Below are 202,441 nucleotides of genomic sequence, written 5' to 3' on the forward strand. Positions count from 1 at the left end.
CCCAACGCCAACATGGACTTGGGGAGAAGAAGGGAGTGGGACAGACACTGTGTGCCAGGCAGCTGGGGGCAGGCAGCTCCCATCCCGCATCCTTGTTGCTGTAGCACTGAGGTCAGCTTTCTCCAGGCCTTGAGCAACCCTAATCAGTGCTCCCTTCAGCCCAAACTGTCCTTCTGGGCAGGCTCCAGGCTGTGCTTTGCCTCTGCAACCACTCTGCTCAGCACCTTGGGGGGCATCTGGGCCCTCTCCCCCACTGCGGATAAGCAGAGAGTGAGAGAACTTGAGGCCATGATGTGACTCTCCAAGATTAAAAAAGAAATGAGGAAAAGAAGTAAAACAAAAGAGTAAAAGTGGATGCAAGCAATTTACAGCCCCAAATACTCCCTTTCATGCTGTTGTGCTCAAACAGCCTGCAAAACCAGCCAGTGGGGATGGGATGCACTCCCAGTTTATGAGCACGAGAAGCATGTTTGGAGGGAGGCAAGGGCTGCAACAGACACAGGAACCCGCTGAGATAAGATCCTGGAGGATGGCCAGGGGGCTGCAGAGCAGGGAAAGCGTTCAGCTACAATGGGACTGGGTGACCCTGGGTGGTACCACCAAGGTCCAAAATCACGAACGTTCAGATATTTTGCTTTATTCTGCTGCCCTTTGCAACCTCGAGGTTACAAATCACTGCTACGTCCGAGCAGGCACCCATCAGCAGCACGGTCCAGTAGGAGCTCTTGGGAACTGGGATTGAGTGGCATGAAGAGTTGAGAAAGGCTGCTCAGTGCTCAATGCATTAATGCTGACCCCCCAGTTCCAAACTCACGTTCTACTGCCTGGTGCAAGCTGCTGCTAATGCTTCTCTCCTCCCTCCCCATCGCTTTGGTTTTAGCATTGCTCTTTGCATCGTGGTCCAGGTGTCCCCATGGATGTGCCTGCATCCCTTTCCCTTTGGATCAGGAAGGATCCCATGTGGTTTATCCATTCTCCCAGTGCTGAGTTTTGCTTTTGAGAGAGCTCAAAGGGCATCACCTAGCAATTTCCAAATGTTCTGGGGACGAGGTCTGAGATTATGCAGAGCTTTTAGCTGCCTGCAGCTGAATTACAGTGACCTCCCACGATCTGCGAGGACTCCCTAGAAATATTGCACATTAAAAATAAAAAAAAAAAATCACATGCGGAGCAAAATATTTTCCCTTTCTTCTGCACTGAGGAGGGTTTCTCCAGCACATATGTAGGGTGAAGGGAATGTGGGCTTTGGACCCATCCTAGAGATGTGAAGGATGGGTATGGGGCAAAAAAGGGACAAGAGGCTGGAGAGCAACAAGGAAATAATAGGAGCACAAAACCCCTGCTGCATGTTTTTAGCCAGATCCCGAAAGGTGAACTCGTGATGTTTCCTAGGACACAGAGTCTTCTTCCCTGCTGGATTTAATGGATTATTTTAGCTGAGCATTATCATGCTCTGGCTGCTCGCTGCTACATCTCACACTGGAGCATGTGGTAACGCAGCTGAGACATTTCAGTGTGTTTGCACTTGGGATGGGATGCCCAGAGAAGAGCAAGAAATCCCCACTGTGCTCACCAAGGAGCTCCATCAGCAGCTCTACCAACAAACATCCTTCAGGAGGGTAGAGAGGAACTGCTGGATCAGTTGGGAAGTGCTGGTTCCTGGAGCTTCGTGGACCATGCAGGGACAACGGGTGTCTAGGAAATGCTGGGAAAACCCGGTGTTGAGATTATAAATAATAGCAACTGAATAATGGAGTATTTATAAAGGCTCTTGCATTCTTGAAGGCGTACACGCTTGATTTTGTGGAGCCCTGATGGAGGCTTTTCTAAGAAATCATGATGCCAATGAGCACGTGTAATGGTATTTCTCTGGGGTGAGTCACTTGGAGCCTGTTGCTCCTTTTGGTCAGAGCTGGAGGAACACGAGGAGCTCAGGGATGTCCCCACCAGCAAGTGGAAGAGGAAGGGGATGGACTCCAAACAATCCCTCCGTGTCAGGGAGCAATGCCTCCAGGACCTCAGAGAAGCCCCTGTGACAAAGCCTCCAGCTTCCCCATGCCCTGAGATGGGCATTCCTACAAGGCAGGTGGTTACCCATCCTCTGTGCCCCTGCCAGAACTGCCCCACAGCCCTTGTCTTCCTCCTTGTCCAAGGTTCATGGCCTTGGCCATAAGGAGGAAGACGATGGGTTGGGGAGGCAGGATCTCATCCCTGCAGCCTCAGGCACATCCCTTCAGCCCTTTTCCTATCTTCATCCACCAAGATCCCATCTGAGGAGCAAAGCCTGGTGAGACATTGTCTATGAGGTCATCATGCCCTGGACTTGGTGTCTCCATGTCCCTGCAGCTGCCTGGCCCACAGCCAGCCCAATGCTGCCACCAGCACAGAAACCAACTGCTTCCCATCCTCCTTCCCACTATGCTCTGGGGGATTTCCATTTTTGCTTTCTCTCTAGATTATGCTCGAAACCTCAAGCCAAAGGGAACAACACTGAAGAGAAGGGCTGATGGCAGAGAGGGATATTTAGGGGGAGGACAGTGACGTCCCCATCCATTACCCACCATGGTTATACACAAGAAAAACAGGGCTGGCTCTGCACCAGCGGTGTTAGAGCTTCCCGTAACATTTCCTTTTTGCACCAGAAAATGTTTTTTGGAGTGCTGCATGAGACATGAGCCCACATCATGGAATGTCAGAAAATCCAGTTTGGCCCAAAACAGGCATGAGGATGCAGTAGTGGCACACACCACTGTTTCTGTCTGCTCTGTTATCCAGGATGCCAAACTCGGTCAGATCTCAACCCTTCTTGGGAAAAAGGGCTATAAGCTGGCATGGTGGTGCAGATCGAGCAAAACTCTGTGAGCTCTGGACCTCCAGGAGCTGAGAATGTTGGTCCTTTGCATCACTTTCCCCTTCTCCTGGTGCAAGCAGGCACACTGAGTTTCTGCCAAACCCTGAGCAGCCAAAAGGTGGTGGATGGGGTCAGGGCACCGCATTTGTTCTGCTACAATAGTCTGCCTCGAGTCTCTCTAGTGTTCAGGCTGGGAAGTTAACGTCCTGGCCCTTGGCCAGGCTGCTGAGAGCAAAGCCAGAACAAACACTCCCCTCAGACTAATTAGGCTGAGGCTAAGTGTTGGGAAAGTCACTGCCTGTCCCGAGGGGTTGTTCCTGTAGGAGATGGTCAAGGGGCATCAACATCTCCAGGCAGAGTGACCACATTGTCTCCCTTGGGCAAAAACCTGAGCCTCATGCTGGAGATGTCCGTAGAAAACTTCTGCCTCAAAGCCCCTTTAGTTTCCCACCAGCCCCAGCTCTCTGGATTCCTGCAGGACAACAGGTTATCATAGAACCTTGTGTATGGGAAGAATGTCACCCAGGATGACCAGGACCTTGTGTATGGGGAGGATGTCCCACAGGATGACCAGGTTCTTGCTGTCTCCCCTAGCCGTGTCCTGGGAGGATGCTGATGGAGGTGAGATCCCCTTGTCTTGAGGTAACCAGGACCATGGTATCTCTGAAAAAAAGGAAAAGAATAGGGCATTTGCTGCAATATTTTTTGCTGTTGGGACACCACCATTCCTCCTCTCTCCTTGGTCAGGGGTAGAGCTGGTCCACCAAGTGAGTTTACTCCAAGATGCTGTGAGCTTTTCCAAGCAGCAAATGCCTTCTGTAGATGGTGACCTCCTTAAAGACAGTACCTTCTTTGAAGCTTTTGGGTCTTGAAATCATAGGATGATGGACTCATGAAGGTTGGAAAAGACCTCTAAGGTCCCCAAGTCCAACCCCAGCTCGACCCCACCGTGCCCGCTGACCATGTCCCTCAGTGCCACATGGAACACCCCTAGGGATGGTGACTCTCTGGGCAACCTGTGCCAGTGCTTGACCGCTCTTTGGAGAGGAAATTGCTTCTAATATACAACCTGAACTCCCTCCCCCCGACACAACCTGAGGCCTTCACCTCTTGTCCTGTCACTAGTGACCTGGGAGAAGAACTGCATCCTTGGAGAGGACATCTGTTGGCCAACCCACTGTGCTTGGGCAACGTGCTGGCAGTTTTGAGCTGCCATGGGCTAAGCTCTCGCCTGGCTGTGGTCAGCAGAGCGGATATAGCAGAGGAAGTTTGTTGACTACAAAACAGTTGCAGTGAAGGGGGAAAAAAAAAAGCTCCTACTGCAGTTTTTAACTGCAAAAAGGGAAATTATGAAGGAATGGGGACGCTTCTTGAAATTAGATGTCTGATCTCAAAGGTTAAATGTGGAAGTGGACCAAGGAAGTACCATTTTAGAAAGATTCTCCAGAGCAGCCTCCACTAAAAGCAGGGTGAAAATTGTCACTGGAAGAACAAAATCATACCATGCTCAAGCAGAGATACATGGAAAGAGGTAACAGAATCACAGAACAATCTGAGTTGGGAGGGACCCTAGAGGCCACCTGGTCCCAATCCCTGCAGTGACACCCACAGCTCCGTCAGGTGCTCAGAGTCCTCTCCAGCCTGAAGATGGCAAACTGAATGTGAAATCCTCACTGAGCAGGATAGATTTTGGGGAACAACTTACAAAATGCTTGATAAATGAGTAGGAGGAACCGAAGTCCATAGCAAATAGATGCTGAGACACAAGAGGGAATGAGGATCCTCCTTAGAAGTCCTGTCCAAGACCCAGATGGCCCATGCCTATGGACAGGGCATGGATGTGACCACTGCTGCAGCTCATCCTCTGTCACACAGCGAAGCACAAAAGCCCTTTTCAGTGTTATTAAACCACCTGAGATCACCCGGAGTCAGCTTGCAGCATGCAAGGTAAACATTTGTTCTTCCTGGGCAAGGATTGCTTTATTTTTCACGGTTGGCCTCAAGCAGAGCTTTTGTGAATGCTTTATCGGCAGCATAATGAAGCAACAAAGTCTCCTTCTTGCTTTTTTTTTCCAACAAATCAGGCTTTTTTCAGCCCTCTGACTGAGTCCTCCCCCCATGCAGGGTTGGCATTGAGCACGCATCCACCCTTTGCACAATCCAGGCATTAACTCACGCCCGGGTGAAACCCACAGAGCAGCCAGGCTGGGGCAGGAGATATTTTTCAACTGGGTGGTTGAACCAAAATTTGGGAGGAAAAAACGATCCCGGTCAACGGGAGGTCAGAGCAAATAGTTTCTGTCTGGATCTTTAACCCTTTCTTATTTTGGTTTGCCTCGATGTGAAACGCCAAGTGCTTTGTATCAGGGAATGGGAAAGCTTCTGTGCTTCTCGAACCAACAGCTTTGTTCTGGGAGAAAAGAATAACAAATCTCCCAAAACAGTGATGTCTCCCATTGTTCTGGAGTTGAATTGTTCCCCTCAAGTGATCTCCAATGATCAATCAGAACGTTTTCGGCTCGGGGATGCGTCACGCCCCGAGTGGGTGTGGGTATGGGCAGTGATGGCCAAGGAGGTCGGGTTGTGGTGGGTGAATGCCTGCAGAACAACAGGACTGGGAGGAGATGTTCCCGAGCAGTGGTGCTGCACAGAGAGCAGCTTTAGATGGGGCCATCCCTCGCACTGCTTGGAGCCTGGGCTCCCTGGGTCAGCTCCATTTTGGGATGCCTACCACCGGGTTGGATGAGGCCACCTGTGGCGAGGTGGAAAGGGATTAATCCTACATGATGTGCTACCCTGGGGCAGAAAATGGGTCCTGGGCTGTCGTGGACCTGCATGGCATTTGCTCATCCTATGATCACTGTGTATCCCAGGGACATGGTTCATGAAGCATCCCGAGACTCTCGAGAGGGTATGTGGTCTCCTGGAGGGGCCACCTCTGCCCTGGGGGTGTGGGGCTTTGTACAGGCCGACATTTTTCTCTGAACAGGGGTTAGATCCCCCAAACCGGGCACCTGATGGGACAGAGCCCAAAGCACCGTGCACCCTCCTGAGCCGTGCTGCTGTGAAGGGAACCCGAAGGGGTGAAGCTCTCTTCCTCCACCTACGGGCATCAGGAAGAAGAGCAACCACTACAACTTAATTTTACGACAATTAATAGAACCGTAGAGCCATGGAATGATAGAGTACGCAGAGGTTTGTACCCACAGGGATCACTGAGTCCAGCTCCTGGCTCCGCACGGCACCAACCAGACCCAAACCCTATGATTCCAGTTTCTGTAGTGGAAGGGGTTGTAGCAACGTGCTGCTCTTCGTGCTGCATGGCCAGCCAAGCACAGAGCTGACTTACAACATCTGGGAAGCATTGCCAGTTGAGGGATGATGAATTTCTAGGAAATTATCCCAGAAAGTCTGGATGAGGTTCAGACCAGTGAGATATTAATCACAAGCTGGAGCTGGGGCTGTGGGATGTGGGCAGAGCTGGATGGGGGCACCATTCCTATGGGTCCAACTGGAGCTGAGCCCCAGGGTCTGGAAGCATCACCCTTGATTCCAGCCCCAACTCATCACCCCAGGAGCTGACTGCAGGGGGGTCCCTGAGCCAGGGCCACCCAGCCGGGCGACCACGACTCATTAACCTAATGAGGAGCAGATGGGGAGGCAGCAGGGGGTGCTGCTGTGGGGCTTTCAGATTTTTCTTGGCAATTTGCTGTGGATTTTTGGCTGTCGTGGCATCCAGGACTGAGCTTGCATCTGGCATTGGGTGGGTTTGGGGACGCTCCAGCTGACATTACTGACAGTGTGGTGACAGGGATGCCTCCCAGCCCATGGCCTTTGTTATTTCTAAGTCTCAGCCTGCTCGCTCCTACTGTGATGAGAAAAAGGGAAAGGAAGTTAAGGACCACTGAGCCTCCATGCAGAGGGCAAGGATGGAGATGAAGCTGAGGGCAGGTGGGTGGGTGGAAGGCAGGTGGTGACCTCAGAGCAGGTGATGACCACGAAGATGATGGATGATGGATGATATCAAGGCAGATGATGACCATGGGGCAGATGATGAGCACGAGGACACTGTGGAGACACCGAGGCAGCTGAGGACCTCAAGGTGGGTGATGACTTCACAGCAGGTGACAGCCATTTAGATGATGGATGACCTCAAGGCATATGATGGTCTCAGGGCAGATGGTGAGCAATAGGCAGCTTCTTGGGGACCCCCAGCTCCCCACTGCCACATCCTGTTGTGCCAGCAGAGGACTCTGCTTCCTTAGGATTTCACCCAGTGTGCAAAATGACTTCAGTATTAAAAAATCAGAAGGCAGTGAAGAGGAACAGCTCTACTGGATCCCACTCCTCTGCACCCACAATAAAGGACCCCTGGGAAAAGGCAGCACCCCAAAGCTCTACTTCCAAACCCCACCAAAACCCAGGGGGAACAACAAAATAACCTCAAACCATGAAGATCAGATTCCTGAATTTGGGGGAAAAAGGGTTTTCCAGCTGAGCTCCCAGCTGGCTGCATGGGGCCTGGTGGAAGGCCTTGGAGATGTCACAGATAAAACCCAAATGACGCAGAAAACGAGGAGCAGCACATGGGCCTTACAGCTGCAGGGGCTGAATCTGCTCCCACCCTGCACGTCCCAACCTGGAAAAGGCAATAAAAGGGTTTTATTGCACTGGCTTCGGGGCTGCAGGCAGGCTGCTCTCCTGTTTGCAAGTGCAGGGTCGGACAGAAGCTGCTCTCTACAGACCCCAGCCCCTCCCTTTCAGTGGAGAAATCTTCCTTTTCCCCTTTTTTTTTAAGGAATATTTCCATTACATTTCCTTTCTAAAAAATACTTTTTGAACAGCTAGCTGTTCAGATGGCAGCGTGGCATTATCTTATTTTCTTTTCCTTCAGGTTACCACACTGTAAAGGGTTCGAGCTGCAGAGAATTCATGTGTATGAGCCCCAGACTTCCCTCTTTTCAATTCCTCTTCTTCTTCCACTTTCTTTCCTGTTAATTGCTAATTATTTATTTAGGTTCATCTCCATTATTTAAACTAGTTCCTTCAGCTCTAAATGCTGTGGGATACTTCAGCACAAAACCCCCCTGACATCTCTCTCCATTTTGGAGGAAGAGCAAACGCTGAGGGAGCCTCCTTCGAGGAGACCCCATCCACCCCATCTGGAGAAGCCAAAGACTGTTGGATCCCAAAAGGGAGAAAAAACATATTTCAACTGAACTTTGGGACATCACCTATTACCTTTCCTCCCTCATCACTGATCATGGCACAGCGCTGTCAGAGCTCAGAGAGTGCTGGGACACCGCTCTCAGCCATCATAGGGTTGGGGTTTGGGGTGTTGTGTGGGGACAGGGGTTGGGCTCAGTGATCCTGAAGGATCCCTTCCAGCTCAGGGCCGGAGTTCAACAACATGACCAACAGGTTTGGAAATGACCTGGGAGGAGGGGAGATGAACAGCTCTGATCATTCGAAAAATGCAGCCTCGAAGAGGAAAACCAGAGGGGAAACAAAGCCAGGACTAACTCCTTGAGAAACGAGTGGACATACCGAGTGGCTGACAGTAACAGTAAGGCCAACTGTGCCGACTGGAAGGGCTGCTCCTAGCCAGGGACATGGAGGGAAGGAAGAGCCTGGATGCTGGGGCGGTCTGCAGAAAGACAAGAAGCTCGTGCCTCCACCCACGCCATGGGGCAGATGGGTTGGCTTGGCAGGCAACCAGCAGCACTCTCAACTTTCTCTTCCTGCTCCCAATGCCAAGAGGTACTTAGAAAAAGTGGGTTTTCTGGTTTCCTTTTTTTTTCTCTGAAACAACTCCACAACCGCCATGCTCCCTGCCAGCGCGCTTTGTTCTTGCTTAACTCTGTTCCTGGGTTTAAGTGACTCACACGAGTCGGGTGCTGGCATGGGCTGCAGAGGAGTCAGGGCACAAAACATGCAGAGGAGTCAGGGCACAAAACATGCAGAGGAGTCAGGGCACAAAACACTTGGGTGTGACGGAGAAAAGCCCACAAGTGAAAGCTGGGCACGTGCTCCATCCTCGTGGCTTTCGCCTTGGGGTGGGAGTCCTAAACCTGAAAATCAAGCAGGATGTTTGCGTAGATTCTGCACTGGCTAATGGATCTATTTCAGGGCTTGCAGTGCTTCCTCTGGGTGTATGCTTTTGGTGCTTCAGCAGCTTCATAAGCCAGAAAGTTTTGTGAAAGAAAAGAAACCCAAAAGCAGAGTGTTCTCCACGGTGTGGGGTCCCATCCTGCAGATGTCACCGTGCATCTGTGACACCTCCAGGAGAGCAGGAGCAGTGAAAGGGCACAGAATTAATCTCAAGGCTGAAGAAATTGGAATGAGGATGAGAGCGGAGGAATTTGAGCTGCCCGGGTTATTGCCACACAGATTTTAAGGAGATCTGATCACAGTCTGTCATAAATTCACCCAATGGGATGGCCACATCCTGAGCACCACGTTGCGTTGGCAGAGAGAGGCACAGAACACCGGGCTGGAGAGCAAGCAGAGGACAAACTGCCATGGGGAAATAAAAGATATTTGTTTCAGGAGGGCTGTGGTTAGGCACTGGGACCCCCCCCTTCTTGGTTTCTGTGGAGGAAAATGGAAAGAAGAACAAGAGGTTCTGCTCCAGCACGAGATGTTGGTGGCTGGGTGAAGTGGGAAGAATGTGGTTTAGGAGAAATGAACCCAAGAATCTCTGGTCTTCGACAAGAGGAGCTTTGGAGAAGCTGCCCACCAGGGCTGGGGAGATGGATGTGGTACAACCAAAAAGACCAATTGCTCCTCCATGGGCTCAACAGCTTCAGTGCTGAAAGTATCTACAGTGGAGCCCATGGGTTGGATCTCACCCGCTTGGATCTGACTGCATTTGCAGCTTTAAACACATCTATGAATCATCAATGGCATTCAGCCCCTATCCCTGAACCCACATCTACTCTGTACACATCGGAGGAGACAGCAGAAGAGTGCTCATAATAGAAATAAATTTATTTACTCTAAGAAATCTGAGATGTCCACGTTACAAAAATAAAAATGTGCAGTTACTGTCACAAAACCCACTTCATGTGTGTGTATAAGTTAGTGCTTTGACAAACAAACACAACCTGTACGTACATTCCCAGTCAGTACCTCCCCAGCCTGAACCGTGTTGGAGGAGAACCACTGGGACCCCAAAGGTGGTGGTGGTGGTGAGGGTGGGAGCTCTGACCAGGGTGAAGGGGAGAGCTGGGAGCATGGTTTTGTTGAATTATTCAGAGCACGTAGCTCGGTGCTCACATTGTTTTTGGGCAACGGCGGGTGAGCAGGTAAGACCTGGCCTGGAGTAAGATTTGTACCAGCACAGTGCTTCGCTTGGGTTCATTTCTCTCAGTGATTTGTCTCACCTCGGTGACTGCCTGTAACCCTTCCCATGAAGCTCCACAGGGAGAAAAAGGTGCAACGCCTACCTTAACCCAACCCCCCTCAACAATCTCAACAGTCGTCTCCAGGATGAGATGACTCACCCCACAAATGCCCTGTTTTCCTTTGCTGATGGTGCTCTGGACGGAGACAGATCTCTCTTTTGTCTTCTGTGGCTGTGATATTGTGGGTCAGGACAAGAGCCCTCCATGGGACCACAATTCCACCGAGTTGGGACCACAGGAATGTCCCAGTTGTTTCTTTATCTACGTGTTCTTACCCCCACCAAGCCACTTCATAGGGAGGAGGGATGGGAGAAACTAGGAGGTCAAAGGATTCAGTCTGAACTGGGGTCAGAAGTGTTTGTCTAACCCTAAAATAGAGCCTGGGCCACTTCTACGAAATAGGACTCAGCCAGTTCTGCAGCAGGAGCAATTTTCATTTTTGGGGGTAAGGAATCAGCATCCTTGTGGCAGGGCTGGGCCAAGAAATCACATGGCCAGGCTCTCAAGTTCTTAACTTGGCAATGAGAGAGAAGGGCCACGTAGACCTTCTGGTGAAGGGTTTGGTGGCTCTTTCTGACTTTGGACTGGTGGGGAATGCAAGCACACATCCATACAGGGCTGGGGTTAAGCTCAGCACCATGTGTATGGCATGGCTCCTAAAAGTGGGGACAACACTGCTGTATTTCCCAACAAAGGCCCAAGCTGTCAATAAAGGATATGCCAAGTGGTTCCAAGTGGGAGGATCACAGAATCAAAGAATCCTTAGAGCTGGAAGGGACATCCAAAGGCCATCTAGTCCACCTCCCCTGCAATGAAGACATGGGCAGCTAGATCAGGTTGCCCAGGGCCTGATCCAGCCTCACCTTGAAAGCCTCCAGGGATGGGGCATCCACCATATCTCTGGGCAACAATGGGGAACAGCGAAGGGATGCATCAACGCTGAGCCAAGGGGGCAGGCAATGGTCTTTGCTGCTTTGCTGGAACCACGAGCTGCTTGTAAGATGATTAAAAACAAAGCACAAAGAGCCCACCCTCACTCTCACAGTGCTGGAGGTGACTATTAAAGGCAGCAACACAGAGAGAGAACCACCAGTCCCTACAAGCTTTTCAGAGGTGGATGTTACTGCTGGGAAACACCAGTGGGTCTCTGCGGTGTTGACCTCACTGGAGAAAACAGAGACCTGCTTGCTGGTATCAGTACACCCCAGTGGGATGGGGAGTGCCCCCCACCAGCACCCCTTTTAATGGGAATCCTTCAGGAAGGGGCTGGAGGTGGGAGAGCATTAGCTGAAAGGAGGTTGTGTCGAGGTGGGGGTCAATCTCTTCTCCCAGGTAACAGCAATAGGATGAGGGGTGATGGCCTCACGTTGTGCCAGGGAAGGGGTGGGCTCACTTGATGTGGTGGGGTGGGCTGGGGTTGGACTTGGAGCTCTTGGAGGGCTCTCCCAACCTTCCAGATTCCACAATAATTTCCCCAAGGATGCAAAGCAGCGAGTGTCCCATCCCCACTGCAAGCAGTGTTTGCACCTGACCTTTTATCGACCTTTTTTTTATCACAACCACAGCTGGCACACCCCATGAATCAAAAGTCTTTTTTCCCTTGCCAAGGCATGGAAAGGCTCCTGAAAAATGCACGTTCCTATGTGCCAGAGAACCTGGAGGAAAGCAGACTGATTTCGTTACGGGACTCTTTGCACACAGCGTTTTCTCCATTAGAAAAACAGCCTCAGGCATCCAGGGTGTGAATTTGAGCAGATTTTGCAACCACGCTGGAAGGTCACCCAGACTGAGTGCTGGGGAAGTGCCACACGTTGGTGAACAAGCAGGGAAAGAGGCACAGGGACCGCGTCTGTCCCTGTCACCGTGGCAGCACCTCCCTGGAAACACATGCTCGAAACGGCAACACACATGGGAGCCAAGGCACTTCTGGCCCTGAAGCATCCTCACCTCCCCTCACACGTGGGGTGAACCCTTCCACTGCCACACGGTGTGGGGCAGAGCTAGGATTTCACACCCTTGGACGTCGTGTCCGTGTCATTGCTGGTCACCAGGGGACCGTTGGGCACAGTCTCCATTGCCATCTCATTTTGAGGCTTCCATGGGATTTTGTTGCCTGTGAGCTTCATAAATCTTTGTCCTGCTAAGAAATATAGTACAGGATCCAAGCAGCTGTTGGTGCTGGCCAGGGGCCGGGTCACCTTATAGGCTAAATTGATAGCATTGAGGGTCTGACAGCTCAAGTCCCAGCTCCGGAAGGAGTAGTACAAGGAACGAGTGACGTGGAAAGGAAGAAAGCAGACACTGAAGACCACCAGGACAATGATTATCATCTTGACCGACTTCTTTTTGGATCGGGAGAGCCGGGACATGCCCCGCATAGGCTGCAGCAACCTGCGGGCCATCAGGCAGTAGCAGACGATGATGATGAGGAAGGGGATGCAGAAGAGAAGTACCATCATCACCGAACTGTAAATGACAAACTGGCCAAAGAGGTCTTTGCTGGATGTGTCGTGGCAGGTGATGGTGCCACGTCTCATGCTGGTGGTGACAAAGAAGAGAACGGGCAATTGGCAAACCACGGTCACCACCCACACGATGACCGACACTCTACGGGCGTAGCGGACGTGCCCCCACTGCAGGGACTTCAGTGGGTAGCAGATGCCCAAGAAGCGATGGATGCTGATGCAGAGGAGGAAGAGGATGCTGCAGTAGAGGTTGGTGTAAAACAAGAAACGAACTATCTTGCACAAACCCACTCCGAAGGGCCAGTTGTCCCCCATGGCATAGTAATACACCAGGAGGGGCAGGGAGACCACGTAGAGCGTGTCGGACACGGCCAGGTTGAACATGTATGTGGTGGAGGCATTCCAGGTCTTGATCCGAAAGATGAAGCCATAGAGGGCCAGCAGGTTGAGGAAGAGCCCCACCACACACACGATGCCGTAGGAGACGGGCAGCAGGACGTACTTGAAGTCCTCATCAAACACACACCTGTAGGTGCTGTTGTCGGTGTTGACTGAGATGGAGGAGCTGTTGATGACTCTGGTCCAGGCTGGAGGAGTTGATAGGTTCGCCATCACCCTAGGGGAAAGGAAAGAGGCTGTAAGGAGGTGAGAAATCCCTGGAAGAGTTGACTTAGACGAGGAAAACCCACTGCTGCAGCACTATATGTACGCTCCTCCCGCTGACGTTGCCATCAACGCTTGGCTTTGTCCATCCAAAAGCTATGGACAGACATTGCCCACAGGTGTGGCTCACAGTCTGTCCGGCACTGCCAGCTCAGTGCAGGTGACAGTGACTTGAGAGGTGGCATGCTCTCGTGCCAGCAAAATGCATCCCCATGGGACCTCACCATTGGGCGCTGATGTGAGTGGCAGCCCCGAGCGTGGAGGACTTAGGGTCCATCAGATGAAAGGAGTCTTATTTATCCTCATTTTGCATCTGGGGGACAGAAGGGGAACCAAATTACTCATTATCGTTGGCAGGGGGGTTGGAACCAGATTATATTTATAGTCCCCCCCCCTCCAACCCAAGCCATTCGATGGCTCTATGACTTGTCATAAGCAAATCCCAGGCCATGCCCCAAGCCACCCTTCTCACCAGAGCTAAGCAGAAATTGTCCCCTGTCCTTTCTGTGCTCAACCACCCACAATGGTTATGCATGGCAATGAGCAGCTGATGCGAGAAAAGTGGTCTAGAAAGAGTGTCTGCAGACATGCAGGGTCTGGCACTGTCTGTGCCAGGAGGGACAAGGGCCCCTTTGTGTGCTGGGACAGCCCACGACCCGACTGACACATGATCACCCAGCCAGCTCGTCAGCCAGGAATCAAATTAAAATGGATTTGCCTCATTTCCCATCAAACGAGGCGGGCTGACCTCCGGTGAAGGAATGGGCTGAGCTGTTACAGGGAAAAGGGTCACGGGGGATGCAACTCAGCAGAGCTCAGAGACCAGGATTTGGGTGAAAAGAGTCGGGATGAAGGTGTCCTTCCTCTGAGCATGAGGGGTCACACAACCATAGAACCACTGCAGTTGGAAGGGACCCCATCCCCACCACCAGTGCCAGTGCCTCATTGCCCTTACTGTAAGGACCCTATCTCGCAGCTCCCAGACTTATTCCCACCGCCCTACAGGGCCCCACAGCCCCAATTAGAAATCCTCAAAATGCATTTGAAAGTGTCCATGAGCTGAGGAGGGGACTGTCCCCTGCGTGAACGCGGATGTGCCAAGCTGCACATCTCCTTCCTTGGGAAAATGAGCAAACAGAGCTCTGGGGTTGGCAACCAGAGGCAGGACCCCGCTCACAAGGCAGCCTTGTCTGTGCAGTCACGCTCTCCCTTCGTTTCCTTTTGTAAATGCAAAAGCCTTTCTTTTTTCTCTCTGTTTTTTTTTTTCTCCTCAGTTTTGCCCGGAATCCCTTGGACAGAACCCACTGTGTCCATCAGGGCCGTGGCTGCCACCCAGCCCGGTGCCAAAGCCCCATTGCATCCACAGTGAGCGGGTGGCAGGGGACACACATCCAACCCGGGGGGGAAGGTGGGAGGGAGAAAGAAATGGAAATAACTGAAGGAACTGAGCAGGAAGAATCCTTCAGTGACCATTAAAAGCAAACCAGCCCCAACCCTTTGGGAGAAGCAGCTGACACACCAGCCCTCCTGGTCCCTCCTGAGATCGTGGCAGGAGGATTTCCTTCTTGCAGTTGACATTGCACAGCTTTCCAGGTGTCCTCGTGCACAGGGCATTGCCCTGCCTGGCTTCCTCCATCCACGGGTCTTAACACCATAGAATATCCCACATTGGAAGGGACCGTAAGGATCACTGAGTCCAACCCCTGGCTCCACAGATGACCACCCAAAATCAGACCCAATGTCGGAGTGCACTGCCCAGTCTTGATGAACCTGATGGCAGCAGCTTCATCCATGGGTGGAGCTGGTTGCAGCATGGCCTTGGGCATATTAATCCCATCTTTTGTTTCCAGAAAATAGGAAAAAATCCTCTTTTTGGCTCTCATGAGAGAGATAAGAGTGCTCAGCTTGGATCCTGATTGCAGCAGGGCCTTGCAACACACAAGACATCACTCACTTCTGTGGCCAAGAGCAGAGGTTTGGGTACCTGGAGCTGGTCTGGATCCATCCGTGCATGGAAACGCAGTGGCACATTGGCACTGTGAGCCCATCAGCCACGTGCACGGGGCATACAGACACCCGAAGGCACAGCCATGTGATGCCCACATCCCAAAACCCTCCTGTAACAGGATCCACCCGGGCAGGGGACCAAGTCTCATCGCCAGGAGAGGACTGTCACCGGAGGAAGACACGTGCCAAGGTCATGGGCACCCCAGGGGCACACAGGAGTGATGGGTTGGACACCTAATGGGTCTGGTTGGGAGGGACCCCCAATTCCCAGCCCTGTGCTGTGTGCAGGGCTGCCCAGCAGCACATCAGGAATTAGAGCAGGGAGTCCTGGGTCCCCTCCAACCTCGACTCACCAAATCCCAATTCCAGGCCCCTCTCTCAGCCTTCCCGAGGCCATCCCATCAAATCTCACACCCAAGTCACTGAGGCAAGCCAGCTGTGGCCGTGCTGGGGTCGGATGAGACTTAATGGGCCATCCCCAGTAATTAATGGGGATTCATCCATTGGCAGGGCTCCTTGCATCTGCTGGTGCCTCCTCTGGCACAAACACGATTCCGGAGGATATCAGAGGACAAAACCACGCTCCATTTACTGCATATTTCTCAATGGCTCCTTTGCAAAGGCCACAAGGACAGCGTGGGTGTTTTCCCTGCCCTAATTGCACGCGTTTCAGCGACTCATCAAAATCCCTGCACCGGATCAGGAACCACTGAAGACGTCAGGAAGAGAACAACCCGGCTCCTCTGCAACCCCAAAGGAAACAGCAGACACTACTGAGCCCTCCTGGCCAGGAGAGGGGAGCAGGATGAAACCAGAGCCTCGCAAACCCGTGTGCTTTTCGTCTGCCCTTTACAAGCAGCTCTTTTTCCCTCCGGGATGGCTCCGTGGAGGCTGAGCTTCCTCCTCCTCCTCCTCTTGTGCTGCTGGGCTCGGCATTTTGCCTGCCCCCATCCCTTCCCAAACTCCTGCAAAAAAAGCTGGTGGGGGAATCCACGCTCACCTCTTCAGCCCCACCGTGGGAGCCCTGTGCTCTCCCCTGAGCCCGCACGAGTCTGAATCTATCCCTCTTTGAGCCTCCACTTTCGCCAGTCCCAACACCTTCATCCACCGTGCAGCACAGCCCCAATTAACCAGAGCCAAATGAGCAACAGGTCATTAAACTCACACATAATTCAAGCTGCCTTTGCTGGGCTGGCCCCACTCCCAGCACAGCAGCTCCATGGGTGGAGGCAAACAGCACCCAGGCAGATATTTAATCCCTCGGCTGCCAGCCCGTGCACTCCCCTCCAAGCTGCAGCAGCAACGATGCTCCCCACATCCTCCTCACCCCCCTCAACCTGGGACCCCTTCAGCCATCCCGGAGCCCCATATAGGTTGTGGGGAAAAAACTGCCTTTTGCCATAACAGAAGGGATCACCCAACGAGTCCAGGAGTGGGACACAATGATCCCAGTGGGTCCCTTCGATCTCGGGATGCTCCGCGACTCTGCCAACACGATATCAGGTTGGGAGATAACGCAGCCATCGGGCTCAGCCGTGGACCCCACAGCCCAACCCCAACACGGTGAGCACACCCTCACACACAGCAGCAGAAAGGGGTCGGGGTCTGCGGCTCGTCACTCCCGAACAGGAGATGCTCAGCACGAAGAAGGGACGAACGCTGGGTTGTATCCCTCCACCCGAGGGCCACGGGGCACAGCAACCTTCACGGGGATGTAAATGAGGAAGAGGAACTGAGGAAGGCTGCAGTGACGTCGCTCACAGGGCACCAGCCCCGCCGCAGGGTCCGGCTTGCTGCTCGCACGGGAAGGCAGCTGCTCTCCACGCGAGAAAGGCGATATGAAAACCGACGGAGAGGGGGAGCTGAGGAGATGCTTCGCCCCCAAAGCTTCATGCCCAGCGCCGGGGCACGGAGGTACTTTCGGAGTCGCCGAAAAGAATCAGAAAAAGGACTTCCATAAAAAAATAAAGGGGGGGGAACTGAGCGGAGAGAATGAGAAAGACCCCCGAAGAGATGGAGAGCGGCTCGGAGGAGGAAAAGCTGAACCTAACGGGGAGAGGGCACCCCAGAACGGCGGATGGGGAATCCCACGGGGAGGGGAGCAACGGTGCGTAAAAAAGAGGTGAGCAATGGGAGCGGAGAGCAGCAGAGGAGCCCCGATCCGCTCTCACCGCGCCCGCGTAACCCTCCCGCTGCGGCTTTGGGTCCGTTTGGGGGATTTTGAGACATTTTGAGTTCCTCTGCTCAATAGGAGATTCCCCCTCCCCCGGGTCGGTGCCAGCTGTCCCCGCTCACCGGGCCGGGCCGCTCCGTGCCGCTCCCCCCGCCGCGCTCGGTTCATGCCCCGGGTCGGACTCCCAACGCCTGCGGCTGCACCGCGGATCCCGGCGGCCGCGTGGGGACGGACGGGGCGGACCCGGGGCTGTACCGCCCCCCCCCACCCCGGGGCTGAGAGCTGCATCGGGAACGGGGCCGGGTTCCCCCGCCCCGGGAGTAGGGATGAGGTCGGGGCCGGAGGTTGGGAGAGGCTCCAGACCGCCCCCATGAGGGGCTGGGAGGGGATTGGGGACGGAGTTGAACCCCCTCCCCCACCCTCCAAAGACGGAGGATAGGGCCGGAGCTGAGATTAGGGGCAGACCCCCTCCCACCACCCCCAGTGACGAAACCATGAATGCGAGTGGGGATAGGATGGGAGCTGGACCCCCTCAGGGATGGAACTGAAGCTGGGACTGGAATGAACCCCCCCCCCCCAACAACGGGGCCATGAGCTGAGATTAGGGAAAGACCCCTACAGTGATGGGACCATGACCCTCACTCAGGGTGATGGGATCACAGGTGGGAATGGGACTGGAACCAGAACTCCCCCAGTGATGGGACCTGGGCTGTACTCCCAAGCATTGCTCTGGTGATGGGACTACAGCTGGGATGAGAGTTGGACCCCCTTCCAGTGATGGCACCATAGATGGGAATGGGGCTGGGACTAGACCATGATCCCCTCACTTGTTGTGACCTCTGGTGGTCCCACTCAAACCACTTTCCATGGTGATGGATCCATGGATGGGATTGGGATTGGGTCTGGAACCGGACCTCTCCAGAGTGATAGGAACATGGATGGGATGGGAACATAGGAGCAGGGGTGGAAGGGACTGAAGCTGAAGCCTGAGCTGGACCCCCACTGGGTTGGTGGGACTGTGACTGGGGCTGGAGCTAGAATCTCACTACTTCTGTGCTGGGACCACGGGTAGGACTAGGACAGATCCTTTCTGATGATGAGACTGTGGACAAGATCAGGTCTGGGGCCAGGTCACTGTCCCACTCAGTGATGGGACCATGGATGGCCCTGGTGACCCCTCCTTGCATCTCAGGAGGCAGAGGCATGGCTCTCCTCACAAACCCTTACAGCTGAGGGCTCCCTTTCTCCTGCTCTGCTTTCATTTCCCCGGGGACCGTGTGTCAGGGACAGGGGATGCTGCACCCACTGCTTCCCAGCGTTGGGACACCTCATCCGGGCTGCCAGGATGCAGCAGGGTTTGCTCCAGGCTTTGCCCCTTGCCATATCTTCTGCTTCAAGGCATTGGATTCAGTCCCAAACACACGTTCTGTCCTGCAGAGGGTGGCAGACCCATTGAAAACCCCTCTGGGAAGCAAAGAGTCTACGGGGACTTGTGGACCGTACCATAGAAGAGAATTCTTTCAAGGGTCCTACGCTGGAAATGTTGATTTTGGGTGTGGTGGATGCAAATTTGGGGGATTGCATTATCTGTGTCCTCCAGCCCTGCTATGGAGATGTTCTGGGCTCTGCCCTGGCATGGCACAGCCCCCTCCCCCCAAAAGAAAGGGGATCAGCACAGGGTTTGTACCCTGCAGGGCACCTGAGTGAAATCATGACCAGGACCAACTCTGCCTTCCCAAGGTGCTCACTCACATGGGGTGAAAGCCCAGCCAAATTTGGGGACTGGCAGCTTCTGGGCAGGGTGAAATCCAGGGAATGGGACACTCACTGAGACATCTGCAGGTGGTCCTGTGGTTTTACACCTCTGTGAGCACAGAGTGAGCCCCAGTGCTTCCCCTGTGCATTCTCCATCTGTGGGAGGCAGGTCCTCCTCCTGGAGCTCCCGTGTGGGTTCCCTGGATCTGTGGGCATCCTTCCTGGAGGAGGCCATGGTGACCGTAAAGCTGGAAGAAGGGGGAACGTGCTGATGCCATCTATTATTTAGAGGCTGAAAGTGGTGGCTGTCTGAAAGAGGCATTATGAGGATATGAGCATTTGGCACTGAGCAACCACTGCCGGCCCTCCGTGCCAGAAATACAAAGCCTGCTTCCTTCTTCTGATGTAATTTGTTTGAGGAGGGAAAACAATGCATCACGGCACAGCTATTTGGGCCTGATAAAGGAGGAAGGCCAGGCCTGGGGCTTGCAGGGTGGGGGATGCTGGGATGGAGCCCCTGGGTGAGGTTTTGGAGGATGGATTTGTCTTGCTGGGACAGCAGTGAGCCTGGGGAGGGCAGCGATGTGCCCCCACTGCATTAAGCCTGGCTCTCTGGGATTGAATTAATCCAGGCTGGTTTGGCTCTGAGATAGCTTCACAGATCTAATAGCACCCATGGGCAGAGCGAGATGTCAGTGCCCGGTGATGCGTGGTGGCATGGATGTGGATGTGGATGTGGATGTGGACATTGTGCTCCACTCCTTTGCTCCCACCCTTGTGTAATGACAGTGCCATCTCTGCATCAGCCTCCAAAGCTCTCAGTATTGCTCCTTCCAAAGAGATTGGTGCACCATCCAAACTTTGGCCTATGGGGCAGTTGCTGCTGCTCAGCCAGGTGCTGGCTCTGAGCACAGACTCTTCCAGCCTGAGATTCTCTGAGTCCCTGATAGTATGAGATGAAGCTGGGCAGCTCCAGGCACGAGACACTCTCTCATGCTGAGGATTGGTTCGTTATGGACGTGGCTGGGTGTGGGGTCAGCTCAGCAGCTTGCTGCTGGATGCTTCAGCAACCCAGAGGAGGTGGTGTAAAATCCAGCCCGCAGAGTGGTGCCTTTTTTGGGGTCTGGATGAAAGCTCTTCAGTGTCCAGTGAGAGAGCCTTCCCAGCTTTGCTGCTCACTGCCTTTCCTTCCACTGCTCTTCGCCTCTTCCAGCCTTTCTTCACTCATTTGGCTGCACAGGAAATAAGAGGAGGGATGTCACCTTCTGAGACCTCGTGGCTCTCTCTGATGACCCGACAGGAGGTCACGGTGAGGTGGGGGTCAGCCTCTGCCCCCCAGGTAACAGTAATAGGATGAGAAGCAATGACCTCACGTTGCACAAGGGAAGGGTCAGGTTGGGCATTAGGGAAATTTGTTCTCTAAGTGGGGATGCACTGGCACAGTGTGGGGGGGTCACCATCCCTGGGGGTGTTCCAGAGCAGTGGGGATGTGGCACTGAGGGACGTGGGCAGTGTGCACAGTGGGGTGGGGTGGAGTTGGCCTCGTGGACCTTGGAGGTCTTCTCAGACCTGCATGATTCTGGGATTCTCTGATGTCCCCAGGCTCCACGTCCTCTCTAACCCACCCTGCTTATCTCCACCATTTCTGTGCAGGAGCAGCAGCAGGGGATGGCCACCCCTTGCCCCAGACAGGAAAGAGAGGATCCAACCACCCCTAAAAATCCCCATTTTCCATTTCCAGAGCCTCCAAAGCAGCTCACACGAGCCAAACAGAGGCAGATGTTATAAATCCAGCTACAGGGAAGTGAATGATTTGTACAGCTGCAACTGCATGCCCGAGCCGAGCAGCTCTGCTCATTAGAGAGGAGCTGGCCTTCAGCCCCACATTTCTCTTAATGTCTCCATTTTTCTCCTCTTTGGCAGTAGCACAGGTTTCTAAGACGCTCTCAAAACATTTCCATGTTGTCCAGCAGGGAGGAATGCAGTTGTGCACGGGGTTACAGGAACGGGAGGAACAGGAAGGCTGGAGGGCAGCGTCACCATCACTGCTGCTGTTGTCTGTGCCCAGCTCAGGGCGTCTCCATGGGTACAGGAGATCACAGAGGGGCTTTGGAGATGGGGAAGGGTCCGGAGGAGCAAATATAAGAAGAGGGGCTGAGGATCCTTGGGTTGTTTGGCCCCGAGCAGAGGAGGGGGAGAGGGGGAGTCTCATGGCAGTCTTAAAGCTCCTCGTAGCCCTACAGCCCCTCGTGGCCCTACCGCTCCATCATGGCAACCCTACAGCTCTCTCACAGCAATCCTACAGCTCCTCATGGTCACCCTACAGCTCCTCATGGCATCCCTACAGCTCCATCATGGCAACCCTACAGCTCTCTCACAGCAATCCTACAGCTCCTCATGGCCCAACAGCTCCTCATGGTAACCCTACAGCTCTTCATGGCATCCCTACAGCTCCATCATGGCAATCCTACAGTTCCTCACAGTAACCCTACCCTACAGATTTTCATGGCAGCCCTACTGCTACATCATGGCAACCCTACAGCTCCTCATGGTAACCCTACAGCTCCTCATGGTCACCCTACAGCTCCTCATAGCAACCCTACAGCTCCTCATGGTAACCCTACAGCTCCTCATGGTAACCCTACAGTTCCTCATGGTAACCCTACAGCTCCTCATAGCAACCCTACAGCTCCTCATGGTAACCCTACAGCTCCTCATGGTCACCCTACAGCTCCTCATAGCAACCCTACAGCTCCTCATGGTAACCCTACAGCTCCATCATGGCAACCCTACAGTTCCTCATGGTAACCCTACAGTTCCTCATGGTCACCCTACAGCTCCTCATGGCCCTACAGGTCCATCATGGTAACCCTACAGCTCCTCACAGGGGCATGGAGGGACAATCCAGGTGGACAACAGAACATCAGCAGCAGTGGTGAACCCCAATGAGGTGTGCATGGGGTGGGATTGGTACCCACTTGCAAATTTTCTCACCTGGACTTTATTTACACTCTTCATCAGAAGATGGGGTTTTGTTTTCCTGCCCACTCAACTTGTGCAGCGTCTCAGCCCTCTTCTTCCACAACCCATGGGCTTTTGGGAAGGGGCATGGGGACAGAGGTGAGGACAGAGCTGAGGGTGCTATGAGGAATCCTGGGGATGATCTGGGACAGCCCCCTAGCCACTGGTCACTCTGAAAACCAAGAGCTCCATCCTCTCTTCGTGCAGCAAACCTATCTGAGCTCTGAACTGCTTGCTCTCCCTCTCCATCTCCCAGCTGCCAGCTTTCTGCAAGGCACAAGCCTGCTGCAGGAGCATCTCCTTCCTGCAGGGAGATGCTTGCAGTGGTCTTGGGGCTGCCACGGCCTCCCAGGTGGAGCAGGAGCACAAGGATGCCTTTGTGGCTGACAGCTTTGCTTTCTAAAAGCCTTAAATAAACAGCCCGTTGGGGCAGGCGTGTTAAAATTAACACGTCGGTATGGCCTACGTGTGCTGCGGGCTGCCTGGAAGGTGGTCAACAAGGCTGAGAGTTTAAAATAAGAACACAACATGCTGTTGCAGCAGTGAGATCATATCTGAAGGTTGGTTTTGGGGGGCTTTGAGTGAGCTGCAGTGGATGGAGGGGTGGAAGAGGGGTCCGGGGGTGAGAGCTGCTGCCCTGGAAACAGTGATGCTGCTGGAAGGGGCTTTGTGCTGATCCTGGCAGCACCAGGAGGGATGAGAGAGATGTAGAGCGTGTGCTCTGAAACTGAGCCCTTCTAAAAACAGCAGCGGTGACCGTATGCTCAGCAGTCCACCCCCAAACAGTGCCCGAGGAGAGGCTGGCTCCCAGGAAGCTCATCTCTCCATCTGCAGAACCTGAGAAGGGCACGGGCCCCCGAGAGCAGCACAGAGGGACAAAGTGAGGCCGGACTGCAGGGCCTGCTGCCCTCAGTGCGTCACAAGGGGATGCACAGCCTGGCTCCGTGGAGGATGCAGAGTGGTTTGGGGGATGGGTGGCAGGGCCCTCGTAGCCTCCCATGCCTGAAATCCCCTTTATTTTTATCCACTTCTGCAGAGGATGACAGATGAAGAGACATTCTGCAGCAAGTTCACATGAGTAGCAAGGGGAAGATGTTATGCAGCAGTTTTCTGAGTTGTTTTCTTGCCCTGCTCTACCAGCAGTGAAGCCAAGGGGACCAGCACAGGTCCCACCCTGGAATCCCTTTGTTTCCAAAAAAGCAGCCATTCTCAATCCAGGGCTTTTGAATGGACTTCCTTCCCCTCCTGCTCCAAAATAACCCGTGTGTCCTTGGGGATATCCATGCAGAGGGCATGGAGCTGGATGGGCAGATGGACACACGGACACTGAGCTGTTCCAGAACTGCAGGGATGTGGCACTGAGGGACACGGTGGGCACGGTGTGCTGGGTTGGGTTGGACTTGGGGGTCCTGGAGGACTTTTCCAACCTTATTGATTCACTGATTCTGTGCTTTCTGCAGCTCCATGTGTTGGAGGATGCTACTTGCCCAGCTTGGCTGAGGAGACGTTCATTTAAATCAAGGTTTCCCATGGATGGAAGGAGCTCACCAAGCCAAACTTCAGACTCCAAGCTGAGAACGTCCTGACTTGATGAGGGATTCCCCAACCCCAAGGACCCATGCTGCTTCCTGCCCAAGTGTGTGTGTAGCTTCCTTCTGCATCCACATCATCCCCATAGCAGCTTCCCCATGGAGACAAACCCATTTGAAGCAGAGCCACATGAGGGCCACACCAATTCTTGATGAAATCCTGCGGAAGAAGGATGAAATTCACCTGCTCTCTTTTCAAACCCCTCCAATCACCGAGCTTAGTTCTCCTGCATTTCCCCACCTTGCCCCATTTAACACCAGTCAAACCCCACTGGGGCTGATGAAGCCAACACTCAAAACGCAGAGCTCTGTGACTGCAGCTGGGATGGGATCAGAGCACTCTGAGAGCTGGAAATGTAACCCACTCTGATTTCTCGGGGATGGGGGGAAACATGGGGTGATGGCTGTGTGCTCCCTCAACAGATGTGAGGTTTTCTTGACCCCCATTTTCCTGTGCCCATCAACAACATTCCCCAGAAGCGAGGCTGGCCTGAAGCCTCGCTCGCAGCCCGTGTCCTTGTCAGAGGGCCAATATTCTTATCTCAAGCCTGGCTGGCTTTTCTTTCTTGGATCTTTGCCACCGTGGCTAAAATAACTCTCCCGCCCCTCCCCGCTTGCAAAGGTCACGTTCCAGGGATGAATCCGGAGCCTCCCGGGCTGTATTCTGGGCTTGGGATGGCTGATGGGGCTGACACGGACGGAGAGCACCGTGGTGCTGGGTGTGTGCTCACAGTGCTGGCGGTGCTCAGCGCCTTCATCACCCTCAGCTCCCTGGGGATCCTGTTAGCAGCTGAGCAGACCTCCATTCCTGCCCTGCCATGCGGTTATTTCCCTGTAGATCCACCTATCACCTTCGAGCAGTACTGGAAAGTCCAGATTTGCAAAAACAAGTTTGGAGGCAATCGTTTGTTTAACCAACTGGTACAGTCGGTCTTGGGTTTGTTTTCTTTTTTCTTTCCCCAAACGAGTCTTGAAATCAAAGGAGAGTGTTTCCAAGCTAAATACAAGTGGAGAGTAATTGAGTGCTTAATGAAGTGGGTATTGGTCAGGACATCACAAGAGGAAAACATAAATCGGGTCTAAGGATGCGTGTAGGAAAGGAGGGAGGGAAGGAGAAATGAAATGTTATCCCCAAGGAGAGAGTCTGGCAGCATACAGCCCATGAAACACAGGTCGGGGGAGGACTGCAGGACAAGTAGAGTGCCCTCTGCAAAGAGTTAAACCCCTTATAGCAGCATCGTTTTGCCAGGTTGGGTGAACAAACCCGAGGCCTCCAGAAGCTCAAACAGCAGCTGGGGATGTGCATTAACCCAGAAGAGCTCCTTCCCAGCATTCCCAGAGCCATCCGATGCCACCTGGGCTTTCCCAGGAGTGGTGATGGTGATGCTCCTTCATCCTATGCCCACGATGAGAGCCAAGGGTTGGGTGATGCTTGATGCTCCTGTGGTTCCTTCCAACCAGGGTTATCCTGGCATCCTCTGCTCAATGAATCTCCACTGATTGGGGTCAGAGTGAAAGTGCAAAGCCACATCAGCGACGGAGCAGCCCAGACCCACAGATAAGCAGGGTCAGGCTTTGGCTGCCACCTGAATTTCACCCTATGCAACCCCTATGAAACCAACAGCTCGGACCTTCTGGCAGGAAGGTGCTGTGTTTTGTGTTAGAGATCCACATGGAGACGGCCCTGCCTCCTTCCCAGTGGGTCCTGGTGTTTAACACTGCTTCTTCCCTGCAGTCTGTGCCCCGTGCATGGCTGTTTGGTGCTTTAAACAATTTGAGCTTATCCATCCAGTGATCACCACCACCTTGGAGCTGAGAGCTCACACAAAGGCTGCACAGCAGAATCTATCTCCTCCTGGTTAGAAAACACCACGAGGAAGACTTTTCCATCAGCTAAATGCCTGCAGGTGTTTCCTGGTGTTTCCAGGCGTGGGGATCAGCTGTGGGGTGGCCGTGGCAAAGCACCAGGATGTGCTTGGAGCCACAGCGAGGAACCTCTGTGACTTTCAGAATAAATAGACTATCTGATAAGAAAACCCCAGGAATAGAAATAGCAAAGAGTGAGTATGTGTGAGGGAAGTGGATGGAGATTTATACGCAGATAGGTCGCCACCAGGGAGAGGGATATTCTCCCTCATCCCTCTACTTTCCATAGGAGTGAGTCACTCGTCTTCCTGCAGCAGGAGGAGCCTCTCCCCTTCTCGGGGAGCCCTCTGGGTTGGCTCTCCAGTGACCTTTCCTTCGTAATGAAGCAGTTATACTGGAACACAATGCCATGCTTCTTCCCATGTCTGCTGGGCCCAGCAACGTGTGGGGGGACTCCCAGCACCACCATGGTCCAATGCACTGCTGTGGGTCTGTGTTCTCTGTCCCACCACGGCCATGGGGTGATGGGAACCGGTCAGACCAGTGGGGAAAGCTGATGGTCACTACTGGGCCAGGCTCATTGCTCGTGCTAATGAGCCCTAGGGCAACAACCACTTGTCTGCAGAGTTCTGCTGTGAGGGATCTGAGGTCATCTAGTATGGGGAGATGGGTCAGGGTCATCTTACAGGGTCATGGCTTTAGAGCTTCTGGGAGCTGAATGCCCAGCTAAGGAGTGCCCTCTGCCCTGAAATTCAGGGGTCAAAATAACCCTAAATCCAGGTGGGCAGCCTGACAGGGATGAGGGAACAGGAGTGTGGGAAAGCCCGTGACTCAGTTTCCCCATCTGTTAAAGGTGAATGTGGCAGAAATGTCACACCTGCACACCTCCTCAAGAGCCTGAACCAAAACCACACCAGCTGGATGAAGCAGAGAGATTTAATTGTGTTAGCTTATCACATTTCCACAATGTTTCCCCACTGTTTACAGTGACCAGGGAATCATTTTCCACAATATTACCTTTCATCAGTTCTGTTTCAGCTCTGCTTGGAGGATGGAGCTGCTGGTGACAGCAACACGGTGCCCCACTCCAAGAACTGGTGAAGCCCCATGGGATGGGCTTTGCTCTGTTGAAGCCAGCTGTGCCCAGGGCAGGCTTGGATGTCTCCAAAGAGGAAGACTCACCTCTGACTCCAGGCTTCATCCACCCTTACGGAGACTTTTTTCTCCAAGTACTTAATGAAAATTTCCATTTTCACAGTTTGTGATGCTGCTTCTTGCCCCAATGCTGGGACCTCCAGGGATGGCCCAGCTCCATCTTCCCCACGCCATCCCAGTAGGGATCCTGGACTTAAATCCCCTTGGGCAGCTGCACTCCCAACTCTCAGCCCCTCCTCGTGTGTCCTCATCTCCATCCCAGTCACTCTGCTGGACTCACTGCCCTCAACCTGCTGCTGGGAAGCCCCACACTGGTCCCAGTGCCCAGATGGGGCCTCACCATCACCAAGCAAAGGGCAAGAATCAAAGCCTGGTGATATAAGCTGCCCTCCACTAACACCACTCAAAGCACTGTTGGCTTTCAGTTCTGCAAACACACCCCAGTGACCTGAGGATAGCTTGCACCACCACTCCTCACCTTTAAAACCCCTTTCCAGCTGGCTGCTCCAACCTGACCAGCTGCACTCATCCTTGCTGAACCCAATTTCTCCAGCAGCTTTGTTTGCAGCACGTAGCCCGCCCTCCCCAACCCACTGCTGTTCCCAAAGCTTGATCCACCTCACCATGCAGGTGCTAAAGAGTTACAGGGATTGTTAAAGGAGAGCTTGAGAGTACTCTGGTCCTCCAGCCCTCCTCAGAGCGTGCACGAGGAGGTCTCAGAAGTGCTGTTGTAGTGGGGCATTGCATCTGCAGCTCAAGGTTGGATTAACTATTTGCCTCCTCTCTACCCCCAGCTGTCAGATTTCCTCTTTGCCCTCTGTTTTCCAATCTGTTCACAGAGACTCAAATCAATGCATTACTCAGGAGGGAACGTCCACTGTCCCACAGCACTTTAGGGTTGCCCTATCCCAATTCCCTGAGCCTTGGCCATCCCTATAGACACACATAGGGTTCTTTCAGCCCAAATCCAGCTCCAATGGATGCACCATGTCAACAAACTGTGGCACCTGTATGGGTGGATTTAGTCCTGCTCATAGAGGGCTGCATCTAGGCCATGTTCCTGTGCCACCAGAGTTCAATAACACTCTCATTCAAGGCTTCCATGCCCAGGCATGGGTGTTCACAAAGGGACAGTGATGGGCATGTGAACCCATAGAGATATGTAGGACAAACACGGGGCTGACAAAAACATGGAAAAGGCAAACGGTCACATTTATTGGTCAGTAAGATCAGAAAGAAATCAGCCAGGAGGACTTTCCAGCTCCAGACAATGCTTTCTGCAGCAGGAGAAGTAATGCCTGAGAGATGGAAATCACTCCCACATCCTGGCAAGGGTGACATTCACACCCAGGTGACATTTCTCCCCCGTACTGCCTGGCAACTGCTTCTCTCCCAGGGCAGCAGGACGCTCTCCGTCTACAATTTCATCTCCACTTGTATGACTGCAGAGGCTATTCCTGTGCCATAATCACTGATAGGTTTCCCAGGTGCTGCCCCCCAGCCTGGAGCTGGGGGATTGAAGGTCATGAGGGCACTCAGAACCTTCCCACATGGCAGGGCTCCCCACCATGTCCCAGCCTGAGTTGTGCCTGCCACCGCCAGCAGCGTGATGCTCTCGGCCACTCCCTGGCACTCAGTTTAGAGGAGCTCAGGTGCATAGAAAGGCAAACATCAGTAGCAAAACATGCCTGAAGAGGCAAACAGCAGCACAGGCAAGAAACCTCATCCTGAATATTTGAGGCCCATCCACGTCACAGGCACGCCTGCAGGATCTCAGCTTTGTGTGCCTAGTGAGGAGGATCCAGCCCTTCTTCTGAGGTTCTTAAGCAATGCATTGCTGGATGTGAATCCTGCCCATGTATACTGAAGGGCTATGATGGATCTGAGCTGCATTTGTGAACAGGCAAAGCAAATGGATTACATTTTTCATGGCATTAAAAAAGCAAATGGATTCCTGTCTCGTTTCCCCTATGGCTCAGAGGTGAAAAGTCACTCTCCAGGGCAGCTGTTGTGTAAGAGGCAGTTGAATATGTGGGTCTCACTGTTTGCTCCTGACACCTATCAACTATCCATTCCCCTATAGGGAAGGATCATCTCTCACAAAGTACACACAAGCAAGGCTCTAGAAGCAGCCAAAGCAATTTGCTCCGGAAGGTGTTAGGCTTTTCTATGGGGAAAGGGAGTTGCTGAGTTGTGAACAAGAAACATGTCCTTTCAGCAGCACACCCAGCCCAGGCCTGCTTAGTGCAGTCAGGATGTTGTTGACCATTGTATGGTTAACAGAAGGAATGATGTCAAATGGTTCTGTAGTCAAGATATTGTGCAGATGGTATAGTTAGAAAGTTTACCATGATGGAAAGATACAATCAAAAGAAAATGCTCACCCACATCCCAGGCTCACAGGAGGAAACTCCAAAGGAGCAATCTCCAAAAAGAGATCCTTCCCAATCTCCAAAAAGAGATCCTTCCCCCTTAAATGGGGCCTGGGAGAGGTGGAGTCAGACTCCACCCCTTCTGGTCACACACGTGCATTGCGTTCACCTGTGCTCCTGCAGCTGACTCAGTGCTCACCTCAGGTGAACAGTTGGACTTGATGATCTCAGAGGTCTTTTCCAACCTGAAAACCATCTTCTCCAAAGCCTGGCCCTAAGATCAGCACATTGCTCCCACCTCCTCTTGTTGTTTGCAGAGGAAGCCTCTGTTCTGCTCTCACAGACCAAGGCCCAGCACTAAGCCCGGGTCTCCCAGCACCCACCCCCTCAAAGGAGGGTACTGGGCCCTATGCACAGTGGGATAAAATGTTGAGTTTGACTCATGCCATCCTGCCAGCTCCACATTCAGTTTCACTTCCTTCCTGGTCTTTGCAGAGGATGGGCACTCCCAATTCCTCTGCCCATATGTGAGCAAGAACTCCAAGATCTTCATCTATACAGAGACAGGAAAATTCAAGGCTTCCACCATACATGGATTGGCACACCTGAGGTCTCCTGCACAGGGGTAGGCACGTCCAAGGCCTTCACCCATACGTGAATGGGTACTCCCAAAATCTTCACCACACAGGGATGGGCATCCCCCTGGACACCCAACCATCCATGTCTTCACATCTCTTGCCCCCTTCTGGTTGGCCCTTTTTGGAGCAGGATCCTGGCAATGCCTGCAGTTCCCCATGGAGTTAGCTTAGAAGATTCACTTCAGTTTTCTTGCATGTACTGGATTTTAACTTGGGTTTTTACTTGGAAGAACCAACTGTGATGAGATTCATACACCTTATCCAAGAAAGAAAACCTCAGTGTTTCTTCACTTGTATGACCCCCGGTGTAAAATTTAGTGATGAGGTCTCATCCCATTCATGGGGAAGAATGAAACAGAGGAGAAGGAAACAGATAGTGACATCTCCAAGATGTGCAAGAGAGAAGGATGTGAAAGTTGCTGACTTGCACCATAGAAACTTTGTGGTTGAAGGCAGTAGAAAAATGTATAAGGAAGAAATTCTCCTGATCCAACCTTCACTTCAGTGGTCGAGATGATAGCAGTGTGCAAAGCATGAGGAAAATGAAAAGGGAATATTGGGCTTGTGGCCACAGTATTGGCAGAAAACTTGCCATATTTGGTTTGGAAAAGTTGCTGTTCTCCATGGGAACAGGTCCTTGCAGAATCTGAGGCTTCATCCAGACTCATGGCTGAACCACAGCCTGGGCTTCAAAGTTGGATGGTTTGGGACTGAAGGGGTCTTACATCCCAACAGAACACTGGGTCTGCCTCTCTTCAGTTGCCCATGGCTGCAGGAAAGGAGACAAGGAGGTGAAAGGCGAACAGGTCCAGGTGGATGGAGGTAGAGAGCACCAGGAAGAACATCAGTGCCGGCATGGTGGGAATGGCTGGTGCTGATAACCAGGGCTACGATCAAGCAGGCATGGAACTGGGCTGGGCCATGGGTCAATGTGGCCCTGCACAGTCAAGGACTCTCTTCATCCCGGGGCTTTTCCAAACCCCACAAGACCACTGGCCCTGTTGAGCTCCTGGTCTCCAAAACTGCTCTCAGATGCATTTCCGAAGAAGTCCTCTCCAAGGGATTGTCCACTTGGTAGCTGTGAAGAGACAGGGGATCCAGGAGACCCTTCTCCAGCCAGCCCAGCCCTCCCCAGCCCGTGCCTTTCACATGACACCACACATAAAAATACCGATGCTATAAGCAAGCAGGGATGCACCCAGCAGGGAACATATAATGCTGTGATCACAGAAATGTGCCCGAGGGAGCTTCAAGTTACACATTAAGGGGGGAGAGCAGTGGTGACGCATGGGTGGGCAGGGGAACTGCTGGCAGGAGAGCTCTGCCCATGAAGAAGGGACTGTGGAGGACGCAGAAGTCACCTGGTAAAGATAATTAAAGAGGTTTTTCCCTCTGGGATTGGGTTGGGGTGATGGCATGTGTCGTGGCAAGACTGTGGTGGGGGAGGGGTTAGGGTTCCTGCAAGGTGGGCTTCGACATTTCTGCAGAGAGCGGGTATCTGTGAGCTGGAGGCATCCTTTCTGTCTCTTCCCATGGACACAAACGTGGAAGCAATCTACAGTTCCCTGACCTGCAGGTCCACTGTTCCTCTTGTCTCTCTATAATCTGTCTCACACCTTGTTGGCTTTTCTCCCTGGCTCCATGCTTCCTCTAGCTGTCTCCTGTTGTTTCTTGCTATCTTTTCCTTTCATCCTCTTTTTCTCAGTGTCCTCTTACTGCCGTCATTTTCTGACGGTCACACCAACCCTTCTGAGGTCTCAGAAATCTCAATACAGTGCCATTCCTGAGGCCACACAGGAAACATGCTGCCTGGCAGCCAGAAAACCTCATGTGTGCCAATGGGGTGGGAGAGGCCAGGCTATCAGTGTTGAGTAAAATTCAGGAGGGTTAGGGTCATCTTCATGAAGACAGCTCCCATAACCTCCTCCCAGAGCAGCTTAGCAGATATGTCCCAGCTTTGAGGACCATGGTCACATCCATGCCTATGCCCATGTCCAATGGAAGAGTTTGGAGGAGCCCAAGGAGCTGTGGATCCCCTCTAACTTCAGGACAGTTTCTGGATGGCTCTTGGAGTCACCTTTTGTGTTTCCTCTACTCCTGTGACATCCATGACCTCCCTTTTCCTCCTGCCACACTCCTGGTGTAACACAGAGGACAAAGATCAGCTATGTGTTTAATGTGACCCAATGGGGTGGTGCATTGTGGATCTCCCTCCTGCGCCAGGCCATGGCAGAGTCATTCCCACCCGAGGGCTAAAACCCATCACTGGTCTTATCCCTCATCTCCTGCCAGTCCTCACATCATCTCTCCCACCCACTCCCAGTGCATAGGGTGGGACACAGCACTCATACAAGGGTGACTGACCTGATTTACACCAGCAGAGATGTCACCTCCATTGAAAGCATTGAGAAGTCATAGAATAACGGTATCGCCAAGGTTGGAAAAGACCTCCAAGATCATCCAGTCCAACTGTAGATCATCCAGTCCAACTAGTCATCCAAGCCCTTTCTGGATAGATGCAGAAACAGTTAACCTTCTGCGCCAGGCCAGCATTCCTGCTCGGGATGGGCAGATTCCTCCTCGTAGAACCTGGTGTTCACGTCTGTCTGGTCACCAGCACCCAGAGACAGTGCAGGAAAGTGGCCAATTCTTGATGGAAAACAGCCCCCACCAACCTGCCAACCCTCTCTGCTCACAGATATTTACTCTTTGGATGTGTTCTCATGAAAATTAATCTCAGACCCACCCCCTAGGTATGAGAAACACGACGAACAAGGAATGGGGAGAGGCTGAGACGGCAAGGAACAAAGCTGCCCGGGTGCACTGACGCTGCCTTCACTGCAGTGTGGTGGGACAAGCCCAAGCAGGATGCAGCAGGGCCACACCAGCTCCTTTCCAGCCTGCTTCGCTGCTCAGCTTGACCTCCATCCCCGCTGGCAGTTTGGGTTCCACCCCAGCTTAACCTGGAGGAGGCTGAGTCACAGAGCGGGCTCCTGCAGAGCCACTTGCACTGTGTTATGGCAAGCTGCAAGGAGTGATTTTCTCCGGCTGAGGAATGCCCAAACACGCAAAAAGGATGCTCTGTAAAGCTTTATTTTCCTGATCTATAGAAAAGTTTTGTTTGTTTGTTTGTTTGTTTTTAATGGCAAAGCTTGAGCTGTCTCAGTTGCTTTGTTGTTATATTTCACCTGCCATGACTGACACTGGTCAGCTAAGGAGGTAAAATACAGCGTGTAAACAAGGTGAGCACTCAACACAGAGTGATCTGATGGTGCTGGGGATAGTTGATACCTCTCTGGGTCAGAGAATTACCAACCATTTTCCAGCCCAAGGCAATCTGCCTCTCAGACTAACGCTGGGTTGCACAGGACACCCCTACTTTCATGTTGCGTTGTGAATTGAGGATCATCCCCAGAAAGGATGTGAAGAAAAAGCTCTTCAGGGATTGCTAAGAGCTCAGCCCCATTCACATCGTCATGGCACCCCCATGTGGGGAGAGCCCGGAGGCTCCAGCACCGTCTCCACGCTCTGCTTTGCTTGGGGAAAAATTCCTGGGGGAAGGAATGATGAGGTTGACATGGAGGTCAAACAAGGAACTGGGGGAAATTCTGAGCAAAATGAAGCACTGGAAAAGCTCTGCTGGAGCACCCAGCATCTGTGCCTGAGTGCACGGGGGGGATTTGAACAGCTGAAGCAGGGCCAGAGCCCCTTGTCCCTCCTGCTTCCCTGCCCTGATCATACTTGTGAGTTGGGATAGTCTGGGTTTACATGCCCCACGGCGTGGCTGGATCCTTTGATAGCCAAAATATGGATGGGGAAGGGAACGACTGCAACACTCCCAGGGTATAACAATTATTAAGGACAATTTCATTCTTTTAGTCATTCTTTCATACATTTTTTTCCCATTTCCTTTCATATCTTCACTCTTTTTCTTCTGTATCTATCCACGTATGTATGTTTGTACCTATGTATCTATTCATTTATCTGTCCACCTATCTATCTATGTACATATCTATCCATCCATCTAGCCATTCATCTATAGAATCATAGAGTCATTAAGGTTGGAAAAGACCTTTGAGATCATCTAATCCAACCATCCATCTACCACCAATGTTGCCAACTAAACCATGTTCCTTAGTGCTGCATCTACACGTTTCTTGAACACCTCCAGGGATTGTGACTTCACCACTTCCCTGGGCAGTCCGTTCCAGTCCCTGATCACTCTTCCATGGAATAAATTTCTCTTAATACTCATCCTGACCCTCCCCTGTGCAACAAGAGGCCACAATCTCTCATCCTATTGCTGTTACCTGGGAGCAGAGGCCGGCCCCCACCTTGCTACAACCTCCTCTCAGAGAGCTTCAGAGGGCAGTAATATCTCCCCTGAGCCACTTCCCCAAACCGAACCATTCCAGTTCCCTCAGATGTTTCTTGTATTGTGCTCCAGTCCCCTCACAGCTCTATTAAACTTTTCTATCTATCCTTCTGTCTGTTCCACCCACCTATCCATCCATCCACCCATCCATCCATCCATCCATCCATCCATCCATCCATCCATCCATCCATCCATCCATCCATCCATCCATCCACCCATCCATCCATCCATCCACCCATCCATCCATCCACCCATCCATCCACCCATCCATCCACCCATCCATCCACCCATCCATCCATCCATCCATCCATCCATAACACCCATTAAGCATTCAATTTCCAATATACCCCTATTTAATACCAAAAGCTGACATCCTGGAGGGAGGTGTCCCCTCACTCTCTCCGCAGAGTGGGGACCACTCCTCTCTCTGTGCCTCGAGTTGGTGAGCAACCCCCCCCCGTGCCAGGAGAGCTTCTGCCAGTTCAGCAGCCAAAATCTGCTCCGTCAGCAAACGCCTTTATTATTAGCTGGAGGAAGCGTCTGCCCGCAGGGCTCTCGCAGCCGGAGCTGCCTCCTGCATGAATCACCCTGCCCATGGTGTGATGTGCTGGTGCTCCGACGCAGACGTGTAGCTTTGCAGTAATGAGGGAATGAAAGCTCTTTTTCCTGGCTCTCTGGGAGCTCGTTGTTCTCAAAGAGGTTTGAACCCCTTCAGGGAATGAGATCAGGAGGGAAGAATGAAAAGATAGATGACACACGAGCCTGACTTACGTCTGTATTCTCCTTACGGTATTGACTCCACGTTGAGCTCTTACCTCCCTTGTGTAACCCAGCACTGCTCACACAAAACCCAAAGAGCCCCTCCTCACTCTGATGCTGCCCGTAAGGACACGAGGCCCCATCCCCTCCAGCATCTCACACCCGGAGACCCCATGAAGAGCTGCAGGATGGGACGGCTCTTCACACATCGCCTCATTTACACAAAAGCATTCCAGAAGATTAAAATCAATGAGCTGGAGAATTATTTGCTGAACCACTCGGGGCATCGCAGCCTTTGAGTTTTCTTTATTTCCCACTCTGTGAGGGAATAGGACAACCTCTGTGGTGCTGGGGTATTTTCCATGTTGGCTCCTCGGCAAGGTGATGTAGAGTAAGCCCAGGTTTGGGGTGACAACCCTGAGAACACCCACAACTCGTGGTCCATGGCTGCAATGTGTCCCCACTGTTGCTTGGTAGAGACACAACCAAGACCAAACCAAGGGCCAAATTCCCATCCCCACCACATTAGAAGCAATTCCCTTTTCCCTTTGCCTGCTTTCAGCCCAGGAGCCAAGCATCGCCCGCTTTCACTTCTGAAGTTATCACAAAATATTTATTTGACCAAGCCATGATATCAGCAGCCAGGGACTGGTGCCAAAAAGCACTGAACTCAATGGGAGCTTTTCCTGTTGACTGCAGTGAGTTTTGCAGAGAGGACATGACCCTGAGCTGGGAATTAGAGGTGGTCCCCATGCTCCTCAAAGCTCTTCCCCACACCCATCGCTGGGTGTTGGTAGAATTGTCAAATCATTGAGGTTGGAGAAGATCTCCAAGATCTCCAACTCAACCCACCATGCTCACAGACCACATCCCTCATGGTCCTAGAAAACCTCCAGGGATGGTGGCCCATGGGCAGCCTGTGTTGGTGTAACGCCATTCTTTTGGAGAAGAAATTTTCACTAATACCCAACGTATTTTCTATGAGGATCCGATGGGGGAAAGCCTTCCTGAAGCCCAGGAGGACAAGACCCACTTCTAGTCAACATCCATCACATCCAGTCTCCATTGTGCCCCACGCCATGCTTTCCACACACATACCCCTATATGAGATCTGTACATCCCTATATGAGGTCTATACATCCCTGTAGGAGATCTATACCTCCCTATATGAGATCCAAACATCCCTGTAGGAGATCTTTAGAGCAGGGCTTGCTCTCCTGGCCTGCACATACCCAGACACCTGTGTCCCTCTGCAGCCAGTGTGGTGCAGAGCTGCAGTGTGTGTCAGCAGAGGACACTCCTGCACTGCATCATTTAGAGAAGCTTTCCTGGGGGAAGCTAATTAGGGAAGCTTTCCTGGGGGAGTCCGACTAATTAGAAGCACTAAATAAACAAATAGCTGCAGGAGGATGGAGGAACCGAGTTGCATTTAGCTTGAGGAAATGTGAAAGGCTGTTAAAGCCCGGGGAAGGTTGAGGTCACCGTTTGGGAACTGGAGTGAAGCAGCACATCAGTGATGAAGGAGGCAGCAGCACTGCTGGAGCACTTGGGGAAATGCAATTAGGAGAATTGCCTCGCACTCTGCAAACCACCTGGGTCATTTTCTTCAAGGAAACGTTCAAATGCAGTTTAATATTTCAAAGGTTTGATTGCAGCAGATCTAATAAAGCTAAGGCAGAGTCAGGCCATGCAGGCTGAACCCGAGGCACCACACAGTCACACAGTGCGTGGTGGGGAGCAGCACTGCTGCCTCCTGGGCTCTGCTGCACCCATGTGGCAGCAGTGCTCTCCCAGAAAAGCAGGCACCACACCGGGGTGCTCTCGTCTGGCTCAAAGCTGGTGGCTGTGCAGCAGGGCAGGGCATGCCAAGCTGCAAGTCGGCGTGGTGCACGGGGACGGAGCACTGCACATCCCTGCACCCCTTGCATGCTCCCCGTTCACTCTTTGCACGCTCCCTGAGCACACCTCTGTGCGTATCCCTGCGTGCACTTTGCACCCAAACCTTTGCATGCCCTTCTTGCAACCCCACGTGCAGCTCTTCTGTGCACCCTCCCGTGCTCTCCCTCTTTCCTGCCCCTTCTGTGCCTTCTCCCACGCACCCTTTCTGTGCGCCACTTTGCACACCTTGTGCACACATGTGCACTCTGTCTGCCTCTTCTAATCACTTCCATGCACCCCTATCCACCCCCTGCACACCCCCGACCTCCACGCACCCCTATCCACCCCCCATGCACCCTCTATGCAGTCCCATAGGCCCTCATGCACCCTCTATGTTCCACCCACTCAGCCCCTATGCACCCCTACACATCCTCTATGTTCCCTATACACACCCCATGCACCTCTTAATCACCCCCACGCACCCCTCCACACACACCCATGCACCCCACATACAACCTCCACAGACCTCCACACCCCTATACACCCCACAACCCCATGAACACCCCAAAATCCCCTCATACACCCTCGATGCACCCCTATACACCCCCTTTGCACCCCTTTACACCCTCTATGCACCTCTACCGATCCCCTACCCACCACCCTTGCCATGCCCCCCTTATTCCCCCCATGCAAACTCTACATATACCCATACACCCCATGCACCCCAAAATCCCCTCATACACCTCTGATGCACCCTCCACACACCCCTATGCACCCCCATGCACCTGTACCTAGCCCCTATCCCCCCCCACCTCCACGCACCCCTTAATCATCCCCCATGCACCCTGCCACGCACCCCCTATCCACCCCCCAAGCAACCTCTACGTACCACATACACCCCAAAATCCCCTCATCCACCTCCGGTGCACCCTTTTCTCCCCGTACATCCCACACCCCCATGCACACCCTGAAATCGCCTCGTACACCCTCAATGCACCCCTATACACCCTCTACGCACCTCTACCTACCCCCTACCCACCACCCCACCCCCATGCACCCCTTAATCACCCCCCATGCACCCTGCCATGCCCCCCATCCACCCTCTACCTACCCCCCACCTCCACGCACCCCTACCCACCCCATATCCACCCCCATGCACCCTCTATGCAGTCCCTCTACGTTCCTCCAACTCAGCACCTCCTATGAGCCCCCTCTGCACCCCATACATCCTCTATGTTCCCTATACACCTCCATGTACCCCTTAATCACCCCCCATGCACCCTGCCATGCCCCCCCATCCACCTCCTACCCGCCCCCACCTCCATGCATCCCTACCCACCCCCCACGCACCCCCACGCACCCCCTCACACACACCCTCCGGGCCGCAGGGCGGCGCATTTCCCGCGGGCCGCGCCCGCCCCGCCCCTCTGTACCTCCATCTCTATGGTGGCCGCTCTAGGCAGCCCGGCCGCCTCCTCTCGCCACCTTCCCCCGTGGCGGGCCGCGCTCCCGCCGCCTCTATCCCCCTCATCGCGGCGCTCCCGAGCCGCGCTCCGCCGCCTCCCGCCCCGCCGTGCCCCGCCTCCCTCCCCTCCCCTCCCCTGCCCTCTCCTCGGGACGCCGCTCGTTCGGAGCCGTTCGGGGGAAGGACCGCGTTCCGTTCCCTTCCTACCCCGAGAGCGGGAGGCGGACGGCGGCCGCCCGCTGCTCGCCGCCTCGTCCCGCTCCTCCTCCTGCAGCCGGGGCCGCGTCCTGCTGCCGGGGGGGGGCATTGATGTGGAGACCCCGCGCAGCACCATGCAGCCCCCGCCGAGGAAGGTGAGGGCCCGCCTTGATGGGTGGGGGGGGGGGGGGTGGTTGTGGGGCCGACTGGAATTTGGGGCTGCGTTTGGGGTGGTGGGGCCCAGCGGGGTGTGGGGGGGGTACTGGCTGCGATTGAGGTGGGGTTTGGGGTGGGGGGGTGAGGCTCTGCTCGGAGATGGAGGGGGTTCTGGGGGGGTTTGGGGGCGGGGGGGTGAATGGGGTGTGGGGCCGCGGTTGGGGTGGGTTCCCATGCTGACTGAGGGACGTGGGGCTGGGGGGGGCGGTGTTGGGGTCGTGGAGCTGAGTGGGGTTTGGGGCTGGGCTGGTTTGGGGGTTGGAGCTAGCGTTGGGGGGTGCGGGTTTGAGGGAGTGTTTGGGTGAGGGTCGTGGAGCTGAGTGGGGTTTTGGGGCTGGTTTGGAGCTGGGGGGGTGGGACATGGCTGCTGTTGGAGGCAGTGTTTGGGGGGGGTACTGGGAGTGCCTGGGATTTAGGGCTCTGTGTGGAGTTGAAGGGCATTCAGGGCAGGTTAGGATGAGGATTTGGGGCTGTGTTTGGCTGTGGGGCGGTCTCAGAGCGGGGGATGCTTGTGCAGACTGGGATTTAGGGCTGTGTTCGGGTGTTGGGGCTGGGGAGTGGGTTCCTGGGTACATCTGGGGGCAGTGAAGTTGGCTGTGATTTGGGGGTGCGTGTGGCTTGCAGGTGTGTGTGGGGGGGGGGATCCTGAGCAAGTCTGGGGAGCAGTGGGGCTGGTTAGGTGGTGGTGTATTTGGATTGGGGGGGCATACTGAGATTGACTGGTATTTAGGGCTACGTTTGGATAGCTTACAGGCAACGTGGGGTGGGGGGGTGACTGAATTGACTGGGATATTTGTCTATGTTGGCTCATGGGCAGGTGGGGGGGGGAACGGACAGTGGTGCTGACTGGGCACAATAATGAAAGGGGGGAGTGGGAATGGGGGTGTGCATAGGGGTATGAGGAAATAGGGAGGGCCTTGAGGGGGGCTGTGCGGGGATTGAGGTTGAGCTGAGAGATGCAGAGATGGGAAGGGCTGTGCGGGGGGGGAAGGGGAGGGGAACAGCGTTAAATTGGGGCCGGGGGAGCTTGGGGGTGAGGTCTGCAGGCAGCAAGGCGCGGGGGAAGGGCTGGGTGCGGAGCTCCGCACCGGTTGCTGGGGAGGGTGGGCACTGGGCTGGCTGTGCTGGGGCTGTGGGTTTGGTTAAAGGCTGCTCCTGGCGCAGGCAGGTTGCTGTACGGCAGATCTGAGCTGTAGCGAAGTCTCGAGCCCCGCGCTGGCGTGCGGGGACGGGTTTCTTCGGTATTTGGAAAGCTGCACTCTGGGGCTTTGCTATATGGAGGGGGAGCCGGAGCCCCCCCCAAGCTGGCTGCTTGGGGCCGGGGAGCTGCTGCTTCCTAGGAGCGGAGGAGGGCGGTGTGCAGCTCCGAGATCCGTGCGTGCCCTTTGCATCGCTGCCTGCCGAGGTGCAGTCGGGCTGCCACCGTGGATGCTGAAGGTCTCCTGCGTGATGCAGGGATGGATGGGTGCGGAGGTGGGATTGCAGGGCTGTGCTGTGCTGCCTGGAGGCTGCGGGGGGGTTCGCCCCCCGGCTCCCTCCTGCCGTAGCCCTCGCCCTGGCTCCCTCCTGCCTCTTCACCGCTCGTTTCACAGGAGCAGAGCAGGTCTTCACTGCTGCTTCTCTTTGCATTTTGCTTGCCGTTGTAAGACGTGTCTTGTTTTCCTCTGACATTGTTGCACTTGAGGTTATTTCCATTACGTGGGTCATCTCGTGTAGGTTTGTTTATTTTGAGTTGATTTCTCTCATGTGTGGATGAAAAATGTTGAAGTTCATGTTAAAAATAGAGCCCTTTTCTGCGTAAAGCCGGGGATGTATGTGGGATGCCCTTCATTTTTTTGTTGTGTCTCGTGGGTGCTAATGTGCAGAACTCTGTCAGCTTTGTGGTTAAAGGGTGCTTGTTGCTGGGGGATGGTTTCAGTGCTGGGATTGAGGAGGCTTTTGTTAATTGATGAGGTGGGGATTTGTTTTTTCCTCCCCTTGGCTGGGGAAGAGAGATTTGGGTCTTTCCTCTCTGGGCTCTTCTCTCTGCGCCCATTGGGTTGGGCATTCTGTCCACACGAGTGCATGACGTCTTCATCCAACGGATCCCCCGTGGTCACAGGAAGGTCAGAGGGCCCTATACAAACAGAGCAAACACCCCCACGTGTCCCCCTGGGGTCGTGCATCCCTGTGCCATTGCTGGGGAGGTTCCCAGAGGATTGAAATTGAGCTGAGGGCTCAGAGGAAGATCACACCAATGCTGAACCCAACCTCCCAAAGCCTCTCTGAGAGGGCCCTTTCAGTGCTGGACCGAGGAACAACTGGATGTCTTAGCTGTCAGAAAGTGACAGTGATTGCAGGACAGCTTAAGTTCTAAATGCATATGTGCACTGCCAATTTTTTTCCCTCCTGACCCATTTCTTCCAAGCTTTTTTCGCAGGGAAGTCCTTTGTTGCACACAAGATATCCTTCTGCCTTTTGCAATAAAATGGCACTGCCATTAATGTTTGGGCACAGGTTCTGGAGTCCCGCTGTGTGTGGAGGTGCTGGAATCAGCTTTTATTAATGTTGCTTAGGGTAGAACTGCATTCTTAGCTCTGTGTTTGAACTTTCCACTTAAATGTGCAATTTCATAATAAACGAGGGAGAGGAACTATGTTTTCCTCATTGAGATTTGGCTCAGACTTTACAAAAAAAATATATGTATGTGATCTGTGTTGTTTTTTGTAGGTGAAAGTTACACAAGAGCTGAAGAACATCCAGGTGGAGCAGATGACAAAGCTGCAGGCCAAGCATCAGGCAGAATGTGAGCTACTGGAAGATATCAGGTAAGGTTACAGAGGACGTTACCAGAATTCCTTTAGGATCCAGTTTTTGGAAGAACATTTGAGTTACAAAACTTCAGGAACTGACGATGGAATTTCCTCTTTGGATTTCCTGCTTTCAGGCTGTTAAAGTTCTGACACAGCTGGAAATTATAACTGGAGCTAACACAATGCAAACACTTTTTTTTCTTCTCTTCAATGGGGGAAATGTTTGAAGCAAAAAAACAAGTCCCAAACAACATACCGAAAGCACTGGGCTTTTCAGCAGTATTTCTCTATGCAATAGGCAGAGGCTTTGATTTACTGCTTGTAAGAAACTGTTCAAATTATTACAGATATTTTAAAAGCACTGATGATTTACATCTTGCTTGGAAAAGCTTCGAACAGCACTTTTAAATAGATTGGTTTGGGAGTTTTTGTTTGTTTGTTGGTTTGTTGTTTTTTTTTTAACAGAATCAAGGAAATATTTGCCTCTGTAATTTAAAACTCTTAAAACAGGTTAAGATCAGTAGGGAAAACCTACGTGCTATCAGTTCAGTATTGCCTTTTTGTTTTTTAACTCTTTTTTAATAAATGTGGTTGCTTCTCTTTAACATAAGGCTTTGCTTTTAACAGAGTAGGTGGCAGTGTGTGCCTGGTGTTCTGTGGGGGATTGGTGGCTCTGTTTGGGGAGCACCAATTTCTAGAGTGGTACTTCCATAAGGTGTTGGCAGTGGGGCTGCTGCCTTCCTCCTCTTTTGGGCAGTGTGTATGTTGTCCATTCGTTATTTAAATTAGATCATTATTTTTGCTTTGTATTTGGGCACGAAATGCAGACACGGTGGCTCTGGTAGGTGTGCACTGTCTGTTTCATTCTCGTTGCCCCCACTGTTGGTTGGGATGGCAGAGCTTGGGCCCTGCTGCTCCTCTGAAGGTGTTGGGGTGCTCTTTCTGTGTCTCAGCACTCATCCCTTAGCTGAACACCAGCAGCAGTGCTGTACTTTACTGGCAGATGCTGAGCTGTGAGTGTTGGACAGCTGGAATTGCTCAGGTTGGAAAAGACCTTCAAGATCATCCAGTCCAACCTCAACCAAACCATACTGCCCTAACTCTAACAACCCAGTGCTACGTTATGTCCATGAGCACCACATCCAGATGGGTTTTAAACACATCCAGGGATGGTGACTCCACCACTGCCCTGTGGAGCCTGTTCCAGTGCTTAACGACCCTTTCTGTGCAGAGGTTGTTCCTTATATCCAACATGAACCTCATTTGGTGCAACCTGAGGTCATGTCCCCTCGTCCTGTCACTGTCACCAGTGAGCAGAGCCCAACCCTGCTCTCACTGCCAGCTCCTTTCAGGTATTTGAAGAGAGCAGTGAGGTCTCCACTCACCTCCTCTTCCCCACACCACTCAGCCCCAGTTCCTTCAGTCTCTCCTCGTAGGGCACACTCTCCAAGCCCTTCACAGCCTCGTTGCCCTTCTTTGGAGCTGCTCCAGCACCTCCATGTCCTTTCTGTACTGAGATGCCCAACACTGAGCACAGCACTCATCTGGAAGGAGTGGTTTCCCCCAGACAGAATGTTTCAGCAGTCTGCCCTCCTGCTGAAAGGTGTCCCTAGCACTGTGGGTTCTGGACCAGCAAAACACATGGAAACACTGCCTCAGAACACTTTATTTTGAATGTAACTTAATTTTTAATGTTAATTTAATTTGTAAATGTTGATGCTGTGGATTAAGAGATGGGATTATTGCATTTAGTTCATTAAGATGGTTGGTAAATAGACACGGTCTGTTCGGCATTCTTGTTACAGTCAGTCTCTGTTTGCAGAATCACTGTGTGGATTTGCATATTAAACATTCTTCAGGCGTGGGGCGATGTGATGGGATATGACAGCTCCACTGCCTCTGTGACTCCTTCAGATACCACATAACAGAGACGGAGGGGACAGGAGAGTTCTGGCTGAGAAATGCTTGCTGAGAAACACTGTTTGGTGGCACAGGGGCTCTTCTTTGCGTGTAGGTGTGATGGAGGAGAAGGGTGTGGGTGAGAAACTGGAGGTCAGCTTTGAAATCCTCATCCTGTGTGCTTGTAGCTGCTGCACAGCCACACGGTTCCAGATCGTTCCATGTGCTGTGTCCACCAGAGCCACACGTGGCATGCTCTCATCTCCTGAAGGGTGAGATGTTATCATGGAAAGCCCCCCAGAAGTCTAAATTTTAACTGAATGCTGTGTGTTCACTGAGACCTGGGCAGCTGGGGGGGCTTTGTAGCCCTGCTGGAGCTTTGAAGGGTGGTGGGAGCACGGCCTTGTCCTGTGTTCTGTGCTGCTCTGAGTATACAAAACGTCTGTGTATGTTAGTGTATATGTGCCAGCAGTCAAATCATAAATGCAGTGTTTAGAAACCAAAGCATTTGTCTGGGCTTTAATGCTCTTCATTACGTTCTTAATATCATTTCAGGCCAGTTCTGTATAAAACTTCAAATGTCTGTAACACAGAAGGGATGCGAGGAAAAGATCAGAAAGTTCTCTCATGAGTTCTGCTGAAATGTGCCCATTGTCTGCTGTAGTAGAGGCAGATGACTTCTGGCAGTAAACCAGATCATAAACATACTTTTCATTCCAGTAGCTTTGATATTTTGTCCAAAGCTGAGCGCTGCTTTCGATGTTTATAGTTGGAAGGTTTAAACTGTGTCATTTGGAGAGGATGAAGGCTGATGCTGTTTATTCCCAGCGGGATTGGGCTCAGTTGGGGCTGAGGCAAACAGGTGTAACTAGCTTTTCTCCACCCCCTCTGCAGATAGCAAATCTCCTTGAGATACATACACAAAACCACCATGCTTAATTACATCTAAAACGTGTCCCTCATTCGCTGGTAATGTGGTGTTGAGCATGCTGAGGATGTAGCTCCAGGTCGTGGAGGCCGAGAAGAAAGGCAGTGTGTTTTGCTTTTGGAGGGAGCATACTTGACAGAACTATGTGCAGGTAGGTGAGCTGAAGGCTGTGCTGGGAGTTGGACAGCTTCTGACACGACGTAAAATTGTAATGTGCATAAAAATTGTAGTATCTATTGCAGTCTTACAAACTGCTCCACGTTTCCCTTTCCTGTGACAGCTTAGTAGCAGTGAAGCTGGAGTATCTCTTTACGGCCTGACAAGGCTGTAATGAAAAACGTGTGTTAGAAGTATATTAGCAAGCAGGTTTAAAAATACCTTTCAGTGTTTATAATCTCAGTTTGGCTCTTGGTACGTTTCTTCATACCTGGTGATTGGGGAATTAGTGGAACAAGTGACTCAGGATGTGTGCTGGATCACTGCCTTGGTTCTAGGCATGGTGCATTCTGTAGCTCGCTGAGGCCACCACATCCTTTCACATGGTGGATCTGTGTTGGCATTGCTAGAAGAAAGTTGTCTTTCTGCAGCTGTAACACAGGAGGGTTTGCCTTTCAGAGGGAAAAGGCTCTGAGCTTTGTTGCCGTGATCCAGACGTCCTTCAAAGCTTCTCCCTGGCTGCAAGTGTTTTGCCCTGTCCACATCTGGCTGTGTCTGAGCAGCGAGTTCATCTCATTCCCAATGGCCAGCTGGGTTAGGAAGGGCTCAATTTGTATCAGAGATGCTGATGGTTCTCAAATGTCTCCTGGTTTTAGACACTGTGTTATGTGATTGGTGGTAGTAAAGAGGTCACGTGTGTAGTGGCGTGAAATTGCCCTTAGTTTGCCAGGATGTGTGTCTGCAGAGCTGTAAAGAGCTCCATCTGATCCATGCTGGGATTGCAGTCGATGCTGCTGTAATCTGTGCTGTACAGTGTATGAACTGGTTAGCTGATAGTAGCTTTACCTTGGATATTACGTTATCTCAGGGCCTGATTTTCCAAGGAACTTTGTGTACCTTTACAGGTTTTGCAATTGTAGTCATAAAATGCTTTTTTTTTTCCTTTTAAATCATTTCTTTGCTTTCATGCTTTGCCAGTGGCTACGTTGCAGTTTTAATCCGTGCTAAAGTCTGGATTGCTTCTGCAGGGCCAGCTCTGCTTGCCAGCTCTTAGTGCTGTCCCCCTGTGGGTTCCTGTGCTGGGGGACCCAGGTGGGTGAGGGCACTCAGCCCCTTTCCCAGCTCTTCCCCCAGTGCTCTGTTGGAGGTAATCCTGCACCCTGATGCTGCTGGCCGGGGCTCTGGCAGGATGCAGGCCTGCAGCTGCCTGCTCTGAGTCTTAGCAAACTCTCTGCTGTCAGGATGTGTCAGTCCTATGTTCTTCATTGCTTTGTGTCAGCTGACTGCATGGTCGTGTTGGATGTAGATGTAAAGACTGCATGCCCTCTGGCTGAGCTGGAGCAGCAATGAGGTCCTTCGTTGCTGCGGTCCCAAATGTATTTTTGTCTCTTTCAACTGAATTCCTGGTGCAGGAGGAGTTGCCAAAATCACAGGCTCATAACCTTCACCTGTTCCAGAAATACACGCACAAATGCCACCTCCTGTTGTTCTCACCCCTCTGTCTTTGTGTGTTCTCCCTTGTTACTTTCTTGTACTTAAATTATCAGCTTCTGATTGCTCAGTCTGTCAGCTCAATGTCACATACCCCATGAATTCATTCCCCTTCTGGTAAAGCCACGTTCTCCTCTCATCCTGTTTCTTTGCCATTTGCCTTCTTCCTGCTGTCTTGTCTTTGTGCACTGTGTTCTGCCTTCCTCCTCTCCTCCACGTTTGCCCATGGAAGATTGCTCCCCTTTCCAGTTTGCCAACTCTTTTTTTGTTTTCTCCCTGGATGCTTCATCTCTTCCCTCTTTCTTTATCCAATCTTGAGCTGTGTATTTTAATTGATTACCTCTGTTTTCAAGCTGCTTTAGTACATGACGTAGAGCAGTGCAGCTCAGACCTGCTGCATGTAAGTGTGCAGGGGTGAAGGTGATGGGGCATTTGTGCTTACACACTCAGCACAAGGTCAGAGTGCCTCAGTATCTCCTGACTTGTGCCTGTCACAGCAAGCCTGAGTGAGCAGTACACACTGAAGAGAAGAACTACAAAGTATGAATGAGTATGTCCATGTCGTTAGCTCCTTGTGCTCATAACATGCCATTTTATGTACTGGAGTATGCTCAGCTTAATAAAGTGCATGTAACCTTTTGCTGTGAATATACTTTGTACTCTCCAGTGGGACGTGACTGTGCTGATGCTGTCAGGAGGTTCGTGATAAGGTTTATGGCAGTGCTGGCTGGGAGTCAGTTTACTGAAGTAGAAGCTTATCATGGTTCTGGTTTTAAATACAGCAAATGGGACGTGGCAGCTACAGCACAGCTCACTTCCCTGAGCTGGGGAGAAACCTGCTTGGGGCAGGGGTGGTGCTGTAAAGCTGTGGAAGCTAGTGGCTGGAATGAAAGCTAAGTGGCTGGAAATGAAAACGGAGAGGAATATGCATTTATGTATGTGTGCAGACATTAATATACATTAGGATCCCATAAGAAGTTCTGAAAAGTTATGAGAGAGCTTTGCTTTTCCTGACCTGAGGCAGAGTGAGGATTTACTTCTCTTCTTGTTCTTCCAGGTCCCAGCTGCAGGGAATGCAAGTCACTCGGATGTTCTTGAAGCCTGTCTCAGGCTCCAGAGTGGTTTGCCTCTGGCTGGGGGTATCTCATAATGGTGTTTCCTTACTGAAAGAGCTGGTCAGAGCTTCCTCTCTGAAGTAGCTGGGAGGGTTTTCCATAAGGGCATCATCTATTTTTTGGTCTTTTTGTACGCTGCTCAGAAACGTGTCCTTCATCATCATCTTTCCTTTCCCATCCGACGTCCTTTGCTCTGTTCAGCAGCCGTGATGTTCCTGCTGTTCCCAGCTCTATTTAACCAGGAGTAGTGTTTCCCTCTGCAGGCTCTCAACTGTGCAGCCTTGTGAAGTGGGAAGGAGGACTCAGGACAGTCCTATGGTGCTCTGTTCCTCTGGGTTGGTCTCACTTTCCTTGCACAGGACTACTTACCCTACAAGCTTTTTCTTTTCCTTTAAATCCTGCAGTTTTCTTGAGAGTTGGTGGCATTCCTTTCCTCTTGAGTTGCTCTTTCTCACCACCAGTGACTGCTGAAGCACTGTGAGGTTTAATTCCCCTCTCCCTTGAAGCTCTTCGTTACTGGAAGACAGGCAGCATAATTCTCTGCTGCTGTGCTGTAACACGCTGCAGATGTTTCAGAACCTCCCTCAAAAGTTGGTAGTGTTACTTCTGAATGCTATTCTGTATAACGATGCCACAGAATCTGTGGTCTGGGCACGTTACCTATAATTAGGCAGTCCCTTAATGAGATGCTCACATTCTTGACGGAATTAAAATCCGGTGATGTTTTGACTGGAACTGTTTGAGGGAAGCTTGGAATGCACTTAAAAAATGTTGCCTACTGGGTGTGGAAGTCCAAGTTTTCAGTTAAAAAAAAAACGGTTTCAGTATAAACATAGGCTTGAATCATTACACTGTGGCCATCTTGGCACAGTGAAATTGAGAAATGGACCACACTCCTATTTTTATTTTCTTAATCCAGGCCATATAAAATACAGTACATCTCCTGTTTCGGTGTTTCTGAGGGGCTTTGCGGTGCTCAGTTAGCTGATGGAGGTTTATTTTTGGTGCTTGTTGTTTTGGAACAAAAGCAGTGGCCTTGAAAAGCAGCAATTCATTTCTTACGTCCATCAGAAAGAAAATGAAGACGTTTTTTCCACTTTCTGGCTTCTCAGTTTGGCTTTCAGGAGAGTTCTAGCTGGTGAGCTCTGTGCCTTGGGGGTGGAGTTGTCTTGGAAGGCCGTAAGAAGGGGCTTCTGGTGCCCAGTACAGCATGGGCACTCTTCTTGAGGCATTGCAGTGTCAGTTTTAGATCACTAAATGCTCCCTTCTCGAGGATGAATTCTTTAGCTCTCAGAAAGCAGTGGTGGTGTTCCTAATTCTGGGGTTTATCCCAGCGCAGTCCTTCCTGAAGCTAGGGAGGCCTCATTGTGACCTTCCAGGACCTGAAGGGAACGTATCAACAGGAGAGGGAATAGCTGCTGACACAGGTGGATGGTGATAGGACAAGGGGGAATGGTTTTAAACTAAGACAGGGGAGATTGAGGTTGGATGTGAGGAGGAAGTTTTTCCCTAGGAGGGCGGTGATGCACTGGAACAGGTTGCCCAGAGAGGCTGTGGATGCCCCATCCCTGGAGGGGCTCAGGGCAGGGCTGGCTGTGGCTCTGGGCAGCCTGCTCTGGTGGCTGGTGACTCTGTCCACGGCAGGGGGAGTTGAAATGAGATGATCTCTGAGGTCCTTTTCAAGCCAGGCCATCCTATGGTAGGATTCTCTGATTGCTTTCACCATGATGCTACTCAGCAGTTGTAACGCTGAGTAACTTCGCACAACTGCCTCAGCATTTTTGTGGTGCGGCGTGTAACCAGCAATCAACCGAGCTGGGCATGTCTCTTAGACTCTTTAGCATGATAGGGCAAGGGGAAATGGTTCCCAACAAAAAGGAGGGGGATTTAGACTGGATATAAGGAAGGAGTGGTTTGCAGTAAGGGCAGTGAGGCACTGCACGGGTTGCCTGGAGTGGTGGTGGTGCCCCATCCCTGCACTCAGCTGAGGTCAGGGGATGGGGCTCTGAGCACTGATGGAGCTGTGGGTGTTCATTGCAGAGTGTGACCAGGTGGCCTTTAAAGGGTCCCTTCCAACTCCAAGCATTCTGTGATTCTGCGGGTACATAGCACGGGGAATTTTGAAGAAACAAACAGCTCTGCTGGACCGAATCCTGGGGTCGATCCTGTAAGGAGAGCTTTCTTTTGAGCATCTAAGTACTTCTAATCCCAGCTCTTACTTCTGAAGTCTCGTGCAGGGGGAATTGGAGGTGTCCAGGACATCCTGCCAGCCTTACGTTAAAGCTGAGCTGGGAAGAGGAAAAGCATTCTTATCATTCCAGACACAATCAGTGTAGCCTGGCTTGATTTCCTATGGTGTTTTGTTGTATTTGTTTCGTCTTGTTTGGTGGGAAGAGGTTTATTTTGCAGGTTTTGCATCCTCTGCCAATAGCGCTTTCAGCATTTTTTGCAGACAGTGCTTTCAGCCTCTCCAGCATATTCTACACAAAGGCTTTGTAAACAGTGCCTGCTGTGGCTCGGGCCATTGAGGTTGTTGATAGAGGGCTCTCCATCCTTTTCATCTAGCTCATGTGGCTGTAAACATTTTCTTTCTCTCCCTCCCCTCTGTGCCAGAATTGTCTTTCCTCTTGGAGTTACTTCAGACACCCACAGGTGGAGGTGGAGATGTGCAGCTGTTGGGGAAGCTGGTGCTGTATTCACCTGGCTCACAACCCATCATGCTACCTGATTTTTGGGCCCAGGTTCTCTTCCTTTGCCTCTGCTGGCAAGCTGTGGAGAAGAGCAGGAGATGGACTGGCTCTTCTGGAGTGGCTTCGGCCTTACCATGCTGGCTTGGAGCAAGGTTCGTTTTTGTCAAGCCGAATCACCATGAGTTGGAAGGGACCTGTAAGGATCACTGAGTCCAACTCCTGGCTCCACACAGGACCTCCCACGACCAGACTGTATGTCTGAGAGCATTGTCCAGGTGCTTCTTGAACTCCCAACAAGCTCAGTGCTGTGACCACTGCCCTGGAAGTCCCCCTGGTACACTGTGAGCATGGCAGTGCCTTGTGTTGATAAGGTAGAGCTTTGCACGCCCTGCTGCAGCTGTGTTACAAGCAAAAAGTTGCTTCTGTTCTTAGAAGCACACATGACTCCAAGAATGTGATAGTTGCTGCTCTGTCTGAAGTGGTTTTTACTTCTGTTACCTACAGGTATAATTGAGACCTGTGTGTGTTTTGTTTCTCATGAATTGTGTGAATTTCCTTTTAAGATTTGAATTGCCTCAAGTCCACCTTCAGAATCAAAAGGGAATGGTGCTCTTGTGTCCCATCAGACCTTGAAAACCTCGGGCCTGTTCTCTGCTTGTGAGTGGGAAGCTTGTTCTGACAAAGGAGGGGGCGAGATTGCACTTCATAGAACTGCTCTTGTAGTGCAGGTGGAGGTGAAAAGAGGATTTTTCAGGTGAGGACCAATGTAGAGTGGTTATCTGGTACTGGGGACTCAGGGTTCTTGGCTGGCCTTTGAGTTCAGCTTCTGCCCCTGTTGGGCTTCTCACCTGGAGTGGTGTTAGAGTTGGTCATGTGAAAGTTCTTAGTGTTTGGTGATGCTCCTTGTGACAGCATTTTGAGCTACTCCAAGTATTCCTTTCTTTCCTGCCTGAGAATGCAGTCGTGTCCAGTCCCTGGTGGCAACATACACCCTGTCCTCCTGTGCTTCATCCAGCATGCATCCCTGAAGTGAGAGAGATGAGATGTGCTGGCATCTGATGTCCTGAGCAGAGCTCTTCTAAGATTGATGATGGTGAAGCCACTAAGTACAGTTATTTCTGGCCTGTGTGCCAGCTGTGGGTCAGTTAGTGCAGACACTTGTGGCAGTGTTTCAGTGCACACAATAGCCAGCATAGACAAGGTATTTCTTTTTTTACTGTGCTGTACTGTGTGCACGTATTTGGAGGGAGGGTCAAAAAACCCCACCAGGCAAGGCGAAACTTTTCTTGAGGGGTATTGTACTCCAAGATGATCTGAGATGAAAAATGCTTTTAAAGGTGTTTGAGCATTAGAATAAGTGAATTTGTATCCATGGTGAGGCATTCCTGGCGATATTTGGGATGGCTGGAATGGGATATTGGAATTATAATCGAAGGGTATGAAAGGAGGAAGCACTTTGGTTTTAATTCTGAGATTGAGAAACAGAAATGAGAGCTTGAGTATACGTATATTTTTAAATTGGCCTAAACATTTTCTCGGGTTTTCATCAGCAAAATGAAATGGAATTATGGCATCATGGAGGTTGGCTGAGCCCACCATGCCTGCTCACCATGGCCCTCAGCACCACCTCTCTCTGGCTCTTGAGCAGTCGTCTTCCCTTGAAGTAACGATGGCTTCCTACCCTGAAACAGTACCACGGTCAGGCTGCTGACTTTCTGTCTCTGTTTGATCTAGAAATCAATCTGCCTGATTTTTTTCCCCCCTAAAAATAGGCAGAGACAGGAGAGAGAGAGGAAGAGAGAGATGAGAACGACCTGTGAAGGCAGAGGAGTGCTGTCAGGCAGCAGCATCAGCGTCCTAGCTTCCAGTTGCTGCCTGCCCAGCTTGCTTTTAGCCTGCCTCAGCTCTGGGTACTTGGCTTGCTTTCAGCTCTGTTGCCACTAGTGAAAAAGTGCATAGGTGGCAGTGGCCATACATGCTACTGGAATGTGTTTGCTGTTTATGGAGTTTGCTTTCATGCTGCTTTTGTGTGGCTGCTTCTCATCAGCTCCATGTGATCTTGGTTGGCTAAAGCAGCAGACAGGTAAACATAGCTGCCTGCGATCACCTAACTAGAAGCATGTCCTACTTCTCACTTTCCTCTTTATCTTCTCACTCCTGTGCTGTTCTTAGTGCTGTTAGTCCTCGTGGCTGTGTGACAGTGTGCAGGTAAAGCGTTGAGGCATTCTCTGTGGGGCCTGCTGCAGTGTCTGCATCCTTGCAGAGCAGGGGGAACCAAGCCCAAAACACTGTTCTTCTACTGAGATTGCCTTCAGTATTCAGTTCCATCCCGACTGTAAGAGTGAAGGAACAGCTGGAGGGTCCCATTTGCTTGAAAACCAATCACAACAAAGCCCAGACCTCTGATTTTTATTGTTATTTATTTTTAATAGGTTCCTTGTGTGCAGGGTGATAAGCTTAAGTTAGTTTACCACATTGACAATATCTGCATATGTGGATGCTGCTTAAAAGGAGTTCTGCTGAGGCATCTCCCCTGGTGTGCCTAAGCAGCAGGAGTGTTGCTCTCTGCCTCGCTGCTGTTCTGTGCTGCTGCTCAGTCCCTTGACAGAACTCTTCTCAGTGCTGTTTTCTACGACTGGGAATGAACTGGCATAGAGCAGGTGAGTCCCTTTTGAGATGGAGCTTCTCTCTGCTCGCAAGTGGCACTGCTTTACAACTTGGGGGTGTGCAGGAGCTGCTGTAGTTTGTCCTCCCTGGTACTGAACTGGAGGTGTCCAGGGAGGTGGGTGGTGGTGTCACCATCACTGGAGAGGTGATACAGAACTGTGGGGATGGCACTGAGGGATGTGGTCTGTGGGCAGTGTTGGTGGGAGGTGGATGGTTGGATAAGGTGAGGTCTACTCTAGTGAAGCCTCACCTGGAGCACTGTGTCCACTTCTGGGCTCCTCAATACAAAGCACACAGGGATCTGCTGCAGAGTGCAGTGAGGGCACAGAGCTGACACAGGGCCTGAACACCTCCCTTATGAGGAAAGGCTGAGAGAGCTGGGGCTGTTCAGCCTTGAGAAAAGGAGACTCAGAGGGGATCTGATCCACGGCTGTCAATATCTGAGCAGCGGGAGGCAAAGGGACGAGGCCGGACTCTGCTCACAGTGTGTGCTGATAGGACGAGGGGAAATGGCCACAGACTGAAGCGCAGATGTGCGTGGGAACTTCTTCCCAGTGCAGTGATGGAGCACTGGAGCTGCACACAGAGGTGGTGGGGTCTCCTCTGCAGACGTTCAGGACCTCCTGGACGCCGAGCTGTGCACCCTGGGCTGGAGCTGCTTTGGCAGGGGGATGGACTCCATGATCTCTGGGGGTCCCTTCCAACCCCTACAGTTCTGTGATGCTCTGATTGTAAAAGTAATTTGGTGACTGCTGTGAGCTGTGCTGCATTCTCCTGTGAAAGCTGTTGAAATTACATACATCACCTTAATGCAAAAGCTTGTATCTGGAATTACATCCAGGCAGCAGACTGTGGAGCAGATTTTGCTGGCTTTGCACTCTCTATATAGGTAAAAAGCAATGCAGCCGTGGTGCAGGAGTGTTATGACCATAATGCAGAGCAGGAAGGCAGGACCACTTTGTTGAGCTCAGTGGTCAGGAAGCCAGCAGCATTCATGCATTTGCAGACAGGCTTTCGTGGCAATGATAGTGTCAAAATGATTCAGGGCTCATGCTTTAATTTCCTTTCTAGATACATGAGCAGTCTCATCTTTTCTTTGGGGCTTGGACTCAATGATCCCCAGAGGTCCCTTCCAACCCCTGTGACTCTGTGGAGCACTCAGCTCTCCATTCAGTGAGCACCTTGATATCTTTTGGGTCCTTAAGTGTTTTATGTAAAGGGTTTCCTTGGGTCTCTTAATTGGGAGTTGTAGTGGTTCCCTACATTTCTTCCCACTAGTAGAAAAGAGATGAAGGAAAACTAGTTCCTGCAGCTTCTCCAAGCACCTGGTATAAGAAGCACATACAGATCAGTCTTCACTTACATCTGAGATGCACAAGGAGAGCCAAGAACTCAGAGGGGCAGTGATCTGGGAGGGTCTGAGTCTTGCTCTGTCTGCAGCAATAGACGTGGGAAGTGCCCGTGGGGCATCTGAATGTTTTCCCTGTGCTGCTGTGGGAAGGGCACAGAAGGTGACCTTGATGTGAGGTGGTGGCCTGTGTGCAGGCTTCCAGAGTGGTATCTGCCTGATAACTTGTGGTCTATCAAAGTAACACAGAGCTCAAATAGTGTACATGATGTTGAGATATATTTTAAGGTGGTTTTTTTTTAAATTTGATTACTATATCTGTGTTAATGTATGTGAAAGCAGATTTCACATGGTTGCTTTGAACTAACTACTTGCTAGAAAACAAGGGTGGTCGTATGCCCTGATGTTTTTTTATGCATTTGCAGCTCACGTGTCCCAGCTGTGGAGGTGAGCACAGCTTTTACTATGCATCTCTCCTTCATAAATACTCAGGATCCTCAAGTTGATACACCAGTGTCTGCCCATCCTTGGGACGTAGCGACTCGTGGACCTTATGTTGAGAAGCAGTAGTACATAAATCTGCACAGAGCCTCTGAGCACCTGCTGGGGTATTGCTGAGGTCTGATAAACTCGTTCTTAGGTTTGCTCTTGGCTGCATGCTTCCCATCTGGGCTGAGGCTGGTGCCTTCCTCCTGGTGTGCATGAGAGGAGGGGTGGAGGTGTGTGCTGCGCACTTGAGGTCAAAGATGGTGGTGATGCCATTTCCAGTTACCTGGGCTTCCACCAGTGATATCATACACCCTGCAGCCACGGCCTGGCGTTGCTGCAGGGCTCTGCTGTGCTGGAGGGATGTGCTTGCTGAATGTGGTCTTTGTTCTGGAGCAGTTTAAAGCAGCCTGCCTTCAGCTCGTGGAGCTTTGATCTTCCTTGCAAAGTTGACTTTACTTTGCAGGAGTTCTTTGTCCTCTAGTTGCTGATTAGTGCCGTTCTTCACCTGCAGCCTTAATAACACTTGCTGTGACCATGGCAAGGTCTTCTCAGCCCAGGAGGTGTTTCATCCAGATGCTTTTGTGCTCTCCCCTGTGCATCCTGACGCTGCTGCAGGGGGCTGGAGCTGGTTGGGCTCTGAGATCCCTTCCAACCCAGACCATATGATTCTGTGGGACAGATCTGCCTGCTGTAGTAGCTTACCTGCTCACATCTCCTTTTTTTTTTTTATTTCTCTCTCTAATCATTTGACTGGGTCAGTGTTAGGCAAGGGCTGGCCCTTGCTCTGTTGGCACAGCCAGCTGGCTGTGCCTAGTGTGTTTGCCTTATCTTTACCTAATGATGCTGGGGTACTGCCAGCATGGAGGCGACCTGTGCTAGCAGCAATTCATTCAGGAAAAATTGTTGAGCCATATGATACCCCTCCCTGTCCTGTACCCAGAAAGTACCGTGCTCATAAATGCATTTCCTATACAGTTGTATTAAAAATTAAACACCTAAGCTGTGTTTGCCCTTTGGGAAGGTTATCCTCTGCCAGGCCTCCTCTTCTCAGGGCTTTGTAGCAGCTGATGCTGCTGCAGGCAGTAAGCAAGGAAGCACAGGTGGCAAGAAGAAAGCTCTTCCCTTGCTCTTTTCAACAACTTTTCCAAGAGGATGGTTGGCAGCATGTTTACAGCTCTGCTTTTGGGAAAGAAAGATGGAGTGGAGCTCTGCTCCCTTTTCTTCTGGGTAGGGACCGATCAGAGCAGCACTGGAAGGGACTGGTGGTGTTTGCAGGACCCTCCCAGACTGAACGGCAGAGATGAGGGGTGTCCACTGTTCCAGGAGTGGAGGTGAGCTGAGCTTGGATGGGAAGCTGTAGGAAGATAGGCGGCGCCCTGCTGGTCCTGGTGCCACTAATGAGGAAACCATGGGTCCTTTTCTTGCTTTCTGCCTTGTTAGGTGAAACATAGCTGCCTTTTCTCCCATTTCTCTTTATTGGGACAGTGACACCAAGTTCAGAAAGCTGAAGACACCAAGCTCTGCTGTTGCTTCTTCTGTGTCTCACCAGCCAGAAGGTGAGCATCCCTGAGCTGTGGGGAGCTGCAAGACCTTTCCATTCCTTGCTTAGGGCAGCCATGCTTTGTGGCAAGGACAGATGTTTTTCTGTGTGTCCTATACCAAAATAAAGCAAAAGCTAACCTGAAATATGAGCTGTGTTCTGGCAAGACAGTGCAGCATTACTTTGCAAGCTAAAAACTGGTATGGTAATTCTTGCTAGCTGTTTGCAGCAAAATGCAGCATTCAGCTTGGGTCAGTGGTACAGCAGATGTGACCTTGTAAAGTGCATCACTGACAGAAGTGCCTGCATTAAAAATAAAGGTGGACAGGAACTGTTTGTAATAAACCTGGGTGGCACCGCCGAGATTCCTGAGGCGTGACGGACGAAGAGGGTAAGAGTGGTGTTGTTGTTGCTGCCTTCCCCAAAACATTGTGCAGCTCCAGGATGAAGGAGGCTGCCCGGGTGATGAGATGTGTCTTGGCTTCTTCACGGAGCTGGGAAGCCAATGAGGATCAAAGAAACTTGTCATGCCCTCGTTTGCTAAGCTCTCCTGGTAGCCTCTTTGGATTGGGGCGTGCCAGTGTCTTCCTAAATAGACTGAAAAAGAGCAAGTATGCCACAAAATAGCAGATATCTTCAGCACAGTGAGTCTGTTGTGGATAAACCATAAGGAGAGCACCTTTTTGTTTGTCTCAGTGTCTCCCTTCTGTTTCTTTACTTTCCCATTTAAAGCAAAAAATCATTAGCAATCATTTTAAATACACCTAAGCTAGAAATCCAGCATTCACGTTTAGTGTAAGTCAAGGGTGTAAGACTTGTTAAGGTTTTTCTCAGTACCCCATACCTTTATTCTGGAGGGGATGAATGAGATATTGGCTCCCATCAGCATCTCTCTGGCTCTTTGTTCCCTTTCAGAACCACGTGTAAGAGGAAGCTCTGTTGGAGCAGTGTGTGGGTGCTGTGTTTCCCTCCTCACTCCAGGCTGCCCATACGTTTTCTGCTAAAAACACTCCTGCGTTTGAGGCCACCAGAGTCCTTTATATTTAGTGACAGAATTGATTTTTTTTTTGTTGCCTCTGTTGCTATTGGCAACTCATCCTAATCCCAAACTGTACAGTAGTGTGATTTATGGCGAGCACGTTCCTTGCTGGTTGATGGAGTGATTGGTTTTTGAAGGAGGAACTCCTCGTTAATTAGGAGCTGAAGCGCTGGCAAAATCACAAGTATTTCCTGCTTGACTTCTGGTGTGTGTACGTGGGTTTGTAGTTGTATGGTTAACAGAATAATGCCAAAGAGTGTTGTAGCTGAGATCTTTTACAGATGGTATAGTTAGAAAGATTATAGTGACGGAAAGAGACAATCAAAATAAAGGAAAATGCTCACCCGTGTCCCAGGCTCACAGGAGGAAACTCCAAAGGAGGGATCTCCAGAAAGAGACCCTTCCCCAGTGGTGGTCAGCCCTTAATTGGGGTCTGGGAGAGGTGGACTCAGACCCCACCCCTTCTGCTCACACAGTGCATTGCCTTCAGCTGTGCTCCTTTGGCTGCCTCAGTGCTCACCTCAGGAGATCCATCAGTGCTTCAGGCCGTGATTCAACAGTCCCCATAGAGTAGTATTGCACCAAGGTTTTGGAGATGTGTCATTGTTTCAGTTGAGAAGCTGTGTTACTGAGCGTGTCGTGTGCTGTGTTAAACCTGTCTTGTAAATGTTACAGATCTTCATGTCCTCTATGTTCAACACAAAACCCAAAGCTGCTTCCTTGGCCTGTGCCACTTCTGATGGACCTATAGATGCCTGGCTGAAAACAGGGCCCCTGCAGAACTTGTTCTTTAGCAGGAAATATTAAAGCTTCTTAACTTGGGAAGTCCAAAGTTGGGCTGAGTGTTGCTCCAGGGCAGGATGTCATTTGTCTGCTCTCTGTTGTGAACATACAAGGCACGTTAAGTTCCATTTTATATTTTATTGCATTTGTTTTACTCCTTTGATTGAGTGCTGATAGAGGAACTGATCACTAAACCCCAGCAGCTGATCGCTGTGATCACAGCATCACAGAGCTGTGGGGGTTGGAAGGGACCTCCAGAGATCATGGAGTCCAACCCCCTGCCAAAGCAGCTCCAGCCCAGGGTGCACAGCTCGGTGTGCAGGAGGTCCTGAACATCTCCAGAGAAGGAGACCCCACCACCTTCCCAGGGCAGTGATGGAGCACTGGAGCTGTTCAGGGAAGAAGTTCCCACGCACATCTGCACTTCAGTCTGTGGCCATTTCCCCTCGTCCTATCAGCACACACTGTGAGCAGAGTCCGGCCTCGTCCCTTTGCCTCCCGCTGCTCAGATATTGACAGCCGTGGATCAGATCCCCTCTGAGTCTCCTTTTCTCAAGGCTGAACAGCCCCAGCTCTCTCAGCCTTTCCTCATAAGGGAGGTGTTCAGGCCCTGTGTCAGCTCTGTGCCCTCACTGCACTCTTTGCAGCAGATCCCTGTGTGCTTTGTATTGAGGAGCCCAGAAGTGGACACAGTGCTCCAGGTGAGGCCTCACCAGGGCAGAGCAGAGGGGGAGGATCCCCTCCCTCGACCTGCTGGCCACGCTCTTCTGAATGCAGCCCAGGATCCCATTGTCCTTCTTGGCCACCAGGGCACAGTGCTCATGGCCAACCTGTCATCCACCAGGAAGGCTGGTAGGAAGGCTGAGGTGAGATGCATCACCAGGTAAGAGCTGCATGGGCTGTGGCAGCTTTGATTCCCTGGCAGGGAGATCTTGGCTATGCCTTTCGCTACATACTGCTATACATTATAAGCAGATTTTCAGTAAATTGGTTGAAATATTTTGTTCTTTAATTCCTCCATTGACATTTAAGATAATTTTCCTGTAGTGTAGTTTATCTTGCATTTAAGTGGATAGTTCAAGAGTAAACATTCCAAAGGGCAAACTGTAGCAAAGCTGCCCTAGATGATTAGTCTTAGTGACAGGAAAAGAGTACTTGTAGTTGCAGTGCTCAGATGCTGAACTGGAGGCAGTTGGTGAGTGGCTGTACATCCTCAGCAGCAGAAGAGGAGCAGAGATACAGAGCAGTGCTCCTCAGGAGGGCAGAGTGTTGTACCAACAAGGAACTCTTGTGTGCTTGGCTGTAGAAGGGATGGGGCAGGTGTTGTGGCTTTTATTTGCTTGGGGAGAACTGTTAAGTAAAGAAGATGAGGGCTGGCTTATCATCATAGTATCATCATCATAGAGTCACAAGGTTGGAAAGGTCCAGCCATCCACCCGTTCCCATTGCTCCCACAAGCTGCTAAACCACATCTCGTAGCTCCTCATCCGGACACCTCCTGAACACTGCCAGGGACAGCAGCTCCCCCACCTCCCTGTGCAGGCCATCCCAGTGCCTGAGCACTCTCTGAGAGAAAAAGTTGTTCCTTATGTCCTGCTCCTTCTGGTTGCACCGTTTCTGATGCAGGCCAGGATGCCGTGGGTCCTCTTGGCCACCTGGGCACACTGTCAGCTCATGTTCAGCCGAGCATTGACCAACATCCCTAGGTCCTTTCCTATCACAGTCACGCAGCCACTCATCCCCAATCCCATAGTGCTGCATGGGGTTATCGTGGCCAAAGTGCAGGACCCAACACTTGGCCTTGTTGAACCTCATCCCATGCCCCTTATGAACACAGGGACATGGCCTACAGCGAAAACAGCTCAATTCCTTGACTCAGCAAGCTGAGATCCTTGATGTTATTTGACACATCCTGGGAGGCAGCCAGGAGGGAAAACAACCTGCACGGATGATTTTATGTTCAGGGTGGTGGTGGTTTGTTTTTTGTTGTTTAAGAGAGCTGAGGAGCAAGCTCCCATTGTGTGGGAAAAGCAGGGTCTGCAGCACGAGTCCCACTCAGCCTAAGCAGGGATTTAAGGGAGGACATACAAGGAAGGGAAGCAGCAGACAGCAAAGGGAAGTATGAGAACTTTGGCTGCTGAAGGACAACATCAACTGAATTTACAGCTGCTCAGGGACACAAGGAGTCAGAAGAGGGTGCATTAAGGATGGTGACAGCACGCTAACCCATCAGACAGCAGGGCTAGCTAAAGGTTAGAGAAGTAAAACCAAACGGAGTCTGAACAGCAGTGCTGTGTTCTTATGGTGCTATTAAATACTCGGTACAGCAGTTTATGTGAGAGCTTATTAAATACGTGGCACTTAACGTGGGAAGGGAAACAGTAGTAATGTTGGTATGGCTCCAACCTGGCGTGGAATAGGAAGTGTGCTTGGAGGGTTCCTGACTTCTCCTTTATAAAAACTGCTCCTGAATTGCCTGTATTTTACCAATTCGATTTGGGAGGTATGATTGTACATATAGGAAAAGTTATCTTTCTAGGAAGAGATCCGTCTGCTTTGGGTGATGTATACTGCCCTTGGAGAGGCATGTGCTGCACCCAGCCAGGCAGTGCCTGGGGACAGGGCCAACCCCCTGCAGCAGCTTTGCCTGATGGCTTCAGGTGGCCTGGTGCTGGAAAGAGCTGTGTAAGAGAACTGAACTCCTTTGTCGTATACTGAATGAGGAGGAAATTCATCTTGCCCATGGGTGCTGAAAAAGAATCCTAGTGCCTTTTTCCTATAGAGCCTTTCAACGCTTTCTTGCAGAGAATCCTGTACCTCTGCTCCTTTCCAGGTTGAATCGGGGAGGGAATGCCCTTTTAGCCTGCTTGGATAAGAAAATATTCCGTTGTTTAGTGTAGAATATCAAAAATAAACCTGTCAGTGCTTCCTGACAGTGCAGAATGATGCCTGTGTGCTCGTGTACACAGCAGTTGAGCTGTCTGAATAGGTTTGGAGGTTTGTTGGGAGTTTCCTCTGTTTTCAGGCTGGTTTTGGTGCCTGAAGTCCTGTGTGACTTTGCAGCTGTGTGGCTCTTCAGGGCTGTCCCAAGGGTCTGCAGAGGCCAGGAGGAGATTCCTGCCTCTTCCAGTGCTAGCACGAAGCCACCTCCAAAACCTCATGCTGGTGTAATTTTAATTGCTTGAGTTCATGCTGAAGTACACTGAAAGGTCCTTTAGATCATTTCCACTGCATTGTTTTTGGTTTTCTGTTCTGCAGTAGCTGCAGCTTCGGAAGTGCAGCAGCAGTGTGACGTTTCAGCTCACTTGGGTGGTAAGGGAAAGTATGATAGTTGTTTCTGATACTTCTCCTTCCCATCCCTGCTGATGCCATGTCTGAACTCAGACCTGAGGAAGCTTGGACAGCTTTCCAGCTGTTTGTCACATGTCTGTGTCGACCACAGAGCTGGGTGTTGTTAGATGCTATAGGCAGCAGAAGGGTTCTCTTAGTGCATTCTAGTAAGAATGCATTGATTTGTGATGACAGAATGGTTTGGGTTGGAAGGGACCTTGAAGATGACCCGGTCCCAACCCCATGCTGTGGGCAGGGACACCTCCCTGGAGCCCAGCTTGCTCACAGCCCCATCCAGCCTGGCCTCGAGTGCTTCCAGGGAGGGGGGACCCACATCCTCACTGGGCAACCTGTGCCAGTGTCTCACTGCCCTCACAGTAAAGAATTTCTTCCCAATCTCTGGTCTAAATCTGCCCTCTTCCAGTTTAAAACCATTTCCCCTCGTCCTGTCACTACGTGCCCTTATAAAAACTCCCTCCCCAGCTTTCCCTGTTGAGACAGGTTTTCCTTGGAAGCAGGGAAGCTGATCTTTGGTGTGAGCTCCCCACCCCGCAGAAGTCTCTGAGTTTGAGGCCTCGAGTGTGTTGTGATGAAAATTGTTTGTGATCGTCCTGTCCCAGCTTTGAAGTGGCGCATTGCTCTCATTCCTTTGAGTCATAGAATAGTTTGGGTTGAAAGAAACCATAAAGCCCATCCTGTTCCAGATCCCTGCAGTGGGCTGGGTGCCCCCAGCTCAGGTCGCCCACAGCCCCATCCACGGCCTCGGGCACCACCAGGGATGGGGCAGCACAGCTCTGGGCAGCAGTGTTGTGGCCTCATTGCCCTCCGAGTGAAGAATTTTCTTCTAATATTTAAACTAAACTTCTGTTTGAGTTTAAAACTGTTCCCTTTTGTCCTCACAAATGAGCTAGCACTCACTGCTAAGCGCTGGCCTAAGCTGACCTTGGCTTATGCTAACCAAAGTACTTTCAAACTCACCTGTGCCTTTGTTAGCAACACACCTGCCCTCAAGTGAAGAACCTTTCTTATATGATAGTGATTCATTTGGGGGCATTTTTCATGTTATTGGGCAAAACAGGATGAATTGAGCCTCGAGGAAGGAGCAGATGTCACTGGGGATTCCCTCCTGCGGGAAGACAGCAGAGCCATGTGCCGAGCCAAACTGGAGCCCTGCGGGGTTTCTGCTGGTTGGGAGCTGAAGGGCACATCCCTGGGGAGTGCAGGGAGGTGGCAGAGCTCTGGGACAAGTGTGAAGGCTTTAGTATCCTCTTAGAAGTTGTTCCCTGGCTTCTTGTCTCGTGAAGCCATTGCCTGGAAGGGAAACGGTGCTCTGCTGGGGACGGGAGGCTGATACGTGCTCAGTAAGGTGGGTGGGAAGTTGGCTGAACTCTGCTCAGTGCGGTGGAGAGGTGTAAAGTCCATCTGGTGGCTGTTCTCTGAGATCACTGTGGGATCAGTAGTGTTCTGTGTTGTTTGTTACTCTCAGGGTGGTGTGGCCCTGGTACTGCCACCCAGAGCTGTGAGTGCCCGTCCCTGCGGGTGCCTGAGGTCATATGTGGGGCTTTGAGGTAGGAGGGGTCTGTGCACCACATGTGTGGTGGGATGGAGCACTGAGACCCACAGCCATGCAGGGGGAGTGGGGCAGGTGGCTGTGCCTCTAACCTGGAACAGCTCTTAAATAGTCCAAACCATGATCCCACTCAAAAGGGGAAAAAAAAAAAACACCAATAAATCCCTTAAAGCACAGAGCTGCATACATGGGATTTCTATGTCATCCTCAGGTGTGTGTAGCTCAGCACTGGGGGTCCCTCACTGTCACTGGTGTATTGGGATGTGTTGCCATTGCTTACAACAAATAGGACTCATCACCAAATGCATCTCATCGTTGTCAAAGGCGTTCTGGGTCTGCCCATCAGTTTGGGGAAGCAGGGATTTGTTGTCCAGCACTGCACTCATCACATGCAGCTTTTCTCAGAGGTCCATTGGGACTTTTTCCTGCTGTGAGGCTGCTCCCTGTAGGTGGGGTGGGACTGGGATGGGCTGGTGGTGCTTCTTGTTCATCTTCTCCAAAATGGGAAAGAAAACACCAGCAGTTCTGAGCCAACACCATAATTCCAGCTCACAGCATTGGCTTTTGCCTTTCCTGGAGTTGCCTCCCCCTGTCTGTGTATGTACATGTATCATGTTTGCTTTTGTCTAATAAAAGAAAATCACTGCAGTGGCAGATTGGGAGCTGCTGTGCACTGACTGTGTGTGCTCCCAGCGTGTGTTATGAGCAGGAGTTGTGCAGCCTTACATTTCTGCTGAGTCCCAGGTGCCCTGCACTGCTCCTGCTGCGGTCCGGGGAGGAAGCTGCAAATTTGGGGTATCTCTTTATCCACTGCTTCACCTCCTGGAGCACTGGGGGATTGGTTTATCCAAATGGGATGAGTTAATCTATTTTTTTGTTTGTTTGTTTAAACTGTGCTTTGAGACAGCTCTCCCCCCACCCCCCCAAAAAAAGCAACAACAAAACAATGCCAGATCATTTCTTTCCTTGCTTCTTGTTCACAGGATCACAGAACTGTAGGGTTGGAAGGGACCTTCCTTTTCTTGCTGTACTGGAGCTGTTCAGCTCTGTACCACCGGTCTGCATCTGTCATTGTGAGCTTGCTTCCCATGCCTCCATGAGATCTGTGCTTGGGAGAGAAGGAGCACCGCTGTCTTTGTGGCTCCCATCGGACGAGGACGCAGCATTACAGAACTGAAAGACTATTTTGAAGTCTTACGGTCGGAGTGTGTGTGTGTAATTCCCCACAGACCCACCTCCTTCCTTTGTCTTTCAGATTAATGGCATTGGAAGTGTCAGTCCCTCTGCTGTGGGATGTGCTGATGCGGGAGCTCTGGGCCCTGCGGGGCTGTTTTCTCCTCCTTGCTTTTGTTAGGGTAGTGCCTGGGGACGGTCAGGTCAAGGTCGGTATAAACAGGTGCCTTTCTCATTGCTGGAGTTTTCAGATGTCAGGATTTTAAGGGGCTTTGCCTAGATGTTTAAATTCAGAGGGCTTTTATTTCTGTCTTTCTCAATCAAATGGCTGTCACCGAAGAAATGGGTGAACACCAACAGCCAGCACCAGGTGAGCAGAGCCCGACTGCCAGGCAGCTCATGGGGCCGGGCTGCTGTGCCATGGCTGCTGCTGGGGGATGTGTGGCAGCTGAGGGCTGGCTCACTGGTGGCTTCTCACCCATCTCTCTGTGTTCTCATGGAGGAACGGTTGCCACGTTGAGGCTGTGGATGCCCCATCCCTGCAGGCACTCAGGGCAAGGCTGGATGTGGCTCTGGGCAGCCTGCTCTGGTGGTTGGCGACCCTGCCCACGGCATGGGGTTGAAACTCAGTGATCCTTGAGGTCTTTTTCAAGCCAAGCCATCCTGTGATTCGTTCTGTGTGCGAGTTCAGCCCTTCCTCTGGCACAGTCCAGGAAGGGTCTGCTGCATCTCGTTCAGCTGCACATCTTTCTGGGTGGAGCTAGATTTGCTTTTTAGAAAGAGACCCTTTGCACAACGCTTTCTTGTCCCGTTGCTGATTGGGGCACACCATAGTTCTGTTGTTTCACGATTTAATTAGTGGCTCACAGATACTAACAGCTCCTAGCTCAAGGATCCCTAACGAAGGCTCTCTCTTTCTTGCAGTCGTGCTGATTGCTTACAGCCATTTTGGTAACAGAGCACATGAGCTCAGGGGAGCACACGTTTCCTGATATGAATGAGCTCCGCACGTGGCAGTGAGGTGAAGCATCTCCCAGCTCTGCACATAACATCATTAGCTGCTCACACCAATCCCTCCCAGCTTCCCAAGTGACCAACCTGTGCTGTGCTTACTGCTCAGCCTTCTTTATTCCTCCTGGGAAGTTTGCCCCTTCCGCTCCCGGATTTCAACCTGTTTTCTAATCCATTTCTGGTTGTCATAAGGGGATTCCTGCAGAATCCCGAGGTTCAGACCAGCTTTGTGTCTGGCTAATGGGGGGAAACGTGCTCACAAAGCAGCGGGCAGCGGCCGCTGGCGGGATGCAGATGGTGCTCCCGGTGCTGTCATTCACTCAGACGCATTAAACACCAATTTAAGTGTTGTATAAATTGGATCACGTGCTGCCTTGCCATCTTGTTGAAAATACACAGCAAAACCTCAACCTGTTGGAAGCAATTCGGTCCCGGAGCTGCGGGCATGACAGAGTTCCCACTTTCTGTTGGTTTTGTGGGTAAATTTGATTTGCATGGTGTTTAGGGACTCTATACCGGGGTTGGTTGAATGCTTTTGTTTTGCTTCTCCCTGTAAAGCTTTTGCTGTAGGAGGTTTTAGGGGATATCTTCCGAGTCCAGCTTGTCGCCGTCATTGTCATGCAATTAGCTGAAGGGGAATTCTTGTACAGAGACAAACCTCGTGGTGGAGCACGGGGCTCTGAGCCCACGTTTTGTGTAAACCCAGTGTCCTCTGCATTCAGCTCTGATTATATGTTTCCAAATAAGATTAGCTGAGAATTAGAAAATAACGGCCTTCCCCATAACGTCTTCCCAGAGCCGCGTCCACCAGCAGCACGTGCTCGAAGTGCCTTTCAGCTGTTCCTCACAGCTACTGCTGAATCACAGCATCACAGAGCTGTGGGGGTTGGAAGGGACCTCCAGAGATCATGGAGTCCAACCCCCTGCCAAAGCAGCTCCAGCCCGGGGTGCACAGGTAGGCAGTGTGGCCATTTCCCCTCGTCCTATCAGCACACACTGTGAGCAGAGTCCGGCCTCGTCCCTTTGCCTCCCGCTGCTCAGATATTGACAGCCGTGGATCAGATCCCCTCTGAGTCTTCTTTTCTCAAGGCTGAACAGCCCCAGCTCTCTCAGCCTTTCCTCATAAGGGAGGTGTTCAGGCCCTGTGTCAGCTCTGTGCCCTCACTGCACTCTTTGCAGCAGATCCCTGTGTGCTTTGTATTGAGGAGCCCAGAAGTGGACACAGTGCTCCAGGTGAGGCCTCACCAGGGCAGAGCAGAGGGGGAGGATCCCCTCCCTCGACCTGCTGGCCACGCTCTTCTGAATGCAGCCCAGGATCCCATTGTCCTTCTTGGCCACCAGGGCACAGTGCTCACGGCCAACCTGTCATCCACCAGGACACCCAGCTCCCTCTCCTCATTCCTCCTCTCCAGCAGCTCATCCCCAACCTGCACTGCTGCGTGCAGTTATTTCTCCCTAGGTGCAAGACTCTACACTTGCTCTGTTAAACCTCATCCAGTTCCTTTCTGCCCAGCTCTGCAGCCTGTTCAGCTCGCTGCTTGAGGAGTTGAGGATGTTTGTTTCATGGGGCATTGTGTTTTCAGCTGTGCTCACAGAGCTGTGGGGATGTTGGGTTTGGGAACAGGAAAACCTGCTCACAGCCCATTTTTTGTGCACTGGCATTAACTTTATTGTAGGGTGTTCCTGAGTGCTGTTTTTCTTCACATGCTGCCATCGTTATTGTTTGTCCAATTCAGATAGGAGATTTTCCTGTGCTGATGGCATAGCCTTAAGGTTGGTGCATGCTGTCTCTTGTCCCCCCTGATGGAGATGTGTCCCTTCAGCAATATGGGGGCAGCTCAGAGTCGCAGTGCCGTTTGAGGAGGGACCTGTAACGACCACGTGGAGTAGTTAATGAGGACATTGCTGTGGGACAGGGAGAGCTGTGGGACTCTGGGATGTGTGGCTGTGTCTGTGGGCCCGGCGCATTCAGCTGGTGGGGAAACACCGCTGGCTTTGTTTTTTAAAGGAAGGTTTGTGTGCACAAAGCCAAGTTCTGTTCTCTGCTACCAAATTCTTCCCTCAGCTGTAGCAGTGGCTGATGAGCCTTTAATGAAGTAAATGCTATTTACACCAGTCGTCCTGGGAACTGCATTTATCCAATAAAGCCGGGAGATGGGAGCGCTGCATATGTGTGCATACACGTGCACGAGTTGCTAGGCTACTGATGCACAGTTGTCAAACAATTTTGCTTTTTGGTTGCTCCTCCAGCTATAAAGCCTGCCTAGCAGAAAATCCTTTTGAGTCAGTGATTGAATTTATAGCCTACTACCATTTGTATTAATATTCCTTTTCCCATTTTTCTTTTTCAGAGCATTCAGTCAGAAGAGAGCTGCGATCGAGAAGGAGTATGCTCAGGTAGGTTCCAGAAGGAAGTTCACGTCCTGAATGTTGTTCTCCAGAGGTGATCTATCCCTTATCAGATTTTCCACGCAGAATGGTGATGCTGTGTCTTGTGCTCCTTGGTGCAGGAGTACCTGCTGGCATTCAGAAGCAGGCAGCTGGCTCAGTTAGGTCCATTCATTCTTGTTTAGCCTGGTGTGTGTGTTTTCTCTATGGCTTGAGGAAGTTCTTGGGCACAGAGGAAATTTTGGATGTATTTTGTTTCAGATTGTTACAGAGTCAGGCAGCTCCTTTGGGCTCTTCCAGAAGTTTGCACAAAACCTGAGTGAAAAGTAAAACCAGGTCAGGCAGAGGAGAGGAAATATGTGCTGCCGCTCCGCTCCAAAACAAATGTACATTTACATTCTTGAGTCAGAGCAGCTTCCCATTCAGCTGCAGTAAAAGTGACCAGATCTGAGCTCTTGCTTGGGATGGGGTGTGGGATGAATCCTCTTTTGTTTCTGAGGAAGGATTTGATGGTTCACCCTCCTTCTGAAATCAGAAAGCAGCTAAGGAAGGGTGGCTCCCTGCTTAATGTACAGTGAAGGCTCATAGGGCTTAACTCCAAGTACCACTGATTAGAAGTGCTTTAATTTATTTCAAAGTAGATTAAAAGTAGAATAAAACGCAATGAGCAAAACTGTGTTTGCAGTGTGCTGGGCAGTGCAGCCTGAGATGTGCAGTGGTGGTGATGCTGGGGCAGTGGTGGAGGTGAGGTGCCACGAGGATGCTCCCAAACCCTCCTGCATTGAACACCCCTTCAGTGCCTTGCACTGCACTGCCTCGAGAGCACAAAGCACAGACGTTTTCTGTGGGCCATGCTGCACTGCCAGGTGTGGGAAAGGGTTTCTGCTGCTCCCAGGCTTCCTGCACATGGTCTGAAAGCACTCAGCCCTCACTCTGGCCTACCCGACACTCGCAGGGATGTTGGGAGGGTCTGCACTTAGTGGGGCTCCACTCTGTTCACTGTCTGTTCACTTCACCCGAGTGTACATGGATCGTGTGGGCAGTTGTGCTTCATTTGATTAAACATGGTGATTTTTTTAATGGCAGGATCAGTGTGTGCATCGTGAAACTCGGATTGGAAGCATGCGTTCTCTAGTGGCTCTCGTGGAGAATGTAACATCAATTCTGCTGTGGAATGGACAGATTTATTAAGAAATGTGTTGTACATGCAGAGAGTTTTGTGTATTCGCTGAAGGGAAGTCCTGATAAATTGGAACAATAATTAGGTTCTCAGATTTGGAAGGCTGGGTCGAAACAACTGAGGCTTTCAGATGCTTGCATTTAAAAACCAAAGGATGCAGTCCCGGCAGCACTTCCAGCAGTACAGCTGCACTCTCACTTGAGATGCATGGAATGGTGCTTGTATGAATGGGGGCTTGTGGGATCGCTTCCTTGGGTTGCTGATGGGCGTACAGCACAAGAACAATGTTGGACGTTTCTCCCTGGGCCTCTCAAAGGAGTTCTGTTTTGAGACGGCGACAGAATTTCACGTAGAGCCTTCTGGTGGGAGAAATGGTCCTCAGAAGAAATGGCAAATCCTGTGTCTGTGCACTTGGAGGGGAACGGGGGACTGCACCATTCCCTTATGCAACAGGGTTGCAGAACTGTGGTATGGCTCAGCTCACAGGGCTGACAGCAGAGGGAAGTATCCCATGGTGTTGCAAAGCTGAATGCTTTGCTGGCTGAAGCCAGCCCTGCCCTGGTGCACTGTGCTGAGTGCCCAGCTCTGTGCGCAGTGAGTGCTTTCCTCTGGGGAGGGGAACCTGCACAGGCACTGGTTGGGCACTGCTGCTCACTGTTGGTGCTCTATCTCTGTTATGTGGCCTGAATGGTTGTGCTGGGTGACAGCATCCAGATGGAAATTGCCCTGAATCATAGAATCACAAGGTTGGAAAGAACCTACAATATCATGCAGTCCAGCTGTCCACCCATTCCCATTGCTGAACCACATCTCATAGCTCTTCATCCAGATACCTGAACACTGCCAGGGACAGCAGCTCCCCCACCTCCCTGTGCAGGCCATCCCAGTGCCTGAGCACTCTCTGAGAGAATAAGTTGTTTCTTATGTCCAATGTAAACCTCCTCTGCTACAACTTGTGGCCATTTCCCCAGGTCCTGTTTGTTGCCTGGGAGAAGAAGCCAAACCCCTCCTCACCACAACCCCCCTTCAGGAAGTGGTAGAGTGCAATAAGGTCTCCTCTGAGCCTCCTCTTCTCCAGACTAAACAATCCCAGCTCCCTCAGCCACTCCTCATAAGACTTGTGCTCCAGACCCCTCCCCAGTTTTGTTGCCCTTCTCTGAACACGCTCCAGGGCCTCAGTGTCCTTCTTGTAGTGAGGGGCCCAAAACTGAACACAGTACTCGAGAGCTGAGTACAGGGGGATGATCACCTCCCTGCTCCTGCTGGCTACACTATTTCTGATGCAGGCCAGGATGCCGTTGGCTGTCTTGGCCACCTGGGCACACTGTCAGCTCATGTTCAGCTGAGCATCATCCAGCACCACAGGTCCTTTCGTATCACAGTCATGCAGCCACTCATCCCCAATCCCATAGCTCTTCATGAGGTTATCGTGGCTGAAGTGCAGGACCCAACACTTTGCCTTGTTGAACCTCATCCCATTCAGCTCAGCCCAGCAATCCAGCTTGTCTAGATCCCTCTGGATTGGCACCACCTCCCAACTTTGTGTCATCTGCAGACTTACTGAGGGTACACTCACTGCCCTCATCCAGGTCATCAGTAAAGATATTAAACAAGATGTGCCCCAGTACCGACACCTGGGGGACACCACTCATAACGAGTTGCCAGCTGGTCTTAACTCCATTCACCACTACCCATTGGGAGCTGCTACTACTACCACTACCCTGCTCATTATTTCACTGGGCTTTTGGTCTTCCTGCCATGCCTGCTGCTGTTTCTGAGCTCCCTGAGCTCTTCTTGCTTGCTGTCTGCCTGCAGTGGGTCCTGCAGTGACTTTTCCAGGCTGTGCTGTGACATCCATGGGAGGAGGACCAGCTGCCAGGTCAGCCCTGCTCCACAGCTCCACGGCTTTCTGGCTGTTGTAAACATGCACCCAGCTTCTCAGTACTGCAGTATTTAATATATGCTTCAAGGCTTATCACAACATTCAGAACCAACCGTTCTGGAAAGGCTCTCATTTCCCATTAATAGCATTCCTCGTAATGGCATTTAAATTGCAGCAGTGCATTATTATTAGCTGTTCCCCGTGATTAACAGGCTAGCTGAAGTCAGAGGCGAAGAATACTCCTGTGTTAGGTGGAAGCAGAGCTCAATGAATGTGTGCTTCTGTTGCTACCTGATAAAAAAAAAGCCATCTTTCCCCTGACATGTTAAATGGGTGAAACGGAGTTGTTGTGTCAGCTGTTCTGTTGGGGGGACTGTCATTACATCTTGACTGTACTTATTATTATTATTTGTTCAGCACTTTAAAGCCTGTCGGAGCCTCTGTCACAACCTGAGAGCATGCAGGCTTCCTTCCTTGCCCTGCTTTGTCCTGGTGTAGTTCTGCTTGTGTTTCAGCCAGCGTTTCAGAGCAGAATGTGACTGCAGGGACACAGCATGGCCTGAGTCTGCAGATGCCCTTGGAGCTTCGTGGTGCAGCATGGGCCGCTGCAGCTGACAGCAGAGGCATCCCATCTTGGAAGAGGAAAGTAAGGCAGTGTAGCTTATATCCACAAGTTCCTCTTGGTGCCTGTGAGTGACGTGGGAGTGCATCCTCTGTGAGCAGCAATGGCAGTGACCAGGAGGGGGGGGTACTTAAAGCAACATGAGGTGAATGCTGAAGAGTGGGCAGCCTGTCCCTGTCCCTGGGGTGAGGGGAGCAGAGGTGGGGCAGACGGATGGGTTAGCATCCTCTGGTAGCTTCTCTCTACCTGTAGCATCCCTGCAGCTGAGAACTCTGACAAGTCACAGAAGATGTGGATAGCTGGTTTCCAGGAGGTGGTGTAAAGGTGTAATGTTCCACTAGCAACCTGTGTGTGTGTATAAGGCGTGTGAAGCACATGCTACATGTGTTCACGTTTTGTCTGTCTCAGTCTACGTATGGGCTGCAGTCTCAAAACAGCTGCTTGATTCTTCTCCTTTACTACTTCCCTTTCCCACTGCAGAAGGCAGAAGCTGGCTCTTTGGCAGTTCCTGGCTGTGCTGCAGTCATTAAGATGCAGTGGCCTTTTCTATCGTTTTTTCAGTGAATTAACATTCGAAGAGTGAAAAAGAATGAAGCCCTCCCCCTTTTGTTCTTACTGATTTGCACTGAGACTGATTCCTTTTTCTCCTATCATGTAACCTAAAGCTGTGCAGCATTAACTGCTTTACCTTTGTCATGCGAGGCCTGGAAAGGTGATGGCTGTTTGATAAAGCAGGAGGTAAATCCCTGCTCTTCAGAGTGCTTTTAAGCAGAAGCCTTTGGTGATTAATGAACCAATTGCTTCAGGTGTGGGATTCCAGTAATTAGTCTTCCACTGCCATGCTTTGCAGGGGATGAGATGAGTGTTTATGGCTCAGGTACCTGTGCTGGCATATTAGAAAGGGGTGAGATGTGCAGGTGCTCTTCTTTCTTGAACTGGAAGCTCTCTCCCACTCTGCTGTCGTGCTCCAAGTGAAGCACATTGATTTTCAGGAAATGCAGGGCACCAGGTAAATGCTTCCCTTCTGAAAATCACTGCTTCCTTGGTGTAGAAGCAGTAAGAGCAGGAGGATGCAGACACTGTGAGGGCCAGAGTGCCTGGGGATGCACTGTGGACTTAGAAGTGCAGTTCTTGTAGCAGGGTGGAGCACAAGGTGTTGGATCAGAAGTCCCCATGGCAGAACAAGTGCAGCATCTTGAGCAGAAGGATCCTTGAGGTGGGAGCAGACCTCCCCTCGGACTCAGCAGCCATTCAGCCACTGGGGTGTCAGCTCAATAAACTCAGGGTGCCCTCTTGGGAACCCTCCAAGCAGCTTTCAATGAGCTCACTCCATGCAGCATTGGAGAGCGGTGTGGTTTTTCTTCCTGGAAGATACAGAAGGTTTCTGTGGCCGTAGGGAGAGCAGGAAGAGGGTGTGGGCTTTGGGGGTGGGTCAGTGTCTGGGGGCAGGAGCACAGCAGTGTGGATTGTCTGCTTGGTGGCTTGCATTGGTGATGGGAATATCCTTTGGGGATGGTGTTAGATTTACTGCTGCCAGGCATCTCTCTCTAAAACGTCTGTACTAATTAAGGCACTTGGCATATTTGTGTGAAATTGGTGTCTTGGGTGGTCGAGCAGTGATGTAAAAAGCACTCGTGAGGTTGGCCTTTGAGGGTGGTCGCGGTGGGAAAGATGCTGCTGGGAAGCAGTCGTACTTCATCTCGTGGGGATCAGCTGATAACTGGCATGCATGTGGAAACCAGCATTTCTCAGCCTTACTTTGGAAGGCATCAGGCTGTGGTTCTGCACGTCTCTGCATGGAAACTCCTGCCTGTAGTGAACGAGCAGAGTTTGTGCAGTGAAAGGGTTTCAGGACCTTTTTATCCTGAGTTTTCTCCACGTAATCCTCCATTTGAGGTTTCCAACATTGCTGAAGCTCTCTTCAGGAGGTGGTGTGGGAGGTGGTGTGCTGCCACGTGGTGCTGGAGCTGGTCCCTGTGTGGTACCATGCCTGTAGCTTTGGGATGCCTTACCTCTGTGTTTTGTTTTCCTTCTTCAGGTAGCATTACGCAGCACTTCAGTGGTCCTTTTACCAAACAAAACCCACATTTTTGCCCCTCATTACGGATGAATGGTGTCCCAGGCCAGCCCTGCAGCCCCCCCATCTCTGCAAAGCTTTGTTCCAGCTGCAGCTGTCCTGCACTGTGCCTGTGCCTGTGCAGTGCTCTGGCTCAGGAGAGCTCATTTCTTGCTGTGCAGAGCTTCTGCAATCTCATAATCCAAAGTCTGAGCTGAATGCTCTACTGAGCTGTAGGAACTCCCACAGGAGTGTCAGCACACCACAGAAGCTGTGTGTGACTTCCTTCTGCGTGCTGCTCCCCAGAGCCCTGTTGGCACAGCTCGTCTGAGGAGGTGGGGAAGATGTGAAATCAGAGAATCATTAAGGTTGGAGCAGACCTCTGAGATCATCCAGTCCAACCCCAGCCCACCCCACCATGCCCACTGACCACGTCCCTGAGTGGTACATCCTCACAGCTCCTAACAAGGATGAACTCCAGCATCAGAGTGACAGAGCATGGGAGCAGGCTGCCCAGGCAAGTGGTGGAGTCTCTTCTGAGGTGATATTCAAGGTCCATCTGAACGCCCACCTATGTGACCCATCGTAGGGAGTTGCTTTAGCCAGGGTGGACTCCGTGGTCTCTAGAGGTCCCTTCCAACTCCTACAATCCTGTGATGCTGTGTGCTGTGCTTTGTCCTGAAGTCATCTGTCTGCTCCGTGAGTGTATATGCATACACATTAAAACAGCTGACGGGTCTTCTGGGGAAAGAAAGTTGAGAAGGAGCCGCACAGAAGGCGTTTTGCAATCCCTCAGAGCTTCCTGTGCTCATCGGGTGACTCACGACGCTCTGTGTTTGGCCTCTCAGTTATTTATTGCCTTGCTGAGTTTTGCCCTTGAGTTGGTGAAAGCCCAGGATAATGGAGGGCCCTGTGCAGTGCTTGGGCAGCTCAGCTGAGAGTGGCTTAGACCAATGATTTTCTTAGGACATCTGTCAAGTCTTAGTTATTGAGTGCCTAGCATCGTGTTTTCATTAAAATTTCACCAGGTTCTAAGACAAATGCTTCGTAAAAATGTTGTCTCCCTCATTAATGGATTGGCAGTCGTTGCTGCTGAGCCAGGACTGGAACACAACATGTGGATCAAGTGGGAAAAACGATGGGAAGCATTCAGGAGCGGCTTTGATGAAAGTACTGATTCTTGCAAGCAGCAGAATTCAGTTGGTCCAAATGTTTTAGGTTTGTTTTTCTTAAATGAGAGCCTCTCAATATACATATCTCTTGTCTTTTGCTTAATTGATTTTCCAGAAGATACAGATACAGATAAAAAAACAAAGAGTTGTGGTCAGTGGAGTTCCTTCCAGTTGGGGTCGGTCACGAGCAGTGTTCCCCAGAGCTCGGTTCTGGAGCCACTTCTATTTAATATCTTTATTAATGATCTTGATGAAGGGATTAAGTGCACCCTCAATCAGTTTGCAGATGACACCGAGCTGGGAGGGAGTGCTGATCTGCCTGAGGGGAGAAGGGCACTGCAGAGGGGACCTGGACAGAATGCATTGATGGGCAGAGGTAAACTGTGTGAGTTTCAATAGGGCCAAGTGTGGGGTGCTGCATTTTGGTCACTACAACCCCAGGCAGCCCTACGGGCGTAGGGAGGAGTGGCTGGAAAGCTGCCTGATGGAAAGGGAGTGCTGGTGGACAGTGGGCTGAGTATGAGCCAGCAGTGTGCCCAGGTGGCCAAGAAGGCCGATGGCATCCTGGCCTGGATCAGGAATGGGGTGCTGAGCAGCACTGGGAAGTCATCCTGCCCCTGTGCTCGGCACTGCTGAGGCCTCACCTCGAGTGCTGTGCTCAGCGTTGGGCACCTCAGTACAGAAAGGACATGGAGGTGCTGGAGCAGCTCCAAAGAAGGGCAACGAGGCTGTGAAGGGCTTGGAGAGTGTGCCCTATGAGGAGAGACTGAAGGAACTGGGGCTGTGTGGTGTGGGGAAGAGGAGGCTGAGGGGAGACCTCATTGCTCTCTTCCAGTGTCTGAAAGGTGCTCACAGTGAGAGCGGGGTTGGGCTCTGCTCACTGGTGACAGTGACAGGACGAGGGGAGATGGCCTTAAGTTGCACCAGGGTAAGTTTAGGTTGGATGTAAGGAACCACTTCTGTACAGAAAGGGTCGTTCAGCACTGGGATGGGCTCTGCAGGGAGGTGGTGCAGTCACCATCCCTGGGTGTGTTTAAATCCATTTGGAAGTGGTGCTCAGGGCCATGGTTTAGCAGAGGGCTGTTAGAGTGAGGGCAGTATGGTTGGGTCGTGGTTGGACTGGATGATCTTTGAGGTCTTTTCCAACCTGAGTGATTCTGTGATTCTATCTTAAAGTCTTTTATGTGAACGATGTCTTCTGTTGAGTTCCCTGGAAGACGTATTCTTCTCAGTCTGTTTCTACCAGGAAGAGTATTGTTGGAGCATCTCCTCGGCCTAAAGACGAGTTTGCTTCATTCCACGCCATCGTTTGGGTTTTGATATTCCTTCCAGGTGATCCAGTGATCTCTGAAGGTGCTTTGGATTCATAGAACCACAGAATGGTTGGAGTTGGAAGGGATGGCCCCTCAAGGCCATTGGGTCCAACTCTCTGCAGTGCACAGGGACAGCCACAGCTCCGTCACTGCTCAGAGCCCCATCCCCTGACCTCGGCTGTGTGCAGGGCTGGGGCACCACCACCTCTCTGGGCAAGCTGTGCAGTGCCTCACTGCCCTTATTGCAAACCACTCCTTCCTTATATCCAGTCTGAATCTACCCTCTTTTAGCTGGAAACCATTTCCCCTTGCCCTGTCTCAAAGGGATTTATTCCGTTCAGGTACAAAACTCAGAGGAAAGTCTGTTGTGTTGTGGTGGGTTGTTTCTTTTTCCATCTCTCTGATGAAAAATACAGATGTTTTGATGGGCACTGCCTCTCAAGACATGTCTTCCTTTCCTATCCCTTCCCTGCCCAGCACTGCATTTGTCGTGTTGCACGTTGCACGTGTGCGTGTGCGCAGATTTCTGCTCCACGTTGAGAACTGCGTGGCTTTGTTGGGTATGTGAGTTTGGCAGGGGGTGCTTTTCCAGGACGGGGTGCTGAGCAGCTCACAGCCCCACCTGCAGCATTGCCCCTCGTGCCTATGGACTGTGGTCCCACCTTTGTGTTACATCCCCTCGCAGCCGAGCACCATTCCAACAACAGAACATCAACAAGAGGTTCAAGAAGATGGAGCGTGAGCCCCGGCTGCTATTCATGCCATTCTTTCCAACAAAGCATGGAGAATCAGTGGCCCTGAACGCCACAAAGAAGTGATCTGCTCCGTTTCATAAACGGTTACGAACACCATTGTGAATTTCAGAGTAACTTGTCGAGACAAGTTTGACAAATCAGGTGTTATAATGGGATTATTGGTACCATTCTGAGCTTGTCACAGGCCGACCTCTCCGTGCACGTTTCCCTTTTGACTGCGAAACAAGGAGCTCTATAGAGCCCTCCATATTAAACGTCCGTTTCACATTTAATATAATATCCTTCGTGTGGGACAAAGGCTGTGTGCCCACGCGGGCCGTCCCGGGCAGTATGATGGGTGACCTTCTCTTTTTATGGAGATTTCTCGCCCGCTCATTCACAGTTTTTCTTCTCTGAGAAACACATGTTGGTGCTGAAAGGAGGGGGAAAAGTCAGGTACCCAACGTGGGCTTTGTGCCTCTCTGGCTCTTCTGTTCGATGGACGTTTAAATGGCGGCGTACAGAAATATTTGTGCACTTAAAAATGATTTCACAAGGCGGCCTTTAAAACATGGAGCTATCTTCCCGAGGTTTAGATGGAATTCTCCGAGTTAAGCTAATATTTCTCCAAGAACAGAGGTGGACTGTCAGCTGCTATTTTCAGTGAAAACATCGAGTTCCTTATAAAGGGATTGCTGAGCTCGGAGTCCTGCCCTTCCTACAAAGGAAGCCCTTCATGCAGCAGCTGTGTGTTTTTGCTGAGCCCACGCGGGCAGGTTTCTCCCTGCCTGCTTTCTGCTGCTGTTTTTCTTTCCGATGACGGCGTGCGAGCTCCCGCTGCCTGGGATTCTGGGATGTGGAAGTGCTTTACTTCCAGATGAAAACCTGCATTCTTCACACTGGGGTTCTGCTTCGCCTTCACGCTGCCGGAGCTGGGCAGTGTGTGGCTGAGTCTGTGCTGCTGCGTGCAGCTCCCAGCTCAGAGCTTTTAAAACCAGCACATGGGACACTTAGGACTTGGAAGCGTTGGCAGTACCGGCCCTGTGTCACAGCTCAGCCCGTGCTGTCTGCATCTTCCCTCTAGAAAGTAACCTTCATCCTTTGTTGTGTTCCCTCTGTATCTCAGGAGCGGCTTGGGAGAAGGCTGTGGGTTGTACTTCTGCACTAGTTTGGGATGTGAGAAATGGCTGTTACGGCCAGGCATGGAGTCTGCACCCTAGTCGTGCTTTGTGTTATGTTATTATGGCCACAAGTCGTAGCAGAGGAGGTTTACATTGGACATAAGGAACAACTTTTTCTCTCAGAGAGTGCTCAGGCACTGGGATGGCCTGCACAGGGAGGTGGGGGAGCTGCTGTCCCTGGCAGTGTTCAGGAGGTGTCTGGATGAGGAGCTATGAGATGTGGTTTAGCAGCTTGTGGGAGCAATGGGAACGGGTGGATGATCTTGTAGGTACTTTCCCACCTTGTGATTCGATGATTTGGACCCCATAGCATCCACAGAAGAGCTCATAGAACTCCATAGAGAGCAATGGGAGGACAGGTCAACCCATAGTGACCAGAGAGCTCTAGAGAGCCCCAATGAGCCCCTTAGTGACCCCATAGAGCCACATAGTGGCCACTAGAGACTCCATAGACCCCTATAGAGCCCCATAGAGACCAGGGAGGTGGTGGAGCTGCCGTCCCTGGCAGTGTTCAGGAGGTATCCAGATGAGGAGCTAAGAGATACGGTTTAGCAGCTTGTGGGAGCAATGGGAAGGGGTGGCTGGTTGGACTAGGTGATCTTGTAGGTCCTTTCCAACCTCATGATTCGATGTTACTATATTCCTAGGGCAGGTAAATAGGGGATGGTGCTCCATCCCCACTCCAGTGACTGTGACTGTTTGTTTCATCCTGGTCTGGGTGCTCGTGCTTCCTTGCTTGAGAACTGATCCTCATCTCGAAGGCCCCTGGCTGTGCCTTCCTTCCAGCACTTTGTTCTCTGCCCTCACTGGCTTTTGGGGCTGCTCTCACTTAACTCTGGCTGCAAAATTCATCCTAGCTCACAAAGCACTGCTGCAGGTTCCTGGCAAAAAAGTATATGCTGTCAGTACATCTGTGAATGAATGTTGGCTTTTCTTATCTCCAGAGCTTCTAGATAAAGAGCTGTATACCTGATGTTAGAGCATCACCTGTCACACAGCATTTTTGTGGGTGCCCCCTCCCTGGAGCTGCCCAAGGTGGGCTTGGTTCAGTGCTGCTGCTTGGCAGCCCTTGGTGAGACCTGAGGGCCTTTCCAGGATTCTGCCCTTTCTGCAGCTTTTAGCACACCACAAGCAAGGCAGAAGCATTTGTCTTCCATTCTTTTCTAGCTTTGTTTATGTGCTTTCTCACTTAGCCCTTATTTATTTAAATAAAGGCTTAACAGCACTTCTTTCCCTAAGGAGCACATTCACCAGTGCAACTGAATGGCCATCATTTAGGGAAGGCAGCAATCCCTGGACCAACTGACAGCCTGCACATGCTGCCCCAGAGGGCATCCCTCATCCCAGCACATGCTGCTCCAGAGGGCATAATGAAAATGTTAAGAGGTAATCTGTGCAGAAATAAAGGTATGTGGGGCTGTGCTCTGTTTTCTCCATAGGTTCACTCAGCTAATGCAGTGGATTTGTTTTACTGAAATGCAGGAATTCATAGAATGACTGCATTACAGAGTGGCTGGGTTGGAAAGGACCTCAGGGCCACCAGCCACCAGAGCAGGCTGCCCAGAGCCACAGCCAGCCTTGCCCTGAGTGCCTCCAGGGTTGGGGCATCCACAGCCTCTCTGGGCAACCTGTTCCAGTGCATCACCGCTCTCTGAGTGAAAAGCTTCCTCCTCACACCCAACCTCAGTCTCTCTGTCTTAGTTTGAAGCCATTCCTCCTTGTCCTATCACTATCAACCCGTGTCAGCAGCCATTCTCCTTCCTGTTGATACACTTCAGGTCCTGGAAGGGCACAGTGAGGTCTCCCTGCAGCCTTCTCCAAGCCAAACAAACCTGGTTCCCTCCACCTTTCCTCACAGGGGAGGTGCTCCATCCCTCTGCTCATCTTCGTGGCCCTCCTCTGGCCCAAGCAGACAGCTGCACCGAGGTACTTCAGAGCTGTTACTCCTTTCTTTTCCAGGACTTCATGTCACACTCCACCTTCTTCACAGTAATGGGAGGGCGTTGCAGCTCTATTGAACGTTTGTGGCTCTGTGTATTTGAGGCAGCAAAGTTCCAGAGTGTTTTTGTAGCTCTCAGCTCACGTGGGCTTAGCTTTCCTGAGGACATCGCCTCCGTCAGTGAGCAAAATAAAAGCAATTCAAAAACTCATTCACTTCAGGCAGTATGCAGAGTTAAAGTTCTTTAAGTTGCGTGTGTGCTGCCACAATACTTGAATCCATTTCTGCAGGAGTGGCCTTGCATCCTTCCTGCTCTGGAGCTGCCCCTGACCCAGTGGTCCCCGTTTTCTCCCTGACGCCCGGCGGTTTGCTGGACGGATGCGGGGCAAACCAGGCAGGTTTTCTTGGCTGCCACAGCAGTTTGGCTCAGACTGAGGGCTGCTTTAAAAGGCACAGTAAAGGTGTTCTTCACTATTTTTAAGAACTGTGCTCCCTTCTTCCCTTTTGCAGCCCTGGAAGTTTCGCCTTCAGCCCTGCACAAACCAGAATGTGTTGACAGCTTAAAAATCACAACGCATGCACACCAAAAAAAAAAAAAAGAAAAAAAAAAGAAAAACAGAGAGAGAATGTTTAAGTCAAATCTACCGTAAATGATTATTCAGCATGAGCCCCTGCGTGTACAGTGGTTGGCTTGTTCAGTTTCGCAGAGATAAAAGACCTTTTATCAGCCAGCCCTGCCTGCCCTCCCGAGAAGGAGAAGGGAGAAAGGAAATGGGAGGCTGCTCAGGCCACTGCAGGCGACGAGTCCAAATGGCAGCTGCAGAGCAATAAAGGATGCACTGCTCAGCTGGCAGACGTGTGCTGCAGGCAGAGGGCTCTGCCTGTGGGATCAGGCAGTGAGCTGCGTGCCCTCCTCCCCTCTTGGGTGAATGTAGGAACGAGTGGTTTGGGTCTTACAGAGGTGCACAGACTGTGTAAGGGATGCTCCTCCTCTTTGGGTTCGGGAAACACGGTTGGAAAGCATCGTGTGTGAGCTGCTGTGGGTTTTGTTCGCCCTACCCGTGTTTGGCATGCCACGTGGTGCTGGTGGCTGGGCTGGCAGTGTCATTGCCACGAAGCAGAACAGCCCAAGTGTTGCTGGCAGGGCTCACAGGAATGTTCATGTCTGGGTCGTTGCCTAGGTGGGGGATTGCAGCCAAGTTGTGGAGCTTTAGGCTTGCAGACGAAGCATTGCTTGACTTTATATACACACACGGAGGGATGGGAAGTGATGGAGGAATGGGTAGAGATGAATGGATGGGTAGGGATGGATGGATGGACAGATAGGGTTGGATGGATGTATAGGATTGGATGGGTAGACGGGAAGGGTTGGATGGATTGGATAGGGTTGGATGGATGGATGGATAGGGATAGATGAATTGGTAGGGTTGGATGGATGGACAGATAGGGTTGGATGGATGGGTAGGGATGGATGGATAGGGATAGATGAATTGGTAGGGTTGGATGAATGAGTGGATAGGGTTGGATGGATAGGGGTGGATGAATGGGTAGGGATGGATGGATGGATAGATTTGGATGAATGGATAGATGGGTGGGATGGATGGCTGGATAGTGATTGAGGGCTGGATGGGTAGGGATGGATGTGCTTGCAGTACAGTACTAAAGCAAAGCCAAAATGGGAAAGAAGAAGGAGTTCTGTGAAATCCATGCATGTAAGTGGGTCTCCTAGTTGCAAACACGGACCAGTGAAAGCACGCTGTGGTTTGGACTCTTGCAACTTCATTGAAAATGAGCTTGGTTACTAGATCTGACAGTATTGCAACAAAACTTCGTGCAGTAGCATTCCTGTCGTCGTATCCTGTTGGTTGAGCAGTGTTGGGTTGCATCCTTCACTTAGTCTGGGCTGTAAGGTTTGTATCAGGAGACTCCAGTGTGTCTTAAACTGCACTTCTGTGGCACACACACGTGGAGGTGTGGGGTGGGTGGTGGCACAGTGTCTGGTTCATGCAGTTGTCACACAGAAAGTGGAAAGCTTACAGTGCAGGAACGAGTCTTTAATTCACACGCCCATAAAACTCTCACTCGAGTTGTTTTGGTTACATGGGTCTACTCCTCCTCTCCCCTTTTCTGGCTTTCAAACATTCTGTTTTGTGCTTGACAGGTAGCCTTAGTGCAGCTCAAACTGTGTAATTTGCCATGTTTTCAACAGGAATGAAAGCATGTCCCACACTGGCTGCAAACAAACTAATGGAGTGGGAGGAAGCTGGAGCCTGCAGATGTATGGAAAAAAAAAGCCTCAGCACGGCCTTTATTAGCCCTGCTCACAAATGTAACTCAGAGCTTTTTTGTTGCTGGTTGACCTTCACAAGCCATGAAGAGACAACTTTAAAAAGAAACTGAAAACTAGGGCAGGTTGTATGTCTTTGAGACATGAGGTTGGTGAGCTGTGAGTGCTCCTGGTCGGGATGCCACGTCCATCTGTTGGCTTTTCCCTTTTCACGTCCATCTGTTGGCTTTTCACTTTTCTGTCCAGTCAGACTAACGAGGTTTGCATTTTCCCTGTCGTAGAATCATCAAATGGTTTGGGGTGGGAGGGACCTTGAAGCCCATCTGGGGCCTCCAACACACGAGGGACATGGAGCTGTTGGAGAGAGCCCAGAGGAGGATGAGCCGAGGGCTGGAGCACCTCTCCTGTGAAGATAGATAAGCTGAAGGAGCTGGGCTTGTCCAGCCTGGAGAAGAGAGGGCTGCGGGGAGACCTCACTGCACCTTCCAGTGTTTCAGAGGAGTTTATGATTAGGGAAATCAACTTTTTACATGGGTAGCAATAGGACAAGGGGGAACGGTTTTAAATTAAAGGAAGGGTGATTTAAGATCAGATGTCTGAGGGAAGTTTTCTTACTGAGGGAGTGGTGAGGTGCTGGAACAGGCTGCCCAGGGAGGCTGCAGGTGCTCTGTCTCTGTATGCTCAGTACCAGGTTGGATGGGGCCCTGGGCAGCCTGATGAGCACTAGATCTAGCAGCCAGCAGCCCTGCCTGTGGCAGAGCATTGCAACTTGGTGATCTCTGAGGTCCCTTCTAACCCAAGCCGTTCTGTGGTCTGATTGTTTTTTTGTTCTTCCCAGTTCTGTTCACTTGAGCTGGAGTATCTGCATGAGTGCCCTCCTGTGAGCGTGGCTGGTGAAGGAAGAGCATTAAGCTGAAAAGAGTATTGTTGAGCTGAAGCTGTTGCTCACGTGGCCTTTCTTTTGATCCTGACTTGTGTTCTTTCTGCTGCACTCAGTGTACTGCAGCAGGACGGCCAATCTCTGCCCACTGTCACCGTGTTGATTGTGTTTCATAAATGATTTAATTAGCCGTGGTTTCATAAACCACGATGCCATATTCTCCCATCCCTTCAGTTGTGTGGCTTCCAGCCTGCAGAGAACAAGCTCTGTGCTGATCCAGTGGCTGCAGAACAGGATCACTGGGCACAACCACGGCCCCACACAGCACCCCCAGACCCAGACCCAGTGTCAGAGCCGTGTCCCAGCACTCCCTGAGCTCCAGCAGCTTGGGGCCATGCCCTCCACATCAGTCGTCCTGTCTTCCAGCATCCCTTCCAACCCGGGCTGTTTCAGTTGCTTGTTTTTCTCAGAGGCTTCTGCTGGAGGAGCTGCCTCTAAGAGCAGCTCAGGGAAGGTCCATCAGCTCTGTGCAGAAGGTCGTGCTGTGCTGGGAGGGGTCAGGAGGGACTCAGTGGAGGTGGTTATGCAGTGTGGAGGTTATCAGGAGGGTCAGCCATCACTTCCTGGTGGTTAACATCAGATTTCAGGTGCTTAAAGCCATGACTGGAGGCTGCTGATCCAGGAGAAGTCCATCAGTCCACCAAAGCAGAGAAGGATGGGGAATGGAGGGATGGGAGGATGAGGGATGAGGGTTGGGGGATGGAGGGATGGAAGGATAGGAAGATGAGGGATGAAGGATGGGGGATGGAGGGATGGGAAGATGGGGAGAGGAGGGGTGAAGAATGGAGGGGGTGAGGAATGGAGGGATAAGGGATGGAGGGATGTGGGATGGAGGGGTGGAAGGATGGGGTGATGGGGAATGGAGGGACTGAGGATGGGGGTAAGGAATGAGGGATAAGAGATGGAGGGACAGGGGATGGAGGGATGGAGGATGAGGGATGCTGCTTCCTTTCAGCGTGGTGCAGGTGTGTCCCCCACACATTAATTGCACATTAATTGTCCCCCACTTACCAGAAGGTGTGTAGTTATCCCTGCTTACATGTGGGCTCATTCAGTAGCTCATCCCCTGCAGCCAGGGCTGCTGTGTGTGTGTGTGGAGGTGCTGGTGCTGAGCTCCTTGTTTTCCTGACATGTGATGTCCAACCTCAGCCTTCCTGAGTATCTCAGGGAGCGCTGGGTGCGGTGAGGCCTTCTCTGCTCCCTCTGGGTTTGGGATTTCAGCCCCCCCACTCACTTCTTCCTGCCTTTGCCTATCAGTTCTGACTCACAGATATTCCCTTTGGTCTCTTTCTCAAACCAGTTAGGTTCTGATGTGGGAAACAGTGAGCTGTCTCCTTTCAGTGACCGCTGTGTCGTATTTCACATTTGTTTTGATTCATTTTTTTTCCTGCTTTCTTATTGCCAGAATAAGTCATCCTTTCTCAGTCATCCTCAGTATGAACATCTTAATTCTTCTACAGCAACTGGAATGAAAGCCAGTGTTTGTTCTAGTTATCCCCTGGCAATGGAAACTGGTTCTTTGTTATAATATATAATACTTCTTCCTATAAGCACGAGTGTTTTTCCATCTCCCCTGAGTTAGAGCTAAGCTCCGTGTTTGTGAAGCTCTCAAGTTCGTTTCCTCTTTTCTTTCCAATCATTTTCTTGCTAATTCTCATCCATGGCCCCAGAACTCTGCCAGGCATCTGCACCTCCTGCTCTCAGCTCCTTCTGCCTGCCCTGGCTGCTGCTGGTTTTATTTCTGTTGCAGACCCTTCCAGGTAGGAGAGATGAGCACTGTTAATGTGGGGACCGAGGAGCCGAGGTGAAAATGACGGTGAAGAAAGGTTTGAGTGGAGGGCTGAGACCTGGCTGTTGCTTAGCAGGGCATCGCTGCTCAGTGGTGGCACTGCCTGTGGATGTGTACAGCACTTGTGTGCACGGATGGATGGGAATTTGGGCTGGAAAGGCTACAGGGAGAAGACCAACTGGATGTCTGTTAGAGCAGGCGTGCTTTGTGCTCCCCTTAAGAAATGACATCTTAAATCATTTGCTATATTATAAATGCTTTTGGTGTGTGTGTTTATTTTTTGTATATCTAGACAAAAAGGATCAATAATCATATCTGGCTTTTACTGAATGAAAGAGCAGGACCTGTAGTCCAGTCTGGATGCACAGTCGTGTAGTTCCAGCTGCTGGTGATATCCTAACACACATCTTCCTGATGTGCAGGAACAAGCCCCAAAGCAGTACCACTACTGCCACGGCCTGAAGGCGAGCTTTAATCCAAGAACGAAATGTGACTTACTTCTTTTTTAGCCATACCTACACCAACTTTTAAGTCTCTCCGAAGTTGTGATGAGTTCAGTGCATGCAGTTGAGCATCCAAATAATCCTGTCCTTGAAGGACTCGGGGAGCAGCACTGTGTCAGAGCTCCCTCCCACCCCGGGCAGCGCTGGCAGCAGCGAGGCCAAGAGCAACCAAAAAAGTGTCAGACTGAAGATGTACAGTGAACACAGATGGAAAGAGCCAGATCCAGGAAAGGACACAAAGGAGCAGGGGCTGAGGTTTTGTCTCTGGTGAAAAAAGGAGTGAATGGTGAAGAGCTGCAGAACGGCATCAGAATGAGATTATGGGAATGGCTGATCCAGGTCTGTGTTGGCAGGACAGGATGAAGGGTTAGAGGTGCATGAAGAAGGGGGAGATGCTGAGCTGGGAAGTGTCAGAAGTTGTAGTGGGAATGATAGAAAGGGGAGAAAAGTGAAATCTGAGATGCACGTTCAGGAGATTGAATGGGTTGCTGGTGTTGGAAATGCAAACACAGGGAGTGGTGAGAGGAGGGAATCAGAGCATCACAGAACTGTAGGGGTTGGAAAGGACCTCCAGAGATCACCGAGTCCAACCCCCTGCCAAAGCAGCTCCAGCCCAGGGTGCACAGCTCAGCGTCCAGGAGGTCCTGAACATCCCCAGAGAAGGAGACCCCACCACCGCTGTGTGCAGCTCCAGTGCTCCATCACTGCACTGGGAAGAAGTTCCCACGCACATCTGCGCTTCAGTCTGTGGCCATTTCCCCTCGTCCTATCAGCACACACTGTGAGCAGAGTCCGGCCTCGTCCCTTTGCCTCCCGCTGCTCAGATATTGACAGCCGTGGATCAGATCCCCTCTGAGTCTTCTTTTCTCAAGGCTGAACAGCCCCAGCTCTCTCAGCCTTTCCTCATAAGGGAGGTGTTCAGGCCCTGTGTCAGCTCTGTGCCCTCACTGCACTCTTTGCAGCAGATCCCTGTGTGCTTTGTATTGAGGAGCCCAGAAGTGGACACAGTGCTCCAGGTGAGGCCTCACCAGGGCAGAGCAGAGGGGGAGGATCCCCTCCCTCGACCTGCTGGCCACGCTCTTCTGAATGCAGCCCAGGATCCCATTGTCCTTCTTGGCCACCAGGGCACAGTGCTCATGGCCAACCTGTCATCCACCAGGAAGGCTGGTAGGAAGGCTGAGGTGAGATGCATCACCAGGTAAGAGCTGCATGGGCTGTGGGAATGGAAGACACTGCTGCTGAAGGACTGGGAACAACTGAGAGCAAGCAAGCACACAAAGAGAAAGAGCTGGAAGGTATTTGGAAGGTCTACAGAGTGCAGAGAAAGCAGCGGGCTGGTTGATCCTGCAGGAGCTTCTGCCAAAAAGAGAGAGAGAATCAATGGAGCTGATGGAAGTGCAAAGTGCCTGAGGGATGGGGAGGAAGGAGGAGTGTGATGCTGTAAGCAAAGAGCAAATGATCACGGAGTGATTGCAGCCAGGAGAGCCGTAATGAAGGCAGCGTACATACGATGAACATGTGTCCGATCTGCACTCAGCACTTCTGGTTGTGAATTCTGCTGAATGAGGGACAGCAGCAATAGCATCACTTATGTAAGGAGGATTTTAGGAATGGCTTAAAAGCAGCAGCACAAGCTGCCAAGGAACTGCTTTGAATTAAAGATCAGCGTGAAGTCTTTCAGTTGTCGTCATCGTGATGGAGGGGGTCGGAGCTGGAAACAAACTCCCAGCAAGGAGGGAGGGGAGCAGGGCATGTGTGCTCTGGGAAGCGGGCGTGGGGGGGAGTGAAGCAAAGAGGAGCCAAAAACCCCCAAGTTTTGTAAAGTTTTGTAAAGCAGTGCCTTGAGAAGATCCAGAGAGAGGAACGGGCTTGTGTTTTTGTGGGCAGGAGCTGGAAAAAGCCTGCGTTGCTTTAGCTAATGTGGAAGAGGAATTACTGACCTTTAAATCTTTAAGTGCAGATAACTCCCACATATTGCTCCCGTATGTTATAAGTGGCAAAACGTGGTGGCTTGCTGTACCTCTGCCTGCACTGTCGTGGGGGGGTACTGATGGGAGGAACTAATGACAGAGTACCTCAAGAGTTGGAACGGAGTGTGGAAGGTGGAGTGTGACAGTAAGGCCTGCAGAAGGAATGAGTAACAGCTCTGAAGTACCTCGGTGTACTGTCTGCTTGCTCCAGAGGAGGGCCATGAAGATGAGCAGAGGGATGGAGCACCTCTCCCGTGAGGAAACTGGGTTGAGGGAACTGGGCTTGTTGAGCTTGGAGAAGAGAAGGCTGCAGGGAGACCACACTGTGGCCTTCCAGGACCTGAAGGGAGTGGAGCATATTAACAGGAGGAGGAAAGACTGCTGACATGGGTTGATGTTGACAGGACAAGGGAGAATGGCTTTAAACTAAACAAGGGGAAAATTAGCTTAGATGTGAGGAGTAAATTCTTTCCCCAGAGGCAGAGAGGCACAGCACTGCTGCCCAGAGCTGCGGGTGCCCATCCGTGGGGTGACAAAGCCATGGGTGGGGCTGTGGATAGTGGCTTATGGCCACGGAGGGTTGGGGATGGGGAGGCTTTAAGTTCCTTCCAGCCCAAACCATTCTGGGCTTCTGTGATTGACACTGCTCTGGATCTGCTTACAGGCAGAGCAGTTCCCATCTCCCAACTGCTTTGTCCCACAGTGGAATATGGGGGAATGAGCAGAAGAGCTGCAGGTGGAGAATGCATTTCCTGGGCTCTGAGCTCTGGGTCGGACCCCTGGCAGCTGTGCTCTGCTATGGAGATATCATTGGAGATCCAATTGGAGATCCCATCGGAGATCCCATCAGAGATCCCATCGGAGATCCAATTGAAGATCCCATCAGAGATCCAATTGGAGATCCCATCAGAGATCCCATTGGAGATCCCACCAGAGATCCCATTGGAGATCCCATCAGAGATCCCATTGGAGATCCAATTGGAGATCCCATCAGAGATCCCATCAGAGATCCCATTGGAGATCCAATTGGAGATCCCATCAGAGATCCAATTGGAGATCCCATCGCAGATCTCATCGGAGATCCAATTGGAGATCCCATCATAGATCCCATTGGAGATCCCATCAGAGATCCCATCAGAGATCCCATTGGAGATACAATTGGAGATCCCATCAGAGATCCCATCGGAGATACAATTGGAGATCCCATCAGAGATCCAATTGGAGATCCCATCAGAGATCCCATTGGAGATCCCATCAGAGATACAATTGGAGATCCCATCAGAGATCCCATTGGAGATCCCATCAGAGATACAATTGGAGATCCCATCATAGATCCCATTGGAGATCCCATTGGAGATCCAATTGGAGATCCCATCAGAGATCCAATCAGATCTCATCGGAGATCCCATCGGAGATCCCATCGGAGATCCAATTGGAGATCCCATCGCAGATCCCATCAGACATCAGCACGAGCATTTGTCGGCCCCAGGGCTGCACTGCTCTCTCCCTTCTTTCTCTCCGTTTGTTTTCCACATGAGTGGGAAACAATTGCTCCTTCCACGCGGAGCCCTTGGCCCATTGCTGGGAAAGTGGCAGGGAATGGGAAGATTTGCATAATCGTCTTTGGTGCTATTGTGGGCGGGCTCCGGGCGGGCGCTGGGCTGCAGAGCAGCCACCTGTCCCGAACAAATGCACTTCGCCTTTGTGTCTCCTTATCTGCTTTTCCACCGGGGTATTTTTGCGTAATGAATAACTCGATTAAAATGCTATAAAAGCCCTCGTTCGGGCCGTGTTTGCCATAGGTTTAAATCCACCTTCGGAGGTGAGGGGGACGGGATTTCCTCTCTGGGCATCTATTTGCAGGCGGCTCCACCGCCGTCGTTTGATCGCCGCCTTTGTGACATTATCCTCATGAATATTAATTGAGGGTGTGGGAATCGAAGCCTCGCGCCGATTTGCATTCGTCCTCGTATAAATGATAAATTAAGTGTTGCCTAATGTTTCCTAATGGTTTGTTTCAACTATGTGATTGGGTCTGGGGCAGGAGGGCAGGAGAGGACACTGCCCCACCAGTGCTCCCCAGCGCACGTTTGTGACTTGCGTGTGCAGGGGGGTTCTGTCCTCATCCTTTGTACCCTGGGACCAAAGGCAGCGAATTAGTTGTCACTTCCTGAAATGTGTTCCTTGGGGGGGAATGGCTGACATGCTGGAGGGCTGTGCTGCCATTCAGAGAGACCTGGGCAGGATGGAGAGCTGGGCAGAGAGGAACCGGATGAGGTTTAACAGAGCAAGTGTAGAGTCCTGCACCTAGGGAGGAATAACTGCACGCAGCAGTGCAGGTTGGGGATGAGCTGCTGGAGAGGAGGAATGAGGAGAGGGAGCTGGGTGTCCTGGTGGATGACAGGTTGGCCGTGAGCACTGTGCCCTGGTGGCCAAGAAGGACAATGGGATCCTGGGCTGCATTCAGAAGAGCGTGGCCAGCAGGTCGAGGGAGGGGATCCTCCCCCTCTGCTCTGCCCTGGTGAGGCCTCACCTGGAGCACTGTGTCCACTTCTGGGCTCCTCAATACAAAGCACACAGGGATCTGCTGCAAAGAGTGCAGTGAGGGCACAGAGCTGACACAGGGCCTGAACACCTCCCTTATGAGGAAAGGCTGAGAGAGCTGGGGCTGTTCAGCCTTGAGAAAAGGAGACTCAGAGGGGATCTGAGTACTCAGCTGCTTTGCACAGCTGCAGGGAGGGATGGCATGCTGCACAGTTACTGCACATCAACCTTTGCACGCAGAGCATCTTGTGGACAAGAGCAAGTTTTGATTGGTGCCATATTGCAGAGCGCAGCAAACCCTTCTGTACTATTTCGGCCATAGAGCACATGTAAACTTGCCCTTGTAACAAGATTGCCATGCTGCTTTTTATTGCTGCCAGGCTTTGTCTCTTCCTATGGGATTCTTCAAAAAGCAGTGGTCAAAGTCTGTCCAAGTGCCAGTGTGTGAGCTGTGAACAGGGAGGGGCATTGGTTCTCTTCCCCTGCCTCCTCCCCCCCCCCCCCCGCCTGCCTCTCCTCCCCTTAGCAGTGATGCTCTGAGCCCTTAGAACATGCTTTTATTACTTCCTATGACTATTAATAACTGTTCTTTAGCCTCTGTCCAGTGCCCTTCATGCAGTGCTGCTGCTCAGATGCACATTTCCCTTTGATTCCCCGTTTCTGCAGCCATTTCAGGAGTGTTATTCTGTTCCCTTCCCAGGTGAGCTGTTGGCTGTAGCAGCAGGCAGCTGAGCTGTGCCAGGCTGTGCTCAGAGAGCTGCCTGCACAGCCTGGCTGGTCCGGCTCTCCTTCAGCCTCTGTGTCTTTCTGTTCTAAGAGAGGGCACTGACAGCGTTCAGCTGCACTACTGGAGAGTAACATAATGGAAGTGAGAGGTGCTTGGCAGGAAACAGCACACGTTGGGACATCTGCGAGTGAGGAAGAGGATGTTTCAAAAGCTGAACGCTGCACTGCAGTGGTGCATTTGATTTTGTGTGGGTGATGCACCGCTGTATTTTTCAGAATGGTGAATGCTGAGACTGCTGCCTGGGAACACAGTGAAACGGGGCAGTGCAGATTGAATTGCTGACCATTCTAGAGCTCCCAAACCCTGAGTAATGCCACCATAGAATCACAGAGTCCTTCAGGTTGGAAGGGACCTCTGAGGGCCATCTAGTCCAACCCCTGCAGTGCACAAGGACACCACAGCTCTATCAGGTTGCCCAGGGCCTGATCCAGCCTCACCTTGAACATCTCCAGTGTAGGACATCCACCACATCTCTGGGCAACTTGTTCAGTGCCTCACCACCTGTAACAGACTTTTTCCTTATATGCAACCTAACTCTCACATTGTTGAGCTTGAAGCCATTCCCCCGGTTCTGTCCCCACAGTCCCTGCTCAAGAGTCTGTCCCCTCCTTTCCTATCCCTCCCCTGTAGACACTGACAGCTGCTCTCAGGTCCCCTCGCAGCCTTCTCCTCTCCACGCTGCACAGCCCCAGCTCTCTCAGCCTGTCCTTGCAGGAGAGCTGTTCCACCCCTGGGATCATTGCTGTGTCCCTCCTCTGGATGCTCTCCAACAGCTCCGTGTCTCTCCTGCACTGAGGACTCCACGTGTGGACGCAGTGCTCCAGGTGAGGCCGCACAGCACAGAGCAGAGGGGCAGATCCCCTCCCTCACCCTGCTGGCCACGCTGTGTTGGATGCAGCCCAGGATGTTCTTGGCTTTCTGGGCAGTGAGGGCACAGTGCTGGCACGTGCTGAGCTTCCATCACATTTTCTCAGCTCATGCTATTTAAACCCCAATAAATCAGTGAGCTGGGCAACCTGTGTGTGCTGATGGGTCTGGGTGCTGGAGGCAGCAGTGTGTTTCCTGCTCCCAGCCTGGTGCTGACAGTGCCTGGGAGGTGCTTTCCCCCCTGGGCCATAGAGTGTCCCACATCTTCCCCAAGTGTCTGATTTACAGCTGCAGAGCACTGTTTCTCAGAGCTGTTCTCCAGACATGACTCAGTGGGGGATTCTGTGTGACACAGCCCCTAACCCCACTGCTTCTGTCCCGGAGCTATGGGGCAAGCTGCTTAATAATTAATAGCTGGCTGTCTTAAGTCTTGGAAGCGCTGTGTGGAAAGAGGGCTCTGCTCAACCTTGCCATGCTTGAACCTTGCTGCCTGGATTTGGCTTCAGAAGGGTTTCCCTTTGAAGAGCAGTAGGAAAGGCAGCCATCTCTTCACGAATGCTTTGTGCAGCCCTGAGCATATCCCTGTCTGCTCTCATCTCTGCACACTGGGAGTGCACAGAGAGCTGTGCAGAGAGGGAGATGAGCAGAGCTGTATTTCATGCACGTCTTCCCAGATAACATTAGTGAAGCCCCTTCCTGTTGAGTTTGCTTGTAACTCCATTGGGGTTTTTTTGTGTTGTTCTCTCTTTTTTTTCCCCCTGTGCTTGGTAAGCTTGAAAGAAATCCTGCACTCATATATACTGCTGCAGAAAGGAGGAAAGCAGTGACACGTGGCGTGGGTATTGTTTTCCTTACAGTTGGTGGCTGTGAGGTTTATGAGTGGCCATTCTGGGCACCTCGCAGCGAAATCATTTCCAGTAACTCCATATCCCACCAGGAGTGCTGAGATCCCACTGCAGCCACATGAGGAAGGGCAGTGCAGTGCACCCAGGTGGGCGAGGAGCAATGCAGTGAGCTGCCCACGTAGAGGACCCTGCAGCAGTGTGCACTGCTGCCATTTAATCTGTGGAATTAGGACACAATTGGGAGCTTCTGTTGATCGCTGAAGCAGAACCTTGTGATAAATGGGGTCTGTGGGTGTCTGTGAGATAAGCACCTGCTTCTAGGGTACTCATTTCAGTCCCCCTATTCAAATGATGTCGGGTTAAAACTGTGTGTATGTGTGTGTGTATTCAAACCTCGTTGCTTAATCCATACATGAGTAAACTCCAGAGCTGGGACTACATACATACAATTCTTCTCTCTTTCTCCCATCCGTTTAAGAACAAAGTCACTCTGAGCCCAGCTAGGTTTGACCCAGGTGCTGTGGGGTGACTTATGGCAGTATTTCTCTCCTGCCCTTCTGTTTGACCCTCCTGGGAAGCTGACGTGGGGATCCCAGAGTCCAGGTTCCAGGCCGCAGGGCGTCAGAGCTGCTGGGTGAAGCAAAACTGCTGCAGAAACAGCAACCAGAAGCAATCCTGAGAGCTGACAGAGGTGCTGCCAGCTCCCCTCCCTTCATGCCATGTCCCACTGGGACCAAGCAGTGCTTTCCGTGCTCAGGTGGCAGTTCTGAGCTGTGAGATACAGATAGGAGTCACACTTCCCACGTGAGGCTGAAGGATCGCGTGCCATGCGCACCTGAGCACAGCCCCTCCCTGCTTTTCATGCTACCTTTGGCCACATCCATCTCTGCTCATAAAGCAGTGTTGGTTTCTTTCCGAACTGCTCCTGTCAGGTTCTTTTCCAAGAGAGCAGGAGGGAGGATCGTTTCCTGTGCGTGAGGTCACACCGAGCTGAACTTGCCTTCACTTGGCAGCTCTTTGGTTGCCTTGTAACTTCAGAGAAATCGTACTTTCTAACAGACTGCTCTTCCTCTTAGTGAGTGCTTCAGCCCTGGTACCCGGGCTGGAGAGGGTTTCTGTTTGTTTCTTTTTTGGTAGTTCTGTGCTTTGCTGTTATGCTGTGGTTGACTCCATGGTCCTTGTGGGTCCCTTCCATCTCAGGGTGTGATCTTTGATACAGTTCATATATAATCACAGAACAGTCTGGGTTGAAAAGGACCTCAGAGATCATTGAGAGTTTCACCCCCCTGCCGTGGGCAGGGCCACCAGCCACCAGAGCAGGCTGCCCAGAGCCACAGCCAGCCTTGCCCTGAGCCCCTCCAGGGATGGGGCACCCACAGCCTCTCTGGGCAACCTGTTCCAGTGCATCACCGCCCTCTGAGTGAGAAACTTCCTCCTCACATCCTACCTCAGTCTCCCCTGTCTGAATTTAAAACCATTCCCCCTTGTCCTATCACTATCAACCCATGTCAGCAGCCATTCCCCCTCCTGTTGATACACTCTGCTCCCTTCGGGTCCTGGAAGGCCACAATGAGGTTTCCACAGAGCCTTCTCTTTTCCAAGCTCAGCAAGCGTGGTTCCCTCCACCTTTCCTCCCAAGAGATGTGCTCCATCCCTTTGCTCATCTTCATGCCCCTCCTCTGGGCCCATTCAAGAGCTCTGTGTCTTCCTTGTGCTGGATGTGCAGATGTGTGAACATGAACAACGTCCTCACCATCTCCGCAGCGGTCGCAGCTGCCAGCTCCTGTGTCACCAGATCTCTTCAAAAGAAATAGGTGAAAGATAGCCTTGATTTAAGGTACCAAGATGCCTCCAGATCCCATGTGTACTGCCAGGGAAGGCAGCATCTCCTCAGACGTTTCCTCTGTGATGGGATGTAGGATGTAAGAAGGCAGCTGTCCTAGAAAAGCACCTCAGGTAATTTCATCGTTAAGTGACACTGTACTTTGACTCAGAGGTTCAGGGTTCCTGACAGTGCCATTTGTCTTCTGAGCTCAGCTGAAAGACCCAAGAAACTTCTGAAGAAGCAAAGGAGCAGAAATGTGAGCCAGGTCATTGCCAGCATTGCTCTGACTGATGTGTAACCAAGGGTGACATTTGGAGAGGTGGAAAGGAGTCGGTGCCTCTTAGTTTTGGTTGGGAATATCCTGCAGCTTCTCTCACCTGGGCAGAGATTTGTGGAGGGATGCAGTGTCACCCGTGGGGATGGGCCATGAATCCCACTCGTGCTGCCATGGATCTGCCCTCCCCAACAGCCACACAGTGAAACATTCATTTGTCCTCAGCCACACTTCTCCTGAATTTGTATTTCTCAAGCTTTCCACTTTCTTCTGCATTTCTCTGCATGACTCATGGTGATGTTTGTTGTTACCTCCATGCATGAACACAGATACTTCAGAAAAACCACTTAAGTGGAAATCTCCTTCCCTGGGATACATCTGTGCTTCCCATTGTCAGTTACTGAGAAATGTGCACAGCCCCATTCAGTGATCAGTTCTCACAAGCCAACAAGAGGAGGGAGATGGAGAGGAGGAACTGCAGGGTCTGCTGATGTCAAATGCTGAATGTAGAATGACAGAAAGGTTTGGGTTGGAAGGGACCCTGAAGATGAGCTGGTCCCAACCCCATGCTGTAGGCAGGGACACCTCCCTGGAGCCCAGCTTGCTCATCCAGCCTGGCCTCGAGTGCTTCCAGGGAGGGGAACCTGGCTGGGCAACCTGTGCCAATGTCTCACTGCCCTCACAGTAAAGAATTTCTTCCCAATCTCTAATCTATATTTACTGTCTCACAATTTAAAGCCATTTCCCCTCGTCCTGTCACTATCTACCCATATAAAAAGTCCCTCTCCAGCTTCGCTGTAGGCTCTTCCAGGTCCTGGAAGGCTGCTTGGAGCCTTCTCTTCTCCAGTCTGCAGAGCCCCGTCTCTCTCAGCCTGTCCTCGTGGCAGAGCTGCTCCATCCTCCGATCATCTCCATGCCCTCCTCTGGACCAGCTCCACCAGCTCCACGTCCTTCTTGTGTTGGGGGCCCCAGAACTGGATGCAGTGCTCCAGGTGGGGTCTCACGAGAGCAGGGCAGAGGGGCAGCGTTGGGCTGTGTATGCTTGGGTCCTAGAATCCTAGAATTCCCAGTTGGAAGGGAGCCATGAGGGTCACTGAGCCCAACCCTCAGCCCCACACAGCCCTCCCAAACGCCATCGCAGCGGCTGAGATCAGTGTACCAGTGCTGCAGAGCTGCAGCAGCTCGGGGCTGTGCCCACCCCTGGGGCAGAGGGCTGTGGAGCAAAGCTTGGGCATGACTGTCCTTGTGCCACGTGGGAGAGCTCTGGCCTCACCTCACTGAAGTCTGTCATATTATGTAGATATGGACATTTCATTGCTACCTGTCCTCACTGAGATAATCATTTCCACGGAAAGCATGGGAAATTATCCCAGACCAAAGAGAGGTCAGGCTGTGTGGTTCTGCTCTAGAAGACATAGAGTTTTTAGGGAAAACTGCTTTACATGTGGGACACGTTGTGGTGACTGCAGGACAGGAGGTACCCAGGGAAAGGGGTGCTGGCACAGTCACAAAATCACAGCATCACAGAACTGTGGGGGTTGGAAGGGACCTCCAGAGATCATGGAGTCCAACCCCCTGCCAAAGCAGCTCCAGCCCAGGGTGCACAGGTAGGCAGTGTGGCCATTTCCCCTCGTCCTATCAGCACACACTGTGAGCAGAGTCCGGCCTCGTCCCTTTGCCTCCCGCTGCTCAGATATTGACAGCCGTGGATCAGATCCCCTCTGAGTCTTCTTTTCTCAAGGCTGAACAGCCCCAGCTCTCTCAGCCTTTCCTCATAAGGGAGGTGTTCAGGCCCTGTGTCAGCTCTGTGCCCTCACTGCACTCTTTGCAGCAGATCCCTGTGTGCTTTGTATTGAGGAGCCCAGAAGTGGACACAGTGCTCCAGGTGAGGCCTCACCAGGGCAGAGCAGAGGGGGAGGATCCCCTCCCTCGACCTGCTGGCCACGCTCTTCTGAATGCAGCCCAGGATCCCATTGTCCTTCTTGGCCACCAGGGCACAGTGCTCACGGCCAACCTGTCATCCACCAGGATGATGGGCCCCAAGCTACACCGGTCAACAAATGCCTTCAGGCTTTAGCATTTAAAATCACTCTTGAAAGAGAAGGGATGAGAAACACGAGCAAAACCCAACGTGTGCTGCCTGCCTCGTGCCCACAGTGCTTTCCAGAGCTGAATAGGTTCGTGCAGATGGGGCCATCGTTGGAGTACTGAGTTTGTTCCAAATGTAGCGTTGTGCTTTTAGGAAAGCATTGTGTTTCATCCCCTGCGGAGTGGTGCACACAGCTTAAGTGATGTCAAATTATGACTTGGAGAAGTGGAGTATAAAGGATTACCTCATTCAAATGCTGAAGGTCTCATGAGCTCGAGAGTTAATTATCAGATGCAGAGTTAACTTTGACGGTGGGGTGGGATGAATTTGAGAGCAGTAAAACTTGAGCTGTTGAAAACCAATCAGTAAATGTGATGTGAAACACAACACGTTTGATGCTTACTTGCTAGCTGTGTTGGAAAGGGAGGGGAGGAGGAAAGGGTGGCTGTGCTGTGTGCTGGAGCTCGTTAGCACTATGTGATCCTGACAACATGCAATTAAGAAGTTCCCACTGTGCAGGACGTGCTGGCATCACCTTGGAACGACACTGGGAATACTGCTATCTCTCTAGCTTGAATTCCTCCATCTCCCTTCTTTTACTTGAGCAGTGATGCTGAGGTTGAGCAGTGCACTGCTGTGCATGGAGCTGTTCCCTCACGTCCTTAGCAGGGCTAACACGGCTCAGGATGGGGCCAGCTGGGTGCTCCTGTGTCCCCACATGGAAATAGCTGCCCCTGCTGATATCCCTGTGCTGTTTTTCATGAATCTGTCGGGTAAATGAAGCTGCCCGTTGCTGCACACGTCAGCTGGATGTGCTAATACAAATGCTGAGTTTGATGGAATCGCTGCCTGCCTCCTGGCCTGCTTGCTCTTCTGTATACATCTATTTTCTTAAAATTAACTGAGCCTTGATTGCAGCCAAGGCATTACACAGAATCACTGGAGCTGGAAGGAACCCTTGCAATCCATGCAGTCTGACTACTGCAACGAAACTTCCTTTTCTCAAAGGGAAAAATAGCAGTGTCAGTGATGACAGACTGTGGGTAGGAGAGCTGCGTGAGTGAGCTGACATATTTGGGAACTCTGTTTATTGGGAAGCTATAAGAGCTGTCTGGATGCTATATTAACTACTTGGAGCTGCGTTAACCTTCTTGCTGCTCCCATTACCAATGCCTTGGCCCAAGTTCTGGTGCCTGTATTGAAAGCATTCCTGCAGGGCAGCTCTCTGCCCATGCAGATCAATGCCTTCAGACCTGTCTCAGTGACAGGAAGATGAGGGTTTTTATCCTAAGTACTGCCATCAGGCAGGTAAGCTAGTTATCACTATTCATAATGCCCTGCAGGATCATCAGAGCATCATTGAGTGGCCTGGGTTGAAAAGGACCTCAAGGATCACTGAGTTTCACCCCCCTGCCATGGGCAGGGTCACCAGCCACCAGAGCAGGCTGCCCAGAGCCACATCCAGCCTTGCCCTGAGCCCCTCCAGGGATGGGGCATCCACAGCCTCTCTGGGCAACCTGTTCCAGTGCATCACTGCTCTCTGAGTGAAAACCTTCCTCCTCACACCCACCCTCAGTCTCTCTGTCTTAGTTTAAAGCCATTCCTCCTTGTCCTGTCACCATCAACCCGTGTCAGCAGTCATTGGATCCCATCCTGACTCTTTGTTTTATGGAGAGGTAAGCGTGTTGTTCTCCTGGACAGAAATACTGCAGGTGAAATTGGCTGCCATCGTTCATCAGCCCTCCCCCCAAGAAACTGGAATTGAAAAATGCACCAAATCCTCCGACATTACGAAACTGGGAAGTGCCAGCACACGGCCTCACTCAGCAGAGCAAAACGTGTGGAGATGAGCGTGGAGGAGGACTGGAGAAACTGTTGTGTTTTGAGTCCTCATTGGGGCTTCCCTCTTTGGCACAGCCCTGCATCTGACCCTTCTCCTTCCCCCCTGGCAGCACAGAGCTCCTGCTCGGGTGCCTGGGAAGGAGCAGGTGGTATTTTGGGGTCAGGTTGCAGGGGCTGTTTCCCAGGTGTTGAAGCAGAACGTTGTGCAGAGAAACAGACCTTAGAGCAGCACCAGGTGCCTTCAGAGTTGTGTTCAGTAGTGCCTCTTTGTGCTTTCTGTCTCTTAAAACTGAGGTGAGGAGGGATGTGTACCATCCCATTGCCCCCTCACGGCCCATATAAGGTTTGTGCATGGTGTGTTTGGGACGGAGGAAGGATGTGGCATCTGTTTCACAGCAGGCAGGGCAGGCTGGTGGGACCGGCTCGTGGGGAAGTGGTTGCTCTTTGAGTGAATGCTACAACTGCTTGTTTTTAAGGTCACTTTTCTGTGCAGGGTTGGTTTGTGCATTGTATGGAGGTGTAAATCTAGAGATGGCAATGCCTATCAGCACACACTGTGAGCAGAGTCCGGCCTCGTCCCTTTGCCTCCCGCTGCTCAGATATTGACAGCCGTGGATCAGATCCCCTCTGAGTCTTCTTTCTTCTTGGAGCATCTGCTGTGTGGTTGTGGGCACGGTGCTCCATGGTGAAGGTGGCAGTTGTGATTTGTTGGGCACCATAACGTCGTGGTCAGGAAAGCAGAGTTAGAATTTTTCCAGCTCCTTTTACCTCTGACTGGAAATGCAGGCCTTGATGCTTTCTGCTCCTGTGCACACAGCCTTTGTGTAAAGAAAGCATTGTGTTTGGATGCAGCAGCATTGGAGAAGTCGTGTTGCATCAGGGCTGTGTGCTGCAAGAGTGCCACGGGTGATGCTTACGGTGAGTGCCAGTTCATTTTTAGCTGCACTGCAGCAGTGCTTCAGTCACAGAGCAGAATAACTGTCCATCAGTGCTTTGTCCTCAGCCCATACTGCAGATGGGAGCAAGTCAGGTCCTGCATGCAAGCCCTGCACTGAGCCTGCTCTGAGCAGAGCTTGCTCTCATTAAATCATTAAAGGTTTTATTGAATCTAGCTCTGGTAAATAAAGTATCGCTTGAAGCAATTGCAGTGAGCACCTCGTATCTCCCTTGGGATTCAGCACTGAGCCTGAAGCATTGCAAGCACACAGGAGCCAAGCCCTCAGTGCACTGCACGCCTTGCCCCGTGCCACACGTGGCCCCAGCCCTGTCCAAATGCTTTGAGGAGATGGTCAGCCCTGCAAAGTATGCTTCAAGTTACTCTGTGAGCCTGGGGAGATGCACACGCCTGATGGATGCCTTTGTCCGAGGTCGTTGGCAATGAGTTTGGGTGAGCTGCATCAGTTCATCCAGATCCGGGACAGGAATTTGAGGGCGCCCAGGGAGATGCTGCTGTACTGTGAGCACATGCAATGCAATGCTTTGGCACAGCTGATTTTTGGCATTTTTCTCATGCTCTTCAAGACATGGGGTCCTCGTTCAGCTTCGCAGCGTGGGCTTCTTTCTTCTCTTTTCAGAGGACTCATGGCATGCAGCACTCCCTCTTCATTCTCAGCCCCTCTCGGTTGCCTGCAGCTAAAGATGCCCTTTTCCATACAGTCCACCATTGGGCAAAGCACAGGTTTCCTTCCCAGTGTGGAAGAAAGCCTTAACGTGGCTCTGAGTTTCATCTGGGGAGAACCAGCAGTGCTCTCCTGGTGCAGTTCTTCTGCCAGAAGGGCTGTTAGCAAACTGAGCAGTGCTCCTCAGCAAGCACAGCCGTGCCCATAACGCGTGGCTGGGGCTGCAAGGAGCAAGTTGCCATGGGTGTATCTGGGGGGAATACTTCTCTGCTCTGAGTGCCGCTTGGAAATGTCACTCTTCCAATCAGGGCTGTACTGACTCTGCTCTGAGTCCTCTTTTTGGGGGGAATACAAATAGGTGAGCGTAGATTTATGTGCAGAACTTCTTATCTTCTGAGTCATCTTTCTCTCCACTGTCACTACGCACTGTCCGTTATCTGTTGGTGTTGTAGCTGCTGTTCCCTGAGTTCTTCCTTTCCTTTTCCTCCCCCAGCACCCACCACCACCACAAATGCCCCTCCAGTGCCCGTGGTACCAGGACACAGACTCACATGCAGCTGGTGATGAGTGGTGGGGGTGGGTCCTGGGGCCCATACTGTGTGGTGTCTTTATTGATGATCTCATGAGGGCATTGAGTGCACCCCCAGGATGTTTGCAGGTGACACCGAGTTGAGGGGAAGTGTCAATCTGCCTGGGGGTCCAAAGGCCCTACAGAGGGACCTGGGCAGGCTGATCAATGGGCTGAGGTCAATGGGATGGAGTTCAACAAGACCCAGCGCCAGGTCCTGCACTTCAGCCACAGCAGCCCCATGCAGTGCTGCAGGCACAGGGCAATGGCTGGAAGCTGCAGGAGGGACAGGATCTGGGACTGACCACAAGCCAGCAGTGTGCCCCAGAGGCCAAGAAGGCCAGCAGCATCCTGGCTGTGTCGGTCCTTCAGACGTTCTCAGCCTTTCACCTCCGCAAGCATCTATGTGAAATAGTTTACCTGGGAACAAATCAATATATTCAATTGTGAGTACCATTCCCAAATAAATAACGTTTACTCAAACTCACTGATAGATATCAGAGGAGGAAATGGAAAACTGAAAATAAACAACCTGCCAGTGTTGCTCACAGTGCCAATTTGGGAAGCTCAGGGTGCCTGGTGGGACAGAGGAGTGAAGGTCTGTGGGTTTGAAGTAGAGCACTGCTGGCTGTTCTGCAGCCTGCCTAAATGGAGAGGGTGAGCTGTAGGCATTTTGCTTGACTTGAACCGAGGGTTTACACTGCAATTTGTGTCCTTTTACAACTCTCCTACTCACTGAAGCTCCAACCAATGGTCAGCAGTTACTTGGAAGCATTACGCTATGGGATGTGCGTCCTCAAGTGCTCTGCAGTCAGGACAGCCCTCTGCTGGGGCTTCTCTCATTGCCTCTGCACAGATCTGCCCCTCGCTGAGCTGCCACCACCCCCTGCCCTCTGTGTGTGCACCTTGGGGTGGAGCTGGGCAGCTCCTCAGCCAGGCCAGGGGCCACACAGCATCCCAGCAGCAGCCCCACAGTGGCACTTTGTCTGTGGCGGCCGAACAAGAAGCCCTATTGAGGGAGGAACAAGGAGGATCTTATCCTAAAAAAGTTGCAGTCGGCGTCAAGTTCAAGAAAGCAAATGTACTTCATCTCACTGAAAGTCATGGTTTGCCTACAGCAGCTGTGTGGGGAATGCAAACGTTTGGTTTATCAGTTTTTGTGGAAGGTTCCCAGGGACGGCTGCAGCTCTCTGCCCTGCTGCATTGGTGGCTGTGGGGCACTCCTTGGGGTTGGAGTAGTCAAGCTATTCATGGCAGTTCTGTAGTGACATTGTCAGTAGTTGGGTTCCTGTGACCGAAAGGTTTTGTAGATCCACACAGTGACTTTTGTGCCTCAGCTTGTCCTCGGCTGCCAGCAGATGTTGCCATAGAACCACAGAGCCGTGAAGATTGGAAGAGACCTCTCATGTCATCGAGTCCATCATGTCCACTCAGCGGACCATGAAGGCTGGAGAGGACCTCCAAGATCCCTGAACCCAACCCATCCTCCCATGCCCACGGACCATGTCCCTCTGTGCCACATCCACACGGCTCTGGAACACCTCCAGGGTCCTCCACACCTCCCGGGGCAGCCCGTGCTGCAGCTGCTTTTCATAGATTCATAGATACATGAGGTTGGAAAGGACCTGCAAGATCATCTAGTCCAACCATCCTCCTATCACCATCCCTACCCACTGAACTACTAAATCGTGCTTTGCTTTGTGCTCTGAGCCCTTAGCCCTCGTCCAGCCCGCTGCCCTGCATTGAGCAGGGCCTTGCTTTTGAGGGTTTTATTGGAGCATCTTCACCTGGCTGTTGCTGGAGGTGCCCGAGGCCTCTGGTCCCAATGCTCCATGCAGGCAGCATCCACCCATTGCAGCAGCTGTCCCTGCCTGGGTTACAGCTCGGTTTTCTGCTCTCCGAAGTTATCGATTTTTTGAGGTTTGCAAAGTGCATGGCAGAGTCTGAGCAGTAGAATGAGCATTAATAATTAAAACTGAGCTGCTTTTCTCAATCCGTCGTCTGTTGTGCTCTCCCAGGCAAAGTCTCCATGCTGCAGGAGAGGAATTCCCTGTGGACGGCGCTGCCCGCAGCGACCAGAGTCACCCATCTCCAGCCAAGGACGGATGGCATTGCTTCTGAGAGCCCCTCTCAGCTGAAGCAGGGCATGGATTGCTGTGTCTCTGACAAACAGAGGCACTTCTCCTGCAGTGCCCCTGGCTCCGAGCGCTGTCCGTGGTGTTGGAGGTGCGGGCGCTGCTCACACGCGGAGCATTTATGGAGCTGGAGTGTGGGGTTCGGTCATAGCAACGGGAACCTCTTTAATATATCTCCACAGAAACTTATAACGAGGAGTAGGAATAGTCTTCCATCGTATTTGTGTGTCAAAACTAAACACGAACTGCTTCTTTCTAGTTCCAGTTGTCCGTTGCTTGTCGCTGATAGAAGAGCAGAAATGGTTTCTTAGGTGCCTAACATTTTTTCTCCTTCTTTCAACAGAGCATTCAGAAGCTGGCCAGCCAGTACTTGAAGAAGGACTGGCTCGGGATGAAAGCTGATGAACGAGCTGATTATAGGTAATGGAGCAGTTATGTATCTCGGAATAGCTGTCTTTATCTTTTCCATTTGTGTAATTATTGTGCTCCACCGTGCAACGCTGCTCTTCTGTAGCTTAAGTGATCTGTTTGCATTGCTGTCACACGTTGCTGGCTGAGAGCTTTCCTTCCTTCTGAAATTTCGAAGCAGGCTGAAATAACATTTTGTAATGTGAGTAATTGAGGGGGATGGGTAAAGACAAATGGCACAGTGGGATAGAAGCTGTCACTGTACGCCTTCTTGGGCTGTTAATGTTGGGGAAGATGGTGTGTGTGTTTTGTTAAATGGCAGTGAGGTGCTGGCACGGGCTGCACAAAGAGGCTTTGGATGCTCCATCCCTGAAGGTGCTCAAGGCCACACTGGATGGAGCTTTGGGCAGCCTGATCCACTGGAAGGCATCGCTGCCTTCCAGGAGGTTGGAACTGGTTGAGCTTGAAGGTTGCTTTCAACCCAATCCATTCTGATCCATGAGTCTGAAAGGACTCAGACATGATGATGAGCAGCACTGGGAAGTCATCCTGCCCCTGTGCTCAGCACTGCTGAGGCTTCACCTCGAGTGCTGCCTTCAGTTTGGGGCACCTCAGTACAGAAAGGACATGGAGGTGCTGGAGCAGCTCCAAAGAAGGGCAACGAGGCTGTGAAGGGCTTGGAGAGTGTGCCCTACGAGGAGAGACTGAAGGAACTGGGGCTGTGTGGTGTGGGGAAGAGGAGGCTGAGGGGAGACCTCACTGCTCTCTTCCAGTATGTGAAAGGTGCTCACAGTGAGAGCAGGGTTGGGCTCTGCTCACTGGTGACAGTGACAGGACGAGGGGAGATGGCCTTAAGTTGCACCAGGGTAAGTTTAGGTTGGATGTAAGGAACCACTTCTGTACAGAAAGGGTCGTTCAGCACTGGGATGGGCTCTGCAGGGAGGTGGTGCAGTCACCATCCCTGGGTGTGTTTAAATCCATTTGGATGTGGTGCTCAGGGCCATGGTTTAGCAGAGGGCTGTTAGAGTGAGGGCAGTATGGTTGGGTCGTGGTTGGACTGGATGATCTTTGAGGTCTTTTCCAACCTGAGTGATACTGTGATTCTGTGATAGCATGATGTTATTTCTGCACACATGCACACACGTGTGCATACTGACCAATTGGATGGAGGTAAAGGAGAATGGCAGCAGACAGAGGAAAAAAGACAAGGGGAAGGGGAAAGATGTCAGCACATTGGGAAGGCAGAAAATGTTTCCTAAGAACAAAGGTGGGTGGCCAAATAACAATGGGCACATAATAGTGGTTCCATTATAAGCATGTGTGTTGCTTTGTGGTGGATCTTTGGGCTGCACACAGCTGCTGTGGCCTTAGGAGAAGCTGTCAGCATCGGAGCAGTCTGGTTTGGCTGCTGCTTTCTGTGGGGTCTGTTCCATGGGAGCAATGGGTTTGGCCACAGATTATCACCATGAGCACTGAGCTGTTTCCTTCCTGCAGGAGCATGTACTCCGTTTGGAAATCGCTGCTGGAAGGCACAATGCAGGTGGCCCAGTCCCGACTCAATATCTGCGAGAACTATAAAAACCTGATTTCAGAACCAGCCAGGACTGTGAGGTGCTTCAAGGAACAGCAGCTGAAAAAGGTACACGTCCTTCCTTGGGGCTTTCAGTGTAGGAAATCAGACGTGTTCTAGTGTGACACCTGGGCGCTTCTCAGTCTCTTTAAGCACATGTTCTAGGAGGAAACAGATTGTTGTGTAGAAATTGAGCTCTGTGTTGAGATCTGTGGTGTTACGAGCTCAGAAATGAGGGCTTATAATTCAGGAGTTGGTGAAAACCACCTCTCTAAGTCTGACATTGGGTGGTGGCTGTCACGTTGACTTGCTGTGGCAGTGACAGGTGCAGGCAGATTGCTATTGGAATATATGTATATACCTAAGGTGGAATAGCTGCATGCAGTGGTACAGGTTGGGGATGAGCTGCTGGAGAGGAGGAATGAGGAGAGGGAGCTGGGTGTCCTGGTGGATGACAGGTTGGCCATGAGCACTGTGCCCTGGTGGCCAAGAAGGACAATGGGATCCTGGGCTGCATTCAGAAGAGCGTGGCCAGCAGGTCGAGGGAGGGGATCCTCCCCCTCTGCTCTGCCCTGGTGAGGCCTCACCTGGAGCACTGTGTCCACTTCTGGGCTCCTCAATACAAAGCACACAGGGATCTGCTGCAAAGAGTGCAGTGAGGGCACAGAGCTGACACAGGGCCTGAACACCTCCCTTATGAGGAAAGGCTGAGAGAGCTGGGGCTGTTCAGCCTTGAGAAAAGGAGACTCAGAGGGGATCTGATCCACGGCTGTCAATATCTGAGCAGCGGGAGGCAAAGGGACGAGGCCGAACTCTGCTCACAGTGTGTGCTGATAGGACGAGGGGAAATGGCCACACTGCCTACCTGTGCACCCTGGACTGGAGCTGCTTTGGCAGGGGGTTGGACTCCATGATCTCTGGAGGTCCCTTCCCACCCCCACAGTTCTGTGATTCCTTTATTCTGTGAATGGGCTCTGGTTTTAGCTCTGTCTTAAACCTGAAGAAATGATTTGAGCTCTCCTCGAGATGCAAAACGTGGGTCAGTCCCCCTCATCCTGCAGAGGCATCCCTTCTCTTTGGAGAAGGATTTGTTCCTCATTTCCAGGCTGACCCTCCCTTGGCACAGTGTGAGTCTGTTCCCCCTCTTCGCTGTTTCCCAGGAGCAGAGGCCAACCCCTTCTATTTGCATTTTTGCAGTGGCCACACAGAATTGAGTGGGACAGAGCTGAAGGGCAGCAGAACCCAAGTGCTTTGTGAGAAGCAGCTTTCTGTGTGCCTGCCCCAACCAACAGCCCTGTGTCACACATCCCCCTGACTGCTTCGTTAGAGGCACAGAGCCAGATGATGGGATGTTTTCCAGACAGCATTGGTACCAACTGGGGCTATTTGATATTTCAGTTTTTGGATGCCAGCAGGAGGCTTCAGGGATCCAACTACTGACTGATGTAGCAGAACCCCACAGTCCAGTACGTGCAGGTTGTTCTCCCTTCCTTTTTCCTACCCTGCACTCAAAGATTTACGAAGTAAAGCACATCGTGCCCTTCATGTTACTGATGTGCACACGGGAAATAAGAATGGGAACTTGTATTTAAAAGCCAGTGGGAGAATGAGTATGTTCAGTGAGAGCTGCATGGGGAGAAGGTGAATAATTTCTGGCAGAAGGATGAGTTAATTACAGGTGACTGGAGGAGGGCTTTGGGCTGTGGGTGCAGGGCAGCCACATCCTGGGCCCTGGAGGTCCCGGGAGGGATTGGCTCTGGTCTTGGAAGGACAGACCAGCAGCTGTGTCCTCACACTTTCACTGACCATGTGTTACTCAGAGCTCAGCAGGAGCACTGTGAGATGGTGCTGGTATGTGCCTGAGCGGGGCTGGGTTAGGGACCATCCTTACTGATCTCTTTTAACACTGACAGTTCCCTTTTTGAGGATGAGGTCATATCTCCTTTCCCACACGTGTCTGAAACAGGTAGAGTCTTGGGGGAATTGCTGATAAATTCGTTCTTTTTCTGTTCTTCCTTTGACTTCTCCTTTCTGATACTTCCTGGTTGAGTTGTATCCCTGGAAAGGAATGGAATTATTTTTTATCTCTTGAGTGGCCCAGGGGTTTTCTTTTATCATTCTGATAAAACCCAATCAGAGCTCAGTAATGTCATCAAATTGTTCTTGGCTCTATTGTACTGTTCTCCACATTCACTTTTGTCTTTTGTTTTAGATTTTAGAGAAGGAAGGACTGAGCGTTTCTCATCTCACCTCTGCTGAATTGCCTTTGGGTTTTTCCCCATTGTATTCCAGTCATTTCAACTAATTATCTCATCAAAAGCTCACCGAACTTTTATGTTTAATTTGTGAGTTTTCGTTGGATTTGAGTAGTTAAACAGCAGTTGAAAGGAAAGAAATACCACTTTGTGTTCAGATTGGCTTGACAAGAAAGGCACAGATAATGGACTGGGATTGACTTGGAGACTGCCTCGTTCTGTATGAAATGTAATGAAGAGCAGTGAAGTGGTGACAGTGGTATCTGCATGCAAGCGGTGCTCACGTTTTGTTTCCCAAACCTTTCTTTCAGTACGTGGACCAGCTGACAAGGATCCAGGCTGAGTTACAGGAGACAGTAAAAGATTTAGCTAAAGGCAAGAAGAAATATTTTGAGACTGAGCAGATGGCTCAAGCAGTGCGGGAGAAAGCTGACATTGAGGCCAAGTATGTTTTCCTAATAGCATGTGTATAAATAATTGCATGTGTAAAACCACGTTTATCACTTGTTAGTTTTTACACTCAATGCTCGTTTGGGAGAAGGGCAGTTGCTTTCAGTAAGCTCATGCCAGTTCATTTTCTTACCTCCTTATGGAGGCAGAGTGGGGATGGGGCTGCAGTTTTCCACTCCTGGAGGCAGAATGTTGAGGCTCTGTTGTTCTGCTCCTTGGCATCCTCAGGAGGTCGATTCCTCTTGCTTCAGACCAGCAAGCAGCTCTCCTTAGGAGTTTGCCTTGTGCTATGGGAGCTCGCCTCACCTGCTTGCCACTTCCTTTCTTTTTTTATTTGTCATTTGGATGTATTTGTTGTCCTCAGATGAGGCTTTTTATGGAACTGTACAAACAGCTTTAGGTGCAGTGGCCTGTTTGGCCTGTGGCTTTGTACAGACTCTGTGAGACACTGATCTCTTGGGCTTTTCTTTCTGTTCTTTGCAGGTCCAAACTTAGTCTTTTTCAGTCAAGGATAAGCCTGCAGAAGGCAAGTGTGAAGGTGAGTTTGTGTGTGTTATCAAAGCGCTTTGGAGTTGTTTTACCAGGCGTGTGAGTGGAGCTGTGTGGGGCCCGGGGATGTCTGGTGTTAGGGAAGGGGTTTTGGTAGGAGTGGTCTGACAGGAGCTGGCTCTGCCAGGGCTCACTGCAGAGCTCCACGTGGCCGATGGACAAGGGAATTGTCTTCTAGAGGGAGGAGTAACTGTTGTTGAAGAACCGTGTGTGAAATGTCAAACTGCATGAGAGAATCCCAAATGAAATCCCCTCGGCATTACCAATATCAAGCTCTTAATCCTTCTGAGTTTTGGCTGCACCTTACTCTTAATACTTTTTCAGTCATTCACTTCTCATTAGTCCGTGTCTTCTAACTTCTGTGTGTTGCTGCAGTTAAAAGCACGACGGTCGGAGTGTAACTCCAAGGCCATCCATGCCAGGAACGATTACCTTCTCACCCTGGCAGCTGCCAACGCACACCAAGACCGCTACTACCAAACAGACCTGGTGAACATCATGAAGGTAAGGAAGCTCGTGGTGCTGGGGAGATGGGAAGTGCAGAAGTCTGGACAGCAAAGTTAAGAATGTATAAAACCTGGGGTTGCTCTGCAGCAGCACTGCTGGCTTGTCCAAACTCTGCAGCAGATGTGTGCAGTGCCATGGGTCCTGCGACGGTGTGCAGTAGACTTGGAAACAGTAATCAAGCACCAAGGCTAAGCAGCTGCCTTTCTTATCTTTATTATTATTCACTTCTTAATTATTATTTCTTAACAGAGCTCAAATAAAGGAGTCAGGCTTTTAAAACTCAGACTTGCAGTTCCCCATTTCACTTCTTCAGTGGCGTATCCCATAATGGGGTTTGGTGTCTGTCTGCTCAGAGCCTTCCTTCGTGGCACAGCTGATGGGAATGTGGCTGTTCAATCTGTTGGTTTGAAAGCAGGAATCTCAGAGAGCCTTGCCCAGCTGAGTTGGTGCTCGGAGTCCTGGGAGCTGGCGTGCTTAAGGAGTTCAAGTCCAATTGCTCACATGTTTTTCACACCATCTTTCTGAAATATACTCTATTTTTGTAGCTCGGTTGAGAGGAATTGTGAAGTTGGTATTATCAGCTAGGCAGAGCTAATGGAGACTTGTAGTTGCATTCCATGCACTGACGTTTTCAAAGTCTGTTTTGATTTCTTATCTGTGAGCTATTTCAAGGCGATGCAGTCGGGCACAGCGACTTACTCCTTTGTAATTTATGTTTAAAATTGCATTATTGAAGAGGTGAATACCTTCCTGAGCTGCACTTTCAGGGTAGACTTTCTCAGCTGGGACAAGGGTTGCAGGTTGCAGCAAGTCACCACGTTAACGGTGTGCTTTTGTATACTGGAAGAGGAAATGTGTGGATCTGAAATTCAGGTAATTGAATTGGCATTGTAGGGTCACAGAATGGTTCAGGTTGGGAAAGACCCCCAGGTCTAAAGGGTCCAAGGGCGACCTGGGGACTCTGAGATGCCCAAATCCAACCTCAGCCCATCCCCACCATGTCTGCTGACCATGTCCCTAAATCAGGAGAAGTATAAGATCAGGACTGAAAAATACAGTCATGGAAAAGTGAGTGATAGCACTGCCATCCCTCTGCGTGCCTGCTGATGTCAGGGAGCATTCTGCTTCCCCAGGGCCCTGCCACCAAGGCTGCTGTGGATCCATGTTAGCACTGCTAGTTTCTTTACCCAGGTATCCATCTCCCTTTTGCTCACTTGTTTCTTTTGCAGAACCTGTTGTGAAGCTGTTTTCATTCTCAGTGTCTTTTGCTATAGAAACCTCTCTGTGCAGCCTGTTCCCTGCTATCAGTAACTGTGGTTTGCTGAGAACCCAAATTGCAGCCACTTCCATTGAGCCAAATTACTTTGGAAGGGAAGGATAACACTCAGGATTCTTTCTCTGCATCCTTTTTCAAACATCTGTGGTGGCCATATCTCAGCCTGGCAAGGAGCTGCTTTCCTAATGAAGATCCTCCTGTTTGTCACTCTTGTTTGTGTGAGCACACAGACCTCCATGCAGCAGGGCAGCGAAGGAGAGGGTGGATCTACAGGTGAGGGGTGCTGCTGAGATGTCTGCTGAGTGCTCGTCGAGTCTCAGGACCTCCAGAAAGGTGTGTCCCAGCTGTGAAACAGGGCTTCAGGAGTGAGTTATGCACCAAGAAGTGTGACTTCCTTGCCAGGAGGGCAGCACTCATGTGGGATTATGGCTGAGTGGGAATGATCCACTGTGGTTTTCAAAGAGGGAAAGCATCCCTCAGAAAGCCGTGGGAAGCTGAGCTGGGGGTAGGGCTGATCCCTCTGATGTAATGTCTCTGCTTTGCCCCGAGCTCTCAGCACATTTTCCTACTCTTTTTTTTCTGCTGATGTGAAAGAAGTGCATTCCTGCAAGTAGGGCTGATCTCACCCATCAGTAGCTGATGAAGAGATACAGAAGATGTGGGATTAAGGTGAATACTTGGGCACTGGAGTGGGAGGAGGCGTGCCAGCAAGGTGCTGGTTTCTTCCTGATCTCTGTCTCTTCCTCCTGAAGTCTGGGGGAAGGTCATGCTCTATAAGGCATAGAGACAATGATTATTTTGTTTAACATCATCATTTCACAGATGGTGTGGGAAAGGAACTGAAGAGTGCAGTGGTGATTTGAAGGTGCAGGCTTGTACCATGCATATATTTCATGTATATGACCAAGAAGTATCATAAGACATGGATGATTTTGGATGACCAGGCAAGAAAACGGCATGAGAAATTTGTGACTGCTTTCAGCTTTTTGCCATTTAGGGATAAATGCATTGCCTGCAGAATGTGGAGTGTTCTCAGAGTAGCCATTGCCCTTTGTGAAAGACGTGCTGGATATGGGTGAGGGGATGAGGACTTTGCCTGCTGTGTTCCTGATACCACCCCTAGGTACCATCCTTAGCAAAGGAGGCCTTGTGCAAGGGGGTGTAGCTCTGTGCTGACAGCAGCTTGGCTGGCAGCCTGACCCCAGTGTGTTACAGCCAGTGCAGCTGGAGCATCGAACCATGCTGATGGGTGTGTTAAGATGGCAGCTTTATCATGCTCCTGTTGCTCATGGAGGCCTTATGGTGGCCACGTTGCTGCTATTGCTCATCTCTGTGATGGAGTCAGTGCACCTTCTGTATGAACTCCTCGGGGCTGCCCATATTTCTGGATACCTTCCATTTTGTCCTTGTGCTCTTGAGGTTGTATCAGTCCTGCAGTGCTTTGGGAGTTACTGGCTTCTTGCTGGCACTCAGCTTCACTCGTTGTTCTCTCGTGACCTTTCCCTGGAGGACACAACTCAGTATTCCTTGAAAACCAGCTGCCCTGTGTGGTAGAGAGCAGCCTGGTGTGGGTGAGGTGGAGCATGGGGTGGGGTGGGTGCACCTCTGCCATCACTGGGCCTCTCTGGCTGTGGGCTGCTACAGTTTCATAGAATCACAGAATCACCAAGGTTGGAAAAGACCTCCAAGATCATCCCATCCAACTGTCCACCTATCACCAACAGTCTTCTCTAAGCCATGTCTCTCAACACAGTGTTCTCTAAATACCTCCAGGGTCGGTGACTCCACCACCTCCCTGTGCAGCGCACTGCAGTGCCTGAGCACTCTGTCAGAGAAGTATTTCCTAACACCCAGTCTGAATCTCTCCTGGCACAACTTAAAGCCATTCCCTCTCACCCTATCACTAATTACAAGAGTGAAGAGGCTGACCCCCAGCTCACTACAACCTCCCTTCAGGTCATTATAGAGAGCAGTAAGGTCTCCCCTGAGCCTCCTCTTCACACTGAACAATCCCAGCTCCCTCAGCCATTTCCCATAGCCCTGTGCTGCAGACCCCTCACAGCTCTGTTGTCCTTCTCTGGACACACTGCAGGACTCTGATGTCTTTCTTGCAGTGAGGGGCCCAGAACTGAACACAGTAGCCCACCTTCCCTGCCCACAGCATTGCCCTAATTCTCACCTGAAGAGTGAGTTTTACAGCTTACAGCAGTGATGTCACAGAACGAACAGCAGCTTTAGGAGCTCCCATTTCAAAGACAGATCGTATACACTCCTTTGTCTAAAAAGCCCTACATTGTATTGAGGTATGAGATGAGAGCTGCCTGGGATGCTGTCCCTCTGCAGTGCTTCACTGTGGGTTTGGGTCTTTCAGTGTAAAGGCTTTGATGAATGCTTCAGCAGATTCTGATCCTGTACTTAGTGCATCAGTTTTATCACAGCCAGCAGCCAGAAAATCCTTTCCACATTGGTCACCCCACCCCTTAGTCAGGTAAGTGTGCAGAGCTGCTGGAGGCCGTGGTGCAGCAGAGGTGGCTTGTGCCCAGTGAGAGGAGAGCTGGGTGTGCACACGTGGCACTGCAGGCAGAGAGCTGCAGCTGGAGAAGGCAAGGATGCAGGGAGAGCTGGGAGCAGCCTGTGGGAAGGAGGGGATGGATCATTTAGCAGGGTCTGTGTGATAGGAGAGGGGGAGGTGGTTTCCAGCTAAAAGAGGGCAGATTTAGACTGGAGATAAGGGAGAAGTTTACGTCAGGCAGTGAGGCACTGCACAGCTTGCCCAGAGAGGTGGTGGTGCCCCATCCCTGCACACAGCCGGGGTCAGGGGATGGGGCTCTGAGCTCTGACAGAGCTGTGGGTGTCCCTGTGCACTGTGAGGAGTGGGACCCGATGGCCTTGTGGGGTCCTTTCTGACTCCAACCAGGTTCTATGACCCTGATGCAGCCTTGGCTTTCAGACAGCCTGCACGTCAGCTCCTTGTGGTGCTTTATAAGCATTGAAAGTCCACACCAGTATTAACAGGTGAGAGCTGCTGAAACAGGATGGAAAAGGGTCTGCAGCACAGTGCTATGGGAGAGGCTCAGGGGATGGGGTGCAGAGGAGCTCAGGGCAGACCTCATGGCCCTACAGCTCCTGCAGGGAGGTGGAGGTGATGTTGGGGTCAGCCTCTACTCCAGGGTAACAGCGATAGGATGAGAGGTGATGGCCTCACGTTGCACCAGGGGAGGGTCAGGTTGGGTGTGAGGAAAAATGTGTTCTCTGAAAGAGCAGTCAGGTGCTGGCGTGGGCTGCCCAGGGAGTGGGGGTGTCACTGTCACTGGGGGTGTTCCTGAGCCGTGGGGACGTGGGCTGTGGGCACAGTGGGGTGGGGCTCTGGGAACTTGGGGGTGTTTTCCAGCTGTGATTGTGTGATTCAGTGAGGAGGACAGGCACGTGAAGGAGCAGGAAGGTGATGCTGTGCAGTGACAGTGCTGCTCTGTGCTGGGGATGCCCTCTGTTGCTGTGTTTGAAAGAAGCTGGTGCTGTTCTGCTCATCTGCTCTGACTCAGAGCTGCTGCTGTCCTGCCGTCCTGTGGCGGATGAATCACAAATCACTTTGTTTTCTGTCACAGGCACCAAATAGACATTTTCCTTGGCGGAATTCCCTGTGACATCCAGCTTCTGATCGTTGGCAGTATTTAGAGTTTGTTATTTTGGTGTGCAGCGTGGAGACGTGGGGACAAAACGACGCTCTGCGCTGTGAGGATGAAAGGCTGTCACAACCACAGCAGCTTCGTGCTGCTGATGTCTGTGAGAGAACTGAGAGTCACTTCTAAGTGCAGTTTGCCAGTTGCACCAGTGAGTGGGAAACAAAGCTATCCTCGCTTTCCCTTTAGAAAAGAGTTGAATCCTTTTGCTTCTCCTGCAGACAGCAGATCCCTGTGTGCTTTGTATTGAGGAGCCCAGAAGTGGACACAGTGCTCCAGGTGAGGCCTCACCAGGGCAGAGCAGAGGGGGAGGATCCCCTCCCTCGACCTGCTGGCCACGCTCTTCTGAATGCAGCCCAGGATCTCATTGTCCTTCTTGGCCACCTGAGCTCATGGCCAACCTGTCATCCACTAGATGTTGAAAAAACAAGAGAAAAATGGGCATAGATGGGGCAGGAAATGGTTTGCTCTTTGCCCACTTCCTGCTGGTCCCCTGTGTGCTGCTGGACTGCACTGGGGTCGGGAGGAGGGGACTGAGGGCAGCACTGGGCTGGCTGCTGCCTGCCTGAGCTTTGTTATTGCTGCATTTCCTCTTTCAACACTCCACTTCTAACTACGTTCCCATCATGAACCAACTCAGAGTATGACTTTGAGAGGGATAAATAAGGAAATGTTCATTAAAAAAAAAAAAAGAAAAAGGAAGCGACTTTACCACTTTAAGTAATTTTCTGATTTCCTTTAGAAGAGGCAGAGAGATGTGGAACCGAAACTGATCTCAGAATAGAGACCTGGAGAGAAGTGAGGAGCACCCGCCCATCAGCTCGCTTCCCGTGTGTGTCATGGGGCTGGCAGCACTGTGGGGCCCTCAGCAAAGCACTGTAATGAAGTTATCTCCTGCAGTGTGCTCTGCAAAACCCCCTTGCTTTGGAGTTGAAATCTTTGAAGACAATCACAGCATCATAGAATGGCCTGGGTTGAAAAGGACCTCAGAGATCATTGAGTTTCAACCCCTTGCCACGTGCAGGGCCACCAGCCACCAGAGCAGGCTGCCCAGAGCCACATCCAGCCCTGCCCTGAGCCCCTCCAGGGATGGGGCACCCACAACCCCAACGTGGCAACTTGTTCCAGTGCATCACTGCTCTCTGAGTGAAGAACTTTCTCCTCAGTCTCCCCTCTCTTAGTTTAAAACCATTCCCCCTTGTCCTGTCACCATCAACCTGTGTCAACAGTTGTTCCCCCTCCTGTTGATACACTCAGCTCCTTTCAGGTCCTGGAAGACCATAGTGAGGTCTCCCCAGAGCCTTCTCTTCTCCAAGCTAGACAAGCCAGGTTCCTTCAACCTTTCCTCATAGGAGAGGTGCTCCATCCCTCTGCTCATCTTCATGGCCCTCCTGTGGACTCGTTACAAGAGCTCTGTGTCCTTCCTGTGCTGGGGGCCCCAGGTCTAGATGCAGTACTGCAGATGGGGCCTCACAAGAGCTCATTAGAGGGGGACATTCCCCTCCCTCTCCCTGCTGGCCATCTTCTTTAATACAGGGGGTTGGACTTGATGGTCTCTGGAGGTCCCTTCCAACCCCCACAGTTCTGTGATGCTGTGCTTTCCTTGCTGCTTGTATTGCAGGGTGTGCTACCTGCAGTGGTCTTCCTTGTTGGAGCACTAAGTTAGAGGAGTGGTGTGATCAGCTGCTGTGCTGCCCAGTTTCTTTCTTTGTGGTTTCAGTAAGCTTCTCTCCATTGTTACGAGTGTCAGTTGTATCTTCTGTTTTTTCTGTACTTTCCCATTTGCTTGAGACGAGGAAGTGCAGTTGTTTAATTTGGCTCTGGTTCTCGATCAGAGTTCTCATAGTGATACAGCAGTTTAAATAGAAACCAATTCTGTGTAGTTGCACTGAGCAGGTTCCCTGCCTTTGTATGGTGACAGCACCGAGTCGTGGTGCAGCATTACTTTTTTATGCTGACAGATTTGTTGGTAGGAGCACAGGCAGTGTTTGCCTTTCTCACATCTTCCCCTGCTGCAAGGTATCGTCTTAAAAGGTTCTAAACCACATCTCATAGCTCCTCATCCAGACACCTCCTGAACACTGCCAGGGACTGCAGCTCCCCCACCTCCCAGTGCCTGAGCACCCTGAGAGAATAAATTGTTCCTTATGCCCAATGTAAACCTCCTCTGCTACGACTTGTGGCCGTTTCCTCGGGTCCTGTTTGTTGCCTGGGAGAAGAGGCCAAACCCCTCCTCACCACAACCCCCCTTCAGGAAGTGGCAGAGTGCTCCGTGCTCTCCTGCATCAGCTGCATCAGCATTTTGGTGACCCTCTCCTCAATGGATATCACTGGGAGCTTTTGCAAAGGCAAACCAGCAGCTGTGCTGCAGCACGGTCATCCACTGCATCTGTAGGGCACTTGTAGTGTTTGTTTATGACAAATGTCAATACAGACTGCAGCTGTTACGTGGGCAAATGGGAGTCCTCTGCAGCCAGAGATGCTCGGAGAAGCGACCCAAGGCTGAGGACTCGGTGGCTTCCTGGTCATGCATTGATTATACACAGAACTTAATTGGATGTGTGTGGCTCTGGTGGCTGTGTTGGACTTCAGAAGCGAGGTGACATCTTAGTGAGAGGTCTTAAATTGCCTCAGGAATGTTATCCCCACAATGGCTGCCCTGAATAAATGGGAATGTTTCCACGAGGGCCTCTCTGCGGCTCCAGACCGAGCCGAACCCGTGTTATCACACTGAGAAATCATGTTACGTGCTCGTGATTGTTTTATGCTTTTCAGAATGATTTAGGAGCACCCAGGGAACTATTTGCTTTTCTAAACTCGTTCTGATGTCAGAAGGGGTTTGAGTTTCCTTCGCGGCGCCCAGCACTCACTGTTCTCCTGAGCTCCTGCAGAACTCCCTTTCCAACTCGGAGGGAATGGATGTAAGTGAAAGAGGTATTGTTTCACTTCCTGCTCCTGCCAACTGCCAGCCACAAATATTTTGTAATTACAATTAAGGCGGCCGTAGATTGCCTTATCTCCAGTATCAGATGGGCACGGGAACTTTCCTGCAGGGACAGTCAGTGAGTGTGAGCTGCTTTCTCCTGTTCATTCCTATGAATGAAGGATGAGAAGGGGCAGCTGTGCAGCAGATGATGCCAGGATTGCAGGCGATGCCAGCTGGGGCTTCCCAGCATCTGCTGCCACGCTGCTTTCCCATCCCAGGGCATCGGTCCGTGGGCACGTGTGCTCAGAGGTGCTCTCATCTGTGGGGAAATTAATTGCATTAATAAGGCCCCGCTTGCAGGAGGATGATGTATCCACATCAGCTGTTGAATTATTAATGCAAAGTGGTGCCCTCTTATTTAGGCTTTCCTTGAAATGCTCACACATCACCCTTACAGATCGTTACCCCAGTGCTGCTCTGGGGAGCAGCAGCTCCCAGTAGCTGTTCTCAAATACATGCTAACTGCAGGTTTGAGCATTTATATTCTGGCTGAGTAAACATGTACAGGGAAGGCTTCCCACTGCAAGCCAGCTGCCCTGCTCTCACCCTGCTGCTCAGGGCTCGGGATTTGGGCAGGGAGATTGCTCACCAGTGACTGCCACGGGCAAAACAGGGAGGTGATGGTAATTGATTGCCTGTTGCTAACAGATGAGAGCAGTGAGAAATAAAAGCAAACTAGAAGCACTCCTGGCTCAGCTCTGCTGGCAGGGGGTCCCTGTTGGAGCCATGGGGCAGTGCTGAGCTCTGTCCCCATGCCCCCCCCCCCCCCCCCCCACAGCCCCCAGTTACAAAGCCTTGCTGTGCAGACCTAACACACCACTTCTGGAGGAGATTTTTGCAGTGAGTTGTACCACTGTTGGATGGTATGGTAGCATCTGATGTTTGCCATTTGAAATGTGCCACCTGCACCCTGGAAGATGGCACTGCTCATCACAGAGCATTTCTATGCTAACTGGGCACGAGGAGCGGGCCTGAGTCACAACTCCAGAATCACCAAGGTTGGAAAAGACCTGTGAGGTCATCCAGTCCCACCATTCACCTACCACCAATAAAGCCCCACTAAACCACAGCCCTCGGTGCCACATCTCAACTTCGAGCACCTCCAGGGAGGGACAGTGACCCCACCACTCCCGGGGCAGTCTGTTCCAGCTTTTGAAGAAGCACTTTTTCCTGACATCCAACCTGAACCTCCCCCTGGTGCCACTTGGGGCCATCACCTCTGGTCCTATCGCTGTTAACATGGGAGTGGAGGCCAAAGGAGGGGGAATGGCTGCTGACATGGGTTGATAGTGATAGGACAAGGGGGGATGGTTTTAAATTCAGACAGGGGAGACTGAGGTTGGATGTGAGGAGGAAGTTTCTCACTCAAAGGGCGGTGATGCACTGGAACAGGTTGCCCAGAGAGGCTGTGGATGCCCCATCCCTGGAGGCACTCAGGGCAAGGCTGGCTGTGGCTCTGGGCAGCCTGCTCTGGTGGCTGGTGGCCCTGCACGTGGCAAGGGGTTGAAACTCAATGATCTCTGAGGTCCTTTTCAACCCAGGCCGTTCTGTGGTTCTATGATTCCAAGTAATTTATTTTCATACATTATGAACCATGGCAACTTACGTAATTAGGTTAAAGCAATAACAATTTTTCAGGGGATAGTAAAGCTCTCGATGATGCTTCTGCGTTGTCAGATAGTTTTATGGGTGCTGTGATGGCAGGAATAGGAAAAGGACTGATGGTAAAGATGTAGCATGATTTTAGCTCTGCTCCTATAAGGTATCTCCTGCAGAGGAGGCTGTGCAGGAGTCATGGACGTGTTTGTGTCAGAGGAAGGAACAGGAACAGTGACTGGGAGCAGTGGATAAAAGGGAAAATGGACATGGATTGTGGAAGTATGCTCTTGCTATAGATTTTATTGCCTTCATGGGGCATCGGAAGCAGCTTAGGAGGCAAAGTGAGATGTAGGGGGACCATCTTTTGGAGGCACAGTAAGGACTAGGTTGGAAAAAAACCCTCAGCTCTTCAAGTCCGACCATCAGCCCATCCCCCCTGTGCCCACCAACCACATCCCCAAACCTGGGCAAATTTAAACCCTTTGGCTCGAGGGTTTTGGTGTCCCCACACTCAGAGTTGTGAGTCCCACATGAATTTAAGAGTCCATAACTCCGAGTTACAGAAGCCCCCAAAAAACCCAACACTGACACGATTCGAAGGTATTGGAAGAAAATGTGTTGGCTTGGAAGAGTCACGATGATATCCCAATAGGTGCTTATCTTTTAGGTTGATTATTTGTAGAAGCTGCTTTTGACTGAAGCATGACAAGCTGGCTGGAGAGGCATAGTAAACAGCTTTGTGGATGAAACTAATGAACAGCAGACGTATTTTTATTAATTGCTCCTCTCAGTGAAATGGTTCAGTGCTTTGTGGTAGATCTTAGCTATAATGCTATCATCTAATAGCACATACTTTAACAACTGAGTGTTCAGTTGAGTAAGGATTTGAAAATGTTCCGGAGTCCCAGGAAAAGTGGATAAAATAAAGTATAGATGATCATAGTGCATTCTCTAGGGTATGCATACGTGAATTCAAGAATCGTGGAGTTAGAAGGGCCACGAGGGCACAACTTCATGGTCTGCCTGTGCAGAGATGAGCTTAGATGGTTCTCATTCCTTGTTGGCTGAAGAAATCCAGCTCCAGCTTTCTGATTCGGATAAGGGGATGGGCCTTCGTCAGCTGCTTTGTTGCAGCACAGCTTCCTTCCCTGCTTGCACTTGTGCTTTCACAGCAGTTTTGTCAGAGAGAGCAGGATGGGCAGTGGGCTTCCAGTCACTTCTGAAGCAGGGTTCAGGTTTCAGGTGGAAAAGCTGCTGGCTCACGGGAAGCACACATTTTCCTGCCCTTCCTTCCTTCCTTTCTCTCGCAGTGTCCTGGGGAAGCACTGCTGCTGCTCTCAGCTCTGCCATCCAGGAAGCTGAGATCCACTGCCGTGCTCAGGATGCACCTCTCAGAGACACAAAGGATGCTTCAGCTGAGCTTTTAGTTGTGGCAGTGGCTGCTAACTGTTCTGCCCCTGCTGCGTGACCCCAGCCCTTTAGTTTTCACCGTTGATGGCGATGCCCTGAGGTATCAGCATGTAGAAATTAATCCAGTTGGAGCCTCGTTTATCAAATGAATTCAAGTGAAAGCTCTCTGGCCGCACCATCCGTCGGTGGGCCGTGGCCATAGGCTCTAAGGAGACCCACAAGGAAACTCTGCTGTGTGCATGTGCTGATGAGATGTTTCAGTGTGAAGTGCAAAAATGCTGAGAGTGGTGCTCAGGAAAATGGACAAGGAAAACCAGTGCCTGTCCCCGAAGCAAAACATCGGGATCAGAGGGAACAGAGCTTCCAATGGAGACGAGGATCGGGTGGCATCCTGATGAAACTGTAGTTGTTTAATTGGCTGCTTAAAATAGATGGAAGAAGGCGCCTGTGCTGCAGATCTCCTGTATTATTTTGGGGCTTTGTTTTGATTGCTGAGCAGGAAAACGGGCTCTGTGGCCGCGGTGCCGTGCCGTTGGGATAACAGATAATGTCAGAACTTATCAGTCCCCAAACACAATGATTTTCAGTCAGTTCCTCTACAGCTTTTCCTTATCTCTCCATGCTCAGCCCGCAGGCAGGGAGGGGCAGAGTTTGGCCTCTTCCCTCCACCCATGCAAGGAAACGCTTTGCCTTCAGCATCAGCACACCAGGGACATGGCAAACCCCCCAGCACAGTGTTCCCCTGGGGGTATCAGGCCCAGCACTGCCACCGGGCCATAGGAGGGGCTGTCCCCTCTGCTCTGCTCTGCAGCCCCACCTCCAGCACCGCAGTGTCCCAGGGACACAGAGCTGTCGGCGTCCAGAGGAGGGCTGGGAGATGGGGAAGGGTGTGCAGGGCCCAGGGTGTGAAGAGCTGCTGGGGTCCCTTGGGTTGTCTGGCTCAGAGATGGAGGATCGTGGCAGCTCTACAACCCCTTGTGGCCCTACAGCCCCTCCAGGGCCAGCTGAGGGTGGTGGAAGGGCTGTGCCCTAGAGGGCAGTGCGCATGGCACAGCTCCCAGGGCGCTGGGACACCACTCTGACATAGGGTTGGGGTCTGGAGGTGCTGTGTGGGTTCGGGTTGGGCTTGGTGATCCCTGTGGGTCCCTTCCCACTCGAGGTGTTCACTGGGTCTGTCGTTTCGTGGCTGACTGCACTGTGTCTGAGCTTCTTGTGGTCTTCTTGCCCCATGTCTCACGGACCCCACTGCCTTTGCTGAGGCTCAGGCTTTCTTGGTCTGTGGGTCCCTCCTCAGGCTGTGTGATGGGAAATGATAAGAGGACCTTATTTCAAACCCGAGTGCTTAGGGTCAGTGTGTGCAGGTAGGTGTGTGTGTGTGTGTGCTGAGATCCCATGGGATGTCAATGCCTAGCACATAGCTCGCAGGTGGAATCCTCTGTTGTAGTAGGAGCACACCCAGCCTGTGGTCAGTGACTCTGTGTCTGCATGGAGATCAGAGATGAGCAGTGTCCCCCAGGGGTCGGTGCTGGGACCGATACTCTTCACTATCTTCATCAGTGACATTAGAGTGGCATCGAGTGCACCCTCAGCAGTTTGCTGATGACCCCACGCTGTGGGCTGCAGTGATGCAGCCATATAAATAAGACATTTTAAAAGTGCCATCTGAACACAGTGCAACTAGTTTCCCAAAGAAACAAATTCATTCTGACAAAGACAGTAACGACTTACTTTCAGAAATCAGAGGGCAGTGCAGTAAGCAACAACAAAAATAGTGAAGGGAGGGGCACGTGCACAGCTCCTGTAGGCACCTGGACAGGGGGAAACCTGTTAGTCCAAGGGCCACCAAATGGGAGCAGCAGCTCTGCCCCAGATGAGCAGTCAGAGGAATCAGGTAATAAATCCCAGGTGAGTGTATTGCTTAGAACTGAGCAATGCTGTAACCTCCCAGGAAGCAGTGAGCATGCTGGAAGAGCAATCATACAGCACCACACCACATCTTTATTTCTGAATTGGGTAGATATGGGTTCAAAGAGTGAGCTCTCCTGTGGATAAGGAATGGCTTGAAAGCTCACAGACAGAGGATTGTGGTTCACCTAGTGGCTGATGATGAGTGATGTCCCTCAGGGTTTCACCTTGGGAGTGTTATTCTTCAGTATCTTTACCAGTGATGTGGATGATAGGATCGATGCACTGTAAGCAGATCTGTGGATGACACAAAGCTGAGGAGTGCAACGGGTGCAACAGAAATGAGGGATGCCAACCAGAGGGACCTGAACAAGCCCAAAACGTGGACCCCTGTGGACTTGATGAGGTTCAAAAGAGCCAAGTGTAAGGTGTTGCACTTGGGTTAGGGCAATCCCAGATACGCCTACAGACTGGGAGAGCTCGTGGAGAGCAGCCCTGTGGAGAAGGACTTGTCCTTGTAGATGAAAAGCTGGATTGAGCCAGCAGTGTGTGCTTGGAGCCTGGAAGGCCAATGACGGCCTGGGCTGCATCAGAAGTGGAGCGAGCAGCAGGAAGCAAAGGGTATAAAGAAAAAGTCTGTTACAGGTGGTGAGGCACTGAGCAGGTTGTCCAGAGACGTGGTGGGTGCCCCATCCCTGGAGACATTCAAGGAGAGGCTGGATCAGGCCCTGGGCAACCTGATGGAGCTGTGCTGTCCCTGTGTGCTGCAGGGGTTGGACTAGATGATGGATTTTTTGGCTCTCTGATACATACTGCCACTGTATGGAATGGAAGGAAGCTCTCCTCCTCCTGCAGCTGGCACTGAGCTTTCCCCATACAATGCTGTTTCCATGTCCTGAGCTTTCCAGCACGTGTTGGAGCTGCGGGTTCGCGTGGCTGTCTCGTATGACACTGACTGTAATAACTTCAGTCCTGGCAGCTCCCGTTGTTATTTAAGGATTTCATCACAGTGAAAGCACTGTTAATTAATGGCAGCAGGGAGGCTGCACTGCAGTTCTGCTGTGCTGACAGATCTGTGTGCTCACTAATGGTTTGCCAGACTCTTCCTCAACCTCTTCCTTTTGTGCCCCCTGCGTCACCTCTGGGAGTATCATGGGGAGTAACTTCAGGGCTGTGGATAGAAATGAACTTAATGTTCTGTATCTTACATTTCTAGAGCTGCAGAATGCAGCTGTGGATTAAAACAGTCATTCCAAAGGAGCTGCAGGTAGAAGTTGAAGGGAACAAGCAGGTGTTGAGATGGGATCCCTCTCCCCCAGCTTCACAAGAGCAGTGTGTACTTCCACCAATTTCCAGGCCTCTGTGGGTCAGTGTATAGGAACAGCTGAGCTTCCCCAGCCCTATTTTTGCCATCATCTGTCTCAGGGCACTGCAGTGCCAGCTGTGCAGGGCCTGCAGGGACCCACTCCAACACACTTTAGTCATCAGCTGAATGGCAGGAGTCCCTCCTGCTGGGCCTGACATGAAGGCAGGGAAAGCTCTCAGGTAGTTGCTTTTGGAGGTCGGGAACCTCTGTTAACAGCATACTGGAATAAGACTGGCAGCTGCTTTGCAAACTGACGGGTTACTACTGCTTTGCCAAGTTGAAACTATTTATATTTATTAGCAGAGATTGAAGATGACCCGGTCCCAACCCCGTGCTGTAGGCAGGGACACCTCCCTGGAGCCCAGCTTGCTCACAGCCCCATCCAGCCTGGCCTCGAGTGCTTCCAGGGAGGGGAGCCTGGCTGGGCAACCTGTGCCAGTGTCTCACTGCCCTCACAGTAGTTTCTTCCCATTCTCCAGTCTCAGTCTGTCCTCTTCCAGTTCAAAACCATTTCCCCTCGTCCTGTCACTATCTGCCCATATAAAAAGTCCCTCCCCAGTTTTCCTGTAGGCTTCTTCCAGGTCCTGGAAGGCCGCTGTGAGGTCTCCTTGGAGCCTTCTCTTCTCCAAGCTGAAGACCCCCATCTCTCTCAGCCTGTCCTTGCAGGGGAGGCCCTCCATCCTCTGATCATCTCCATGCCCTCCTCTGGACCAGCTCCACCAGCTCCATGTCCTTCTTGTGTTGGTGCTCCAGGTGGGGTCTCAGGAGAGCAGAGCAGAGTGCAGAATCCCCTCCCTCGCCCTGCTGCTCACCCTTCTCTGGATGCAGCCCAGGATACAGTTGGCATTCTGGGCTGTGAGCACACATTGCCAGCTCACACTGAATCCTTCGTCCACCAACAGCCCCATATCCTTCTCCTCAGGGCTGCTCTCAAGCCATTCTCCACCCTACCTGTATGTGTGCTTGGGATTGCCCTGACCCAGGTGCAGGACCTTGCCCTTGGCCTTGCTGAACTCCACAAGGTTGGCATGAGCCCACCTCTGCAGCCTGCCCAGGTCCCCCTGGATGGCATCCCTTCCCTCTGGCAGCAGATGGTGCCTTAGGAACTAATGGTGCATTGCAGACCAAACCATCAGTAGAGCTGTGCTTGGTGGCTGGTTTGTGAAGAAGGCAGTGCCTTTTAAAGTGTATTTGGGATACAGAATCTTGGATGTGAGGATTCCACTTGGGACTGGAAATGTTTTCTCAAAGGAAGAGTTGACTTAGGGGTGTGCCACGTTCCTGCTGTGCTGGCTGCAGGAGGACAATCCCCCCTGAGGGTCGTGCTGTGTTCTGGGTGCCATGCCCCTGTTGGGATGCTGCTGCATTTGGTGCTGATGGGCAGAAAGCAGCTCCAGATACGGTCCAAGAATCATAGAACGACTCAGGTTGGAAGGGACCCCAAGGAAACCAAAGAATGGATATGTGATGTTAAATGTCAGCTATTTGAGAGCTAGCATTGGCTCAGCACAGAGCTTGCAGTAAACCTCAGCTGTGCTCTGATGGCTCTTGTTACAACAGGGCTTCTCCATTTGAACCCCAGTGTTGTCCTCAAGGAGTTATTAAGCTTATGCCAAATTTCTGCTCAGTGTTGGGCACTCCTCACGTGTGCCGTGAGCCGGCTGGTCTCACCAAGCACTGGGTGAGGAGCATCCCACACATCACAGTGCTGTGTGGTGGCATTGCAGGGCCCTGCAGCTCCTGGGCCACGTGTGTCCCACCACAGCATCTCCCCGGACCCGAGCTCAGTGCTCAGTTGTGGCTGCATTACACGACAGGGTGGAAATCATGTAACCCAGCCCAGGACTGTTGTGGTGCTCTGTAGTGCCATCTGATGGAAAGAAGCTCTGCCGTTTGTCCCTGTCAGAATGAAATACGGCCACATGTCACTGTCCAGGGCTGCTCCCCTAGGCGCAGGGGATCGCGTCCTTCAGATGGGCATCATAGAAAGCCAGATGTGACTGTTATAAATCAGCACAGGCTGCTTCGGAGTCGTGGGGCCACCTGCAGAGGTGCTGTGGAGCAGTGAGTTGTGGCACTTGGGGATGCAGCCCGTGGGATGGGGTGAGCCTGGGATGGGGAGCTCATCTCCAGCCTTTGTGATCCCTTGATTTTATTGCTCTGTACATCACGCTCTGAAGCGCACAGTGCTCCTCTTTGATTCATGGCCTCTTCCTCCAGGCTCTGGATGGGAACATATATGATCACCTGAAGGATTATTTAATGGCATTCAGCAGGACTGAGCTCGAGACGTGCCAAGCTGTACAGAACATGTTCCAGTTTTTGCTGGAGACTTCCAGCAGGGTAAGTCTGAGCTGAATGATCCTTTGTAACCGAATACTCAGAGCATATATAGATTCCCAGACTCGCTTCCAAAATAATGACAAAACTGAAGGCTCATTATTTTTGGTTACTCCAGAGTGGTATTAAGTTAAAAGAAATGAGATGCTTTTCCTGGGGAGACTTTTTCCTGTTGCCACCCAGGCTGTGTTCTCATGAGCACACTGACACAGCACAGTCTGCAGAGCAGCAACCAGGACATCTGTGATTGTACACACTCCACAGCTTAGGAAGAGAAACTGCCACACAGGGTCCTGCACTGCACAGTCCAGAGCAGTGTTAGTCACCCATGACATTAAAACCGTGCCATCCTGCTCAGCTCTCTGTAATTGATGGTCAGCTTAAAAACGAAATATCACAGCGTTCTCTCTGTTGAATTGAGAATGGCAAACATGGAAAGCAGCTGAGCATTGTCACAGTCGTGGTTTGTTTGCTTTGTTGAGCAGCCAGAAGCAGAACTACGTGATCACTTCCAGCATAACGTGAATACTTCAATAATTCATGTGCTGGGCTAAAAAAGAAAAAGAGAAAAATACTAACTGCCATTTTGCTCAGGCGAGCTGCTTCAGTGTGGTCATAATATCCCTTTGTACAGATACCTGAAGCACCTGCACAGAAACAGAGCATGTTGTATTGTACGTAACACGTTCTGAATTGAGCAGCCAGCACGCTGCCTTGCACCCTGTTGGGTACACAGAGTGGTTTACAATGGGCTGCTTTTGAGGCCATCTTTGAGTTGCAGTTGTGAAGTGTAAGGGAAATGCTGTTTTATCTTCTGTTGGTCAGATGCTGTCAGTCCCTTGCTGTGCATTGCTCAGGTCAGCCCACAGCACGGGATGACAGAGTCACCAGAGTTGGATGGGACCTTTAAAGATCACTCCTTCCCCACAAGCACCACTTGTAGGAGAGAAGTGGAATTAATGAAAAGACATTCTCCTTCTCTCCAAGACTCCATCTCTCATTCCCAGCTTGTTTCTGGAGGTCAGAGTTGCTGCTCTGGGCTATAGGAGCTGCCTGATCTCACTCTGATCCAGCTCCACTCCACCTATATAGGAACTAGGGACTGCTAGCACAGCCCAGAGCAGCTGAGTTATTGTGGGGCCTGAGGAGAGAGCAGAAATGTAGATGCACCTATCAGGATGGAGCAGGATATCTTCCAGCTCTCTCCTTGCAGAGAACACAGGGAGCAGAAGTTTTTACCTTTAGCCACCACACAGCACACTGAGCAGCAGCTCCTTCCAGACACACTGTCCTCACCCTCACTTCTGAACAGCCACAGTTTTGTAGGAATCAGCTCAGAAAGGAGAGGCAAATCTGGAGCAGCAGCTGCTCCCAGGCTTTACACACACCTCTTAGAAGTGCTGAACTTGAACCAAATTTGTTGGCGCTTATTTGGAATAAAAACCAGCCTGCCATCAGAGCAGAGACTTAAAACATCAATTGTGGTTTTATTACTGTAAGATAAGAAGTTAACTGAATAATAGCAAATGGTATTATAGCCAAGATGTTTTACAGATGACATAGTTAGACTGATTATTGTGATGGAGAAGAAACAGTCAAAATGAAGGGAAAATGGAGGGGTGGTGGGGTCTTCTTCTCTGGGGACATTGAAGACCCTCGTGGATCTGTCCACATGTGCAACCAGGGCTGGGGAGCTGCTTTGCAGGGGGATTGGACTCAGTGATCTCTGGAGGTCCCTTCCAACCCCTACAGCTTTGTGATGCTGTGATTAAAGGCCCCTTCCAGCTCAGACGATCCTCACACTCCGTGACTCCTTCCCAGCTGACAGCATCACTTTGGACTCTGCTTTTCTGCATTTCTCTGTGGAAAATGTGCTTTGCTAAAAAAACACACTTCAGTTTGCTGCTTTGAGTCAGGCAGAGCATTTCTGCGGGGTTCCCCTTAAGAAACTTCTTCCAGCTGCATTTTAGCTGGTGTCTGTGCATGTGCTATGTCTGTGGCTTCAAGCCCGCCTTCAAATGTCAACAGACATCGACTTCATCATAAAAGAAACTGCAGGAGAGCACGGGGCTGATGTCTGAATAACAGGAAACCCATTTGAGGAAGAGCTGCTTGGTCCCACGGCAGCCGTGTGGCTCAGGGCCTTTTGATTCTGCTCTGAGCAGTTGTGAAATGCATTGTGCACTGTGCTCCCACTGCTCATCCCTGGGCCCTTTGCACCACACTGCTGCAGCTGTGATATGGCCACGCTGTGTTCCTGGGAGGAACACAGTTGTGAAGGTGGTTTTTCTTACCTGAAAAAAGGAATTGCTTTCCACTCAGTCTGAGCTTAATGCATTGAAGTATATTCTGTTCCACCCTCGTGCAGGAGGGCTGGCACTACGTGTTTCACTGTGCTTACGCTAAACTCCTCCGAGCAGAGCAGTAATTATGCACTTCACTGTTTTAAATCACTGCAATATTGGCTCTGGAGGACTATTTGCTTTTCTCTGTGGAGCTTAAGAAGGATTTTTTGCAGTGCAGCCTTCCAGAAACGCAGCCATCACCATTGCAGTGTGTTAGAGCACGGGTTCTGCTCCCCACCCGCACACAGAGGAGCTCAGTGTTGCTGCAGTGCTGCTGCTCCTGGGGATGAGCACCCGTCTGCTGGAGACTTCTGCACCCCTGCAGCCTCCATTGGGGTGAACGTTTTTATAACGTAATGACATCTATGCACAGCCATCCGCGGAGGCAGTGGATGCTCTGTAGAGCTCTGAAAGTTAATTAACAGAAAGGAATGAATTCGGTGGCTGATTTTCTACCTGTTGTCCCACATAGTCCTTTCAGCTCCTGCGAGCACTGGTTTGTGTGAGGATCAGGTGGTTCAGGTGAAGAAACTGTACAAGGAATGATGCACAAGAGGAGAGGGCAGTGTGTATGGAGGGGAAGGGCCGGGCTGTCTGCAGGACTTGATTCCCGTTCTGCCTCCTGGGTGCTTTTCTTTGGTTAGCAGCAGATGTCCATCAGGTTGCTGCCTTCCTGTGTGTGTCCTTTGGGTCACTTCTGGGGCCCAGAACCAACCTGTGCATTCCCTTTCTGCTGGAAATAACTGTTTTACTCGAGCAGCATTTGCAGCATGCTCTGATCTGGGAAGGAACATCTCTAACTGGCATTTCCTATCTTCTAGGTGGTGCGAGATTACAATCTGCAGCTGTTTTTACAGGAGAACTCCGTGTTTCACAAACCACAGCCTTTCCAGTTCCAGCCGAGTGACAGTGACACTGTAAGGACACCTCAGTTCCTCTGCTTTATTTGCCCTTGCTCTGTTTTTAAGAATATTTCAAAATGGGGAGAGAGCAGTGCTCACCGGTGCACTGGTCTGAACCTCGTGCTGTATTTCTGGGGTAGAAGGTGCATAGAATTAATCCAGGAATGCCAATAACAGATACACAGGAGAAGTTCCTGATGTAGAGAGAATCCCATTAAAACATTGCATTCCACAAACCCTCAGAAAGTCCTGTGCTGGGACATAGGTTGTTTTCAGAGCCGTCGTTGCTGGTGTCAGAATGAAGAGCAGGTAAATCCATTTCCTGGCAGTGCTTTAAAACAGGCGACGTGTTGATGTGCCACCCCCACCACAGATGTTTTCATAGGAAATAGCACTGTAAAGTAAACGTAGCCCAAAGAACAGAGTGATCCTCACACAGCTTTGCATGACTCGAATCCTTTACCCAGCTGCCTTGGATGATAACATCTTCCCCTCCAGTTTGGCTCATCAGCCTCAGGAGTTCTCCTCGTGGCTGTGTAACACCACCCGTGTTTATTTCTCCACAAATACTAACACCTGTAGCACTGCTTCCCTTACCTTTGTGTTTCCACGAGATGTGAGTGGTTCTGGTGGCTCTCCCAGCTCCGTTGTGGGGTACACACCGTGTGGGGTGAGCGCGACCTCCCTCGCTCTTGCTGTGCCTCTCTAACCTTTGCTGCTGTCTTTCCACCCCTGTGCAACCTCTGCCTGCAGAGTTTTAATGCGGTTCAGCTGGTGGACATCGAGCCCTCACCTGTCAGTGCCATGAGAATGACTATAGCAGAGGTATATGGAAGTGTTTGTCGTCTGCCCTCGGTGTGTGTGTTGCTCCTGCCCTGCATGTGCCCTGGGATGCTGAATTCGAGGTGGCAACAGAATGCATCACACGTGTGTAAAATAAACAAGCTTTTCCCACAGTGTGACTTAAGGTAGAGTAAAAAGAGTGCTGCTGGTTGTGGAGAGGAGCTTCACGCTTCTGTCCTTACACTTGCACAGCATCTGGAATTGGCCCTGTAATCCTTTGGGGCTGTGAGTTACAAGCTTGCAGCTCAGGAGAGCAATGTGTGTGGCTGGTTAGGTCTGCAGTGTGAGCAGGGGAGCTTGCAGCACAACGCAGGCCCGTCACTATTGCATTTTGTTCTTTCCCAGGGGGCAGTCCCCATGGGAAAAGAGAGCTGCCATTTGCTAGTGTTCAAGTCCTCAACGTGAACAATTAACACGATTCTCTGATGGACACTTGTGTGGCTGGCAGTGTTCACACAGCAGTGCTTCACCCAGAGGCAGTGAGGGGGATGCTGTGTCTGCAGCTGCCTCCATAGCTCTGCTGCAGCTCCTGCTAGCTCAGCAAACCCACCTGGGCTGTCACAGTGCTGCATCTCTTCTCAGAGCTGCAGTATCTGAGCTTCTGGCTGCTCACACTGTAACCAGTTTTCATCTCCCTCCCCTCCCAAACAAAAAATAATCATACCAACTCCCATACAGCCTCAATAGTTAAGCTCAACTAATGGGATCCTGCCTGAAAAATGGCAGGTTCTGTTTTGACCACTTCTCATGCAGTGGCGATTACCAAATGAGAGATCTAGCTCAGAATTTGGCTTCTGAATCTGCAGGAGGTCCTGTGAGTGCTGGAAGGGGGGCACTGATGGTCCTGCACTCTTTTGCCACGTCCTCTCTTTGTCGGTGGTCTGCAGAGGTTGTGGTGTTCTGTTCCTGTGGGATGTGCACGATGGTTTTCATAGTGAGCACTGATGCTGAAGGAGGTGTACGTGGGGTGATCTGTAGATCCACTCAGGTGCTTAATGCCCACCTGGTCCAGGAGCACACGACAGCTTCAGACTGAACACACGATACCCTGAGACCAGCGTCGATGTCGGGAAGATTTAAGTGTTACTGGAATGAAAAAATGACAGTTGTGAGTATTATAGGCAAGGGGAGTGTTACCTGAACGTGGAACTCAGCTAAGGGAAAGCTGTGAATGCTTTTGCAGACTCCAGTTTTACGTGGTCTGTCTTTCCATACCAAAAACACTGCTTTGGCCTTGCTTATACATCTGGTCAGGTACAAAATGTTCAAGTTATTCCCTCATCAGTTAATTTTCAGACATAAATCCATCAGAAAAAGGAGATCCCTTGAGGAAACACTTTGTTTCAGAAGGATTCAGTTGGAAGACACCTCTGAGATGCCCCACTCCGACCATCCACCCACCAGCACCGTTCCCCCACTGCTCCACATCCCTCAGGACAACATCTGCACAGCTCTGGAATACAGTGATGTTCCCCTCCAGCATCCATCCTTTCCATAAAGGAATTCCTGGGCCTGTGTGAGCGGCAGGCTGCAGTGAGATGCTCTTCTGCAGTACTTTCAGGCTCAGCAGAAGGGAGGAGCAGGGCTCACTGCCCTCACGTGGGGACTGCTGGATCCACCCAGCGATGTCCTCACCAGCCAACATCCTTCCTCGAGGAAAGGGATCTTAATGCTGTCCTCACGCTCCCAAGATAAACCTGTCTGTGTAAGAGCAGTGCAAAATGTAAAGGAAATTAGGCAGCTTTTCTCTATCTCCTGCTTGGGAAAAGGATTCCTCTCCTTGAACTTCGCCTTATCGGGTGAGGAAAGGGGACAAACAGCAAAAAGCACATGCACTGTGCTGGAGGACAGCAGCAGCAGCTCACGGCAGCTTTCCAGGTGGGGCTCCTTCCTGCCTTTATCTGCTGCCCCTGCCTTACTTTCCTCCATACATCACTTCTGCTGTCGTTCCCCCAAAATATCACCAAGCATGATTCGTAGGGCTCCTCCTCACCGTAAGAAATGTGTTTTCCTCTGGGTAGTTTGCAGAGAAACCTCCCCTCCGTGAGACTGGCAGGAAGTCGTGCAGCTTCACCCCTTGTCCCCTGGGGGAAGTGAGGCTGAACTTCACTCCTTTGCCATCCATCATGAATTTCTGAGCAGCCCTGGTCCTGTGCTTGCCAATAGAAATCACTGTGGAAATGGGAAGGAGGGCACAGGGCTCTGCTATACCAGACACGAAGGTTGGAGGGGCTCCACACATCTGAGGTCCATTGGTCTCTTTTCTCTGTCTCTACACCTTCCAGCTTTTAATATCAAGCATCTTAAGACTTATTTAAAGCTCACTTAATAATGAATGCGTTTAAGTATTTCAAAACAGCTTCCTTTTATAAACAACATTTTATTTTTTATAATGTGACATAAATATTTGATGTTGGAGATAAATATTTCAGCGCACAGAAGCTTCTGAAATACAAGCTGCTGGGTAATAATAACAGTGACTATCCCCACGTATGTGAGCCCATTTGAAGAGGTCCAGAGAAAGCACCACTTTCCCTGCATTGAGAGTACTCTTTGGTTTGTTGGCAGAGCAAAGCCAGCTCGTTGTTTTCTAGCCTTATGGAGCTGGCTGTACAGGAGGACTCGTGGCTGAATGTTCTCAATGTAAAGCTGTAGGAGCTTCAGAATAAGGTCAGTGGCTTTTCATCCTTGCTCTGCCACGGATGTGCCTGGTAGAGAAATGTCCAGCACTGTCGACAGCTGTGGTCTCTGACATCCAACAGAGCTTTCAGATTCCAGGCTTAACTGATAGAAGAGCAGAGGTGGGAGGAAGCAGAGCCACAGCCTTTGCACCAACCCTCTCCTAACACATCTGGCTTCAGCTGCACTGAGATCTGCCTTGCAGAAGGGATGTCTGTGTAGATGCACCAAAACCAGGTGGAGAGCTTGTGCCCTGCACGGGGCTTCACAAGTGCTCACTCTTAAGGACTTGTATCTTAAGTGTTATCTTAAGGACTGGGTGTGCCTAAATAAATCCATGTTTGTCCACTCACGTTTTAGGATGGCTCCATGGAGTGGTTTAACCAAGGGAAGTCAAACAGTAACACAAAACCCTGATCATATAAAGCCACCTCCATAAAAGCAAGCAGAAGCAACCTCATGTTTCCAGGGAGGGTGAGGAGAGCTACACCTGCTTGTTCTTTGCTCAGCAAACATCCTCGTGCTCTTACCTGGTGTTGCAGAGCTAACCCTGGTGCTGACATCTTTCCTGCTCCCTGCAGGGCTGCTGCACACAGGGCAGTGTCATCCAAAGGCATCAAAATCTAGCTGCCCGGATCACTGCAGTTCACTTCCCCTTTATTTTACCCCCATCTGTGCCGTGTGATGGTGCTAAAGTTGTCTTTCAGCTTGACAGAAATCCTCTCACTTGGTCTCTCATTCAGCACCTGCCGGAGGTTTCTCACCTGCCCTGGAGCTCCTGCAGTGCCCTGCCTGCCTGGGGCTTCTCCCTTCTGCCCCTGGGCTCTGATAGCACGAGCAGAGCATCTTTTGAACCATAGAGGAAAGAGAAATCCCTGAAACACTCCTTTCCTTCCCTCGTGCATGTGCAACCTCAGCTCCTCCGGGCAGCACGAAGCGTGCACTCCTCTTACTGCACTCCCACTGAGTGGTATTTCCTAAGGGCATATTTTTCAGTTCAGCTCAGAGGTTGTGCAGGATTTCGTCAGCCCAAAGAGGACTCGTGCTCAGAAGGGACACAGCGTGGCTCTGGGCTGCATAGCTCCCAAGCAATGCTCATGTAACCGCATCACCCAGGAGAGGGGCAGTGCTGGGGCTCCCTTCGGAGTATTGATGACTGCAGTCAGTAGGAGCCATTGAAATCATGAGGTCACTGCGGTTGGAGAGGACCTCCAGGATCATGCAGTCCAACCATCCACCCGTTCCCATTGCTCCCACAAGCTGCTAAACCACATCTCGTAGCTCCTCATCCGGACACCTCCTGAACACTGCCAGGGACAGCAGCTCCCCCACCTCCCTGTGCAGGCCATCCCAGTGCCTGAGCACTCTCTGAGAGAATAAATTGTTCCTTATGCCCAATGTAAACCTCCTCTGCTACGACTTGTGGCCGTTCCCTCGGGTCCTGTTTGTTGCCTGGGAGAAGAGGCCAAACCCCTCCTCACCACAGCCTCCCTTCAGGAAGCTGTAGGGTGTATTGAAGTCTCCCCTGAGCCTCCTCTTCTCCACACTGAACAATCCTGAGACTGATGGGCATCCGAAGACTGAGATGTATGTGTATGTACACATAGGGTTGTTGCATATGTGGAAACTGTGGAAAGATGGGAGTGATTTCAGTATCCAGATGCCGGAAGGTCGGCCTTCAGATTTTCAGCTGGGTTCTGCTCAGTCTGTTGAGGACAGAGAACTACTTCGTCTCGCTTCCACTGGCAGTTCTTGAGAGGAAGAGATGTATTTTTTTGGTTACCCACCAGCAGTGAGAGCAGACTTAACATGAAGCACTGTCAGAGGCTGTGGTTTGAAGCTGAAGTTACTGTTCTTCAGGCAGCATTTGTTGTCTGGACAGTGAGAGTGGCTCTGCTGTTCTGAGGTGCTTGGTGGCATTATGACTCGATGACAGCTCCTGAGAAACGAGCCCTGATGGCTGAATGCATCCCACTTAACCTCTCAGCATTGCTTCCTATAGTGCGTGTCCACAGGAAGGAGTTGGCTCCCCAGACTGGCTCATTCTTCGTCTCTTTGATAAGAGCATATTGGCAAAATAGCATTTCACATTTATTCATCAGAGCTGTCTTTGCAGTGGGGCTCGGTGTCACAGTGGGACACATTTTCCCAAGGCAGTGAGGTGGGAATTCTGTAGAACGTGGCTTTTGCAGTTGGCTTTCCACAACGTGCTGCCACGACAGAGTCCATAAGGAGGAGAGTTGATTTTGGTGGTCCTTTGTTTTGTATGAAACAAGATGCTGGGCTGTATCTCACATTATATGGCCCTGCTAGTGCAAGGTAAAGCGATCACCTATCTAAGCAGTGCCATATATGCAGAGCTGGCCCCGGGCTTTTCTCATTTTGACTCATTCTCTCGTTGTGTTATGTTCCAGAGTCGACAGCTGGAATCGGAAACGGGAACGACAGAGGAGCACAGCCTCAACAAGGAGGCTAGGAAGTGGGCAACCCGCGTGGCCCGTGAGCACAAAAACATCATCCACAGCCAGCGGGTACGTGGGGAACCACTGCTCTACAGGCTGTGCTCGTTGCAGCTCCCTGCTGTACGAAGGAAGAGCTGCTGCCAGCACCAAGGAGTTATTTGTATTGGATGTCTCTCCTGGCACTCTGCCTTTGTCCTCTTATCTTGTCTCGGTGCAGCTTTAAGGCTGCTCAGCTTTTTTTGGTGTGTTTTGTTAGTCCCCTATAAATCTGAAGTTACAGCATCTCTTCTGGTGCAAGGGATATCTTTTGTCTGCCTGGTGTGGAGCCGAGGTGGTTTTGGGATGCAGCTGGGACTGCCTAGGAGTGAGGATAAAGTTGAGAAATGCATCCCTCTGTGGGTCAGAGAGTTTCTTAACTATCTGTGGCAAAGCTCTCATGCTCCTGTCTGGGAAGAGTGAGATCAAAGCGTCCTCTCTCTGTCATAGACGAGCAGGGAAACAGCGAACCTCTTCCTAACGAGATTTGACGTGCTGAGGTCAAGGCTAATTTGCAGAGATTACATTCAATGCAAAAAGTGGGACCAGAGCAGCTCCAGCACCTCATCTGCCTTCTGCTGAACCTGGGTCACTGCACTGCACAAAGCAGAAGTTGTAGCATCGTGCAGAGGGGGTGATGAGTCTGTACAAAACACAAAGGAAGAATGCCCCGTGGTGGAAGGAGGGGGTATCCTGGGTTCTGGCCATTGCTGCTGGTACTCCTGCTTTTTCTCCAGGCTCTGCAACACAGAATGTATAAGCAGCCACTGAACGACTCAGAGCTCTGCAGATAAGAGTTGGTGATGTGTGAAATCACGTGCTTTTGTTATTTTCCTTTTGGACCAGTGCAGTCTACGTGTGTGCCCATCAGGGCAGGAAGGCCCAGCTGCATTCTGTGATCCTCCTGCGCACACACAGCTCCTGCACACTCAGCAAACCTTCTTTGGCTCCCGCTGCCTCAGGGCTGTCGTGGTGTTAGCAACTTTTCACTTCCCATTTCAGATGCTCTTTTAAACCTGACATAAGCAGGGACCAGCGTGGCTGCCTTAAACACATAAATACCAACGGGTGGATTCGTACTGCAGTGTCTTCTTTAAGATGCTGAAGTGCTCTGCTCAGTAAACTCCCATTGGAAGTGCTGTGCTGTTCAGTGGTGCTTTGGTCCTCATCTTTGTTGCCTGGGATGGACTGCCATCCTTTGGCCTTACCACCCAACAGCCAGACTGCAGTGCAGTGTCTCACCTAACACTTCCCACACCTGTAGTGCACCTCCTTATTTCTTGCAGACACTTGAAGAGCTGGAATGCCACGGGCCTGTGATGTCTGAGCAAACCCGAGCAGAACTGGAGCAGAAAATGGATGAAGCCAGAGAGAGCATTCGCAAAGCTGAGGTAAGGGAGGAATGATGGGGCACCTGTTTCTTACTGTGGAATGGTTTGTGCTACTGCTGTTTAATTCTGGGGGTGAAAATGTAAGCATCAGGGAGCTGTAAGAGGTTGGTTTTCTGTGATTTCTTACCTCTCAAATCACAGAATGAACTTACTGAAAGATATGAGAGGAGAAGAACCTCCGGATAGTGATGGGACTTGCTGTGCTTCCTGCTATCGTGCAGAGGTGAAGGACATCTCTGTTTGGAGGCTGTGTCTTAAGTAGAGAGAAAAAAAACCACCTCAATTTCCCTTCTGCTTGAAGGGAATGACAGAAGGAAATAGTAAGCATGTCCATACTTGTGCTTTTATGTTTCTAGAAGGAGCTACCACGTGCTGATGTGACTGTGTTGAGAGCTGTTCTGGATATACATATCTGTAGTGTCAGTGGGAAAGTACTTCGAGGTTCAGGACCCACCTGGACCCCTTCCTGGGCTGGGAGCTGCTCTGGGGCAGGGGGTTGGACTCAGTGATCTCTGGAGGTCCCTTCCAACGCCTGCTGTGACTTCATATCTCCTCGTGCCTCTACTGTGAGGCACTTCTGCAAAGGCTGCAGGGACTGTGGGACCTCCTGGGGGGCAGCAAGATCCTGGGAAGACCAGCTAGCTTTGTGTTGGACTGCCAACCAGAGCCTGGCTGCTAAAGCTGCCAGTCTGCGTGGCCACAGTACCTGCTGCAAGAGGAGCCAATCTATTCATTCACAGCTGAGCACGTTGCTTAATTAAAACTACAGAGCAAGTGTAATTATTTCAGTGAAGTGCTTCTCATACCACTCGATAATCAGAGCTCCTGGTGTAATTAGGAATGCCATTTCCAGTTCAAGAGGTTAGAAAGTGCCAAGTGAAACTATTCCAGCTACTGATAGGCCAAATGCTCACCTCTTTTCTAAAACAAGTCCACTTCTCTGAACAGAAAGTGTTCTAGGCTGCTGCTGTCCTTCATCTTGAATAGCATATTTCAAACTCCAGAGTGATTCAGTGTGTGTGTGGTTACTGATTACGTACATGAGGACAGAGAGCATGGGAACGAAGGATAAAAACAGCAGCAGAGACAAAATCAGGGCAAGAAGTTGAGGAGGAGAAGGTTCTTGCACAAAAATAGCATAGGTCAGTCCCAAAACTTAAGTGCTTGTAAATCCTACATGGCCATCATTAGCAGAACCCAATCCATGGGTGGAAATGGGCTCGAACAGAAGGATAACACGATCCCTTGGGGTGAGCAGTGGAGAGCAGCAATGGACAGACACAGCAGAGAAGAGACCTGAGAGCACTCGGGGCCTTTTGCCCAGCACAGGGTTGGCTTTTTGGAGAGAATTAGCTGAAAGAGCTCAAGACAAAGTTGCAGATTCCCTTGGCTACAGTCACGGAGTGTGGCTGAGAATAGACAGACAGTGCCAAGAAGCAGAAGGTTTATGTGAAAAAAAAAGAGAAGTGAGATCAGCAGTAAAGCCAGTAGTGTTCTGGAGGAAACAGTGGGCTTTTCCAAAAGCTGGGGGAGGGATGGGGCTCGGCTGGGAAGCACACTGGGCAGGAAGCACCCTGCCAGGAAGGTGAGTCATAAAGGCAGCAAAGAAAGGAGAAAATAGCACACAGTCCTCACATCCAAGGAGAGCAAATGCAGAGTCGTGGATGCGCTCACTGTAAACACCAGGCAGCAAGCAGAAGGGGTAGGGGTGGTGAATATTTTTCTCTGAGATACATTCCACAGTGTTTGGTAGAAAGCTAAGAGGAAAGATGATGTATTTCCTTGTTTTTGTGGTGCCAGACAGTGTCACCTTCCCAGTCACTGAGGTCACTCACAGAACTGTGGGGGTTGGAAGGGACCTCCAGAGATCATGGAGTCCAACCCCCTGCCAAAGCAGCTCCATTGAGTTCAGTGAGCTTTTTGCCTTTCCTAGGGATGGCCCTTTTTTCTGTCTCCCTTCTGAGACCCCACTCCTCTACGTGGTGCTGCAGATCTCATTTTGGGGCCAGTGTTGAGATATTTGGCCCACGTACTGCCTGCAGAGAAGGAAACTGTGCAGGTTTTGACAAAAAACATTTTCTTCTGTAATTCTTTTCAGTGTGGAAAAGATCACTGAGGATCACAGTGGTCCAACCACCAACCCATCCCACCACTCTTCTTGTGGTGTGTTAGTATGTGCTGCAATTCCTCACTCCAGAGGCGTTGTGTTGGGATTTTTTTTCCTCGTGAAATGTATTTTCTTCCTGAAATGATGAACCCATTGTTCTGTCCCATTTGGGTTTCCTACACATTGGTGTCTTTTTCTGGAGCCAAACAGCTCTTCCTCCTTTTTTGCCTCCTTCATTTCCTAAGAGGAATAAGCACTCCCAGGCTGAATGTTGCCCTGGTGCCAGGGAGGCTGTTTTGGCTCGCGTGTTTCTTCCTGGGGAGTTTCAGAGAGGGCACATTTTGAAGCAAAAAAAAGACAGTGAAAATGTGCATCCAGTGGAGGCATCTTGGAGAAACCTGGTTCCTGTTGGCTCTGGTCTTCTTCAAGATGTACTGCTTCAGCATAAGGACTGAGGCTGGCACATCTGCTGCTCAGTAGGTTATTTTTGATCTTTCTCTCCATGTGATTGAAGGCGTTCCTCTTTGTGGTCTCTCAGGGAGCACTCTCCTTGATTAAAATTTGGGAAAGTATATGACTTAGGAGTGCTCTTACCCAGCTGATAGATGGTAGATCTATGTCTTGGATGCCAGATGCCCTTAAGGGTCCCTTCCAACCCAAACCATACACAGTCCACTCTGATGCACAGAGGCTGTAACCGAGAACCATTGCACCTACTTTATTCCTCTTCAAGGTGAAAAGGTTTTGGTTTGGTTTGAGGGAGGGCTTGGTTTTGTTCTGCTCACTTCTTTTCCAATAAATGTGGTCTGATAACACCTCTGGCCCTGGCAGAAGAACAGAGTTTAGTGCCATTACTGCTGTAGCGTGGAGGAACTCCATCCTTGTCAGAACAGCTTTTAACCTCTGATGTGTAAGGGGTGGATTCCAAGAAGGACAAGCTCTGGGAGCAGACCTGTACCTCTCCACGGGATGTGGCACAATTTGAGCATCATCCGGAGAGGAGGTGGGCACCTTGGAGACTCAGGAGTGAAGGAAAATGAATTATTTGTGTAGCTCCTTTGTGCTCAGCCAACATTAACTGAACTGAACTTCAGGACTTGTGTTTGCTGTGGCTGTTAGTTCAGGTGGTTTGATAGATCTCGTTTTCTTTAAAACACCATCTCAGTTCCCCACTGCACGCGTCCCTTTATCCTTAAACTATTGGAGATCCAACCTGATTATATATAGTGTGCATATATATTCTGTCTCCCCTGATCTGTCCTGCAGAAATAATTTGACTCCTGCGGAGTCAGAGCTGCCCCCTTGGCTTCCATGATCCTTTCTTCAGCCTTCATCCCAGGCCCGGAGGTGGAGTTACTCCAGTCCTGTTCCTCTCAGGTCTGGCTCACACTGAGGACCCCGAAGCTCTGCTCTCCTGCTGCTCGAGTAGCACTGTTGCTCTCAGGGCTGAAGTATTTTTCCTCGACGACGATGGGAGATTTCCCATTTGTGCTGAGGTCTTCTCTCTGGGAAGGTCTTGGGGGCTCCGCAGCAATTAATCCAATTTCCACTTAATTATATGGGGATGCGTTTTGTCTCATGATTAGGATATCTACAACCCTCGAGAGAGTGTTTGTGACAGATAGCACTTGATTAGGACTCATTAGAGTGCTGTTTACGTCGTTTGATTAGTTCAGAAGCTTCGGTTCATTTCTAATTGTGGACAGGGGGCTGCTGTTGCTCTCCCCTTAGAGCTGGCTGTGAATATTGATGCCTGTGCTGTGGTCACAGTTGTGTTGCTGGCTGAGCTCCTGCTCTGTCTGAGGATCTCATCTGTTAATGTCACACTGTGTACCCTTCTCCTGCATCTCAGCCTCCCCTTGGACCTTTCCACGTGCTGTGTCATTCTCTGCTCGCAGGAAATGTGGGAAAATCTCATTCCAGTGCTTCACCACAGACGTGGAAGGGAGTAAGGCTACCAACAGGGAAAGGAGATCCATTTGTGAAATGGCACTTGCTGCCACCTCCGGCCCTGCCCAGGAAACATACGCTTGGGAAGGCTGTGCTGGGTAAGCAGATTGCTCTCCCAGTGTGAGAGGAGAGCTGCATTGTCCTTCTTGGCCACCAGGGCACAGTGCTCACGGCCAACCTGTCATCCACCAGGACACCCAGCTCCCTCTCCTCATTCCTCCTCTCCAGCAGCTCATCCCCAACCTGTACTGCTGCGTGCAGTTATTCCTCCCTAGGTGCAAGACCCTACACTTGCTCTGTTAAACCCCATCCGGTTCCTCTCTGCCCAGCTCTCCATCCTGCCCAGGTCTCTCTGAATGGCAGCACAGCCCTCAGCCATTCCTCCCAGCTTCGTACCATCAGCAAACTGCTGAGGGTGGACTCTGTCCCCTCACTAAGGTCATTGATGGAGACGTTGAACAGGACCAGACCCAGCACCGACCCTGAGGATCACTGCTAAGTACAGGCCTCCAGCTGCACTCTGCACCACTGATCACAACCCTCTCAGTTTGCTTGTTACCCCAACAATTTTATAACCCATTCAAAGGACTTGAACCAAGGTGTTTGTGGGGTGTAAAGAGCACTTGGTTTCTTGTAGCCCTTTTTCCTTCTGGGCACAGAGAACAGCAGTGTAATACATTCTCGCTGAGTTTAGTTGTCTTGAGTTCTGAAGCAGTTGTTTTATCTTCATCTCATGTGAGCTGTAGGTTTAAAGACTTCTCTTAATTAAGATCAGTAAACAAACAAAGCTGCACTTCTCCCATGTAGAGCAAGGATAGGTATGTGCAAAACAGATAACAGTATTGTTATTTTTTTGAAGCTTTTTGTTCCTTTCATCATCTTAAAACGTGCCATCAGCTGAGGCAGAGGGGGAGCAGAGAGAACTGGGAGCCACCCAAACACCATTGGTATACTCTGTGGGCAGCTGGCAGTTCTGAGTGAACAGAACAAAATTCCACACCTCAGCTATTAAATAGTAATTGGTAAATAGTAACTGTAAGCAGTAATCTCACTATTAAGTAGGGAAATATCCATCCGGCAGTGGAGTTTAATACCAGTGAAATCTGGGCAGCATCCAGCTCTCGCAGTGAGCTCTGGGTTTCAGCATTCCAGTGCTTTCAGAGCCCAGCTGCCTTCCTGGAGACACTCTGTGTTGTGGGGAATGTCAACGCTCTCTTGGTTAAACAGATTTTCAAGCCTGCAAGTTTCTGTTGGCGGAGGTCAGTCAGTCCGTGGTGATTTCCTGCAAGCATCTCTTTGTGTGCAGTGCTGCTGCGTGGCTTTCTGGCTCCAGTCCCACAGCAAAACCAAAGGAGAAGATGGGGCAGGCTGGAGCTGTGCCCTCTGTGCTGGGTGGGTCTTTGCTTGGAGGGCTGGGGCTCCATCTTTTGGCGTAATCATAATGGTAGTATCCCCCAGCCACTTCGGGCGTAGCGATGTTTGAATGAAGTGGTCATGTTTTTGAATACGTATCTCTTCCTGCACAAGGAGCAGAATAAGGTTTTCGTTGAGGAAAGGAAGCTGTTCACCTTGGTCTACCAGTGCAATCATTTAGGATGGGGGGAAAAAAGGTACATACATATGCTTGTAAATAGTGTTATACATCTTTCAAGTGCAGACCTGACCTAACACTTAAGGCACTTTTATGGTTTGTCTGCAGTGGAATGGAACTCAAAACATTTGTGGTTTGGATCGAGCATTTGTTGAATATTAAGTGTACTGTGTGTAAATAGAGGGAGGGAACTCGACTGCATTTACTGCATACCTTGACTTAAAAACCCTTAGCAAGTACAGCCAAGGAGCTTGAAGCAGCTTGTTTATTTTAGCTAACAAGTTGGTACAAACAGCATTGTTTACAGTGAACTGAGAGCTAATTGGAGCTACAGATGTTTACAGTATGCCTAGACTAATGGTTGGTGCTGTTGCGTAACTTGAGCTAATTGGAAATTGCATAATAAGGTGAAACAGCATCACGAGCAGGCTGAGCAGTTCTGTGCATCCTGTGCTGAGGGCACACAAAAAGTCCTCACTCCATAACACAGCACCAAAACATAAAGAGAAATCAGGGCTGGGTACTTTGCTCCAGAATGATATCCATCCCTCCTTCCCTGCCTCCCTCCCTCCCTCCTTCCCTCCCTCTCTCCCTCCCTCCATCTGTTCCTCCCTCCCTCCATCCCTTCATCTGTTCCTCCATCCCTCCATCCATCCCTCCCTCCCTCCATCTCTGATGCTTGTTGGTGTTCCCCTGGGCTGAGTGCTGCAGGTAATTTAGAGCATCCAGGTGGGGCAGGACTCACTTGGTACCATGGAGTTCCTCATCTCCTTCACCTTCTCTCAGAGCAGAAGTGGTTATGAAGGAGCTTTGTTCCAATTAACAGATGAGATGTTTGCATGCAGAGATTGGCATCCCCAGCCTCATCTTTTTGGTGCCAGTCTCCTTCTCTGCAGACGTTCAGGACCTGCCTGGATGCCTCCCTGTGCACCCTGGGCTGGAGCTGCTTTGCAGAGGGTTGGACTCCATCATCTCTGGAGGTCCCTTCCATCCCCTCCAGTTCTGCGACGCTGTGATTTTCTGCCTTCCTTTCTTAATAAAAAGAGAGCGTGTGATCTGGGGGAGGGAGCAAAGTGTCATGCTGAGGGAAGGATCCTGATTCTTACCCATCTGTCTCTGCAGATCATTAAGCTGAAAGCAGAAGCCCGTCTGGATCTCCTGAAGCAGATCGGCGTGTCCGTGGATACGTGGCTAAAAAGTGCAATGAACCAGGTGATGGAGGAGCTGGAAAACGAGCGCTGGGCCAGCCTGCCCTCGGTGACCAACAACGGCTCTGCACACCTGGTACGGCCCCGGGGAGACCACCGTGGAGTGGTCTGTGATTATCCAACCTGAAGCTCTCCCGGTAGCTTCACTCACCCGGTGCACACTTCTGAACTGAGCATAGGAAGCTGGAAAAGTAGGATTTCTGGCTCGTGTTGCTGAGTGTGTTTGAGATTGATTTCCTGACCTTGGAAGAGTGCCATAGCGGCCGTTCACTGTCTCCTGAAAAAAAAACAAACCCCAAAAAAACCATCTGTGTATTTCTTCGAAGTTTTTTTAGGAGATTCTGATGCTATCTGAGGTGTTTGGATCAAAGACTTTCAAAACGTTTAGGGAAGAAAAGAATATGTTGGCTCCGTGACCTTTCTTCACGAGCAGTTCATGTGCAGTGGCTCAGAAGGCCACTGGGAAACCTCAGCCCACTTCCCCGATTGACTTGGGTAGTTGAGATGAAAGTTTGGTTCATTGGAAGTGGTATCAGGTTGGGAACAGTGCTGTGGACCTCATGGCCTCCCAGTACCTAAAGGGAGCTTCCAAGCAGAAGGGGAGAGACTTCTCACATGGTCTGATAGTGACAGGGCAAGGGAGAATGGCTTTACAGTAAAAGAGGGGAGTTTTAGGTGGGATACGAAGAGGAAACTACTTGGAGGATCATGAGGCCCTGGCACTGCTGCCCGGAGCTGTGGAGCCCCATGCCTGGAGGGATTGGCCCTGGGCAGCCTGAGCTGTGGGGTTTGGAGCTCTATGGATGGTCTTTAGGGTCCCCTCCAACCACAGCTGTTCTGTGATTTGAGGTGTGCCAGATACCTGACAGCATCTCTTTGTGGTTTGACTCAGCACTGAAGTTCAGTTGAGTGCAGACATGATCACTGCTGCACGTCACCCAGGGAGCTGTAACTTCTGAGCAGTGAACTTCAGTTCCATCACTGTGTCTCACCACGTCCTCAATCACAGCTCCACTGCATCGGATATTCAGCTAAACGTGGCCACTGCACACAGAACTTAACTAAATACCAACCTGGGTCAGTGTAAAATTGCTTGTGACTTTATACCCAGTTGTACAGAATCAGTGTATGTTTCTGATGTCCAGGCTGGGTTTGTAAAACAGGCCAGAGATATCTCCCATGCCATGAACTCATAGAATCACAGAGTGGTTTGGGTTGGAGGGGACCCTTAAAGGCCACGTGGTGCTATAGATCTCTTTTTTATGACACCTTTAAGGGCTGCTTTTACTTCCATCCAGAGCAAGCAAGGGGAGCCAAACCACGAGTGTCGCCAGGCTCTCGGAGGCACCACATCTTCCTCCAGTTGTGCTGAGACATTCGCACTCCCATTTGCTTTCTAAACAGGCTTCTTTTGCTCTAGTACCTGGTTTGCTTGTTCTAGAAGAGCATGTGACTGTGCCCAAGTTCATGCTTTTCTGTCTACCCTCTCTTTTTCACAGGAACTTCCTAATCCAGAACCTGTCAGGCCCATTCACTGCAGACTTCTTTCTTTCTCCACCATCTCGAGGCACACTCAGTGACCGTGTGCTCCTGGCATAGCATCATTAAGCTTGGAAAAGACCTCTGAAGATCATCCAGTCCAGCTGTCCACCTTCAACCAATATTTCCCCACTAATATCAGCAAAAAAAAAACCAAACACCCACATCTTTTTATGGAATTCAAGCCAGAATAAGAAGAAGATTCTCATTTTCTTCCCCCTCCCGAAGCAGTGAGAGCTGAAGCAAACTGCTGCCTGGACCAAGCAAACCTGCTCAGAGCGTGGCAAGTGCCAGAAGAGCTCCTAACCCCTTCTTCTGTCCCCAGCCTCCAAGGCAGCAGTGCTTTGCTGGCCCAGCAGCCAACACTGTGACAGTCCCCTCAGGCTTACTCAAGTCGCCTTGAACAGATTTGTAGTGAATACACTGCCTGCTCATCACAGATCCTCCTCATTCTCACGTCTGTTCACAGAATCACTGAGGTTGAAAGAGACCCCCGAGATCCAAGTCCAACCACCAGTCCATGTTTTTCTGCTCATTTACTGCTTTCTTGATGATGGTGAAGCATTCTGGTGGCAAACCTTTGTGGGGAGGGTCACCATGGGATGTAGAGATACTTTCATCCGTGTCAACTTCAGCTCACCAAAGGGAGTGAGCATGGGATGTAGCCTGGGCCAGCACTCCCTTAATCCCTTCAGGGCTCTCTCTGGGAAGTGAGCAGGTTTCTCTGGGACACCCCATGCTGTGCTCAGGCAACACGCTGTAACCATCACAGCTTTCCCTTGGCTGTCTGTGCAGGCCTCAGTGCCGTGGTTGGCAGTGAGACCGAAGTTGGAGTGCTCACATCCGTATCTCAGACTTCCCAAAGCCCGGACGAACTCCCATGCTAAGTTCTGCTGTCATCTTACAGAATCACAGCATGGTGATCTCAGAGCCCCCATCTCCACTCCGTGGCGTGGGCTGGGTGCCCTCCCCAGCTCAGGATGCCCTGGGTCCTATCCTGGCACCTCCAAGGATGGGGCACCCACAGCTCTGGGCAGCAGTGCTGGGGCCTCGCTGCCTTGTTTGAGATTTTGAGTTCCATTCTAGCTGTGATAGGCTGCTAATGGTGTGTAGTAGCCTTTCTTCTCCCTTTTCTCCACCTCTTCCAGCTCCTGCTGGGCACTCTGGGTGCTGCCCAGTGCCTGAGTCCCATCCCTCTGCCCTGCAGCCATGGCCAGCCCCCTGCCATCAGCATGGGGGGTTGCAGGCCGGCTCCTGCGTTCCCCTGGTACTTCTGTGTATGCTCCTGTGTAGAAAGGAGCTGCCGTTGACCTTGGCAGGCCAGGTGAGGACAAGCTGCAGATGAAATTCTTAGAGCTGCTGCAGAAATTACATCGGGTGCAATCATGGGAGAAATACTGCGGCCGGAGACAAGCAGCACTTTCACTGCAGCCTTGAAGAGCAAGCAGCAGTCAGTGCTCCAGAGCCAGCTCTTGCTGTCCTTGTGTCACTGGGGGTGCTCTGGGTGCACTTCCAATTAAGCATGGAGGTGAGGAAGGCAGCCCTGCTGGTTTGGTCCCTCTGTGTATGCTTGACCCGTTACAGTGCTCAGAAGGAGCTGTATCTCCTCACTTCATCCAGTTGGTTGGCTTTCTGATAGAGTGATGAAATGCATAACCTTGGAAAGGAATTCTTCTGTGGTTTTTTCCTACTGTAGACACCCCCCGAAGAAGGTGGATTGTCGTTTTGACTTTGTCAGAACACACTGTCAATATGGAATGGGTTTAAAAAGAAGAGGATGATGCCTTTCTGGAGTTTGTGCTTTGTTTTGCATTCACTTTGACTTCAAACTGCCCAGTTCCAAGGCACGTTTCTGCAGTGGAAGTGCAGCACTGCAGAGCTGGAAGGTTCACTCTTGGTCCATGGAAATGGATATTTCCAAGTGTGAAGGGCTGAAGCATCTTCCAGCCATTGGATTACAAGTCACCAGGCAGCAGCAGCCCGCGTGAAACACTGGCTGGACTGCAGAATCATGAGCAGTGGAGGCCTTTCTGGGGTCCTGCAGACCCTTCTGTAGGGAATTCTCATCACATTTCAGCATCTTTTTTTATGCTCCTCAAAGTTGAACATCCAGATCAGACCTGAGGCTGCTCGAGGTCTCTGCATCTCCAAGGACAGACCACCAAAAAATACTAGAAGAGGCTTTTTGGTCTTCCTCCTTGTGTTAGCACACCCGGAGCAGATGTTTCATGACCAACTCTTCACAGATGTGATGCCCTTATTCCACAGCGTGTCGTGTGGGTGTCAGCTGGCACACGTTGCACTCGGTGATCTCAGAGGTCTTCTCCTTAGTGGTGCTGTGATTCTACAACACAGGCCATAGGAAGACAACAGATGCAGAGTGTTGCCTTTGACTCAGAGGACTTGCCTGCGTCTGTGTGAGATGAAAAGTTCAGTCAGCATTTACTCAGCGCTGCCCAGACTGCCTTCACAAAACTCGTGGTTCTGCTGGTTTCCCTCCTTTCTTTTTCAAGGAGAAAAGCTCGCGTTGTGTTCCTGTTTCACTGACATTTCAGTGGCGTTGCTCGGTTCATTCCCTTGTTGCCTCGTTTATTTTTGTTGGATGTCTGCTTTGACTTCACATTTAATTTGTGCTTGCTTTTCACAGATCAATGCTGATGCAGAAAAGGAAGAAGGTGAAGAGTTTGAGGACAGCATGGATGTTTTTGATGACAGCAGTTCGAGTCCTTCTGGTACTCTTAGAAATTACCCTCTCACCTGCAAAGTTGTTTATTCCTATAAGGTTTGTGATATTTTTTTCTCTAAAATTCCTGTCTGTATGAAGGTATCTCTTTACTACTGCTGTTGGGGCCATTGTGAACCACAATGCTTCGTTAGCAAAGCCAGCTGCAGGCAGAGGATTGAGTAATTAGGGCTCGATAGGCCAGGTGGATCTGGGCTGCTTCCATCAGATCTCTTGAGAGGAGAAGTCAGTCAGAAGAACCCTGGCACTGAAGTGTATTACATCATAAGAAAATACTTGTTATTTCTGTTTTTCCTGTGATGTTTTTCAGGCTTCTCAGCCAGATGAATTGACCATAGAGGAACATGAGGTATTGGAGGTGATTGAGGATGGAGATATGGAAGACTGGGTAAAGGTATCGCTTCTCCTGAGGCTGTTTTCACTATTACTGGTTAGAAATTGGGCCTTGGGACAGAAGAAAGTATTGGGATTGTTTTCAGAGTAGCGTGACAAGCTTCTTTGCTGTCCTTCGACCTTACCTGTGCAACCTGGGCAGGGGAGCAGCTTTGGCAGGGGGGTCGGACTCGATGGTCTCTAGAAGTCCTTTCCAACCCCTGCAATTCTGTGGTCTGTAGGCACGGAATAAGGCCGGCCAGGTGGGCTACGTCCCAGAGAAGTACCTGCAGTTCCCGACCTCCAGCAGCCTGCTGAGCATGCTGCAGTCCCTCGCTGCGCTGGACAGTCGGTCCCACACCTCCAATAATTCAACAGAGGCTGACCTGGTGTCAGGCAGCCTCAATGGAGATTCCAGTGGTAAGTGATGGTTGAGAAGGAAAGCTCAGCTTGCTCTTGGATGCCTTCTGCACGTCAGATTTGGATGTGGGAATTTCTCATTTTTGACTTGTGTCTGAGTACAGTGGTTCTTAATCACCATCTCTCTAATAGCAAAAGTCTGTATAATGTACCTGGCTAGCCCATAGGGTTGTGATGAACATCGACTAAAATTAGTGAAAACTAGAATAATTTGACTCAGCAATTTTGTATTTAATACTTGCTGGCTTTTCTTTTCCAGGCTTACGCTGATCACCTTTCCTTTTTTTCTTTCTCTTTCCGTTCCTCAGTCTGTTTTGTAAAAGCACTTTATGACTACGAGGGCCAGACAGACGACGAGCTGTCCTTCCCAGAAGGAGCCATCATTCGCATCTTGAACAAGGAGAACCAGGATGACGATGGCTTCTGGGAAGGAGAATTCAACGGACGTGTTGGGGTGTTCCCATCAGTATTGGTCGAAGAACTGACGGCCTCAGAAAATGGAGAGTCTCAGTGGATCGGAGATATTCAGGTAGGTGAGAATGGGAGGTGTTTGTTGGGGTGTTCTCCTGTAGGTAATCCAGCTTCTGCACGCCAGCCCTTGTCACTCCATGATGGACATGGGCAGTTTGAAGCTTTATCTTTGGCTGTTCATGCACTGTGTATTACAGATATGTGATACGGAAATCAACCAGCGTGGGAGGTTTTGCAAGACTGGAAAGATCTGCTGTTTCTTCAGCAGATGAAAAGCGACCAACTAAGAAAAACAACAAAGAGTGCTTAGCTTTTAGCTTCTTACCCAATTACCCAACCTAGTAATTAGCAGCGGATGTGTTTTGACAAACGTAACACTTTTGTGAATAAACGAAAGGATTTTGGGTGGAAAGGAAATGAGCCAAGGAGGAAACCTGGTCTGCTTCTTGTAATGAATGAATGGGACAGAGTGACATCAAACAGAACCTGGCAAAAAGAGAATTGTGGGGCTCCCATAGCTCTAACGTAGTGTTTTCATACTTCAATCTGGTCTGTATCTTCCCAGTTCTTGGGAGGGAGAACACTGCTAATGTTTTTTATTTCCATGCACTTTGGTAGCATTGATTTCATTAGAAAATCAGGCACGTTCTCATCTGTATCTGGTGCCAGACACTGGGCTTCCACGTGTCCTGCTGACATTTCCTCACTGTTTTTATTCTTTGAGGCCCTGAAAGATGAGGAATGTGTTCAGCTGCATTCCTGGACACGCTCAGAGCTTCTCTGTCAAGCTTTGCTTCTCTTAAAAATGTCTCAGGCTTGTTGGGGTAACCAGAGACATTCACAGTGCACACACTCAATGCCATACAGCGTTTGTTTGTTTAATTTGTTGGTCTTATTTCATACTGGTGCTCCAGTGGATCACATGCAGGAATATTGTTATTACTTTGCTTTTCTTTGCATATGAATGGCCCTGAGTTTGCAGTGGAGTGGTGGTAAAACTCCAGTCTTTATGTTTCCTCTGAGTCTGTGCAGAGATGCACGTTGGCCAATTGGCTTTTTCTTTTTTTTTTTTGTCTGTCTGATAACCCTCAAAAAGTCCATCACATCAAAAATATCCCTGGGAGAGGATGGACAGTTCTGCTCAGTGGCAGTCTGTGATTTAGAAAGAACACCGAGTTGCTGTTGGGTGTCTAAGGGTTACCTGTTTGGGTTAAGGGCTAACGATGTGGCTTAGGGTTAAGGGTTATCCATTTGGGTTAGGCTTAAGGGTTGGCATTTGAGTTAAGGGATAAGGGTTAGCCATTTGAGTTAGGGTTAAGAGGTAAGGGCTACCATTTTGGCTCAGGGTTAAGGGTCATCCATTTGGGTCATCCATTTGGGTCAAGGCTAAGAGGTAAGGGCTACCCATTTTGGCTTAGGCTCAAGGGTTGCCCACTTGGGGTTTCCCTCCCAAATGGACCGTGGCACTTCTGACAGAACAAGTTCCTAGCCTGCTATTGCCTCAGAGGGCTTCTGGTGCCTTGGTGTGTGTAAGGAGGCAGGCTTTCAGCAGCTCTCTCTCCATAACCAGGTGTCCCCCACCCCGAAGCCGAATCACACCCTGCCTCCACTGCCTCTGTACGACCAGCCTCCTGCCAGCCCCTTCCCCAGCCCGGATAAAAGAGGCTCCCAGTACTTCCCCAGATCACCATCGACCAACGGTGAGTGCTGAGATAAGAATCCCTTCCTGGGCTGCAGCAGGAAGGGCAGCCAGCAGACTGGGGGTGATCCTTCCCCTCTGCTCAGAGCCAGTGCAGCCATCTCTGCCCAGTGCTGACTTCCCAGTAGGACACACTGTCAATGTGGCCACGCCCAGCACGGGGATCTGTCATACAGAGGAAGGCTGAGAGCTGGCACTGTGCAGCCTCAGGGAAAGGCTGTGGGAGGAAGGTGATCTGTCAGTTCATTGTTGGACTAGATGACCTTTAAAGGTCCCTTCCAACTTAAACCGTTCTGGAATTCTGTGAAAGAGGTGAAGGAGATGGAGTCAGACTCCTCTCAGGAGGGAGAGGATGAAGAGTTAACAGGAAAAACTGAAGTACCGAGAATGCCACGCAAAGAGTTTGCTTTGTGTTTTCATTGAGAGGGTGATCAAACATTGGAACAGGTTACCCAGGGAGACTGTGGAGTCTTTGTCCTCAGAGATGCTCAAAACACAACAGGATGTGATCCTGGACTTTGAGCTCAGCAGTTGGAGGGCACCTTCCAGCTTCAGCCACACTCAGAGACAGAAATGGGACTTCTGAAGGGCACCAATGTCGTGTAAAGGCTGCTTGTGTTGTAAATATACTGCTAGCAAAGAAAACTGTAACTCTGGACGTTATCTGTTCACGTGGGTTCACAGTATGTCATGCATCATAGAATTAAGGTTGGAAGAGCTCTCAGATCCCCACAGTGTCCTTCAGTGCCACATCCCCACAGCTCTGAAACTCCTCCAGGGACAGCGAACCCCAACCCCTGGGCAGCTGTACCAGTGCCTGAGCACTCTTTTGGAGGAGGAATTTTCCCTCGTATCCATCCTGACCCTCCCGTGGCACAACGTGAGGCCATCACTGTTACCTGGGAGCAGAGGCCAACCCCTGCCTCGCCACAGCGTCCTTTCAGGAGGACCATCACTCAGCACTGACTTGCTGTTGCTTAACCCTTGCAGAAAACAATTCCAGCTCAGAGTCCCCTGGATTCTCACAGCCTCCACGACTTCCTCCTGAGACTTCATACGGCAAACTGCGACCTGTAAGCTTTGAAGTGGGCTTTTTGTGCATGCTGTCGGGTGATACAGCTCATATCACCAGCTGGGGGAGATGGGGGCAGGAGCACTCAGAGCACTGCAATTCCTGTGGCCAGGGGTGCAGCACCTGCTCGTTGGGCTCTCAAATCTGCAAATCCCATTGCTGTGTGTAATAATACAGTGTCCCACAGGAGTGGTGCGAGGAAAGGTCTGTCCACACCCCTGTGATAACACTGTAGATGTGTGAGAAAGCTGTGGAACGTGAGAGTCATTCGAGAGAAGTGGGCACTGGAACAAAACAAAGCTGCTCTTGTGCAAGCAGTGAGTCCTGGCTGGGTTTACAGGTGACCTTGAGTCTGATCTGTCCCCTTTTTGTCTCACCTGCCCTTCTGTATCTGCCTTTATGGCTGTAATACCTTCATGCCTCTTCTCATGGATCATCAGCTCAAACCTGGGAGGAGGGTTTTACAGCTCTGCTGTAGGCATTAGTCAGTAAACGTACAGCAGGCTTTGCTGTTGTTGCCACATGTATTACAGCTGTGCAGAACGACTGAAGAGCTGGGCAGTGAGTGTCAGAACAGTTTAATTGTACGATTTGTACAGTTGCTTTTTTCCAGAGGCTGAGTTCCCAGCCACACCACGTGCTGGCTGCAGTTGGGCATTGTGTGCAGTTATATTTTGAGGTTAAATTTATGGCTGGACCACTTGCTTGAGGGGTTTTGAATTAAAATGATGTAGGAGTGATGTCATACGTTGTGATGCCTTTGCTGCCTGCATGGGGACACCTTGCCAGAAAAGGAAAGGAAATCTCATCACTTCAGCCTTGCCAATTCCATCTGCTAGGATTGACTCTGAGTTGAGGCTGGAGGCTTTCAAAGTCCTACACTAATCCACATAAAGATGTAGTGTTTGTGTTCTGGCACTTTCAATGAATGAAATTGCAGAAGTGTTGTTTCTGAATGAATGAATATTCAAAACTATATTCTGAACATCCCAGCAGTCAGTGAGTTAGCTTTATTCACCGAGATGCACAAGGCAGATACGTGGCTGCATCATTAAATATTGAAGGATGGAACAGAGGAGTTGGAAGTCATCTTACTCTCTGGTGAAATGCCTGATTCAGCTCTTTCATTCTGTAGATTTCTGTTTGCTTTGTGTCTGCTGAAGACACCCCAGCCATCGTGTGCCTTAATTTAAAGGATTTCTCAGTGTTGCATTTTAAATGCATGTTCTGAGAGCACTGTGAAGGTCTTCGTGGCTCTGTGGTGCTTACACTCACAGTTGATGTTTTTCAGGGTGAGTCACTGTGGTGCGTTGTGAAAACACGAGATAAAAGTCCTCCGTGTGGCACTGCTGAGGGTTATGTTAGTGCTCCGTCAGGAGCAGCAGTACTGACGTGGCAGAGTATTAAAATAGCACCAGATTTCAGGTGTATGCCATGGAGGTCAGCAGTTGATGAAATCTGAGTAATGTGGGCCGGGTGGGCGCTTCCCCCATCCCGTTCACCTTCTGTCTGAGCTCTGTGTGTCGGCCTCAAGTAGAAGGATGAGCCCAGGGCTGCACCCGTGCTGTGAGCTCAGCCGTGTTGAGCTGTGTGGTGTTCTGGCTCTTGCAGGTGCGAGCTGCTCCCCCACCCCCCGCGCAGCACCGCCGGCCCGCGGAGAAGATCGAGGACGTGGAGATCACCCTGGTGTAACAGTTGGGCTCGTTACGTGGCAGTGCTACAATCAAGACCTTAAACCCAGTATTTGGTCGGTCTCGTTTCTAGGCACCTTTGCATGATTGAAGACTTGGAATAGAGCAAGAGAGAGAGAGAGGATTTTCCGGGACGGTGACGTGGTGGAGTCCTTCCCACGGTCATGGATATTTCGTGCCTTTTTTTGTTGTCGTTTTGCTTTCTGCCCATCGTTCTTCCTCTCTTAGCACAAAGCTGGGTGGGCTGAGCAGCCCGGATCTCCACAGAGAGGTTCCTCTCTTGGCTGAAGATGGTCGTTTTCATACGGAGGCTGAGAAGGGGCCTCCTCCCTGCAGTGTAGTCACAGTGCCCTTCCATCACGTGCGTTAGTACAGTATATTACTGTCGCCATAGGAATGTGTTAAAGATTGTCAATTCTTCAAGTAGCATTACTCGTCTGATTAGGTATTAATCAGATCTAACGGAGTGAAAAAGGGAACTGAAAAATGAGTGCAAGGAGAGGCTGGCTCCTCTTCACTGCTCATGGAAGGAAGAAACGAGAAAATAATCTTAGAGGTAAGGGAAAGTGATGCAGATCATACAGCGTTAATTACATTAATGCACACCTCTTCAATAATTAACAGTTAAGCAGAACTAAATGTTCTTTGTATTAATATTTATGCAGTACATTTAGTAATAGAGTATCTAATATGGAGGTGCTGAATTAGTAGCAACATCTTGTTCCATAGCATAAACCGACCGGTAGAGAAGTGAGATTTTTGTCTAGATCTGGAAATTGAGCTGCTTTCTTTTTTTTCCTTAGCAGATTTTGGGTTTGTTTTTTTTAAAGCATTTGGCTCACTCTTATCCCAGTTATCACCACGTCCCTTATTAGCCAACGTTAGCAGTGTATCTCTGTCACCAAACCACCTGGCTGGAGTTAGATTACACGTCATGTATGTACCTGTGTTACTGAGGTTGTGCATTGGATGGCCCCGTGGCCTTGTCCCAGTGGAGCCCAGGGAGAGCCTGGCACTGCTGCTGGAGCTCCCTGCTGTCTGCAGAGCTCTGCTGCTGGGGCTGCAGTCCCGTGCTCCTCTCACACGACAAACAGAGAGTGAGAGGATATCGAAAGGACTTCTAAACCTCCGAAAAGGGAACTTGGTTTTGTTGTTCAAAAGGAAAGGGGAGGAACTGTCAGAGGAGAGGGGAGGAACAGAGAAAAGCAGGTTGTCCATCATCTGTGAGCAGTGGAAGAGCAGCACCCGTCCGATGAACGCTTCGGGCACCGCGGGGCTGTGTTCCCCTCTATGGATGCACTCTTCAGTGTTCGTTGTTCTCCTGCACCACTGACTGTTCTGCCTTTAGCTGAGTAGCTGGGGCCGTTTCTCAACAACCATCCGAGGAGATTTCCACATCAACTTTGCACCTCCCACGAGCCCCACGTGGGGCACATCTCCCCCCGAGCCCATGTCCTTCCCCCAGCAGGAGAAGGGGACTCTTCGTGGGCCCCACAAACGCTGACTGTGCGTGGAGGTCTTCGCTCCGTGGCCGTCGCTCTTCCGCACCTCCCGTCCCCTTGATCCGCTTGAGGTCTTTTGACGTGTTGATCAAACTTGTTCTTAAGTTTAAAAACAAAATCAAAACAGTTTCAATGAAGATGTCACTGTTTGCAGAAACCTCGGAGGCTTCCCAGTGCTGGAGAGGAGCGTTGCCACAGTGCCCACCTTCCATCCCTTCGTCTGGTTTCTTCTCACTGTGTGTCCCTCCACACGCGGGCTTTCACAGTTCAGAGAAGTGTTGGAGTCTCTTCGGTTGTGTCTGGAACTATTTTCTGCCAGAGCTGCTAATTTTATTTAAAAAAGGAAAAAAAGAAAAAAAAAAAAAAAGGGGGGGGGGGGGAAAGTTGTACAAATGCTCCTCGTTTGAGCTCAGCCTCCTTCACCCAGGGCATGGATCCCACATCTCACCGTGTGCAGCGTCAGCACACCGAAGGCATCGGCGCGAATGCTTTCTTTCTATGGGCTGTAAAAAGTTTGTATTTATTATGTATAAAAAGTTGGATAATAAAAAAAAGAAAAAGTGGAACTTAAATCCCTCAGCGTTGCCCCGATGCGAAGCGCTGCTGCGTGCGGCTCGGCGTCCCCATGGAGCTGCCACTGTTGGCAAGGACCTTGCAGCCACGTGTGGATGGGAGGGAGTTGGTGGAGCTGCTGGCTGAGCTGCTCTCTGTCATCTTTGAGAGGTCCCGGAGAGTGGGAGAGGTGCGTGAAGAGTGGAGGATCTGGGAGCTACAGGCCAGTCAGCCTCACCTCTGCCCCTGGAAAGGTGATGGAAAACAGCTTGTGCTGGATGCAATTGGAAGGGAAGGGAGTTAGCAGCAGTAGTCAGCATGGCTTCACCAGGGGGAGGTCGTGCTCGACCAACCTGGTGCCTCCTGGGATGGGGTGGATGGGGGCAGAGCAGTGGGTGTAGTCTGCCTGGATCTCAGCACGGCATTTGATGCTGTACCCCACAGCATCCTGGAGCACTGTGTCCAGTTCTGGGCTCCCTGGTACAAAACAGACAGGGATCTGCTGGAAAGAGTCAGCAGAGGGCACAGAGAGATATCAGCCTTCCCCCCACCCTCCCCCAGTCCTCTTCTCCAGCTGAAGGCTCTGTGCTCCTCTGCACACGCACACACACACAGCAGCTCAGTGCTGCAGGTGCTGCTGCACAAGTTGCCCCATTGCACCTCCATTTGCAGATCTGTGCTCCACACAAACCCCAGGAGGGCAGGAAGGGCTTTTGCTGCCCGCTGCTCCCCTGCAGGTGGCCAGGAGGTGAGCTGGGGGAACACAGAGCTTGGTCTGAGGAGAAAAGAAGGGATAAAAAGAAAGAAGCCTTACTGCAGGCAGGGATGCAGCAAATGAGCCAATAAAACATGCAGCCAGGAATGTGCTGACGTGCTCACTGTACCAAGTAGCCCTGGGGGATTGAGCATTACGGATCTGGTGGAAGGATCTGTAGCACGGGAGCCTCTGCATTGCAGGAGCACTGTTCGCATCCAGAAAATACAGTTTGTGGCACTGAGCTGAACCCGATTTCTGTGCCTTGTGCCAGAAGAGGAGTCTGCAGATCAGCACAGTGACTGCTCAGCAGCTCAGCTCAGCAGTGTTTGCGTGTGCAGAGACACCTGAGGTCAGAGTGCTGTGAGCACTGATGGAGCTGTGGGTGTCCCTGTGTGCTGGGGCCAGACTTCGTGGGTTCCTTCCAGCTCTGACCATGCTGTGGTTCTGCCCAGCTTCAGCTCTGTGATGAAGTGCCATTCTATTCTGAAACTTCTTCACTTCCAGCCTCAAATTTTTTACCATTTTTTTGTTCCTTTGTTTTAGATCGTTAATGCCAATCCAAGAGCAATTGCTGCAAGGTGTGCTCCTGCCCTTGTGTAATTAGTTTTGTCTGTGTAAAGGCTTCTGTGCTTTTTTCTATTGTTTCTTCAAAGACAAATGAACTCCAACGTGTGGGGAACGCTGACTCCTTACATCCCACCACGCAGCCATTCATTCTTTGGGCTCAGCTGAGTTGTGCAGAGTGCTCCCAGTCCGGCTTCACCTCTGCGTGGTGGGTGAATTAGTGCACTAATGACCACTGCCAGCACTGCTGAGCTGGAGCTCCTCACTTTTGCCATCAGTTGCATGGAAACTTCAGAGAGGGCTGACAGAGCTCTGCTGGGACTCCTCCTCGGCTCTGTGGGTGAGCAGCAGTGGCAGTTTTGTCTCGTGAAGGTGTGAAGCTGCTGGAGCACTGAGTCCCCGCACGCTGAGGTGCCCCTGGGGCTCCTGGGTGCCAAGGAGCAGCCCTGGTGCCAGTGGATGGAGCTGGGGGGCCCTGGACACGGCCATGTGCAGACCAGGAGGGAGCCGGGAAGCACTCAGAGCCCCAGTGGGCTTCTCCCCCAGCAGTGGGCCCTCCTTTCACACCCCTACCCCACCTCGTGAACCGTTTTCACTTATTATCAGCCTCTGCGAAACAGCTGCGTGCTGCTGCAGCTGGAAGGTGGTGCAGAGATGTGAGTAGCTGTGATACTGAGAAGAAGAGCTTTCTGGATGGCAGTCCCCTGATATTTTTGCTGAGTGTGCTTGTCTCCTACAGCGAATAGCCACTAACACTGGTTTGAGATGGACAGCTCCGTGGAGGAGTGCGGAGCGTTTGGCACCTCTCATACTGCTGATTTTTGGTCTTTCTAGTCCTTGCGTGCTACTGCTCCCCACCTGGGATCTTCCATCTGCAGCTTTGCTTTCATTCGCTGTATGGCAGTCAGGTTGGGATGCACAGTGCTCCTCTCATTCCTCAAACAGGCAAAATCCTACAGCCTCCAAATCCCCAGGCTCCCACAGATAACCCACACGGTCCCTTCCGACCCAAACCACTCTACAATTCCGTGCCAGCAGGTTTCAGATCTAAGCAGTGCATCCATCTGGAAGGTGGCTGCGTGCCTGAGTCGAGGGCAGCAGTGGCTGTAGGTGCTGCACGTTTATAGAGGCTGCACTGGCAGTTAAATTGCCTCAGTACGGCCAACTTGCTGTCAGCCAGCCTCTGTCTGGTGTTTGATGGCCTCATTATGCACAGGCTGTCGATGGGGCTGTCGTTTTATCCGGGGTTTTGTCATTCAGCTGTGATAGCCTGAAAGGAAGGAATGCTTTCATGCATCTGCAGCCAGCCAGTGCAGTGTGGTGCTCATGTGCAGCCCTGCAGCTGCTGGCTGCCTTTGGAGGGCTGCACTGAAGGAGGGCATGGTCTGCTCCAGCTAAATGAAAGAGGGCACGACCACGGAATCGTAGAGACATGGAAGAAGTCAGAAAAGATCTCCAAGATCATCCAGTCTGACCCCAACCCTTCCCCACCATCCCCATGCCCACCCTGCCCCTGGATCTGCAGTCTCTTCCTACACGTGCAGTGGAGCTCTCCACGTCCCCTGGAGGAGCCTGACCCACAGTGGCTTTGGTCTCACCGTTGTACAGCATTGCGTGGACATGACCAAGGACAGCTCTGCAGGAGGAGGAAGCCAGGAGGAGAAACCCAGAGGATCCTGTCGTTGCAGAGCAGCTCTCTCTGCTTTGCTCACCACTAAAAAGAAGAAGCAGGTCAGTTCAACACCCCACACGTGGCATTAGCAGTCCGTGCCCCACGTGGAGCCATTGGGATCATCTCCAAACAACGTGGCATGCCAGGCCTGCTGAGCCAGGGCCAGGGCTGACGTTTTCCATTTACCAGAAGGGAGGGTGGGGAAAAGCATTTTTAAGGTGTATTTATAGACCTCGCCGTGATGCAGCGTTTCCCAAACTTTGGGTGAAGAACAATGGGCAGAGAGCTTTGTGTTAGGGCTGCTGGTTGGGAACAACAGGAGCATGGCTCCTGGGGGGAGGGAAAAGGTGAGTAATGGGAGCAGTGCTACGTGTGGGGAGGAAAAAATCTGACTGAGAAGCTCCAGGTGAGGAACCCGCGTCCTCTGCTGAACTGCTGCAGCCCTGGAGGTGCTCGAGGCCGTGGATGGGGCTGTGGGCAGCCTGAGCTGGGGGAGCCCCCAGCACCCAGCACGGGGTCAGGGTTGGATGGGCTTCAAGGTCCCTTCCAACCCACCCACCCCATGACTCTGTGATAAATCATCACAGGGTGCAGGGGAAACCCACCTCCTCCTGCCCTCGGCTTATTTTTCCTGGAGCTTGAAAGCTGATTAAGAATCACTTACTTAAAGCTGATGGGTTTCAAACGATGCTACCAGGGCACACCGCTCTCCTCCAGCTGCCCATTATGGTTTCAATTTACAGAGCTCACACAGGGGTGGGTGAAGCTGCAGGGCTGGGGTGTGAGCTGCTGGAATGACCTCTGTTAGCAGCCAGGCAGTTCATTAAATAGTAAAGAGCTGAACAATTTCCAGCTAAATAGCACACCCAGCGTCCCTTCTTTCATTTCCTGTTCTTTAAAGGAAGCCTAAATTATTTACTAATGTGCTTTAAGTCCTTCAAGTGAATTCAGGCAGCGAAGCAAGATCTCGTTGAGCAGGGCAGGTGCCCAAAGGGAAGGGTCTGAGGGGTGGACCACTTTGGGAACCATTTAGCAGAGTTAATGGGGGCAATTAACGAGGCAGCACCGCGATCAGTTGGGCTGGTGGCTGGGACTCCCATGCTTTGGGAACCATGTGCAGATGAAGCTCAGAGAAGCTGTGGTGCAGAACTTGCAACGCTGCCCACTTGAAGTGGTGGGGGTGTTGGATCTGTAGGGCTTGTGAACTTGAAAGCCATGTTCTCTCACAAGTGTGTGCTCACCAGAGCCATCACAGGCCAACAAAGATCCCCACCCAACGTGCCCACTGCCCACATCCCTCAGTGCCACATCCCTGGGACACCCCCAGGGACGGTGACCCCCCCAACTCCCACTGTGGAGCTGAGGATCGTGGTGACAGAGCTGAGGTGGCACTGAGCTCCAGCAGCAGCAGCTGCTCCGACTGCAGCAACGAACTGCAGTGCTCTCACAACACAGCTCCCATCTGATGTTCCAAACCCTTCAGTGGTGTTGCAATTCTCAGTATCTCTACTTGAATTACTTGGCAGGACGGGGGCTCAGCTCGCTTAACGTGAGCTATCTCCTCTCGTCCATCTCCGTATTGGGGTTTATTTTCTGCAGCCACTCGCTGAGAAAATGCATTAACTCAGTGGTGCATCTGATGGACCTGCTGGTTGTGGTGTGTCTGATGGAATTGCTGTTTGGAGGGGCAGTGATGGGGAGGTTTTTCTCTTCCAGACCTCCAGCTGCTGTGCAAAGAGGCGGTGGGATGTGGGTTTACCTTGGAGCAGTGACCTTGGCTTTGTTCCTTGGTGTCCCAGCAGGGACTGGGAGCACTGCACGGGTGGGCTGTCCCCAACCTGTACTGCTGCATGCAGTTATTCCTCCCCAGGTGCAAGACTCTACACTTGCTCTGTTAAACCTTTCTGCTCAGCTCTGCATCCTGTCCTCGTCCTTAATTCTCACCCACAAGCTCTCCACTGGTTCATCACTCTGCCTTGGTCCCTGGGTTTTTGCATACGTGATCCCATCCTGTTTCCCTGGTCCCTGTCTGTATCTGTGGTCCTGTCCTCCCAGCATCACACCACTTCCCACAGCAGACACTCCTCCAGGATGGCTCTGTTATGGGAGCACTTCCTCTGCGCTGAGAAATGCTTTTATTCTTCCCCCATTTTAAATGATGTGGCCGTTTCAGCAGCACTACCACAAACAGATTTCTTTCTGCCAGGGGTCCCCACCTCGGAGATCCAGGAGTTTTCAACCACGATGGGGCTGTAGCACACAGTCCCAGCGGGGCTGCCCTGCCTGGGGGAGCCCATTTGTTCGACCCCTTCCTTCAGCCTTGCTCCAGGATGACGAGCACACAGACCCCTCCGAGCTGCCAGCCTTCCCCATAGCACCAGCTCCCTGCCTGCCTGCAGCTACAAGCAAAACCCCTCAGCCCCTCCTGGATGCTCTGAACTGGAGCCAGGTTCCTGGGGAGAAAAACACGGGGGCACCGGCTTAATGGAGCCTGCACAATGGCCTCGGGCTGCCATAAACCACGTCGCTGCCTGGGCGATGAAAGGAGCGGAGGGGAGGGAGCACAGCTCCCAGCAGTGCAGCGGGGAAATGTGCCGCTCGTCCCCTGTCCCAGCGAGGAGCCCACGGTGGGGACACGGCACGCTCCCCACTGCCACCGACTGTGGGGCTGGGGGGGTGTATAATCCCACCCCACACTCCCAGAGCATCCTCTGCCTTCCTCTTCCTGCCCTCCTGCTTACCACGGTGCTTGGGCCAGGAGCGATGCTCTGCGGACGCTCCCCTCCCTTCGGCTGCCGCAGCCCCACGGAGTGTCCCCAGCAGCGAGACCCTGGGGACAAAGAGAGCTGCTGTCCCTGCGGCCGGGCAGCCCCTGCCCCCTCGTGGTCGCATCGAGGGAGGAATCCCACGTCGCTATTTGTGGAAGGGGCTGAAATGCCGGCTGCCAAGGCTGCGGATCGGAGCCCGGGGGGAGGGGGGGGGGGAAGAGGGGACGCTCCCTTGTGCCAGGATACAGCTCGTCCCCAGCTCTGCTTGTCGCTGCTGACCCTGAAATGCTGATACAACACATAGTTTCTCCTTAATAGGGCATAGAAAAGGCGACGCGCTCAGGGCCAGGCTGTTCGTTAGTGCTCTGCCCCTCCTGGGTGGACTCAGCCTAAAGGAAGGATCTCAACAGGTATTTCCTGCTCTGGAAGCGTGGTGGGACCACACTGGAAAGCAGCGAGCTGAGAGGGTCGGGTGGTTTGGGTTATTTTTTAGGTTAGGAGTGTCTTTCCTTCAACATCGATTTGAGTTATTCCGGTGCAGGGCTTAGATCCCTGCACACAGATGTCCTCGGGTCCTGGCCACCCCAACAAAGTCAGTGTCTGGTGGCACCCAGGGTGATGACCTCCAGTAGGGATGCCCCCACAGCCTGGCTTGGTGCTACAGTACTGGGCCCATGGGTTCCCTAAATGCCACTCCATCCCCAAACCCCCTCAACTTTGTGGTCCTCCAAGTGAGGCATTCCTGTCTGGACTCATTCCCCCCCCCACCACAATTTGCTGCCCTCTCCTTAGTGCTCACAGGCTGCCCTGCAGCAGGGAAGCGAGCAGAGCTTTAAATAGCCACCCCCAAAATATGTGTGTGTTTGTGTTGGATCGTTTCTGGGAGCTGGTTCACAGCCGGGCTCCAGAATGGGCCAGAGGAGGGGAGGGGGGCAGGCAGGGGTGAGGGAGCAGAAGTCCTATGAAACTCTTTGCTGCCAGGGAGGATGCAATGCTGACTGTGCTTTGGGAGGGGAAAAAAAATAAAGGAATGCCTTCCTCAGAGCTGAGACTTCTGCTCATGTCTCAGGGATGAAACGGGGAAAGCTCCCACGCTCACCCTTGCCTGGGTTCAGAGCAGAGATGCTGTGATCAAGGCACACCCACAACCTATTGGCTGCAGTACCCCTTCAGAAGGTGGCTCCCCATCCTCTGGGTGAAGCACTGGTGGCCATTTGTAAAGTGCTAGCAAGGGACCAACACCTTTTTGGCCTTCCAGGCATGAGCCAGCTTTGTCTCACTGTCTCCAGGGATGCAGATGGAGAGGAGCACCAGGAGCTGACACGCTGAATACCCAAGCATGTGTTTCTGTTCACGTTCCATCAGCCCAGTCCAAGCCCTGGGCCCCCAGTGCTCCCCAGCTCCATCCCTGCTTGACCTGGTTCCAGCCTGGCTGCAGCCTCCACCCCTGTGGGAGGGATCAGGAAGAAACCAATGGAGCTGCAGCTCTGAATTTTGGCCAAGATGAAGTCCTCGTTGAGAACGATGCTGTGGAGAGTGTAACTCGCACTTGAGGAAGGGGAGGAAAGGATGGGAAGGACAGAGACAGCACTGAGGTGGGTGTGTTTCTGCAGTCTGAGAGTGAGGGTGAAGAGTGAGAGCAGAGGGGAGTGAGAACTATTCAAGCAGGAAAGGGGGAATGAGGGAGAGGGGTACCGTGTCCTGCTGTGTTTCTCCTGCCTGGAGTGATCGTAGCCCTTATGCAAAGAGTGGGGAGAGATGGTGGACAGTCTGGGAGTGCCAAGCTGGGGTGGGCTTGGAAAGAGGGGAAGGGGCTGGCTGAGGGCAAGGAGTGATGGCTGGACACACTGGAGGCCAAGGAAGACGTGTTTAGTGACACAAACACAAGTCTCTCACCGGTATCTGGTGGGTCTTGGCAGCACTCAGCAGCTCTGGAGGAGCTCTGTCTCAGCGCTGTCTGCACCATCCCACAAATCCTGGAGGAACGAATCCCGGGGGAAGAGGGGAGGAGGGAAGAGAGCCGACACACTAAGCTTTTCCCACCCTGGAAGCTGTCTCCGCTGACATCTAGTGGCAAAACGGTCCGGTCCGTGGCACGGAGGCGAGCTGGCTCCTCCGAGCGCTGCTGCCTGCACGCTGGACTCCGCACACAATGCTGCCGTGGTAGCTCGACAGAAGCGTTTTACCAGTACTGTACCGGTCATACTGGTATTATCCGCACGGCTCACTAAGCTACGTCTCCCTGAAGCATCAAAGCAGCGCATTAAAACACAAGGGCAAACTGGTCCTAGAATCCCAAACTGGTTTGGGTGGGAAGGGATCATAGCTCAGTGCCCACAGCCCCATCCACAGCCTCGGGCACTGCCAGGGGTGGGCACACACAGCTCAGAGCAGCAGCGCCGGGACCTCACTGCCCTCACAGAGAATAATTTCCTCCAAGTTTCTTATCTGAATTGCCACTCTTTCAGTTTAAAGCCATTCCCCTTTGTGCTGTCACTACGCTCCCCGTTCCCTCATCCCATGAGAGGGGCCGGCAGCCAAAAGCCTATAGAAAAAGAACACAAGAAACCGACGTGCAGCAGCCGGAGCTGCCCACCCCACTGCGGCCTGCGTGGGCCGGCAGATCCCGACCCCGTTTCTATCTTTGCCGAGCTGCGTCTCAGCGTGACCCACACACAGAGGTGACCCCACCGCTCCGCGGGCAGCCCGTGCCAGCGCCCAAACGCAATTTGGGAGAAGGACCTTCCCACAACACGTCACTCCCATCGCTCCCTCAGGATCCACCCACACAGGCGTGGCGGCCGGAACACTGCGTTTCCCGCCATCCACCTGATCGCCTCCGAGCCAATGGCGAGCGGCGGAGGTGCGGTATGGCCCTCCCCCCGGAAGCGGGCTCTCTTTCCGCCGTGAGGCGCGGCTCAAGATGGCGGTGCAGATCTCCAAGAAGCGCAAGGTGAGGGCCGTCCGTCCGTCCCCGTCCCGCCTCCATACCGGCGGGGACGCGTTGGGAGCGGCCTCGGGGCTCCTCGGGGTGCGGTGGCGGACGGGGGATGGCGGCAGATGCGGAAGGATGGCGGCGGATGCGGCTTTGAGGCCCGGCGGGGAACATGGCGGCGGGACCTGGCCGTGAATGGCTTTGAGGGACCGCGTGCGGGGCTCGGAGCTCCTGTGTGTTGTGCTGAGGATGGGGCTGGGAGGTGACTTTTCGTTGTTTCATAACGCGGGGTTGGGGTTTAGTGACGCTGGGTTTGTGTGTGTAGGGTACGGGTTGTAACGGGCTTGTCTTGGGATCGTTAGAATGGTTGGAAGAGACCTTAAAATTCCCCCGACCCCTGCTGTAGGTTGGTTGCTCCCTACCTGATCAAGCTGCCCAGGGTCCCATGTGAGCTGGCCTTGAATGCCTTTAGAGATGGGGCACCCGCAGCCTCTCTGGACAGCAGTGCCAGCACCTCACCACCCTCTGAGTCAAGGATTTCCTCCTAACAGCTACCCTAAATCTTCCCTTTTCTACTTTATTGTCATTCTCACTTGTCTTCCCCCTGCCAGATCGTGTAAGAAGTCGTTTTCCCTTCTGCTTAGAAACCCTGCACAAGTATTGGAAGGCCACAGTGAGTTCTCCAGGCTGAACACCTCCAGCTCCCTCAGCCTGTCTCCATAGGGCGGTGCTCCACCCTTTGAGCATTCCCGTGCCCTCCTCTAGACCTGCTCCCACTGCCTCACATCCCTCCTGTGCTGGGAGCCCCAGGTCTGGATGCAGTGCTCCAGATGAGGCCTCAGGAGGGCAGACAGAGGGGGACAGTCCTCTCCTTGCAGTCCCCTTCTGCAGCCCAGGAGACTGCTGGCCTTCCAGGCTGTGTGTGCTCACTGCTGGCTCATGTCCTGCTTTTCTCTGCCACAACCCCCGCACTTTTCTTGAGAGGGCTGCTCTCAAGGCCTCCTCTTCACAGTCTGTACTCTTACCTGGGATTGCCCCTATCCTACACCCTGCACTTGGCCTTCTCAGACCTCCTTTGGTTCACATGTGCCTGCTTTTCCAGCTAGTCCAGCTCCATCTTGTTGCCATCCCTCCCTTCTACTGTGTCAGCTGTACTGCTCAGCCTGGTGCCATCAGCAAACGTGTTTAAGGCACACTTAAGGAGACTTAGCAGGGTTTGAGGCACCTGTGATGCTGCTGAGGGGATATGAGCACTTCAGTGAGTTCATGAATATTCACACTTTGTCAGAGTACCCCTGTAGGACATAGAAATGATATATTTCACTGTTTGACCTGAACTGTCGCTGTATTTAGGTATGGATCGGGCTCTGGTGTTGGCTTTTATTGGAGGTGATTTGTCTCTGGGAGCCTTAGGAGAGGTGCTTTTATTTCACCCCCAATTCTGTCCCCTCTGTTGGGAGAGAGAAGCTGTCACACTGCAGGACAGGCTGCAGACCCAGACTTAAAATGTCAAATTCTTCTGTGTGTGTGAGGGGCAAAGTATTTAAAAGACTCGGTCTGTCTGTTCCATAGTTTGTCGCTGATGGCATCTTCAAAGCTGAACTGAATGAGTTTCTGACTCGAGAACTGGCTGAAGATGGCTACTCCGGGGTAGAAGTCCGGGTCACTCCAACCAGGACTGAGATTATCATACTTGCCACCAGGTAACTGAGACACTGCTGTTCACTTAGGAACACTGCACAGGACTTTAAGGGGTGTTGCTGAAGTTTGGTAAACGTGAATGGGGTGAGGTGTTTGGGGAGGAGATACTGAAATGATCTTCAGTAGAAGAGCAGTGTTACAACCCTGCTTACCACCTGCCTGAGCAAGGTTAGATGCTCAGTCTGGAAGCTCCTTGGGGCGGTTGGAGGCTCTGGCGTGGTGACTCTCCCTCAATCATTGCTGTATTTCTTTTGTTTTTTGTTTTCTTAGAACCCAGAATGTCCTGGGTGAAAAGGGACGCCGCATCCGGGAGCTGACGGCTGTTGTGCAGAAGAGGTTTGGCTTCCCTGAGGGAAGTGTTGAGGTAAGGCTGCCTCAGCTCACAGAATCATAGAACTGCTCAGGTTGGAAAAGACCTCAAAGATCATCAAGTCCAACCTCAGCCATACTGCACTAACTCTTAACGACCCACTGCTACATCATGTCCCTGAACACCACATCCAGATGGGTTTTAAACACATCCAGAGACGGTGACTTCACCACTCAGTGCTTAATGGCCCTTTCTTTATAGAAGTGTTTCCTGATATCCAACCTGAACTTAACCTGATTCAACTTGAGGCCATCTCCCATTGTCCTGTCACAGTCACCACTGAGAAGAGCCCAGCTCCACTCTCACTGCCATCACTTTTCAGCTATTTGAAGAGAGAATAAGGTCTCCCCCTCAGCCTCCTCTTCCTCAGTTACAATAGTTGTGATTGGCTGTGCGTTGTGCTGCCTGTGCTGTCTGGATGGCTTCAGCTGAGAGGCCGTTTGACTTTGAGATAACTCAGAGCACATTCTGCCCGTTCTCACAAAACAGTATTGCACTGAAACAGGAATATTGCTTTGCTGTCAGCTGTTTTGGGTGTGCTCAGTTTGGTTTTCTCTGCTCTCCCAGCAAATAGGAGCACGGAGGCAGGTAAAACTTCTTACATTTCTCTAAAAATATTTTGCAGGGAGTATTTCTGTGTCAGTGTTGAGGTGAGAGGTCAATCTAACAGCATATTTTTTTTGCAATTGATGTACTGCCATTACCTCTATTAAACTCATGATGCTTTTGCCCCTAGAAAGAAGCTGCTTAGGTGCAGAACTACAGTGGAGATTTTTATATGATACTGTAATGAATTAGATGGTAGAGACAACAGTATTTATCTGATACCTTTTTAATGGTTGAAATCTGGTGCCCTCACTAGTAGCTCCCTCAAATAATTTATGGGGGTGGGGGTGAAGGAGGATGTGTGCTTTGGGGTGCCCCTCACATTTATTTCTGCTCCAGCAGCATTGCTGGATCACATTGCACAATTGCTGGTGATCTCCAGAAACCATTTAAACTTAGTGGCACAAATGCTTGAGGAGTTATTAGCTCTGGGAGTGTTATGTATGTAATTTCTGAATATCTCCTTGTCAGCTAATCAGACTTGGGATGTTAGATGAAGTGCCCCTTGCTGTCCCAGCTCTCTGCTTCTTAGGTTTGATGTCTTCGTGTTGGTTAACACCATCTGGTTTGTTCTTGGGGATGCTGTGTGGCCTTGCTGCCTCTCTCCAGTGTTACTTCATGCTTAGGGGCTGTTTGGAAGCAGCAACTCCTGGAGACTGCACCATTTCTCAGAGCTGGTGGAGTGTTTCTGGTGTGTGTCTCAGCTCTGCTAAGGGAGTGTAATGTCTGAAGATACAGCTTCTAAGCACTGATCTGAGGGATGGGGCGTGGAGTAGAACGAAACTCCCGACTTGTGAGTAATGAAAATCATCTGGAAATGAAGGCATTTCTGAGTCTGCCACTTATTTTTTCAGCTCTATGCCGAGAAGGTGGCCACCAGGGGACTGTGTGCCATAGCCCAGGCAGAGTCCCTGCGGTACAAGCTCCTGGGAGGCTTAGCAGTGCGGCGGTGAGTAGAGCAAGTGGGATGTGATGCCACACTGGGGCTTTGTAGGACTCCAGTAGTGCTTCAGGGTAGTGCTTACCAACTTGAGACATCTCGAGTTTGAAAATGGAACCTAGCAGTGCTCTGCCTGCAGAGAGCAGTTTTTGATAGATGCAAGGTTTTCATTTAGTATACAGTTGGCTTTTGGTAGTAGTTGTTAAGACACCATATAAAAATAATGTTGGGGTCCTAGAGTAGAGCACATTAAAAGCTGTGTGATGTGTATAAAGTTCACGTTTATTTGTGAATGAATGGTGGATGGAGGCATGTAAGACAATGTCAGGCCTCGTGGCTGAATCATAGTTCAGGTGACAGTGGCTCTGCTTCTCAGGTCCCTTCAGTGATGATAAGATGACGAGTCAGAAGGGCTGGCTCCTGCAGGGTGCTGCCTGCAGTGCCACGTTCTGTGCTGCTGCCTGTGGTCCTTCAGCAGGAGTGTCCTGTCACTGAATGATTTGAGGCATTTGTCTGAGGAGGGATGAGGGCTGCACTTGCGATGTGGGTGCTTGTCACTGTGCCCACAGCCTCACAAGGTCCATCATTCTCAGCAGCTCTGTCAGGCTGGGTTTGGCTGCGTGTTTTCTGTCGCTTTGTCTAGCACAGCTTGCGCTGCTGTAGCTTTGACAAAGGCAGATGTTAAAATGTGATTGTCTCCGTTTGAAATTGCTGCAGAATGCCGTGTGGGTTTGGCAGAGGTGTCCCAAACCAGTGGGGGCTGACTGCTGTTTCTGCTCCCTGCCTGCAGAGCCTGCTACGGAGTCCTCCGCTTCATCATGGAGAGCGGTGCCAAGGGCTGCGAGGTGGTCGTGTCAGGCAAACTCAGGGGTCAGCGTGCCAAGTCCATGAAGTTTGTGGATGGCTTGATGATCCACAGTGGGGACCCTGTGAATTACTACGTCGACACAGCCGTGCGTCACGTCCTTCTGCGGCAGGGTGAGTGGCTAGGACCGGATTCTCAGCGATGGAGCTTGCACATTACATCATTTAGGCCTTGATTTGCATTTGTTAGGTGGATGGGAAATGGAGAGAAATCCCTCAGCAGACAGCAGGATTTTCTGTGCTCGCTGTGGGTAATCTGCTTTTGCTGGTAGTGGGGATTGAAGTTCCCACGTGGTTATGCACAGATTTTCCAGGTACTCATTTGTGTTCCGTGGCCTCTGAGCCTTACAGGGGGGTACACACTTAGTGGCTGTGTTCAGGAGCTGCTGTATTCTGTCTCCCTCAGCTCCCAGGGGAAATCAGACCCACAAGAAGGCATCACTGACAGCTTTCCCACCATAGCTGCACTCTTTCAAGTCTTCCAGCTAAACCAGCCAAGCCAGCTTTCATCCCTTTGTTCTTCCCTCAGTAAAACACAAGTGACTTCTGCTTCTTAATGGGTTGCTTAATTTCAGAACACTAGGTGTAGAGGTTTGGGCATAAAGTTGGTGTGTCCTCCCTTCGGTGATGATCCGATGACGAGTCAGAAGGGATGTCCTCGTGCCAGTGCAGCCTGGCCAGTGCCATGTTCTGTGGTGCTGTGCTAAGGCTGCCCTGGGCAGGCTGTCCTTACACATTGGATGATTCAGAGGCATTTGTCTGAGAAGGGATACCAGAACGTGCATTTGACAAGCTGAACCATCCCAGGAAAAACAGGGTTTAAAATCAGGCTGTAGAATGTTTTCATCATCCGACACTGCAGTTGGCAGAGGCAGTGAGTTCAATAGAAACAAACACACATCTAAATTTACATTAAGTAGATTTTTAAGCTTTTAATTAGCTTCCATCAATTCCAAATTGATGGGAGATGGTTTTGCTGCAGGCAGCTTACTTTTGTAACTTGTGTCAGAGGAGCATATCTTTAATGTCCTGTCCCTTTTTGCAGGTGTACTTGGAATCAAAGTAAAAATTATGTTGCCGTGGGACCCAAGTGGAAAGATTGGCCCCAAAAAGCCTCTTCCAGATCACGTCAGCATTGTGGAACCCAAAGAAGAGATCTTGCCCACCACCCCCATTTCAGAGCAGAAAGGTGGCAAACCAGAGCAGCCAGCCATGCCGCAGCCAGTTCCCACTGCCTGAGAGGTGAGTGCCTGCAAGCAGCAGAGTGATCTTTTCACACAGACATGGTTTCATTGCACACTGAGCACGCCCTTCCGTGAAGATGTGATGACGAGTCTGAAAGGGAATATCCTTCTCCAGGCTCCCTGCTTCTTGCTGTGTTCTGCAGCATGAGTTTGGGGACCTGGGGTCAGAATTTGAGTGACCAAGAGGCATTTGTCTGAGAAGGGCTCAGTGCCTTAGATGTCTTCATGCTGTTTCTCAAGCTGCAGTTGTACTGGTATCTATACAGTTGAGTATAGATGACTCAGTTGACTCTTAGAAGCCAGTACACTGAGCTTGATGTTAGGCTGGTTTCATTAGTGCATCACTGGGTTTTGAACTATCTTTTGGTGTGAGTTGCTCCTCTAATAAACCAATAGATGGAAATTCTCTGCGCCCTGCTCTGGGTCGTCCCTGATGAAAATGTGCAACTTGGTGCTTTTAAAACATCTGCCTGCTTTCTCTGAGGAGGGCAGCAGGGGGCACAGGGCCTAAAGCCTCTCCTAGAAGACCTCCTTAGCTGCTAGTGAAGGCCAGCGTGGGTTGTTCTTGGACTAAAACTCCTCATGTGAGCAGGAAGGAGTTCAGGGGGTGTGCAGGGCTGCAGTGAAACAGGGGGATCTGATTAGCAAGACTTGCTCGTGTGGAGGGAGGTTATGCAGGAAATGAGAGAAGTCATTTGAACGCTTGGAGCGTGCTTGTTCAGCATTTTGGGTGGGAGAAGAGCTGTAGAAAATGATTTGCCACCATCTCACTCAGTATTTTTGTTTATGTTTGTTTTGTTTTGTCGTTGTTGTAGGGTTTACAACATCTGCAGCCAGAAGCTTGACTGTCCTGAAAACATCTATTAATAAAATCACGAAAGACAGTGTTTGTGGAGGTGCTTTTATTTATTTGTATTTTTTTAAGGGAGGGCCTTGCTCCCACCTCTGGCATGGAAGGTGTTTCTTTGCATTTCTTTCAGCTCATTGTTACATTTTGGGGTGTACTTAGCAGATCCTGATCTGAACAGGGTGGGGACAAGATGCTTATTTCTAGAGAGAGATCTGAAGTCCTCTGACACAGCAGCCTTTCTCTGAGGTTTCCAGGAGGGGGGGGACCCTCTACAGAGGAGAGTGTTGCAGCTCCTGTTAGGGAGAAGTAACCTCCATCCATGGTGATGTGGGATGATGGCACCAAGCCTGGAGAGTTCAGGATGCGTTTGGACAACAGCAATAGGATTTGAATTTTGAGTGGTTCTGTGTGGAGCCAGGAATTGGACTCGGTGACCCTTATGTAGGTCCCTTCCAACTCAGGGTATTCTGTTACTCTGTGAAACTTCCTGGTAGGCATTCATGTGTTATTTGGGGGGGGAAGTACATTTATTTGCATGTACATAGATATCAGACCTGTCCTAAGCACTGAAACGCATACACGTTTAAATGGTTGAGAAAAACTCTTCCTTTGAGGCTTGAGTAGAGAGTCATTTAATTTGTAGCTGTATTGCAAACTGGCTTTAATGAGCTTTGGGGATGTGTAGGTAGATCCTCAGGTTGAGAATTAGATTTCAGGGCTGTTTCTGCCGTCAGAGCACACCTAGCTGGTACATGGGGATGTCTTATCACTTCTGTTCCATGGCTGTGTGCAGAGTGTTGGTGCTGTTCTTGTCTGCTGTGGTCTAGTGAAAGCCCTGTAGCTGGAGGAGTCAGTCAGGCTTTAGCACTTGGTTAACTTTCAGGCTGATATTCTTGAAGTCTGGTGCTGTTACAGGAAGACACTTGTGCATCTCACAAGGGACAACGATGTGCATGTGCTTTTTGTTGGCATTTTGAGCAATTCAGAACTCATTTGTTTAATTAACTGAAATTATACAAACCTGGACATTTTTTTCCTTAGGAAGAATGCCTTTACATCCCATTTTCTGTTGCACTTGGGTTGGGGCAGTTCCAGATAAGAGTACAGGTAGGAGAAGAACTCACCAAGAATAGCCCTGCAGAGAGGGATGTGGGGCTCCTGATGAAAGAAAGGTGGAAAATGAGCCAGCAGTGCACACTTGCACCCTGGAAGGCCAGCAGTCCCCTGGGCTGCACCAACAGAGGGGGACAGCAGGCATGGAGGAGACTGTCTCCCTCTTGTGCCCTCCTGAGGCTCCCATCTGGAGCACCACATCCAGGCCTGGGACTCCCAGTACTGGAGGGACATGGGGCTGTAGGTCCAGGGGAGGGCACAGGGTGAAGCTCCTCTATGGAGACAGGCTGAGGGAGCTGGGGGTGTTGAGCCTGGAGAAGGGAAGGCTCTGTTGTGACATCCTTGTAGCCTTTCAGTACTTGAGTGGAGCTTACAAACAGCAGGGAGACAGACTTCTTTGCATGATCTGTTAGGGATAGGTCAAGGGTGAATGGCTTTAAACAAAGAGAAGGGAAAATTTAAGTTAGGTGGAAATTCTTTACCTAGGGGCTGACGAGGCACTGGCACAGGCTGGCCAGAGCAGCCTGTGGATTCACTATCCCTGGAGGTGCTCAAGGCCAGGCTGGGTGGGAGCCTGAGCAGCCTGATGTGAGGGAGACAGCCAGCCCACAGCAGAGGGCTTTGAGGTTCCTTCCAACCCAAGGCATTCCAGGATTCCCTGCAGGAACTGGAATTTCAAACTTACAGCATCAGTAACTGGTCTGTCTGGCAGTGTGTGAACATGAGCCTCAGCTTTCCTGTTGCTGGCATCTCTGACAGGGCTCCTGGGAAGCTGGGTAGGTTTGGTACAAACAGCTGTTCCATCTCAGGGTCCCAGGGAACAAATCTGATTTCAGGTTTCCGTTGGCATCTTACAGTGGAGAAAGCTTTATGAGTTAAGTGCTTCAGCTCCTTAGTTCTTCAGAGTACTATCCTCCCAACAGTAAAAAAACCACAAGATTTTAACAAGACAGTCTGGCAATGAGAAGGGCTCAGGAGCTCTGGAAGATCTGAAATAGCTTTTAACTTGCTTGCAGTGATGCTGGGTTGTATGTAGCCCTGCCAAAGTTGGTGCTGGGGGTGGATGCTGCAGTTTTCTGCAGCAAGAAGGGCTGTGATACAGCGAGCACCTGGCTCTTTTTCAGCCTGTGGAGATCTGCACATGGATGTGGACACCCACATGTCCAAGACGTGCTGTTTGGCACAGGGAGAAGGGGAGATATCTGCAGCTCTCTGCTTGTTGGCTGAGTGGCAGATGGTTGCTTGGATAGCCAGCACGTTAATCCCTTTCCAGCAGTGGAAGAGCATGGGCCAGCGGAGTGTGACCTTGCCAGATATTCCAAGACCTAATTTTGTGTTGACTCAAGCTGTAGGTTCTTCTTTTTATTTTTTTTCCTCCTCTTTCCTTTGACTGTATCCCAACCAGAGAAGGTCAGCAAGGCTGACTGACGAGGTTTTATTCCTCTGATGCTGTATTTATGCTTGACCTGAGCCATTTGCTGCCTGGTTAGATGTCCCAGCAGGGGAGGGCATTAGGTCCTCCTGTCTGCAGCATTAAAGATGCTGGACACTTGCAAGTTTGCATGCTTAGTAACAGAACTCCTTTCCCGTGACACAGAAGTCATGGGAATTCATGTGTGCATGTGTAGCATTTGTCTATGAATTCTAGATTGAGGCAAGCCAGATTTAATAATGGAAAGGGATGTCTGCAAGCTCTTCTCTTTTAAAAATAGTGTTCAGCCTCCAGCCAAGCCCTGCAGGTCGGGGTGGCTGCCCAGAGGTTCACTGAAAAAGTTTTATTTCAAAATCATACAACTGTCATTGTGTGGTACAGGGACAGACAATAAAAGCCATCAGACACCTGCATCCACATGATGCAAGTTACTCTATCCATTGCCTTGCCCTCCCCTTCTCCCCCTCCCCCACCCCTTTTTCCATAATGTGGTACAGCATGTGGGTTTCAGTGCGCTGATTCATCGGGTTGTGTCTAGCATACACACTGGGTTTGAGGCTTCCTCTGCATTTGGGTATGACCTCGTGGGTTCCCTCCTCTGCCCAACAGTCAGGAAAGCACCTGGGAGTACGAACTGGGAGGAAAATGAGGACAGGAGCTCCCTGTCAGGCTGGCTTGGATGGGAGTTAGGGCAGACCTGCTTTTCTGCTACTGTCTTAACCTGCAAATCTAGAAGACAACGTCAGGTTAAAGTTGGGAGTTGCAAGATGAATTTTCTGCTCTATGAGATGCCTGGTAAGAGGTAACAACTTCCTCGTTGTTCTTAAGTGGAAACAGTCACATGGGTGCTCTGAACAAAAAAATGCAGTATTGGGCTTGTAGGACAGCCAATGCATTGGCAGGAAAACACAGAAGAGCAGTGCAGTCACACAGCCCTTGCTGGTTCCCAGCGACTGCTGCTCACATGACATCCAGATTTCTCTCATTTCAATAGTCTTGTCACATCTTGCTTTGCAGTGTGTCTCAGTGCTTAGCAAGGCTTATCTAACGTGCTTCAGTGCTTGTGGGGTTACATCAGTTATTTCTTTGTAGGATTAACCTGACGTTGTCCTTCAATCTGAGGAAGACGGGAAAAACGTTTAGGCTGGAGCAGGCTATGAGACTTGTTAATTATCAGACATAAATACGTATATAATTATAAATATAAAAAATGATTTGTTTTTCAGCGTGCCCTTATCCAGGTCAGCCAACAGGGAGCTAAAGAGGAGGAGAGAGGAGCTGCAGAAAAGGGACATTAGGAAGTCAGGTAAAGGAAAGCTCTAAAGCTCTGTATTGATGCAAGTGGAAACCTTGGTCCAGCTCCCCAGCAGAGGGGTCCCTTGGTTTGGTACAGGAGCTGATGGGTACCAGCCCTGCTTGTAACTAGGGGAACCTTCACAGTGTAAACTCTTTCACAGCCCTGTGTGCTGATGCAGGAGCACCAGTTCTTCCCTTTGCCTGGTTGCAGTTGTTGGCCCAAATACCTCCTTATTCTCAGAGAGTCACTACGTAATTCCACGTGTCTCTTTCTAGAAGCCTGACTCTTTGGCCTTCTCTGCTGACATCCCAAAGCCACCTACTGCAGAGCACAGACCAAAGCTGCACTTGGCTTTGTGGTGTTCTAGCTAAGGAGCTGATGACTTGGCGCTGGTGGAGCATCTGTTAGCCATCCAGAGCAAGGTTAGCCAGGACAGAAAGGCACAACTCTGTATAGATTTCAGCTCCTACTTTTTAGTGTCTTGTTCTGCTCCCAGTGGTACCCCTAGGGCTGGAGCACAGCATCAGCCCTGCTTGTTCTGCTTTGTACCACCTGAGCTAAGTGCACTTTTTTGCCTTCTGCCACAAGCAAGAAACAACTGCAAAGGAATCAGAGCAGCTTTAGCGTGGTGTGCTCCACAGCACCAAAGCAGGGAAAAAGCAGGCAGAACTAAATGGGCAGAAGCATTAAGGGATGGAAGGGTGGAGGGCCAGTGCCTTTGCAGGGCTGATGGTATTAGCAGGCTTAATTCTAGTGCAGGGAGGAATGAGGCATCAGCCCAAACATCTCAACTGAAGTGCTGAGACAGCGTGTGCCAGTTCCTGTCCTCTCCTGGTAACTTATTGTTCTCTGGAGGTGGGTTTGTGCAATGGAGTATTAGGGGGTGAGGTAAAGTGTATGCTGGTTTCTCATCACAATGCACCCTGGTCTGAATAGCACCCATAGTTCGAGAAGGATACAAAATAGTGTTTCCCCTTTTTTGAAATCCCCCCCTAAAAACACGCAAACCAAAACAAGCTTTGGAAAAAGAAAACCAAACTACAACTCATCACGCATCTTGTCTCCTTTGGGCCTCACGAGCCTGCCAATGAAGAGAATGGAGTTGGTTTTGCTGTCCTTGATCATGAAGATGAAGGGGTGGTCAGCATAGAAGAGCCTGGGGTTCCTCATCTCCTCTCGGCCGTAGATGTCAGCATCATAGGGGTTTCCATCTGTGTCCCATTCAAGAGCAGCAGCATGGAAGACATTGGATAAGTAAAGATCTTTCTTGCCAGAGATCTTTGACAGGTCAGCCTTGGTTTTGTCAATGGCTTCTGTCAAGCCCAGGTCAGCCAAGTGTTTCTAGGAAGAGAAGAGATGTCAGCAACCATTCCGAACACGATACAGCGCGATCTTCCATTTTGTGTCAGTTTAGACACTGGAAAAAGGTCGAGCCCAGACAGCCCATTATTCCACTCTTCTCTCTCCCACCCCAAGGAGCTACAAGGCTTAACTGCTTTAATCAAGGATCTCCTTTACCTGAAGGTCATGGCTGACTTCAAGGACGACCTTAGGCAGTGAGATGGCCACGGATCTCTTCTTCATCTTGCTGGCCCAGGTCTTTAGCTGTTCCCTGTTCAGCAGTTTCTCAACCCTCTCCAGAGGCTCCACGTGGTTTGGCATGATAAAGATCATGCTGGAGAGCTTGTGAGCCAGTGGCATCTCTACCACCTGGAGCTTCTCTGCCTCATCATCATAGTAATTGTAGAGACCTTGAAGTCAGAATCAGAGATAGGAAGTGATGAGATGCAGGACACAGGGCAAAATACCCACAACCTTTTTCCCTGTTCATCCTGGGCTCCCCTGACACTAAGGGAAGAAAGCCTCAGTGAGAACTGGCCCAGCTTCATTGGGGTCGGCAACAACTCATCATAGTGGTTCTCATTTATGTCATGAACTAGAATTTATTCCCAACAGCAAATCCGGATTCCCTCTACTCACTGAATCAAGAGAGACTGAATCAACAGAGCAAGCACAGAGTGCTTTGTTCTCTCTCACTCATCTCCCATGAAGCAAAGGTATCTCGGAAGCAGCTGGTGTAAAACTTAAGCAGTAGCAAGAGTCATTCCAGCTGGTCTTTGCAACTTACCTGTACGATGCATCATAGGAACACCCACCGTGTAGGAACGGCTCACCATGAAGCCACGGTTGTCCACCATCTTATGATGGAATTTCTCATCCCAGTGAGCTACAGGAGAGACAGATCAAACATTTGAGAAATGAGAGCACCAAGTAACATCATGCTCTGAAAAATCTGTTTCTCTTCCCCACTTTGGCTGCTATGTATGGGCTTAGGGTGGGCTTGGGGTCACGTGCAGCAAGAATCAAAGGCAGCACTTACGCTTGAAGAACATAGCGTTGACAATAAGGGCTCCATCTGTTTTCTCAACATCTTTTGTGACTTCTGGGAGTTTCCCATCCGTGGTCTGGGCCGCCCACTCATTGATGGATTTCAGGGCACTCCTCTTATCCCGGAAGTTGATCTTGGAGTGCTCGTAGTTGTAGTGTTTCTTGCTGTTCTTCACAAAGTCATCGGCGAAGTTGATGGAGGCGGGGCCGTACAGGCGGTTGCCGATCTTCCAGGTAACGTTGCGGGCCGTGCTGTTGCTCACCTCGTTGAGTAGCTCCGACAGCCCGCTGTGCACGTAGTCATCGTTCAGCTTGTCTGCACTGAGCACGGCTTTGGCCTGGGAGGCAGTCGTCGCCTTGCCCCCGAGGGACACGAGGCCTAGGGAAGAAGCCACGACCACGGGGGACAGCAGGATGTTCTCCATGTTCTTGTCTTTGGCCATGGCGTGGTAGAGGTTGAAGGCCAACGTCGTGCTGCGGTCGGCCAACGTCGTCGCCTTGTCGCTCAGCTTCCTGTCCTCCGAGGGCACCGCTGCTGTGAGGCCGCAGAGAGCGAGCACCAGAAACATCCGCATGGTTTCGGCGGCACTGAATGCAACTGGGGACCTGCTGGGCAGGAAGGGTTCACTGTTAGTGTGTCTCAAGCCTTTCCTGGAGCATTTAGAGACCCTGGAAGCTCATCCCGTGAAATCTGCTCCAGGAGCGTCCGCATCAATGCTTCGCTTGTGGTGCGTTGGTTCCCAACTCCACAATGGGGCCTTCCCTAAAGCAGGAGGCCAGGCTGTATCCGGAATGCAGGACCTGAGCATTTTTGAATGAAAGCTTCCTTTCTAACCTGTTTTTATTGTGATGTTCACGTAGAATCGTGAAGGTTGAAGAAGACCTCCAAGATCACTCACCCCACCATGCCCACTGACCATATCCCTCAGTGCCACATCCCCGTGGCTTTGCAACACCCCCAGGGATAGTGACCCCCCCCAAGTCCAGCCTGTGCCAGTAGTTTACCATTCTTTCAGAGATTTTTTCCCTAATAACCAACTTGAACATCTGGTGGAGCTTGAGACCTTTTCTTCTCTTTATATCTACAGTATATCACTTAAGGATGGGTGGGGGTATTTCCATCCCCAGAGCAGCAGACAGAACCTCTGCACTGGTCAGGAAAAGCTGCAAGTGGGATGTTTCTGCTGCTCAAGGGCCACGTTGCACGGTGCCAGCCCTTCCCAGGGCAAGGGCTGTCCTCCATGGACCCTCACAGTACCCGGTGCTCAGCTTTTTAGGCACTAGATGGAGCGCGTGAGCTTCCCACAAGATGGGCCCTCTGAGAATCACACAATCCTTAAGGCTGGAAAAGTCTGCCAAGATCATCTAGTCCAGCCCACCCCCACCATGCCCACTGACCATGTCCCCTCACTGCCACATCCCCACAGTTCTGGAACACCTCTGGGGATGGTGACCCCCATCCCCCCCCAGCTCCCTGGGCAGCTGTGCCAGTGCCTGATCAGCAGATCCAAGGCTGGCTGTGCAGCTCAGCTCTGCCACAGAGTCAGGGAACACATGGGGGTGCTGAGCCCCCGCATTCCTCCTTCTTAGCATGTACGTGTGTTAGATAAGATTGTTAGACAGATGCTTCTTGATCCAAGCATGCACATCCCCATCGAGGTCTCCAAGCTAGAACATTATCTTCAGCCAGGCCTGAAAGCTCACTGGGACACCAGCTCCAAAGAAATGCACACGTCCTCCAGTGGGCTGTTTGGCCTTCCTCTCTCTCGAGTGGGCAGTAATGAGAATCCACGTGCCTAGACCTGGTCTCTAGCTACACCCTTCCTCCCTCCCAGCTTCACAGTGCTCCCAGCCAAGTTTGCTGATGGCACACTCCCGGCCCTTACGTTCCCATTTCGCACCCAAAGCCAGCTTTCCTAGCACGGTGCATCACACTCAGCTCTGCCGTGGGGCAGCATCCTCGAACTGGGGCCATCCCAGTCCACGCAGGGATGAGCACACAGTGGTTTCAGGGTTAAAGCACAGCGAGCAGGAAGCGAAGGGCCCGCTGGGATTACATATGGAAGGAAGCACGCACGCACACACAGCCCCAAGCCAGGAGAGTGCGCAGCTGCACCCGCTGCCAGCATGGGAGTCACCGTGGCAATTTATATCCTCAAGCCCTTTTCTGCTGGAGGGAAGTGCTGCCCCAAAGCCACGGTTTGAGCAAAGGGCTCAGAACGGCTCTTAAGGTGCACACAGCATCGAGTGGGCACTGAAAATCAGAAGGTGTTTCTTGCCTTCCCCACCCCCCCCCTCCCTTTTGTCTTTCTAAAGATACCTTGAAACTGTTTCATAGTGAGGTCAACGTTTGCCTTGTTCCTTCTGAAAGAAAACAGACACAGGGAGTAGTTCTCTGGCGAGCAACCCGCTGCCCACACCGCTTACATCCTCAGCCTAAAAACGCTTCGTTTCTTCAGAAAATAGCAGAAAAAAATATCGGCCTCGGGCATCGGGCTGCAGCGAGACGGAGAAATTCCTCCCGTTCTTCAGTTAGGAGTGAGACGATGCGTGAATCGATCACGCAGAGTGGGAATAGATCCAGACAGCAGTGGTGGGATGTGCAACCGCCCGCATCCTCTCTCGCAGCCCTCCAGCCCAGCCCTACGAGGGGACGCCCCGTGCCAGCGTGGCATCCCGCATCGCCCGGCGGGGCTCTCAGGGACAGGCCGGGAGCGGGACTTCGGAGCAAATGCTGTTATTTCCATGCCAGCAGAAGCAGGTGAGGCTTTGTTAAGGCAGGCAGAGGGACAAGGTTAGTAGTCTTGCGCTGAGCGCTGGTCCCCAAGGCCCCCAGGGCTGGGCAGGAGCTGATGGCTTTTCTGCAGCCTCAAACCAAGTCGGCATCTCCGTAATTCCCTTCTTTCCCCCCCCCCACAACAACAACAAAAAAGCATCTCCTGGGTTCAGATACATTGCAATCACCTCCAGCAAAACGGTGGGGATCCTTTAACGCTCTCCCTCTAGCTCAGTTGGGCAAAAACAGCTTATGGGGCACCCCCAAACCCACCCATACCCCCCCTCAATTTACCTCTGTGCAAGCCCTCACCCCCTCCTCACCTTCCTTCCCCCATGCCCCTGCCCTATGGGGCAGGCCAGCAGCAGGCATCCCCCAAATAGCATCCTGCACCCCCCTCCCTTGGCAGTGGGGGTGCCCTGGGGTTCTCCCCCTCCTTTTACCTTCAGAGCACCGTAGGATCAAAACTCGGTTCCCCTGTGCACCTCCCGGTCCCGAGGAGGGGGTATATAAGGGGCCGGCAAGAAACTTCTGGAAGTTGGGAAAAACTTCTCAAAAAAAAAAAAAAAAAAAAAAAAGAGAGAATCCAGCCTGGGGAGGGAGAGAGGAAGGGGAGGATCCGAGTAAACTCCACCGGCCTCCCACCAATGGCATGGAGCGGGCCGTCCTGCTGCTGGAAAAGGGGGGGTCCGGGGGCTGGGGGTGAACCCGAGCGCTGAGGGGGCTGCTGTGTTTATTATGGGGCTCTGGAGCGGATTATTTGGTGTCCCCAGTTTCAGCCCCCCCCCCCCCCCCCCCCCCCCCGCAGTGCTTCTTGGTGCACGGGGAGGGGGATCGGCCGCTATTCCTGTAGCTCTTGCTGCGGTTTTGCGGCTCTTGCTGCGGAGCTGCTGCTCTTTTTGCACGGTGTCACTCTCCGTGGCATTTAAGGGTGTTGCAACGGGCTCTGCCGCGACCGCAGGCAGCAGAGGTTTAACATCTAGCTGCACTTTTGAGCCACGTCTTGCCTTCTGAAATGTCCCCAAGGAGACCTGCGGGGGCACCTGATGGCCAATCTGCAGGTTTCTCTGTACCCCAATTTTCCTTATCACTCCATCTCCCCACCTGCATTAACCCCCCCCCCCCCCCCCTCCTTTTCCCCAGCAGCAGCACTGAACCCCACTTCCACACCCCTCCTGCCCCATAGGTTAGCAGGTTGCTCGGTGTCTATCCTCCCTTATAACAAGATCCTAATTCCCAGCGTTAATTCTGCAGTTTGGAAAGGGCTCACCTTCACTCAGCATGCTACAGCAGCCCCCAAAATCATACGGAAAGAGTTAAACCATGGACAGCCAGTGTCAGGCTGGTGGAGAGTGCCTGCAGTGAGGAATGTGCCCTGGGGAAGTTTTCTGCGCTGAGTCACGAGTTTCAAACTCCACTTGGTCTCACCCCTTGTCTCATTTTGAAGCCAGTGTGGGGTGTTTTATTTAATGGCAATCTGGCAGCCCTTGCAGGGACACAGCCATATTCCAGGTGCCATCCAGTGCTGTGTCAGCAGGAGGATGCTGCGTCACTGTGTTGTGTGGCTGAGGTCTGTGTCTCCCTTTGCTTCTAACCATAGAATGGTGGACTGGTTTGGGTTGGAAGGGACCCTAAAGGCCACCCAACCTCATTCCTCCATGGGCAGGGGCACCAGTGCTCCATCCACAACCACGAGCACCTCCAGGGATGGGGCACCCACAGCTCTGGGCAAGAATTTCCCCCTGGTAATGCTGAGTTTGGCTCTGCACATTGCTCTCAGAAGTCAGAGGTCTCAGCGTGTTGCTCCCTACTGTAGAAAACAGCCTCCAGTTCTACTCCTGTGTCTTTGTCCTGCAAGCACCTCATGTTGGAGTCAGCTTCTCTTCCCACTTTCCACCCCACTCGCATAGCATCACTGCACCAGTTCTAGAAGCAGTGCCAGAAGTGACCTTTTTGTGCTGTCAGCCATTCAGGGGGTGCCACGTCACTCCGTGCAGCTATCTGAATGGAAGTTATACAAGCTTTTCCCCCAGCTGCCATTCACCAGCTCTGATAACAGCCCAGGATGTGCGTTTCTCTGACAGTGCTGCTCACAGCAGCAAGAACTTGGTAACAGCAGCAGCAGATAGCGGGTTTGTTCTGCTCACCAGCTGTCTGCTTCTGGCTGAGAGAAGGCCCTTCCCAACAGCCTTTACTACAGCTGAATGGATCCACACGGTGTTATTTGCACAAGAGCTGTTCCAGGGGACAAGTGCCAAAGGTCCCACTCATTGGGCGACCTTTTGGGTGCCCAGCTGGAAGTCATGGCTGGCTTTATGTGATGGTGTTATTTATTTTCCAGCAACCTGCACGTGCAGAAATACCTGAACAAACTGCATTTCCAGCTGGCAGCTTCCCTGGGCGTTGTGCATCCAGGCAGGTACCTCAGCTCAGGTCTTTCATGCCTCAGGGCTTAGAGACACGGTGGGCATGGGTTGGGGTTGGACTTGGGGATCTTGGAGGTCATTTCCAACCTTAATGATTCGACAGTAATGACCTCGTGGTGGTGATGCTTGGAGATTGGTTTCCTTCTGGGAAGGATCCAGGGGGAGAGAGGGTTCTGCATCACCTCGAGTGTCACGTTGTTGCACACCAGGATACACTTGGGGTGCTTTTCTTCGACTGGGATTTGGGTTCTCAGATTTGAGTCAGTGTATGGCCGCGGGGTTTTTATAGCAGAATCTTTGCTTTATTGCTATGGATTGAAAGAAAAGAGTTTGTTGGTTGCAAGCAATCAATCCGCAGGTGAAGTGGTGCCGATCTGTGCCAGCTGAGAAACCAGAGGAGCTCTTTCAAGCTCCCAGCAGCAGCTGCTTTCCTCTGCCACATTTTGGACTGCTCCACCTTCATACCCTCCTGTCTAATCGCTTCCCAGGTGAGAACGTCTTTCTCTTTTTCTCCCTTCCCCGTAAAATTTAAAAATAAAGCTTTCCATCCTTCTCAAGCACTGAACTCCTTTGACAGAGTACTGATAACAGACTTGCCTCCATGAGGGGAATTTGGAGTTGAATAAAAGTAGTTCTTTGTGGCTGGGGACAGGCAGCCAGCACAAAGCTTTGCCTCATTTTCCCCCCTCCTTTCTTTCCCCCCCCCCGTTCATGTTATCATTAATAGCCTTGCACTTTTAATGTATCCCCTGCCCTGTACAACACAATCCTGGGTGCACTGCTCTCAGACAACCACACTCAACCCTTAGGGCTGCATACATGCAGAAAGGGAGCGTGTTCTCCCTAAATCCTGGTCGTGATCCTATTTTCCAGGGCAAAAGCAGTGGGAATGGGGCTGATCCTTACAGCAGCGGGGGATACTTTTGCTGCCATCGAGCGCTTCCCGAGCTCAGCCAGGCTTAGAGGCTCTCCCTGCCCCCACAGTGCCACGTAGGAGATCCAAAGGCGGTGGGATGGGAGAGGAGCAGAGAGGGGGAGCGATGCTGGGAGTTGCCTTCTTCCGTCTTCTCCACTCCCGTAATGAAAGGCCCGGCTGCCAAAAGGCTCAGCTCCTCCCCGCCGGCTCGGATTTCTTTGCCAGAGCTATTTCCAGCGTGGTCGTGGCCCTGGGGATGGAGAGCTTTCGTTTTAGGATCTGCCGAGGGCTGGGGTGATGTCTCAGCACCGTTGGGGCTGTGTGGGTGCAGTCTGTGGTACGAGAATGTAAACGTAAGCAGGGATTTGTGCTGCCATCACAAGTGCTGTAATGTGCCTTGCAGTAATGCCTGGGACTCGTTTAATTTTGATGTTTCAGTTGCTTTTTGCAGCCCTGAAGCCTTAAGGGTTTTGTTAACTCATTAAGTGCTTTGCTTAATGACTCTACGATTCGGTCATTAGCTCAGTTTCTCTGCTAAACTTTTGCCAGTGTCGATTTAATGCTCAGAAACTAGATTTACCCACATTCCATATGTACCTATGGGATGTGTAATAATGGCCAAATGCACTTTAGTCCACTGACTTGGAAGATATAGACAGTGTTGTTGTATTAAGGGATGTGGTTTAGTGAGAAAATATTGGTGGTGGGTGAATGGTTGGGCTGGATGGCCCTGGAGGTCTTTTCCAACCTTGCTGATATATGTAGCAAAAAATAATAATAATAATGCAGAGCAATCAAATCACAGAATCATAGAATGGGTTGGGTTGGGTTGAAGGGACCTTTCAGATCATCTAAATCATAGCATCATAGAATGGCTCAGGTTGGAAAAGACCTTCAAAATCATCCAGTCCAACCTCACCCAAACCATACTGCCCTGTCTCTTAGCAGCCCACTGCTGCATCGTGTCCCTGAGCACCACATCTTCAATAACTTAAAAATAAAAGCCACATCCCATAGCTGTAAGTGTCTGTTCTGTGCAAAATCCTTGCTTTATATCCCAGTGAGCTGCTGCAGAAGATACTTCTTTCAGGTGCTCGGGTACAGTCAGTAACAAAACGATCAGAAAGAAAGAAGTAAGAATCTTGTGGTGGGGATCTGAGCCTAAACACCCCGATAAACAGGACAGGGATTTACTGCATCAGAACTACAATCCCTGGGGTGGGGGCTGGAAGGATCCGAGCTGTGCTTGGAGCCCTCCCAGCCCTGCAGCCGTTGGCTGGCCTGGCTTTTATAAAGCAGCTTTACTGATTCACTCGCTGATATATCACAGGAGCACGGTCATCCTACAGCAGCAAGTGAAACCAGGCCCTGCTGTTTGGACAGAACTTTTAAAATGTAAACTCCTGCAGCTTTGCTCGTTGTTCTTGTAGGCTGTGGTGACCCGGGACACCCTCACCCTTCTTTTTCCATATTAGAGCCTGGCATCTTCTGAGCTGCCATGAGACAGTGCTGCTGAAGGATTTCTGCTTTCCAGGAGCAAGCCTGGTCTGTGGCAAGGCTGGCAAGGAAGAACACTTTTTGTTCTTTTGCATTGTTTTTGGAGCAGGAATGGATGGAGAAGCTTCCCAGCCTTCAAGAAGCTCAAACCTTCCCACACCAGTTCAGCTCTCCCCAGACCTTCACTGGAGTATTGTTATCAGTGATTATCTGAGAACGTTGAGGAGCTTGCGTTCATCCCAATTTCATCAGCAAAACCTCTCCCAGACCAGAGCACATGGATCTGGATGAAGCCTGGAAGCAGCCGTGGCTGATGCAGCATTGCAGTCCTTCTGTGATTTCCCCCTCTTTGGCTTGCAGCCGTGCCCAGCTCCTGTTTTGGCTGGTGCTGGGAGGGACCAGCTTTGTCTGAGCAGACAGCACACAAAGGAAGGCAGCGAAGCTGAAAGGCTCAGAGTCCCGTGGATGTCTGCCCTGGCCTGTCTGGTTTGTAGCAGCAATGAGCAAAACTCATTGCTATTAACCCTGGAGCTGGACCAGCTGGATGCAGCCACCCAGCAGCAAGGGGATGCTGCCTTGGCCTTCTGGGAGGTGCTGAGATGGGCTTATGTGCCTTAAAAGTGCAAGTTCTGGCCCTGTGGATGCACACATCCTCTGCTTTGCAATGGTCAGCGAAAGCTCCTTCAGTAAATGAGATGGAGGAGAATGAGGAAGAGGAGAAACAACGGATGGCCCCGAAGGAGGTCACGCACCCACGATTATGGCAGGAATGCTGGGATGCACACAAGGGGCAGGACAGACCAGCGAGGCCCCAGCTGCAGCTTTGCTGCAGGGCAGAGAGGAGAGAGACTCCCTTGATCTGGCTTTGTAATCCCTGCTTAATACTCCAGAGAAAGGTTCAAAATCCACAGGGTCCCCTGCCAGCACGGTGAGGAGGGTGGGAAATTCCTCTGGTGCTCTGAGATGGAAAAGGCAGCGTTGGGGAGGCCCAAAAGCAAATCCAGTAGCAGCTGGTTGGGCTCCTGTCCTGCACAACGGGGAAAAGAATAGCAAGAAAGGATAAAAGTGACTTCCTTGCAAGTGGCTGCAGCTCAGGGCTGGGGTTTGCCTTCCTGGGAGCACCCTTTGGGTCCCATGCTTTGATCTGGGGCCAAGCCAAGTCCAGTCACAAACTCACAGAACCACCAAGGTTGGGAAGGACCTCCACACCAATCTGTGGCCTCAGTTTCCCCACTGACATCACCCATCTGCTGCAGTGTGACAGCTCCTGCTCGGCTGCTCCTGGCTGCCTGTTTTCAAGGAGGAATGGAAAGGCTTCGAGCTCTCTGCCTCTGCTTCAAATTGGGCTGAGGCTCTCAAAGTACAGCCCCGCATTGCCTTCCCCTCCCCTGCAGCACAGCAACGTTTCAGGCCTCCTAGGAGGAAATGGGATGTAAAAAGAAAACCATTTCTTCTGGAGGAGAAACGCCCCTAAAACTGACCCTGCTTGGAGAGAAATCTGCCAGCCAATCTGCAGCTTCCAGCACAGCGCTGGGGCGGGCTCGGTGCGTGCACACGTTTGCACATGTGTAAGCACACAATTTGCACAACTGCATGTGTCACCATTGCAAAGGCAGCTTGGTTTGGGCCCCAGCAATCTTACTGGTGTCCCTGGAAGCGGCTGGCTTGTTAGACTCTGGGTTTGCTGAACTGCAAAACGCTGATGCTAGGGATGGTGATGGGATGGGGGGTGAATGCAGGGCAGAGCTGGGGCTGTGTTGTGTAATTTTTTGGGCTCTAAGCAGGAGGGGAGGGATGAATCCAAGGAAAGACACATTCGGGGCTCAGCAGCCCCCACGCTGGGCAGTGGTCCAGCAGGAACAAACAGCACGTACGCTGCTCGTCGCCCACGTGCTGCGGATATGTAAGAGAAGGGACATTTAAGAGGGGTCTTGGCAGCTTCTTCGTCTTTTCTGCTCTTTTGCAAGCAATGGATGAGCTGCTCAGAGAGATACAACAGGGGAAGGGGACCGCGGCTCCTGCCATGTCCCCAGTGACTGCCCTGTGGTGGGACTCAAAGCACTTGTGCCATTGGATCTGAGCTTTGCTTGCGGTGACTCTAAGCACCCACATCAAATGTCACACCATAGGATGGAGCCACAGAACATCTGGGGTCGGAAAGGGGCACCCAAGGACCACTGAGCACAGCTCGAGGCTCCACACAGCACCACCCAAACTGTGGCAAGAGCAGAGTTCCAACACTCCCTGAGCTCCATCGGCTCAGGGCTGTGCCCACCTTCTCCTAACACCCAGCCAGTGGAGGGCCCTTCATCTGGACGTGGGGCTGAGCCCAAATTTCAGCCAAACAAAGAGCCCAGGGGCAGCTGTGGAGGTGAGGGGATCAGATGGCAGCAGATAGAGCACGCATCGGTGCTGGACGGAGCTCAGCACTGTGGAGTGCTCGGTGTCAGTAAGGGTTGCCCAACTGAGCTGAAATTTCTGATCTTCTTAATGCTTTTTGCAACTTTAATCATATTATCTGAAGTCAAGAGATGCATAGTGTTGCATAATATTCAGTGCATTCGGCAATACATTTCTCTCAGCCCCCATATCCCAGAATACTGTTTCTGCACGCAGGATCCTTATCTAAAAGGGACATCTTTTGCATGTCCCTGCCCACCAAACCCTCATACTATGTCTATGCGTGTTGAAAACACACCAACAGAGAGCTACTGTACAGATCAGAAGGGAAAGCCTTGCCAAGAAGAGGCAGTGGGCAGGATTGCTGGAAGACTGAAGGAGCCCCACATGATGCAACCCTGAAGCATTCTTGCAGAGCGACGTCGGCGAGTGTCATCTGTGAGCGTTTGGCCCTGGATGTGAAGGGGCTGCACCTCCACCTAAATGGTTTTTCCAGAGTTGGGTCTCCATCCCAGCAGGGCTCTGGGGTTGGTGCTGCTGGTGGTGCAGAGCTGCATTCTTGCCTCGAGGAGAACTGTGTTTGAATTTAGAAGCAAAAGCCACTGCAAGATTCCCATTTTCCTTCTTTTATTACTTGCAGGGAGGAATGCTGCTGATCATCCAGTGAACCTTTCTCTGCTTCCTGCCTCAGAATTAACCCCAGCTGCCTGCAGCCTTTGCTGAAAGCATGAAAATGCATCCAAATCCAAACGTTTCTTTGTTTTTTTCTTTGCAAATCCCTCTCCTGACACTGGATGCAGCAAGTCTTGTAAAACACATGGCCAAACCTGGTTGTGCTCAGCTGTCCTGGCAGCACGAGCCTTGGCAAGTGCCAGTTCCTAGAGTTCAGTTAGCTGCTGTGGGTGCTGACGGCAGTTTGGCCACTGCAGGGAATTACACCCTGGCTTTTCCCTCCTTCCCCATGTCAGTGCAGAGACCAGGGGTTATATTCATTCATAACATGCTGATGGCAATGGAGACTGAACAAACAGTTGCAAACAGAAGCGTTGAACCTAAAAAGGTTTCCCATCTTCCCAAACGGGTCCGGGAGCTCATGGGGATCTCAGGCACTTGGATAATTGTGGCTGCAGGAAGAGTGACAAATGCTGCTCGTGGAGGTGGCCTCAGCCATGCAGGGCTCAGCAGCTGTGAGCTGGAACATCTGACTCATCACACTGCAGCTGCAGATTCCGGGTTTTGTAAAGCTCAGCGAGGCCAATCAGCTTAAGGGATGGGGAAACTGAGGCACAGAGGGCAAGGCTGGGGCAGAGCAGAAGCTAGGTGTCCTGTGCTGTGAGACCTGTGCTGCTTTGTGTTGCATCCCTTCTCCAAAAGGATGCTGAGTGCTTTATAGGGAATCAAAGAGGCATCTCCTCCTTGCATCCACGGGTCTGGCAGGCTGCATGCTCCCTGGCAATCCTGCATCTCATCTCCTCTCCCACTTGTGCTCAGTCTGCATAAACCCCAGGCAGGCACAGACTCCCACTTTGTGTATTGCAGCACCGCGGGACCACAGTCAATGCCCCTTCTCCAACGTGAACGCCCAGACTTTGCTTTAAGCCCCTTCCACCTCCACCTCCAAGGCCCAGCTCATGCTCCTGGCCAACACACAGCAAATGAAACCTCCCTTACATCGTGTCCGTGTTTCAAAGCCCGGAGGAGGCATCGGTGCTGATGGACTCGGGTTTTGCACACAAGATCTCTTGTTCAGCACGGAGCAGAGGTGGCCAGGCAGGCGGGGGAGAGGTGTGATGGGAGGAGGCAATGAATGGGGACCGTTGTCTCACCCCTAATCACCTCCAGGGGAATGCTGGGGTGTTTGCCAGCCACGAACCAGCAGAGCCCATCTTTCAAAACTGTTTGCACTTGTGGACTCTGTTGGCTTCCAGGACAAGTCTCGTTTCCCCCTATAATTAATACCGGTTCCAATTTGAGGAGAACGATGCAGTTAAAAGATACACGTGAATCGAAGCCCCCCAGACTCACCCTCCTCTTCTCCTGCGTGGTTCTGGCTCAGCCCCATCCAGCTGGGCTTTATTTCCAGCTCATTCGCTGCCCGAACATAGAGAAGCAGTGGCAAAGAATGCAAGGCAGCTCCGGAGCCTCGAATAGGTCAGGACCAAAAGCTGCAATTCATTTAAAGGGAAACGCTCAAACCCAAAACTTCCAACATCTCAGCTCTCTGTTGGTTACAGACGTACCCAGAAGTACCACGGACTGCAGTTTCCAAAGTCATGCTGGACATGCAAAATATTGGAGAATTAAACTGTCCATTGTACTTGGCATGGTTGTAAGCCATCTCTGGGCAGCAGCATGCTCCCAGGGGGAGGCAGCTGTAACCCACCAGATGATCTCTCCCTTCCCAGACCTCTTCCAGCAGGAATTCCCGGCACTGCATCAGAAAGCACCACGTGGGGAGTGACTTTGTGTGGGAAGCTCCTTTCTCCACCTCTCCTTCAATACATGGGTCTGTCCCACGGGATGGGAACCTCATGAAGGTGAGTCACCAACCTCAGAGGTGTTCAAGAAATGTACTGAGAGAGGTGAGATTGGTGGTGGGTGGATGGTTGGACTCGATGGTTGTGGAGGTCTTGTCCAACCACGATTCTATGAAACATCTGGATTTTCCCCCATGGAAACAATTTCTGTGAATGATTTGAGGGTCAAAGCTGGCCTCAGTGGTGGGCAAGTCTCCCATGCTTTGATTCATTCCAAGCATTGAATTCAGTAGGAATTGGGATGTACCTTGCAGAGCAGGAGCTCAGGTGGAGTGGGAAGTAAAGGCGAGGATGCAGCAGCAGTGAGAAGAGGATGAAGGAGCAGTGTGTGAGCTCACATTTCCAGTCTGCTCTACAAAGTTGATGGAAGGCTCTTAGTCCAACCTCACTAAAACAAAGGCAAACTGGTGTGACCAGCATCCCCGTGACTGGGAAGCCACTGTTGGGATCACCGAGGTCACAAAATGGGGTTCCCTGGCACAGGGTCAGCCCCACCCCTAGGCTAATTCTGTCTTGGGGTGATTGGTTTTGGTGCAACTCTTATGAGCATCTCCAACAATGAGCATCCAGCTGGCAGTATGGGATGCCGGGTGTGGATGAAGCTGATTTCCTCACCCTCCTCTGCAAACCAGAGGGACACTCCAGTGGTGTCTCAGTGGTGGTGGCAGCATCTGTAGGACATCACGACCCTACGCAGCTCATGATGGGAAGAACCATGAGCAAGAAATCTCTCTCTGTTGACGGTGGAGCAGCTGCACAAACCTTCTCTGGTGATATGAGCACTGTTTGGGAAGGAGTGGAGGTTTTTGCCCTGAGGATCAAACTCATTTTTTGTTTGGTTCAGTTCTGTAGGCAAAAGGGAAAGCCACTATACTTTACTTTGAATGAAACGTGGGTTCTTCTTTGTTTCCCTAATCTTCCAGAATAAAAAAGGGGCTAAAATAGTCATCAAAACTGCTTAGTATTTTTTCCTCCTGTTTCTCTCAGTTTTCTGAACAAGCCTCACATTCAGAAATGCTTTCAGTCACTGTGTAAAGGGCTGTCTCAATGAATTAGCTGTTTAACAATGGTTTTCTCCCTCATTCCAGCTAATAGAATAATAGGACCTGCTGGAGACAAGTTCATAAACTGCAGGATGTGTAATGGATCACCTCCAGGCTCTGCCACTGACTCACCCCGTAGCTCTGCATTGAGCAGTTCTCTGCTTCCTGGATCTTCTGTGACTGTGCATTGAAGGTGCAGGTGGGTCACTGGGCAGGGGGATGGCATAGAGCTGGTGCAGATAAGGCTTTGTGGGCATCAGGTCTTGGATAAGCAAAGAGATGTCATCACACCGTGTTCTGTAGGACCTTATGAGACATGTTTTCCTGTTATCTGAATAATCTCAGTGTTCTTGTTTCACATAGGCAGAAAATGTTGTATCCTAATGCCACCCACCCACTCAGTGCCCTTTAGGGCTTGTGGGGTTCCTCTTGCCTGTCCCAGCCCCAGTTCCTGCCCTGGGAATACACTTCTGGCTGTGTGTGCTGGTGGCCAACAGCTTCCCACGCTTCCAAAATGATGGAAAACCACAAAAACAGCACAATCTCTCTGCTCCAAGCTTCCTCCAGTCCCTGGCGGGGCTGACAAATGGGAGGATAGTAATATTTAGGAGGATTTTCCAGGCTAGAAGTGTCAGTGAAAAGGCCACACTGAAGAAAGAGAGAGGAGTGGAAATAGATTTAAAAATAGTAAGGATGGAAGAGATGAGGCTGGAGGATGTGCAGATGCTAACAGCGTGCCAGGAGGACAGATCTGGTGTGGGTGGCAGGCACCAAGCAGCCCAGGGCAGATCAAGTCCCCAGTGCCATCGGTGGCATCGTTGTTTTGGGTCCCAGGGTTCCCATGCACAGCTCTGAACCCCACAGAGCTCTGAATCCCATCCTCATGGCATGGCCTTGGGCTCCCCCCGCTGCTCAGCATATGAACGTGATGCGTGGCAGCCTCCAGCCTCGGTTGGGTCCTGCTGGCCATCCAGCATGTGGTCCCCAGCCAGGTCAGATCAAACTAATTGAAGAAAAGGAAACACCTCCGTGCACACCCATACCCCTCTCTGGTCAGTGCTTGGTTGGAGGCTGCTGATCTGGATTTTCAGGTGATAGAGAACCATGATGGAGTATATCGCTGTCCTCCACAGTACTAATGCATCAAGACAGGCACTGACACAGAGACTGAAGGCACTTCTGAGTTTGGGGTTTGGCCAGAAAATGAAGATAAACACAGCTTAGCCCAGAGCTCACCCCAAGCTGCCAACACCCCTAGTTTATTCTAAGGTAATGGGGCAGGTTTGCAGGGATTAGGGTTACTTCAGCCCAGCATCTTGCAGAGGGAAGCACAGATACAAATAGTGTCTTTGTTGTAGTGAGGGCCCCAAAACTCAGCACAGTTCAGGTTGGATATTAGGAGCAATTTCTCCTCCAGAGAGCAGTCAGACACTGGAACAGGCAGCCCAGGGAGTGGTGGGGTCACCGTCCCCAGAGCAGTGGGAATTTGGCACTGGGGGACATGGTCAGTGGGCATGGTGGGATGGGTTGGGCTTGGGCTTGGGGATCTTGAAGGTCTTTTCTGACCTGAATGATTTTATGATGCTTTTGGACTCTCTCCTGGTAAGAAAATCACTCCAACTCTGCATGGGATCATTTAACACACAGTTCTTTGCAGCCAACGCTAGAAAGGCAAAGTGGATTGTAAAAATACTCTTATGCAACTCCAGATGCTGAGAATCCTAAGGGGGCATGGAATGGGTGACCAACCTTCACTCCAGGAGATTCTGTATTTCTTTTTTCCAGGTTTAGTTTTATAAGCTTTGGTCCATGCTGCTATTCCGCAGGAGGACAGGGAGAGGGAGCCCGTCCTCTTCTCCAGCCTCAGAAGCAGCCATAGGATCGTGTCCCCTTGCAGAGGGCAGCCTTAGAATCATAGAGTCGTGGTATCATTAAGGTTGGAAAACCTAGAACAGGTTCAGTGGCACAGGTTGTGCAGAGAGGTGGACACCCAAGGTCAGAGGACAGGGCTGTGAGCAGTGATGGAGCTGTGGGTGTCCCTGTGCAATGTGGGCACTGGGACCCAATGGTCTTTAGGGGTCCCTTCCAACTCCAACCATTCTGTGGTTCTGTGAGAAGACCACTAACATCTGTCATCTCTCATCTTATCGCTGCCCAAATCCCCATGGACCAGGGGATACTCTGAACCCTCTTCATTCTCCAGGATGGAAAAGAGAGGCAGGAATTCTTTCATACTGGGGGAACATCTGTCCTTTCTGGTGATGCAGCAGGGAGTGAGAGGAGATGCCCAGCAGCCTGCAGGCTGCACGAACTGGGAGCAAATGCTGAATGCACAGCAAGCCCGGACTGCATGATGACAGCTGACAGACTCACTGGTGTCCATGCAAATGCCAACAACACTTACTGATCAACCTGAAAAAAAAAGAAAAAAACACCTGCTGGTTTGACACGAAACATTGCATGCTCAGGGAGCAGACATTTTAAGTGAAATGTCAGGAATGGGAGCAGATCACCTCCTGTATTGATTTGGCAGTTGCTGGAGGTTGGGAACCCCCTGCAGAGCAGCTCAGCCCTGCCCTGACAGCCTCCTGCGTTAGAAAAAGCATCTGAAGTGATGTTTCACCCCATATATAACCAGGATGGAGCAATTAGAGCCTGTCACGATGAGCACAGCCTGTCAGCAGGTGATCTGCCGGGCATCTGAGTGTCTGTGTGCTCAGCTCTGGGTGCCTGGTGCTTGCTTTCCAGGACACAGTGCTCCCTGCAGGGAGCTGCTGAATGAAGGGAGGATTGAAGGCATGACTGATTCTTTGACACAGCTCATCAGCAGGGCAGATGCCCGAGGACGAGCAGCTCGGGGTCTTGCTTTCGAGGGAGCTTCTGCTTCATCCCAGTGATTTATCCTGGGGCTGGCTTTCTGCTTCTGTGCAAGGAGACGTGGAGCTAGTGATGCAGTGGGTGAGCAGGGGGGTGGTTTCAGCCCCAGCACTCTTCTTGTGCCCTGAGCCCTGCCCCTGGCCTCAGGGCAGGAGGTGAATCAGATACATGCAGGGATGCTCTGTCAGCTCTGTTTCATGCCCGAGCTTCCCACCCTGCCAGCCTCCCTGCAGCCACAGCCTGTGTCTGTGGGGAATGCTGTTCCTCCTCTAAACCCCGTGGCCTTTTGCTTGCAAACACTTTATTTCCATCCTCTTGGCTCCTGTTCTGTCCTATAAATGGAAAAGGTTGACAGCCACTGCTGCGCACTGGGGGCTGTGACCACGAGATTTACTGGAGCAAACCCCGTCAGCTGATCTGTCCCAGCACGCTCGTTAAAGGGATTTATTTTCCACCGACTTTCAATCCGTGTCTGCACAGGGTCCTGGGGGAGGGGCTGAATTGGTGCATTTTGCAGAACTGGTGAATAAAATGCATGGGTTCCCAGGAGCTGGGCACCAGTCCCTGCCATACCTGCAGCCTTTTCTCCTGGGTAGGACTGGGACTGCAATAAGCTCTCTCTGTTCCCATAGGAAACTATCTCCTGGGCAGCATCACAGAGGATCTCAGGTTGGATATTAGGGAAAACTCCTTCTCCAAAGAGCAGCCAGGCATTGGCACAGCTGCCCAGGGAGCGGGGAGGGGGTCACCATCCCGGGGGGGGGGTGTCCCAGAACCGTGGGGATGTGGCAGTGAGGGACGTGGGCAGGGGGCATGGTGGGGGTGGGTTGTGACTGGGGATCTTGGAGACCTTTTCCAACTGCAGTGATTCTGTGATTCCATGATTCTCCAGAGAGAAGAATTTCCTGATCTGATTTTAAGGTCAGTGCAATGCCAGAGGAGGTGCTGCCCCACGCTGTGTAATACTTTCCAATGGAGTTTCAACAGCTCTTCCCTCCAGAGGAGGCCAAAGGCCTTGCTGTTGTACCCTAGAGGGGCTGCTCTCTCGCAGACAGCTCATTCCTTGCTCTGTGCCTTTGGTTCTGCAAGAGGTCTCCTCCAGCATTTCTAAAATGAAGTGGAAACTTTCATGGCTGCCTGCAGGGTCTGAGCAGTGCAGGCTTCTCGATGTCCTGCTGCTCTGAAATCAAACCCCATTCCAAGTTGGTTTTAGTGATATGGTGCTAGCACCACCATCTCTGGGGATGGTCAACGTGTGTGAGCAGTGCAGAGTTGTGAATTTGGTGCTGGATCCATCCAGATCTGAACTTCCATTCCTGATTAGATCCGATCCTGGCTTCCCTTATGGACTGCTGGATGTAAAGCTCTTCCCAGAAGTGCACAACTGAAAAGAAAACCCAGGTGGAAATGGAGCAGATGCACTCCTATGTTCAGTCCATAGCTGTACATGCTAAAACTTCCATCGGGAGTATTCCTAAGTGAACGAGGAAGCACTGATTCCATTGCACTCAGAATGCTATGCACGGTTCCTGCAGTTTGGAGCTGTTGGAGAGGGTCCAGAGGAGGGCCACGAGGATGCTCAGAGGGCTGGAGCACCTCCCCTACAAAGACAGGCTGAGGAAGCTGGGCTTGTGCAGCCTGGAGAAGAGAAGGCTGCGGGGAGACCTCATTGCAGCCTTCCAGTATTGAAAAGGGGATGATAAACAGGAGGGGAATCAACTTATTACTTGGGGAGACAGAAGTAGGATAAGGGCGAATAGTTTCAAGCTCAGGGATGGAAGCTGTGGGTGCTCCATCCCTGGAGGTGCCCACGACCAGGTTGGATGGGGCTCTGGACAGCTTGGTCTAATGCCAGATTTGGAGGTTGGTGGCCCTGCCTGTGGTTCCTCGGGTGCTCACAAACCTGATTTTTGCTTACAGTGGGAGGACGTTGCTTCCCTCCTACCAAACCAAACATCTGAAGGCTGTGTGGCAAGCAGTTATCAGAGAGGACCGAGCCAAGACAGCCCTCTCCTTGTCTGTTGTTACATCTCTGTGGCTTTCTGAAGGATCTGCAATTCCAAGTAAGCATGATTTGTTTAGTCTGGGAAGGCAAAGGATGAGGCATTGCTCCCCGTAAATACACAAGGGACTGGGAGAGGGAGGGGGCAATAAACACACAAAGGGGGAAAAATGTGACTTCGAGGCAACTTTGGCAGAATCTGGACAAGCCTGGGAGATGTCTAAGCAGGAGGAAGGCTCTGAGCTTCTCATCAGAAGGTCTGCTCATGGCAGCAAGGGAGAAGCAGACTCACTCACTCCAGGAGGAGCCCTGCAGCCTCTGGGTGAGGCTGCGTGCCCTGCTACAACTGAAGGCTACACCCACAATCCCCAATTCCTGTCGAGCCCTTGACGAAAGTCATTGAAAACATCTGATGAAACCATGGAAGGCCCTGAATTCTGTCCAGTTTCAACACAGGACTATAATTTCCACATAACTCAGGCGTGCTGCAACCGTGTGGACTCACGTGGAAGGTGTCTCCTGGTGAACGTATCCCTCAAGCATTAAGTCAGACATGTCCCATCCAGCACAAGCTGTGGCCAGGGCTGCGAACAGTGGGCTTAGCTCAGGGCAGGACTGTCCTGCTCACTTGGCTGCTGCTTGTGTGCTTACATTGGTGACCTCACAGGCATTGTGCTGCAGATGTGATCCACCTTCAGTCTCTTCCCTCCTCCCTTCAGCTTTCCTGGATTTCCTTTCACTCAATCATTTGGTTGGGGGAGACCTTCGAGATCATCACAACCAACCAAGGTTCAAACTCTGCTCCCCTTGGGAAATCAAGGCTTAACACCTAGGCTATCCTAGACCTACATCAGCATTGCATGCTGATGCACGGGGGAAGATTGATTGCAGTTGTGCAGCATTTAGAATTAAGGTCTTGGGTCACATTAGGAGCTGCTGTAGGGTAGTGTGAGCACAGTAGGATGCAGGTCTTGCTTTTGGGGTTTGCTGCTTGTCTCAGAGGAGAGATGGAGGCAGAGGGAGAGTGATTGCAGCTGTCTTGGGTGAGGGCTACAGCTTACCCCAAGATGTGGCCACCCAGGAGTCATGGACCGTCTGGCAGCACGAACTGTCCCCTTAGTGCATGGCTGCATCTGTTGTCCGTGCCTGCACAACTCAAGAAATCATAGAATCATGGAATCATGATGGCCAAAAAAGATCCCTAAGATCCCCAACCCCGACCCGTCCCACCGTGCCCACTGACCATGTCCCTCAGAGCCACATCTCCGCAGTTCTTGAATGCCTCTGGGGATGGTGACTCCCCCAGCAACCTGGGCAGGCTGTGTCTGTGCCTGACTGCTCCTTTGGGGAAGAAATTTTTCCAAATATCCAACTGTTCACAAGCTGAGATGAGCTGAAGCTTCCTGGGTGGGTCAAAAGCTCTCACTCTGCCCTGCCCAGCCCCGACTGCACCTAGGGACAATTTATCACCATCAGCAGGACAGTTTATACACAAGACACCTTTCCCTTAGTGTCCAGTCATCCAGCCCTCTTTGCAGGGCAGCTGTCCCTCCTGTTCCAGCATTTCACCCTTCCTCCTTTCCAAAACACACACATGGCAGCTGGGATGGCACCTGAGTACTACACAGGTACATCCCTTTGCAGCTGCTGATGGCTGGGGCCACAGGAGGTCTCTGCTCTGTGGTTAACTCTCAGCAGCATCTTTGTGCTCACGTCTCCTCCTTGTTGGACACTTGGACACCTCCAGGAGGAGAAATGGGATGGAGCACTCCCACGGAGGGGATGGAAATTCCTGCAGGGGATGAGTCACGCTCCTCCTGCATGAATATGCCTGGAAAAAGCAGCCACCAGCATGGGCTTCCCAGACTGCTGTGGTGCTGGGTGGGGAAAGGCACGGTGTGGCATCTGGGAGCTCTTTTGGAGCTTATTTTGTTTTAGCAAGGGAGCACCACAGGGCTGAGCTGCCCCATGGAGGCTGCAGCACCTCTCAGGTCCTCCTGTCCCTGGTTTTGGGGTGGGACTGCTGCAGGAGAGCAAGCTGTGCCAGGTGCTCTATACACACACCCAGAATCCACATATTCATTTCCAACCCCAAAACAGAGAAATGAGAGCAATCTGTTGTCGTGATTTATTTTTACTGGCCAAAGTGGTTTTCTTCAGAACTTACTGTCTGGTTGGATTTGCCCTCACATGCACACTCTGCATGGTGCTTACCAGGGGTCAGTATTTCTGTTTGACTTCTTCTCCTCCAAGATAAGGGGAGATCCTTTAGGCTGGGATTTCTCCCAGGCTGGAAAGTAGCAGCAGAGCCAGGAACAAAACCTGGACCCCGAGCGACTGCCCAACCTCCAACCAGTAAGGCACAAAGTACATGATGTCTTTCTTTTCTTTTTTTTTTTTACCTAAATCCCTGGTTTAATTTATTATTATTATTATTATTATTTTGGTTCCAGAACAGATCTGTCTGAGTGCCAAATCCCCAGCACATCACAGGATACAAAAAGCATTTTGTACACTGCAAGGAGACGTTTATTGCATTCGTCTCATAGGAAGCATCCCTTGCCTGTGCCTCTCCAGCAAAGGCAATACACTCCTGCATGAAAAATTATTTGTCAACCAAGCAATGCCAGAGAGGGTTTAGAAAGAGAGGGAGCTGCGTTAAACTAGCTTTGAGCATGGGCTTTGGCTCTGCAATGGAGCTGCAGACCATAATCTGTGCTTAGCTCCGCTGGGGTGCAGACTTCGAGCACTGGGAGAAGCATAAACCATCCCCCTATGGCTGGAACTTGAGGAAATCCTGTGAGTTTCTAATCTTAGCCTGTTTTTCCTGGGTAGTTTATTCCTTTTAATAGAAAGGCTTAAACAGGATTGACTCCTACAATCCTTCTGCTCAGGACGTGCTGTAATCTTTCATGGTCGGAGATGGGCATTGGTGCAGTGCCATGCAGCCTTCCTGCCTCCCCTGCAAAGGGACAGTGGGGGTTAGGCAGGCTCACATTCTGCATCTTTGTCCCATCCAACCCTCTCTGGGAGCCTATGGCCAATTTCAGCCCCAAATGTTGGGCAGTAGCCGTCTCCAAGCTTTGCAAACCTGGGTGTGGAGAGAGAAGATACAAAAGACCCATTGGGCTCAGAGGTGACCCCAACCCTTGAGCAGCACCTGTGGAGGCACTGGAGAATCCATATGGCAGAAAACCTCAGTGGTTTCATATGGCCCTGGTTGTGGCTCCATTCTACCACATCCCCAGAGCATCCCTTGCTCTAAACGTAGTCCGGTTGACATGGAAAACACAATGCATTACTAAAACCATGGTGCAAGACAAGTGCTCCACAGGTACTGTTTCAAAGGATGGTTATCCATGGGTACATCCAGAGGCTTCACCTGCAGGAAAGACACTGTGGAGTTCCTAACTAGGTCATTAATTCAGAAAAGTCTTAGCTCTAGCTTAATTAACGGAGTGATTTAGCCAGACATGGACACCAAAGGCAGAAAGGTCAGAGCATCGTCCCCACAACGTGCAGCGTGGTGGGGGAATATCTCTATTAGGATGACCGTTTCCGTGTCTGTTCCAGGATGACATGGATATTGCAGATCTCCAGGGGAGCAGCCCACCTCATCCTGACAAACAAATGCACGTTTCTCCTTGATTTTCCAGTAGGATTTGCAGTGGGTGGGCACAGGCTGGAGAGCTTGGCAGCAATTGCAGTAGGGCTGTTTGCTGCAGAAAACACTTATTTTTATCCTTGTATGGAAAAATTATCTCCTGGTGTCTGTGCTGAAATCTGTGATTTGTGCAGCCACGCTCCCTCACTCTACGAGCTCTGCTCCAGCACTCTTTGTACACCCCAAAGCAAGGCACCGACGTTGGCTTTAACCATCCTCCTCTTCACCTCTGTAAATCCCTTACTGTTAACTTAGCCCTGGCCCTTCTCAGCCAGAAGTGCATGTCCTGGAGGGCAGGTCCTACTTTGGTTGGTTGGTAACCTGTTCCCACTCCGGGCAGCAACTCCCAGATCAGATCACCTTATCTCTGTACCTCCTTGTCCAAAAGAAGAACCTACCCTGACATCCCCACCCCTCTGACATGTCCTCAGTCGCCTCTGATGTGTCCTTGAGGAGAGGGCTGATGGGGATGTTTTCCTCTTCACACTGCCCAGTCTCAATCTGATGCTGTTGTGAGTCACTGCAGGAAGGTTCAGGTGAGGGAGGGGAGGATGCCCAGCTTCATCAGGAGAGGTGGTGATGGTGATGATGGTGCAAATGTCAGGGATAGAAGATCTGTCTGAAGATAGATTCCTATTAATGAAGACCCTTGGGGTGTCAAGGGCACAACACCACCACCTAGGGTTTCAGGGATTGTGGACCAGAGGCGTGACCCCATGAGGGTGTTGCTTGGCCTTGCCCCACCTTAACCCCTTCAGATGCTCCTCGTTGGAGAGGTCTGACATTAACCACAGCCCTTGGCATCGTTGGAGAGGTGTACCACTAACCATAACACATGGCTGCCCATGCCGACCTGCCCTGGCACGCACTAAGGAGTATCTCTTGGTTGCTCCAAAGCCAGTACTTCTTTCAGGTTCTCTCTTCTGCCTAAGATCAGGAATAGAGTGAGGAGTGAGGTGGATTTTCACCCTCATTTCCTGCTTTAATGGGATAAATTTGCAGATTGAGAAGAGCTGGAGGAACCTCCCAGGAGCCATCAGTCTCAGGGTCTCTGTTAGGACCTGCCCTAACAAGAAATGAATTTTCTCTGCTTGCTCAGAGCAGAGGCCAAGCAGGGAGTGAGGCCAGAAAAACAAGGGGTTGTGCTGGAGTTTCTTCTTTTTTTTTTTTCCTTCACTTAACTCTGAAATAAAAATATAGCTCAAGCTTGTTTTGGGATTAATGAGAAGAAAAATCATCTTGATGGGAACCATCTGTGGCTGGGAGATGCCGACTGCTCTCTGCTTCCCACCCAGCACGCAGATGCTGTTATGTGGGGTATGTTTCCCCTCCCTCCCCCCCCCCCAGATATTATTCCTCTCACCCCAGAGCTGCTCGGAGTGATCCCAAGTATTTAAGGAGGCTTTTCTCTGGATGGGCCCAGTGTTTCAAAGCAGCAGCAGCCCATTACGCCTATGAAAGATAATATTTGCTTTCCTCATTACAGCAGCACCGCCTGACACAGCTTGGTGGTGGCTGCTGGTCTTGCTAGCATAAATACTGGAAGTGTCTTTGTTGTAACCTTTCCACCCCAGATGCTACTTCATGTTCAAAGCAGGTTTGCTGTGGCCACTCCAACCTGTCCTGCAAGCCACGGGGGGAGGGGGAAATCTGCCCCTGAGAGTGGAGTTGCACCAGTTAAAATGAGGATTTGCGTTGGAGAACGTGAGGGTTTGCATCGGTGTCCCCGTGGTTCACAGCACTCTGGTGGAGGCTGCTTACCCCGCATGGGACTTGGGGTGCCCACCCCAATGGAATATGACCACTTCTGGATTGGAGGATTCTCGAGGAGAGGATTAAAAAAGGTGTGTTTAAAACACTGGAAATGCTGCTGAGCATCCAGAGCAGGAGAAAGAGCAGGGAAAGGGGGGGAAGCTGAAAACAGAACCAGCAGAAGAGCAGCCAGGTCTGGGCCCCAGGAGGATGTTGGGAGATGCTGAAGCCCTTTCTCTGCCCTCATCATTCTTTCAGCAGGCAAAGAAGCTGAGATGCTTCGTCCTAGGACTGGATGTGGGCAGGTGGAGCAGAAAGGTGGAGAAGACACGAGACCAACAGGTTCCTGTGCTGCTGGGATGGTGAGCAGCTGCACGCCTGAGCTGGGATCTACCCTCTGCTGAGAGGCAGCTCATGAAATGGGCCCAAATGGGCACTTTGGGGGTTTTAAAAACCTGGATCAGAGGGAGGATTTTTCCGTGGGCCCCACTGTCTTTTGGGTGAGTCCAAACCTTGCTGGGGAGATGTGTTGGACTTACTGGCACGATGTATAGAGCGTGCCTGTGCTGTCCTCCAACATTGCTGCACTGAACATGAGGGTCCTTGAGCTATTTTAATCTGTTTCAGCCAAATGAATCAGCTCTCTCCGTGGAGCCCGACACGGTTGGACAGGACGAGGATGCATTTTGCTGTCTAGAGGATGAAGGCAAGATGCTTTTCAACTTTGAGGCTGGCAAAGTCAATTAAGAGGGCACGGTCTCACCCCACAGCCAGGGTGCAGTCCACACTCCTGCATTAGGAATACAGGGTGCTCTGATGATGCTGTACCCAACCCTGCTCTGACCACAGGTTGGGAAGTCATCACTGCTCTGCCCAGCTGTGCACACAGCCCAGCCCCTCCTGCATCATGAGGGATTTGTTTGCTTATTGCTGAGGTTCATTTGGGTTTTGCCCTGCCCTGGCACCTTGGGAACCCAGGGACAAGAAGCTCTTGTAGCTAACCCTGGCACAACCAGTGCAGCCAGTCCAGTGGGTCCATTTTGCTGCTGGTGACCATGAGGAAGTAGCAGGAGCTCAGCTGGTATGGCTTGGCTTGCAGAATGACATCCCTGTGCTTTGTCCAGGCTCCTTGCATCCTCCTGTTATTTCACACCCTGCTTAGGTTTCTTCTGGGATATCACTCTGGACTTCAGGTTCAAAAGCAGACATAAACTCATGTGGGCTGTGAGCATGGCACTTTGGTGGTGAGATACCACAAATGGAACATTGGGAAGAGGTGGGTGGTCTCAGCTCTTAAGGTGACACTGGGAATGGTCTGGGAAAACACTCCTTGGAAGATCTGGGGCCTGAAATCTTGAGCTGCTCCAGGGAAGGATGGGCAGCACGCAGGATAGCTCGGACTCGTTTGACTCATTTTGCCTTTGAGCAAAACCAGTTCTGATTCTGACCACTCTGCTCTGCTCAGAATCTTCTCCGTGAGCCCAGGAGTGGGTAGTTCTGCAAGGAGGACTTCTCCTTCCCATATCTTACATTCAGATCCTGATAGGCCAGGTAAGGTTCTATGATTCTATAGATATGCCCCAAAATCATAGAATCACTAGGTTGAAAAAGGTTGGAAAGGACTTCTGAGATCATCCAATCCAACTGCCCTCCTACCACCAATAATTCCCACGAAACCACGTCCCCCAGTGACACATTACAGCATCCCTGGGTACCATGACTCCCCCACCTCCCTGGGCAGCCCATTTCAGTGCCTGAATGCTATTTGGGAGAACGAATTTTCCCTAATACCCAACCCTACCCTCACCTTGCACAACGTGAGGCCATCACCTCTTGACCTATTGCAGGAGTATGGACTGACCCCCCCTCACCACAACCTCCTTCCAGGAGCTGTAGAGCCATGAGTTCAGCCCTGAGCTCCTCTGCCCCACACTGCCCCATCCCATCCTGTCAGCAGCTCCCACAGCACTGTGCTGCAGACCCCTTCTCTGCACACGCTGCAGGGTCTCCATGTCTTTCTGGCAGAGAGGGACCCAACGCTGAGCTCACCACTGAGCTGCAGCCCCAGTAGTGCCATACAGAGGGATGGTCACATCCTGCTCCTGGAGCCCGCACTGCTGCCGACACAGACAGGATGTTGTTGGCCTTCTTGGCCACCCGGGCACACTGCTGGCTCGTGCTCAGCCCCTTCTCCTTTCCAGCCACTCTGCCCCAAGCCTGTAGCATTGCATAGAGTTGTTGTGGCCAAAGTGCAGGACCCAGTGGCCGGTCTTGTTGAACCTCATCCCATCGGCCTCAGCCCATCCAGGTGCCTCCATAGGGCCTTCCTACCCCCAGGCAGATCAACACTCCCCCCCAACTTGGTTTCATCTTCAAACGTACTGAGGTGCTCTCAATCTCCTCATCATGTCATCAAAAAAGACAGGCCCCAGGATCGACCCCTGGGGAACACCACTGGTGACAAGTCACCATCAGGGTAGATCTCTACTGACCACTGCTCTGTAGGCCCAGCCCTCAGGCACCCCACACACACTTTATTTCATCCATCAGAAAGCAATTTACCAATGTTTGTATGACCAACACTACGTAGAACTACCTTATATTGCAACAGGAAGAAAACACATCACTTTTTTATTAGAAAAGGAGGGGGATGGAGTCACAAAATGTTTTTCAGACAATGAGGTTTTGAACTCCAGGGCTTTAATTTTGGCATTGTTTGTGCAAACACGCTCGGTCACGGACGGGCTGAGCCAGCAGCTGTGATGGCCCTTTCATCCCTGCTCGGTGATAAAGCTCCTGTTGTTGGGTCACTGAACAGAGACCTCCCGTCCCCGTGTCCCCATCCGAGGGAATGCTGGGATGCAGATAATCAGAAAACTGATGTTCCCCTTTGCCTCGCTGAATAAGGGATGCTTTGTTCGGGGATACAGGTCAGGGCTGTGGCAGGAGA

At 51.3% G+C, this 202,441-nt stretch overlaps 4 protein-coding genes and 3 non-coding genes across 7 annotated transcripts; 5 read left to right on the forward strand and 2 right to left on the reverse strand.

Moving 5' to 3' along the window:
* Positions 1–12,188: 12,188 nt before the first annotated feature.
* On the reverse strand, positions 12,189–17,770 carry P2RY2 (purinergic receptor P2Y2). The gene is made up of 2 exons (XM_065745813.1): positions 17,688–17,770; positions 12,189–13,338 (listed from the first exon to the last, which is right to left on the reverse strand). Exon 2 carries the CDS (start codon positions 13,332–13,334, stop codon positions 12,258–12,260), a length of 1,077 nt encoding a protein of 358 aa, XP_065601885.1. The 5' UTR covers positions 13,335–13,338; positions 17,688–17,770; the 3' UTR covers positions 12,189–12,257.
* A 20,933-nt stretch (positions 17,771–38,703) lies between these two features.
* On the forward strand, positions 38,704–152,227 carry FCHSD2 (FCH and double SH3 domains 2). The gene is made up of 20 exons (XM_065745809.1): positions 38,704–38,791; positions 41,562–41,659; positions 67,225–67,270; positions 102,568–102,644; positions 104,127–104,271; positions 106,769–106,902; positions 107,391–107,445; positions 107,832–107,960; positions 124,406–124,528; positions 127,692–127,787; positions 133,709–133,825; positions 135,079–135,183; positions 141,954–142,115; positions 146,226–146,360; positions 146,632–146,715; positions 146,936–147,113; positions 147,422–147,642; positions 149,155–149,284; positions 150,274–150,356; positions 151,967–152,227. The coding sequence occupies exons 1-20, from the start codon at positions 38,771–38,773 to the stop codon at positions 152,045–152,047; spliced, it is 2,220 nt and encodes a 739-aa protein (XP_065601881.1). The 5' UTR covers positions 38,704–38,770; the 3' UTR covers positions 152,048–152,227.
* A 10,491-nt stretch (positions 152,228–162,718) lies between these two features.
* RPS3 (ribosomal protein S3) lies at positions 162,719–169,408 on the forward strand. Its single transcript, XM_065745684.1, has 7 exons — positions 162,719–162,814; positions 164,369–164,499; positions 164,768–164,861; positions 166,328–166,422; positions 167,204–167,391; positions 168,323–168,519; positions 169,337–169,408. Exons 1-6 carry the CDS (start codon positions 162,785–162,787, stop codon positions 168,514–168,516), a joined length of 732 nt encoding a protein of 243 aa, XP_065601756.1. The 5' UTR covers positions 162,719–162,784; the 3' UTR covers positions 168,517–168,519; positions 169,337–169,408.
* LOC136054521 (small nucleolar RNA SNORD15) lies at positions 166,794–166,935 on the forward strand. Its single transcript, XR_010622743.1, has one exon. It is a non-coding gene; the product is annotated as a small nucleolar RNA SNORD15 (small nucleolar RNA).
* On the forward strand, positions 167,897–168,045 carry LOC136054520 (small nucleolar RNA SNORD15). The gene has a single exon (XR_010622742.1). It is a non-coding gene; the product is annotated as a small nucleolar RNA SNORD15 (small nucleolar RNA).
* LOC136054522 (small nucleolar RNA SNORD15) lies at positions 168,588–168,724 on the forward strand. Its single transcript, XR_010622744.1, has one exon. It is a non-coding gene; the product is annotated as a small nucleolar RNA SNORD15 (small nucleolar RNA).
* Positions 169,409–174,092: 4,684 nt separating the features above from the next.
* SERPINH1 (serpin family H member 1) lies at positions 174,093–178,902 on the reverse strand. The gene is made up of 5 exons (XM_065745725.1): positions 178,821–178,902; positions 175,594–176,207; positions 175,342–175,440; positions 174,732–174,964; positions 174,093–174,554 (listed from the first exon to the last, which is right to left on the reverse strand). Exons 2-5 carry the CDS (start codon positions 176,174–176,176, stop codon positions 174,252–174,254), a joined length of 1,218 nt encoding a protein of 405 aa, XP_065601797.1. The 5' UTR covers positions 176,177–176,207; positions 178,821–178,902; the 3' UTR covers positions 174,093–174,251.
* Between the last annotated feature and the right edge of the window lie 23,539 nt (positions 178,903–202,441).

The sequence above is a fragment of the Cyrtonyx montezumae genome, unplaced genomic scaffold (assembly GCF_038088225.1).
Source record: "Cyrtonyx montezumae isolate F1298 unplaced genomic scaffold, pur_monq_1.0 scaffold_37, whole genome shotgun sequence".
NCBI classification, from domain to species: Eukaryota; Metazoa; Chordata; class Aves; order Galliformes; family Odontophoridae; genus Cyrtonyx; species Cyrtonyx montezumae.

Bases quoted from the DNA above. Each gene is read 5' to 3' on its own strand.
- SERPINH1 (XM_065745725.1), bottom strand. From the start codon at position 176,176: ATGCGGATGTTTCTGGTGCTCGCTCTCTGCGGCCTCACAGCAGCGGTG. The intron at 175,441-175,593 runs GTAAGTGCTGCC...TCTCTCCTGTAG, and splicing joins CAACGCTATGTTCTTCAAGC to CTCACTGGGATGAGAAATTC. The intron at 174,965-175,341 runs GTAAGTTGCAAA...TCTGACTTCAAG, and splicing joins TCCTATGATGCATCGTACAG to GTCTCTACAATTACTATGAT.
- RPS3 (XM_065745684.1), top strand. From the start codon at position 162,785: ATGGCGGTGCAGATCTCCAAGAAGCGCAAG. The intron at 162,815-164,368 runs GTGAGGGCCGTC...TCTGTTCCATAG, and splicing joins AGATCTCCAAGAAGCGCAAG to TTTGTCGCTGATGGCATCTT. The intron at 164,500-164,767 runs GTAACTGAGACA...TTGTTTTCTTAG, and splicing joins ATTATCATACTTGCCACCAG to AACCCAGAATGTCCTGGGTG.
- P2RY2 (XM_065745813.1), bottom strand. From the start codon at position 13,334: ATGGCGAACCTATCAACTCCTCCAGCCTGGACCAGAGTCATCAACAGC.
- FCHSD2 (XM_065745809.1), top strand. From the start codon at position 38,771: ATGCAGCCCCCGCCGAGGAAG. The intron at 38,792-41,561 runs GTGAGGGCCCGC...TGTTTTTTGTAG, and splicing joins TGCAGCCCCCGCCGAGGAAG to GTGAAAGTTACACAAGAGCT. The intron at 147,643-149,154 runs GTAGGTGAGAAT...CTCCATAACCAG, and splicing joins AGTGGATCGGAGATATTCAG to GTGTCCCCCACCCCGAAGCC.